This window comes from Dryobates pubescens, chromosome 1 (assembly GCF_014839835.1).
Source record: "Dryobates pubescens isolate bDryPub1 chromosome 1, bDryPub1.pri, whole genome shotgun sequence".
Classification (NCBI taxonomy): Eukaryota; Metazoa; Chordata; class Aves; order Piciformes; family Picidae; genus Dryobates; species Dryobates pubescens.
The window spans coordinates 51,279,632-51,567,989 of NC_071612.1; the positions used below are offsets into that span (position 1 = coordinate 51,279,632).

At 37.4% G+C, this 288,358-nt stretch overlaps 2 protein-coding genes and 1 non-coding gene across 13 annotated transcripts in view; 1 reads left to right on the top strand and 2 right to left on the bottom strand.

Annotated features, from left to right (window-relative positions):
- Nucleotides 1-7,515, top strand: part of TMA16 (translation machinery associated 16 homolog) — a 15,114-nt gene extending 7,599 nt beyond the window's left edge. Inside the window, exons 6-7 of the mRNA XM_054176057.1 lie at nucleotides 5,482-5,524; nucleotides 7,160-7,515. Of these exons, the coding sequence (XP_054032032.1) occupies nucleotides 5,482-5,524; nucleotides 7,160-7,295 (179 nt within the window). The 3' untranslated portion in view covers nucleotides 7,296-7,515. The remainder of the gene's footprint in view (nucleotides 1-5,481; nucleotides 5,525-7,159) is intronic.
- A 6,103-nt stretch (nucleotides 7,516-13,618) lies between these two features.
- On the bottom strand, nucleotides 13,619-229,817 carry MARCHF1 (membrane associated ring-CH-type finger 1). 11 transcript variants are annotated; one of them, XM_054165746.1, is made up of 9 exons: nucleotides 229,713-229,817; nucleotides 152,251-152,329; nucleotides 96,059-96,198; nucleotides 58,880-58,930; nucleotides 48,023-48,102; nucleotides 47,004-47,744; nucleotides 35,908-36,088; nucleotides 19,600-19,747; nucleotides 13,619-17,061 (listed from the first exon to the last, which is right to left on the bottom strand). In XM_054165746.1, exons 3-9 carry the CDS (start codon nucleotides 96,158-96,160, stop codon nucleotides 16,760-16,762), a joined length of 1,605 nt encoding a protein of 534 aa, XP_054021721.1. In that variant the 5' UTR covers nucleotides 96,161-96,198; nucleotides 152,251-152,329; nucleotides 229,713-229,817; the 3' UTR covers nucleotides 13,619-16,759. The 11 variants fall into 11 exon arrangements, with proteins under 11 accessions (XP_054021721.1, XP_054021761.1, XP_054021787.1 ...); XM_054165786.1 differs by lacking the exon at nucleotides 96,059-96,198 and adding an exon at nucleotides 132,834-133,042; XM_054165812.1 differs by lacking the exon at nucleotides 96,059-96,198.
- Nucleotides 203,622-203,694, bottom strand: TRNAK-CUU (transfer RNA lysine (anticodon CUU)). Its single transcript has one exon. It is a non-coding gene; the product is annotated as a tRNA-Lys (tRNA).
- Nucleotides 229,818-288,358: the final 58,541 nt, after the last annotated feature.

Sequence of the window (288,358 nt, forward strand, 5' to 3'; positions counted from 1 at the left end):
AGTCAAGTAACTGTCAGGTGTTTGTGCCTTGCAGAGGATTTTGGGAGGAGGGGCAAGGTGGAAAAGAAAGAAAAAATATGGTGGAAATTTGACTCTCGTTTCTTCCTTATTATTTTGCCTTTGTGCGTCTTTGCTAGTACTGCCTCTCTAGTACAGGCATATGTAGCATACTTTTAAAATAAAGGGGAGATTTAATACACCTGTCTTAAAATGGAAATTATCTTTGGTTTGCTTGGACCTTTATACAAGGTATTTTTTGACAGTGCATTTCAGTGAGCCTGCATGTTTTAACTTGCCTTAGCAGGAGGACTTTAACCAGCATTACTTTCTCTATAAATTAATTATTGTTTTTCTTGTGGGCTTTGTTATCCAGTCTGGTGCCAATGAAGTCTTTATGTATAGCTATCTGTGGTGGACCAGTGGCATGTGAAGCTTCAAGTTTTGTATCATGAGAAAGTGGGCTTTAGGGCTCATGAAGAGAACTGAAGCCTCAGTTTGTGGGCCTAAAACATCATCAGAAAGAGATCTTTCATTCCACTAAGCTTGAGATATGCTTCATGTGGGAGAGTGCAGGAGAAATTTTAGTCCCGATGTATTGTCAATATTTAAAGTTTTCTTACTGAAATGTAGGTATTCAGGAAGAAATCCCGAATCCTGTTGTGACATAACCTGCTTTACAGGCATAAATCACAGAATCAGCTAGGTTTGAAGAGACCTCCAAGATCAAGTCCAACTGGTCACCCAACCGTAACTAATCAACTAGACCATGGCATTAAGTGCCTCATCCAGTCTTTTCTTAAGCACTTCCAGGGATGTTGACCCCACCACCTCCCTGGGCAGCCCATTCCAATGGGCAGTCACTCTTTCTGTGAAGAACTTCTTTCTAAGATCAAGCGTAAACTTCCCCCTACACAGCCTGAGACTGTGTCCTCTTGTTCTGTTAACTAAATAAGCCCCACATAGAAAAACACATTTTTATCTCTTGCTCTTCTTAGGCAGAGGAGTTATGCACCTTTCTATGCCTTACCAAACATAGTGGTGGAGAGTGTTCTGTGTGTGTGAAGTCCCTAACATTAAAACCCCACAAAAATCCCATAAGATTTAAAAATCTTGCAGATAAAAGCCTAGTTGAAAGTACTTTGAGTTTTTAAATATTCACTTTGGCCATTATCACAAGTTTAAGTCAAGTCATAATGCCATATATTCTTGTTGGGGCTTTTGTTACCATTTATCTTCCTTTGGGGTAAGCTGTCTATACCAGCAGACTGTCTAATGAAGTCTTTTGAAGAGCAGTCACAATCCTAAGTGTCGAAGCTGAAAATTTCCTCTCAAGGTGCACAGTCCTCTCTAAGAAGAAACACTTAAAACTTTTTTGGAACAAATTTTCTGGTTTTGGAGCTTGCACAGATAGCTAGGCTGAAGGGAAGCAGCAGTAATCTGGTGAAATAACAGAAAAAGACATAGGGATAATAGAAGTGCAAGCAGCAAAGAGTTGTTTTGAAGAGAGTCAAATACAAAATAGTGAAATTTATGTATTTTGCTTTAATAAGCATTTTGGATTTGAGTGATAAGCTTGGCTTTAATGCTTAAGTATTATTCAGGTGCAATCAGCTTCAGTGAAAGTGTGTCACAGAAGACTTGAAAAATCCATGTTCTTCTGTGCTTAGGATACAAAGTGCAGCATGGTTTGGATGATGTGACATATTCCTCTTTCCCCTGATTTATATTATACCAAAAAAGGAAAATATATGGCTCTAAATTTTCCAAGTATTGGTTTTTTCACAGCCTGCAGTGGCAGAGGAATTTGGGAACATCTGTATGACTTCATCTGTAATCTTTTATTTCTTTCAAGGGAGGGAAAAATCATAATAAAATAGATACTATGGACGTCATCAGATAGCTCAGTTGTAGAAAATCTACTTTATGGTTTTGCTTTTAAAGTTTACTTCCTTTTTTTCCTTACTGAACTGTGGAAAGCTGACAGAAAAAAGCAATAGAAAAGACAAAGATGTCACAGGTACAAGCAAAATTTGAGGTTATTATAGTATTAGTAAGCAAAGCATTCAGAGTGCATGGTGCTACTTCACACATTAAATACACTCTGAAATCAGTCATTATTTGTTACCACAGCTGCTGCAGGTTTTGCTCTCTGTCTAGGATGGTATTCATTCAGAGAAAATAGTTGCTGCTAACTACTGTAATTAGAGATTAGGGATAAATGGAAATCAGCTGGAGACTTTGCTTTTATGCTTTTGCTCATTATTTTCCCTGGAAACTGTAGGGAGTGGAGCTTTTATAACTGACTTAATATTTTATTGGAGTTTTTTATGGTTTGTTGTTTGTTTTTTTTCCCTTTGTTCTTAAACTCAGTTATCTCGTCCATGCATGTGCATTTGCTGTAAAGAAACTACATGAAACATAATCTTTACATTTAGGAAAGTCTCCTGAAATATCAGATATATGTGAATGAAAAATTAGTTCTTTTTTACTTGGCTGTTTACAGAACTGGTAGATACCTGAAGGCATAGTAAATTTTAATCTTTAAAAAAGCCCCAAACTACCTATAGAGGGAGCATTCAGTCTGTGAGGCTGTTGACTGTTGTTATCAGCTTCTTGTCACTTTCTTGCTTCTTGTCACTTTCTCACTTCTTGAATGTATCTACATTAGTTTTACTGCAGTTTTCTTCCTGGCATTGTAATTGGGGGGGTGGGTTGTTTTGTGGGTTTGTTTGGTTTTGTTAGTTTTTTTTTTAATCTAGCCTTACATATTTATGACAAAGCTTTTGAAAGGGTATCCTAGGTATTTACAGGATATGCCCTTGGAACTTGGAGTTAGCAAGCTTTCAGCTGAAAAGCATCACATTTATTTCATTTGAACATCATACGTTTTTTGTAATTTCCTTTGAATTGCCTGGCATGTTCTCTCAGAAGCATAATGTTAATCTTGGGGAGAAACAGCCTTCAAAGCTAAATGCACGGGGTTTTTTTAATTCTTGAAACTTCAGGTTATAAGGAAATTGATTTAAATCAAAGTTCTGCTATTTACCTGTATCTACTAGTGTGATTGTAGTACTATTTGATAGCTGTTATCTTCTGTAATGATCGTTATTGTATAACTGAATGGTTTGTTGTTTAAAGAGCATCTAGAGTTTCTAACATCCTTTCTCCTTTGTTAACTTCAGGCTGCAGTATCATCCTTTGACCTCACTTAAGGGTTTCTCTGTATTGTTCAAATGGATGTGACATATATGGAACCTGTTCCAGAGCACTGACAGAACAGTGACATTTCAGTCACTGTGAGATTTAGATAAATATCTTGTGCAAATATTTGCTTTGGGAGAGAGAACTGGTTACTGCTATGAAGAATGATAATAATTTTTTATGAGCAGCGGAGTTCAGGAGGGAATTAAAACATCTCAGCAGGCTGTCACAGAAACAGGATTAGTTAGACCTACAGCTGACAAAAGCTTTTTACTACTGATACCCACAAAAACTTTGAAGTAATTTGGTCCAGTGCTTCTCCATCCCAACAACTGAAAAGGCACTGGCTTAACAGTGTTTTACTCAAGTTCTGTGCTATAAATTATACTTAGCCACTTTGCCTTTCTTTCTTTTTTTGTTATGAAATGGCATCTCTAATCCTGCATTCATAGCATGGTCTGATTTATTAGTGTCAGACTTGGGAAAATTGATAGATGAACAAAGGCAGAACTCTGTGTTCAGAGTTCACTCAAAGACAGTATAAGAAGTTGCTGAAATGTCATTTTTAAGAGCTAAAATAATAAAGTGTATATAATCTTACAGAGGTAGCAAACATCTTCCTCGTTGAGCAATCTGCTGGCTGTGAAATCTGTACAGTTTATAGAATGCAGTGGGTTGGAAGGGATTTTTAAAGGTCATGTAGTCTACCCCCATCTGCAGTAAGCAAGGACATTCCCAATTAGATCAGCTTGCTCAGAGCCCTATAAGACCTGGTCTTGAACAACTCCAGGGATAGGGCCTGTACCATGTCCCTGGGCAACCTGTTCAATGTTCCATCATCCTCACTGAAAAGAACTGCTTTGTAATGTCCACTTGAAATCTACTCTCCTCTGTTTAAACCACTGTCCCTTGTCCTGTTGCTGTATGCCTCTGTAAATAGTCCCTCCCTAGCTTTCTCGTAGGCCTCCTTCAGTTACTGGAAGTCTGCCCTAAGATATTCCTGGAGTCTTCTCCAGGCTTAACAACCCCAACTCTCTCAGTCTGTCTTTATAGGAGACCTCTGATCTGAATGAGCTGAGGCCCCAAAGATGGACACAGTGAGGTCTCACCAGTGCAGAGTAGAGGGATAGAATCACCTCACTTGACATACTGTCCACATTCATTTTGGTGCAGCCAAGGTTATGATTGGTCTTCTGGGCTGCAAATGCCCACTGTTGGGCTAACATCCAGCTTTTCACCCACCAGTAACCCCAAGTCCTTTTCCACAGGGCTGCTCTTAATTTCATCATCCTGTGTTAATAACAAGGGTTGTCCTGACCCAAGTGCAGGACCTTGTTCATAGACAGTAAGGAAGTATTTTATACTGTGCAAAAATGTCAAGGCTGCTAAGGCATAAATCTCTATAAATTAGTGAGGATGTATTTAACTGTTTGTTATATTTTCTTATTTAAATAATCAGTTGCTCTTTAAAGTCTGATGATGATCTGTCTTATGGACAGCTTAGTTCTCAATTAATTTGGACTGAGGCATGTATATTTAGGTCAGCTTTGCAACTAAGCTTTCTTATTTTACTTTTTATCTGGTGTGCATATTTATACTAAGGGGGGCAGTGGTTTCAAACTAGAGAAGAATAGATTTAGATTGGATGTTAGGAACAAGTTCTTTACCGTGAGGCTAGTGGAACACTGGAACAGGTTGCCCAGGGAGGTGGCTGAGGCCCCATCCCTGGAGATGTTCAAGGTGAGGCTCAACAAGGCTCTGGGCAAACTGATCTAGTTGAGGAAGCCCCTGCTTACTGCAGAGGGGGTTGGACTAGGGAACATTTGGAGGTCCTTTACAACCCAAAGCATTCTACGATACTAAGTTCTGCAGAGCAGAACTGTCTTTTTATTACAAGGGTGAGTGAATGTCACCCATAGTTGAGGATGTTAATGACTTTAATGCTTTCTTCACTTAAGTACTTAAGATTTTGCTGTTTCTCAGATGTGTCAGTTAAGTGAAGCATCCTCTTTTTATTACTTGTCAGGAGTTGGTTTTCGGTAACAGGTGCATTTGAATTACGAATTTGAGTTTGTAGGTATAAGTTTACTTCCTTTTCTTTAGCAGTGAGAAGTCTTCCTGTTTATATATTGTTCTAGAAACTTTCTAATATGAAACCTCATTTTCTTGGTCTTTTAATCTCTGAAATCATATGCTCAGCCCTTTAGTGCACATTTCTTTCTTCAAAATGAGACTCACTTGAATAACATATCTAATAGAATTTCATTTCATTCCCATTAGAAATCCCAGATATTATGAACAGAAAACATCTTAAATTTTTCAGGTAAGTTATTTTATTGTCACTTCTGATCTGTTCATGCAAAACAGTGGTTTTGAATTTGATGTGTCTTTTCTCTTAAAAAAATTGTCACTTGAAAAAGTAGACTAGGTATGGTGTTGGCTGTTTTGGTATTTCTTTGGTATTTCACTGATGTATACAAAAAGGACTAGCATTTGCTGTTATGTTTAAAGATCAAGATACAGATTTAATGATAAATGGAATTACACTGTGTGCTTACCTGAAATGATATTTCAGACAGTATTTATAGTCACATAATGTAGTGGCTGCTTAAGTTATATGGTCAGAGCTTACCATGAAGTAACTAAAACAGCACTACTAAGTTCTTAGTCATCTTTTCTGAGCTCTAACTCCAGGTGCAGTACAGGAGTCTTCATGTAGATATACCAGTTGAAAGTCTTAAGCAAATTGTTGATGACTTACATCCAGTGAAAAGATCGAGGAACTGCGAAACCTGCTGCTAGCTTATCTGGGCCAGCAAGCCAATATGCTGTGGTAATATATGAAATGAACACTTTTACTGACACCTTTATCAAATGAGATAGTTTAAAAGGAAAAGGCTTACGTTGCAAGCAGCAGTGTAACAACCAGCTTCTAGGAGCAGTATGTAGGCAGAAGTCATGCTTATAGGACATTGAAATAAACCATTGGTCATGGAATCATTAAGGCTGGAAACGACCATAAGACCCCTGAGTCATCACTTGGTGACTCCATCTCCCTAGGCAGCCTGTTCTTATGCCTCACCACTCTATCAGTAAAGAAATTTTTCCTAATATCCAATCTAAACCTCCCCTGGCACAACTTCAGCCCTTTTCCTCTTGTCCTGTTTTAAAGAAGAGAAAAACCTCTTTGTGCTGTGTTTATAAATACACAATTGACTTGTACTGGCACATCTAATAGAAATTGTTGTTTTATTACCTTAAACACAGCAAAAACATGACTGTCTTAGAGTTGACAAATACTGTCTTTGCCCTTGAGAAAAATTATCTATGAAGTGCACTTACTGTAATTAAGAAAACATTCTATTAATTAAGTGCTGGATTTAACAGATGATATTTATTAGAACCCTTCCTCCTTCATAAAGCCTCTTGAAATAATGTGCATTAATGTATATTAATATTTTGTGTCCCCTTCAAGTCAGTCATATGTGATGTTAACAGTTACCATAAATCATAATGAAGGACTTCTATGTGCATGTGATACTAGCTCTGCAAATAGAACATCCAGACAAAGAACTCTACCAAATTGCTTTTCCATTGCTTACAAGACTGGGAGTTTATTGTGTCAAACCTAAAAGCAGGTGGTCTAACCTAACTGAGGATACATACAGATATTTGTGGGCATAAAGTGAATTTTTGTTTGTTTGTTTGTTTCGGTGGTTTCTCACACTGTCAGAGCTGAAAGTCCTCAATTCTTTGCAGAAAATTACAGCTGCTTTAGTGTACAAGATCAGGTGAAAATGTTGGTGCTTATTCATACCTGCAGTGGAACTGACAGTACAGTTTAGAACAGCTGCCTCACTTGAGTTAGCATCTTCTGAGAAAAGGTGAATTAACTCTGCTGTTCCCACTCCCTGCTTCTGTTGGTAATAGTTTTTTATTACTTTGTTTTTCCTTTAAGAGAATGGGATGGTGATCTGAGGAAACTGCCAAACATCAAAATGAAAAAGCTCTCAGCTATGGATGCTGCTTGTGCCCTTGAGGTGGCAGATCTAGAAGCTGAAGAAGAATTGAATAAAGTAGAAGAGGTGGCTTAATAAGCACCAGTCCACTCAAGAACTGAAATAGCTGAAGGGAACTGTAGGAGACCTATTTTAATTATCACTGGAAACAAGAACAAATTCTGACTATATTTGCAAAGGCTTTGCTTGTTGCATTTTTTATGAGCTCACTGTGTACCTGTCATAAAGAGTAAACAGTACATTCTTGGGTAAAGGTGTATATTACTGGATTAAAAAAAATACTATAATAAATACTTTAAATATTAATGGAGTGTTTTTATTACTGTACCTTCTTCTCAGGATGCAGACCCCTGAGCTGATAAATCGACTGTAGTTTATGTTTCAAAATCTTGACTAGTTGAGTACCTCTTCCCTGGTCAGAGAGCAGTCAGGATTCAGACACCTGCTAGGTGTTAGGAAACACTTACCTTTTCCTGGTAATGGGAAGAATGTGCAACACTTAGATCATAAATGTTTACCCCTGATAAACAGTGGGGACAGCTAGTGGCAGCGTTTATTGATTTCCTGTGGTGGTGGCCAGGATGTCTGTGACAGTGCAGAGTTTGTGGAGAGCAGCAATAGGCCTTACCTCACAAAATCCTGTGCTGTGTAGCACAGACCAACTTGGGTGTAAGAAATGCTCTACCATTTAGTAGAAAAGTATATGCAGAAGATGAGATACATGGAGCATGAGTTAATCAGGAAGAAGTGTTCTCTTGTACCCTCTCCTGTTTGAGAATCTGTCAGGGATGTTGCTGTACAGGCATTTTATGTTTTGCCAAGAGAATCTGAGAGAATTGTGCTGCCCTCACCACTCCTTATTGAAGAATTCAGATCAGAAGCCAACTGAAGTTCCTATAAATGGTTTTTAGAAATATACTTTCTCTGTTTCTTTTTCTTACAATTACAGACCATTTTGGGTTGGAAGGGACATTAAAGGTCATCTAATCCAAGCCCCAAATGACTCCTATTGAGAAAGCTGTGTGTTTTAAAATTTAAGTTGCTTAGGACTTAGGAGGCTTGCTTTATGAAGCAGCTCTTTAGATACCTTTAAATGTGTCTTTCAGGAAGGTTCTTAGTAGATTCGCATTTTCAATACTGTAATATAAAGAGGGTAAAAAAAGGGGCCAGGGCAAAGCCAGGGATACTTTCACGGCGGGCATTAACTAGAACATCTCTTGATAGTGCTGATAAGGTTGTCTGGACACAGAAATAAGAATTCAGCTGTACTGTCTATACACACTGTGGCAGCCACAGTTCAGATGCATGTTAATTATGTGGAAATAATTATTCTTGGTGGATAATATTTCTAGTACTTGATTCCCAGTACAGATCTGTGTGTTAAAAAACAATAGGTGGGTTTCCCAGATTTCTGTTACAGATATCCAGGTGTGTATTTTCTTAGCTGTGCAGTAAGTGTTACTGATGAGTGTTCTCTTAACATCTGTATTATTTTCCCTCTCTACAAAATAGGCTTGTTTTAAGAAACCAATCTATTTAGGTAATACAGAGTTAACCATTGTCCTCCTTAAATTAATCTAAAGAAGCATCATGAATAAGTTTAACAGACATGAAGCACGTGTGAGTGATCTAATCTATATTCAGATATACTGCAAGTCTTAACCTGGCTAGTTGTCTAGGCTGTCACATTACTGCTTTGTGTTTGTTTTTTAGAAATAGGTTTATAAAGCTATTTTTAGAAATAGGTTTCTTTTTTTAGAAATAGATCCTTAGGACAGGCCTTTGATAATTTTTTCTTTCTTTCTTTTTTAACTTTGTTAAATTGAGCTGTAGAGCGGGGAATTGGTTTGATATATAAACCCCAAGGTGTTAAATTCGGATGGAAGCCAAGCCAGGATTATTATGCTGAACTAAACCTCTGTATGTGTTCAGTGCTTTGACAGCTTTTACCTTTCAGAAGATTAATCTTAAATGTTCGCTTTGCAGATGTGCTTTGAAATTTTAAGTAGAAACACTGCAGAAAATGTCACTTCCCCATCACAGTCGATAAAATCCAGGAGGAAAATAGTAAGGTAACTGGAAGGTGTCACAGTAACGACAGTATATTAGGTTGACATTCTGGTGAATGCTTTAAAAAACGATTCCAGCACAAAGTTATGAAGAATGAGATGTTCTGTATTCCTTGAAACAAATTCATTAAAAAGGCAATATATAAAATTATGACTTGTGTGGTTGAGGTCAAATATTTGAAGTGTTTTCTTTTTTAACATTTTTTTATTTACAATTCAAAAACATGTTTACAATTTAGACTTTTGAGTTTGTGGATTTTCTCCCATGAAGTCCAGGTATTCACTGCTTGCTTAGCTGGCTTTTATTAAACTGTCTTGTTGACCCACTGAGCAAGTAATGAAAAAAGGACAGTATTTGCATGTGAACTTTTAATACTGAATTATCAGGAAAAGTTAAGTATTCACATTTGAATAGAAAAATAACCTAAGCTGAAGTTGATGATGTGCAAGACCAATTCACTGGGTGAATTTTGCTGCAGAGTACTAATATGGCAATGGGAAAGAACGGGGAAAAAAAACCTGCCCCAAAGCTTTTTGTTTATTTATGTATTTTTAATTTCTGTGCACAGAGTTTTTGTGCTGGGAGGCTTGGAGGGGATGTAGATGGACTCTTTTGCCTCACATTAATAACTGAGACATGATAGTCGAACGTTTTCTATCAGTTTTGTAATCCAGTCATGCCGATGCTTTAAAGCCAGCTCCTAGGGTTTTGTATGTTGATGATTTTCTTTCCTGTGGTGGGGACAAAAACCAAAACAAAACCAAAAAGCCCAAATGCTCTCAGGAATTCTGAATTGTTATACTCTTTCTTTAAAATTAAGCTCTAGAAAACAGCTGCTGTTAACAGTGGGAAAGGGAGACATTTATGTGATGCTCTCTTTTCTTCCAAACTTCCTGTAGGGCATACCTTGACTGTAATGTTAAATCCTCTATTATAATTCTTTGTAATTGACATAGCCTTTTCTGGTCAAAGATTAAGATCATGGAAGATTTATTTCATTATCAGCTTGTCAGATACTGTTTCACAATGTCCTTGTGTTTTTAGTTTTGAACTGCACAGTTGTAATAGTTTCTCTAATTATCAGGGCTCATATCAAAAGTACAAACTTTCAAAGAAGAAGCTAATATTTCAGCATGGAAGAACTTTGGGGTTTTTTCCAAGGTACTTTCTAATTTGTTACACTGTGCTTTGCAGTGTAGTTACCAAGGTATACTTCTACTCCAGCCAGTCTTGTAGAGGTAAGACTTCTCTAAGGAACTGCCTGAATTATATCCAAACTTTCAGCTGAGTTGTTAGCTGTGCTCTGATTCTGGAACTTAGTTTATTGATTCTCAGCTGGAAGGAACCAGCTTACTTTATTTATTTCTAGTAGCAGTACAATTAATTTTTTTCATGTAAACAAAGCAAATGCTGTTGTTTTGGTTTTTTTTTCTAAATCAACAAAAAGACTCAGAAAATACCTCAAGGTTGGTTGTATGCAGTGGATTATTTACAGTTCTTTAGGATTGGAAACAAATGTGATTAACGGAATTGTTCGTCGTGGCTTTCCAGTCTGCTGCACAAAGTTGGTTCTTAAGTAAAAGAGACTTTTGACATTTGAGATGTGGATAAACAAGTATACAGTGAAGCACTTGGCCTCAGTGTTGTACTTTTCCTTATTTCCTCTACCAAATTGTGTGTCAAAGCTTACAGAACTCCAGTACATGCAGACCACAAGTCAAAAAGGCAACATATACTATTTTCTAAGCCATTCTTAAGAAGTTCAAGGAATACACTTAAAGAGTATCTTAAGTGTGCACTTTTAGGGTGTTTTTTTCTGTAATTGCAGTAGCATATTTACTCATGTTGTTAATGGCACTGCCTTATGTGAGGACAGAGTCAAGGATCCAAAAATATGTGTATTGTGAGTCCAGCATTTTTTGCTCAATGCTTGGCAGATAGGAAAAAAAGGACATGATTCTTCTCAGCAGAAAAAATTCTCCATTTAAGGAATCCTCTGGACTTTGTAGTAAAGGGCAAAGAAATGCCCGCAGTACAGTTGTCTGCTTGGCTTGTTTGGTCAGTCTCAGCATCATGCAATGTATTTATCATATTCCGATATTCTGTCTCTTCCAAGAGTAAAAATTCCTTATAATCAACTTCCACACTTTTTTTCCCCCCAAAGAAGGAAGTTTTACCAACTTCAAGTTCTCTAAGCTTTAACTGCTTGTATTGCAAACACTGACTCATTCATTAGAGGGAAAAAAAATATCTGTGAGTCAGTTACATCAGTCATAAGCTTTTGCAGATAAGTTTGTCCAGGGCCCATACTCTTCAGCAGACTGGAATAATTCTGTTCTCAACTATGTGAAATTGATCCAAGGTTATCTTCTGAGCTTCATGTCATAGTGGAAATGGTATGCACCATTCAAAGGACTTTTGGTTCAGTCTTTGTTAACTGACAATTAGTGGTTTTTTTCACTTAAAGCTCATGTATAACAGCCTTGATATTTTACTGGGGGGAAGGGTGTGAGTAAATACCATATACTATGTTTCTTTGCTCATCTATATACAGAGAACAAAGTGAACACTGAACAGAAGCAGGTTTTGTTCTAACAGTACTCTTCAGCAAGAGATTCAAACTCTTCTGTGCAAAGCCAAAAGGTACAATGACCGACACCTCTCTTCTCTTAAATACAAAACCAAATTTGGTTTTATTTATCACTGTGCTAGTAAATGGAAATGAATATATCTTTATTACTAGGATTTCTGCGGCTATGATGCTTCTTCTGTATTATATTCTGTGGGGATTTACAAATCCATCTTTGACTTACATCTTGAGCTGCTGAGGGCAGCTGTAACAATGAACAATCTGTTGGGCTTGGATATAGGCAATGTAATTTGTTAGAACAATTCTCCTGTGTTTTGAACTATACGCTTTAGCAGTCACCAACCATATGCTGACTTAAGTCAACTAGAACTGTGAGGTTTTGAAACAGCCACTCTCTCCAAAGCCGACAAGCTAGGAAAAAGAGGGTAAGTGGATACAACTCTGTTTAGAACACTTAAGTTTTCAGTTTAGCTGGACTGCTGTGTTTATCAGGACAGGATACTACTTTGGTTTTACACTTCAAGTAGGTAGATTCTTTTATAATGCAAACATGTAATATTTATTTTCTTTTAAAAAAAGCATTTATGCCTGTGGGCTTTAGAAAAGGAGAAAATCTCACCAAGTAGAAGTCTGAAGCAATAAAAGGAAATAAAACATTCTAAGGTGAGACCAGCTTTACAGAATGAGTTTGTCCAACTCCTCTTTAATGCTTTCTAGTGTTGGACATTCCACAATCACATATAACAAACAGTTCATTCCAAAACACTGCTTGCTTTAGGAAGTTTTCTTCCTCATCCTGTACTCTAGTTGAAACACGGTACTGGTTGGTTGTTTCACCATGGATGTAAAAAACATTGCTTTCTCAGAGTTCTTTATGGACTTGAATCCTAGCTCTTTTTGGGTGTTTTTGTACTGTGGGGTGTTTTCTTAAGCATTCTGCCAAGGTTGTCCCAAAACTAGCCACGCTGAGCTAGCATGTTTAGCAATATTAATTATGCTGCTGAGGACATTGTTCAGCTTTCTTGAAAGTTACTGTGGTCTTCACAATTCAAGTTCAGCATGTGATGCTCTATATAATAAAGTGACAGAGGTAGAATACTACAGCAGTTTGGATCATTTGTTTAATACAAATACATTTTTTTCACAACAATAAGCAGATATATTACTTTGTTTCTTTTTCCCCTTACCTTCTGTCTTTTCAGTACACATTCACCCACAATAACATACAATTTTCTTTTGCAAAAGAGAGGGAGTTAAACAAGTAACACGAACTTGTAGTTCCAAATACTATACACAGTAAAATATTTTCATATTTTTTGTCATAGAATAAGCTGCATTATTAAAAATTATTAGTGATGGGGAATTACTGGTGGTTTGGTTTTTTCCTACACAACAAATATAAACACTGTCTTTAGATAAAGCAGCGTGTGTGAATGGCACAGCTGGGGCTAGTTGAGCATCTTCATAATGCTAATGATAGTCGAAAGTGGTGTGGTTGTACCAGTTTGAAGTAAACTTTATAATGCTTATAACTTAAGACAGGAAAAGAAATGTGCATGTTCACAGATTAAAGAGTATCTTATTTAAAATTCCAGATCTGATCTGACACCAAATTAATTCTACCTATCTTCATTAAAACTTTGCTTAAACAAGAATACAGATGAAGCTTTTCTTGGTAATGCAGCTCATAGCAAGGTTCTACTCTTTTGGGTTTAGCCAGACTAAATTCCACCATGAGCCCGAGTTGCTTGGTGGCTACACAAGGAGTTTGATACAGATTTTTTTTTGATACATCATTTTTTATTTAAAAGTCTTTGAATATATTTAAAAACTGTCAGTATAGTGGTTTCGCAGGAATGAATCCTATAGTTATTAAACTGATACAGAAAATTGTGCTTTGGGTGGGGATGAAAAAGTGTTGATTGATAAACAGCTGCCTAGTGTCTGTATTTGTGCACCTTGTTTGTGCACGCTGTATCCAAGGCATGTTGGTGTGAACAGCTCCTTGCTGTCTCAAAGAGGTTGCACCCTGCTTCGGACACAAGTTCCAATCCTACGTGAAATTCCTGAAAGCCGTAAAATATCCAGTGCACTTAAGAAGAGGAAAGGGATGCACAGGCTAATACTGTAATGCTTTAAAAGGTTAAAGATTGCTTCAAGCCTGCTGTAATCTCTTGCTAACTTGTCTCACTGTCTGTCTCCTTTTCCTGCTGTCCGAATTAGTATTTTGGAGGGAGAGGGTGAATTTCAACTGAAGTCTTGCTCCATTGTGATAACTAACTGTAAGCTCAGATGCACACATGTAGCTATGTGCTAAAACAGTGTTTTGAAGTAGAAGGTGCTAGTACAGAATTTTTGCAGTTGTCTGTTCTGTTGCCAACTCTAATTTTGATGGATGTGACAAATCTTTCAGAAGCCCCAGATGTTTTTGGTTTTGTTTTTTTAACTGACTTTTATACTTGTTCAAGAAATCAATAGGAATTAGTCTCCAGTACTTTCACAGAAGGGTTATGAGGCTACAGCTGGTCAAAGAAAAAGATAGCTAAAAAAGCAGGGTTACTGCCACTTAAAAAGGAACTTTCTGATTATTTCAAAAAGCTCTTAATTATCTTCTATAAAAATGTTCCTTGTCAGTCAGTTTTGCTATGATTCATCAGGTTTTATTGTAAACATAATTTAAAACATTTAGATGAAGCTAGTAATTTTAAGTGTCTCATGTCAGATACCAGGTTTTCTTTTCAACAAGAAATTTGCACTTTTCGAAAGCCATGCCTTTGCAGACTTCCTTAAAGATGTGCAGTTACAAAGCATTCCCATTCCTGGGTACTGCCCCTGCTTTCTGCAGACCACCTGAGGTCTCCTCCACAATTATAAACAGAGAAATTATTTGATTACTCTTGCCTGTCATTTCAAATGAGAAGATACAATTCCAATTTGCAGTTGTATAACTGGAAAGTTACTTTATCTGAAAAGTGCATGTCATATGAAAAGACGTAAGCATTGACTCACCTGGAGTAAGTTAGAGCAAATTACTAATAGGGATTTAGGACCTGTTCAGGCACAGATTGTGTTCTGTCTAGCCCGCTGACAATCACTTAGTCACAGCCACATTACATGAGCAATTTCAATACAAAAGAACATATTAGTCTGATAAAAAGACACATTTCGTGCTAATACTGCTACTTCCAGTATTCCCTGAGCTGTAAGCTGGTAAACACATTCACAAAGGAATGCAATATATATATATATAAACTTCAATACACATTCAGCTCAGCAGCCTGGATATTGCAAGAATGGGATGATTGTTATGTAATTGTAGATATTTGAGTGTTTGCAGAGGAAATTTACCATTACAAACTCTGTAGAAGTCTAGATCACCTGTAATTGTGGTAGATTTCCCCCTTTGGATGAACCTGTGCTCTGCCATCCTCTTTACCCTGGTTCTTTATTTGCTTGTTTGCTTTTCCTCCTTTGCCTAAATACAAGATCATAAAAAGAACTTTTAACATTACTTTTTTTAAAATATACATAATGGTCAGGCCCCAGACCTGTCCATGCCAGTACATGGCTACTCCAAGACAACACTTGCTGTTGTGTCCTGATGGTAAACATCACAGGTATGAGAAATAAATCACAAAATTGGTTATTAATATGTAATTCACCCTGTTGGACACAGAATTATATCTACATTCATTTATCTATTGCACCCTTTAATGCTATTCACACTTCATTTTTATGTGAGAATGCTCAAAACACAGAGTTAACAACTGAACTGTTGAATCTCTAACACCTCAAGTTTACCTGTACAGAGGGAAACCATTGATTCTTTTTTTTTTTAAGTCAGGAAGATAAAGACTAACTTTTCAGAACAAGGGGATAATAACTAATGTTCTCTTAAGATATGTAGGTATATTCTCTTACATCTACCTTTCTGTATCATGAATCTTAAAAAATAAAACCAACAATGGCTTCCATCTTCTGTGTGTGTCAGCATTTTGCAGACCTTTGACAATAATGCAGCTTACTTTTTGGTGGTCTGCAGTAAACTGCTTTTTCTTTCATAGTTTTGCCTCAAAAGTTTGCATATCCAATTTATATCTCTCACTCTTACAAAGCAAAATAAACAGTTGAGCTGCTCTTCTAGATACCTGTCTATATACTCTCCTTACTTACTTTGCTGGCAGCTAAACAGAGTATCTGTAGTTTATGGAGACGTATGTATCCATACTGGTTGGAATTGCTTACTTTACAAAAATTGAGGCATATTTAAAAACAGTGCTACCCTTCAAATGTTTGAGATATCCTTGGTTGACACAGCTGCCCAAACATTCAGGCTGCACTGCAGTCACATGAACGTGTGCTGCTGTGTGAGGCATAGAGAGGGAGCGCTGTGATACAGCTCTTTATACTTGGGTTCAGTTAATGCTTGTAACTCGATTGGTACCCTTTGGAAGGGTATCTTTAAGAAGGTAAGTAGCAAATAGATCTTTCACTAGTAAATAGATGAAAGGTTTTTGTTTTCTGTAAACAAAATGGATTATATCGGGTCTGTTTTTACTTTCCCAGCAATCCAATTAAAAAAAATAAAATTACTCTTGTCACATTGGTTTGGCATTGTATGTTAAACTTGTTCTCTATTGCACTTTCTACATTTCCACTTTCACTACACTTGCCTGACTAGTTGATCAACTACTTCACAAACAGTCACATTTCATACAGTAACAAGTTGCTTTGCTGTATCCATTTTCCTTGTAGGGTTTTGTGGGGGGTTTTTTGTTTTTATAACTGAAAAAATGTACAGTCATTTCTACTCTTTTAGCATTTGTAGTGTAGAAAACACTATACCTTACTCTGCAAGGAAGAAACAATGCTGTCTCTGTCAAACTGGCATGACTTCAGATGTTGTTTCTTCAGCTACCAGCTGAGAGTTTGTACCCGTCTGTGTTACTGGCACCACCACTGTGTCCTTGATGTCTGAGGTCTGAGTGCACGAAGAATTCTTCTCCTCCAATTTTTTGGCAGTGTCTGGGCAGTTCTGTACAAAGATCACTCTGTTGTATGCTTTCAACCTGCGCCACAGCTGAACATAAACCTTACACTGCACATACATGAAGACCAGGCCCCCTGTGAATCCAATAGCCACCACAACGAGTTTTGTCCAAAATGGCCATTCAAGGACACCTTTAAAATAAAGCATTTATATTTATTATTGTTGTTATACATTGAATATCAAGTACTGAGTTTCAGTAAAATATGGAGAAAAGAAGCCACTCGATGAAGAATTCCCAGCTATGTACACACTCTGGGGGCAATTGTGGCCCAAGCAAACACAGAGCAGCCATTTTCTAACCCATAGGCCAACCAAGAAACTACATCTGCCTCCCCCTTTTAACCAACTTCACCATAATTTGGTCAAATAAATGGAAAAGAAGCTAAGGAAAGGGGTCTTGCCTATCTCCTGCATCACAGAACAATCTGTATAGGTTTGTCGGTCCAATAGGGAAGGCGTTTGAATAACGTTTCACTCACTGCGTGTTGTATTCACGGTGCCTTGCAGATGCTGTATTCAACTACTAGTAGTGATGCATCACAACAAGTTAGTAGTATCTGTAAGTTTTACACAAATTTTTGCCACAGACAGGAGAGTAATCTACAGCCCCTGTGGGACTATACAGAAGAGTCAGTAGGAAACAGTCTTGAATTCTAAATGTGGTAACCTGGACTTGTTTGCAAGTCTTTTAGCCACCTGGGTGAGTCTCATCAATCTTAAGTATTCCCTGTACAGTTAAGCACATAGGAAGTAGGCTTATAATTAAACATCAACCAAAGGAATAATAATTATTGCAAAAGCATACAGAAATGCTTGAAGCAGCTGTAGTTTTTCCTCTCATGGTAACTGTTTAGTAGTACTTTGAAATGATACTATAGTAATTGATGGTGCTAGCCAATAATGTTGTTTAATTTACAGCAAAATGAAAGCATAGAAAGGTCATGCAAATCACCTTGTATCTCCCTAACCAAGTAACCAGAGTAACAGTGAAGTTGTCAGGGACAAACCCTTGTTACAAATACTTGTTAAATTTGTTCACAAAATATTTGTCATGCCTTTCTTCAATCCCCTGTTCCAGAGACGAAAGTAACAAAGAATACTTTGCTAAGGTGTCATTTCTGGTAATGCAGTTTTCTTTTTCTTCCCCCCCCCCCCCCCCCCCCCCCTTAAATAAATGGTTTTTAAAATCACTGTCTCTTTATTGCTCTTAATTATGAAAGCAGTATGATTTGCTTCTGATTAAGCCCCGTTGGTGGGTAATGACACTTAGAACCAGCAAGTCACAGCTGGAGTGCTGAGCTCAGAAGAGGCTGAGTTAGTAGTTCAGCTTTCCTTTGGGGTCCACTCCATAGCAGTAAAGATGTGTTGTTGCCTTCTATAGTAATACAGGAAGCATAGTTTTTTTGCTTAACTGGAATAGCACAGTGAATTTTTTACCTTTCAGTGTATTCTAGCATTACTGTCTTTTCACAGACTTGTGAAACAGAGACAAACCTTTGTTAATTCAAGCTGAGCAAATCTACATGAAACTTCATTCTCCATCACTGATACCATATAAATTCTAGAATATTTTAAATATTTTCTAAATTGTCCTTTCTACAGACTAGTGATAGGTTTACATATTTATGTGCATTATATGTATTTCTAAGGAGGAAAAAGAAAATCCCTTTAAATATTTTGAAAGATAAAGGGATTTTAAAACTCAAGTTCGAAACCACTCCTAGTCCTTTCCTCAGGGCCAGTGTTTTTGAGATGAAAAAAAGACATATGTAGTATACATTTGTCTGTGACATACCAAGGCTTGTTACATATTTTACTGTCATAAGCAAGAAAGGCAAGCATCAGGAGAATCATTAAATATTTAACTACCAAGGCACAAAACTCCACCTCTTCTGCTTTCAGTTTTAACTTCAGAGTATAGCACAAAGGTAGAGACCTTTGTCCCATCTCAAAAGCTTTTTATCCTCTTCCTGTTGAAGACTAAATTTAAAGATTGAATAGTTCTTAGATTTGAAATGGAAATCAGTAGTTCAGTTTGAAATACAGTTAGTATAGTCCAAAAAAAGAAAACTACTTATGTTAAAACATGCATTTTGTTACACACGTCCATGAATTTTCAGTATCCCCACACAAAGGGATGGAGACTCTTCCACTGTTTGACCACCCTGACAATAAATGCAACTGGAACATGGACGTTCACTGTGGAATTCTATATGAAAGGATGCAGGAATGGATTTGCATGCTACTTAAGTCCCACATGAAGGACTGAGACAACTGAAACATGGTCTCTTGGGACTTCCTGTTAGGAAGCTTGTTGATGAAAAGACTCTGTCATGTTTTACAAGATACCAAGGTTGAAGTGGGTAATAAAAATAAATTGGTATTCTAAGACCTGAACTTGCACTGCTGAATTTGACTCATCTTTTTTTTTCCCCTGAGCTTTAGAAATATCTAGATAATAGGAGATTAACCTAGGAAGAACCAGCAGCCTAGTTAAGCTGTTGTAATGATTACACTAAGTAGAGGTCTCAGCAGGGGCATAACATAAGCTTTTAACAGTGATGAACTCATTACTTCTGCATTAAAGCATTTGATGTACCCTTGTATCAGTGAGCTGTTACTTAAAAACAGACTGACTGGTAAGACTGAAGTAGGTAAAAGATACTTACCATTATCATTGCCTTGTTTAATTTCCTCAGCTGTTCTATCAATTAAAACATACAATGACCAAACAACACAGGTAATTGCAATTACATGGAATGTGACTGAACAAACTATTTTCCTCCTCTCGCTTGTTGTCATCTGTAGTTTCTCCCACTGTAATTAACAAAACCAAAACAAAACAAAGTAATAAAAAAAAGGAGACATAAAATTGTACAGTAAATTCATTAGGCCATTCTGGCTCTTTCTACCAAAACCACCCAAGCTGTAATAAAATTCATAAATCTTTCACATTGGATAATGCACATTACAGTGGGATGTGCATTGTGACTGTAAAATTAATAATGATCTTACTTTCACAGTTTCAGAGTTCTGTTTCTGCTTCCTTGAGAGTGACATCTGAAGGAATTTCATTGCAGTACAGCCATAATTTGTTAGCAGACAGGTAAAAAGTTGAATATTTATTTTAAGACTACCTGATGCACACTTTTGATTTTGAAAGAAGAAACTCCTCAAACATTAGGTTATAATACTTAGACTATTCTCAGCTATTGTCAGTTGCTTAAAATTAGAAGAGTAGAGTTGTGGAATAGTTTTCCCGTAAAATAAAAACAAAAGAAATGCAACTATGCTGAGGATTAAATTCAATAAACTTGATGGTTACATGGAAATTATCATATAGGATACCATTCAAACAGCCTCAGTAATGCAAGAAGGATCTTCCAGGCACATGTTAGTGAATTATGTCACTAAATCCTTGCTTAAGTTAAGGCTATTTTAAGAAGAAATAGGCTATTTGCTGCATTTGAACGCTGCAGCCCTTGAGATTTATTTTTTTCTTAATCTATCTTATGAAGATGTAATTTTTATAAGCATTTCTTTAAAATAAAGCTTGCTTTTGGAAACAGATTGTAAAATAAGGCATTTAAAAGCAAAATGCCTCCTTTCCAATGATTAAGCAGAGAATGGGTCGCCAGCGCCTGATAATCGACAGGTGCACAACCTGCAGTACAGCAGCGACACCTCTGTGCAGTTGTGCCAGGGCAGGACTGAACTGTGCTGCAGCACCCACCCACTACACTGACCACCGGGAGAGCAGAGCTGCTCCCTCACTTCCACAGGTCCTCTGTACACTTGGGCTGCAGCTCCTAATGGTTTCCATATGCCAAGGTTCACCTCAACACAAGGGGGAACTCCTTTACTGTAAGGGTCACAGAGCACTGGAACAGGCTCCCCAGAGAGGTTGTGGAGTCTCCTCTGGAGGCTTTCAAGGCCCATCTGGATGCATTCCTCTGTGACCTGAGCTAGATTGTATAGTCCTGCTCTGGCAGTGGAGCTGGACTTGATGATCTCTTTGGGTCCCTTCCAAACCCTGACATGCTGTTATCCTGTGATCCAAATCCCTGCGCACTTCAGAGCGCTGAGGTGGTATAAATGTACTTTGAAAGCATGAGTTTTGCTTTGTTTTCCTTGTTTGGGTTTCTTTGGCTGGCTGTTTTGTTGCATTGTTTTAAAAAATTGGTTTGGGGAAATAGCAAGTTTCCCTAAGTTGCTTATGGGTAGTGTTAGAGATGGCTTCTAGGCAGCAGGCTTAGAGTTTAATCTGAACTAATATGGCCATTCTAGCCTGAACACTATTTGCTGTCTGTTCACATTTGAAGGAGCACAACTGCAGTAAAAAACTGATGGATGTCAATGCAATGTCACCAAGAGGGCTAACTCTCAGAAATGCTTCTTCCTGCCATTAATTTAGAGCAGTACATACGGGACCAAACAAATCTCTGTTCTTAATGTGCATTTCAGAGCTCAAAACACAATCGCTGGAGCATTTCCTAACCCTTGACAGAATTTTACAAAGACTTAAATAGCTGTTCAGAAGAACTGAAATATTTCCTGAGTGATAAAGTGCGAGCTAAAAGTTTATTTACCAGCTGATACCTCATTTTAGTTTTTGATTTTAGAGTGAAAACTAAGCTTGCTGGGTTTTGTATGGCAGCCTGGGAGGCTTGGAAAAATGAACAAAAAAAGTACTATAACAAAAATCAAGAACCTTATATTCTTTGTAGCTCATGTAGGTAATATTCAGTGGTCAGACCAGACAGACTGCGGCATTATCATCACAGTTATCATATTATTGCAGTCATAAGGTGTGACCTGGAGACTTTCATCCTTTTTGCAGTGAAAATTCAATTCAAGACTCGTAACAGGCTTCCTTTCCAAAGAAAAAGTTACCTCTGTCCAAATGGAAGAAAGGATTTTTACTTTAACCATTCACTTACCTTTGGATGCTTTGTAAGAGATTAACGTTGAACATAAAGAAAAATGAACTGTGTTTTATAAACAGAGTTTTTCTGTCATCTCAACTCTGATGCTACATATTTTTGTCTACTAGAGAAAAGATCCTGTGTCAAATTTTCATCATTATGTATGCCTGCAGTCTCATTGTAGCCATTTTGCTCCCCCTAACATACACAAATTAAACTGTTGATGTGAACGTCCACTTAAATAGAGGTATTTCATATGGAATTTTGAAGCCAAAGAAGAAAGCCAATTCCATTACACTAAATATAAACATTTTGTGGGTAAGGGGAAAAAAAAAAGAGAGAAAACCAAATAATCAACAGGCAGAATAGGTAAATAAAGTTCATAAATTTCTGCCGAGATTTACAAGAAAGATGTATCTATCAGGAGAGAGAGAGAGATCAGAAGTGCTGACTTCCCACGATCAAATGCAGCCAAAAACCAAGCCAAAGCCTACCAGACTGCTTCCTCTCTCTGGCCTCTTTTCTTCTCCCACAAGACAGCATGTCAGCATCTGCTCTATCCACATGCACCTTACCACACCAGAAATAAACTGTCTGGCAGGAGTCATAGAGAGACCACCAGGGCATGGGTGGTTATGGAACTGGAAGACTGTGCAGAGTTCCTCATACTCCCAAATGGGGATGCAAGAAATGAGCAAGGACATCAGATTACTTGGGAGCTTTTCACAAGTCTTAATGTCTCCCAAAGCTGCATTTCTGTTTTGCCCTGTCCTAGCTGCAGTCCCAGTTCTTCATTCACCTCCAGTCAGACAGATGAGTTGAGCTCAGAAGGGGAAATTCAAATAAACTTTTTACTCTACTCCTGACAATCCTATGATGACTGAAGTAATTTTCCTGCCCTACTCATGTATTTTAGCTTGGCCAAACAGAAGGTACTATGTAACTGCTGTCACTCTCTACTAGATGACTGATGTTAGTAGATAAGCCAACAATTTACATTGCCCCAGAACAGAAAAGTGTAATCCTATTTTAGGATTTTTGCAATAGGCTTAAACCTAAAATTTTTCTGTTAATGTTAGAGAAGTCTTGATTTCACATAACTGTGCTTTTATCTAATAAAAATTGCTTGAAAATCCATAATGAAGGCTATGAGAAAAGAATATATTTAGCTTTGAAAGCACCAGCCACTTATTACTTCTGATTTATAATCCAGGACTCAATATAACCTAAAATTGGGATGGGTAAGTTTGGCAGGTGCTACCATGTCACACAACAGCTCATTAATGCCTCCTTAACCATGGATGAATTCACCCCACTTTGTATTTTAAAGTTTCTGCAGTTCTCATGGCTGTCTACATTCATGATGGCAAAATAAAAATACATTGCATCACATTTTATTATCTTCATTGGTGATCTAGAAAAACATATAACCATCAGGTTGAAGACACTGTGCCATGCCAAAGAACAGAAAAATAACACTAAAATATGTGCCCAGATGGAATTTTCCTTGGAAATACATATGTTAATACTCCTAAGGTGCTCTAGGGACTGGAAGGAGAGAAAGAAATTGAAGACTAGCAGCCAGAGGAGACATTTATAATAACTTGCAAATTAAGTCACTAAATTGAGAGAGGAACAGTACAATTTTTGCCCAGCCTCTCTGACTGTCATCACTCACAGAGTCCTCAGTCCTGGCAGCAACACACAGACTGAAAATCATCAGATGGTTTAATGTCTTGCAAGAAATTGCACGAATATCACGCTCCACCAAACAGATGTGCTAAAACACTTCATAACATCTAACAACCACAAAAGATTTTATACAAGTCACCAAACAGACACACAGAAAAACTGAAATATCCCTTGCCCCCTTTTTATTTTCTGAATAAGCTGTCTTAACATTACACTTGCACTATGCCCTACAAACCACTGGAGGGTAGTAGGAGACTGTTTCAGAGGTTCCCACCAAGAAGCCAGAACGAACTGTCAAAAAGGTGGATTGTAAATGTGATCAAAAGCACTCTTTCCACCCCAACTACTATTTACTGCTACTTCTGAAACATGACATGCACCTCAGCCTGCATTCCTATGCTTTACTGGGGCATTTTACTATGGCAGCTGTAAAACTACCCTGTTCTAGGTTTTTTTCTTAAAGACTATCTCACCCTGAAACTTAAAGGGAATGGTTACTGATTTTGTGATTCACTCTCACAATTACAAAATGTATTAATGAGCTTCTGAGGAAAGAAGAACAAATAAAAAGGGGGCGGGGGAACAGGGAACATCTAATTCTTACGGAGTCAACCACTTCCCTTTCCTGTAACAGTCTGAGAAAATCCCTGATACTTTTTAAGGTACCAAACTTTGCCTCCCTGCATGTCACTTCTAATTAAAGCTTGCTTAATATGCAACAAATAAAGATCCATATTTTAAAATATCCTATGAAAACAGATTTTCTGTGGATGTGGAGATACTGCTTCATAGTCAAGAAATCCCAATACAGCCTCTCTTCTTAGAGATAGGAATAAATCTGCAATTTTAATTCCCTCCCATTAAGATTTCCGCAAAGGAGTTTCGTGTAGGCCCAATGCAGAACTAAGAGCTTCAGACTGCTTACACAGAAGCTGCTGCCACACACTCTGCTGCCTGTGTTCCTTATCCTCACTTTCAGATTGTAGATTTTTATCTGCTTGCCCCCACCTGCCATTTTGTGCCTTTGTGTTGCCTCCTGCTAGTGGCAACGTTTTGTCCCACTGACCACAAAGTTTTTTGGTTTCCTGAAGCAACTCCATATCTACTTCAGGTCTTCACATTCACACTTTCTCACACTACTACTGAAGGTTTCTCTCCTGGCAGGGCTTGGCACTGAGGATGGCAAATTGAAAGTGAAATTAATCAGCTGTTTTGCAACATATTATGAATGCTTGGAGTTTTAACTCCTGGGTATTTTCAAGAATCTTATTTTTTAAAATTGCTTGTGAAGAGGCCTGACAGGGAAATCCAGTATGGGCATGACATTGCTAACATTAAATATTTAAGCTGTTCTGATATTTTTCTCCCTATACATCATTTATCAAAAAGATTACAACAAATGTAATGTAAACAGCACCCAGAGATGGAAAGACTTCTTCCTGCTCTCACCCAGAGCTAAAATCATCATGTAATGCTTTCCGAATTCTTTCTACAGTCTAAAGGAAGACTTTGAGTCAATCTCTATCTTGAAACAATCATTCCTGCTAAATGAAGGTTAAAACCATGCCCTACAGACTAGGAGTACACAGAAAAACATCTTTCTTACCTCAAACCATGCCTGAAGGATCTAGTGAGCACTTTTGATAACAGCTCTTAAGAACTGGAGCAGTATATAATAAAGTGAGCTGAGATGAGAAGATGTATTAGTAGTCTGAACACATAGCTCAGGGTTATTTATCTTATGTGATTCAACAGGGGGTTTCTGGTCACTTTTTGCACCACTAATTAGCTTAGGCTCCACAGTAAACTTTCACTACTAACAACGTACCAGCTGGAGGAAAGCAGCTGTAATGGTAGGTTGCAGGAATGGAATTTGTGCAATGGGTGAAGGAGGAAGAAGTAACAGTAATAAAGGACAACAGGGCTTCACACATATCAAGGCTTGTGCAGTGCTGATGAAAGATGGGACCTTTGGATTTGAATTGAAGCACTTTGAGCCACTCTGTGCAATTTAAACATGGTTACAGCCGGTGCCTGAGAAACTGCGTCTTAAAGGAGGACAAGTGATGCCTCACTGCATCCCACTCCAAGACAAGAAGTGCCCTTCATGAAGTTCAACAGAATGTGCCAGGTTTGATGGCTGAAAAGACAGGGGTCTGGGCTGTGAAGATCAAGAAGAGCTTCTTTCCCCCAGACACATCTAGAGCACATTTAGAGAGGAAGAAACTGAGCAGGGCACAAAAGACGTATTTGTTATTGCCCAGTGTCAAAAGATACATCCCAGACAAGAAACTCTTGTAAAAGATCAAGGAGGGAAGACCAGAATTAGATCAGTGCTACATTTGCCACTCAACACAAAAATCAATTTTTAAAAATCTTGTGCTGTAATTTACATCATACAACGATACCTATACACATCCTTAAACTGATCTAGTTAGCCCATTAGATGAGCTAGTACAAATACTTCTCTGGCAAACTTGTCTGAAATTTACTTAAACTCTATTTCTGTCCCTGGGTGACACTAAAAAAACCTGTGGCTGGAATTCAAATGTATGTCTGTGGTGTATTTAAAATGCCTATTAAAAGTTTAAAACAGAAATGGGTTGGTTTGAAATACACACTTTAATTCACTTCTATGCGTGATATGCATACCTAGAGTAATAAAAGAACTACATAATGAAAAGATCTCACTTTGATAAACACCTTATCACCTGCAAAGAACTAATAATTCAGTTTTATCAAGATCAAGACAGTGTTATATTTCTTTTTTTTTTTTTTTCAAGTGACAGTTAAAAGAGTTGGATTTGAGTGATATAATCACTATGCAGTCTTCACAAACTTACAGAGTTTTTAGCTCTGTATGCCATCAATTAGTAGATCCTTAAAAAATGCAAAATAGGGATATTAAGTAATTTGAGAAGATAATTTCTAAAATGAAGTAGTTGGTTTTGCAATCTGGAAGTGCTATTGAGCATACTTGTCATTTACCAACTAGAACTTCAGTAGCTGCATCCTAATCATCCAAACAGATTCAGTGAAAAAATGCTATGCTTTAGAAATACAGAACTAGCCAGATCCCATGTCCCTCTCATGCAATGCTCTCAGACAAAGGCTAACTCCATATGCTTCACAGAGAGGTTGAAAAACCCCTACGGCAAGCGATTACAGCATAATCTCTCCATATTGGAAGCTGCTTCTTAGCTTCCATCTGTTAGAAATTATTCTGTATCAATATATAGAGTGAAAAAGTACTCTATGAAGTATTTACTTTTAAGTACCTTCTTTTAACATTGAAAGAACATTAACCAAGTCTTAGCTCAATACAGGTCCATACAAATAGCTTTTCTTCTACATTTGCTCTTTCTTCTCTTACCTCATTATTTCCTAGCACCGTACATGTCAGCCACTTTATCTAAAAAGATAACTCTGACATATAAACTACAGCTGAAACATTAAGCTATTGGTCAGAAGAACTATAGTCATAATGCAAAACTACAGGAACAAGACCACACATCTAGAACTCTAGGGGGGGAAAAAAAGTACTTTAAGTGCCTGTGCACATGCCTTTGTTACTCAAAAAGTCAAAAATCAGGCTACATGTGGGGAACCCATAAGGAAGCAAGGCAAAAAGAAGGTTAAAATCTATGCTTCCACTAACTTTTATCACAGTTAGTCAAGAACAGAAGCAGATGCTACTGTTACCCACTCTTTCTGCAGTATTTCTACAATCATTATATTGAAAAAATCTAGTTTTCATATCACCTTTACACTCTTTGCAGACAGTTGTCTCCTGCCACCATCTACTCTGATTTTCCTAAAGCACAACAAATCTTTAAAGCATTTTCCTCCAGTAACTAAGTAGCAAATGCCTTTAAATGACAGCTCATCTCTCAACAATTAAAAAAAGGTGTCAAAACGTTAAACAATTTTTAAAAATTAATAATTATAAAATCAATCAACCTCACTACCAGACCGCAAAGTACAGGTCATAATTTTGCTCAAAGGCCAATTCATTTTCCACCCAAAGCAGGTAAGGTGCTGCATTTTGCAGTACGCTAATACATGAACAGCCACGACACATGTTCAGTGCTGAATGAGAGGGATTGTACCAGGGTCAAGGTAACCACAAGTCTCCTCTCCACTACAGCAGCCACAACAAACTCCCAAGTGTCCATGCCAGAATCTCTGTCTTGAACAAGAAGTAGCATAGGCTCTCTCTGCACATCCGTTCATGGTGCTGTGCAGTGGTGGATGACACCAGTAATAACCAGAGCTGGACAATCTCCTGAACTCCTTTTGCTTTTGTGAATGCTACTGAGCAAAAATTCCAAATTTGCTCACTAGCAGCTAATTAGAAGAAGGAACAGTTTTCATTTCATTTTCTGTTACAAGACTTTTTGTGTTTGCTTCCTAAAAGAATCCAATTCAATGCAATAACAATAAAAACATCTCATTCCACCTCCAGGAACAACGTTGCATATGGGAGCGTCCCAAGTATCAAAGTAAGATGGCTTTTAGCAAGCCTAAGGGTATGTTATGATGGATTCAAGGTATGAGGCACAAGAAGTCAAAATCCCTCATCAGAAGTCCATGGGAACTGGAATAGCTGTGTGAATAAAAACTGTACTTTAAGGAAGGAAAATAAAATAGATGGAAAGATAGCCCAAATTCCACCACTACAAGAAAGCTAAGATCTATTATTCTTGTTATAGTATAAAAATGCAAGACAACAGTGCTTTGTCAACTACAGCATACTATCTATATACAGATAAATTAGCAGTAACACTCTGTTAGTCTCTCTAAAAAATTAGGACTATCCTTTTTATGAACAAAGTAGTCCCTGCATCCTCCAGGCATCACAATAGGATATAAATGCTACAGAATTATTTTTACTTGAAAAGCATTAATATACACATTCTCCCTTGAGCACAAAGTTATTCACTATAATGACATGACAGCCAATAAGACAGTAATAGCTTTGTGCCTTTGTGCATACTGGTGAAGTGTCTGACCCCACATATTACTAGAAACGATTTGAGGCTAGCAATGTTTCGAAATAGTTTACTGGAAGAAAGAAATCACTAGAGCAGGATGCCTTGACAATGTTGTGTGGCTGCACCAGAAATCAAAAGGAAATGTATCATCATCTTCTGGGTTAAGGATTGCAAATTATTCAGCAAACTGGGTTAAAAAGGAACTAATCCCACAGCAAGTTAATGTTACCTGATCTATGCAATATTAGTTATCACTTATTATCATAAGCCTTATTAGAAAATTGATGAAAAGTCCAGATGGTTCATACTTCACAGCACAGGGCAATAAAAATTAAACAGCAAGTGATACAGTAATGAGTACTCCAAGTTTCTTTTTTTCTCCTGGGAGACTGCAGATGAATTCTGGTGCTGAGAGTCTACTCTGGCAGGAGAAGCGATTTCTAATGGGGACCACTTTTGATTTCATAGCAAGATTTCACAAAGATGACTCTGCAGGCCATACCACTTTTAGCAGTGATCACCCTTTTCTTAGATATGAATGTAAACAGAAATTACCCAGCTAGCATTGACTCAAAACCAAATCAACACCCTTAACGTATTTTGGCATCTCTGAATTATCACTTGTGCCACCTGGTTCTATGGGGGAAAAAAATTCAAGAAGAAAAAGGATAACAAAAATCTACTAAGCATCCAGTTATGAGTGAATTCCTCCAGGCAGCCATATTTTTTTATGATTTACTCTTTTTACAGTACTACATTGAGCACAGAGAAGGGAGCTGGATCTGGCTCCCTCAGACATTAGCTAGGAGCTCAAACAACTGGATTTAGAGTAATGCAGGCGATGACTGCTTTGTCAAAAAAAAGGAAGTTTTAACTGCAGAAGAGGGAGCAGAAACTGCTGTGTCTTTAATTTTTCAGAGTGAAACATTAAGACTGGGAGATAAATGGAGCTTTAGTCTTTCCTTTTGTATCTATTTTTTCTTTATATATATATATTTATCTTTTAAGGAGCCTGTGGAATGTGTTATTTCTTTGCCACACAGCTGGGCATTACACACAAATTGTTGGCTGAAACCCAACATCTTAACTGGTTACACAACTCCTACTGATCCTATGGTCCAGTTACAGAGTCTTTTCAATCTATTATAGCAAAACTATATATTTGCTTTAGATACAGTAATTAAACCAGCATCAACTGAAACCTTCCCCAAACTAACATAATCAGCTAATCAAGAATCTGATCACAAAGCACACTGACGTGCTTGAACTGAGTTTTGCTTTGTATGGAAATGGGAGCCAGTTCCATAACTTCTCTCTAGGATCTAAATGCCCTGCTCTTGGCATTCATGAACCACCTGTCTCCACCTGGGACTTAAACCTTTGAATTCCCAGGACACTTTATCACTCTTAACACAATCTAATACAATCTGGTTATTTATAAAATAAATGAGAGAGAGATATTATTCCTTCCTTCTCCTCTAATGACAGCAGCTGGGTACATGAGAAGTTCCACAGAACTTAAAGGTGTAAAAGCCCAAGACAGGCATCCTGTATAACATTTAGAAATGTTATTTATCATTGTATAATTAAATACAGAATGCAAGAGGAGCAAACTCTTAGAAGATATATGTATGCATTCAAAATAAACAAGAAAACAAGTTTCTTTCACTATTCGGTATTTTAAGACTGGCTTTACTTCTGCTTAACAGAAACTTATGAGTCAGTTCTAAAAGCATACTGCCAAAACTCTTTTTTTAGAAGTGATCATTTTAAATGCAATTTCTTACAAAGAAGTCAACCCCAACTGGTACATATGCTTCCTTAAACAAAAAAATTTCATCAACTCTTCCTTAATACCCAAAAGCAACTACCTGGTAACAATGTGCAATATTCCTTATGTTTCACATTAATAAGATATGACTTGTAAATCATTTCAAAGATAAAACAAAATTAGAAGAGAAACCAGATATATCTGACACCACAAAACAATCTGTTGGGATAATGCATCAAAGTAAAACATCTCTGCAGATACCAGACATCTTAAATGGACAGCAAAATTTAAATATGAAAAGTATTTTGAAGTATAGCAAGACACTAGGAACAAATCTCCATTTGAAGACATTTCTGCATTTTAAGCACCTTCTGTTTTGATATCCATTTCATGCTCACAATGTTTTCAATCAGTTCTTGTTTTCACTACACTTCAAACATCAAATTCAAGAAATATGAAATGCAGTTACTCCTTTACCAGGATTATATCCTTTTTAAAGAAGAGATTTTCTCAGGGTGAAGCTATTACCTGAGAGAGCTCAATAAGAAACCTAACACAAGCTTCTTGCCACTTTCTAATTCCTTCCATGATAAAGTCACTTTAAAAATGAGAAATTCTGCATCATGGATTTCAAATTCTGTATTTCAAATGTTGAAAGGTAGAGCTATGAATGCAACTTTATTATTTGTAACCATAGATAGAAATGACAAAGACTGTGAGGAAAAAACCAAAACACACAAAACAAACCAACAACAAACCAGACACACTAAGCAGTGCTTAATATTTAATGTCTAAATTTATATTTAGCCAGGTAATTAGATCTACTCAAATTTAGGAAACACTTGCAATGACTGTTGATCAATGCTTAAAAGGATTACTTCAATGCAAAGACTCACTAAAATGATTAAGCTAATTTTCACTTGATGTCTGGTACTTTCAAGGATTCTGTAATTAAATAACTGTTGCATATTGGCACAAGGGTATTGTTTTAATAGATGTATCTTGATTTACGTTAATTAAGTATGCTTCACATTGTCACTCATGGGTGCTAACAGCTGTATGACATAACATACAACCACAATTTTGCTATAAAACCATGGACCCCAATCAAAAACTGTTAGGGTGGATGAAAGGCTGAGGCATGAATAAAGATGGTAATTCAACAGTAGAATCAAATTGTTTTATACATAAAATAATTTGATTGGGTGTGGTCAGTAGGTTGAGAGAGGTTCTCCTCCCTCTCTACTCTGCCCTGGTGAGGCCACATCTGGAATATTGTCTCCAGTTCTGGGCCCCTCAGAAGGACAGGGAACTGCATGAAACAGTCCAGTGCCACAAAAAAAATGATTAAGGGAGTGGAACATCTCCCTTATGAGGAGAGACTGAGGGAGCTGGGGCTCTTTACCTTGGAAGAGTCTGAGGGGTGACCTCATTCACGTTTATAAATACATAAAGGGTGAGTGTCAAGGGATGGAGCCAGCCTCTTCTTGGTGATGCCCAATGGCAGGACAAGGGGCAAGGGATGGAAGCTGAGGCATAGGAAGTTCCACAGAAACAGGAATAAGTGTTATTTCACTGCGAGGGTGACAGAACACTGGAACAGGCTGCCCAGGGGGTTGTGGAGTCTCCCTCTCTGGAGATATTAAAGACCCCTCTGGATGAGATGCTGTGTGATCTGGTATAGGTGATCCTGCTTTGGCAGGGAGCTTGGATGATCTTTTGAGGTCCCTTCCAGCCCTAACATCTGTGATTCTGTGAAAAGTACAGATATCTGTTATTAAGTTCTCTAATTTTTACCCCTTCAGGAGGGAGTGTTTGGAATGTTATGAGGTATTATGATAAAATTCATCATAATGAAGCAATGCACAGTCAGGAAACAAAATTTAAGACTAACAACATGAATAAGTTGTAATTAAAAATCAAAACTGAGAGATGTGATCCTTTTACTTGTAGAATGCTACTCCAAATCTAGGCCTAATGGCCACAGACATGTCTGCTTCTGGTGCTGGCCAGATATTTTCATTTTAGGGTAAATAATTTCCACTTTTTAAACATAAAATTAGTTTCTACTGGAGCTAAATTAGCACTCTTCTGTTGGGTCTTTTGTTTAGGAAATAGTGAAATGAAATTTATTTTCAGAATTCCTGAAGTTTATCAGCAAAATAAATCTTGGTGAGTTTTTTGGCAATTTTACTGTTTCTACTCAGCACAAGGTAAAGCTGACAAGAATTGTTTCATTGTCAGAGACAACTGATACTGCTTTATCACATCCTTGCCATTACAACCAGAAAATTACAGAAATTTAGGAAAATAAAATTCACTGCTGCCAGGCTAGACTTAATGCTGGAAACTGAAGGAACTCTGAATCTAGTACATAGTCAAGTCTTAGCAAAACCTATAACTCTCAAAAGGCCTGGAAACCATAGAGTCTACAGTGTTTTTTGGATATTGCATTGAAGAGACAGGATTATGGAGAGCTTCAGCTTCAGGAGCTGCCTGTTGTCCCACAGCACTTTGATAACTAGTCTAGGATGTGGGGAAGGCTGTAGATGTAGTCTACCTGGACTTCAGCAAGGCCTTTGACACCATCCCCCATAGCAAACTCCTGGCCAAGCTGTCAGCCCGTGACTTGGACAGCAACACCGTGTGCTGGGTTAGGAACTGGCTGAAGGGCCGAGCCCAGAGAATGGTGGTGAATGATGCCACAGCCAGCTGGCAGCCTGTCATTGTTGGTATCCCCCAGGGATCAGTGTTGGGCCCAATCCTATTCAGTATCTTTATTGATGATTGGGACAAGAGGATTGAGTCTATCATCAGTAAAGTTGCAGATGATGACAAGCTGGGAGCTGTTGTCGATCTGTTAGAGGGTAGGGGCTCTGCAGAGGGACCTTGACAGGCTGGAGAGATGGGCAGAGTCCAATGGCATGAGATTTAATAAGTCCAAGTGCTAGGTTCTACACATTGACCACAACAACCCCCTGCAGTGCTACAGGCTGGGGTTAGAGTGGGAACCTGGGGGTACTGGTTGACAATAGGCTGAACATAAGCCAGCAGTGTGCCCAGGTGGCCAAGAAGGCCAATGGCATCTTGGCCTGCATCAGGAACAGTGTGCCCAGCAGGAGCAGGGAGGTCATTCTGCCCCTGTACTCAGCACTGGTCAGACCACAACTTGAGTACTGTGTCCAGTTCCAGCCCCTCAGTTTAAGAAAGATGTTGACTTGCTGGAACATGTCCAGAGAAGGGCAACAAAGCTGGGGAGGGGTTTGGAGCACAAGCCGTATGAGGAGAGGCTGAGGGAGCTGGGGTTGCTTAGCCTGGAGAAGAGGAAGCTCAGAGAAGACCTTATTAGTAGTCTACAGCTACCTGAAGGGTGGTTATAGCCAGGCAACCCGTGACAGAAAAAGTGGGCACAGTCTCAAGCTGCGCCATGGAAGGTTTAGGCTGGGTATCAGGAAGACATTCTTCACAGAAAGAGTGATTGGCCATTGCAATGGGCTGCCCAGGGAGGTGGTGGAGTCACCATCACTGGAGGTGTTTAGGAAGAGACTGGATGAGGCACTTATTGCCATGGTTTAATTGATTAGATGGTGTTGGGTCGTAGTTTGTATTTGATGATCACAAAGGTCTTTTCCAACCTGGTTAATCTGTATTCTGTAGACTTCATGCCATTTTCTGAAAATGTGAACTCCTTGGTAATGCCCTACAGCTAAAATTCTGGGCTCTGTACAAGCTTGCAAGAATTTTGACAATGTTTCATTGGAACTTTCCAATTTTGCCAAGTACACAGGTTTTGACAAAACAGCACCTCCAGTGATTCTTATAAAAGATGTTTTGGGGAAAGTTACCAGTCAGCTGTATGTAGTTGGCAGGCCTTTCGATGATCACTCTTTCTTTCATTACCTTGTCTTTGCTAGAGCTGTCAAAGTGCTTGGTATACAGAACAGTGTCTCATAAATTTGTGAATGGAGGAGATGACAATATATACCATTATTTGGGCCAATGTATTGAGTTTAACATATGAAGGTTGTTAAATTTGACAATTATATGGAAAGAATAATTGTTTTTAACTTTGAAATCTTTAAAACTTTGTGTTTAGTTTCTGAAATGGTTGAAATTATGAACTTTGAGGAATTACATTGCCACTCTAGATCTGTTAGTTTTTCACAGTCAAAAGTGTCTGCTTTTGACATCAACAGCAATGTACATTTTTCATTCCTTTTCTCCTTGGATGCTGTAAGTTTTGTTTCCAGTTTTTTAAAGGATGTTCTGTTATCAAGCACAAGAAATAATTTCCCTCAGGAAAAGGTTTTCTTTAAAAATACTGTTTGTATAGTCTCTCAGGGAAAAGATTTTGCAGAGGTTCTTGTTAGATAGAAGGTTAAAGCAATTTGTGTTGAAAATAGAATCAGAAACAGAAAATAGAAACAGAAAAAAAAAATCCTCAGACGATATGCTACAGGCAGGGGATTTTATACAATCATCTTCTTCCTGTCACATTAGTTAAAATTATTAAAACCTAAGCCAATGTAATTAAGTTTTTAGCCATCAGGTTTGATATTTGTTTGTTTCCATTTCCATTCTACCTGGCATTTGAGAACTATGTCTTTTCCTGTCATAAGGTTAACTTGTCAATCAGTCCAAATTTTCTCTTCAGTAGTAGTTTATCATGAGGGACTTAATAGACAGTTTTTCTGGATGTGAAATGAAAAGGAATTCCATTTGCTGCTACCTGTGCAAGGTTGACAAAATGTCTTTAGTCATCCAAATACTCCTGAGTGCGCATTTACTAGCTACAAGCAAACTGCTTCTACAGTTCTTTTCAAGGGCTCCCACATTGAAATTTATTTTAAAATGAAAACTTGCTTTGTTCCAGACTCACTCAAATGATGCAGTAAACCCCGCCCCCCCAAAAGGATGACAGCATTTTCAGAGGAAGAATTAGAGGAGAAATGACTCACTCCAAGGAAAACAAACCCTACATATGTTTAACAAACTCTGCACCTTCCTTATGCTGACAACCAGTGTACCATTAAATTGATTTACCCTGGAAAACAGATGAATGCAGATAACACACATTTGCATTTCAGGATGAAGGTTGCCCTGTAGTTTAGATTCCATTAACTGATCTTAATATACAAGTGATTAATTTGCCCACGGGTGTAACAGATGCAGCTAAACTGATTGACTGTGTTACTTTATAATTGCTGTCTCCAAACTGGTATAAGCATCATTCTCAACCAACAGTTATGAGCTTAACATAAAATTACTGGTTGAACTGGACTGTGTTACTCAAGAGCAAATCACGAGGAGTAAGATTTCCTAGGTTTAAAAATAGGTAGATGAGGCAATAACAAAAAGCTGAAGACGAAAATTCTAATTACAAAAAACGTATTATATTGGACATGTGCAGAAAAAAATCTTCAGTCAAAACTCCCCTAATTAACTAAACTTCAGTGCTGAAACAAAAATCACTGGGGCTGATTTAACAATGTAAAATTGAAAGCCATTTTGGATGGGCAGATATTTCTTTAGACATACCAATGCTTTGCACAGCCATTTGACACTTGAGGATACTTAAATTCAAAAGCACCCTACCTTCCGAAGAGGTTTGAGCTTGGTCTCCATTATGAAGTCATACTTGCAGAGTTCACAGCAGCGCGTGTCGGAGCTCTTAATCCACTGGTGCAGGCAGGCCTGATGAACAAAGCGCAGAGTCCCTGTGCAGCGACATGGTGTGATGAGGGGACTTTCATCATCTCCCTCACAGTGACAGATCCTGACAGGAAGGACAGCAAGAGCTAGTGAGGGAGCTTGCCAACTAGCAATGCAAAGGCACTGGTTTATTTACATTGCTTTTTTTTCCCCCCATTTTTGGACTTGACATTCATAAGATGCCAGGTATGTGACCTTTCAGATTGAGGCCCAGGAACATAGTCCTTGTTCTCGACTGCCACTTAGTAATTTCCCTTCACTTAATTGTTTCTATTTGAATTTGCTACGTGGTCTGAAAGTGAATCAATAGAAACACCACTGTTTTTCCTTTTTATGCATGGCAAAACCTTTAAGACAAATACCACTGCTCTGAGAGATGAGCAATTCTTGATCTGTAAGTAATGCCAATGAAATAGTCAAAGTTAGCAGAATCTAACCCATGAGAAAAATATCCAGTATGAAAAGTACAAAAATTTCTCAGGAGATCCCTTTGGAGTTACAGTCAAAAAGAAATTAGAAAACACTTCTGAGTACTCTGGACTCCTGTATATAGCACAGTGTACACACATATGCACACAGTTTTTCGGAGGCAGGAGTTAAAATGTTATAGTCCTTCCCCTTTTTTTCTTCATTGCCCCTTTGAAACAGATAGCTGTACTATCTGCAGAAAAAACACCAAAACACTACATTTGTAAGTAAACTCTAAGGTAAAGGTTGGTCCCAGAACTGTTGTTACCTTGAAATGGGATACAGTTTTTCTCATTGCAGTTTTGCATAAAGTGATCAGTGTCCCAACATGACAATCTGGTGATATTTTTTTCCTCTGTAACACATGTCCAAATGTCTTAGTGAGCTTCTGTTCCAAACAGACTTCTGATCACATCAGGAGAACATTTGCCCATTGAATCAATGACATTTTTATTGTCAAGCCTCTCAATGAAGGTGGAGAAACTCTCTCCCATCCCCCATGACAGAAGACACAACAAATGCCCCAAGTGTCAAACTGGCATGTAAGGGGGCAGGGGAAAAACGACAGACAACAAAAAAAATGCTGAAGCCTAAGAAATGATTTCAAAATAGAGAAGCAGGAACGGCAGCACAGATCCCATCGTCACACAGGCACAAAAAATAATCTTAGAAACTTAGTACTTAGGAAAGCCACGCTCAGATATGTCCACACACAGGAGTCTGAACATGTCTGAGGAATAACTCACTCCTTTATGCAGAAAGCTGGGGCCACACTATTCCTGGCATAGGAAAAGGGCTAGAGAGGGCCCCGTGGTGAGGTTGTCTTCATACTGGCCAGGTTAGGAAAGAAGGGTGACCTTGTTCATGGCACAGGAGTACCTGGTATGTGTCAGAAGGCATCCTGGCACAGACACTCTGTGAAAGACTGGCTACAGTGCAGCACTGAGGCTGCCAAGTATACAAACAGGAGAAGGACATTTCAGCATCTAAAAGAAAGACCCATGGTGCAAAAGTAGCATCTTCAATATTCTTCCATGTAAGCCACAGGAAAATGAATCTACAATACTGCAAAACCAGAACAAAGCTGCTTTAGTTGGATATATAGGAAGAAAGAGACAAAAATTGGTTTTGGAAACCTAGTACATACAAGCCTAGTTTCAGTGTCTGTACTGGTGCCTGTAAAGCATCTTATTGCCCAAAGGAGAGGAGGGGGGAAGAAAATATCCACATACTGCACACATTCATTTTTGAGACACATTTTACAAGAGCTCAATTTACAATCTCTTCTTTACTAAGCCAAAATAGGTGCATCAGTGGATTAGTTCTCAAATGAAAAATGGCTATATGCTGATTTCTTATTGAGCCTGTAGCTTAAGCAGAATTAAATTTTCAAAACACTGAATAGCTATTTTGCTAACAAATGCATTCCCAGCTGAGACTTACACAAAAACTATAATTTTCTTTTTAAATTAAAGCAATTTCCCAAAGGAAAGCTAGTATTCTTTGTTCATTTAAATTCAAGATATACATAATTTATTTTACAGACTTAGCATTTAAACTATTTAGAAGTTAGACAACTAAGCTATGTACCCAAGAGCCTTTTTCCTACTACTGCCAGAACTGCTTAAAATCATTTAAAATGCTAAAATACAAGCCTAAAACTTCACTGGGATCTTCAAATAAAGTGACAGTGCAATAATGAAATTAATGTAAGTATTACTTAGTAAAAATACTTTCTCAGAAGAATAATACATGGATTATAAGTTCTATTTGTACTTTCATTGTACAGAACTTACAAGCTAAATGCATAAATAGCGGGGTAACATCAAGAACTTCTTCACTGTGAGGGTAACAGAGCACTGGAACAAGCTGTCCAGGGAGGTTGTGGAGTCTCCTTCCCTGGAGACTTTCAAGACCTATCTGTGTATGTTCCTGTGTGACCTCTGCTAGATTCTATAGTCCTGCTCTGGGAGGGGGGTTGGACTCAATCTTCAGAGGTCCCTTCCAGCCCCTAACATCCTGTGATCATACAGAAGCTCAAACTAAAACTAACAGCCCCTTCTAGCTTTATAACCATGAAACATGTAATGAGAGTAAAACCAAAGGTTCACATGGAATTGAAGCGCAGAGAAAATAACCAAAGGCATGGCTTTAATTAGCCTGAATGCTCTTTAGATCTCCATTATTTGCTTAGCCAGAATAAATTAGCTTAAATTAAATTTGTGCTACCTAAACTCACAATAACCCATTGATGCCCAACAGCTATTGAAACAGACTTGTGATGTTTAAACACCTTTTAAACGCTTGGGCCAGGTAATTTGCGATATCTTTCTCAGCCACTAGTAGCCCTTTGCTGTATTTATCTATTATGTACACCATAATTATCACAAACTGTAGAAAACAGATTGCAAATACTGGTTATGAAAAATACGTTGTGCAAACAGAACTGAGGCAGGGATACAAAGCACAGACTTACCCAAACCATATCTAAATCAAGCTGGGGCAGCAAATTTCCACTCCAGTTTCCTGTTTTCACATGACCACTACTGTCTAATATTTTTACCAATCAGGCTTGACTATTTACATGGCTGAGCTTATCCTAAGAACAAAATTTGCTTTCACACAAAATACACGAGTTAAATGAAGAAAACATACTCTCCTCTATGAAAAACAACATGTAAATAAATCAGTATAGATTTAGCAATTTATTTTTAAGTTGCAGCATAGCACTGATCATAGGTAATAGCTGCAGCAGGTGCTCAGACACACCTTAGAATTTATATACTCAGTTTTATCAAATTTGAGCCCTTTAGTGGAGTAATACATTCAACTCCTCAGAAACAAAGGGGAGGGCAAGGGCAGTCAGCTATTTCACAGAATCCTTTGTTAGAAACTCTTTAGAGTCACAAATTGATCCTGCATAATTTTAGTGCTTTAAAGATTCCTGCCTATGAGCAGCACCTTGCTTGTCTAGGGGAAAAGATGAGTACATGAGGTTGGTCGTGATGATCGCTGAAGTCTTTCCCAAGCTGGTTGATTCTATGTACATTAAATACACATATAAAAAAAAAAAGAAGCCATAAAAGATACTGACTTGGTCTAGTGGAAGGTGTCCATGCCCATGGCAAGGAGGTTGGAAGTAGATCATATATTCTACAGGGTTGGAAGGGGCCTCGAATGATCATCTAGTTTAAACCCCCTGCCTCCACCACCATCCCCATGCTTCATCTTCCCAAAGCAGCTTCTGCCCCACACCACCACCCTGCCTCCTTTATCTTCCCAAAGCAGACCCTGCTCCCTCTACATCATCCTCCACTCTGCCTACACAGCTCTTGCTCTACCACCACCATTTTTGCACCCATTCCAGAGCCAGGGGCAAGACCCTCAACTAGCCAAGATACCACACCGAGGAGCTCAGCTTCAGGAAGTAGGCCCAGCTAGCACCCATGGAGGATATTGGAGGAGTCATCAATCATGGCCCTACCTAACCGGGGGGCCACCAGGCCTCCCGGCCTTTGTTGTCACCACCACCATCACCCAGTGTGCACCATGGGGACTCACCAGTGATGAGAGGAGGATCCCTCAGCCCAGATGGGCTCAAATTGGGGCTTCTGCCTTTCCTGGGAGTGATTAAAAAGGGGAATGGGTGGGGAGGGCAAAGTAGCCACACCTGGGATGGAAGGAGACTTCCCACAGAGCCCAGGTGCTCTGGGATTTGAGAGGAAAAAGGGGAAAAATGGGGTGGGTAGTGTGGAAAAGGGGGGGACTGTGAATATTGAGAAACAATAGATATTAAAATAATATTCAAACATGAACTATCAACTTTTACTGATTGCTAGATGCATAATATGGCTAGTTTCAGGATGTTCCACTACTCTTGGATATTAAATGATATCAAAGAAGCTCAGGGGAGACCTGATTGCTCTCTACAACTACCTAAAAGGAGGTTGTAGACAGGTGAGGGTTGGTCTCTTCTCCCAGGCAACCAGCACCAGAACAAGAGGTCACAGTCTCAAGCTGTACCAGGGGAAGTTTAGGCTCGACGTGAGAAGAAAGTTCTTCACAGAAAGAGTAATTGGCCAGTGGAATGGGCTGCCCAGGGCAGTGGTGGAGTCACCATCCCTGGAGGTGTTCAAAAAAAGATTGGATGTGACACTTGGAGCCATGGTTTAGTTGTCAGGTGGTGTTAGATATTAGGTAATAGGTTGGACTTGATGAGCTCTGTGGTCTTTTCCAACCTGGTTGATTCTGTGATTCTGTGAAGAATAAGAATGAATCAGCATGTCCTTGTTTGTGGTTCAAGCCATGCAAAAGCTTTGTCATTAGGACCAGTGCTGGTGGAAAAGCTGTAGTAATTCTGCAATGCCAGAACTCTTTGTGTGGATCTTGCATTTCAAATTGGCACTGCATCTGGATTTTTTGCCATTACATATAGACAAAAGTTTCAGCTAAAGCAAAGAAGTGCAGATATTCCTTATGAATATACTGGGTCAAATTTGACCCTCATTAACAAACATACAACCTAGGGGATTCCTCTGAGGCTTTCAAAATAGAAGTGTATAGGAAGGCATGGACATACTGACAAAAATGTATGATAATGTTTAAGGACTATAAATGACATAGTTCCATGCATTAATTACATATTTTGATATTACATATTGTTCTTTAATACCCCTGTTCAGTGGGTACATCTCATTGCCATTATCTCATGATATCTAAAAGAACCTTGGTTGAGGAGAAACAGCACAGCTGGACCATATTGGACCAAATGAATCCTTACCTTTGACTTTCAGCTGTGAAGATTAAGCTCCTAATTGAACCAAAATAAACCCATTCCACAGTTTTGCAAATGTGTACATGAAATTGCTGTTGGTACTGTCTGATAATCCCAAGAAAGCTGTTCTCCTGTCAATATTCTTTCTGGCAATTTATAAAGTGCTTACAGTGCTTTTAAATAGACCTTAAAATTAAAGCTTTATAAACAATTTTGCAGGGAAAGAGAAACCAAAAAAATCAGTCTGACTCTGCTCTGCCATAATTTACCACTTGGAGAAAAAAAGTTAAATTCACTAAATACATTCAACCTGCAATAAGCTACAACATGCCACATTTCCCTTGTTTTCATTTGTCAGGGTTTTGTGGTGTCTTAATTTTGTTTCTATTCTTTCCATTGTTAAATGATAATGTAATCTAAATGACAAATTGGTCTGACTCTCCATTTAAACAGTGTGAATGAAGCACATTCATTCTTCATACCAAATGTAATCAATAGGTATGCTTCTTCCGTGCCACTCTCACCCTTCCATTATGCTGTATAGTTGCACCACATCGGTGGAATTTCATAGTGATCTAGATACAGCTTTCTCTTGATTTCTTCAAACGTTATCAGAAATTGTAAGAGACCCAAGAACAAATAACATTAATGAAAACACACTAAATCTTTTGTTTTGTCAACATTTCATGTCCTTCTATTAATTTTCCATTATAGATGATAAATAGGATACCTAACCATTTAAGAATTTACGAGTAATTCCTGACTTGGATGCACCCTCAGTGCAACTCAATATAAGTGTCAGACAAGATTTACTACACTGAACATAATTCAAAGAACTAGGGACTGCATCTTTAAAAAGGACTTAGTTTTCCTCTCACCTGCCTCATGAAAGTCAAAGCTTCAAGTTTTCCTCTTACCTGCCTAGTGAAAGTCAAAGCTTTAAGTAATGAAACTCCTTAAAGAACATATACATAAGCTTTAAGTATTTAATAATACTCAAAACCAAGTGTCTCACTCAAACTTTTTAGCATGAAGTAGTGCCATTTCACCTATTTGCATGAAAATTAAGAACAGGTTTTGAGAGACAGAAGCAGAAACCAGGAATTCTTCCCTAGTTAAGTGACCCTAACTACAACAAAGAGATGCTTTCCTTTTTTTTTTTGTACACCTTGTATCCTTCTGAATCATGGAGTTTCCAAAAGAGTTTGCATAACCAAATGGCTAAAGAAGTGACAGATAGGCTTGGAACCATCAGGCACAGAATGGAATTAACCAGGATTTCATACTAATTTAAAGATTGATGAACCACTAGACCATCACACAGAGAAGGAGATTCCTCAAAACATGAGAGATTCCTAACAGAAAGTTACCTTGCAAAGAGAAAGCTTTGAAAAGGAAAATAATCAGCAGTTCCTTAAAAGGAAGGAGATGAGAAACTAAAATGAAAGATAAGATTCAGAAATCTGGCTCCTAATGGAGGAACATATCATCCTGAGGCCCCAAGATAGTAATATCTCTGGAAGAAACACAGATGTCTCTTCAGCCAAACACTACTGTCTGGCAGTTCATCATCCTCCATTTTTTGGTGATATTTGAGGAGTCTGTACAGTACAATTATTTACTGGATTCAACCTCATGATTTCAGTATAAATATTTTAAATGAGTGTTAAATTTCAACGGTAGTATTTGGGCCCCTATTTCTATCTTCTGTCCCCCTTCCTCTTTTTCCCCAAAGTCCACAAGGATTTATTTCCTCGCAAGAGGCTTTCTGTCTATTGATTGTGTGAACATTCCATTACATTAATATTTCAGTTTGTAAGCATTTTCATGCAAGATACTACTTTTGCAGGTCTTAGCAAATAATATAATGAAATAAATCTCTGTTACAGCACTTTATTTCAGAGCAACTACATAATATTATCGCCTCTTGTCAAGTGCTATGTACACTATTTCTTCCTGTCTATGATTGTGTTAACATAAAAATACCCACATAAGTCTCTTCCTAAGTTTGTAATGGCCTTTTAATTACTACACTAAATTTTAAAACTTGATTTTTTTTAAAATATGTATTTCCAGTAGATTCTGTAGATTTCATGAATCACCTTCATTATCTCACCAGTTCTCCCCATTCCTACCAGTCTTCAAGCATGTCTTACTCCTCTTTTTACTCCTCAAATGAGGGTCTGCCATTACCTGTGTACAGAGTCATTCATGGAGTTTAACAGAATCAAAATTCTATTTCTGGTAAGGACTTTTTCATCATGAGAAACTCCACCTCGTTGTTCCTTTTAGCTAATTACAGTTCAGTGTTATGCTGAGATGACTGCAGCAGTACTACAGAGCGATTTTACATCAAAACCATAACTAGTCAAACAGAAAATGTCTTTCAGTTCTCCCATCATAAACAATAAAAATACCACAAGACTAATTCAGAATCAATACACAAAGCACTCCTGATACACTAGAGGTAATATCAACCAGGCAATTTTCTTTCCATAGGAATTCCCATGTGAAAATCCATGGGACTAAATCCTCACAATCCACTCTATTGTGTCCCACACATAGCATTTCCTTTAGGGAGTTTACCCTCATGCTAGTTCCAAAAAAAATCTATTTTAGAGGTTGTGCCTCAAGCCATATGTCAAATTTCAGAATAAATTACATGTGAAGAAAATCTCAGGCACTGGGCAGCTTTGGAGAAGGGAAATCCAGGTGTATGATTTAGGAAAAAAAAAAAAAGTGCCAAAACAATTCAGTATAGTCAGAAACTATGCAGTTGCCCAGATGGAAAAACCTTGCCTTCTAATGGACATCAGAAAAAAGGGGTATGCTCAAGGAGGAAATTGTAAAGATTATTGATGCCATGTCATTTTTTCACCATGTTGGAAACAGTAACAGTTACACTAGAAAGGATCATGTCTTCACTTGAAGCGACCAAGGGGCCTACATTAAACTAGCTGATCTATATATTGCCCCACAATACTGTAGTACTTTATCTGACTAATGGGCTTATGCTAGAATTGAGTAGGTTCTATCACATTCCCGCTCATGCAGCTAAATGCATGTTGAGGAATCTGTCTTATATGCATATATAAATGAGCCCTACTGACAGTAATTCATGAGGAAGTAAACAATCAAAAAAAAATGGCCTACCCAAACACTTAAAGTCAAAACAACCAGCACCTTGAAATGTCTAATATCCTCGTTTTTCTGCTATTTCCACACAAGCCCTTCTAGGTCTTGTCACATCAGCTAGAAGATAAGAATACCTAGGATGAAAAGCTTGAAGAAACAGCTCAAGAAAGCAAATTTTCCCACATCACAAATAGTCATGTTAATTCCAGTCTTAGATTGAACATCACAAACCCCTCCTTTTTCTATTTCTTGTGTAGAAAAATGGTTACTGTATGGTGCACATGTGCACTGAAACCTAAACTTTTTTTTTAACTTCTTTTTTTCCAGGTGAATCTGAAGAAAAACATCACAGATCATGAGTCAACCATGTGCATAGACCTACCCTGAGGAACAGAAACTACAGTCTTTGCTGATTAGGCACTAAAGATATGTCTTCCTTTTTCTTCAGCTGTCTGCAAACTAAGACAATTTACTGGCTATGAAAAATTAGCATACTTTTGATTTTATAATACCTTTCCTAGATGTATTACCATCACTATGAATCACCTAGTAATGACAACAAGAAAATATCATTATCCCTGACATGAATAAAAATGTAATTACAACTCTCATGACAAATTTTGCACAACAGGCCAAGTTACCAACTGTGTTGGCTGTTCAAAGAGCACCTCCACTGACGGTGAGCCTAGGGACACACACTTAGCAAAACTTTTCAACCATTCTCTACTACACAAGAGCTTTTTTGAAAGGTTTGCATGCACATCCAAAAAGTCAATCCTTGAACCAAGTTCCAAGTCTTATAAAAAGTGCCCAATAATTATAATAAAATTGAATGACTCAAAAAGACAGATACAGGAGTAGACTCCAATTTCCATCTGAAAGCAAAGTCTAAGTCTGGGGACTAAGGCAAGAGTTAGGATTTATCTGCATGAGATGATTATACAACTTAGACTTTAATTTCTATTATTTTTAACATGGTATAGTTAAATCCTTTTAAAGACCCATGCTGAAATAATTTATTTTATTTTCTGGGTATTTCATCTTATTAATTATTGAATGGCTCTATTAGGTATATACTGTGCCTGCTACATTGGATCTTCAATACATGCAGGCTTGGTGGTTCAGAAATTTATGACAACTCAAGTTGTTGTCATAACAAGTTGTTATCTGCACACACCTCTGAATCACATCGCGCAGGCATACTTCAAAAATGTGCAACCTGGTTACTACTGCTGCTGTCTCTCTGCAGTTCTGTAAGGTGGAAGAGGTGCCAAGTCATGGACATGCTCCTGATATACAAGCTGATGTACACAACTGGACATCATTACTCTGAAAAATCTTAAATTATCATGACAGACACCAGTTGGACAACTGAAAAGTCCACTGTTTCTCAGTAAATGTAACAAGGAGTGCACAGCACGAGCTGTATTAGTGATGGCTTTTATCTCCTGCTGTGAAAAAGCACAATGCCTGTATGCAATAATTTTTTTCTCTCTAAAACTAGGATCTTTATAGCATTTTACTAGGTTGAAGTATACAGTGAGACTGCATGATGTGGCATCGCAAACTTCCTCATTCTGACTGTGTTTACATTTCCATGCAAATTTCTTCCCAGAAATGAAAAGTGAGAAGTTTTGGGTTACCATAGCAAGAAACAGCCTCGTCTTTTGTAGATGAGAATGAATGCTGGCTCACAGCTTTGAGGAGAAAGAATATTAATAAAAGCAACCAAAAACCTTTGTTTCAGTTCTGTTAAACTTACAGGATGCTGCATTTTCATTTACCACTAAATTGAGTAATTCAAGTCCATCCAACTGTCCACTACAACTTCAGCTCAGCAGTATCCAGCTTACTCTGTTTGTCAGAGGAAAATGTTCACCCTCTGACTTCATACACACCACAGGTATGTTTCCCAAAGCTTATTTTAATGCCTATTCTGTCCAGTCATCCTTTGTACCAGTCTAAGCGTTACAATGGGTACCAAACTAACAGGCTCTACACATTTACAGTCTAGAGGTGTTCAGCAGTGCAAAGTCATGTACAACTTAAGCCTGACTGGAAAGGGTGTTTGCAAGTACCCCCACCAGATTGCTGTGGTAGTAATAGCCCTAGTGAAAACTGAATCAAGATCATATATTTATTTCATGTAAGTTAATGAAAAACAACAAAAAAAGGACTAAATCTATATTTGAACTGATCACATAATGAGGAAAAACTCCATATCCCATTGAAATGAGCTATCTGGCACTCTGCCTCATTCTCTCTCTGTGGCTGGAACTTTAAACCACAGCAATGCTCTGCCAGAGAACACACTGTATCTGTCTTCAAGAAGAAAAATGAAGCAAAGAAAAAAACGGGATGCCTTTGTGGGCTTACTGTTTTTAAATAAGAGCAGTATGCCTTCAGAATTACATATGCTAGCTTCTCTGTGACAAAGCTTTTTGTGTTATTTCTTATGGCCTTACTAGTCAGAAACTCAGCGTGACAGGAACTCAGTGTCACTGAGAAACAGTGACAGAAAGCAGACAAGTGAAGTGCACTCAGCCCATTGTAGTGGGAAACTGATCTGAAGAACATTACATCTTTCTTATTAGGGACTAACCTGCATACTTCTAAATCATCAGACAAGTCATCATACAACACTGGAGGCTTCTGAACAGCATCAGACATACTGGGCCCTGCCCCAGCAGGTGCTCCTTTATCTGGGGCTGACAGAGCATCACTGCCAGAACCTGCCTCTGCAAAGCAGTCCTTTGAATCTTTATTGTGTCTAAGGAAAGATGCAGGCTGCCGATCTCCATAGCAGCTTTTTCCTTTGCTTTTCCCACATTTTCTTGAGGAAATCCTTGCTTCCGGAGATGACGCTGAAGACTGTGATTCCTTAAGCCTTGGAACCCTCCTTTGGCGGTGATTTAAAGTAGGATTCTCAGGGTCTGACACGTCTTGTTTCTTTTTCCCCATTGTTCCCAAGCTGACAAGTTCAAATGCATTATTGTTCGAGGACCCATCCTGGTTACTGCATGATCTATTGTTCCTTCTCCCTCTCCTGGTCATTCTGGCCTTTTCTCTTGCTCTCCTTCTAGCCTGAGCCCACTGACTCTCGTCTGAAGAAGATGATGTATCAGATGCATTCCAGCTGGATCTTGCAGGCTCAGGATGCAATTTACAGTCTTTCCCCTTTCCTTGTTTTTCTGTATGCTCACCATTGTCTCCAGTCTCTCTTTTCCGCCTAAACCTTCGTTTTACTTGTTTCTTACCAGACTCCCTATTAGAAGGAGTCAGCACCATGACAGGGGTTGCATGTTCAAGCTCATCTTCTGACAAATCATGCAAAGCAGAAGATCTAGACAAAGCAGTAAGCAAAGGAAAGGGATGGAAATGGTAAGGGTGGGTGGAAGGAGAGAAATAACAGAAAAAGGATGAAAATGAGAACATGAATTTTAATAGAAAAGCACAAGACTGAAATGCAAGACCAGGTCCAAAAACAATGTGAGATCAAAAGAAAACTAATGTCTATGTAAATTATGAATAGTGTTAAGCAGAAGCAACAGCTACATATTATTTAAGAAAACCAACTAACAATTATCAGCCAGATTAGATCATATTTTTCTCAGCACATACCTACAAATGTCTTGAGTGGAAGGGCAGACAGACAACCGTGACTGACTCCTGGGAGCTGTTCCTGTAGTAGGACTGCTTGCCTGTTGAAATAAGTTAGACAGTTTGGAATCTTTGTCCATAAAATACATTGCAGATATTTTACTGCTTTTCCACATGATTACAAAATTAAAGTAACTGTTGCTGCTGTTCATAGTGTACTTTTGAACACATGCAAGCTCAAAAAATACAGGAAGCCTGACCAAAAGCAAAACTTATTTGTGGAACTAAATAATACTGAAGTGTTTCAGCTCTCATTCACTCATGACTACTTTTTGTCAGTGTTTAAGGAAGTAGCTTTCAACATCTGAATTTTCATTTTGGTTTTCATCTACTGTAGATGTCTGATAAGAAAGGTTGTTGTTTTTATTTCATGCAATTAAACTTGGAATGAAGTGCATTTACATTATGCTAAGTGATGAAGAGCACAAAGCTAATTTATGTTAAGTGGACTGACAGAACAGCAAGAAAATTAAAGTATGTTTTTAAAAGACTTTCATGGCAATCAGTTCTTCTGAAAGAGCTGAAAAAATGTGAACCTGATGAGCCTGAGAAGACCAGAAGTGCAGGCTGCATCTTGACAGAGCTAATCACATTCTCAGACAGGAGGAGAGTTATAAAACACATATAATATGTGACATTTTTCTCATAAGGTTGTTGCTACAAATTGTAGACTCAATACTTCCACTGAAAACATATTTTAATGGTGTTAACAGTAAACCATTTCAATTTGCCTCACAGTCTACTGGCAGCATAGCTCTATGGATTTCAAATTTAAATCCAAGGCTTTGCAGTTCTTCAGGATCACTCACAAGGTAAAGTACTGTGGGAAAACGATTCAATGCAAATCATTCTTAACGCTATGATCTTCCTTTAGCTGATAAAGGTATTAGCTTTTACTATGCAAACATATCCCATTGAGCACCACTACCTAATGGAGACAAAACACTATAAGCCTAAGACCATGTACCAGAATGACTAAAAGGATGACTAAAATTACAGAGTACAAATAAAACAAAGATGTAAAGGCTATCACTCCAAGCTTCTGTACCAGCAAATCAAATTTGGACACATGCAAAGTCCGTAATTAAAATTATTTCTGGCTCACCTTTCACAGACATTTTTGTGATGCCAGTTTGAAAATTAATAGTGAAAGTAAAAATAAATAAATACAGCAAGTATCTGCTGACACATCAGCGTTATCCATGGTTCTTAACATCCAGTATATTTCATGCATAGATCTTTCAGAAATATCGGCCACCACTATGTGCATTTTTGCTTTTCACGGGATACCAGCTTGGACTTGAGAATGGTACCTTGGCATTAAACTAAACTTCTAGCTTTCAGAATTCCAGTAACCCTTTTTGCTTCTTGATTAATATCACAAGACCAAAGATGATATTATTTCTTTACTACTAGTTCCATGAAATGAAATTCAGAAATATGACAAAATAAGCCAACTTGAGAAATTCAGTGATAAAACATTTAGGCACAGATCTTACATTCAAATGTATTTTTCCATGCCTGGGTCTGCCGGGCAGAGAAGGAACAGTGGAGACTGAATACTTTCAAAACCCTCCTGGATGTGCTCCTGTGCAAACTGCTCTAGGCAAACCTGCTTTAGGAGGGTTGGACTAGATGACCTCCAGCCCTTACTATTCTTCCAAGTCTTACAATTCTGTAATTCTGTCAACATTGGTGTGTCTACAAGCAATCTAATGCTGGAAGAAAGCACAAGTATCAGTGAGATAAATTGTTTGTGTTTCATATCTCTTTTTTTTTCTACTTTGACTACACATTGTGAAGGAATATGGATTTTTCTTACAGACACATTAGAAACAGGTGGTATATGCATGCTTTGGTATGTAATTTTTTTCCACATTAGCCTGTGTGATTTGTTTTAAGTGATTAGGCATACCTCAAGATACTTATGAGGAAAAATACAGACATCGGCACCAGAGCCATGCTGCTAAGCTACATGCTGCTGCTGTGTGAAAAAAATACACATGTCCCTCCAGAATAAACCCCAGGTGAAGGACTGCAAAGAAAATGCAGCCCTACAGTTGAATATCACCTTGCCACAGGCACTACCTTTTGAAGGAGAATGGTTAAGCAGGCCCAGTAGCTGTACAGGAGGTCTGCACAAGTTAAAGAAACTTTCAGCAGCTATTAAAGCAGGAAGTCAGCTAGACGGTTCTTAAGAGGGCTGGAGTCAAGCCAACAATTAAAATAAATGCCTTGAAAAGCTTTTACATTTATTTTTGGGACTGAAGACAGGTGGAAATCCAATTACTTTTAGATAAAAATTACATTACCAGTTTGATTGCTTAAATCTTACATTTCACTCTCAGCTATAAAGACATCTGGACTGTTTCAGTCCTGCTCAAATTTACTTTCTAGTTCCTCTGCACTGGCATAATGATGTTATGCTTAGTTGCACATAAGTCAGAGGAAGGCGTATTTCCTTTTAGAATAATTTACATCAAAATCTTCAAAAAACCTTTTGCTTGTTTGTCTAATCCCTATTGGAGCAAATGACATCCAGGAAGGCAAAAAAGCAGTGCACACCTCAAATCTTCAAAAACAAAGCAAGGAAAGTCCAATATGTCATGCACAAGATAATTTAGTCTTGTCTGTGAGTAAATTTCATTCAGTAGGATTCCACAACTTCTAAATACAAATTTATTTTTATATACTTTAAAATACCTTTCATGGAATACCAGGTTGGAAGGGGCCTTGGTGATCATCTGGTTCAAACTTTCCTGGCAAAAGCATGGTCTAGACAAGATGGTTGAATAATGTCCAGTTTAATCTTGAAAATGTCCAGTGTTGAGGAAATGAAAATGATGGAGTGATTTCTAAAGCCCAGAAAAATAGTGTTTCTGATATTCATTATCTGATGCTTAGTTATGAACCTTACAGGTACTAGAAGACCTTATTTTGTAAACAATTCCAGTCTTATCTGTGCAAATTAAATAGGAGTGGAAGAACCTGTTAGGTCTCTCTCTGCTACCATAGGTCATATGAATACAATCACCAATAGCTAGTCAAGGTGTTTTTAAAAACCTGTAAATTCCAAGTCAGCTGAAAGCTTATTCCAGACCTTATCCCCAAACCCCTTTGCTTCACCCTAACCATTATCTGACAGCATAAACTGCATACAGTATAAACTGCATCTGCTTTCTGTTGCCAACACTGCCTCAGGGCTGACCTCATTTCTTAGGGTAATAGCTCCTCTTAGACATCTCCTCTACAAGCTACACATCCCAAACACTTTTAAAAATAAGAAGTAGATTCTTAAGTCCAGGCTCACAGTGAAGATACCTAAAGTAGCATTTAGTCAGGTGGCATATTTACAGAGCACAGCACAGAACCACATGGAAGTTTCGGGTTAGATACTAGAAAGGATACAGCTCCATCAGTACCCTTTTTGCTTCCTTTGAGTGCCAGAGAGGGTTGATGAACCCAAACATGCTATACCCTTCACAAGCTCTACATTTGTTCAGTTGACACTACCTTGCAGTATTGTGCTCCCATAAAAGACAACACTGAATAAGTCCATCACCCATCATCTCAGACTCTTTCAAGTAGCATCAAGTTTATTTTAAAGGCATATTTGGCAAACTGAAACACAATCATTTGTGTATATTCTGCTCACATCATATTGGTCAAGCTCTTATGCAAATGTATATGCAACAGCTGTTAGAAACAGTTTCAAGCACACTGCTTTTATTGCTGTAATTGCTATCCCATTGCTGTATTACTGTTTAGCATATGGAATATTTTGACCTACTGTATTTATCGAATAGAAGGATCAGACTGATGCTGTGAATTCAAATTTGACTGGGTAGACAGAATATTTTTATTTTTTTAAAACTAGCATTCCTTGAACGAATGTCTGCTTCAGACAGCTCTGTTGTACAGGTCACTGGAATGGGAAAATTAAACAAAGCACTGTACTAATTTTATTATCGCATCTTGTATCATCAGCAGAATGTGGTAATTCAAAATGCAGTTCTATGAGAATTAATTTATAAACAAGTCAGCTCATTTCTCCATGCCATCAGCACAAGGGAGATGTTTGAGGGACAATGCCAACTCTAGCTGATTAGGTCTGGCACTTCAGAAACATTGGTTACTAGAGAGATATTCCCTAGTCACCACGTCCTGCTGTCTTGGCCAGTTTAGATGAACCCTCTTGTTAAGGATATGCAATTCAACTAATAGACATGACTGGACACTACTCCATAGTTATTTTTTGTATGTTCCACAGCAGTTGATAGCACACCTTACAAAAAGAATATTGGTAAATACAGAATTTTCAGGACAAGCAAGATGATAATCGTTTACCTGAGAGGACTTAAATATCACATGTGTCTGTGTTAGAAGACTTTAGTAAAAACAGAAATGGGAAACAGAATAAAGTTCAACTAAGGAAAACAAAAATAATTTCAAATCCAGACTACCTTTGCTTTGGTGTTCAAGATCTGTCAGAATTTTACAGGTGGTAGCAAAAAAATGAGAGTCCTCACTGACCATCTATTGCTTAACACTGAAATTTTAAACTAGTGCAAGAACTCAAAACAAGTTGTGATCTTCATAAGAGAGAAGGTCTCTGTTTTGACCTGACAAAAAACCTGAGTAAAAACATGTTCAACAAGTGCACAGCATTCATATAGGACTGGAGTTAAACTTTAAACCAACAAACTGGATGCAATGGACAGCTGACATAAAATGGTCTCACATGTATCACCAGGAAGGCTAGTGAATCTTCTAGTGCCTCTGTTCTGAATAAGGAAGACCAGAAAGCTACTCAACACTGCTCAAGTAAAAGTTGTAGAAAACTGAGGGACGGTATGGCAGACAGAGAATGTGACTAATGCTTTTATTCTCCTACTAGGTGTGCTTTATAGCAGTGAAGCATCACAGAATCTTTCAGATTTCACCAGCCAATATAGCTTAAAAGCAGTTAAAACAATGGTGTACCTTGGAAGAATAGCTACCTTAGAAGATTAGAGCAGTTTGCGTGACAATAAGCTCAGCAGGAGATCCAGGCTGCGTATTTTTATCTGAAAATTTCTGCTTTGTAAACAATGCAACTTCTTATGGATAAAATCCAGCTTTATGAACTTTTATTTGAATAAGTCCTCAAGTCTAAAAGGATCAAAAACATGATGGAAATGACCCAATCGATCTGTATCTTACCACACACGTCTTGATGGCAATGGAAACTTACACATAGGAGTACGGAGGGAGAGGGGGTTCTTGGATTTGATTTGGGCTTTTTGTTTGCCTTTTGCATTTTAAAATATTTTTTTCTTCTTTATTATGGAGTTCCTGCTTTGTGTTTAGATTTCAAAATCTGATTGATAGCTTCACAGCAAGCATTAAAATAACTGGTAACTCAGTTACATTTTCTTTCACTTTTTTTTTTCTTCCCATGAATGATTCCTTGCACATTTCCTCCCCAACCCTTTTATTTCTCTCCTTTCCTCCTTCCACTTGTCTCTGAAGAAAAGGAATAAAGGAAAAGATAACATATGAGGAAAAAAAGGAAACATCCTTATGATTATGCTGCACAGTATCACTCGGCACCTTTGAAAGTCTGTATGATCCTGTAATAAGATGGTTTGAAATCTACATAACTACATCAGGTTTACTTTCCATAGAAGTAAAATCAAAACTGCAAGTGGCAAATCTATCCTACTGTTTAAAAAATGAAACCAACAAAAGCATTTACAACTTTTGACTTCAATAACCTTTAAAATTTCTTTTCTTCTGCCTTGTGTTAATCTGTCTTGTACGGATAGAGGTTCTACTCAAATATTCATTCTTTCTATAGGCATAGAAGCACTGATGGCAAGCTTTGAATTATCAGATAGATTATAGCTTGCAAAAACATATCTGTTCTGCAGCAATGTAGTATTTTTGGTTAATGATTCTCTCCAAGGATGCATCTTTCTATGCATTATCACTTTCTTTTGTAGTTCTTAGAAAAATATATACTGATTTAGCAAATTGAAACAAAGGACATGCTGGTCATTATGCAAAAGGTGCAGAGCCTCGAGAACAGCATCTTTTGACTGTCTGGAAGGAGCTAAATACAAATTTAGCCTGTAGAAGAGGTGAAGTACAAATCTGCATTTTCTTTTTTACTGGATTTTGAAGTATTTTATTTCTAAAAGTAGTCAATATAAGCATTCAGCAAAGACTTTCTCCTCCAAAGAGGGCATCTGCCTCCACATATCCCTCTATGTGCAAGACCTAAGAGTCTCAAAACGTCTGTATATACTAAACAGCTTTCAACCATATGACACTCCTGCCATTCTCCCACAAGTGCATATGTATATACTCTCAGCATATTCTTCATTTGGTCAGATGGACTGGATGGATTCCCATCTGTGAGAATATCATTATTGTATTTGAACAGCTATGGTGTGTATTTGGTATCTGTTTATTTTGATCATAAAGAAGAGAAAGACCTAAATGTGCCAGAGCAAAAGAGCTGTAGAAAGAATACTGAAATGACTAACCAAAAGCAAGTGAAAAACTGACCAGATATCATTACAAAGTAGTGAAACAAAAAAATAAACTCCAGGAGTACATACGGAGCAGGTTACACATTACAATTCTTATTGAAATCTAAATAATAGGCATATGTAATAACAAGCTTGCCACATTTACTGAAAATAAATTGAAGGTACTCCTGTATGGCTCTATGTATCATAGATAGGACTGAAATCTGTGATAACACAATGTCTTTACAGAAATGGAAATAATATATAGACATTCCACACAAAGTAAGCTTGTATAAGCATGAAGGCTGTGGTACTTGAAACACTTCAAACATATGTACTTTTTTTCTGGGTATGTCAATTTAGGTCATGTTGGAAAATACACTGTTGGAAAGAGTTGTGGTTTACTAAAACAGAATCTGCATAATTCTGTGTATCATTGTAAACATACAATTGTATTTTTGTATGTATTCCTATTCATTATTAGTATCATAGTATCAGTCAGGGTTGGAAGGGATCACAAGGATAATCTAGTTCCAACCTCCCTCTGCCATGGGCAGGGGCACACTGTGTTGGATTAGGAACTGGCTGGAGGGCCGAGCCCAGAGAGTGGTGGTGAATGGTGCCACATACAGATGGCGGCCAGTCACTAGTGGTGTGCCCCAGGGATCAGTACTAGGCCCTGTGCTCTTTAACGTCTTTATTGATGATCTGGATGAGGGCATTGAGTCAATCATCAGTAAATTTGCGGATGACACCAAGCTGGGGGCGGGTGTTGACAGAAGTCAAATATAAAGAAATCAAGCATTTAAATTTGAGAGGGTAAAAAAAGTACATCAATAATGATGTCATGTTATCTAGCTCTATTGTTTTTGCCTTTCTTTGTTTTATGTTTTGATGAACAAAATACTTTTCACTAACTTGTTTACTTTGTGCTGTTTTCCACAAGAAATGAGAGTTAAGTGCCAGGTTAGTCTTCACCTTTATATGAGTAAGAATAATAGTTTAGATGACTAACGTAACATTTACACTGATATTTTAAGGCTGGTTTTGTATACATGGCATTATTCACTGTCACAGCATTTTCAAAGGCTGACATTTCACACTTTTCAAGAGCAGGGACTGTTTTTGTTTGTTTATTTTCTTATTTGAAACCTCTACATTTTCTCAGTTGCTTACTACAGTAACCTAGAAATTATGCCTGGAAAGGATGGAGCTACATGGTTTCTTGGAAAAAAACACCCCCACCACTCTGGAAAAGAATAGTAATTTATGATTCATATGAAATTGGCAAACAACAATAAGAATAACAAATATGGATCTACTTATTGAGTGCACTCCCCTGTAGCAAAATGCAAAGGGTGGCACATTCAGGCATGCAAGAGGTATCATGGAGATGCTGCAGTCCTTTCAGGGTGTTGAAGACCATGATATGAACTTCTTTAAAAAGAACATTTAAGTTCCTTTATGCCTTTTCCACCATAAACTCTATCATTTGTGCTTCAATAGTTCAAACAGAAAATATTATACATCCTTTGTTGGTATCACTGCCAAAGACATGGTGGCATGCTTACTCATTACAACAACAACAACGAAAATAGTGTGTAATAATGAGTTCTGCTTCAACTGGGATAGAGGACTCCTCATAAATTCACCTCCCTGAGAGAGGATGAAAAATTAGACAATAACAAGCCCATATGAAAGAACATTCAATTTTAATTGAAGAGATTGAATGGAAATTTATCAATCAAAATTATATAATACTATACTACGTGTTACGTAAGTTGATACTAAATTTGTGACATGTATTTCAGAATCACAAACCGAGTAGCTGAAATCAACAATCAATAAACTGGCAACAATAATTTTTTAATCTAAAACTTCAGAGGGCAATACTTTGACATACTGATGCTTTTTGGTTTTGATTTGTATCTTAATAAGAGAAGCCCAACCTGACATGATAGAAACTGCATAAATATATAGTAAAATAAATTCCTTCCTTCTTTCTTTTCTCTGTTTTTTTGGTTTGTTTTGGGGTTTTTTTTTGGCTGGTTTGGTTTGTACTTTTTGTATTTTTTTTTTTCTTCCATATTCTAAATCAGGCCAATGAATATTCCAACAGAGAACATTCTGAAGTGATCACCTCACTTCTTCCTGATGTAACTCAGCCAAATTTTATTAGATGGATGCTTCAGAGACTTGTAAATAAAAAGTGTTCTAACACCTGCTCCAGGCTTTTGAGAAGCAATTGAGCCAAAAGAAAAAGCAGACAATTTGCTTCAAGCCCAAGTTACTCCACACTGAAAAATAAGCCCAACGTTCCCACCAGAGAATTTCAAATCTTATTGCTGAGAGAGTGCCCTTCTCTAAGGAGCTCTTGACTCACAATTAACATGCAGAAAGATAATTACAATATGTTAGAACTATTTCTTTCAGAAAGCATTTTAACATAACCAGGTGGTTTTAGAAACACATACAAGCATAACCTCTATGAACTGTGATTCAAACACAAGATTTGTTCCATGGGTTCACCAAAACAGGAAATAAATGAATCCACCAGATCCTTCTCAGACCAGTTTTCATCCTAAATTATACACATATTTAGGAAGACATACCAAATATACCCCAAAAAATCTACAGTGTACAGAATCAATGTAATACAGAATTAATGTACCTAGTATGCAAAATTGCTCAAGCACATACTGCAAGCCTCAAGGGTCCTCTCTGAATAAACATTATGAAATATGAATTGATGTTTGCAGAATCTTTTCTATATTCCATTTCACAAATACAGTGGCATAAAAATCCAATGATAGCAGGAACACCTACTCTGCTCAGGGGCACGATCTCCAGATGCCACCAAAGGTGCCATACATAATACACAGTAACTATTAAAATGCAGCTCTCTATTGACCATTTTTTGTTTATTCACACAGGCAAAGGAAAGCAATAAAAGCCAATGCCTTAATTATTGTAATCCATATTTGATTCCAAATTGAATGTCTTTCAGCATTTGAAAAGGCTTCACTGGTATGTAGCTTCACATGGAAAAAATGATCCAAGAGAATGAATGATGCTATACATCAGAAAAAAGATTGAGTGTATGCTTGATAACTTTGCTTTTTAACTTACTCCTTAAAAAGGTGCAAATACCCCTTCGTAATAAGCAATAGGAGTAATTTCTTCAGAAATTACTTCAAAATAAATGTCACTGCCACGTTAATGCCAATATGTTTATGCTTTGTCACAATGTAACCCACACAGTTAAGTTAAAAAGAAAAAGGGAGAAAAAGTAGTTTCAAATCAAAATAGACTTAAAGTAATTGTAACTATAGAGATGCACTTAAAACTCTTAGTGAAAATAATACATACAATTCACTGTGATCAAGCTTGTAAGTATATATATTTATTGGCAGCAAGTCTGGAAGACATTCATCCATTTCCTATAACAGGCTGAACGTATTACACATTTCCCCCTGCATTTCCCCCCCCCCTTTTTAATGCAGAAAGGCAGAATCTAACATACATTGAATTTCTTCAATTTAAAAGATCATTAGTTTGTTGTGTTTTGTTTTTTTATGGCTCTGAGAAAAGAGGTTTTACAATGCTTACCCCACACAATAAAACTGTGAGGCAGGAGCTTAAGGATACTGTGCTTGCATTGGATGCAAGGTATTTAATCTTTAGCTACAAACATAACACATGGCAGAGCTTTAGGCTGGGATTCAAACAATTATTGAGTTTGTATCTTTTACCTCCTCTATATCATTCCCGCCTTTTTATCTTTTTTTTTTTTTTTTAATAGATTTCAGCCACATCTGAACCAAAAATACAGAGAAAAAGGAGTTAAACCCAAAGAAATCCAGTACAAAACACATTTTGCTTTTCCCTTCTCTGTTTCCTAGAAACTAAAAAGCATCTAGAGAAGTCCTGGCTTTGGTGAACCATAAATTTCTGTAAAAAGAATTCAGTCCAAAATGATGACACTTTCATATTGCAGCTGTTATTATTTGGGTAGAGCAGAGGGAGGAAAAATCAATTCATATGTCTATCTTAAGCCAAAGCAGTTTTGGATAGCAGGAGTAAAAAAATTGCAACTATTATTAACTTATTATAACAGGGTACAGTAATGAGTAATTGTATAGTTACACTTTAACACAATGTGAGGCAGGAAAGCCCTAAAAGCTGATGTTTATAAAGAAAGCATCAGAATATGTTGTTAAAAAGTGTAAAGTACTATATAAAGTACTATTTGATAAATTCAGTTTTATTAAAATTCTATGCAAAAGAAATAAATTTCACATACCTTTGAAATGTTACTTGACCGACTTGTGGAACGCCCTGGGGATTTGTCATTCTGTAAACCAAAATTAGAAGATGACAAAGCTGCACTCTTTTCTCAATTAAGAGTATACAGAGTTTCTCTTCCCTGTTCATCAGCTTGTCTACTGACTGTACAATGGAAGACAGGTCAACAAATAAACCAATACAATATGCAAGTGAATTACATCACTGAAAGTTTAAAAATCGTTCTGTAAGAAATTAATGTAAGCAGTTAATTACTGTTGGCTTATCTTGCAGGGTTTTCTAACAACATTTTGAGTGAAAGTTTAGTTTGTAGCTTCTTATGGATACTTGTACTCTTGTATGACGATTGTTTAATGACAGATAATAAAATTCACCTAGTTACGCTGGACACCTCCCTGCTCAAAAAGTTGAAATAATCCTTTCAGGAAAATTAAAATGGGACTAGATAATTTCCTGGCCAGCCATATTCTGAGAACAATAATTTGTAACAAGTCCTAGATGCATTTCAATTTAGCACAAACCCCTCTTGCTCTTGCAAAAAACACACACACACAGGCCTGCACCATAGGCTGAAATCCATTAATAAAGTGCATGTTGAATAGTTACATTTCTATAGACCAATAGTGTGTGGGTTTGTTTTTTGTTTGGTTGTTGCGTTGTTTGTTGGTTGGTGTTTTTTTCCTGGTAATCCAAAGTAGAAGTGAAGCAGTAGTTCAATAATTTGTTTAGCATTTTCACTTCCCCAGCAATAGATTTGGCTTCATCACACTGAAAAGGTAAAAAAAAAAAAAAATAATAAAAATCAGAAACTGTGTTCAACCCCTTGGTAAATGAATGTATCTGAAGGAGGTCATGGAAATATCTTTCTCAGCACTGAGAACGTATGTTCAGATGCATGAAATATTCATGTAAACAAGACTCATTCTTACCTAGAAGAGGGCTGAACTAGTTACTATTTGTGAAAGTTTGTAAGACTTGAGGCAACGTGAAGACAAAATCCAAAGCTGACCCTTCGCCTGTGCAGCTTAATTTGCAATGTATGCATCACTGTGACAGACACAGATGCATATATGTCCATAAAAGGCTTTCAACTTGATTACAACCCATCTCTCCTCATTTCATTTAAAGAGCTAACAAACTGCCAGTTAAAAAAGGCTGAATTTCCTACTCCACTAACGCACATGTCTAGTCTAGAAATTAGTATTTCCCCAATGATTTGTAGCACAGAACAGTTCCACAATGGCAAAAACAACCCAAAAAACTATGAGGCAATTTGTCAAGAAACATTAAGGAAAAATCACTTCACCATTTTTACATTGAAAAAGCTGCTTTGATATTAACCCAAATGAAGAATAATTTCAACTCTTCTTTTCGTTCCATATGCCTGCCATTTCTCTCTTTCTTCAGACCGTAGGTAGCTTACATTTTTTGTTCCATGCTTCAGCACTATCCATTTTTTGCACTACAAATATCAATATACAGAATTATTTCTAATTTACTTTGCTTTTACTAGCACTAAGTAGCATAACAGATTCTTGCCCTCAAAAACACCCCAACATCACTGAACTGCCGGACCATTCTTTATTTTATTCTACCATACTGGCTAATTGTCAGGACTTAATCACTTTCAGGTTTGTTTGGAAGTTTTTTGGTTTGGTTTGGTTTTTATTGGAAGAATTAAAAAAAAAATAATCTCTTTAAGTTATCCATTCCTTTATTATGTCTTGTCCTCGAGGTTGGCCCCACTTTGAACAGGAAAGTGAATCAGATTATTTCTTCTGACCTGAAATATTTTATAACTCAAATGTTTTTTCTGTGATATATTATCCACTGTAGCTTTGGAAATACATTAATAGTTGCTTACCCATTCTAGACAACATTAAATATATAAAGTTTTGCATGTCTTAATTTACATCCACAGAAAATATACTTTAGCTATTCAGGGTCAACATTCAAAGAAGCTCTGTTTTGACCTCAAAATAATAGAAGTTATGGACCCATGAAATTAATTCCCCTTTTGTGGCTAGAAATCTTGAACAGGGATCACAGCTGAGAAACTTCCTGCTAAAAGCATGCAACCTTTATTCTCCATCACTTGGACTAATGAAATATTTTGTATTTTCTGACAGTGTAGGGAACTCTGGAACTCTAACTGCCTTTCTTTTAACAACTTGTCATGCAAGATTCATTTTCAAAATCTGTTTCCTGCCTAGAGCTCTCTAGGCTTTTTACATGATCCATTCTTCACTGTGGCACAGATCTCCTTTACTTTAGTTACAATAAGCTGCCAACTCTCATTAAGAACTCCTAGCACCCACACTGAAGAGTACCAGCTCATACATTGAATGGTCTAAGGTGAGAGAAAGAGTGCTGCCTCTATAGCTTTGGAAAAATAAACAAATAAATTTAATCATAACTTCTACGATCAGGTATTGCATAGTGATATATCCTATGAACAATATAAATAAAATACCTTACATAAGTTGAAGGTAGGGCTCTTCAATCAAGTTCACACTGAACTTACATGATTATTCAAAGAGGAGAGTAGAAAAGCTATGGCAAAATCTCTTTTGAAATGTGTCTTTAAAGAATGTCTGTGTGCTTCCATTTATAAAGGTTTATGTTTACAAAGTATTCACATTGTTAAGAATAATTGATTCCTTTCCTTACTGTAAGTGAAGAGGAACTATCTTTATTGAAGAATGTTTCTTCTACAAGTTTGCTAAACATCAGTAACAAAGACTGTTTTCCTCACACATTCAATACTAATTTACATTTGAAAGGTTATATCCAAACAAATATTTCTTCAAACATTTATACATATTTTTGTGCATTAGGGTAATGTCTTATCATGTCTTCCCAATCAGATTATTTCAAAGAAAGTAGCATTCACCTTTTACATTTAACTCTTCTCAGAAGGAATTATTTAATGTCTGTAACTAGTTTTCTTGATCTCCCTGACTGGGTTTTCCAAATTCACACATACAGAGTTCAACCCGTTAGCACAATGAAAACAAAATACTCAGAGAAATCTCTTGTTAAAATTCTCAAACTCAGTCCACAAAACAGCAAGACAACTCCTTCCAAGACTCCTTCTGGCCATAAGTACGAGCTTTTCAAGTTGTATGTTGTATTATGCAGTCCACATTGAAATGCCTCTCATTTCCAAACATCCTGTACCACCAATATCTCATCTCTTCTTTGTTTTATATCCCACAAACACTCATCAGGCACTATGATGCACAGAAATCATTTCTTGTAAGTATCTCTGGAATATTAAGAAAAATCAGGAATATTGGAAAAAATGCTACAAACAGGGTAGTGATAAGAAATTACTCAAATAATGCTGTGAACCAGTGAGGCTTTCATTCTAAAAGACAAAAGTGATAGATAAGCTGTTTGCTTTCTGATCTGCAGTAAATATTCATAAGCATGGTTAATGATTTTGAATCTTGGTGAGTAGTAAAGCACATTTTAAACTAACTAATCCATTTGTGTGGTTTCTGTCCTTCAGCTGTCTCTTACTGTGCTCTAGCTCTAACCATCACTCGGGCTGACCCAGATGGCTTCCTAATGGATTGTACTTCATCTTTCTAAAGAAAGCACAACAGCATCATAAACTAATCACAATATCTCAACTCACAGGAGAATCTTAAGCCATGACTTCTGTCATGCACAAGCACTCAATCTACCCTCCAAACAAACCCAAATCTCTGCACAAAACAATTGCACCTACATTTTATTTTCTATGGATATTAGGAAGAAATTCTACACAGAGAGAGTGATTGCCCATTGGAATGTGCTGCCTGGGGAAGTGGTGGAGTCACCATCATTGGAGGTGTTTAGGAAGAGACTTGATAGGATGCTTGGTTGCATGGTTTAGTTGATTAGGTGGTGTTGGATGATAGGTTGGATGTGATGATCTTGAAGGTCTCTTCCAACCTGGTCTATTCTATTCTATTCTATTCTATTCTATTCTATTCTATTCTATTCTTTGCATCCCAGTGGTGCAACCTGCTACTTCACATACCTGCACACAGTCCTCAGGCTGAAATTTTTATCACAATAAAAATGCTCCTAAATGTAAGCACAACACAAGCCAAACAAATGTGGTTTTGTCTGCCCAAGGTACCATTCCACCCAGTACCCTCTCACTGCATCTTCATGGGAGTCTCTTTTCAGCACCTTTTCGCTTCTAGAATTTTGAATAGAAACAGAAATGGCTTTCATTTTACAGCCTGAGGTATCAGATATGTAGATGATCTCAAACAGCATTGTCAGTCACTGGAAATATAAAAAGCAGGAATTACTATTACTAAAACTGATGTGTGGCCTCAATGTACTTATTTCAACACCTTAATATGGAAAAGGAGAAGGAAACCCACAACATTTTCTCTAACTAATGACCAAACCCTCCAATGTCCATAACTAACACATACACACAGAGTGTAATTACTGGGCATCATAATTTTACTGAGAAAACATGGAGTATTTCCAATACCAAGGAAAAGCTGGGTTTAAATTGCCAACACACAGAAGAAAAGTCTGCTGGGAATATTAAACACTGTGATGCAGATGCAACTCTTCATTAAAATAGTAGTGAAATATAAATAACTCAATAAAAATAAAATATCTACAAAATGCATGTAGAATAATATACTGTATGTATTATTCATATATACTGTACTACACACACATATATATACATAAATATAAAGCATTCAAATTGATATGACTATGTATCTATCTATGAAAGTATTTACATGCATAGATATGTAAATGTCTTCCTAGTTATCTGCTGCTGAGTATGGACAGAGCCAAGATAACACTGTCTCACACAGTGTGGTTATTGTTACATTATTCAAGGACTATTTCACAGTTTCTTGTGTTGGAGTCTAAATTATTAAAACAACTACAAGTATATTCATATTTATTTATGACTATTTATACAAAGAAGATAATGACAGTGTGATTACTGACAGGTCACACAATGTGCCTCTTGGCCAGCTTGGAATTTCTCTATGGGAAAGAGGGGTAGAGGGAAATTTGTTGCTGATGTTAGTATCCTAAGAACTTTCAGACTAACTGGTTATTTCTAAACAGCTTTGATGTGGGGAATTTAAGTCCTGGAAGGAACTCAAAGTGGATTTTAGCCCGAAAATAATACTGAGAAAGCAGCACATCATGAATTGACAGCTACCTTTTATTATTCATGGAATTATTTTCTGTGCTGCTACATATGTCACCTATTTTCTTCGTACTGTCAAATATTCAGCATTTAGCTATACAATTCCTCTTATACCACTCGATACCACTCATAACACTGAATCACAAAATATAAAATTATTGGTAGTCAAGTCTGTCTTTGAAAGGTAAGAAAATTTATCTCCCTTCTTTATAAACAAATAAATTACCTTTCTAATAAATTTAAGCTTCACTAGGAAGTTCAACATTCTTGTCCCTAGGCAAAAAGCCTGTGGAGAAAGTAAATCTAAACAGACTAAAGGTGTCTGTTGTAGAGCACAGCTATGCTAAGCCAGCTAATTTTCAAAAACAAAGCTGCTGAGGATGCTTGAGCATCTAGAAAGTTTCCGAAGATGCTGAAGCACTTCAAACACACCATTATGGCTGAAACAGACTACATAACCCAGTCTGAAATGAAAAAGTTAGCTTTATCACCCTAAAGGTTGCATTTTCCATATTTTTATGTGTGCAGAAAAGTACATAGCAATGATCAAGGAATCTCCTAACTAGCTGTTGGCTAACCTTGTGCAAGAACAATGTAGAGGTGACTTGTCATGTGCCTTGTTACTTATCTTGCAACTAAGATGTCTTTCGTGGACCGGTTTGCGGCACATAAGACCACAAAAATCCCATATTGGTACTTTCACTGCAATAAGGTTTGTATGACACATTTTAGATAGTTATTTCCTTCTTCAACAATTTTTCCTCTGAGCAGAAACCTACAATACCACAAATTGCTTGGCACAGCCATATTACTTAAAGCTGCTTTCTGCACTGGTATCTCCAGAGGGCTATATTCCTTCTGTATCTTATACTGTCTTACTCCATATCACTCTCACTAGGCTCAGTATGGCTTTTTTTTTTTCAGTGCAAGCTGCTAATAAGCATGATATATATATCAAAATCTGATCCACCATCCTTTCAAGTTGAAAATGCTAATTGCAATTTAATGAGGCTCAGAGTAATTTCCATCATGTACCAGGATGAGTCAACAGCATGCTTGCTGTCTCAGTAAGGGTTTCACAGTGATGCTTCTACATGCAATTATACAGACAACTTCCATTTTACAGCATTTGGTTACTTTCTCTGTATTGCACAGATGTGCAAGGTCAGGTTTTTTTTTCTATTTTTTTTTAAAACAGGAATAAAAGGCCATTGCATTAAAAAAAAATAAAAACAAAACATCAAAACCCCAAACAAACAAAATAAAACACCCACCAGGAATCAACCAACCAAACCAAACCAACAAAGCAGCACTAAATCAGCTTTGAAACACAGCACAAGTATGCACAGAACATGGCCAGAAAATAGTGCATGCTAAACACCAACCTGATATAGGTGTAATTAATTTAATAATTGACAGAGAGAGACAGATTTTACTTTGTTGTGCTACACTTAGCATGTTAGCACAAAAGTTACTTGAAATTCTTGCCAAAATAGCAGCCAAAATAATACAATAAAACAGCCACAAAATTGAAAATAAACTGAAAACGGATCAGTATACAGACATCATCTGTTACATAGCTGCATTTGACAAATCATAAGATATGAAGCTAGCCAGAAGCTTTGATTAGAAAATTATTTCTGGCAAAGTCCAATACTAATGAGAACACACTTTCAAAAACAAATCTGAAAATAAAACAGGCCAGGATTTCAGAAAATCAACATACAAGAGTGATACAGAGTCTTATAACAAAGAAGCAGTCACAGCAGTCAAAGGGCCTCGCTCATGAGTACCTTCTGCTTTCCAGGAGCAAAGTGAACTTGTTTCTCCTGCATTTAAGATATACCAAACACATATGCTGCTCAGGATAGACTTGGGCAATAAGCAGCACACTGTTGGGTACCAGTGGGTCTTTCTGCCTCCTTGATCTTGGGCAAAACAGCACATTGCACCTATGGGCAAGGGCAGTTTTCAAATGGCGTTACCCATCAGAAACAACGAACACCAATACCCTAGCCAGTCTCTAGCTTAACCTACTCTAACAAAACACAGTTTCACATGAGTGGTTTCATATTTTAAATAGATGTGAAATTTCCATACACTCCTCATTTCACTCAAGGAACTAATTATCTGACTGACAATGTCAGGATTACTTTTTCAACCTAAAGGTTTAATTTATCCCTTTGCTTGCTTTACCCTTAAGAAAAATTACACACATTTAATCCAAGGTTGTTCTCTATGATTAGGTATTCTAAATCACTCCTAGTATGCAAAAATACACATCAAAACCAACAATCTGTCCTTGTCGACTCAGGAACTGCTTGGTGAACACCCTGCAACAAGCATAGCCCTGCATGAAGAATCTCTGCTGTAATTAGCTTCCTTTGCTCTTTGATTTATACCTTGGGGACATAAAACAAGCCCCCAAAACTCACCACCACCACCACTAAAAAAACAACCAACCAACAACAACCACCAAACCCACAAAACAAACGACGACAAGAAAAAACAGGCTACCGAAATGTTACTTCCCAGCAGTACTTTTCTAACAAAAGTGATGCCTGTCTTTATCCAAAGCTGACCATATCGTTACAAATTAAAAGCTTCAAAGGTAAATACTGGTCAAATGAAAGTTGTCTTTACCTTCTTATTAAAATGTCACTGGGAAAAAGCATAGGAATACTGTAATTTAAAAATCATTAAGCTCCTAGTCTGTACACTAATGACACACCTTGAGAGGATCAAGATGAATGGAATACTGTTCACAAATTAATTACATGAAAAAATACAGAGGGATAATATTAATTACAATTGAAGAAAATAAACATGGGCAAAAAAAAAAATAATATGTAAAACCAGCAAAGAAAAGGGGGGGGAGGCGGGGAATGTAAACACAAAGGAAAAAAGATGGAATCAAAAATGAACCTGAGAAAATGTTTTCCCTGTTGTGTCATAATATGCAACCACATAAACCCCACAATTATTCCTATGCCTATAAGCATTTAACAGAGGTACTTCTTTTGAGTCAAGAGAGTAACCTACAGACAGTTTTTCACCCAAGAACTGTGCACATATTGTCACTCAATACAAGACTCTATCTTTTCTGATACACAGATTTACTTCTTACACTTAGAAACAAATCTTGGCCTCCAAACACCTTATTAATGTTTTTGTATTCCACTGCTACTTGCCAAGATATTTCTCTTCAGCAAAAGTAAAGAGCTGTTTATTGTTATTATTGTATCAATGTCTAACTACAGCCTGCCTGCCTTTAACATCTCACTACATTAATCAGAGCACTTCAGTTATAACAGGTAGCAATATAATTTATGATAGATTTCCACATGTCAAAACCACCTTCTGCTCCTTGGTTGCTAATGTCTAAATTACCTGGTAATTATAAACAACCTGCACAATTTCACTAACACTCAATTAACATTAATTTATTACTGGAGACTTGCTATGGGAGGTTTTGTGTTTGGGTGTTGTTTATAAAGATACCTTACCTTGGAAAATGGAAACGACTCTTTTGATACTTTTTTTTATTTCTTGACATTATTCAGCTTTATAAAACAAAGCCAAGCACCCATTCTTTCTTTATTTATTAAATAAAATAAATGCAACAGCCTACATTCCTTACTTTGACAATCTGTTTTGACTGTCAGTTCAGCTTTGTTTTATTACTTCTCCATAGGTGTTGACAAATATATCACTGTACGTCTCTTGGTTTCAAGTAAGGGATAAACCAACTATTTAATTATCACTTATTTTCACACTGCGTTACCCTCCTTAAATGGCTTTGACACAGAGCAAGAAAGTGAAATAGAATCCTCCTCGTTATCAAAGTACAATTTTGTCTCTGTCCTACGATGAGTAGAAATATAAGAAAGCAGATTTCACAGCGACACTCTTGCATCAAATGGTCCTATGATTTACATGTTACTGTAATGTACAGATACTGTATTTAAGCATTTAGATCCTTAAAAAATAAAGACCTGTTTTTTCATTGTCTTGCACAGCATGGTACAACTTTAGTACACTATCCAGTGTATTTGTTTTCTAAAGCTCTCAGTACAGCATGAAACTTTGTTTATCCATAAGACTCTCAGTGAGTCTGATATCTGCAATATTTCAGGACATCAAGGTTCATGATCTAGTTGGGTTTTTTTCTCTATTTACTTTCTGAAATATGTAGCATACTCTTTAGAGGAAGGATGACATAGAAATTACAATAAAATGAGGATTATTCTTAGAACATGCAAGCCTATTATTGCTATATATTCACTTATTCATTCAGGGGATGTGGAAACTATTACACAAAAGGTGGGGTCTTTTGTTTGATTAGAGCTTTGTCTTTTTGGTGTTTTGGTTGGTTGAGTGGGGTTTTGTTTTGTTTTCTCACCTAGTCTTTTTTTCTCACTACTCACCCTAGTGTTTAATTGAAAAGGTTAAATTTTGATCTTATTTTCCACTTAAAATAATGCAAGTAAAAAAAAGTGTGGAACACACTATACATTTATTTCCTGGCAGACTTACCCAGCAAGACATACATATTCATGCAGTAGCCTTCTACAGGCCTTTTACTCCCAGACATGACCTTCATATTCAGTAGTAAAGATTTGTAGAGGTTACCATGTACAACACCCCTGCTTAATGCAGAGGGGTTTGTACTAGACGGCCTTTGGAGGTCCCTTCTGACATAAACCATTTTATGATCCATTCTATGATTCTATGAACATACCTTTTAGTGACTACTCCTACTTAGCCAATTTTGTGTGAACAACAGAAATCTTTCATAAAGAAAGAGGTACATCAACAGTGAAAGTAGAGGAAGTTTGGGGAAAACAAATATTGAGGGGTCTGCCTTGGGGAAGACAAAATCTACCCTAGCTTAGGTAAGTGAAGATTTTACCACTGAAAGCACAATTTATAATTTTATTTGTGACCAATAAATTAATGAACAGAAAAATAAAATCAAAACACACGATCTGGATCTGCCAGGATATCTGATTAGCTGCAACACAAAGACATTGTAGACAGTTGTTAATTCCTCCCAATTAGACCTTCATGCCTAATAAAAAAAGTCCTTGGCATAATTAGGACACACAATTATTCAAACTTTCCCAGAGTAGCTATAAATACCTACTTACCAGGATACAGAATTCAGTTATTTTATTCATATCTGTTAATTACTGCACAAAATTTAGACTAACTTGTTGAGAGTAATATCCTGACACTGTAATTGACTCAAGTATTTGCACACAATATTCTATGCATTTATGTGTGTCTGCAAAGTCTCTAGCTGTTAAAAACACCACTGAAATTATCTAGTCTCTTATTCATGAATCATTTTAATTACTGTCTTAGGTACCAGTTAATACCTTATGCTGCAGGGGTTTTTTTTCCAGTACTGCAGGCCACAATGAAGGATGTGTGATTCCATGCTATTCTTTTCTGTGCTTTCTCACTGAGGAATCCTACTTTTATTAATCATGGTGTGTAATGTGAAATAACATTGCACACAAATCACTGTTGCCATTTTCTAAAGAGACACCACATCTCCCCTTATTGCACTACAGTACGTCTTGAGTGCTATGAACACTAGATTTTTAGTCTTTGGTGCACTTCCAGATTTCCAACAGTCCATGCTGGAAAGGATTTCAAGTACAGTTATACTATTTTAAGAACATAAACAATATTCTGCCACTTGTATCTGAAGCATGCATTTAATGATGACTTATGCGGTGTCAACTGGAACCAGGTCTGATGAAGAAATGGCTTATTCATCTCAGGCAATGGTTCACACTTTGCAATATGATGCTCCTCAGCAACATGTTAACATTCAGATTTCTAGGAACCAAGAACCTCACAAACTTGGCAAACGCTGGCTCACACAGTTATAAAAATGCAGATGGTATTTATATGATTCTCTTTAAGGTAAAAAAAACCCATACCTTTAGCTCAAACTGAAGTTTTTCCCCTCATAAAGTAACAATACTCATGACAATTATTGCTATAAGACAAGGAAAACAGGGCTTTCGCAATCTGAAATGCTAGAGCAGGAATTATTCCAGAGAAAAGCCTCAGAGAAAGGATTAAGGATTCAATTTTCAGTCCTGGCTTTTTTATTAAGCATTTAACTGATTACAAATGCTGAGTGACCAAGCAATGACAATGTAAAAGGATTAAATATATTTTTCTTTACTTGATTCCAGAGTTTAGTTTCTCTTAAAATAGCACACGGTCTAATCCACAAAATTTGTCTTTTAACATGGAAGGGCCATAGAAGGCTACCAGAGCTGGAAAAGAGGACAGGTTAGGAAAAATGTTATTAGATCTTCTTTGCTGTTTCCATTTCACAATACAGTATGAAGACATAATTTCAGTATTCCAATTTTGATTTACCTGAGTTCTTTCCAAGTTCAGATGTATGCTTTCTCCCTTCAGGAATAAACTTTTCCTTTTGTACATTTCTGGACAAATCTAATGTTTCTGGAATCAATGATTGACTATTCCTATGTGGTTCCCAGTAGTATTTCAAATATACTTTGAGTGTGTTTCAAATATTTATTCCTGTAGGGAGGTTAATTAACTATGATTCTACCCATTTTTCCAGCTGTAAAGGTCAGTATCCAGATTTAATATAATAAACTGAAATGAAGTTAACCTTTTGCATTCAAAGAAAACAGATGTGCTAAAGCCACTGAACTGTGATATACCCAAGCACTACAGCCCACAACTCAGCTTACTCATCTACATTAGACACAAACTAAGGAGCTAAGGACAAACTGACAGAACTTCTGATTATAGTGTCAATTAGCACAATGAGGAATATGACCTCATACTGTGACTAGATAGAGCAATTTTTCTGGCAATAAAAGATGAACTATAATGCCCAATAACAACAACTTTGATATAGTTTCCTCTTTTAAAATCAGTGTACACACAGTCTAATTGGAAAGGACAGTGAAAGTCCCCTCCCTTTCCTAGTGTAAGCCACAGTCACAACTGCAAACCATTCTAATTCTCTCAGCTTGCACTACTCTTAGATAACAGGAATTGAGAACACTTCCTTCCCTACATTATGCTTCCCAGGGAAATTGGATTAAAATATGCTTAGAGGGCCCAGATAAAAGACAAAAGCTTAAGTGTTAAGCCTTTGTGACGTGAAGTATCTATAAGGTAAAGTATAGTAGCACTTTATAGAAGGAGATACGCATAAGGTAATTGCCTCAGCTCTCCTCACAGAAAACACTGTATTCCTGGAGCCACGCCCTCACTGGCGTATTTTCTCATGCAGCAAGTAATTTGCCACTGCAACTAACTGGAAGGAAAAATAAGTACAGCTGGATTTTCGCACAACTGGATTTTCTTTCCTTCTCAGGTCTGTATATGAGCTGCTCAGTTAGAATCTCCACAATGTAAGGAGAGAGCTTAGGTCACAATTGCAGAAACATTAAGGGACAATTCCAGTTAACGAAAACTTAAAAGAGCCTTGCTGTCAGCCTCTCAGTTCTCACAGTGCAAGTCATCACAATGAGCCCTGAATCAGCTACAGAATCTGAAAGATGAAGGGTAGAAATCCTATGCTGCCTCTGAGATGCTCGGTCAGTAGCAAGAATCTATTATTTCACTTTAAACATAAAAAGAAATTATACCTTTACACACCGTCATCACTTCTGCATTGCACTCCAATCTAAATTCCCATTCTTTAAGTGCCACGGTACATGCAGCTTTGAGCTCCTACTTACATTAGTTTTTCAGTTCAGTTTTATGGTGCACTCCTCTGAGGGCTATAATTGGTACATGTTCTTTCATGGGACAAAACATGTCTTGAAAAAGGAGCAGAGAATGAAAAGCTGTATCTCTTTCAGAAGTACTTAGTGGAATAGGAGATTAGATGTTGGAATATCAGCAACTTCCCTTGCATCCTAAAATAAATGTGTCCTAGCCCCTGTAGCTTGTTTAGCTATTCAATATAGTCAAACATTCACCCAACAATCCATGAAGGTGGTCCTTTTACCAGCAGTGTGTCAGGCATCTAGTTGTGCACTGATCTCCACGGCAACAAGCTTGTATACTTGGCAACTAAAAAAAAAACCCAAGTAAATCAAGGGTAATTTCCTCTCCTCTTTTACTCTCAGGCACTTTAAAAAGGCATTAAAAAAAAAAAAAAAGTGAGAGAGAGAGAGAGAGAAATATAATAAACATTTCATACTATTTTTCATGATGAAAATAACACAAACCAGAATGACCATATAAAAAGGTACCATTTTTAGAGGTATTTATTTCAATGAACCAATTATGACACAAATCATACCTGTCAAATCTAAGTTAGCTTGTGAATTGCTAGCTCATTATGTATGCATTTGCAATGTATTGTAAACTGTCAGTTCTGTTGTAGCAACCACTGCATAGAAAATACACAATGCAGTATATAATAGAGTAGTCAAAGGGAAGGAAACAAAAAAAATACAAACCACCAAACCAAATACACACACACTTGCCTCCCAAAAGTACTTTCCCTTTGTCACACCTTTGCAAATTTGTTTTGTCCACCATGAAAAATAACTTTCTTGTTAACCATTGACTATCTTTTCCTCTATTATTATGGCTCTAAGCTTCCTATGAGACAATTTATCAATTAAACTAACCAAGGCAAGCAAAAATTCTTTTTTGAGGCCTTTCTCTGTATAGTTGGTAAAATAATTGTTGAGTAATAAGTGACATACCCAGGTCTATGTCTCTGCAGCACTTCATATGCTGCTTAGCACCAACAAATAAAACTCAGAAGTAACAAAGTACTGTCAGTCTAGACTGCACATGTATCTATTCAAAACTGCACAGAAAATAACAAATATTAATCCCCATGAAAATGTCTGACATTCATCTATACTCCTTCGGAGCACAGCTTCTTCAAGGTGAAATTTCACATCTTGGCTCATGAAGCAGTTAAAACCTTTTTTATTGCTTTATATTGTTCCAGACTTCAAAAGCTGAGACTCTTGGGTAAATTCTCACATTGTAGGCAGTATGTTTTACGCACTGAATGTACAGCTGTGAAGGAATCCTATAAAAAGCTGAATTTATGTCCTGTGATGAAAGCATGAAGAAATACACCCTCTGGGTGATACCATGTAAAAAGACATGGGCCAAGAAAAAAAAAATTACAATGATCAACAATTTGCCAAAAGCAGTCACAGTAATTCTCTTCCTTCCATCACACACATAAAGAGTGAGAAGTCTGATAGAAAATTTATATGGTCAATAGATGGAATGGCCTCTGCACAAGAAACAACAAAATAAACTGTAACTATTCAACCTAGAAGAGAGTCAACTGAGTTGAAATATGATGAAGTGTTACTAAACAATCCTAAGAGGCATGGCAAATACATTACTTTCCAATCCACCAGTACAAGACCAAGAGAACACCAAATTAAACCGGCTGGTAATAGATTTATAATAAAGAAAACACCCTAAGTGGCTAATGTTTAAAAAGCATATCAGCAGTTTTTAAAAGCTTAGAGAAGATCAAGAGGTGACCAAATATACTTGTAGAAGAAAAGTTTGTTCAATGGGAACATACAAAAAAATTACATCATGGTTAGCAATTCCCTGAACTACAATTTACTAGATGCTGAGAAAATATTCTGAGGAGTCATGCTAACAGCTCACAATCTTAATCTGCCTGTAGCTTTCATAACTAGCCATTGTCAGAGAGAGCATACCAGGCTACAAGAGCTTTTAGTTTGTCTTCATGTGGACCTTATTACGTTAAATGGGACATAAATGGGATAATAATGTGTCTGAAATTTGTCATTTCAAGATGAGGATTAAAAAAAAAAAGAACATTTCACACAACTCCATGGAACTCTTGTATAGTACTATGTATGACAGAATTTTTCTAATTCAGTGCTGGAAGGTAAAGGCAAGATGAAATCATGTGTGATCTGAATCCTAGATGGTTAATTCATCTGTATTTGGGAAAACTCCTGCCGAGTGAAAAATCTATGTATAAAAAATGAATAAATTAAAAGAACTTGAGATACAGTTCTTTGTCTATAGTTTCGTCCACACTTTTTCTTCACCAGTAAGTTCAAGGTAAATGAAACTCTAAGTTCTTATCTCTGCTGAATAAGCTTTTTAAAAATTACCACCATTTATAGGGACAGTAAATTCAGTAACCTAAAATAGCTGCGCAAAACTGCCATATCCTGTACGCAGGGCTACAAATAATAACAAATAAAGTAACTTAGATTATATTTCATTCTGTTTTTAGTATGAAGTTAGTTGGCCCCTTTGTCCTTAATGGAAACAACAGATCTAGGGATCAGCTTTAGTAACAGACTTGGTCATCTTCTGTCATTTAAATTAGCCTTCCGTTTATTAAAAAAAAGGCTTTCAGAAGTTTAGTTTTTTTTCCTTTTAAAACATCGAGCATATTCTTACACAAGATGCTTCACCTCTGACAATGTAATCCTTAGCACTTGATAACAAGATCCATTTCAATTACCAATTAGTAGAAGGGGATGCACAGCAAGTCATAAGAAATTTGAGACTCTATAAACAACTCAAAAGCTCTCATAAACAAATACTCCAGGCATTCTGACTGAGATGGATACCTGAATATCCACACATCCCAGTTTAACCTACTGCTTGCTTAAACTAATTAAAAAAATAAATCTACAGAATGCTCAGTTTCTTAGAAAACAAAAACACAAGGCCACACAGGTTTTATTAAATCTGATATATGATATTTGTTTAGAATGAAAATTTCTTAATTAAATAAAAAAAAAAATTAAGTCAATTAAGAGCTTCATGTCAGCATACCTGTATTAGACTAGTACCAAGAAAAGTATGGCAGCATCTAAGCATCCTTGTAACAATATTTTTATCAGCAGTTTCAAAGGTAGTATCTCCACACATTCTTATTAAGGTACCACTTTGCACAACATTTTCATGCAACTCACATTGTGAAAAAAAAATTACCAGCTATGTAAGATGGCAGACAATAGCCTCTTCCCCTCTGAGGTACCAAACTCAGAAACTAAATCCCCCAGACTAATTCTAAATTCACAGTGTGCCATGTAGCTAAAGATATTTATAGCAGCAAGGCTTATTCAGCAAGCCACTCCAGGAACTGTAAGGAATGTCTACATATCTGCATACAGAAACTAGTGTATAGCAGACTAGTAACTCCTTCCTTTCATAATGCTCTTAACTAATCTATCAAAAGTTTCAGCAAAGTTTATTTAAATATTTCATTTTTTTAATGAAGACCTTTGATAACTCATTATCAGACAAGTAAGAAAAAATCTAGTAAAAAAATAGATTGCCAGATACATTTTGAGACATGAAAATATGCTGAATAGTGATGTGGGAATATAGTCTTCATGTTCTATGACTCCTGAGAATAATAATTCTGAAAACTCTGCTGAGTAGATCAGTGCTATTAAAGGTCATTAGACACTACACTAAGTATTATGCATGAAGCTTGAAGGAACTAAATGAACAAGGAAGAAATAAAACCAAGATACAATAAAATTTTAAAAAATGCTGATCTGTATTGTACAGATTTAAAGATTTTAATTCATAGGCTGACAAGCCTCTAAGATGAAAAGAGACTTCAAAGGAAATATCTCAAGAAGGATACACAAGCTCAGTGGCTTTGGGAATGAGAGGAAACTCTGAAAAATATGGATGAATATTAATTATCTCTTAACAGTCTCTTGCCCTCAAGTTTGGTTTTGTTTGGTGAAAAGGGAAGAAGATTTATCCCACATGAGGGAAATAAAGACATTCACATTTTGTTATTGGCAAAATGATAATTTAGCCCAACCATAAAATAAAATCATGCACTCCATACAGTGCATCACATCTCCTCTTCTGGGAACTGAGTCACAGCCTGTTAGTCAACTTGCCCCTTCTGAGCCTCAAGCATCAAGATTTAATCCAAATCTTTCCGCATCACAATTTTTGAACTACATTCAAAATATATAAAGTATTTCAGAAGTTTTGTCTGTAGTTTACTACTGATTTGCATGCCCTCATAACAGTATCAGCAGTGTTGCTTATTCTCACATTTATTTAATCATAGAACTATGGAATCAACAAGGTTGGAAAAGACCTCAAAGATCATCAAATCCAACCTGTCACCCAAGGCCTCATGACTACTAGGCCACGGCTCCAAGTGCCACGTCCAATCCCTTCTTGAACACCTCCAGGGATGGTGATTCCACCACCTCCCTGGGCAGCCCATTCTAATGGCTAACAACTCTTTCTGTGAAGAACTTTCTCCTCACCTCGAGCCTAAACTTCCCCTGGTGCAGCTTGAGACGGTGTCCTCTTGTTCTGGTGCTGGTTGCCTGGGAGAAGAGACCAGCCCCCTCCTGGCCACAACCACCCTTCAGGTAGTTATAGGCAGCAATAAGGTCTCCCCTGAGCCTCCTCTTCTCCAGGCTAAACAATCCCAGCTCCCTCAGCCTCTCCTCATAGGGCTTGTGCTCAAGGCCTCTCACCAGCCTCGTTGCCCTTATAGTTTCACTGGATATAGTTTTTAATCCTGCGGAAGATTCCCAAGGAGTTCATAACAGCAAATTGATCACTTTCCTGAAAGTCTTAATTTTGGATGCTGCAAACATTTTCAATTTCCAGTATTCCACTTCCAGTACTTTCACGAGTAAAAACAAATGGAAGAAAAATCAACTGGATTTTCACCATTGTTTTTACTTTTTATATCATGTAACACAAAAATAAACTTCTTACTGAACTTCAATTGATTCAATTGATTGATTCAATTTATTGATGATCTGGACGAGGACATTGAGTCCATCATCAGTAGATTTGCTGATGACACCAAGCTGGGGGCAGGAGTTGATCTGCTGGAGGGTAGAGAGGCTCTGCAGAGGGACCTCGACAGGCTGGACAGATGGGCAGAGTCCAACAGCATGAGATTTAACACATCCAAGTGCCGGGTTCTGCACATTGGCCACAACAACCCCATGCAGAGCTACAGGCTGGGGTCAGAGTGGCTGGAGAGCAGTCAGGCTGAGAGGGACCTGGGGGTGCTGGTTGACGGTAGACTGAACATGAGCCTGCAGTGTGCCCAGGCAGCCAGGAGGGCCAATGGCATCCTGGCCTGCATCAGGAACAGTGTGGCCAGCAGGAGCAGGGAGGTCATTCTGCCCCTGTACACTGCACTGGTTAGGCCGCACCTCGAGTACTGTGTCCAGTTCTGGGCCCCTCAGTTTAGGAAGGATGTTGACTTGCTGGAACGAGTCCAGAGAAGAGCAACAAAGTTGGTGAGGGGTTTGGAACATAAGCCCTACAAGGAGAGGCTGAGGAAGCTGGGGTTGCTTAGCCTGGAGAAGAGGAGACTCAGGGGTGACCTTATTACTCTCTACAACTACCTGAAGGGAGGTTGTAGACAGACGGATGTTGGTCTCTTCTCCCAGGCGGCCAGTACCAGAACAAGAGGACACAGTCTCAGGCTGCACCAGGGGAGGTTAAGGCTGGATGTTAGGAAAAAGTTCTATACAGAAAGAGTGATTGCCCATTGGAATGGGCTGCCTGAGGAGGTAGTAGAGTCGCCATCACTGGAGGTTTTCAGGAGAAGACTTGATGGGGTGCTTGGTGCCGTGGGTTAGTTGTTTGGGTGGTGTTGGATTGGTTGATGGGTTGGACGCGATGATCTTGAAGGTCTCTTCCAACCTGGTTTATTCTATGTATATTCAATTTCTTCTAAGCAAAGGAAATAATTTCTACTTGAAAACTTTACTAATTTACTTGCCTAAATTATTCCTTCTTTTCAGGATTGAAATGATAATTGATGTTCATATCAAATGGGGAATTTGCTTTAGCACAGTATTTTTTGTATGTCAACTTTTAAACCAAAATCTTTAATAAAAGGTATCTTTATAATCCTTTTCTTAAATGACACTAAAAGAAAGCTTACTGCTTTCTGAAAAGTATCATGCTGTGTATAAATACTTCCACGGAAGATAACTACGGATGGGAAATTTTAAGATCAGTTAAAATTTGCACAAAATAAATTGGTATAAAATATCCACAGAGTAAATTTAGGCTAGACATAGAAGATTCATAATTCCTAGAAAAACAGTAAAGGCAAAAAAAAATTTCAATGTTTTGACAGTACCAAGTCAAAGAATAACATGAAGATTATAGCAGCAGGTGACAGGCCTCAATAATAGAATAAAGTCCTTCTAGACATCAAATTTTTGAAAAAAATGCTTTGTAGTTTTCATTAGATGAACTAATTTTCACCAAAATTGTTGCTTAGTAGGAATGATGTTTTTCTTCAGTCTGTCTTCTGTTGAAAATATGTTGGTTTTTTTAAAAAATTAAAAAAGCATTAATGCCAACAAAATGAAAAATTTTGTTCCAGACTTAGCCAATACCTACAATAATGAACTGCCTGAGGAGTGTTTCCAGTGAAAAAAGAATCCAAATCTTCAGATTTTGAAACTCCTATGAAGCTCAAAATGGCATGAAAAAATAATGAAGCATTTTATTGCCATCTGCTCTCAAGAAATTATAAAGTATGCCATCCCAGACCTCAGACAGTTCAGTAAAGATTTTATACAATGTAACATGCAGAATGCAGTGTAAGGAAGGCAGTCATAATGACTTACAGGAACATCAAAAACCTGGCTTGATACGCCCCTCTTTCAAACACAAAAGCTCAACTTTCAACTGAAATCTTAGGTATTGGGAAAAGGAACTCATTTTTCAGCAAGAAAATCATATTTTTATTAACACTAGATATTTTGATAAGAACAACCTTCAGAAACATGATATAAAATTGCATAATGTATCCATCCTAGATGTAAATCTAATATTAAATCAAACCTGAGATGAAGAGTTAATTTTAAAATAATTTATTTCCTCTACACTGAATAATTCCTTGGCACTAGCAGAAGTTATCCCTTTTCTTACTGAGCCAATTTAAAAATAATTAATAAAGAGGTAATTTGCCTAATGATCAATTCCGTATCTCCTCAATATTTTCAAAACCAGGCATGGACTTTATTAGTCACAGAAATTATTTGGAGTCCTGCTAGACAAACACGCTTGAGATGCAATGCACAGCATTTCAACTATGCCATCTCATTGATGCCAGGATCACAGGCAACCACAGTGGGACCCACAGAGCTAGAGTCAATGAGATGAAGTCAAAGTGCATGAAGCACTTTTTATACCAGAAGAGCATACAGGCCCTGAGCCAAGGACTGGTCACTGACTGTTAGCATTTCTATTATTCTGACACAACTGCCTACTTAAGTTTCAGTGCACTTCAGTTTGCTTGCACTCACCATTTCACAAGCAAATCAAATGTTACATATTGCTTCTGCTGGTCTCTAAACATGATATGTCACTAGAGAGGATCCAAAGAGACATTTCACAAAATCACAGACTCACAGTATCAGGTTCTCAAATGTTATTTAATTACATTATTCTGTTGGCATGTGTAAATTAAATTAATTTTATATTTATTGCCTTGCAAAGTGATTTTCTATTGAATTTTAAAGCTAGTTACTAGTATTTGTGATACCAGTATTGGTGACACTAGTACTTAGTAGTATTTACTAGCATTTGTGAAAAAATGTTTTTCAAATTTTCTTGAGAATAACTGTCTGTAAAACTATTTTTTTACATATAAATACTTATACTAAAAATGTTCCATGTGACAGCAAACCATTGGAGGTAATGCACCTTGTTAGATGTTTCCAATAAAATTTTATAACACTGTGAATCCTTCACTCTCTTTTGAAAGTGGCAGTTAATTCTGTTACTCAAATCTTACTCTAAGAAGTTCAAATTCCTGGAAGTTTTTAAGGCCAGGCCAGATGGGGCTCTGAGCAACCTGATCTAGTGTGAGGTGTCCCTGCCCAAGGCAGCAGGGTTGGAACTGGACAATCTTTGAGGTTCCTTCCAACCCTAACAATTCTGTGATTCTGAGATATTAAAATGTATATCCCAAACGGGACAGATTATCCATTGTTTGCAGTGAATTCTACATCTTGGTATTACTATAAAGCTTTGAAGGAGCATTTTCAGTTCAACCTATGATAGAAACCAGGCAGTAAAAAGCCTGTGAGGAAGAATTCACTAGACAACATTCATCCATTAATAAAAATGTGTCTGAGTCATGGGAATGTTTCATCTCGCCCCACCCCCCAACTTTTCTATATTACACTACCATCAGTTCAATGCTAGTTCCAAATTATTCAATAATCTGTACCACATTCATAATCTTAATGACTAAGATTAATTTGTATTCCAATTTCTGAAATGTTGTGAACAGCACTATAGATCTGCTTCCATTTTGTAGCACCACGCATTTTTCTAGTATGTTCTTATAAAACATATCTAAGTTACAAGCTATACCATAAAGCCAGTATCTTAGGGTACTGGTGCATATCCAAACAGTATTCTCTCTTTATTCTACTCAGCTCTGTTAATAGCACTGGATTGTCTTGTTTGAGTGCAGTGATGAGCACCCAATTAGAACCAAAACAGAACTCTGCTGTAGCATTAGAACTCTGGTTCACCCAATCTAAACCAGAAATTAAATGAGTTACACACTGATGACAGCAGGACAATGCTATAATCAGCAAAGTAAATTTTAGCTTCCAAATCAGACCATGCCCAGTGGCCTGTGCATCACAACACTCCTTTAACCTAGTAGAATACCAAAATTATAGTCTCTGACAAATAATCAAGTTTAGCTAATTGCATGGTTTCAGCTACCTGCTGCTGACATGAGGTCGTGACAGCTTTGCAGCATACAATAAGGTCTTCCCTAAATGAAGGAAACCCAGCAAGGATGCTGGGAAGAGTCATAGAATACATAGAATAAACCAGGTTGGAAGAGACCTTCAAGATCACCGCGTCCAACCCATCAACCAATCAAACAACACCCAAACAACTAACCCACAGCACCAAGCACCCCATCAAGTCTCCTCCTGAAAACCTCCAGTGATGGCGACTCCACCACCTCCCCAGGCAGCCCATTCCAATGGGCAATCACTCTTTCTGTATAGAACTTTTTCCTAACATCTAGCCTGAACCTCCCCTGGCGCAGCCTGAGACTGTGTCAGCACCTCAAAGGAACATGCTCTGGTTTTATCATGTCTTGCCTCAGTTACCAGTGGACAGGCAGGGGGAAAAATCCCTTTTCACCTTTTGTAAGAGTATCTTGGTTACATATCTGCAATGCTGGGACTGGCTTTGCTGATATGTAGCGTCTTATTGTGATGCAGATTGAAATGCAGGACACGTGTAGATTTGCAAATTGATGTATTATATCCTCTCTGTGCTTTGCATTCTTACTTATCAAGCAAATGAAATGGTGCCACTGGTGGTTCATTCACTGATTTACGATACAGAAACTAACATCTAAAATTTACATTCAATTTTGGTAAGAACATCAAAAGCTTTAATACAAATCTACATGTTCAGTGTAAAGCCCCAGCTTGAATGACCAGACTTGCCTATCATTTCAGTTTCATTTATTTCCCTAGTAAATTGAATCTTGCTATGCAGACCTGGCTACATAGTCACAGAAAGTGTAATGAAGTATTCAGTATCACTAAGGTTGGAAGAGACCTCAAAGATCATCGAGTCCAACCTGTCACCACAGACCTCATGACTAGAGTAGGGAGGCCACTACTGCCCACTGCAGGCTTGAACTCACAACCTTCCCATTAAGGGTCTTATGTGCTACCAACTGAGCCACACTACGTAATTACAATACTGGAAATATGCTCATGATAGGCTGATGATATGCTCATGCTTCTAGTCAATGCTACTATCACCATCCATTATGAGTCCTGTGTCAGCCTACCCAATCCCTAGCCAAAAAGTCTGGATGTGCATAGACCTATTAAAACAAGAATAATGAATTTAAAAGCTGATTTTTAATATTAGTTTACCTTTATTGTGTAAAGCTCAATTTGCTTCTTCAAAAATCCCATGTATTTAGAATCACTGCAAATTTCTGTGCTAACCAAGCTTAAAAGAGTAGGGTAAAATATGACAGTGTTGTTCTTATTTTTATGGGTAAATTTGGGAATACAGATGCTCTTGCTGGTGCCATAGGAGACTTGCAAATTTCCCATTAGTTGTAAGCAATGTAAATTTGTATCTCAGTTTGCTTCCAAATATTTGAGTACTAGTAAAGGGAAAACATAAAATAACATACTTCTGAATAGTTTAGTTACAGTGCTATTTTTATAGCACTAAAGGATTTCATAATTAGAAGGTATTTGATTATGCAAGTAGAAGTAGCTTTACTTGCACTGCAGTGTTGGTGTTCACTGCACTGCAGTGAATGTTTGTATTTAGCAGTTTAATGGGTGTCCTGAAGGGTCAACCCCCTCAAACATGCCCTAGCCCAGACAATGGGCTATGCACCTACGAATGTGCTTACCTGGACAGTTCCTGGGGTCCAGATGGCCAAGGTAAATGTATAGTACATGTGATTAACATGTGATTAACATGCCTGCGAGTATGCAAACCTGGACACTTCCTGGGGTCCAGAGAAACATGTAACATGTATAATTAACATTGTAACACAGCTGTGAACTGCATGCCCCTGGCCATGTTTGGATATGCCCCATCCCATAGGTCCAGTTATCAGGGTTCTGTTATCAAAGGGCATTAATTGTCTTGGGACAGTATTTAAACCAGCCAAGAAGGCAGGCAGCTTGCCTTGTCCTCACCCAGATAGCGACAAAAGCCAAATGCTGCTGGATTAGCAGCTGAGGGCCTGCTTAGCACGAAGAGACAGGAGCCAAATGCTGCCCAAGTGGCAGTTCAAAAACCTGCTCGAGCAGATCAACAACTTCACCCAAGCCCTGCACCTGGACCAAGGTAGAAAGGGGAAAAGCTCCAAGGGAACTGAATCCCAGAGGAGGCTACAGCCCAGTGGCAGAGCATACAAAAGAGAGGCCCTCTAGCCCTCTCCAAGCCAAGGGCAAGCTCCAGGCTGTGAACCGGGCACGACAAGAGAGAGGCCTCCTTACCCCTCTCCGAGACAAGGACTGCTCGAATCATAGCCACAGCATCTGGGAAGATACCAGACAGAGGTGCAAGCTGTTATAAGCGAACAAAATGATACAATTAAATATTTGCACAACTAATAGAATGCATAAATTAATTTTAAAAAATGCTTCCAATGCAAGCATATTAAAGGACAGCATACACATACAAAAACCCCAAGCCCCACAAAATACGGAATTATACAAAAATTCTGCCTTGTAGCAGTATATTCATTTTTTATGCACTTCTAGAAAGCAAAACAAAAAAAACCAACCAACCACAAATAAAACCCCCTATTGTGCCTCCAAGTAAAGGATAAATAAGTTAAAGACTGCAAACTAAACAGGGCACCTGCGGTCCTAGCTTCAGGACTACTCTGACAATATTCCGCTGCTTTCACATATAGCCTACTTTCAGTCCTATACACCTGCACAACTGCACATCTTTTTGCTTTTCATCACACTAAAATCACATTAAAAAAATTTTAATTATTATTTTCTAGTGAGATAGCTTCCAAAGATAATATGTGACTCCAGCAGCACCTTTGAACACAAAGCCCATTCCACCTTTGTATGATAATTTAGCTGCCTGCATAATTCATGCAAAGAGATGAAAGACTACTTCCCGTGTAAACAGGAAGAAAGAGAACTACTTTGATATACTGAAGATAAGATTTGGATCAGGCTTTGGGAGTTAAAGCCGAGAGCCAAATTCCTAGCAAGCATTACAGTGCTTAGACATCACAGAAGTTCTGTATAAATTAAGGGTCAAATTCTGTCCCATACCAAAATTGAAATCTGACTTTCAGATGAGTGCACTATGTAATGACAAAGAATCTAGTATTCTGTAAAAGTTATATAATGCTGAGGCATCCCAAAATCAGGTTATGTGAGGTCCATCAATTACTTTTGAAACATGTATGACCATTCCACACTGATGAATTTACATAAATAATCAGACAGCAATCTTAGCAATACTTTTCATACAAATATAGCCCCATGTTTGCAAATCACAGATCTATCTCCAGGTAGAAACATTAATCTTTTGATTTCACCTTTGCTTATGATGGGAGAAACTCTACTGCCAACTACCTAAAGAACAAACTTGATATAAACTGTGTCTATTCAGAAGAAGCTTTTCATGAAGTGGTGCTCAAGAACAATCCGTTCCTCCAGAGACGCTGCCCTGATTCCAAGAACTGTTCTGCCAAAGCATCTTTGATAAATACAGTCTTGGTTGAATTTAATCTGAAACCAAACACACGCAGTACTTTCACAATAGTAATAAAAAAATTAATCTTTTAAAAAATATCTATAGTAAACTTGGTAATTTTTATTTCCACTCAATTTCTAGTCACTTCCTCGAAACTCTAAACTACCAAGTCAGCAGCTCAAGAAAAGCCGTTGTTCTTTTCTCCCATTGCAAACAATGCAGTTATTTTGAAAAACCATAAAATGCTGTTAATCAAATTATACACTATACTGCCTGCAGAGAAAAACAGAAGCTACTGAACTGTCTTGCTACATTCTTAGCAATAAAAAATAAAAGCAAATACATTTTACTTGACTATTTTCATTAAAGCCACAAAAGTTTATCTGTTGCAGTCTATTTCATTTGTGTTTTGTTGTAAACTGCATCACATTAAAAGGTGCATTAAAATGCTCAAAAGTACATTACTTAAAACAAAATGAATATATAAATCTTTTTTAAAATCTCTAACAGACTAGTTTAGAAATTATGTTTCCTCAAGAAGTCACGCTGCATGCCTTCAAGCTTGCCAAAATGCTTTTTAGTTTCTTTCTCTGAAGAAGGCAATGTGTACTAAAGCAAAATACAAGTTTATTATCCGGAAAATTCAAATACTGGGTTTCTATTCCCTGAATCAAGAGCAAAAAGTATACATGTAAGGTCACATTCATCCTACTATACTGCAAATATGGAAAAAATCACTAGTGAACTTGATCTGATCCCCTGTGAACGAACAGAAAGCAGTATTCTCAGATATTCTTCCATCTTTATACTTACTTTGGTAAAGGATTTTGCTTGTACTATGCAATAATAAAATGAAAAATGGAACACAAAACTCTCAGACAACAGCCCTTAGAAATAAAATTCCTAATAATATAAGAAGATATTCAGAAGACTAGAATTTCTGAAAAACAAGAGGGTCTTTGCTTCTACGGGCTTTTGTTGTTTTGGTTTTGGTTTTATGTTGTAGAGTGAAGGTTTTTTTGGCTCTTTTGTTTGGTTGGGGTTTTTTAATTAAAGTACATTCCGGACCCAAATATATATAATTTTTTTCTTTTCTTTCCTTTTTTTTTTTTTTTTCCTGTAGACAATTGGATAGGTATTTCTTGATGCACTGATAAACAGACACAAAGAGATCCCATTGTGATTAGCCTAATTACCTCCACAAAATAAACTAAATATGTAGATAAGTGTATGGAATTTTGTCATGTACAAAAATTGCTTTAAAATATTTACTTTTATCTGCAAGAAACCAATTGCTTTCATAAATGCTTTGAATTGAGAATAATGTGCAATTACCTTAGTAATTTTGTATATCGCATGCATCTGAGAAGCTCGAAAGCAATGCATTTTCCACAGCAGGCACCAGCTGACCAAAGCATTAACTCATGTTACTGTAATGCACATGATACAAATAGGTTTCTCTGGTTCTTCAAACACTAAACCTCAAGTTGAAAAAAAGCCTACTTACACTTGACCTCTATCTTACTAATTAATTCCAAAGAAATTGTGAGTGTCAGACAGCAGCTTTGTGGCAGTTTAAACTCAGGTCAGTGTGTTCCTGACAGTACACAAATAGCCATGCAACAGTTTTTCCCTCTGTATCGCCACACAGCTTGAAGCCATGGTATATTCCACAGTTGAGTGACAGAATGCATATTGTGGAGCAGTAATGTTTAAGAACATAGTGCTTCAATTTGTTTCCTCCTTCTAAATAAAGACAACCAAAACCATCTGAACAAGGTGTTTGGGAAAGGCATTAAACTCAGTTATGTCACAGGAGTGGATTTCTTAAACAATGCTGAAATACTTTCATATCTGAATGCAGTAAAAAAGTTCCTATAAAGGGAATTTTTGTTAAACAAAAATAAATCATACTTTCAAGACTGGTACTAGACTAGTTCTTAACTCTATGTCTAGACACACATTACATGAAAGCTTTTTGTACATGCGAAACAAAAAAAAGCTTTTGGATCACTTGTAGCATTAAACCAGAATTTTATTTTCCACTTTACAGAATTCTTTGAGTTTTAATCATTTCTTCAGAACCTTAGGAAAAATGTTTTTCTAGGAACACATTTACATTAATTATGTCATCACTAATTAGGTTATATAGTATATTCTCTATGTCTATGTCTTCACAGAATATATGATCAACATCCAAGATCAAGCAGGAAAAATGAACGGTCCCATGATTAAAGTACAGAAATCAGAAGCAAGATAACGGTTTCTGATTCCTGTCAATAATGGCACATGTAAAAACTCCATTTCCTCAGAACAAGTCTTCAAAACCAACAGGTAATGATGCATGCCTCCAATTAATTTTTTTACAGTGCATTTTAAACATACTTGCATGATAAATGGCTAGGCACCAAACACCTAAACAAATGCATTCATTTGGATCAAGATAGCAAATACTCAGCCTTACAGATGTTATCACCCACCAGTATTACTCAACACATAAGCCAAGGTGAACTGTGAATATGTTGTGATAAAAGAAGTATTTGGAAGAAAGTGAACTTTATCTTGAGAATAAGTGAACTCATAGTCATACCAGATACTAAAAAAGTCAAGTTGGCACCTGTATACTGTGATACTGTATATATACACAATACACATTTTTCTTATTTTTTTCTCCACACACTTCTTCATTTAATTTTCTCTCCCTTCATCCTCCCACTGTTTCAAACAGTTTCTTTGTGTGGTAGTTTCAGGCTGTGCCTAGAAAATTTTCCACAGATCTTGAACAGAAAGTAGTATAATGTAAATAAACCACTATTGGGTGTAAAAAGGAAAATAATTTTAAACACTCCAATTGGTCAGATAACAGACACAAAACTTAGATCTGTAAACTATCTTTCTCTCTTTTTGTTTCCTACACTCTGGCTGGTGCTTCTGCTATTTTTTGCTGACCTTGGCTGCATTGGTTTGTTGTGGCTAAATACCAACAAACTCTCTGCTCTTCTCTCTATCATGTACAGGGGGTAGGGAAAGGGGCAGGGAGTGCTATTATTAGCCCCCTAATAACCACCCCAGGGGGGTTCTTGTGGTGTTTGTAAATTGTGAATACCTGTAAATATTGTATGTAATGTAATGTATATTTTGTACGTATTCATTGAATTTCATTTTAGATTGTAGTTTTGATTGTAAATACAGCTTCATTTGCTTCCAACTGAGCTGGTCTGGCAATTTTATGTTGGGAGGAATTTTCAAGACACCACACTGTGCTGAACCTTGATTATTGCAAGATTTTAATAATGGGAAATTTTCTGATGGTACCTGAATTAGATCTTGCATCTAAAAAAAAAAATCACACTTTAGCAAATCACCAGACTCTGAGTGTCGTAGTTTGGGCTGGGTGCCCTCTGCTACAGGGGTGTTTCCTGTGTCCAGAAGTCCATCCCAGTGGGTGGACTCGGGAAATTAAGTATTTCTACCATAATCCCTTGCACCACTATAAATTTTGCGATGGGGTCTGGCACTTCCTCTTTCCTTCCCTCTCCGAGACTTGGTAACTGGGGGAGAGATCTCCCGGCCATGGGCCTGATTGGGCCCAAGGCCACAGGGGGATGGGCAGTCTCAGGCCTGGCCAGCTGAGACTAGCCCAGCAGAGGGAGGGGGAAGAAGGAGCCCTGGGGGTTTTGGATGCACCCTCAGGTGGGGTTTGGAGTCTTTCTGGGTTTACTTTGGTTCCTTTCTTGTCAGTATGTTTCCTTTTGTGCACACTCACTGTTCCCTATTTAAACTCTCCACTACTTTTGCAATCAGTTTGTCTGAGTCGTTATTTCTGCGCGTGGTGGGGAGGGGGTCTGCCCCAACCCATTACACTGAGATGCATCACTTCAGATACTCTAAGCATATAATTTCAACTATTTTCTCCAATAGGTAGGCTGTTTCTACTGAAATCCCAATCCAATGATATAAAAGCAAATTTAGGTTCACACTTTTAGAAACAGCTCTTTTGACTACAGAATTGGGTTTTCAGACAGGGAGCACCATTACTCATTGAAAGTTACTGAGAGATTAGTAGTCTTTTTTAAAATTATGTATCTTGAATTGTCTGTCCACAAGAGGAGACCTTCAGGATTTTGCAATTTTTTATTTTTTTTTTTCAAATGGCCTTGACTCACAACAGCAGAGAAACTGAAAGGAAATCATACTCATTCTGCATGAAATATTCAATTTCATGCTACTGTCATTCAACAGGCACCATTATTGATGTTTTGACAATTTAGTAATTATCTATGCAATTATAAAATAATTTAAATTAATTAATTGAATTGCTCCTTTTTTTTTTTTTGCATTTCATTTATATCAGCTGCTATTAATGTTTCATGAGCATTAATATTTATAGATTGCAAAGATTACAAGAAGCAATTAGCACATTCTAAAATAATATTACCCAGAGAAAACAAACATCAAACATGATTAAATAAACTCGAGTTTCCATAATAAAAAAAATATTAATTCAATTATTTCAGGATCAGGAAACATTGTAGTCTAAATTAGTGTCCCTTACCAAGAAAAGTGACACTAGAGCTGGAAAGGCAAAGTATTTCCCCACTAAATTCTAAGTGTCAGTACATGGTTTTGATGCATTAGATTACCAACAGAGCACTTTGAGAGCCCTCAGTAGCCTCTGTGGTACTCTACAGTGAGTTTGAGACCATGGGATGGGCCAACATCAACATGCCTCATGGTTCAATGATCTCATTCCTATAAACATAGCTACACACATTTATTCTGCCTGCTCTCAAGCTTACACTAGGCAGAGCCTGTACTCAACAGCTTCTCTGTGACATACAAGGAGCAGAGAGTCTGAACCTCCTTCAGGTCTGGAGATTAATTTTTTTGATTGTTTGTTTTGAAACATTTCTTTGCGTAGGGAAGGCAAGTTTAAATTAATAGCCATATCAGCAAATGAGCTTTTTTTTCACAATCACTTTTTATTCCACAACATACCTTTTCCCCTTATTACACATTTCCCTTATATATCTATTCTAATGGTTATACTGAAAATGCCAGTTATGGACTGATTGATAGTCAGGACAGCCCCACAACAGAGTACTGAGAACTCAAAACACTGTGAGGAGCCAAATTAGACACAGAAAAAGTATAACATGATTGCACTGAATTAATACAATCTTCCATGTCCTTAATTTTATTTATTGTCAGTATTTGTTCTCTCATTGTTTCTGACCTTATTTTCTTTACCATGAAAAGAAAAGGGAAGGAAAATTGCTTTAAGATACCGAATTCATTTCTGTGGAAGAAAAAAAGATGTTATTATAAAAATGATGCAATAATCAGTCCATTTTAGCTCAAATGTTTTATAGCCAACTATATTTTCAACAAAACATTTTCAATGTGCTTTTTTCCCCACAAATATTTTCAAACCTTAGTCTTAAATGAAAAATTAAAATAAAATACATTTTAAAAAAGACTACTTTAGTATCCTAGTAAACATTAGAGGAGAAGCATTGCTCAAGCTGACAGCAAATTTCATTGTTGGGGAAATGTTCTGTTTTGGCAATGCTGGGTTTATGGTTGAATTCGATGATCTTAAGGAACTTTTCCAACCTAAACGATTCTATGATTCTGAATGGAAAAACCCAGACACTTGTGTAAGATGAAAATCTCTTCTCTCTCACATCAGCAAAATAAAAGTAGTATTCAAATTAATAATAAAATTTGAAATATGAATTATCTATATGAAAGATATTTGAACCAAACTTGTGAACACATGCTGCTATGAGAAGTGGTGCATTAATTATTTTGGGGAAAGAATAAAGGACTGAGTACAATCTATTCAAATAGTTACACAGCTATTTAAATATTTATTGTCAGCATCATCTTCTAGTAAATTGATCTACAAAAAATAATTCCTTACAAAAGCCAGGAGCAGTACATCTGAACCACAAAAGCTTATATTCTCAACAGTTCCCTTTTATCAAGATGTAAATAAAAGTGCTGCACCTAGCTATATTTTTTTTTTCTTCTAGAAGTATATGTTAGGAGAAGGCTTAAACAGAATATAATTTACTATGTCAGGCGAATAATTCCATCTCTTTGGAAATTACATTTCTCTGTAGAATCTCTCTTTTTCACAGTTTGATTCACATATAAGCATTGTTTGGCTACTACATTAAAGTTACCAAATTTCCAAAAGCAGTGTCTACAGAGCATTTTGTAGGTATAATATTGTGGATTTCCTGGCTGATTCTGCAGCCTAATTAACAAAGTCTACTTAATAATTATGCAAATAAGAATATAATGAAGATGAAACCAACTCCATATTATTGTAAAATTATTCTTTTCTCACATCCAGTTTTTGAGTATTAAGCTACACAATTTTCTTACAAAAAGAATAAAATGCAGATATTGAACATCCCCCTTAAACCTTGTCAGATTAACAATAGCCTTGTACTGATTAGGGAAACATACATGAATCCTATTTCACAGGATTTTCAGCAAGGAATTACAATCTCTTGATGAAAATCAGGCAGCCAAACTCTTCAAGCTCAGCTCAGGAGATCTTTCTTACTCTGGAATTAAATTTTGGGGTTTAGATAAAGATCATAGAATCATGCAGTGGTTTGGGGTCAATGGGACCCCTAAAGACTAGCTAGCAATAAACTATGTCTAAAGTATGCAAAACATTCATATAGTTAGAGGAACTTACAACTAAACCCTAATGTCTTCATTTATGATCACTGGAGGAAAATCTGTACTGGTATCAGCTAGGACAGAATTAAATTTCCTCAAAGTACTTTCACGGTACTGTGTTTCGGATTTATGATGAAAACAATGTTGATAACAAAAGAATATTTTAGTTACTGCTAAGCTGGAGTATATCAAGGTCTTTTCTGCTTCTCATGCTGCCTCAGCAGTGAGTGGGTTGGGGATGCACAAGAAGTTGGGAGATGACACAGTTGGGTCAGCTGACCCTAATTGGCCAAAGGGGTATTCCACACCATGATGTTATGATCAGCAGTACAAGGTGGGAGAAAGTAGAAAACCTCAAAGTGATGGCATTTGTCTTCCCAAGTCACTGTTACATATGAAGGAGCCTTGCATTCCAAGAGGTGGCTGAACACTTGTCTGCCAAAGGGAAGTGATGAATCAATTCCTTGGGTTTTTTTGCTTGCATGAGCAGCTTTTGCTTTACCTATGGAACTGTCTTTATTTCAACCCATAATTTTTCTTACGTCTCCACTATACTTCTCTCATGCACCTCACTGAGGGGTGACTGTGTGGGGCAGAGTGGCCTGCCAGTATTCAACTACTATAAAACCATTTTCTGGGTTTTGTATAATTATATTAAATTGCTTGGTCAACATCTGTAGATGTGGAAACCTGGGATCTGCCTGCATCAAAGAGATAATTCATAAATATAATTTATGTTCTCTTGTAAAAGCCTGTGTATCATTTGCTTGCACATAAAAAAGGCACTTTTCTTAGAGTTCAATTAGATGCTTGATCATTTGTCATGACTTCTGAATTTGATTTGCATATACGAACATAAATTATCTAGTAACTCACACGACTATATTTCCAGATACAACCACCCATAATTTTAGTGAGTAATACAACAGGGGAAAGTAGTATGCACTGATGACTACAATTCAGAATTATGTGCTGATGTCCCATTGGCTTGATGTGCTGAACATGGCGTACCAAAACAAACACCAATCCATACCCTACAAGAACATAACTATTAAAAGCTTAAACTATGAAAATGCTCAAGTTCTGAATGAGGACCCCAAGAAAAATTAAACATAGAGCAAAAACAAGTAGACACAGAACTGCTTGTAGTAAAAGTCAAAATGCTTAATCAATGTTAATACATATTTATGTATTCCCATAAAAAAAAACATTTGAACTAATCACACGTACATATGCTTACAGAATCATTGTATAAATAGATATGATTAATACAGAGACAAGTGACTCAAACAGAATTTAAAATTGTATGGTTTTAATTATATCCATTATCCTTTCAGAAGACAAAAAAATGCAAATACTATAGCACAGAATTATGAGTTTTCAAGATCCAATTCTTTTTTGATAAATGAAGAAAACATTACTATTATTTCCCCAACTCTAGCAAAATTCAGGGATAAATAGAGAATAGAGGAGCAATAATTATTTGAATGGATACATTCTTTATGTACTGACCAAAACTTAGAAGTTTCATCTCAAAACTGAAGTATTACCTGCAAAAAAATATATTGATAAAGTAATTCTAAACAAATTTATTGCTGGACAGGGAATAATTAGTGTCATAACAGGGAAAGAAAGTTTGACCTGGAAAACTGTGTACAACTGGCCATTCATTTTCAAACTGGAGCAGAAATAGGCAAGGCCTTTTAAGATACTTGTGGGAGTACGGACAAGAGTACAAAAAAGAAAAGTAAAGATGAAAAGTTTTATTAGAGGTATGCAAAAATAAATCTTTTTATGAATATTAGTAAGGATGAACTTTAAAGGTTAGAAACAATGTAAACTAATAATTAATTCAGCTTGACAATCAGAACATTTTTTAGCTAGAAGAGAAGCAAAGCCAGTTCCAGCTTTATGTCCCACTACACCAAATTAACGGACTTTATGAAGTTTAGTCCTTATGAATCTAAAATTATCAGTACAACCCTTAAAATCCAACAACTTGATTACACAATGACTCTAGACTTTAGAGGTGTGCTCAGACTCAAGAAGCAAGGAGGTCCACCTAGAATTGAACACAAAGGCTGTAATCTTTAAATTAAGTAGACTAATGTGATAAAGCCTTGGGATAACATTATAATTACAGTTCAGAGTGAAAATGGATTTTTTTTCCCCAAGAGTATTTAGTTGAGTTCCACTGAAATATTTCAGAATATATTTTGTCAAGTAAAATGAAATAATATAACTGATTTTATTAAAATATTTAAATTTATTTCAATGTTTTTATGAGTTAGTTTATTTTTTTCTGCACTGCTGTTCAGTTTTCCATGTACTTGGCTTAATGAAAAAATATTTGTTAATGATCATAATCTTCTTCCTACTCCACAAGCTTCCTTCTTTCAGTAAGAGAGAAAAAGATTTGTTTTCATACAAATTAGTAAGACACAATATTTGGGTTGTTCTCCTTTGGGAAAATAGCATTGTGAAACAAAAACATCTGGGAGTTATATTTAAATAGAAAGGAATATTTATTTTGAAAAGCCTTAGCTGAAGTTCTGAAAAACGGAAGACATTCAATGACAGGACAAGGGGCAATGGGTGAAAGCTGGAGCATAGGAGGTTCCATGTGAACATAAGGGAAAATGTTTTTACTGTGAGGGTGACAAAACACTGGAACAGGCTGCCCAGAGAAGTTGTGGAGTCTCTTTCACTGCGTGTCCTACTCTAGGTCATCCTGCTCTGGCAGGTGGAGTGGACTGGATGATCTTTCAGGGTCCCTTAAAACCCCTGATGTTCTGTAATTCTGTGTGAATAAGACATATGTCAGAGGTGAAAAAAAAGATGCAATGTACATTCCAGCTTGCTTCCCAATCCTACTACGAGAACCAAGTCCACAGAGCAGCTACAATACTCTGAAAAATGAAGGTGGAAAAAAAGATACTTCAATAGCTATTGGAAACACTTTCAACAAGTAATTTACTGTATTCCTTATTTTCTTGTTTCATTTATTTTTTATTTTCCAATACTAGTCTGTAGCTTCATTCAAGACCAAACGGACAATTTTTCAACATTGAAAGGCTAAGACTACTAAGCATAATCAAAACTGATTCAAAACAAAAGTTCATTTAAAATATGTTCATTAAGGAAAATAAGAACCTCCAGTTTACAGCACACAAGTTGGGAATACACTGCCAGCAAAAGCTTATACTGAATGTCATTTACTTTAGAAGTGAGGGACAGAAAGGCTAATGGTTCAGAGAGCAGGAAGTGAAGAAAATTAAAAGGAAAGCCCAAGAGGCCTCAAGAGATATTATTTTATTTCCTGTTTTGAAGATTATTATTCTATAGCAAATCATGACATTAAAGGACATGTAGTACCTTCCCCAGCTGTTTATATGCCTGGCTTTCTTACACATGTCAGCAACTAAACAGCAGTTCGTAGAGTTACAAGCAAGTTTCTTTTTAAACAAGTTTTAATATTAATAAGGCCAAAATATGCTAACTCTACTGATCCAACTGTCCTGAACTGTACTCCCAGTTCATAATCTCTAAATCCCATCTCGTAGATTGGAATACTTACCTCTGGAATATCAAACTGAATTTAATACTGACTATCAATCAAGCAGAAATAAAAATATGCAAATTTCTACATGTGAAAATTCCTTAATTGTTACCACCTACTACTACCAACACCTAACCATTAATAGTAATTAAATAAAATTTTAAAATACAGTGTTAATACTGAGAGTAATTAAATATGGGAATAACATAATTGAAATTTCTTCTTTCTGGCTCATTGCTTTTTAATTTCCTTTTATTTCTCTGAAAGAAAAGCATTCCGGATTCAAGTGAGATACAATAATAATCTAGGGTATTAAGGAAACTATAAAATTTGCAACTTCTAGTGCTGCCTTTTTGTGTTCTCATTATTAGAAAAAAAATTTACAATCTGCATCATCTACCACTGAACAATATAATTTTGACACATTAAATGGGGCTGCTTTTCCTACCAGAACTTCATCAACTTTCAAATACTGTCTCTTCTTTCATACCCTCCTTCCCACTTTTTGGAATACCACATTTCGTCAGTGGCTATAAGCAATTATTCACGTTTCTGCTTCAATGTCATCATGTGTATGCTTCAACAACTAAAGGGTAGTACTTTCTGGTATCTCTCTCTTGTTTTTTTTTAATTAAGGACAATGTTGTGATTATTTTAAACTTAATAATGAAATTGGACCAGGCATATTTAACTGAATGCTTCAGTTTTGCTGTAGATCTGAAAATGTCAATACCGTTGAAGAAAAACAAGTACACAGGCAAATTTTGAGCATACATGTAAGAAAGTCTGATGCCTTTATGTTTAAGTATCAATTCTTACTCACCTGAGGAGGCCTATTGATTTAAATGGATTTATTTCATGAGCAAAACCAGTAGGATTAAAGTTCTTGTCAATGGATCACTTTATTACATTCATGATAACTCCACTGCATAAATCATTGATTTTACTTTGCCTGAACAACTTTATCAACGGCTTTGCATGCAGAATGTCAACTACCTCTTTCATCATCATGGTAAAAATATCAAGGTAGTTTTGAAACCTAGGTAACACGAGTGCAGACATATCATACGTTGTTCCTATTACAGGCAGGAGCAAAGAGTAAACAAAGTACCTTAAAATAATGTCCAGCTGTATTCATCAGGGATCAAATGTAATTGCATTGATTAGAATCACAAAGAATATAAGTAATCTATATTTGGATATTTCCTGCTTAAAATCTTCACCATTCACAAACAGCAATACTGCTTTATAGACATAGCATGCAAGCCAAAATGGACCATGCATAACATAAAAGATGAAAAAATAGCACATGGGAAAAGTAAAGAGAAATAAGGTGAAGTTTCACACACTGAGGCAACGAAATCAATGGAAAACACTACAATTTAAAAATAAGTTTAACGCCTCTGAAGTTCATCTGAGCATGCCACCATCAAGAAATGCAACTTTTCACTCACCAAAGTAGAGTTATGTGAAGTATCACCTGAGACCTCGGGTGTTCTTGTGCTGTTTGGAAGTCTGTGAGGGTTACGAGCTATCGCTTGGCACCAGCCCAACATTTTCTCCTTCCACTTATCCCTTCTCAATTTCTGAAATTCTGAAAATAATTTAGATTCCCTGAAACAGTGACACTTTGAATGCATTGTGTGCATGTCTCTGGATGCATGTCTTCAAAAATAGCTTTTTACTTTATATCTAAGCAATAAGGACATATTTTTAGAAGAACAATTTCATTGAAAGTACTCCAAAAGATTACACCATGCAGGTTAGAAAAGAACTAAGCACTTGCAGCACATCTTACATGCATTAATAAGGATTCAGTGTCAGTAAAGCCAATACCTTCTCTTCATGATAAATCTTTCTTAAGTTGTCAGTTTAATTTAAAAAATGTTATTTTAATGGGATTTTATTACAAATTAATTGCAAGACTAGTACCATTCCCAAAACCATTTATAACATTTTGTGGCAGTTTTAGGCTATGCCTTTAAAATTTAGCTGCAGATTTTGAGCAGAAAAGTAGAAAAATATAAATAAATCACTATTGGGTGTAAAAAGGAATACAAAAGATTATTCTAAACATATTCACTGGATAAATGTCTGGGGTAAAAGGAGCTGTATCAGAACAATTCTTCACATTTCACTTCTATTTCCATTCTTTTTCTCTTCTCTTCTGACCTTGGCCATTTTGCTTTGCCTGGGAGAGAATGGTGTTTCTGGATGGCCTTTGCGATAAGACTAACACTGCTTTCTCCCAGCTCGTCTCTATCTCTCTGGTACAGGGGGGTGGGGGTGGGGGGTGAGGGGCAGTGGAGCAGCTCCCCTGGTCTCTTTTTGACCAGGGGGGTTTCCATGTTGTTTGCTAATTGTAAATATCTGTATAATGTTGTAAATATTGTATATTTTGTACATATTCATTGCATTACTTTGTAGAGAGTAGTTTTCGCTTGTAAATATAGCTTCATTTGCTTTTAACTGAGTTGGTCTGGCTTTAAAGTTAATGCTGGGGGGAAACTTCAACCCACCACACCCTGAAGCAACTAGAAATAGCCTAAAGCAGCAGCAGATATTAAATACAAACCAGTGTGAAAACACACAAACATGTATGTAGTATATCTCCACACACCAGCTTACCTGGCTTGTTCTGAAGTGTTACACTAGCATGTATTGTAAATAGCAAAATGCAGTGTACACACACCAGCATGAAATGCCTCGTGCCAACTGGAAGTTGTATGCAAACTTTTAGTTTGCAACAGTATCAAAATACCTTTTTAAGTAATGCAGCACATTCTGGAAATAGAGTACTAGGAAGGGAGTTTTTAAGAGTAAGCAATCTTCCTAAATATTTTAAAAATTTAACAATCCACTTTTCCCATATGAAATAAGTAATATAGGTATCCGGTGCAAAACTTTGCTAACTAATTAAAAAAATAACTTTGACAATTTTACCTCCACAGCTGAGGCAATTTATAATCTTTGGGGTTCATTTGTAACATTTTTTTAATTTAAGACATGTACTTCTGACACATCATGAAACATGATGAAAAGAGATTAACCTACCAGATTGAAAGCATAGCTTTCCAAATAAGGTTAGCACTAGACTGAATAGCTCTGGAATAGAATAGAATAGAATAGAATAGACCAGACCAGACCAGGTTGGAAGAGACCTTCAAGATCATCGTGTCCAACCTATCATCCAACACCACCTAATCAACTAAACCATGCAACCAAGCATCCTGTCAAGCCTCGCTCTGAACACCCCCAGCGACGGCAACCCCACCACCTCCTTGGGCAGCCCATTCCAGTGGGCAATCACTCTCTCTGTGTAAAATTTCCTCCTAACCTCCAGCCTAAACCTCCCCTGATGCAGCCTGAGACTGTGTCCTCTTGTTCTGGTACTGGTTGCCTGGGAGAAGAGACCAACCTCTGCCTCACTACAACCCCCCTTCAGGTAGTTGTAGAGAGCAATAAGGTCACCCCTGAGTCATATGACAATGCTAAAGACCTTACACAGTAAAGTAGGATGTATTTAATGTCACTGAGTACTGTATATGTGTAAAGTAGGGGGTTGGTTGGTTTGTTCATTTTTGGTGGTTTGTTTTGCTTCTTTTTTTTTTTTTTTTTTTTTTTCCCTCCTGCAATACCTATTTCAACCATTATTTAAAAGACACCTCTTTCCAGAATGCTGTTCAGATGGAAAACTTCGTGACTATTTTCCCAAGATTGAAGATGAATATTCAATCTTTCTACTAATAAGAAAACCAAAATGCTTGGAATTTTAATTTAATTGCACAAACATGGGTTTGCAAAGGCAGTAAAAGTGACCCAGTATATTTAAGACAAGTTGTTAAAAAGATACCTGAGGATTAAAATACATGGTTGCCAAGTTCCTAAAACTCAAAGGTCAGAATGAAAATCTGCTGCATCTACTAATGAGCAGCTGCTCACGAGTAGTTAGCTGAAGCTTCCTTTGAACCATCACACTCTTGATCACTCATTTAGAATGAAAGCTTCAGGTCTTAACTGAGGACCTTCTCTATATTCTTTTACTTTTGATGAATTATTATTTTATCATTATTCTAGGCTTGTATTTTAAGCTATATGTATGAGGCTATTTTCTTTGTTTACGATTGTCCACCAATTTTTCAAGTAAACTTTTAGCAGAAATGAACTCATATTGCTGCATGTTTCAGTGTACAGTGAATTCTTCCAAAGATATGTTTAGTGTATAGAAGTCATGCAAATTCCATGCTCTTTAGAATCATATACTCCTTACATTTGGGGTGGATATAAGGTAATTCAAACTGAGAATACAACTCTTCACATCACATATAAGCATACAACGAGTTGAGTATGCAATCTGAGTTTGATCAGAGTGAAAAACAGAACTTCATCTAGGGAATATTCTACAAAATGACTCTGCACAGCTGGATCCTGGTGCTTAAAATTGATAATCACAAACCTCAGGCAACAGCTATTGTTCAGTATGACAAAGGTAACTCTTTGGAGTCATTATATTATGAGTTTTTACACAGTCGAGATGGCATTTCAACAATTCACAGCGGATCACAATTCACAAACTGATCACACAGCAGATCGACAATTCACAGACTGTTCTAAAGAGTGACACCACCATCACCCCTCAGTAAGTACTGCCTGTACCTGTAAAGACAGGGAATCATCTGATTATAGCTACAGCCCTAGTCTGTTCCTCTTGGGGTGCAGAACCACTTGGAACATCAGCAACACTTTTTTCTTCCCCTGCCTTAGGAATTAAAACAACGACCACTACTGTACAGATCATAATTCAAAGGACTTTGTACTTGCTCATACAATTGAAGAACCATCACCTCAAATAAACTGCCTGGAAAAAAAGCCCACAATTTAAGTAAACCCTTATAAATGTGTTGAAAAAATAATATTACTTTATTCCTACTTTTTCAGGGGAGATAATTCTGATATAATTTAGGCAAGTCAGGGGACATACATAATAATAGATTAAAATACATGTCACATAATATTAAATAAATAGGGGGTTATTTAATAATGATGCATTAAAAATTAGCCAGTTACATGAAATAAAAGCATAATGTCCCCAAATCAAGTTAATTAATCTAGCAAGAGAAAACAACCAGTGATTTTAATTCAGGAACATGATTAGATTCAGGTAACAAAGGCTTCAACAAAGGCTGTGTTAAGATGAAGTACGTGAGATGGTTGCGCTTTTTCAGTCCTTACCAGGATGTAACAGCTACCATAGAACAGCAGGAAACTGAACACAAACATACTGATCTTTATCTAAGCTAAACAGTTATGTTTTCTATGTTCCAAGCTTCCCAAAAGCAATCAAAGTGATGGTATTTGTCCAGCAACTAAACACACTGCGTAACTTGGCAGATCATCAAAATATATCAGGAGCAGAGTTGCAGCAGCATTGAAATGCAAATAGCCTTCAGTTGCTGAGTGCCGGCAAGAGAAATACAGTTCCTGTTGTTCTCTGTATATCTATTGTCTGAGTTTTATCAAGCGGTGACTTCCAACCAATTATTCTAATTTGAATACAGACGTAAATTCATGGGCTGGATGCACTGAAATCTCCGATACCTTGTGCCATTTTTGTGTTACAAGTGCACCATAGGCCTCTCTCAACCTATGACAGCTGTATTTCACAAGTCTAATTGGAGCATAACAGTGTAATCATTTTAAATCTGTATTTTAAAAAATAAGAAGTAGAATTTGCCTCTCCAAACTGAGAATTAATTTTATGAGTCCAACAATTAATCAATATGAGTTGTAATACGAGTAGCTTGAAAGGCCATCAAGATCTCAAAGTGTTATCTTCCTGACTGATACTTGCAGCTATTAGCAAAAATATTTACCTAATGTGATAGTCTTGTTTAAAAAAAAAGGCAGAGCCCAACAGAAAACAAGCATACATGCCCACAAATTACTCAACTGACAACCAGGATGGTGGTACCAGTAAAGACTCTAATGATAGCAGTTTTCTTGTGGATATACAAAATCAAACACCTCTACATTAAGTGGATGTAAGAATCCAAACTCAAAAATGTTCTCTTACTTAATTACTCACTTCAGAAATGCTTCTACAGCACTACTTGAAGAGTAAATAAAATAATACACAATTAAATACATTTCCCTAGTTGTAAAGACAAAACAGAATTGCCATTTAACTAAGCATGCTTACCAAATGTGTGTCACTTCAGCAGATCTTTGGATTATCAATTTTACTGTAACCTAGTTTTCTAGAACTTGCTTCAATTTATTTAAGCTTGGAAAATGTCAGCTACAGTATCTTATTAAATTACTATCTATATTATCCAATAATTTTTCAGAGACTTTAAAGTGTCTATTTTGATGTTCCTCTACCATAATTAACCATTTCATTGTTGGATGTGAGGAAGAAGTTCTATACAGACAGAATGATTGCCCACTGGAATGGGCTGCCTGGGGAGGTGGTGGAGTCGCTGTCATTGGAGGTTTTCAGGAGGAGACTTGCTGGGGTGCTTGGTGCCATGGGTTAGTTGTTTAGGTGGGTTGGATTGGTTGATGGGTTGGACATGATGATCTTGAAGGTCTCTTCCAACCCAGTCTATTCTATTCTATTCTTTCCAAATAAAGTCAACCTATATTTTGTTCTTTTATGTTATGTTGGTAATATGTATTTAAAATTGTCCTTAGGTCTTCCAAGAATTTGATTCCCTTTTTTCATATCTAAGTATTTAAATTTTATTCATTACTTAAAATAGTTTAATAAAACTGTTTAAGATGACTGGTGCAAAATTTACTGCAGCTAACATTGCTTTATCTAACCATTACACCCAAAGGCTGAGAAGAAGGTTTTTTGAAGCTTTCCAAGAAAACAGTCTTTTGGGTTACTAAATACATAAAATTTGTGTGTCTGCTTGTCTTTATAGTCATACTTAATTTTTAGATTTAATTTTCCCATGACAAAAAGTATTTCTTGTGTACATCAGAAAGCAATTTTAAACCACTAAGGGCCCTTTTGGGAAATCAAGACAAGTTTTTTTTTCCTCATAGTATATTTTTAGTAGTATAATTCTACCTCATTGCATTTGTGAAAACTGCAAGAAGGTATTGCAATTAGAAGGAGAAGTGTATATTTATGGATACTGATTTAATATTAAAAACAAAAAATCTTTACACATGTAGATACTGCCAATTTTGTACTTGCCTACTCACAATTTCATTGCCTTTTTTTTCCCTCCAAAAACTATTTTAATAAGCAATCTCTATACCACCATGAAAAATGACTTTGTTTTCCAATACGTTGTTCTTGATATCACAACTGCACCTCTTGGGAATACTTTATTTATCCAAGGTTAGATGTCTCTGTTGAAATGTCCTCAGAACATACAAAAACAATGCAACAGTGCGTACCCCTGGCATGCTCCTGCCTAAAGGCAAGTGATGAAAGAGTGCTTAATTCGTCCCTCAGGACTTCTTGTAAATTCTGCATGCATCAGACTCCCAAGTAGAAAGGAGAATGGTCTTGAAACAAAGATAGATTGGAAAATAAGAACAAAACACATGGTTTTGCCTTGTGAGTTTCCATATATTTAACCATATGTGCTTGTCAGGCAGCTTAAACCAAAGCCTTAATCCACAAGGCATGACTGGTAAATGCATGTGTTAAAACCAAACTGAGCAACTCTCATATAGCAAATAGTCAGGGAAGCCACAGAAAGAGCAGAAAGTGTAACATGCAAAAAATCCACAAGGTAAAAGCATTAACTAACTCATATTGTTATACATCCAAACACACAAGGCATAAAAATCTAAAGTAAGTCTTTAACAGACTGTTGTGCACATGTGAAGGGAAAAGTCTATTTCATAAAGATTTTCCTCATGTGGCTTATTTAGAAAAGAAGGGTACGTTTATGGTTTAAGATAAAACTTCGAATCAGGCAGAGCTTGTTACTGAAGTAAAATATGAAGATGAAGACAGAAGTAGCTTCTTTTATTTTAATCCAATAAAGGTTATATGCCAGAAAGAGGTAACTAAATATCCCTGTTTCAAAGGAAGGAAAATCAATATTGAAATTAATGACTTTTTAAGAACAAAGGGAAAATCACATTAAATCACATTTCACTGAAGTGTCAGAAGTACATGTCTCAAGGTCATGCTTGGTCCAACAGAAGAAGTTATCTCCCCTCTGTCAGAGAAGTATTTTTAACGGAAGTTCTTCTGTCAGACACAATCTCCTGGGAAGTCATAAACCATCCTCCTATAAACACTGCAAACAAACTTCATGCTTGTGAGTAGTTCAGATATTGCTCTTGTGACAGGTAAGTCTACACCAGATGCTGGTCATCACTGCTGGAAAGAAAGGTATATCCTGCTGCTTAGACAATAATAAAGACGCTGTCTCTAAAACTCAGTTGCTGGACAGGCTATATCAGAAGGCCACTGCTTCTTTGTCATTCCTGGTGTCCTAATTTTTCTTATCTACTTGCACAGACAACTTTCGGAATCTCTTTTAGGTTGAGTAACATTAGAACGATGGGAATGCAATCACCACAGCCAACTAAATGAATGGAAACACTTCAGTGAAATTCTTCCCTCTTTTAGTCTATTCACTTAAACAAGATGAAATAATTAATTTTTTTTTTAATAAAAACTTTAAAATAATAGTTAGGTCCCTTAGATTCAGCATATTCACTGTGTATGTTCTCTTCTTCTCTTTTAAGGATGAGAATGTCATTATATATTATCACTGATTTTTATTTTTTTTTAATTCCCAATGCTCAAATAAGTGGTTTTTGTAAAAGTATAATCCATTATTGGTTTTGACTCCTGCTTTATTTCCAAAACCATCATAATATAAAAGTATTACCATGAAATAAATGTTCATCACATGGTGAGTAGTATATTAACACTTAAAGATTTTCTCTCTTCCATCTTATTTAAGTTTTTATGTGTTTGGTTTTTTTTTAAAGTCCTAAATTAGGTTCAGGGTTAATTTGAAAGTATTTGAAGAAACTCTTCAGAATCTTATTAGAGTGCCATGCTGAAATTTACCCAATCTTCTGGCACCTCTCTGGATTTATTATCTAGATGTCAAAACATTTCTGTTTATTTCACTAAGTTACTAAGTACAAACAAAAACTTAAAGGGCTGCATAATCATTCTTTTTTTTTTTTTCTCACCTACTCAATTTCTCCAAGTATCTCCCTATTTAATTTTTGACAGCAGCCAGAGTAGTAACAGTTTCCAATAATTATGTCACCATAATTGTCATTGTCTAATGAGAAACCCATTTAAATAAAGTATCTTTTCAGCTATTTGAATTATACTTTTGTGCTATGCAGTCACTTCTGAGGTTTACTTTGTATTTGTTTTCCAAGAATTTAAGTTGGAAATTATCAGAGGAATATTATTGAAGAGTTTATTCACATAATTATTAGCTTTCAGGTTAACATATACTTATGTAAGGGACTAGTTATTTAAGCTGTTACCAGTACCTGCAGCACTAGGCCAGTAGGCCAGTAATTATTTATAACTTAAATATCTGGAATCCGTTTATCATGAAAACCCCTGAATAGGCCATCTGTCATGATTTCTTCCTAGCAGAGGTCAGATTTTTAAGTCATGATCTTCATAATATATATCAGAAAGGGAGGTATGAAAAATGTCTACTTGCAATAGTATATTTCATGTAATTTAGTATTAACTACTACTTGAAGGGCTTTGTTAAATCTTTGTTAAAAATATTTGTTAAAAAAGAATCTTTTTGTTGTTGTTGTTCAGTAGGTCTATTACAAGTTTTTCATCAAGTATAATTTGACTCTCATGAACTCAGTCAGTAAGCCCAGTTAACATTCAATGACAACATAAGCCTTCTTCAAAATATTTAGGAAAAGTCTGTTATAATGCATACAAAACCTTTAAGAAGTGTTTTAACAAGTCCCTTCCAACAGAATATAAAATTCCACCTTGTTCTGACTAATTTCAGGTCTGTAGTTAGTAACAACCAAATAGCTGTAACCTCATTTTCCCAAGGTAACTGAATTTTCTTTCAAATAGTATTCAGGTAAACTACTTCATGACTATTCATCAGTCACATGATACCTACAAATTTATCTTGGTGGGTACGACCATATTGACCACTAATCATGAGATGATTCCTTATAAACACTATTTATTGCAATAAATAAGCTAAATGCAGCCAGAAACCAATTCAACAATAATGTTTTATAAAATGATCTAATGCAATATGTGGGCAAATGGTTAATGGTACTGACAGATAAGCAAAAACAAATTGTAATACCAGACCACAATGATTTATAAACATTTTCCATAGAGATTTTTGGGGGTTGTGCTTTTGTGAGATGAAAACAACGCAGGACATGCAATTATCATAAATACAACTCTCATGGCTGTCAGTGAGCTAAGATTCATGAAGACCATAGGAACATCACATCTATAATATGTCATTCTTCATAAATCACTAAATAATATGTCATTCTTCACAAACTATTAAAAATAAATGGAAGACATACTACTATTCATCATGTTTGCCTAATTAAAACATAAAACTAGGTACAGCATCAGTTTCTCTCTTCCATTCCAAAATAATACAAAATGCAAAATAGGCATTCACTCCCTTGAAAGTATTTCCAAATAACCTTAAGGACAGATGACACGCAATCAAGAATACTGATAAAATGTGAAGTTCTAAAACTGTGATCTTGATTGTACAGCAGAAGATAAACACAGTGCTTGATGGCACAGCATTGCCGCCTTGCTCTCTTTAGTGACTGCGTGACAAGTCTGCCATGCCTATGATGGACCAGCTCAGCCAGCCGAGTCTCATCCTACTCCACCCAAAATATCTGATTTCTGTCAACTTTCTCTAATTTTGCTACCATCCAGACTGCTTTCTTTCAGCCTATACTGACCACCAGCACTGAAGTTAAAACAACAGTACACAGATCAGTGTGGCACAAAGATGTCTCTGTGTGACATGGCACAGCTATGTAACACAGAGCTGACCTGTACAAAGGTACTATCCTCTGTACTGAGGAATGGCTCCATGGCTAAGACATACACCTTGCCTTCATGAGAACTCTTGCACAGTGGTGTGAGACCTCCTTAAGCAGTCACACAGCTTCTCATATAAACTCAGTGATAACATGACACAGCTCTGCAGTGTGCTTTATTTAGTTTTTAGATTGTTCCTTCTCTGTAATACCTGAGCATCTCATGATTTGGACATTCATCTCAAAATCTCTGTGTGATGGATGTGCTATTCTTTGCCTTCTTTTCCCAATGTCCTATTTAATTCCTGTTTTTTGAAAAATGCCTCCCTCTTCATTTACCAGCTCTGGCTTCTCCTGCCTTTAGCAATGAGCTACATAACCTACATAACCTTTATGGTCCAATAAAATATACAGCTTTTCTCCTATAAATAATAGCCTCTTGAGCTGGTATATAGGTTATGTCTTCTTTCTTTAGCTGTCCTGTGAACTTCAAATTTCATTCACTTAGGTATTTACACATTTTACACTGAATTCAGACATGTTTTTACTTCTTTGAGGTTTAATTAAGGTTTGTAGTACTTTGATATTTCTAGTTCTCTATTATGTTATTTACCTTCATATATATACATATCTCTAATGATGGTACTTTTACCTGAAAGCTCCCATTTGAAGCAAGCAAGCAAACTTCCATTCTAACATTAATGCTTTTATTGTCTTCAGGAAAATCTATTCAACTAGAAATGTTTGATGAAAGAGTTAATAAGTAAGAATGTCACCAAGAAAATTCTCACAACTGCTAGAAGCAACACATTACAAAATTAAGTAAGCAATGTTGAAAGCACAAGCCAATTTTCATTACATTGTCAAAAGACTTACTCAGAATTTTTAAATACATGCCATGCCACAAGTCTCCATGAGCTAACTGAAGCAAGTACACTACTTTCCAGTGCCATTCTGACTTCCTTGAATGTACGAGTGCTTCACAAATGAGATTTTATTGAGGTCCCTTTCTCTCTATATAGCTCCACAGAAAAAGAGTTTGCCTCAGGAAACAGAAAATAATGGAAAACAGATGGATGCAAAAGCACATGTAGGTAGTTTTATTTAACTGCAGGCCAGCCACCCACAAACTATGGAGTATTTCAAGCAGTCTTGAGGGAAGAAAGAAGTAAGCTGGTGAAAATAATTACATACAAGCTAGCTTTTTATTGCTACTGAAATACTTATTTTGAAAGTCTCCAAGCACAAAATGAAGATCCCAGTCCCTCACTCATCTTTTGCAGTACCTTGCAATACCTGGGCTATAGCATCAGACCTTTGATAATGCAATAGAAGTAGATAGGAACAAGTGAAAGACAAATAGAAAAGCACAAACAAGATACTCAGACATTGGGGTCAAACACATTCATCTCTGATGTAAAAAAGGGGAAAATGAAGGGTGTACAGAGCATGTAATAAAGCAAAAGAGCAGGAAAAGGACTCTTACAGCCCTGCATGACAGTTTTGGACACTTTCTTATTGCTGAACTTCCATGGGCATGTTTAAAGGCTCATTAATCCACATCTGAGTTACGTGAAGGGTTACTCTGGCTCTGTGCTGAAGCTGTATCACATTTTGCAGGATCAGGACCTCCCCAGGCTGACAGAGATGTGCTAGTACGTTTAGAATGACAAGCCATTTATTTGTGCCAACAAACTGCTGTGACATGGAGTCCTCAGGAAGGGACAGATTATTCCCAGAAACAATGTATTGATCCCTGCATATGTATTTACTTAAGTCTTTGCTGACAGACAACCCAGAGGATTGCAGCTCTCTTAGAGTATTACTAGTTGTTGTTAATATGGGTATTAGGCATTTTATATGTATTATGTTTCCTGCATGTTTCCATATATTTGAAATAAGAATATACCTCTAGCTAAGATCACAACATCAAGCAAAGCCGACATAGGTTTTAACTTTTTTTTTTTTTTCAAATGACATTTAAAAGAAAGTTCCAATCTTTCTGTTATCACATATGCAAAATTTCATCCCAGAAAGTTTTTTCCCAGCAAGTAAAAAGCCCACATGAGTATAGAATGAAGGTGCCAGCTCAGATTTGCTTTTCAGAGGAGTAGTAGCTCTCTGACAGAAGGAGCACTTTTTGCAGCTTTACAGAAGGCACCATATAGTCCTTAAAGTTACAAGAGTATAAAAGTCCTTTAAATAGAAACAGCACTTGAAATTAAAATGTGTTTTGGTTCATGTAAGCTCTGTTCAAGTAAGAAGAGGCATGGTATCAAAAGTGTGAAAATTGCACATTTTTATTTGCTTGCCACTAACTGCTCCCACACTGAGTAGGAAAAAATAAAAAGAAAAAAGTACAAGAATGTACATTTTTCACATTCAGAGCCTGCTAAAATAATCAAAACGTACAGAGAAGTAATATATAAATATATCAAGCACACTCTTTAAACACAGAAGGAGTTTACTGATTAGTGGTTTTGCCAGTACAGTTACCACAGTAAAGTCAAGGGAAGTTGGTTATACAAATTTTACTACATGTAAAGACGGCACTATATGAACATACTTTATTGACAACCAATTATCAGGTCAGGAAATTTATCAGGTCAGTAGAAAACTACCACGGGCATACAATGTAAAACATAGGGCAGTAGGACAAAATAGTTTTACTAAATAGCCTAATATCCAAAATATGAAATATTTCGTGCTCTCTGATTTTTGACTCTCTTCTTAGGAATAAAGATATTAAAAACAAAATTTGTCTCATAAAGTAATTCATATATAGTAGTAGAAGTTCTGGGTTCTAAAATTTAATTATTTTTCTTTCAAGATAAAGAACTAACAGGAAACAATCAGTAGCATTCCCAGCATTACATCAATTTAAACTACCTGGTAAGAGTTTAGACTCACTATTCAGTCTATATTTGTACAGAATACCTCATTTCTTGCCTCCATTAATCAAGCAGCAGATAAATATGATAAATATTCTTCTGAAAAATGAGGTAGCAGGTCAGTCTTATGATTTGTGTCAATCAGCCAGAACCAAATCAAGACTGTGTGGTAGATGACAAGCAATATAGGTAGACTCAATTACAGAAGCTGTGTCTCACTGACTTTTTTGTTGTTTTCTCTATCCTTCTAGTTTGTGACTGTTTAGTCACAAACAATAGCTTTTGGAGGGAAATTTATGAGGACCTTTTAACATTTCTGCAACTTACAGAAATAACCCATAGTTATCATCAAAAATCTCCCTGCTACATTTCATGCTCTCATTTATCAGAACTGATGAACTACACATTGCCAACAAAATAATGATAAAAACATTGCAGGGTTATTGTTGCCACATATCTAAATCTCAGACATAGCCTTCACCTAATTCTGAAGATCCAGTATATCTAAATATTTATATTGCAAAACCTAATTTCCAACAAGCATAAATTAAGATATCCACAAACTAATGATTACTGTTTGTTTTACAATGGGTAATCTTGACTTAACAGAAAAATAGCTTAATTAGCTTTGAACATTTGAAATAGGTGTGTTTGACACAGCCATTTACTAATAGTGAAGTATAACTATATTCACAATGACCAAAATCTGCAAGTAAATGTTATTCTCATTGAAGTTATTCCTATTGCATGGAATGGTTTTGATCACTTAGTACTCATACAGTGATGAAAACTGGCCTTGACTCTTATACCTTCACATAAGAACTGAAGGCTTCTTAAGCCACCCATGCCATGACTGTCTTTAGAAAAAACACCAACAACAGTCTTCAGAATTATTAAATTAGACATCTTAAGAATGAGCTAAATCTAAAATGAAATAGACAACTATGAGGTAATAGGGAAGAAGGAGCAGAATTCTACTAAGGTAAATCCTATTTCTTTGACCCCTTACAGTTCTTGATGGAAAGCGAAGAGTGTAATGAACAAATAAAAATTACAGTTTACCTGGACTCTCAAATAAGTTCAGGTCACACCTTCCTAGGAAAGATGTTTAAGTAAGTAACCATGGGCAGCAGAGAAAGTTCTGTATGAGACAAAAACATGTCTGTGAGCAGAAGTAAGCAGGAATAAATGAGCTACTCCTGTTCTGCAAAGACGACAGCTTCAAGGTTTTACACTAGGGTCTTTCAATTTTGAAAATTATAAATTGTTTCTTGAAGGAAGTCACTGAAGCTGACAAATCAAACAAGTTTGAGAGGAACCTCATTAGTTCTAGGGTCACACAGTGCTTCTCTTTGCTTCTCCTTACTTCATACATACAATGGAAAATAATGGGGTGGGGGTGGGGGGAAGGGGGAACAAAACAACCAACCAGAACATGAAATTGTGTTTACCATTCAGATCCTTCAAAACATGAATTTTAATTTCTGCACAGGTTTTATTATACCATTAATAAACACACTGGAAAAGCTCCATTATCTACATGCCATTAACCATACAGGTTACAATTAGTTGTCTCTGACACAGTCACAGACTGTGTCTTTATGTAGAGATAGCCTGGCTCTGAATACTTGGTTTTGCTGATGTATGACACAACTGCAGTTACAGGCCTAGAACTAGTTCAGGTGTAAAACGGTTATAAAGAAAGTCTGCATGCAAACTGACTTGTGAAAAGCCACATGAGTCAGTTTGAGTGAAGATGAGATTACTAGTTCTCTGCAGGTCAAATTCCATTATACCCTGGTGACATTATCTGAGTTTTCTTGTATTCCAGACAACAAAAAAGTAATTAAAAAACCCAACAATAACAACGACACTCCTGATAGCTACTTGCCAAAGTTTATGAAAATCAGTTTTACAACTTCACAAAAATAATTTAGGCAACAGCTCAGAATTAGACTTCTTATATTTTTCTGATTCTTATGAACCAGAGTTGCCTACCTCCTTCCCCTCCTATACACCTTTATAGGGAAAATGCTTCTAATAAGTACTTCTATAGGATTTATGCAATGGATGACCTTTACTGGGACTGGATTGAGTGAGAATTAGGAAGGAAAATTTCCTCCCTCAAGTATTCTCTGTCTCTTCTATTGGAAAAAATGCATTAACATTTACCCTTTAATGACATTTACATTAATGTTAAAGTTTTCATTTTAAACTTGTGACATCCATAAACTTTATTTGTGAGGTCTTTCATAGATATGTGATGTTATTTTGGTTTTCATCTCTACAACACATTGTATTTTATACTGCAAGGAAGGAGAATAGAAACTGCCTCAATAATATTCATACCTTTGAGCTACTACTGTAGTCAGGAGTCTAAAGCAGTCCTGCACATGATTTACAAAGCCTAAAAGAGACTGAGACTTGCAGTTTCATTTTGACCAACAGGTTTGTCCTTGCCAGATTGCAACATGTCATGAAGAGATCTGACCAAACTTGTCAGGAATCTTCCAGTCACCAACAGAAATTTAAACCTTTGTAGCTTTAAATTCCCATTAATCCTTAATTCTAGATTGAATTCTTGGTGCAAGCCCTTAATATTATGCATCTTCCTCAGATACTTATTTACACTAGATCTTTGAATTTTTAACTGGCTTTGTTTCCTCTGAACAGTTTTGCACAGCATGAGGAACATATGGGCTTATGCATTTAAGAAGGGTTTCTAAGAGTTTGAAAAAAATAGAAATCTCATATTTCAAGATTATGTTTCACCTAATTAAGCAAATCTGTATTATTTGGTTCAAGAACTGCCACAATGAAACCTGTCATTTCCAGAATTTCAAGGATGATGTGAGTATGGCACGTGAGTGCTAAACCCATGGAAACACAGATGGCGATTTTACAACTTTTGAAGGCTATAGAAAGTGTAAACTTCATCCCCTCTATCACATCCTACAATTTATGTCTCACACAAAAGACAAACATCTGCTCCAGAAATAAAAAAAAAAACACAAAAAACCCCCAACAACAAAAAAAACCAACAACCAACCAAAACCAGATGCCACAAAAACAATCCCCAAACCAAACAAAAACCACCACCTTAACAAACAAACAGATACACAAGAAAAATACCTCCCCTCTCCCCAAATGTTTTTCAAGAAATTCCTCAGCTTCACAGGAGAAATAAAGTCAGCAACCAATGTGAATTTGCTCTAGCTTCAATAACTTTTAAAGACATTTAGTATCACAGAATCTTTAAGGAAGTTTACAGTTGTACACTGAAACAAAACAGAACAAAACTAGTCCCAAAACCTACTGAACATCAAACAACTACTAATTCCTTAAACAATACCTCCACCTCCATTTCTGGGTTTTGGTTTATTTTTTTGGTATTGACCAAATAACACCATATATTACAATCTTATGAGGAGAGGATAAATTCTCTCAAAACAGACTAATATGCTTATATGAAGGTACCTTCCTCTGCTATAACATTTTATTTCAGCTCATTTATTTTCCAAACCAAAATATTTTCTAGGATGAAACAATTACATTCATTTTTTGTGTGAATTAGCATTTCTGTTAACATCTTAGAAAAGGTCATCTTGATAGCTTCTTATTTAACCCACCTTTCTTATTTCAGATATTGAAGACAGATAACGCTGATCAAAAAATGGCCTCTCTCCTACACTGTAAATCATTAGCTCATTGCCTTATATGACAAACATTGGAAATATCGAGAATTTTAACAAAGTTAAAAAATATGTTTGTGTAATTCATATTAAAGAATTCAGAAGAACTTGTATCACAGTAGGATAACACTGTATTTCTTGAGTGAACAAACTTCTGATCAAGGACTTCCATATTCTCTCTACTAGAACTGTAAGCCTTAGCAAGCACACTTTGCCTGAGTATGGTAAACCTTTCTTTATAAAAGGACTGGAAACGAGTGCACAGCAGAAGGCATGGAACTGACACAACCTTCTAAATATTAGAAGCATTATATCAACCTTTTGTGTGGCAATATAATTCAACAGTCTTTGAAAAATGAAAGATTGAAATCAGCATTTTATCCAGCTACTCTAATTTCAATGCACTAAAATGTAACACCTCTGGTGTGATGATTTCAGCACTATCATAACAAAATTCAGCTAAAGCTACAATTTATAAAGCATTTAATTGTAAATGCCTTAGTCTTTGGGGAAGTGTTGATTATTTTAAACATTTACCTTCTGAGCTGATAGTCAGTTGCTAACCATCATTTTCTTGAAATCCTTTAACTCAAGTTAAAGTTTCTTGTGGCATATTTTTTGCACAAATCCAAAGCCAACAGAAGGAGGGTGAGATTCAGCAGGAAAGCACATCTCTGATGAATAAAAACTTAGATTTGAAATGAAAAGCAAGTTGAAAGCTGTCCTGGAAAACAAATACTTTGCCAAGAAGCCCAGCTGTAAAATAATTAGGAATGGTCAAGAACAATGTATGTGATCAGGCCTATTGCTCCCTTGTTGCACATGCTGACTATGTTCTTCCTTACACTCATAACTATGTCCACTTATATGCTAGGAAAAAGGAATCCCAAATTTCTGGGTGGACAAAGAGAAAAAAGATACAACATTTTTGTTAGTGCACAGTGAGATGACTGTCTGGAGTGAGAAAACCAATAACCAGAGCTTAGGAGAAGTCTGTTTTCCTGGCAACAGTATATCCACTTCTGTAAGGCAGGGTTTTGTAAACACTAGAGTTGTAAGTGTACATTAATACTTTAATGATTTATAGATTGATAAAATCTACAGCAGGTTCTGTGTGAATGTGTTTTACTCAACATTTTGTAAGGAATGGAGAAGATATGACACTGAGGAAGGAAGACAGAAAAATTGACTAGTCTAAAAATAAAGAGGCATGTGCATGTTCACATAGTGATCACATTTAGCGGATGCTTTCCATGATGTTCCTTTATCACTCTCCATACAAGGTTTATTTAATGCTTTCTAAGCAGTAGATGAGCATTGCTGAAAATAGGATCTGTAACACACTCCACAACTTGCAATCTGGTTTCAAACTTGCATGCTGACAGCAGCAAGCCAGTCCCATAGAGAAAGTGGCATTTTAAAAAGAATCTCAAGTGAAGGAAGTATGAGTTAGTCCACTACTTAAAACATTCAGATGACAAAGCTGCTCCATTAAGTAAACAGTTAAGTAGTACAAAGTTTAGTTACACTACAATTTGTTTCTGATCAGTGACAATGAAAATAGTGCTGCAGGCTCAGCACTTATTTTACAGGTTTGCTATGAAATGTAGAATAGTATGTGCACTTTCCAAATGCAAATGCTGACAAATCAGCCTAGGCTATGAAAAGGAGCTTCTGTCTTTACACTGGGTTTAAGTAATTGGAATTAAATTTTCAGATATTTGCCTATGTTGTATGTTCTATATGTTGCTTTCACATAGTCATGAATATCAATGAAAGGAATTAAAGATGACAAAAAATTGCAAACAAAATTATTATTACTATATATTTTATTCAAACACAAAGCAAAATATGTGGCAACAAGAACTTCAAAAGACACAAGTTTGTTATTTAAGGTCTTTGGATCATGTTAGTCTTCCACATCTATCTCTCTCACCTCTTTTAAAAATGTGGTCCACCAGAAATGAATAATTAATCTTATTATTATTCAAAGTACTACTTAAATTGCCTAACACCTTTGACATCTACATCCTGCCCTTCAAAAGAACCCAAAACTTCATAAAAAACAGATTAATTGGTAAATGTCATATTTCCTTAAGATCATGTCTTAGACTGTTTCCGATCAAAATGTGGTCACAGATAATATCTCCATTCTCTAGCGAACAGGGAAACCACCAACCAAAAAAAGAACTTCACTTTCTTAAAACATAATGTTATGGAAGCAAATCAAATACTGAAATCAAAGGAAGACATGTTCACATAACCTCCTTGCATCAGTATTTCAAAAGTTTTGAAATGTCTTCTGAGAGCTTCAAACCCAAAAAATACTGTATTCTGAAGCAAAAGAATGCAGTAGCTCCAGCCAGGCAAACATTGATCCGCTGTAACATATGAACATCCCACTTGAGAAAAAAATAATTGTTTTCCTTAAAAGCCACAACTTGGGACTAAATACAAATTCAATGTTTTACCAAAGTTCCACAGATCTGACACCAAAATTAGACAAACTGAAAAAATACCTAACCCCATTTGAGCATTACTTTTCTTGAGTCATGTAATCTTTGGATAGCTTTTGTACAGATCTGCATATCTAAAGAGGACAATCCTTCTCAGAAAAGTTAGAGACATGATAGAATTCTCCCACATTTTCTAGTACTATCGATAGCTATTGCTATTGACAGTATGTATATCTGCACCAATGACCTATCAGAGAAGTACAGAAGGAAAGCTGGTTTTAAAGGTTCAGTCCAGATCTGCAATAATTTAGCTGCTTCTTAAACAAGCATATGTGTTCCATGAGGATACACTTCTTCCCAGAAGAATCCAGGAAGTTTCAAGCAAAAAAGTTGTAGAGGTATTAATATTAATGATACACCTACTGCCAGTCCAGACTGCTCAAAATTACAGCTTACACAGACCTCAGTGAGGGTAGAAACCATATTTAAGCTAGTGAATATACACTAGAAGAACTCGTCGTGGAAGACTACACATCCAAGAACTGCTTTTCAAATAGGCACTGCAGAATTAGCAAAATATGCTGTCAATGAAATGTAGCCAGTTTGGGTGAGAGCTTTATGGGGGTTTTGTTTGTTGCTGCTTTTTAAAACAAAACAGGTTTTATTATTCCTTCCTCATCAGGCTGACCTGATTCATCCTAATAGCCTATTTAACACTATTTTTGGTATTGGTCATATCAGTATGCACAAAGTAGAATGTCAGAAAAAATATGCAGTCTAAAATGTGTGATGCAATCAGAACATTTGCAAACCTGAATGCCATTTTTTATTTTGGTGCCAGGAGGCAGCTTCTGTACTTTTATTTTATGTAAGAAATTTTGTTCCAGACACTTACCCCTCTAAATGACTCAGACCTGAAAAAGAACCAAACCAACCAACAATAAACAGAAATAAAAGTTTCAGAATAAGTTAAATCCTAGCAAGAAAGCTGAAACAGAAGTCCTCATTTTTGGATTTTTGTCAGATCACTGAAAGTGTCAGTGACAAACAGGAAAAAAAATTCTTTGCTGAGCCACTGAAAGACATTTTGAGAAGTTAATACATTTCTGACAGTCTTGCCTTCATGGGGGCATAATGATTACATGGAGAAAAAGCTTTCCTTCTTTTGAATACACGCATAGCGAGAGTTGTACTGACAGGATTTAATGAGGGGTTTCTTGAATGCCAAATCCTAATCCATTCTTTTACTAATAATGCTTTCATGGTAACGTCGCACAAAAATTTGAAAATTAGCATAGGACTTCACACATGCAGTACCTCTCCCAGCTGCACCAGGTTTCACCCAGGAGCTCTTGGGGTTTTTTTAATATGGGGTGGGGATCATCATTCTTCTTTGCTTACTGCTGATTTCTACCAGCAAATTGACAAGGTATCACCAGCTGCACAACCTTCTTTCCAAGGGAAAGAAAAATGTTCAGCTGTTTGTAACACTTTTCCCCCTCCTTTAGAACAACTAAACACCAGAGGCCAAGCTAGTGAGAAAATTACAATTGACCATAAGTTACATGAAAAAGAGGACAAGGAACAAAACCGTATTTCCAAGAACAGTGATATCACTTCTGAACCTTCTATAAAGAAAAGGCAACATGAGGAATCTGCATATCTCCTATGGTTTAGTGTGAGACGGTATTAAAATGTGTATTATGTAAGTACTCTAATGTGGATAAGAGGGTTGGCTTAACCTCCCAAGATAATTATATCTAATCTAGGTTCTGGGAAATATGCTACCCCAATCCAATTAGAGTAGGTTCTCACTTGTTTTCCTGTTTATCAAATCCCTCAACATGCCCCTTCAATATAAAAATCTACATTCTGAACTACATCTTCAACTAAGGAAATATATCACAGAGTAACCTACAAATTAAGAAGTTAGTATCCTCATAAGCATAACTCTTTATTAACTATTAATTCTGTTCACACATTCTAGTTCTTAAATTCTAGCAAACATTCAGTGGATAAAAAACTGGTTTGATGGCTGCACCCAAAGAGTGGCTGTCAATGGGTCCATGTCCAGTTGGAGGCCAATGACAAGTGGAGTCCCTCAGGGGTCAGTACTGGGACCAGTCATGTAAAATCTTTGTTGGCGTCACGGACAGTGACATTGGGTGCACCCTCAGCAGATTTACTGTGCGGTGCGGCAGACATGCTGGAGGAAAGGGTTCCATCCAGAGGGACCTTGGCAGGCTGGAGAGGTGGGCCCAAGCCAACCTCATGAGGTTCAACAAGACCAAGTGCAAGGTCCTGCATCTGGGTCAGGCCAATACAGGCTGGGCAGCAGCTGGCTTGAGAGCAGCCCTGAAGAAAAATACTTGGTGGATGAGAAGCTCAACATGAGTCAACTAGTGTGCACTTGTAGCCCAGAAAGCAAATCACATTCTGGGCTGCATCAAGAGAAGCATAGCCAGCAGGTCAAGGGAGGTGTTTCTTCCCCTCTACTCCGCTCTGATGAGACCCCACCTGGAGCCCCTATTACAGGAAGGATCTAGACGTGCACATGAGAATGATCAGAGAACTGGAGCACCTCTCCTATGAGGACAGACAGAGTTGGGAGTATTCACTTTGGAGAAGAGAAGGCTCCAACGAGATCTAGTTGTGGCCTTCCGGTATCTTAAGGGGGCCTACAAGAAAGCTGGTGAGGGACTTTTTAGGGTGCCAGGTAGTGATAGGACTAGAGGGAATGGAACAAAAATAGAAATGGGTAGATTCAGATTGGATGGTAGGAAGAAGTTTTTCATCATGAGGGTGGTGAAACACTGGAACAGGCTGCCCAGGGAGGTGGTAGAAGCCTCATCCCTGGAAGTTTTTAAGGTCAGGCTGGATGTGGCTCTGGGCAACCTGATCTAGTGTGAGGTGTCCCTGCCCATGGCAGGGGGGTTAGAAATAGATGATCCTTCAGGTCCCTTCCAGCCCTAACAATTCTATGATTCTATGAAGTATTTCTAGAGCACTGTTAGGCTTGGATAATGTCTCTGATGAATTCAGTTCATTACTTTCTAAAAACAGGAAGAAAACACGAACAAAAAGTATGTCTTTACATACAAATATGAGCATCTCTGCATCACTGTTGCTATGCCCAAACTTCATATTTCCTGAAGGAATTAAGTACCTAGGTGTCCATTAGAGCACCTGAAAGTATTTGGGTAACAAAATATTTGGCTTATCTGAGACAATCTCATCTGTTCTTAAAAGTGGGTTGCAGTTACTTACCAATACAACGTGAAATTATACTCTTTCATCTTCACTATTGTAGGCCCTATTTATCCCTCTTGTTCTATTATTTTGTTATCTTAATTAGGGTCTATATTTTGGGGTCCCATCACATCCTGAATAAAAGGTGGCAAAATAACTGTCATAGTTCAGAATTCAGCTATGGCCTTCACTTCAAACTCTCTGAGTTTGCATTTTGGTGCTCTCGGTGAGAGTGCAGAAGATGAGTTCTGCATTAACTGTGCTCTGTTACTTCACTACCCATTGACTTCATGCAGTCATAAACAGATGGGAACATACCTTGTTTTGAGCAGAAAACTGAGCTGATTTGATGGCCATGTTAGAAGCAACAATTATTAATAATAAGTACAGTTCCATGAGGGATGGAACATGGATAACAGTGTACTTCAAAAGCAAGAATGCTTAAGGCACAGTAACAGAGTTAACAAAAAAAATCTGATACAATTGCTGTATTTAACCATAACAGCAGGTTAGCATTTGCTACATAGTAGTTGTAATTAGTGTTTACTGAAGAAAGAATATTCATGAGAAATCCTTACAAAGAAATTGTGTAAGCCACAAATTCATTAAGACTAAGTGTATGCTTGCTATAAATGTTTTGGATTGTCTTTATACAAATACATATTAACAGGTAAAAAGAATAGATCCTGTTAAAACAAAGGTATATGAAATTGTGTGGCCTGTCATAATTCACTTTCCTTAAATTGCCCTTTTGCTGTTCTTGCATTCCTTTTTTTCTCATTCTTCATTAATTTCCTCTATGTTTCTGAACAAGAACTGCTTGTATGTATCTTTGTGCCACTGTAGCTATGTACAGTGATTACAAATAAAAGATACAGTGGAAATATCTGTAGTATCAACATTATTATATTTGTCAGTGAATACATGGAAGGAGGACTTAGGGGAATTAACTGTAGGGTTTTTGTGTAGAAGTTTAAAACTGTCAGAAAGTTTTTTACTATCTAATTTAAATATTCAAAGTCTTCCATTCATTTTTAATCCACAAAAGTTTTTTTTTCCTAATTTCTCTTTTTTAGAACCCCTAAGGTGTTTTTTGTTTTCCTTTTCTAATAACAGGAATGTACCAGTATGCATCTGTTACCTTTCTAGACACTCCAAGTTGCATATTTAACAAATTATATTTAAAGGCACACAAAACTACCAAAACTGTATTATGTCTTTGTTTATTGTGATTCTGTTTCATGGTAGGGAACTGCTGCAAGAATTACAATACTAAAGTCCTAGTATGATACAATAAAATCTACATCAGCCTCTCAAATGTGTTCTTCTCAGGTTATTATGGCCATAAATTTTGCTGGATTACCTGTCTAATAACAATGTTGTGGGGGAAGCATGGTTGTTTTTATTTTGGTTGGTTTGTTTGTGGGGGCTTGGGGTGGGGTTTTTTTGGTTGGTTGTTTTTTGGGTTTGTTGGTGGGTTGGTTTTGTTTGTTTGCTGGGTTTTTTTTTATACCATATTGAATTAATAATTACTATTGACAAAAGGATTCCAAGCACATGCTTATTTTAAGTCTTAAATACTATAGAACAGTTTCCTTTGTTCAGAGGCATATCACATCTGTATATCATATCTGCGCAACAGCAAAAGCAATTGAGCCAAAGTTCAGCAAAACTGTTAGCAACTAAAAACACCTTCATATTGGAAAGTATTAAGCAACAGTAACTATGGATGTTAGCAAGCTTTTTAAAAATAAATATGTATACACACACTAACACATATGTATGCATGTATGCCATGAGGTGAAGCTGACTTGAAAGCATCGCTTAGATAAAATGAGGTCTGAACCACACCTGCCAACCAATTAGATGGCAAGCTGGAAAACCAGATAATTGTCACCAGCAACAGATAATTGGCATGGGGGAGGCTGACCCAGATCTCTGTCAAATTAGAGTATCGATCCTGTTCCATGCGTTAAGTATGCATGGATGAAAATAAAGCAGTCATACAACTTTCCGTCCTTGTAGCAAATTCATAGTTAGGGGCCAATCATAATAACCCAGGAAATAACCACTAATTGTCTTCAGATACATCAGAAAAAGAGATTAGCTAGGGATGATGCAGCAATGAAGTAATTGTCAGCTTTAGCTTGACCACCTGAGTCAAAAAATCAGTAAAAAGTGGAGAAAGGTGTCTGTCAGTGGGAAACCATCTGTGGGTGCCTGAAAACATGCAGAAAGCCGAGTCTGAGGTAAAAGAGCTAGCTACTCAGAAAAGCCAGCTGCAAAAAAGCCAGCCACTTTGCAGGCCCATGGGGTGCAAACACTGCATGCTGCAACACACCTTCAGATGTCTGTGACATTAGGAAAAAGATAATTATATCAGAGAATTACTGCATTTTCTGACCCATACTAGAGATTTCTGCGTATAAAAGTCCCACTCTGGTGATCTGCAGATACATAACGTTTTACTCAACTGACATCTTCAAGTTCCAGACTCTTGCTATCAAATGGTCATAAAAGTTGTACAAACTCATGTAATGACATGATTGGTATGGCTGCTTTTGTCAAGGAGTACTTTCTACCAGCTGCTCAGCTCTCCATAGTGGGGATATTTGATAGCTTTTTCCTTTAAAGTTTTTGTTCTTACACAGAAAAAAAAAAAACGCAAATTAACAATTAAAGGCATTTCTGCTGCACCCTTCTTTATGGACCATGCATTTACTTCCTTTTTGTCAAAGATTAATTTTATGGAGCATATACTTTGTGCACTAAGTGTTTAGAATTGGTTTTTCATAGTGACATGCTCTGCTGTTTTTATATCCACAATTTTACATGCACGATGACTAATTGCTATTCAGACATTATTTTCAGATGCAGAAGTGAAGGGCCAGCATTTCATAATGGGGTTTTGGTGACCTTAACACTACACTAAATGCAACTGAATATACGAGGACACCTGGTAAAAGTTCCCTGCTGCTTTTGCATAGAACAGAATATGTCCTTTACCCTTCCTCCCTTTCATCCAAAAAATCAATCTTTCCACATCAAAGAAGCAGTAAAGTTGGGCAAGATTCTTGTAAGGTTCAAATTTTTCAAAACTTGATTCTCCATCATTCAAAAGTAAATACCATCATACAGACCAATGACTATGGAGCTGCTTTTATCCCAGCTCTAACAGTCTCAATTTGTTACAATTTTAGAGGAGTTTTAACATTAGGTATCTATATGAGGCATTAAAAAAAAACAAACAAACAACCCATCCACCCACCCTTTGGGATTACTATAAAAGAGAACACATAATCCACATGCTATATAAAAATATCACTAGAAAAGAATAGACTTATTTCTTATAGAACTAATTATACAGCCAAAGCAGCTCCTGCATGAGATACTCAATAGTCAGAAATGATCAGGCCCATTAGATGAAGCAAAGATACTAATGATGTAAACCAGCCAATTCCTATCAGGATGAAAAAAAACAACCAACCAAAAAAACCCCACCCCAAAAGAAACCAAACCAAACCCAAGAACTAAATTCAAACCCCACAGCAACCACATCTTTCTGATTTTAAATAACACTAAGTCAAAAGATTACCCTAGGAAATGCAAGAGGCTCAGAATTTATATTTCATATGCAAACACCTTCCAGGTGACAAAGAAGACATCAGCCAATCTTCAGCTATGATTTAGATGAAATATCAATAGGGATTTGAATCTGGCAGAGAAAAAGATGCTTGCTGTCTCATGAATTTATTAAATCTCCTTATATGAAGGAGTTCTTCACCATGAGAGTGGTGAAGCCCTGGAATGGGTTGTCCAGGGAGGTGGTTGAGGCCCCATCCCTGGAGGTGTTTAAGACCAGGCTGGATGAGGCTCTCGCCAGCCTGATCTGGTGTGGGGTGTCCCTGCTCATGGCAGGGGGGTTGGAACTAGACGATCCTTGTGGTCCCTTCCAACCCTGACTGATACTACTATGATCCAGCAGCTCATTTAAGCACTCAGTACACAGTGAAAATTGTTCTCTCAGAAAAAAACCAAAACAACAAAACAGAAAAAAATAATGTTCTGCCACTTCAAAAGTAGGAATTTATATACCTTTTAAAACATATTTTTGTAGTTTTATTCTTATACCTTTTAGCAAAAATGTCAATTGAATTCTGTTTCCTGATGAGATTTGCATTTACATATTATTCTTCCATCTCTCCCTAATAACATCAGAAGCACCTGCTACAAGGTAAATGTTTATTGACATACTCATTTCTTTTACAGTGACAATCTATATTACACTTAGATCAACCTAGACAAAATAGGGCTCCCACAATCTCTTTCTAGCTCAAGCTCTACTGTCCACAGGAATCAGATGGTGAATGGAACAGTGTCCTAAAAGCTGAACATTTTCTGCAGCCAGAGATGTTCTGAAGTGTACACCCTGAATCTACCCATCCAGAATCTGATGTGAAAGGGCTTGCAGCAATGCCCCCAGACACACATGCAGTACCTCATGGACCACAAGTAGAGTCTTAAAGCATGGATCTCAGATAATAAAGACTGCGAACATGAACATTCTTGCAGTTTGAGAATCGCTTCCAATCTGCAAGAGTAGGCAGACAGAGCTACAGTGCCTCAAAATATCTGTTCACCATGATACTTTCTTCTTTATTCTAACTTTCAATACTCTTAACCAGAAATTTGGAAGGAGAAAAATTTAGTAGAGTTACTGATATAACAGAAGAAGCTTTGAACCATACCTCCCCTGCAGACCAATACAAAATTCACTTTTCCCTCACAGCTGGTAGTTAATTGTAACCTCATTCACAGTGAAATAATTATCAGGAAGCTAGTCAGCTGCAGATAGTAAATTGCATATTTTTCTACTTTTTTTTTTTAATTCAATAAGCATTTTAATTTTTTTAAGCTTATATTTAAAAAATAAAATACAATAAATTACTCTAGTAGTATATTGAACATAGCTGCAGCAATATAGATCATAAAACACAGCACAATTGACAACTAGAAGACCCCAGAACAAGACCAAAATACAAAGCAAATAATGAAAGGAAAAAACAAATCACCACGAAAGTTTACTTTTACTATTTCTTCCTCATCATGCAAAGGACATTATGGGAATCTGTTTCTATTAATAAAATCTGAAACAGTAGTTCAACATTAAACATCTTTGACTACAGCAATTCAGGCAGAACAAGGCCAAAGAAATACTGTTCAGGTTTTCTCTCATTAAACTATAGTAGCATAAAATCTGGAATAGGTATTTGCAGTACAGACTTGAGGACTCTGACATCCTATTATGTCACATAATGCCACTTGTATTTCCATGAGATAATAGTATGTTATTATTTCCAGTGTTACCAAAATATTCATTATAAATAATGTGAGGATTATAAAACCTATTTTGCAGTCACAATGTTCAATTTCAAAGCTAAGTGTACTTTGACTAATTACTTCATAGAACAGCTACAGCATCAGCAGGGTTTACTTGGTTTTATTTTAAACAGAGTAATACTTCACTACCAGTAGAAGTAGAGCATTTGTTTCTTAAATGTTCCACTCTTCTGATTCTACACAGTGCCAAATAATACCCTGCCAGAAAGTAAATGGCATATGAAATATGCTTGTGCATACTAGGAAGTGTTGAGTCGTAATGTAGGGCTGCCAAAGGAAAAATCAGACAAACAAGATGTCACACTGAAGATAGAAGGTTTACTTGAACTTTAGTCAGACATACTTAACCTGCAGTTGCCTTACCTGCACACTGTTACCATACACAGCTACATATATTACTTAGGGTAATTGTTTCAACAAAAAGCATTGTGTGAATCAATGATCCAATCATCATGTTTAAATTTTTAATATATTTTAAGTCAGGAAAAAAAATTAACTTTTGCAAAATGCTGTAGGTTAACTGTTTATTTTCCGAATGGGCACTAAAGTGATATCTCAAAGTTTTATAAAACAGAGCCTCAACTTGTATGGCAGCATCGTGAACAGCAGGCTAGCTGTTCCCAGTTATGTCATAATCCATTTATCTGAGTTTAGCTACTTGATAATAAAAGTTACATTACCTTCAGAGACAAAATTGATTCCACCATATTTCCCCTGCAACACCTGGACAGTACCAGGTGTTATTTTAGCTCTTATATGTTAATATTCCAAAATTTAAATGGAGAACAACATCAGTAGTGCAAATTCTCAGCCACACTCAACAAATGCCCATGTGATTCACGTTGGTATTTTAAACAAAGCTTAAAATGGCAGAAAACAAGGAGCCTTCACATGACAATTTGAGCCAAGCTGCACTGTATTCATCAACTGTAAAGGATGAAGGGTCTAGTGTTTCCATGGAAACTTTTTACCTACAGGATCCATCCACAGGAAACACATCTATATCCCTTACAGAATGGACATCACTGGGGGATTTTGGAATGTTCTAAGACAGCAGAAGAAACAGTGTCACACTAATTTCATATCAGGAAAATGAAAACATAGAAAAATACATCTAGAATTAGAACTAAAGTCAGAGCACTGTGAGGTGGTCACCAAATTCAGTCCTTGTTATTATAATGGCACAAGGAACAGCATTATAGTTGAGGAGGGGATGAGAAAGAAACACAGCAGAAAAACTACCATCAAAAATAACACTGTTTTGGATTGAGTGGTCAGACATGGGTCCTACATAGAGGACCATCAGAGAGCCAGCAATGACTCAGTACCTTCACTGTGCCTCAGGAAAGCCAAACACAACCACCTACAGACACTGGCTTACAGTGAAGATTCCTCATTAATGAGACTTGAAACACATTTCATACAAGGCATGCAGTTAGGCTGAGTTCACAGCTGCACTACCCCTATCCATGCTGTGACCTCCTTTCCTCACTGCAGGAAACATCAGCAGTATTAGAGGATTTTAACAGGCCTTCTTGTCACTGCCTATCTGTAAGAGTGATGGAGTCCTGGCAGAGGGTTTGGGCAAGCCAAATCACATGCCCACCTGCGTCTGATCTCCTATATTCAGAGAAAAAAGCTGGAAATGGTTAGAAAACTGGGAGGCAGCAGTAATGCATTCAACAACACTTGTGTAATCACTATCCCATGCAACTCCAGCATCTTTAACTCTCTCAACCAGCACCACAGATACAGTGTCCTTCCAGGTACAGTCTTTGCAGATATCAAACCAACACTTCTGTGGGCTTTGTACACTGTCTTATCACAATTGTCTCTAGCTACTTCTAGCATCTGATATAATAGACTCAGATATCTTGGTGCCTACTCATCAGGACTGAAGAGCTCACCACTAAAAGGCAAACACATGAACAGAATGCATTTCACACAAAAAATGCATTGTTTTCACAAGGTTTGTTCAGTTAACCATTTATATCGTGTTAGTCTTACCAAACCTCTAGAGAAAGCAAATAATTGGGAGTGCTGACAAACATATAATTTTTCTCTCGAAGAGAAGGAATCCCTGAAATAAATGGAATATACTCAAAGTAGTTAAAACTCAGAAATGCCAGCACAGTATTGCTGTCTGTCCTTTTTCCCCACTTAATTTTGCTCTTGCCCAGGGCACTTGACATTTACATCCTATACTGAAATGGAGGCTTCCAATTTCTTGCCCAGAACCATAAGGGATAATGGGAGGCTGAAGGGTTAGCTGTATCCTCTTTATCCTCCACAAACCATCAAAGTCAACAGGCTACTGATAAAGCACAGAAAAGTCTTCTTTTAAGCATCCACTAGAGGGCTTTTTTAAGAGAAATTACAGTAAGCAACGTGCTTGGTTTTTTTAATCTGGACTGACACTAAACAACAAATCTTTCTAGTAAGACAAATAGTTCTTTGAAATTAATTACCATAACAATGTTAAAATGTTTCAGTATGACAGTGCTGTAAAATACAGCTCTAATGCAACACATTCAAGCAACTGAGACTCTATGGTGCCGTTCCTCTACTAATCAAATAGCTGCAATCAATGAGACTTCAATGTCTGAGAGGTGTCTTTAATCAGAACAAGACTTGGTGAGGCACATGTGATATGGAAGCTGCTTTTAAAAACAGTCTGGATTTGAGAGTATTGCTCTAAAACAAGTCTAGAAATACAGGCTTTGCGGATGAAAAAAATTCTGCCTTAGATAATGTCATTTTAACTGTATTTGCAAGTCACTCTCCAGAGGAAAAGCATCTGCAACAGAGAGAATGGTTCAGAGAGGACTGATATTAATGGAAGTGCAAGAGGTACCTAGAAGAAATACTCAGTTTTTCATCTTCCTGAATTGTTTCCAGTTAGAGACCAGCCCCATTCAGCTACCAGGTTTAGGCACTACCACATATTTTGGAAGCTATCTCAATTACAGTCAGTTTTCCAGTTAAATTCAGCACCTAAGTAAGTCATAAAACAAAGCAAACCATGGAAGGTTATAGCTGGACAAGATAAACAACCACGAATTAAAAAAGAATTTTTAAAATATTTTTCTTCTCCTCATGTGTGCTTTGGGTTTGTTGGGGGGTTGCTTTTTTATTTTATTTTTTTAAATTACAATTTACCAGGGAAAAACCTTTTAATATGGCAATGCCTCCACTGTAAAATCTCAGACTAACATTAGAAGGAAATCCAGATGAAATTGATTCTGAAGACTATTATTTCAAAATCAGAAACATTTTAGAGTAGGAGAGGTAAAATACACACACAAGCCCAAACCTTCAATTTATTGGAACTGGGAATTCCAGAGATAAAAGGAATTATAAATGCTTCCTTCATGAGACTTGCAGTCAAACTTCAGCAGAATTAGAAGACATATGCCAGCAGATTGTAAGCATTGGTTAGAAATAGAGAGAGGAAGAAGCATACTGAGATATGAAAGTTTCAAGTCCTTTATCAGTGAAAAGACTTGTTTTAAAAATCAATACTGGTATTTGACATGTAATCAATATACAACAACTCCACTTGGTGGGATATGCTTTTACCATCTTCTTTGCATAAAAAGAACCATGCAGCCAGTAATCTTAACATAATCTCACCAGGAAAAGCAGCCTGTATAGAATAGGCATTACCACACAATATATTAATAAAAGCACATCAAGCAATCTCTTAATCTTCCTTCTGGTACCAAAGCAATGTTTTTTATTCACAGGAATATGAAAAAGGAACAAGGAGCCAAAAGTATTAGAACAAACCCAGCCTGTATTAGTTAACACTTCCCCTTTCTCTCACTCTCATGAAGTCTGTCATAAGAATCACATGGCAGACTAAAATAATAACAGTTCCCAAACCAGAGTCAGAAGATTTACTGATAAAGAACTTAACTTACTAAAGCATCTGTAAGAAAATTAAGCGTACCACATACTGATTTGCCACTATACTTTGGAAGCATGTCAACCCATTAAACACAACAGCAATCAATCACCACAAAATTACAGAATACCTTCAGCAGGAAGCACTAAGTGTCCTGTAAAGGCAGATAGAGGTGGATTTCCATGCAAACTCAGCAGAGAAGTCCAAAACATGGTTGTGCCAAATAAAAAATAACCTCCCATAGCCTTGAGAGATACCAAGCAATACTGGCAATATAGGTGATTAGAGATTTTGTCATATACTGTATGTAACATCATGTCCAATGTGAGCATTACATTAAGACACAGTATGAAACAAAAGCAGTAAGTGTCAAAGTACGTGACTCATCTGATTCATATGCCAGAGCTCCCCCTGCCCATTCTCCTACTCCCACATCTTGATAAATAAAAAATTCTACCTCCTAAAAAGACTGCAATTACATGACCCTTTCAGGCAGCTATACTTGAAAATAAACATCCTTACATTGCTTGCAAAAAAAAAAAGTACCACCTGTATGTTCAGAAATAAATAAGCATATTCTTTTGTCTGTTAAATTATAACTAAGAAACCTTAAGACAAGAATTTAAGATAGTCAGAAACAAAACTACAAACACCTGCTAACTGGCTGAAGACTTATTTCATCAATTTCCTGAAATTCTAAGACTTTTATTCCTTGTATCACATATCTCAAGCCATCCAGAGAAGAAATATTTCATCAGCACTGGGATAAGTGACATTTTCATACATCAAGAGTTACTTTAATTACCCCTTTGGGTAAAGTGACCAAAGCCACTAACAAATTTATCTAAAAAAACCACCACCACCACCACCAACAACAAAACCAACAACAAATCAAAAACAACAACAAAACCCCAAAGAAAACAAAACAAAAGCCTAAACAACAAAAAAAACCCAACATATTGTTTAATGTAAGGTTGTATGACAATAAACCAACATAAACAGAAATATAAAACCTTTCACTTTTCTTTTTTTCAATAATTACAGACATGTTGAAAGTATCAAATATCTCTGTATGTACTGCACAACTGTCATGAAAATAATTTAACTGAAATTTATAAGCACTACTCTCTTTGCAGTATATCTTTCTTTGGACACCCTCCAGCACCTCAATGTCCTTGTCATGAGGAGCCAAAACTGAACACAGTATTCAGGGTGAAGTCTCCCCAGTGTTGAGTATGGGTGGACAATCACTTCCCTAGTCCTGCGGGCCACACTATTTCTAATACAGTCAAGGATATTGTTGGCCCTTTTGGCCACTGGGGCACACCACTGGACCATATTCACTCAGCTGAAAACCAACACACCCTGACCCTTTTCCATGGGGTAGTTTCCAGCCACTCTTCCCCAAGCCTGTAGCATTGGTATGCAGTTGCTGCAACCCAAGTGCAAATTCTGGCACTTAGCCCTGCTGAACCTCGTACCATTAGCCTTGACCTATCCATCCAGCCTATCCAGATCTCACTGTAGAGCCCTCCTACCTTCAAGCAGATCAATATTCCCATCCACCTTGGTGCCATCTGCAAATCTATTGAGGGTTCACTCAATTCTTTTATCCAGATCATTGATAAGGATATTAAAGAGAACTGGCCCTAATACTGAGCCCCAGGGAACACCACTTCTGACCATCCACCAACTGGATTTGACACCATTCACTCCTTAAGACCAACCATCCAGACAGGGGGTGGTTTGGTTTTTTGGTGTGGGGTTTTCTTTTCCACTCAGGGAAGAGTACACCTATCTAAGCCATGAGCAGCCAGTTTCTTCAGGTGGATGCTGCAAGGAATCATTGTCAAAGGCTTTACTGAAGTTTGCTTAGATAACATACACAGCCTTTCTTTCCCTCACCCACCAAGCAGGACCTGTCTCTCATAAACCCATTGTGACTGGGGCTGATGGTTGTCCTGCACATGACACGTGACAGCAGTGAAGATGATCTGCTCCATAAACTTCTGTGGCACCATGTTCAAACTGAGAGACCTGCAATTACCCAGATCCTTCCCTATTCATGAACAACAGATCCAGTGGGAAAACTTTCCTAGTTGACTCACTCACCAGCTGTGTCAGGAAGTTATCTTTTACATACTCCCAAGAACCTTCCAGGCTGTTTTCTCTCTGATGTACTGTATTGTTTATTTTGAGGGTGACAGAGCACCAGAATAGTCTGTCCAGAGAGGTTGTGTAGTCTCCTTCTCTGGAGATATCAATATCCACCTGGACACAACCCTGTCCAAACTGCTGTGTCTGAATGTGAAATTCCCTCAGTTTGGGACTAGAGTGCTTTGCAGCAGATCATGTTGGCACTGGAGCTGCTTGCCTTGGCAGCTGAGTGCTAGTTTGGCAGAAAGTCCTATCTTCTCTGCCATATCAGGATATTTCCTGTTGGCATTTATAAACTTATTTCTACCATCCTCAGTAAACAACATTCTAGTCTGTTTTTCCACTCTACTCACAGCAGTTTATGCTATGACCCTTACAAAAGTACGGTTAGTGTTAGTAATTTTGCTAAACTTCATGCAGTTGCTCTGCCCAGTTTTCTCTACTGTATGAAAAGTTCTTTCTCCACATAAGTCACTTTAGAATATTAATCCATGCCCAACCACAAAACAGTGTAAACAGATCTTCACAGTCTATGCTCACAAATAAATAACAAAATTAACAGCAAGAGCAGGCATTTCATCAATCATATATGTATTTCTTCAATGTTTTTTATCACATTAAAGAAAATCAACCACCTTTGGAATCCTGATGACATCACTTAATTTTTAGGTTACTGACTTAATTCACTTTGAGTAATAGCTACGTTAAAAAAAATCATCTGAAAACAAACACCCAGGTGTTTCTCTCCATCACAGAAACACAATTGCACATTTCACTGTAAAATTATGTCGTTTCTCAGCTATTGAAGGGAGCTGAATTAACTGCTTAATATCAAAAAAGTCCATATCATGTTGTGAATGAGCCCTATACTCTGTACTTGGGTCTTAATTTCTGCCATAATCTTTACCAACAGCATTACTAAAAGAAAGCCTGTTCATGTAAATGTTTCTTGGGCAAAACAAGTAGCAGTAATGAGTGTTAAGCCTTACTAAAATCAGTGAAACTATCAGAAGATTCTGTCTGCATATGGAAATTTAATGCAGAGTTGCTGCAACAGGTTATATGACACTTCAGCCATTTCATCAATTTGTTATGGGAAAAAAATACCTCATCTTTAAGACCACACTCAATTAAGTTCTGCAGTTAAATTTGAGGCAGAATCCATTGTTAGTTCCAATTTCTGCTAATTATTGAGCTAAATCACTCAAAAATTACAGGAATAGGTTGCACTAAAGTTTTTGCTCCCACAAAGGATACAGCATAGGAAGACTGCCCTAAAGAGCTCCCTCTAGTCATTGTTATCATGCCTCTACTCATAATATTGGTCAGATATCTGTTATGGGCCCTTGTGGCTCATCATTAATGCTGCACTTCAAAATAGACCAATATTTGTCAATCACAGACACGTGCACATAGACACATATTAAAACCTTTAGGTAAAACATTACTGTGAGGATCTAGAATCATGGAAAAGGATTACAGAATGAGTTGCATCATGAATCATATGTAACTGAGGTTCTTAAATCAGCCAGATGTATGTAATTCACCATGAACTCAGAAAGAGTTTACTGTAGTAAACTTTGTAGTTAGAAGATGAACTCTTCATAAGTTTTTGTTGTGATTACATCATCTACAATTCTCTAGCAAGAACATAATTTGGCATACAATCTTAACAATTGTTATCCTAGCAATTGGAATACATTTCAGATATTTCATTTTTTCACATCTTCCTGAATTTGGACCAGCTTGATGCTCTTGTTGCTTTAGGAAGCCTAAGTAATTACTTTATTTAGCTTTCACCTCAAAATGATTGCTAATGTAGATTAAGAGAATGTAGTTACTCACTGAAATAGATACCATTAACTCAGAAGCCCCTCACCAACACAGACAGAAACACAGAGCACAAGCAAGTAAGTTTCCCTTGGTGAGGACCATGCTGTGTAGTAATTCTGGGGACAGAAGACCATCTACACAGGCCTGAGCAACCTCAAATTAAAAGAATGCCAGAGCGCAACTCTGAAATAGGCAACAATGTTTACTTCTGCTTTTCACTTCTTGAGTCTCAATAGACGGAACAAACTCTTTCAACCTCAGCAGTTCTATGGTCAACAGCTTCCACCTGAGCCTTTACCTTCAACCACTTAATGGATGAATAAAAACAAATCAAAGCAAGAGTTTTCCATTTCAGAACACCAACCTCTAGACATTATGAACTCTGATGACAATGATACCAGTAAGCAACTGGAGCTTATTTCCAGGAGAGTAGACTGCTTATACATCAATGCTCAAACCAAAACCAGAATAATCATACTCAGTGAACTTCTCAAAGACAATTATTAAGAAAAAAAGGCATCTTAAAAAAAAAAATTAAAAAGCCTGCAATCTTACCAATACTTTTTAAGTCACACAGACATGCTTTGAGTATTCAACATCTGTTGAACTTAACCATTTTAACAATTCTCTGAAAATTACATCCCATAAACCACAAGAAGAAAGTCAAAACATCACTTGTTTCAGGGATGCAGTTTGTCACATAAGCTCTTAGATAATACTTAAAAGACATCATGTTTGTTTTCCCTGTGCTTCCTTGTTTTCCATACAGCAAGAGTGAACAAAGAACCAGAGATAAGAAACAGGTCTCTAAAATGTACATGTCTATGTTATGTACATTTACTGCTACATCTATAAACAGACTATGTTTTCATGTTTTGGGATGGAAGGGAATGCTTTTATGAGGAGGGAGGAGGGGAGAGTCTTGCATGATGCACGTTTAATCTATACATAGCAAAAGAGTTTCTTCAGGTAAAAATACCATCAAAATTGCAAACATTTTCTGTACTTTATGTTCTAATCATTAATAAGAACTGAGTGTCTGCTTTACTAGAAAACAACAGGATATGATATTTACTGATGGAACAATATTTTTATGTTTATGAATAACAGAAAGTCAGTCAAGAGATAAAGACAAATACTGATGTTTTTTGAATTATAATAAAGACTAAGTTATAGAGCTCATGCCTACATTTGCTAGGAATAGCACACATTAGAAAGTCTTCAGCATGTATTTTTGCTGCTTTTAAACAATTGCAGGAATCTTATTAAAACTACTTTTTTGTCTAACCTATTCTGAAGAAACTGCTACTTCACAGCTTACAAGAATTACTGTTTGTCAGTACTAGCAGACTGCATGCATTTTAAAAAATGTTAAACCCCCCTAATTCAATAATTCAATTTGCAACTTCCTTTTTTTTTTTTAATTTTTTTTTTTCAGTAATGCTCCTTTTCTTTTTTCCTGTAATGATGAGGTGTTATGATAGGAGCTTGCTTCAGTGTGCCAAAGCATGCTGCACCTATGTGTACTGTGCAATGCTATGGCATGCCACATCCTCCTGAGCAGCCAAACCCCCTGGTTACCAAAGGAAGACTCATCCTACCATAGCAAATTGAAATCTTCCTCTTACCTCGACTTCCTTGCTCTTCTCTTTGTTTCTGCCCATTGAACTTCTCCCATTGCTGGCAGTCTCCCGTGCTGGAACTACAGAAATCTGTTGGAGGGGCATTTTTACAGTGCTGCAGGTTGCCAATACCTGTTTGGATGCCTTATATCTTCACTCCCCCTGAGTAGCCCACCTGCATAATTGTTCATATCCTTGCTTTGCCAAGCTCAGCTCTAAATAAAAAGGGGAAAATATTATTTGAGAAACCATTTAGCATATGGCAGGGTCTTCCATTTAAAAAAAAAAAAAAAAGGCAAAAAAGCAGAACAAATTGCAAACATAAACAGGAAATGGCAAACGAAGAAGTAAGGCACAATAGTCCAGAGAGTTTCACATGCTTTCAGTGATGAGTTGCTGCAAGTCATAACTCTCTGCTGTGTCCCTGGAGCACCACCTTGCCCCCCTATCCCCCAGTAGCATGGTGGGAGACAAGTCAGTTTCTGTGTTACCTAATAACTGCCATGGAAACCAAGGAAACCCAGGTCTCGAAGGACCTTATTAGCAATTGCTTCCCTCTAATGGCACAGGCTCCCACATTTGCAGCGGCTGCTACTTCTCCTTTTGTTTCCCATTCGATTCCACAGGAGTCCCCTAAGGACCTGCAGACACTGCCTCGTGCTGACTAGGTAAAGCAGCATAAGGCTGAAAAGCTTAGTGTCCTATTTTGGAGTCAAAATCTCCTCCTTTAAAAGCACAGATAGCTTGCTGTGTCCTTCATGCGTCTACAATAATCTGCTTAGGTCAAAGGATCTGCCTTGAAGTGAAGAGCAGCAGTGAGCGAATGAGGTGTAAAAAAGGAAGACAAGACTGGGAGGGATTGAAAATCTGCTTTTCCTAGGTTGATAGTAAAAAGTTAACCCCTTGCTTCACCCATTGTTTCACGAGACATCATCAGAAGAAAGCTCAGCATAAGAAGGCAAAGGCAGGCACACACGTGTCTTTACAGTAGTCACATGCATTCTGAAAATGTCATTTACATGTCTGTTCTCTCAATTAAAAGAAGTAAAATGCCCAGGAGCAAAATATTTCAGAATCTCCCTTCCATCTGAAATGCAAAATATAGAATGCCCCAGGTGCTATGTTACAAAAATGGATATGAAGAAAGGAAGCTTAGCAATTATAGTTCTTTTAAAAATGTATTATTCTTGATAAATATTATGAATGCAAAGGTGATTGTAAACAAAAATATCAAAGAAATAATTAAATCATAAATAAAATTCTTAGTCCTATATAAAAAATAATTGAAACACCACCAAAACCAGAGCAAACACCAAAAATATTTTAATATATTATGAAATTAAAAATATTTTTAAAGTAGTATTACCCAAGCCTTTAAATAAATCATTTTGATTTCCAGAGGTAGGCACTTGCCCTTGGAATTCTAACAAGAAATAACAGCATTATATTCAGCCAGGATTTTCTTACAAAGCCACGTGGGTAGGATTTAAAATACTGTTGATTCACTGTTCCACTACTTTCATTACTATTTCTCGGTCTTAGTTAACAGAGCTTACAATCATATTCTGAACTAGGAGCCTATAGATCCTGCAAAATATATATTATATGCATATATCCATAATCATAAAATACATTATATATTTAAAAAATTAAGTCTATAGCTCCTTTACACATTTGTAGTTCTATTTTACATGCCTATTCTACTTTTAGTCTCTGATATTTCAATACTCATTTGAATGTGAGATTAAACAGCTTCCAGTGTACACAGGAAAATTTTTCTGAATTCTTCATATAAATCAGGGGGAGGGGAGGAAAGGGACAAACTCCTGCTCATCAAACCAGCTGTAATATTAAAAAAAAATATCCTAACAGTATTCAAAGACAAGAAATGTCATATACCAGACTGGTAAAGTTTAGCTGTTCATCTTAAGATATGTTATAAAGTAAAGGGAATTTCTTATTAGCTTAACAGAAAGTGGTAAAGCTATAGACAAAATCTTTTCCTTCCTCTGAGGAACAACTGGATTAAGAATCCCTAAACCTAACTCTGATTTGTCATGATGAACACTTATCTCTTTGATAAAAAGACTGATAGAAAACTAGAGGGATTAAGATATTAAAACAGAGCTTTCCTGTAGAGTCTGTTTCCACATTTTGTTAAGCTTGAAGAAGTCAACATGCCTTTTGATACTGTGCCAATAATTATGTATTCTAAATTATCTGAAATTGAGATTCAAGTCAGAGATTTCTAGGTTAAACATTAATCTCTTTAATCCCATCTATGTTAGTTTTAGACAGAATAAAGACCTCTAAGGATGTGATGATCTTAGTTATTTTTAAATGATGAAGTTTTGTGGCCCTTTTTTCTCTGCACCTATGCCATTAAAAATTACATTAAAAAACCCTACTTGGCAACAAGGGGTAGAGTTTAGCATTAAATCCATGCCTGCATTCTGCTTAACTGCTTAATTACATTTGTTTGCCATGTGGAGACTTCAAATTAATGTGTGATTGTCCTGACTTTACATTTGCCGAACATGCTCTTTCTAGCCCAAATGCTAAAACAAGTCAAAAAACATTCAAGCCTCATATGGCTACACATAGAAATATGAGAGCTTCACTGGTTCATGGTAAGAAAGCTGTTGAAGATAAGGGATATATTCACAAACATGCCATAGACATCAGTAGCAGAGGTTGGGTTGGGATCATATTTCTGACCCACACTTCAGTTTCGTGTTGCCTCTCTGCTTTTTCAAGTTTACTACACAGAATTATGTATTTTATGAACAGTACCAGTCAGATCTTGGTGACCACGATGGAAATAAAGACAAAAAGAACCATTTTCCTGGTGACTCACAACACAGGTCTGTTCCACATCTGTAGACAGTGTGTTTCTGCTCCAGCCTGCAACACATGCAACCTCTTCATCTATTCCCTCCCCCCATGGCTCCAATGCTATGTCCTTTCCCACACACAGAACAGGTACATTCACTGTGAAAACCATGCCTGAAAGTATTTCCCTAAGAATCAGACAGAAAAAAGACATCAGAATTCTAACACCATGCTGTTGATACGCCCGAGAGATGGGATGCCATCCAGAGGGACCTGGACAAGCTGGAAAGGTGGGCCCAGGTGAACCACATGAGGTTCAACAAGATCAAGTGCTACCTAAATAATAAATTCTTTTATATGAAATAGATAGTTCTAATTCTGGTTTACTCAGCTTAAAGTCATCTGTAAAGACGATATGATCAAGACGAAAACCATACTGGATTTTAAACCCCCAACATTATCACTATGGACATAAAATCCTTAGAACCTGGTAGTTTGGGCTCCACAGGACATCTCAAAAATATCTATTTGATACAAACATACATTGTATAAAGAGGCATAGACCTATAGCTTATAGTCCTAAGATCTAAGACTGAGTTTCCCTGTCCTCAGAAATTATACAGGAAAGTTGCAAACACTGTATTTACTATTCTCCCTGTACTAACCGGAAAGATTTTGCACCCTCATAAATGTTTGCAGACCCATTAAGATAACAACTTGCCTCTCCTCTAGTATATACTTCCAGTGTTCTCAAGAGTCACTTTCATATATTACCTTCAGCATCTATATTACCTTAATTTCCTTAATAAAAAAATAATTAAGATTAACTCTACCAATCCATTTGTTCTTATGACAATTTCATTTAAGAACACAAAAAAACAAAATGATTTTATGAAAAAGAGGTTGGGTAATCCATTAGTGTACTCAGAAGCACTGCAGTCCTAGATATATCCTTGTATAAAGTACAAAGTCAAAGGTGGAGGATCCCCTCTGTTTACCTCTGACATTAACAAGCGCACTAAAGCCATTGACCCTCTTGCTTCTGACCAGCAGTGCTGACAAATTACAAAAGGGTAAAGCATGTAACAAATGCAAACAATAAGAAGATAATTATTGTTGGAGTGAATTTCAAAATAATTTCTACAACAGCCATAAAGAAAGGAATCCTGCTTGCAATTTTAAATTAAGTTTGCTGCCAGGCTATGAAAATTAATAGCATATGGCTAAAAATTAAGGTTACATACCAGTATGCATTCAGACACCTTTATTCATTTACATGTAGACAAATTACATATTATATACTTCCAATAATGCCCTTTAAACTGAAGTTTTCCCTTTTCTGCAGAATATTTCTCCACATACAAAATCAGTACAAAATTCAGCAAGAAGTAAAAGTCAGAAAGAAGCTCACTTTAACTCCCGTACAATTAATGAAGTTTTCTTTCCCTTGAAATAAGTTACTCTCTTACATGAAGTTTTGAGGGGATAACAGAAAGAAATGAAATGCAGGCTACCTGTTGTGACTCTCAGCCTGTCTTACATCCACATCTAAGATGTAATGTAATGGAAGCAAAATTCATCTACAAAGTTGATTTTGGATACATATTCACATTTTTTGAAGCTGAAGTAGATCTGGTGACTAATAAGTTTTGGGAAGAAACAGGGGTGCTGGATTTCCTGGCTGAGCTCCTTTTCAGACAGGCCTGTGGTAAAGTGAGGGTCAGCACTACTTTACAAAGGCAGGTGAAAGTAGGTCTAATTCTGCATGGGGGAAAAAAAAAAGGGCAGAATTAGTCTAATTTTCGTCTAGCTCTGTGATCCTTGGTGCCATCATGACTGCTCAGGAAACTAAATCAGGGCAGCCACAATGCTTTGGCCAGGCAGCCTTTACCTTGTGCAGTAACCAAGAGGACCTGGCCACATCGTCCATGTGTTCTTGTGTATCACGTTGCCAACCTTCAGAAGTTTTTAGTAAGTGGATGATAGTGGGGAAAAAATAATGGGTTTGTCTCTATTTTATTTACCAAATTAATATTTTGGAGGTATCTTGAGTGTTTCTGGTGAAAGACATTGTTAGTCATACCACAGAATCATGGAATGGCTTAGGTTGGAAGGGACCTTTGAGATCATTTACTCCAACCTTCCCACCAAGGGCAGTGACTCTTCTTGACTAGATTCAGTTACTCAAGGCCTCATCCAGCCTGGCCTTGGCCATCCCCAGGGTGGTTACCCACCACCTCCCTGGGCAACCTATTCCAGAGTCTCACTGTCCTCATACTAAAGAGCTTCTTCCTAAGATTCAGCCTAACCCTGGTCTCCCTCAGCTTCAAACCATTCTTTATGAAAAGACCCTTTCCAGCCTTCCTGTAAGTATGTTGAGGTTTGCACTGGCTACAGGTGATTCTCTTGGAGGCATGGTGCTAATCATCATGAAGAAAGATGCAAAGGGAAAAGAAAAACTGTGCAGGCAAATAAAGATATAAGATGAAGCTCAATGAGATATCTTGAAAACTCTCACAGCAGAAACAAGAAGAATAAGTAGTGACAAATAGCTCTTCTTTTTTGGTCTTATCTTTATTTTCATTAAAAGTAACAACAGTCAAAGTGAGTGTTCCTAAATACACACATTCATGGCTGTTAGGATTAGGAGCCATTTTCTGAATAGAATGATGTTTCTGTTTTGTAACAGTTAACTGTGGCTGACTGTGATCAGGTCCCCTCTGAGGGGAACGAAAAAACCCCACCAAAATATCATGAATATTTTGTTGTTTCTACATTAGAAGTTTTTCTAAGAGCAATTAAACACAATTCTGACCTAAAAGCAGTAGTTACATTCGCTTTGTATCACATCCTTGGAAAGACTTAAATTAAGATAATTCATAATAATTTGTAAATTAAGATCATTTGTCCTTGCTTCCCCCACCTCATCTTCCCAAAGCAGCTCCTGCTCTCTCTACACCATCCTGCACCCTGCCTAAACAGCTTCTGCTCCACCACCACTATTTTTGCACCCATTCCAGAGCCAGGGGCAAGACCCTCAACCAGCCAAGCTACCATACAGAGGAGCTCAGCCCCAGTAAGGAATCATACAATCATAGAATTGAGAAGGTTGGAAAAGACCTCAGAAATCATCAAATCCCAGCCAGCACCCGTGGATAATGTCACAGTAGTCATCAATTCTGGTCCTAACAACCGGGGGGCCACCAGGCCCCCCGGCCTTTGTTGTCACCACCACCATCACCCAGTGTGCACCATGGGCACTCACCAGTGATGAGAGGAGGATCCTCAGCCCAGATGGGCTCAGCTTAGGGCTGCTGCCCTTCCGTTGGGGGATTAAATAGGGGAGTGGGTGGGGAGGGCAAAGTGGCCACACCTGGGGTAGGAGGAGACTCCAACAGAGCCCAGGTGCTCTGGGATTGGAGGGGAAAAAGGGGTGGGCAAGGGACTATTAGGGTGTCAGGTAATGCAAGGACTAGGGGAAATGGAAAAGAAAATAGAAATGGGTAGATTCAGATTGAATATTAGGAAGAAGTTCTTCATGGTGAAGGTGGTGAGGCACTGGCACAGGTTGCCCAGGGAGGTGGTGGAAGCCTCCTCCCTGGGAGTTTTTAAGGCCAGGTTGAATGTGGCTCTGAGCAACCTGATCTAGTGTGAGAGGTCCCTGCCCATGGCAGGGGGATTGGAAGTAGATGATCCTTGAGGTCCACTACAACTCCAAAAATTCTATGATCCTAAAACAATTTTGCAGTTTAGGCTGGATGTTGGGAGGAAATTCTTCCCAGAAGGAGAGATTGGCAATTGGAATGATTGGAATGGGCTGCTCAGTGAGGTGGTGGAGTCACCATCCCTGGAAGTGTTCAGAATAAGACTGGTTGAGGCAGAATAAGACTGGTTTGGTTGACTGGATGATGTTGGGTGATGGGTTGGACTCGATGATCTTGAGGGTCTTTTCCAACCTGGTTAATTCTCTGTGATAACTTCTCTGTGAAGACACACAGAAGCAACTGCTACAGCAGCTCTGGAAGTGGATGCCAGCACTACAAAACAACCGCTGTACAGTCACTTTAACTAGCAGAAGCTTCAAACATCTAAACTTTAAATATCTTTAGCATCTGTCTGATGCAGACCATACGGCACTGATGTAAACCAATTCCCTGTGCTTCATAGCATCCTCAAGTTACATGATACTAGAACCAAAAGAAATTGTTAGATAAATAAAAAATTCCTCTAGATTTGCTGCATGGGAAAATCTGCTGTTCTCTGCTACCCGGACCAGTAAGTCTTAAATACTACTCTGCAATGTGGGATGGCTTCAAAGAGTCAGGAATGAAAGACTTTTAGGCTGAACTCTTGTGTAAGTCAGTCTTCATCAAAAGCAAAATTAAAAAGTTGTTTAAAAGAAATTAATAGAATTTGCCTTTGTCACAAATTTGAACAAATGGCTGTGAGATGTCATATCAGAAGTCACTTAAAATGCTATACATAGTTAATGTAGACTTGAATGTAGCTATCATGCTATTGGATCCTCAGAGGGGGTTTGGTAGCTTTCCCCTTTACCCACCTTGAGCTTCACAACTGACTGGAGTGCTGAGAAGTACCACATAATTTAATATGAAGACAGGTGTATTAAAGGTATTAAGGAAGAAAGCAATTAAAAGTTTCAAATCAATGTCTTTGGATATTTTTTCTGTGTTACCATTTATCTGCTGTTGCACATTGTTACACGTATTTCAATCAACAGCATTACTAAGCATAGATTTTCTTTTTCCTCTACAGAAAGGATAAAACAAGTCACTGCAAACTGGGAAGAACCTATTCACCACTTGTGTAGTCAGTGCAGATATACTGCCTAAGCAACTTCAGAGCACTAAAAGTCCAAGGTCATGGAAGGATATGAATAAAAAAAAAATTTAAAAATACTACCTGAGACTGAAGTAAAATATTCCCAGTGCAATAAATAAAAATTTACCTAGTTGAAATTTAGATTTGATTAAAGTGAGATATGCAATGATGTTACAGTGGCAAATTGGATAAAATGTGGTGCCTGGCTGTTAAAACCAATTACATTTATTGTCTCCTAGACAGAAGAATCAACAGCAATTCCTGATTTCCACTGTTAAAAACACCAAAACTTTCATGGATGCCTCCAACACAGAGTTTGTACTAAGTTTACTTTATCTAAATTTTACCTACAGTGTCCCCATGAAATAGCAGGCAAAGGAAGACTCTGTCAAGTTCTAAAAATGGCCCATAGTTTCTTTTACAAGTTAGAGGGACAATCTGGAATTTTTGCTTAAATATATCTCTGTTTTATGAAAACAAACAGAAAAAGCCAATAAACTTCTATGCAGAATGGGCAGAATATGTATTCAATAAATTTACATTACAAAAGAAATTAAATCAAGCAGTTAAAGCATCCACTCAAGAAACTACTTCTTATGCTGCATCGGCACTTAGCTACTCACTACACAGACAGGGATTCTACCACATTTGCAGTACCCAACTTGTGTCTAAGCCCACAAGTACTAAGTGGTCCTATCACCTCTCCAGTTCAAGTGGTTCTACCTTCCTGATGAACACTAACCACTCCACTAACACTCTGCTTACAAACATTACTGATCTCCAGCAATATAAAAGTGGGATCATTTCCTAAAACTACACTGTATGTAATTATGTTCCTGGATTCATACTGATGGAAGTAATCAGCATGTCCCACTGTCTTGCATGTGTCCACCAGCATACAAACACAAAATCAAAATGCTCTTGTCATGTCCGCTTCAGAGTGCAAACACAAATCTAATTGTTCAGAAAACATCTATTGAGTTATTTGGTAATGTTTACTACAGAAAAAAAAATAAAAATTATTTACTAAAAGTATTACAGAAAAGAGAGTAAATAAAGAAATTACTACTTTAGGCATTATTTACCATTTTCCCCCCATTATTTCCCATTTCTTAATGACATACATGTAAAAGCCATTTTAACAGCTCACTAACAAAAGGTACTACGCAGTGTTTACAACAGAAATCTCAAAATGCAGAGAGCAGTGGAAAGCACCTGTTTAGTTTTAGGTTAACTTGAATCCAACAGCCTTAAAGAATTGCAGAATTATTCAATATGAACAGACTCAAGTTCTTAGCCCAAAATTCAAAGTTATCAGTTAACGCAGAGGGTGGCCAGGCCACGATGCTGGAAGACCTGGACAATGTTTTAGGTGAAAGCATTATCAACAGGATGAAGTTCAGTAGTACAAGCAACACAGTTAAACGCTGGTGAAGCAGGAAAAAGAGGTTTGGTATCAGCCAGGAGCATAGACTGATTAAAAGGATCAGTGTGTTTCTTAATCAAAGAATGACTGCAAAATGCTAATTATCATCAGCTGAAAAAAATGTAAATAGTCCCAGGGTGCACTGAGCAAGTTATTTCCTATTCTTCTTAGTCCGGAAAAAAACTATACCAGTAATTTCCTCAATAATTAGATTTTTCACTTCTCAAAGTTCTGCTCACCAACATTGAGCAAATGGTGAATATGGACACAGTGGGAAACTGTTCTAAAAATCTGCACAACCGGAAATTATTATTTGCTAACTCACCTGCTTCTGTTACTGGCTACATATAATTAGATTGGAAAACAAAATTTGGTTGAGTTTAAAGCGGGTATTCAGGTGCACAGAATATTAGAGACTGTATGATGAACTGTGCTCTCAATCATGTAAATACATGCATTAATACAGATGCACAAATTGTGACAAAAAAAAATAATAGTCTTACAACCAGGTCTATCTGTGAAAGTGTCCTTTTAGAAATTTTCTGTGTCTGATAAGCATATCATCTTTGTGAATCTCAATTGCTAGAATGTTTAAGGGACATGAAAAAATGCATGACATTAATTCAAAATGCAGATGAATATTGATTCAAAACACTTTTTTGTAACATATTTCTTCTTGATGTCCTACAGGTATCTCTTGCTGGGTATACTGCGACTTTCCCATTATTTGCATCTCTGTAACTGTTAAATGCTGCTATTTCCCTTGTATTCCCATCTGCTGTTACTTCTTCCTCCTCTTTTCCTTCAGAAACAACAGAGCAGAATTCTTTGAACAAACATTCATATTCAAATAACTACAATTTTTAATTTTTCATATTCTATTCTGTAATCAGTTTTATTGAAAACAGCTAAATAAAACAACTATATCTGTCCAGTCTGCATGTTGTTTGGCTTTGAAAATTCTTTCACTGCTTCAAAGAGAGGAGGCTTTACTGTCGGTATGATAAGAATCCCATTAAATTACAATGGAGTTTGAAAGGCTCTGTGGAAACTAACAGTACAGAGGTGGCAAATTCACTTTAAACTTGCTGGTGGTTTTGCCCCACAAAGTCTCCCAGCTTCATAACTTTAAGCTGACTATTTATAAGTAAAATGTATTATGCTTCTCTTCAATGCTACAGAATAGCTTAAATCAATTTTGATGCTAAGATTCATTATAACTCAATCTGTAGTTCAGCTACAGAATTGAACTATTTTAAAAATGCAGACTTCATATTCTTGAATAATTTTCTTTAACATCCAAATATTTCTTAAGAGTAAGCACTATTGTAAATGGGTGCCTCACCTAAATTACTACCACCCCTAAATTGCCACCACCCACCTATTGTGCGATATAGACTTAGAAGGAAGTAATTTAGTTTTATTTGCTTAATTTATTGCTCAGCACCTCTTTCTTTATTTTGCTAACCAATTGAAACTGTTGTGAATTTAAATGCTGATGTTTCACCACATATGAAAATTATTGATGTTTTTCAATTAAAACGCAAGCCCACGAGGAACTGATGGCTGGCTGATACCTGGGATCAGCATCTTTGTTCACTTGAGTAAACAGATACTCAAGAACAGCTCTTCAATATAAATGAGCCACCAGAGGGAGCTCATCCCGCCTTCTGAGTATAATGGAACTATATAGGCATTGGCAAAAAGTTAATTAAATATTTTTATAGAGGTTGCTGACTGAGTTCAAAACAAAGCACATTCCCTGGCTCAAACTCTACATGCCTGAGAAGCTTAATGAAATCATAAAAGGCTGTTTCTTTAACAAATATGGAATACATTTCTGATTAAATAAAGATAATTAAGTTTAGAACTGTGTGATATAACATTCTCCTGCACATACACATGCCTTTTCTTCTTCATCCCTCCTTATATTTTCCAGATAATGTTGAAGGCTTATTCAACTACAAGACCAAAAAAGAGATTTTTATAATTTCACCAAAAATCTGAGGCAGCATACCACAAGAAGAGCCATACAATTATTACAAAGATATTAATTTCTAATCAAATAAAATTTATTGTTATGATGCCCACCTAATTCTGTAATTAGTTATTACACTTAGATGGACATTACCATACTAACTTGGAGTTTACTATCACAATACAGCTCTCTTATTTTAAAATGTAGTGGATTCAGATTCAGAAAACAAATCCCTCAAGCTCCTGTTCTGAAGGCTGCAATGGTTCAATGGTTACTATTAAACTCATGAACATTTTATAAAAAGCAGTACTGAAATAACAATCAGTCAAGTGATGCTTATTGATCAAGAAAACAAAAGATTTGCAGGGGTTTGTTTTTCCTGTCAGTTTTCCATGGAACTAGGTTTCTAACAGTGGTAATTCAGATGGGAGGTGGAGGGGTGGGTCTAGGCAGGAGAAGGATGATACATTTCCTAATGGAAAAGCACCTTTCAACACAAACACGCAGGCAAATCACTGGCGCTCTGTCTGTATTTCTAAATTCTCCATTTTCTATTTCTTCAGATTACGTATCTACAAAATATTCATTCCAAAGTAACAGAACTCTGTCACAGATTTAAGTCCTAGAGTTCTTTGTGTTACGCATTACCAAGCTTTCTAAATATTGAAAAATTAATTTAATAATACTTTTATCCAACTTCTGTCTGGATGCTTTGCTTTGGGAGACAACACTAAATATAATGTGCCATTATATTTTTCTATTTTTTCAAGCTGCAATAAAAAAAAAGAATTCTCTTCAACACAACACAAAAGGATTACATTTTCTAGTGAACATCTGTGCAAGGTGAGGATACTATGAAAAGTACTTCGCACTGTAATTACACAACTACTTAATCACTGGTAGAAAATCGAACCTGAGGAGACTCAAGTACTAGTTACAGCTCCTTACAGTTCCACTAAGCACCTTGAATGTCAATCTTCCCTGCACAACAGTTTCACCTTTCATGCACAATTTTTCATGATTTGCTCATATCAATCAACAACAATCAGAAAAAAGATTACATTTGCTCTCCAGTAGACTTTCAGAAGTTATCCTTCCCAAAAACAATTTCAAACACATTTTTTTCCTTCTTTTTCTAACCAAATAAGTGCATTTTTCAGAGAGTCAGAAGAGGTTATTGAAAGCCTAAATTACCAGGTTTGGGTTTGTCAGTCTCCTGTTTTTATTCTCAGGACTGAAATATGATTTACTATCCACATAATGCGCTCAGTGTGGCAAAAACACATGGTTGGTATCCATCTGAAAGCATACACTATGAGCAGTTATCAGACCATATTACACAAACTCCAGCTAATGTGTGGAAAACCTGCTGTACAAAAGAGATATATTAAAGCCTGAGGAGTATAGAAGTCATACAAAATTTTAAAATACAAGCAGCCTAGCAAAGATGACTACACAGTTTAAAAACAATGCTCTTGCAAGGAACAGATGAATCAACACAAAACCAACAACAAAAACCACAAACCCAAAAGCCCCCCAAAGTAAAACAACTAAAACTCACCCACAAAAGTAACCAAAACCCTCAGAAGTTAGAAGCACGGTTATTACATTAATGGAGAACTAGTTACTTGTGGAGCAAAAGCACCTCTTGACATGATAAATCTGTGTTCTAGCTAGTAATTTCTTATGATTCATGCAGTGTAGGTTTATCTGAAATAGCCTATGAGAATAAACTGCAATCAAAATAATTACAGAAGTATACATTTGCCTCTACCATTCAAGTTTAGTGCAAAGACCTTGCCTTTTCTTCCAGGAAACTACTGAGGTGGCAGCAGAAACAGGATCCTTAAACCATTCTCTCATGAATCAGGCCACAAAACAGCTGCCTCTGGCTCATTACATTAATAATCACAATCACCCTCTCTAGCTTTGGAAGGCATAGAAAGCCACAGCCACTACAGTCCCCAGACTATATCAGCAGACTATGGCAAAAGTGACCCTGCAGAATGCTGCTTTCTGAGACAGTCAGCCTTAAACTTTTCTTCAAAGGATATAGACACATGCTCAGTGAGACATCAACTTCTAGGCAGCACGAAGAAAGAAACTGTAAGTTGCTTCTCTATCAATATGAGTTTGCTCAGAAGTGTTCAGCTTTCAGTGGTTCAAAACAAGTTCCTCACATGGCTCCACAGAGGTGAACATCCTTGTGGGGGCATTCTGGAGGTCCTGTAGCACATCTTGCATCTCTGTGACAACACCATCCCTTCACACTGTGCACATCAATATAGGAGCTAAACTTTTCATCTGTTGGCAAGGTGAAACAAATGGTCTTTGTCTAAAGCAAGGTAGTATAAGATGTAGAGATACAGACTAACAATACCATATCTCACCTAAAATTGCTGTACCTGTTAACTGGTATTAATTAAGCAAAAAAAAAAAAAATTTCATTGAGCTTTTCCTAAGACCATTATGCCTTGTTTGTGGGACAAATTACTTTCAAAGTTACTCAGCAAAACCGTTTTTCACTGGCTTAGTCCCAGGCATCCTTTCCTGCAATGAATTAATTGTGGAGTAATATCCAGTGAGTGTAATCAGTATGTGAAGTATAAATCACTACTTCCCTTCCAAGCTACTTTTGTAGCATATTCAAGACAGTCACCCTCATAGGGAGATGCAAGTTTAGACTCAGGAAGGCTGTGCAGCCAAATCTTATTGCATAAATTGGAAGCATATACCATAAGCACATCAAGCTAAACAAGGGAATCAAAGTATTCATAATTCCTACCTGTGCATTCTGTAAACCAATACATAACTGATCAGAAACTTATTATCCACAACAACAAAAGAAGAATTATAGAAATAATGTATATTTTCACAACACTGAAAATAAACTAAGAACTTGTTTTCTGATGAATTTGAAAAGCAATAGATTAAAAAAAAAAAAAGAGAGAAATGTGTTAGAAGTACTCACTGGATCTCAAAGTTCCTTTATTAGTTCCTTTTATTAGTTCCTTCTTGTGTCTTTCTTTCTTTTCACCAGCACTTTTTGAAATTTGGCATTGCTTATTCTAACCTGTCAACCACATAATTTCCAAGGCAGCTTGCACAATTCCCCAGCTTTCATTGTGCTCAGCACTTTATGAAGCCATGCCTGGCAGTTCATTAACTGTGCCTGTGATCACTAGCACCATTCTGGTAGCTGCACTTGCATTTTGACACTATCTGGGATTTAGGAAGTTTATACCTGAAGTAAAACAGTGCCTACATGCTGGCCCCAAAGGATAAAATATTTTGTTTTAGTTGCATTGCTATGCTTTCCTGTGTTACCACATTTATCTTACAGGACATTTTTTCCTGACCACTGCTTTCAGCACCACTGTTTGAAATTTGGCATCATATAGTTGACACATAGGATTCATGGAGCCTGTCCACCTATTTTTCCTTCAGCAAATCATAGTTATGTCTGTCTGATTTTAACAAGGAGAAGTAAATTAACAAGCAACACTAGGGACAGCTGTGGTATTTCTCAGGGTCATCAGTTCAGATATATCAACTTATGTTCTTCAGTGTATCCTTTACTTTTAAAAGATTCTACATAATAAGTAATGAAGAAAAAAAATATTAAGACCTTTACAATAATTCTGTTCTCCTTACCCTGTAAGACAGCTTTCCACTAGCTTATGATTAGGAAAATGCTTCCAGTATGTAAAAGTGCTACAGTTAAAAACTGTAAATGTATTCACAGAAACCAACACCACAGAAACCAACATATGCCAGCTAACGTACAAGATTAAGGTTCAAGTCTAAGTTTAGTTCAGAAACACAAAAGAAAGGCATGGAGAGAGCAGCAGAAGATTCATCTTCAGTGATCACCAAAATCTTAATTAGAGCTAATTTCAGTAATGTGGTTATTTTCTTTTTCATCAGAATAAGTTTCACCTTTTGCCAACTTGCACAGGACTCTAATCAGGATCTCCAAATAAATGACTCAACCCTGTATTCTTAGTGGAATCAAGAGAAGCTGTTTCAAACCTGTTTTTTCAGAGGGCATGACAAGAATAGGGAGGAGGAAAGATAAATGCTCCAGAGAACCCACAATGGAAGTAATCAGAGAAAATGAACTCTGTTGCTGTGCACAAATATGTCTTTCATAAAGAGAAATAATTATAACTTTGTTTGTGTAAAAAGAATATTTGTGCTCTTAAATTTCTGTCAAAATAAGTGGCTCACATGTTTAGAAATTCTCATGCTTTTATAAACATATAGAAGTAGATTTTGTGCTGCTACTAATTTAACATGGAGCATATTGTTACCTTAAGTTTTGATCTTTTATAAGCACAGACCAGAAACACTATTTTGATGGTGGTTAGCTGAAGACAGAACAACCCAGCTGAGGTGAAAAAGAGACAGAAAAATATTTTTGTTTTCTTATTTATTCACTAACTAATATTAATTGAAATGATACACATAAACACCCTTTTGAAAAAAACTACAATACCTGATCACAATGAAGTAATTGCCACCATAATCTAGATATCTCGATAAATTATATAGTTGCTTCTCACCATTTTTACAGTATCACAACTAACAGCATGGAATTATTTCCAGCAAAAAGACAGGAGACAAACAAGTTGGAACTATCTCATAGTTAAAAAATAGTAGATTTCTCTCTCATCTAGTAACCTATGCTCAGAATATATAACAATGATAGTAATATCCTTTTTCCTCCCTATCTAATTTTTCATGTTTATTTCAATATGATACTTGACTATGTGAATTATAAAATCAATTGTGGTCATCAGTAGGAAGTTGTATCTATGTTGTTTTGAGACATGCCTTTGTGATACTGTCCCCCACTTTGTTAAGTGGGGGATGAAGCACTAAATATAGAGATGTATAGAAGAACTTGAAATATGCCAGTCCAGCCATCTGTGAAAATACAGACTCCTGCCATAGTTTCATTAACTTATTGACAACCAATTCAAAAGAGAATTCAAAGAAAACAGAACCAGGATTGCTTGTCTAAAGTTTTACAATCAGGATTTAACTAGTTAAATAAGGCATATTATTCCTTTTGACCTTTATAGAGTATATGTCAGAACTTGTTCCAAACAGAAACTACCTGATTACTTCTTTTGTTAGGCCTCTTCTCAGTATTTCTCAGAAGCATGTTGACAAAGCAGACAGACTCAAAGAAAAACATGATGTCCATGCTTCTGCTCAGATTACCCCATAAAAATTGCCTTCAGGATTTTCCAACAATATCCTTAGCATTTGTAAATGCGTGTGGTCAAAACTGAACTAACAGTTTATAAAGCAATGAAGGTCCTGACAGTATTTCAATAGAGATACTGAAGAGGGAGAATTATATCCTACTCTATAATGCCACTGCATATGATCCAGATTCAGAAAACAGTAGAAAGTCAGTGTAAAAGTGATAGCGTGGAGCCTTTGCTCAGTCTTGCCAGGGCATCAGACAACACTCACCACTACAACTGCAGACTAAATATGAATAAATGTCCGCTAGTGGTAAGCACCAGTGACAGCCTGTTATCTTTCTGAAGCAACAGGCTTATGAAAAACAGACTGTAGCAGCACTTCCTACAAAACAGTTCTTGGCCCATGGGAGTTTCTTTAAGAAGTATAGGCAGGGTTTTGGCTGTAGCCCAGTAAAATTCTCGAATTTCTGGGCTTCAAAGCAACCTGCTACTCCAAATGAGTGGTACCACACAAATATTTTTTACATCAAGTGCACACGTATGTTCAGTGTTTCTGCAAAATTGAAGTTATACCTAGAGGAGAATGATTTGTGTAATAGGAAAATGATGGAGTAGTTTAGGATGTATTTGCACCTTTGATATATTGTATTCACTCAACACACATACCAAAAAGAGGTTCACTGGCACTTGGGAGGAGTGGTCAGTTCTTGCAGTCAGTTCCTACATCAAGGGAAGAAAATATGCCTCTATGCTTACATATTGCCAGATCTTTAACCAGGCTTCAGAATAGAGTCATAGAATGATAGAATAGTCTGGGCTCGAAGAGACCTGCAAAGGACTTCATGTCCAACCTCCCTGCAGTCAGCAGGGACATCGTCAACTGGGACCAGGCAGCCCAGGGCCTTGTCCAGCCTCACCCACCTTGAATATCTCCAGGGAAGGGGCCTCAACCACCTCCCTGGGCTACCTGTTGTCTGTGACTCTATAGCAATAAACAATGTTGCAAACCAACATTAGAAAAAACTACCAAACCAAAACACAAACAACAAACAATGAACAAACCCAACAAAACCCAGAAACAAACAAGCAAAACAAAACCAGACCACCACCACCACCAAATTCTGCTATATTGTCCGCCAATGGAGTTATGCTACTAAAATCACAGCCGAAATCAGCATATCTGCAGGACACCAAATAATGCATTTATTGTCTGGGAGGCTACAAATGTATGCTTAGTGCTGAGCGTACAATACAACATTCAACTTTTGCATCCTGACAGACTTCTCTCCATTACCTCAGATTTTTCCAAGTAACTTTTGTACTTTTGTCCCAAATGTTACTTTATCCTCACTGAATGTTTCCCTGACACACACACACACATATAAAATACTTCAAATTTTCAGAGAGAGATGAACATAACAATTGAAAGAGAAGACAGTGCTTTTATAAATTAGCCATTTCTAGCTCAATCTTACCTCTTTTCATTTGTTGGTTGTTTTTTTTTAGCCTACTGCTATGATGCTAGAAATCCACTTTCTTGACAAGTGCAAAGCAATTAAGCTTAGCAAGGAATACTGAAAATCTGACAAATTCAATTATTAAGAGCATTATCAGAGCAGCAGCTTCTCTTCTTTTTTCCTTCAATAATCATAAAAGTCTCCTTGAAATATCCTGGAATATCCCCTCCAGATTCTTTGATAAAACCAAAAGAAACACTTCATCATTTGCTTGTTATCAATGAATTTAGGATAATACAGGGAAATTATTGGTCTCACTAGTACTGTGAATATTAATAGAATGAAGGCAATAATCTTCAGGTTTAACTTTACAACATGAAGTGCAGAACTAAGATTATAATTTGTAGCAGATATTCTTGTATTGATACTTAATTTGTAGTTGTTTCAAGTTATATGAGAATAGTAAAAAAAAGACTAAGATGCAATATTTTTTTGGAAGAAAAACAGAAATAAATATCAGGGCATTCTCTGACACTTCATAAAAAGCCTGGATTATGGAAGACTAGTGTTTGCAAGTTTTTTCTTAGTTGGAGGTTATATCAAACTACTTAGGCTGTACAGGTATAGGAGTTTCTGCTATACTAAAATAGAGTGCTGGATAAGGGGGGAAACAAACAAACAAACAAAAAACCTGAAATAGTTATTTTTAAAATAGCTACTATCACTTTTGAAACACTCATTAATACCTTCCCCTTGTAGTTTTCAGGAACTTACTAACTAGATATTTACAGACACAAGGGAGACAATTAATAGACTGTTTAAATTCAAGCTTGCAAACTCCAAATCTCCTTCAAGGAATACTTTCTAAGCATATTTTTATATATTTCAAATTATAACTCTTGACTGGGACTAAGAATTTTTGAATTATGTTCTCCTTTCTGCCACCACTTCCTTGAATCTGCCAATATCAACAATCTAATGCTTTTGGTTCTTGAGCGAAACAGACCTTCTAATATTTTTTTCTCTACGATATTGCTAGACAAACTACATCTCTCTCAGTTGCTTAAGCATGTGGACAATTAGAGACAAGTTGAAAACAATAGTTTAAATTCCCAAGTGAAGTTTACTGAGTAATGCCTGTCAAATTAAATTATTTCAATGCTACTCAAAGAAAAATCACTTACCGCAAGACTGTAAAGGGCACTATCATATAATTTAATAACTCTGAAAAAAGATGACCAATCCAGAAGAGGTCTGATTCCCAGGAGGCACCTGCACAGGCAGTCTACTGAAGAACTTCTAATTGAAAAGTTTCATATTCTGATAGAGGTTTGGATGTCTTCTACCTTTCATTCACTTTTAAAAGAATTTCTCAAAGATAAGCTATTTCAGTTTAGCATGCATCACAATGGATGCACAACCTACAATAATACAACACAAAAATCTTGCTCATTAAATTCAAAAGCCTAATAGAAGGGGAAAAATGTTTGTTTGCTCTTCACTAAAATATAACAAGTTAATAATAGCAGGCGTCAAACATAAGGCACTTGGCAAGATTTTCTTCACAGTCAAGCTGCAAGTCAAAATGCCAAAATAAACCACTTTTTTTTTTTTTTTACAAGCAGTATGAATAAAATTTAACATTTAAGAACAGAAAAGAACAACTTACAGGTAAAGCAGTCTTTTAGAAAATTTCTGCTATGACAGAGATTCACATGGCCCTTCACATTACTTCCTGGGTTCATCTCCTAGAACAAACAGAAACATGAAGTGTGAAACTGGTTATATAATGTTGAAACATTGTATACCTACACTTAATAGCCTTAAATTACATTATGAGACACACTTGGGGAAAAAATAAAAATATGCTGGCATCTTCCAGATGGTACAACCTGAACCAGCAATTCTTAAATAAGCTGTATTAAATCCTGTATCAGATTTTTATTTCCATTCATGTTTCTGTACTCTCAGACTGATCCAGCTAATCCATGTAGCACTGTCAGAATACCATTCAAGAAAAAATATACAACTTCATAAAACAAAAAAAAACAAACCACATAATTTATTCACCAGCAATGTTTTTACACATTTGCTCACAGAACAAAGAGTAGAATACAAAAAACATTCAACTAAAACAGTTGTCTTACAAGAGCAACAGATACAAGCTCTGTCCCACAAAGGACCTAAAATAGCTAAACCTGAGCTGCGCCGCAGCACACGGTGGGTGTCTGCAGTCGGCAGCTCCATGCTTGGGGGAACAACAGAGGCCCACAGCTACCACCCTGACCTGTTGCCCAGGGAGGTTTGCTGCCTGCTGGGGACTCAGATGTTGAACACTGTCGAAAGGCTGCTGCAGCCTATTACCCTCTCCTGCTCTTCCAAACAAGACAATGATGATTCCAGAGGCAATCAGGAAAGCATCAAGCATTGACCTCATTAGGGTATATAGGGTAAGGTGTCAAGGCCATGGGATCTTGGGCAGTTTTTCTCCTTAATCCTTTCAAAAAGGCAGAAGAGTGTGAGGAAAAGAAAGATCTCACAAGTCAACAACAGCTTGTGTCATTTCTGTGGGCAAAAGGGTTTTAGTTTTCACATGATCATGAGATGTTCAATGAGGACAGAAGATTGTTTAGCAGAGACAGTATTCACCTAAGCGTAGAGAAACATTTTTGCCAAGTAGCCAGCCAATCAATAATGAGTGTTTCAAACTAGGAATAACAAGGGACAAGAAAGAATGACCAGCAATCAAGTGGGCAAGTGAAGAACCATGTCAGCAAGCAAAAAGTATAGGGCAATGCAAGCAGGAGGAAATATATAAGCAAAACCCCAGGGCTGTAGGGATCCCATCCCAACTGCATTCACATACATAGTTGTGGCAGTTTAGGCTGGGTGCCTCCTGCCACTGCCACACAAGATACACCTCCAGTGTCCCAAGTGTCCAGCCCAGTGGGTGGACACAGGAAGCTGTGTATTTCATACCCATAATGTCCTGTGCCCTATAAATCTACCTGCAAAGTCTCTCACTTCCTCTTTCTTCCCTCTCTGCTCCCATGGGAGATGCTTCCTATCAGGTAATGTAGGGGAGCATCTCAAGGCCTCTCAGGCCTGGCTATGCCTAATGCCAGGAGGAGAAGGGCGGTCTTAGATCTAGCCAGATGAGATTAGCCTAGTTGGGGGGGACCAGGGGTGGGGAAGAAAGAGCCCTGGGGGCTTTGGTATACTCTCAGGTGGGAGAAGGGAAGTCTTGGGAGGTTTTTGGGACTCTGCATGCTTTGGGACCTCTTTTGCCACTGTGCTTGTAACTCTCTGTAAAACACTTTCCATCACTTCTGCAATCCATTTGTGTCTTGTCATTCTTTTGCCTCTCTCAGGGGGCAAGAGAGGATCTGCCTGGCCTCAAACTGGGACAACAGGGAAATACCTACCAAGCATAATTATGGGCAAAGCCATCCTGCCTTTTCTGGGAAATCACCACGCTTTTGTACTTTTCCAAAGTCTGTACACTAATGCACGCAGCACAGGGAACAAAAATAATTAATAAGCCTGTGTGCAGCGGAGAATTACGACCTCAACAGGATCACGGAGACAAGAGTAGGATAGCTTAGATGAACATGAAGGTGAATAGGAAATGTTCCCACCAGTGTTATCTTCAACGTAAACCAAAAAAAGCTATAGAAAATACTGATCCACTGCTGAGAGAGATGAAGGTGACAAATATAGAGGTAGGGAAGGGAATTCTGAGGAATGGAAGAACATTGCCTCTACTTTCAAAAAGGGCAGGAAGGAGGATCCAGGAAACTGCAGGTCAGTCACAGCCTCACCTCAGTCACTGGGAAGGAAATGGAGAAAATAATCCTGAAAACCACTGCCAGACACAAGAAGGACAAGAACATTTTCAGGCATATCATGGATATATGAAGGGGAAATTGTACCTGACCAAGCTGATAGCCTTTCACAATGAGAAGGCTGATCCAAAGGACAAGGAAAGAACATTGTGCATTGCTTATCTTGCCTTTAATTACACTTCCATCGCTGAATCCCACTGTCTCCTTCCTACCAAACTGATGAAATGTCAACTAGATAAACAGAAAATGAACAGAAGTGAACAGAAAATTGGCTTAACCAATAGGCTCACCAAATCCAGCTAGAAGCCAGTCATCAAAGGCATACCCCAAGTACCAATATGAGAGCCAATACTGTTCAACAGCTCAATAACTTGCAAGGTGGGACACAGTGCACTTTCAGCAAGATTATAGATAACACAAAAGTAGAAGTAACTAATATGCCAGAGGGTTGTGCTCCCATTTGGAGGGACCCTGACAGGCTGAGGAACAAGCCAAGAGCAACCTCTTGAAGTTCAATAAAGGGAAATGCCAAGTCCTGTATCTGGCAGGAATAATCCCATGCTTATTAGAAGAACCTGAGGTACAACAGCTGGCTATGAAAAAGCAACATGCCCTCACAGCAAAGGCAGTCCCCAGCAACCTGGGCTGCATCAGGAAGCGTATCACCAGTAGATTGATAGAGGTGATCCTTCCTCTCTACTCAGCACTGGTGAGCCATCCTGAATGCTGGGCCTAGTCCAGGGCTGCCGAGTACAAAAGCATAGGCCTACTAAAGCAAGTCAAGAAAAAGGTCATGAAGATATTTAAAGGACTGGAGCATCTTTTGTATGAGAAGAGGCTGAGACAGGGGAGGCCTTGAACAAGAATGCTCAGAGGGATCTATGCTTATAAATATCTGATGGGGGCATAGTAAGGAAGCCAAAACCAGGCTCTTAGTGATACTGAGTGAAAGGACAAGAGATAATAGGCATAAATTAAATACATGATATCTTACTTAAACTTTTGTTGTTGTTGTTGTTTTTTCTCCTGGGATGCTGGTCAACCAACAGCACAGGCTGACCAAGATGCTGGCAGAGTCTCCATCCTTGAAGTTATTAAAAACCTAATTGGACATAGTCCTGGACAATGTGCTCTAGGTGACCCTGCTTTGACCATGGGTTTAGGCAATCCCCAGAGGTCCCTTCCAATCTCAACAATCCTGTGATTCTGTAACATGCTTTATTTATCTGGACTCTGCTCAAAACAAATTGAGAAGAGGTTAAATTAATCACCCATGAAATCTCTTCTCCATGATGCATGAGAAAAAAAAAGAAAAAGAAATACAACCAACTTCATTCTGCTTTAGCTAGTGTAAAAGGTATAAAAAGATTATAGCTGAAAGCTAGCAACATAAAATAACCCTGAACCTAATGACAGCCAACATGTCATTCGGGCTTTGTGATGTAGCAAGAATTTATTTATTAAAAGCAATGGAAGAAATTCAGATACTCTGGTCCAACTCATTGTAGAAACCATAAAATTTTCCTCAACAATCTCTGCTTCACTGAGTTTTCCTTGAAAAAGATAAAAAAAAAACAATCCAGAATATACATAAATATTTAACTTCAGGCAGAAATTTACATGTGATATTTAAAATTAATTAAAAATAAGTACAGCAAATGTGTTTTCTTTCATAATGGAAATACATACTTAAAACAAAACAAACCTTACTCTGGCTACTCAACCAAAAATGTGACTCAACTGCATGATATTCCGTGTTGTGGTGTATCATGGAATTTCATACTAAATTAAAAACACCAGTTATGTGGGCATGCCTGGGTTTAGGATAGCATGACCCAAAGAGTTGCAAGTGAAGAAATCAACCCAGAGAGTAAGTTTTTATACTCATAAATGATAGCACAGTTAGATTGTAGATTAAGTCCAAGATTTTTTACAGTCAACATATTACTTGGGAAAAAAACAGTTCTTTAGCAGTTAAAATCATACAACTTCAAGAAAGCAAATTAAACTTTTATTTGTCCAGAAGTTTTTTCTTTTTACAAGTGTGAATCTGAGTTGTTAAAAAGATATGACTGCAAATTATATATCAGGAGATGCCTATTTAATTTACTGCCAGGGAGAACAAAGAATATGTGTTAAAAAAACATACTGTGTATTTATGTATCTATGTACCCTTACAAAGGCATGTCGCATGTATGTAGTCACATCAGTAACTTTTGTGTTCATGTTGCTAAGAAAACAATTCTGTGTCAAATATGTGATTAAATAGACATTCTAGTTCTTAAACAGGCTGAGCAAGTGTCCATACTTCAGTTTTTAAATTAAGGGAAAAGCTACTGCATGAGGTTACAGAAGAGCTCTCAACAGCGAAGCAAACAAAATTATAACATCTAAAATACAAAGCTTTTTGATTCTGTAGTGTTTGTGTACTTAGATGTAACTTTAAAGGCTAGCCCAAAATCTAGTAGACTACAGCATGAAATTAAAGACACTACTGGATTTAAATAACACAGGAGATAAGGCAGATAAACCTGACATTTTCTTTGATTTGTTGAAAACTCAAAATCTATAGCAAATCTTCACTACTGAGTTATTCATATCAGACAGTTGTTTATCAGGGGCCTAAGATAAAATGCCATGAAAATATGCCATCTCATTTAAAGGAAGACAAAACATTTATAAAGAACTGTGTTCTGAAAATTGATCAACATACCCATTAAAAAAGGACAAACCAAAGAAAGTGCTGTTACACAGATCTGAGTTCACATTTTCCTGTGTTTTCATAGATCATTACACAAACTTTATTCAATACCTGTATCTGTTTTATTTATCTTGGTCCATCTGCTCTGCAAATGTTCTCGCAAAGCAGTTTCCCATGGCAACATCAAATATCACATAGACCAAGTCTTCTGCTGAAGCACTTCTAATAAATTTACTCCTCAATTTTAAGCAGCACCTTTTTCTGCAATATTTAAGTAATTAATAAATAGAGTATTTCATCAAACCAAAATAACACATGAATGAAACAAATACCCATTTATAGCTTCTTAGCATGCCTTAGACATAAAAGACACCAGGGGCTAACATAACAAATGCAGTGTTTCCATGCAACACAGCATAGATCTACAACAGGAGGGTGCCTCAGCTGGTCTGTTGAGGATGCAGCATGTCCAGTCCACTTTACAAAAACATGAAAATGCTGGTGGACACATAATGCAAAATACAAATACAAGAGCCTTCTGACTGCAAATCATAGCAATAAGAAAATTCTTTGCAAAACTGCCTTTAAGTTTGCCTGCTACCTTCCCAGTCATTTTCTATTACCCTTCAGCCAAAGTATACTGTCTACAGTTACCAGTGTACAGAACTTCTATCTATTTGTGATGAACAATAGATCCATTTTATCAGTACACTCCAAAAAAAAACTTATTGTCATAAATGTGTAGATTTGCTTATAATTAGCTCAGCCAATACTACAGTGAAAGATACAAAAAGTACATCAATCAAGTTTTTATGAAACCACAATTACTGCGTATATTTGTCCATAGGACAATTTAATTTCTGCTCATCTTAAAATATCATAGTAAAGATATCAGTGATAAAACGCTAAGTAGTAGCCGATTTCCTTGTATACAATACATATATGTGAAATAGATTGGCTAAAAGCAGAGGATGTTTTGAAAAATATTTTTCCAAAGTGCTACTTCAAAAGTAATGATCTAAACCAAAAATAAAATACAATTTTTTAACAGCTAACATCCTGCTTTTTCTGACAGTGTCTGAAAGGCTATAAAGACTTTAAATTATTAGAATCTATTCTAGAAATGGCTAAGCAGCCAGTACCGTATTCATTTATTCTTTGTGCTTTTAAGCTTTCAGGGTGCTGTGTAGCCATAGTAACTGTGCATTTTCTCTGTGAAATCCATTAGCTGGTTTCAATCTAGGATTCAATACTACCATAAAATCAAAGCCAAATATTAAAAGAAGAAAAAAAAAAAAAAAAGGAAAAAAAAAGTATTAGTGACAAGCATTTCTTTTAAAAGCAATTTTTGCATATTTATGTTCCATACATAACAGCAGATGAAACCACAAGGTTAAAAGAACATTAAAAGACAAATTCAAAATTAATTTTAAAACTTGTCAGGATTGACACAATACCACATCAAACTAGATTTCACAGCAAAAAATAGCTCTCATTTGCATTGTCAGTCAGTGACGCAGGCTATGTAGCCACCAGTGAAACACAATACATAAGAGTCAACCTCAACATGTCACTCCTTTTTTTGACAGCAGACTAAAGTGCAAGAGTTATGAACAGAGATCAGGATTTGCACTGCAGTTTGGACAAGCCCATGCAAAAGATAAAAACCACTTCTGGTTTTACAGTATCTTTTGCATGACAAAACAGACAAGAAATGATCTGTTGAGTCTATATTATAGAATTCTATCAATAGGAAATGGAAAACCTTGGACACATTCCTTGTAGACAACTTTGAAAGGGAGCTGGTTTCAGAAAACTAAGACAAGCAATACCCAGTATACTATTTGGATATGATGGGTTTTGTCATGACAGACCTTCATAACTTCAATGACAGCTCTGTCCTGCTATTGCTTACATGTAAACTAAATTAATGACATTGCACTGCTTGCTCAAATCCTAATTACCAGGAGTTACATTTGTCAGCTAGAAGGAGATACATTTTCCTGCAAGTATGAAGGAATCAGCAAAGCATTGTAATATCTTCCACAATCCATTAATTTAAAAATAATTCCTTGTCTTTGTACTAACTCAAAATTTCAACTGCTTCCTTAGCTGTGTAACTGTTGGTTCAACTCCTACTGATTTGATTTTATGCCTCCATTTGCTTCTGCACTATATTGCAATCAAACGTGATTCAAAGATTAAATATCTGCCATGGTAAGAAGCGTGTGAGTCTGGGCTGGGGGAAGGGAGGATGGATGCCTACTAACTACAGAAAATTAATACATACTGGTGGTCTATTTCTGCTGTCTCCTTATTCTCCTATTGCCCTTCCTACAAGAAGCAAGAGGACTGAATGGCAAGGCTGTGTTTATATAGGATAAAGGAAGATCACATGATTATTTTAAGACATCACCGGAACTGCAAAATTAAATCATATTTGCATTCCACTGAAGGGGAAAAAAAAAAATTAAAAAAAATAAATCACATGATAGTTACCTGAGAATGAACTTCTACTTTTCCCTCTATAATACACAACTTACAAAGTCCTGGTTTCACTGAAGTTAATAGTAAAACTGCCAGAAATTTCAGCAAGGCAAAGATTACATCCTAGATATTTTTATGACAAGGATGAAATAAGAGAGAATTAAAGGTCATGTTTCCTGTCACTACAGTAGAGGACAAAGTCATGTCATCATATTTTCTACACCTGATTTGGTCAATGACTCTGTGATCTTCAGCCTGTCCCTCATCTAAACCAGAATGGCAGTACATTTTAGAAGTCAGAGTGCAAAGCTCAGTAATAGCCCCAAACCTGAGAGTTCACTGCTCAAAGAAAGAGGAACAGAATGCTTCTTTCCAAACATTCTTGGTGCTATCTTTCAAGCACAAACACTTTTACTTTAAAATGCAAGCATATTGAGGAAGGCAGAGATGTTCCTAATGGTTAAAACAGTTTGACAAGACACTAGAGATCCAGATTCATTCTTGTCCCAATCCAATGAGAGCTTTTGCAAACACTACAACTCAGAACGCCTTGAAAAACACCAGTTATTTTCACTTCCCACAGGCTTCACCTCAAAATACTGCACAGCATTCTCTCTGAATGTGCCTAAATAATTTTAACATTTACCTACATTTATTCCATCTTTTTTTTCCAAAATTCAAAAGCTGTTTTTCTTTCCTTTTCTCATGATCTTTAAATAATCTCTAAGTTATAGTATAAAGTTAGAAGAGACATCAAAACCTTAAGCCATGCATTTTCACAGCTTTAGTTTTTACTGTATTAAATTCTAGGGGACTTAAAAGCCCTAAGAATATTTTAAATTATGGGGGAACACAAGATAAACCTCTTTTTAAAACCTGTGGTACCAATTAAAATCAATATGGAGGAGGACTAGTCAAGGAAAGCTTAATTTTCCATACTGGAAAACAAAAATCTTCACACAAATGAAACATCTGAATAATATTTTCATTTGAGGAGGCTCTGTGAAGATGTTTTCCATGTCCAGGGATATTACTTCTCTCACATAAACCTCTCTCCTCACTCTCCATTCCAATACTCTGTTGTTGCCATAGTTACCCTTTTACATGACCATACTGTGAGTAATGACCTCACATTCAACAGATTCTCAAAGGCTTAAAGTTTGCAAAACATCTCAAGATTTCTGAAGAATTTTTGCAATTAATTTTTCACTAAAAGATCATCCGGTGCCAAGGCACTTTCAAACAAATGTCTCTTTTTGAAGAATGCATTTTTGGTTTTGCTGAACTGCAAACTTTCAGCCACATTGAAAGTATAGGAACTGAGCGAAGCTATAGGAACTGAAACTGTCATGACTTATTAATTGTATTCTGGCAATTAGACATCCATTTTTACTCATAATTAGGATGGCTGGATCACCTTCCTAATTTAAAAGTTTAAATAGGTTGCCTCTTTCCAAATTCCAGCATAATCACATGGGGGGAAAAACCTCTTAAAATATTCCTAAACCACAGCATAGTAAGCAGAATCTGAACCTCCCTGTGCATTTACAGATTAATATCCCACACACAGTTCCAACACATCTATCAGGAACACAAAATACTAAAAGAGCAAACCTTCTTCCATCTAAGAAGGATGAAAAAAACAAACCATATTGATGAGTCTAAAAGTCACATGTCATGTCCACAACAGATAAGTCACTGAACCCTTAACTGCAGCCCTGTAAAAAATTTGAAGTAGATACACTGGATTTCTGTATGAGGCCTTCTCTTATTGAATATGGAATACAAAGAACTCAACTCTGGGTAATTCCAGATTGTATCTGAAATCTCTTATGTAGCCAAGACTACTCTGTTGCCTGATACATAAAATTCAGGTTCACTTTGCATCTATCCAAAAAAGCAGAAATGAATCTGTTCACTAAATGAAGTGTTGGATACTTGGACCTTACTGTAAATTCCCAAATATGTGGAGGAAAACTCTTCTCTCTGCTTCTTAATTAAATGAAGCCACATAAATAATTATGGCCACAGGAAAAAGAAAAAAAAAAAATAAAAAGAGATAAAAAAGGTGAAGATGCAATAATTTGAAATACATCTTTTAACAAATTGGAACAAACTACATCCTATTCACTTTATACAATTAGATCAGATGCCTTGCATGTTCAATTTTTCTTTTGTGTTTCCTACTCCCAGACCAAAAGAGAACATGATAAGATGACAGGAATCCACCTGCATTACACTGATATGATGCTAACAGGAAAGGAACCTAATGAAGTAATGAAAACATCATATCCATCCACTTACTAGCATATATACGATTTGTAAAACAGAATTTTAGTCACAGCATATCACTAGCTGAACAGCACAAAGGATCACACAGTGTTTTTATATTCATATTGTGAAGTCCTGTAATCTTTCCTGTGCAGAGCAAAATCACCTGTCCCTTACCTCTTAAAATTGCACTCTCATGTGAATACACTTGAAGATTCCACTTTGTGTTAAACCTTAGAATAACAATGACAAAAAGGCATCTATGACAACTCAGCATTTTGCAAATAGAGATGTTTATTAACCATATAGTATGTTTGGCATCTTTCTCACTCATATATAATTTTAAAAAATTAAGCCAATCTTGTGATGACACTGACCCTGATGATCTCAGCTTTTTTCAATGTAAACATAATGACTAGAGGGGTTCTCATTACAACATTTTCCACTCTGACCTCGTATGAAAACAAGCCACTGGAAGATCAACAGATTGCTTAGAGCAATTGTAAATACTTCCCATAAGCCTCAGAGCCGAACAAACCAGATTTGTTCATCTGTTGATTGGCTTTTTAGTTGAATTGTGCTAACACCATAATACTGTCTTCTGCAAAACATTTTATTCTGCATGCAGTCAGCCACATTGCATGTGTAATTGAATACCTTTGCTCACTCTAACAACTACTATCAATCAAGTGCCCCCCCCTAAAATCAACAATGATCAACAATAATAACCTTCCAAAGCACTGAGCAAACAGTTGTGTATCAGCAGCACCAAGTCCAGCTGGAAATCAGTCATCAAAGGCACACCCCCCATGTCAATACAAGAGCCATTACTATGCACCATTTTCATTAATAGCTTGCAAGGTGAGACAGAGTGGACCTTCAGGAAGTTCACCAATAAAACACAATGAAGAGTAGTTGATACAACAGATGGTTGCATTCCCATTGAGTGGAACCTTTTCAGGCTAGAGAAAAGAGCAAAGAGGAATCTCATGAAATTCAACAAGGAGAAATACCCTTTACCTGTGCAGAAATGATGCCAAGCAGCAGCACAGCTTAGGGGCTGATCTGAGAGTCCTAGTGTACAAACAGACTATGGGCCACAGCAAAGAAGGCCCACAGCCACTTGGCAGTGTCACCAGGAGGTCAAGGGAGATACTGTCTTCTGTTTCAGTACTAGTGAGAAGCATTTGGAGTGCTGGATCTTGGTAAGAGATACAGGCATAGTAAAGTTCAGCAAAGGGCCACAAAGATGATTAACAGACTGAAGATGACAGAAATGGGCATATTTGGCAGAGAGAAGAAAAGGCTCAGGAGGATCTTATCCCTGTTTATCAATACTTGGTAGAAGGCATAAATGGAATACAGAGCCAGGCTTTTCTCAGCAGTGCCCAGTCACAAGCTGCAGTGAAAAAGGCATTAATTGAAACACATGAAGTTCTGTTTAAACATCAGAAAAACCTTTCATACTGTCAGTTTGGTCAAACACAAGAAAATGTCACCCAAGTTGCCTGTGGAATCTTCATGCTTGTATATGCTAAAGGAAATTACTTGACACAGCACTGTGCAATCTACTCTGGGTAACTGCTGCAAGCAGTGGGGATATGCTGGACAATCTCCAGAGCTGCCTTCCAACCACAACTATACTGTGATTCTGTTGAGAACCAAAATCTCCTATACTAAGAATTATCATGACCACACAGTGCTTTCTAATGATCTACTTCATTGTTGCATTGCCACTACTGCCTATTAATTGTCAAAAAAAACCCACCTAAACAAATGCAAACAAACCAAAAAACCCACCAAACTTTAACAAATAAACCAGGGAAGAGGTTTTATAGGAATAAGTATTCTCTGATTTTCCTAATCTTGGTAAATTTTGCCTTTAATAAATCCCAACCCAAATAATGCTCATTCACTATACAAAACCGAATGTTGTACGTCACTCAAAATCTGGAAAGAAAAATTCTCAAAGTTTGTAACTCTCTGTGAAATGAGCTGTACCTCTCATTTCATATTTCCCACTTAGGAGAAGACTGTTTTACAATTTAAATGCTGTGTTACTCATCCATAACCTCCTTTTAAGTTGTTTTGATGCTTCATGAATAGACTACTCATCTAGCATTTAAATTAATATTTAAAGAAAACTCAGTTCTACATAGCTCATGCATTTGAGAATTTATAGCACCTAGCTGTCAAATGATATTGAGCAAGCTGTTACATGGAACTACTACACAAGCAAGAATGCTATCTCCTGTTACAGACCTTCATTCCTTATACAGCCACAGGGAGCTATTTTACCTCTTCCTGAAACATTTCCTTCCACCTACAAATTCAGATATAATTTTTTCTTAGTTAAAATCATCACTAGTTTCTTTCGTTTTTGTTGAAATCATTTTAACCTAGGTGTCTTCCATGCTGTGAATTACCAGGAGACTGCTAAAATTATTCCTTTGCTAGGACTAAGGAAGAAAGTAACATCAGGAGAAAAAAGGGTAGGGTTCTTGGGGTTTCACTGACTTAGAAGTGTGCATGAATCCACATCCTCAGAAACCAAAACAAAGTCTAAAATGGGGTGGGAAGGACACATGACCAGAGACAGGGTGCATGAATTACACTATGTCAGAGCATCTGGTCCTTGTTTCCTTATGATGATTAAATACAGTGGAAATATTTAAACAGTCAAAGAGCTATAGAGGCTATATATAATATAGCCTTTGACCTATGTACTATGATTTCTGCAAAGAGGAAACATGATTTGTTACTTGTAATCACAGAATCACCAAGTTTGGAAGAGACCTCAAAGATCATCAAACCTGTCACCACAGACCTCATGACTAAACCATGGCACCAAGTGCCACATCCAATACCCTCTTGAATACCTCCAGGGACAGTGACTCCACCACCTCCCGGGCAGCCCATTCCAATGGCAAATGACTCTCTCAGTGAAGAACTTTCTTCTCACCTCAGGCCTAAACTTCCCCTGGCGCAACTTGAGACTATGTCATCTTGTTCTGGTGCTGGTTGCTTGAGAGAAGAGACCAACCCCCTCCTGGCTACAACCACCCTTCAGGTAGTTGTAGACAGCAATAAGGTCTCCCCTGAGCCTCCTCTTCTCCAGGCTAAACAATCCCAGCTTCCTCAGCCTCTCCTCATAGGGCTTGTGCTCAAGGCCTCTCACCAGCCTCGTTGCCGTTCTCTGGACACGTAATGGTTCTGCTCAGAAGTAGTATTATATAAATGTCTAGCTATCACAGGATCACAAGACAGTAGGGGTTGGAAGGGACCTCTAGAGATCATCTAGTCCAACCACCCTGCTAACACAGGTGTGTCCAGGTCAGGTTACCCAGGCACATGCCCCGACAGGTGTTGAAAGTCTCCAGAGAACAAGACTCCACAACATCATACCTCACTGCTAAACCAATAAAGTCTTAGAAACTTAAGAAAAGTACAGCTGGAGTTCCCCCACATTAAAATTGGAGTAAAATGTTTAAGTAATGTCCCAGGCAATTTGATTTCTGAAATTGGAGAAATGTGCAAAGCACTGTCTTACCTGTGCTAGCCTCTCTGAATTGACATCTGCAGCCTACAATTTAGTACACTGTATTCTCAAAACTTACATTGCACAACCCCCCAACTTTCTGTTAGACAGAATGCTTTATTGTGCTTTTAAATCAATTAAACCAAACCTCAAAACTGCAATTCTCCTAGAAAAGTTGTGAAACTTATTTGTCAGTATGCATGCTCTGAATACCTAAAGTGGATGGCTAGTGTTAAGTAAAATCTTAATAAAGAATTTTCCATGGGATCAAAAGCATTTTTTGCTGAAACTGTTATTTTCCTGGAAAAGAACTAAAATAAATTTTAAAAACCCAACTCACCTCACAAGCAAGGTACACCTTCTCAGATTTTTTTCCTAGTAAATACTCAAGGAATACCAGCATTTCAAATCAATGCTACATCACATATATTCTACATTTCATAAATTTGAGTTACTATTTAGCCACTGAAAATACAACACCACAATTTTCAGTTTGTATCTTCAAAGCTCTTCCTGGAGTTGACCAAGAAGGCCTCAGCAAAAAGGGTGTTAGAAACTAAAAAAATTAAAACAAATAAGCTCTGCAACTTAAACAAAGACACACTTGCTTCTCTGCTTCTTATGTAAGCATGCAACAAACTCAAAGCATTTGGTTTTCAATCTTCCAGAAGGCCTTTCTAACCACCTTTAAAACTTGAACCCACAGCCATACAGCATTGCCTACTTCTCAGAAGCCTATCTTACCACCTGTTTTAAGCCATCCTAGCAGCTAAGTCACAATTTCCAACTACCTATCTCACTTGGCACTATCAAAGCCTCATCCCAGGTAAATCTAGAGGCCAGCTCGCTGGGAAGGAGTGGTCTCTCCTTGTTCCCTACAATTTCTATCCAACCCAGTTTTTAGAATCTGGAGGAAGGCAGTCCTCTTCCACACTGCTCCAGTTACGCCCCTTTCAGCAAAAGAGGATAGAGAACAGGTAATAAACTGCACAGGCCATTCATTACACATACAGATACAGATGATGATACAGTGATGTCTACATGATGTGTAATTTTGGAATGACTTGAGAAATGTCTTATTACTATCTAAATAGCATTTGCACTCTGCTACTTACGTTTTTCTGATGTACTCTGACCCATTGAAACATTACATGCTGGCTAACATACTCTTAAGGATTCCATAGTAAAAGCTAGGAGGCTTTTGTCATTAATTACTTAAGACATCAAGTTCTGCATCTCAAAGCTTTGCATCTCAAAGCTCAATCACTGTGCTGTACTGAAGTAAATATCCCCAAGACACATTATCAACCATATTTTCCATGTCATATATAGAGTCTGAAAATTCTCCTCCTGTTATGATTCACTTGAAATGGAAGTGAATTGAGGAAAGAAATGATCATATTATTCCAGGACCCAGCTAAGATGTCAAACCACACAAGAAAAAAAAAAATAAAAATTAAAAATTGGTCCCTTCAGAGCAGGGAAAAAAAAGAAAAAAAGTGACCCCCACCCCACCCCCAATTAATGTAGTTAGCACTAAGGTAAATCTACTGCAAATGTTAAAACAAAACACCTACAAAATCTATACACAAAATCACACTTCGGGCATCAAGGACAGTGTCTGGTCAATAGGCCAGAATGCAGTGCAACATGTCCATATGGATATAGTTTTCATGATCATGTGGCTAAGTCTGTGATGTAAGTTAGTAAAATAATTCTAATTCTTAGCACTGCCATCAGTGTCTTCTAGGTAAAGAAGAAATCATTGCTCACAGTAAACACTTTAAAAATATCAGATCAGATTTCTTGTTTCAAACTCTGAAATTCTGTCTTCAACTGTTAATAGGAATATCCTTATTTTATACAAATTCTATTTGTGTACTTGAGAAAAATAATGTCAGCACAAAATTATTAAACTGCTTTAAATATGACAGAGAGTATACTACAGCCACAAGTTATGTTCTGACTGGGCACTTCCCAAAAGGCCCACTAAGCCTTGTGGACACCTGTTCCCACTACTGCCAACAGTCTGCCACAAAAATCACTGTTAAGTGAAAGGAAACCTGAATAGGTAAATAAGGAAAAGAGCAATAAATATATTTCCCTTTGTGTCCCAGATGGTCTTTTGAAAATAACACCTACTTTCTATTGATTCAACAATTTAAAAAAGATAATAAATTGAAAACCACTCACAGGTAAGATTCACAGCTGGAGTTCTGGCTATTTACACTAAGACAAATTGTATTTGTGAGAACACAAATTTTATTTCTTCTGCTCTGTATCTGCCATAGTATGGAGTGGCAGGTTTCAGTACAAAATTTTAGGCAGTTATCTAGGCTAAGTATATCTACAAGACTGTAAAAGAGCTCTAGAATGACTAAACCTCTCTAAAAACTCCACACCAAAAGCAAAGTAGAGATAGGCTTACCTGTGCAAAACCAGTTTTCTAGTGATAAAAGGCTCTAGCATATACTTCTGAGCTACCTAGAAATCATCAGAACTCTCTCACAGGCACTTATAAACTCAGCCTTTCAACATAAGCATAGTACAAAACCAAAAAAAAAACAGTTTTCTCTGTCAATGACATGCAAAAAGCCAGTGCATAAACCTCTTCCCTAAGGAAAGAAAAGGCACCTTTAGTCACCTGGCAGACTAACATCTTCAACTACTACAGAAATACAGTTGCAAAATACAAGACAGTTCAATTGCTAGAACAGTTAGTTTAAATACCAATCATAGTGCTCAGAACCTTTGAGTCATAAAAGGATGCTGAATGAACAATTAATCTATTGGAAAACAGACAAAAGGAAGGCATAACAAATCAGGTTCTGAGCACTGCTTAATTCAACTATTTCTAGCTATTTTCACTACAAATCACTCTATACACAAAGGATAACTAAAGACAAACTCAAATTACCAGCACTTATGTCAATAAGAAATAAAGCAAACTAAGGATATGAACTGATAACAGGCAGCACTTCGTTTTTCTTTTCTTTTTCCTTTTTCTCTCTTTTTTTTTTTTTTTCAATGAAGATGAGTGACTGATTTGTTGTGCCAAAATCACAATCTCACATATGGCTTATTGTGCCTCGAAAAATCCCCAATGAAAAGGAAAGAAATTTAAAAAAACAAAAAATAAAAATAATTTTTTTAAAAATGATGCATTCTAGTCCAGCAGGTAGCTGCTATTTGATGGCACTGTCCTGGCACAGTCCAAAAGTTTCTTTTGCCTTTTTATGCGTTTGTTAACTACCAAGGACCTCATTTCTATTCATTCAGATCCATGTTTTAATTACTACAGAAGCAACAGTTTCAGTATTTCAGTTCCTGCTCCTTCGTGAGCTAAAAAATAAAGACAGTATCTGTAATTGGGTTTTTTGCTGCCTGGTTGATTAGATTAATAAACATATTGTATGGGGAGTCAAACTCTCACTGGACTAGTCTAATTAACAAGCCAAATTGCTATGCTGATTATAGACACTCTTCACAAAGTTTAAAATCAATAGTTCTCAGAGTAATCTCAAATCTTGTGCATGGTTTCAGGAAACAATCATGGATTTTGGCTTTATCAGAGTAGTACAATTTTCATGTCAGAGAAACATTTACATAGTGTTTCTTAAGGTATAGCTGCCATCACTTTACTGACATATTTGGCATCACACTTAGCAACTACCAAAAAGGAAAAAAAAAAATTAATTCATTGTAATGCTGAGAAATATTGTCAGAGTTTTGTGATGTGGATTCTGACTTGGTATTCCAGAATAAAAATGATGAGGTTATATTTAAGGAAATCATAAGGATCAAGTCACGTAAGTAGTAGAGTAACCTACTGAGAGCTAGTTGCCTACCATATCAACTTACTGAGGTTTATATAAAGGCTTAAACTCAAGGGCTAATTCAGAAAAAAATTGTATTTCACAACCGCGGCTTAAAATGTAAGCAGGGTGAATCCAGTTGTTATTCAGAACATCAGGAATCTCCTGGCATTCAAGACATTACAATGCTTAGAAATAAAAGTCTGAAACTAAGACAAAAATGGGATGCCAAGAAAAACTTTTCATATATTGATATTTATTACGATATTTAAAAATTGCTACAGTATATGTAGCTAAAACCACTAGAGCGTTTAAAGCACAACAAAGTCAATAAATACATATGATACTTTTCATCATACTCAGGAAAGTGCAAGCTACAGCTTAATAAATTTATTTTCCACCTTTGATATCTATTATTCATTCCAACATATTCTGCTGAAAAAAAAGTGTTTGAGAAAGAAGTAAAAAATAAAAATTTAATGTCCTTAATTCCATGAAACAATAAATCTGTTTTACTACTAAGTATTCAAAAGGTATGAATTAGAGTAACACAAATGCACTGAGACAATGCAGGAATGCTTACCATAGTCAAACATTTATTGTTTAGGCAGAAATTTAGCATTTGAAATATTCCAAGACCAGTACATCACGTCCTTTTGAAAAGAAAGCTACAATATTTTGCATTCATCTACACGTAACTGAAAATATTCTAAACATTAAAGTTAGAAGTTGCAGCTTTCCTTTCAAAACTCGTAAGTCTCTGTGTTCAGGATGTATTGAGACATACGACAGAAAAGATGCAGCTGGGATTCCATATAAAGCACTTTAGAATGTGCTGCTGTGTAAACTTCAGTGCACTTGAAATACAAGACAGTATTAAAGCACTGGATATCTGTAAGCAAGGAAATTAGAAAATAAGGCAGGTGATGGAAAATTTACAAATATTTAATAACTACAGACACACTTTTTAGTTCATCAAAAAGATATAGTAAGTGTAGATTAATTTTTCATCAAAAGCATTAAAAACTTCTGGTTAGCCAAACAATTTTTTTTCTTTTAATTAGCTGTTTTCTCAAAGCATTTCATGACTCACCTTAGCACGTTATGTTTCATGTTTGACACGGTGTAAGAAGAGGCCTGTTTTTTTGAGAACACATAAGTAAACATCAACACTTGGTCCTGTTTTCAACTGAGAAGCATTAAGCTTCACCATTTTCAACATGAAATTTTGCTTTGTTTTTAATTCCTCAGAAAAAAATGTAGGCAGTTTTCTTGTGGAATGAACAAATCACCAAAGAGAAAATGTATGTCTAGTTTCATTCAACACAAATATGAATCCCATGAAAAAGTGGCTCCTACCCATTAAGTCTGCAGAACTATTTATTATTATTTTGTTTTGTACAGTGTAATTTTATCAACGGAGCCACTTAAAGGGAGAAGTGTCAACCCTTAGAGCTATCTGCATATTTATTTTGCTTTGGTTTTTTTTGTTGATATTGTTTTGTTTGTTGCTTAACAAATATGACTATATGCACTGGTAATTATTTCTCAGTTGAGCACACCAGTACTTTCCACTGAATTAGCAGGGGTTTACTAGGAAAATTTCTTCATCACCTCATCTGAATCCCTATGATAATATTTTTCATTCCACACTATGATTGCAGGAATCCCTTATTTACAAATCCTGTACATAGCAAATATTAAACCATGAAAGGAGGTGTCATTATTTCTAATAAGAAGAAATATATCTTTTAGTCTGGAGAAGAGAAGACTGAGAGAGGATTTGAGAAATGTTTATAAATATCCGAGGGCTGGGTGTCAAGAGGGAGGGGACGGGCTCTTCTCAATTGCACCCTGTGATATGAGAAGGAGCAATGGATATAAACTACAGCACAGGAGGTTCCACCTCAGCATGAGGAGGAACTTCTTTACTGTGAGGGTCACAGAGCACTGGAACAGGCTCTCCAGAGAGATTGTGGAGTCTCCTCTGGAGACTCAAGACCCATCTGGATTCACTCCTGTGCAACCTGTGCTAGATTCTATGGTCCTGCTCTGGCAGGGGGGTTGGACTCAACGATTTCCAGAGGTCCCTTCCAACCCCTAATATTCTGTGATCCTGTGATATTTCCAAGTATGCCTATATGGAGAAAAAATATCTCATATGATTCTTTGCTTTCATGCTCTGTCCTATAACTACATGCAAGGTTTGATAAGTAACAAAATAAACAAGGAACTTAGCAGAAGGAAGTTCCTTATCACACCAGCTCCAAAATTTTCCTCAGAACTGTGTTTCAGGTGGCTCAAACAGATATTCCAGCAGCATTAAATTACAACTATAATATGCAGATTTAATTGCTCTTCATTCTATGACAAGTTCAGTGCATACAAGTTTCACTATTCACCATACTTAAAATTCACACTTCTGCACAATTCATGATTCACACTTCCACAAACTGAGGCGAAAGAACAACAAAAAAATCCAATCAAAAGTATCATGATTAAAAAAAAAAAAAAGTTTCATTACATCAGAAAAATGAATATATATTGAGAGTAAATAGCCAGCAGCACCATAATAGCATCCTATTCTTTGAGCAGTTTTTTTTGCATTTTAAAGAGCTACAATGTAGTACATATAATCAAGGGCAGAGGTGGAGAAAAATTACCATTGATTCTCTATCCCTTCAACAATACGTAATTGGACCTAGGAGCTGAATAGTACAGATTAGCATTAAAATACCAGTCGATTATTACTAACTGTAATACAACATTCTGAATGAATAACACTCTGAACAAATAGATAGAGTGTTAACTAGAGCATGGAGGCCAACAGATGTCTGAATAAAAAGAGCTAGAAACTCCTGTTAATTTCAATTAAAAGTGAAATTCAGTCTCACCTTGTACATTCGTCATGTATCTGTACTATTTCAGCACGACAACAAGAATGTACAGATATATAATTACAGCGAAGAGCTCTGAAGATGAATAAAATGCATACATTTTCTCCCCACCAAGGTAAGAGTTTGTGTTCAGAAAGAAAATGGATAATCAGTTGTGACAGAATAGGGACAAACATGAAGCATGCTATAACTGTTGCCCTGTTCCTCTGAAATTCCTACAAGATGAAATGATGTACAAGACAACCAGCTATCAAGGGTTTAGAATTTGATGCATTGTTATTTCAAGGGAATGACAACTGAGTTAATTTTTCCAAGTAGATAGCCTCTACTCATAGGTGCCTGCATTAATGGTCCAGGGGTGTAGTCGACCTCTTACTGAATTTTGGTACAAAGGAAAGTTTCAATAAATCATGCAAGGCTCTTGAATCCAAATGTATGAGCTCAAAGGAGGACTGCATTTTCAATTGCCTTAGCAGAATGATAGCACTGACCACCTATGATACGCTGAGATCAGAGAGGCAATAAGGGAAGGAAATATAATTGTAATGGCAGATACCCATGAATATCAGGCAAGTATCAGGCTGGGACACAAAGCAGAGAAGAAACTTTCAGCGTTACAATAATCACTTCATGCAGAGCTGCTTAGGGAAACCATTAGAAATGCAGTCGCAGACTAAGTACTGAATAGTATGCAGGCTCTTGTTCAATTTTTTTCTATTGAAAGGCACGCTAATAACACATTCAGATTCAATATCCCTACAGGAGTTACAAAAGCCAGAAAATCCACCACAGTTGTGTGTGACTTTCAAAGGGAAAATGACACAGAAATGAGAGAGCCTATTAAAAAGAAGATAAAAAAGAACTGATAAAGAATTAAATCCCAGAGACATCATGTACAATACTGAAAGACATTGTGTTGAAAACACAGTTCCAGCGCACATCACTTATTAAGAAAGGCTTGATTAAAAGTTAAAAAGAAACTGACTTGGAGAAACAGGCTAAGAACAGCCTTCAGAGACAAAACAACAACAAAATCCATTCATTGAAAAGCTCAGGTTATGCTCAGATGAAGACAAAAAGAATCTTACACTCTGGTGAACTAGATAAAAGCAAACAGGTTAGAAAGTTTGAGGAGTAACTCAGAAATCAAAGCTACATACAAAATGCAACTCCACCTAGGGCTAGGCATCTGCTGGGAATTCAGCACCACCAGTGAATGTTATAACATTTCAGTGACATTAAGGAAATGTTTGCATTAATACTCACCATAGAAAGCAGGAAGGAAACCTCTAGAAGCAACCCCATTTCTATTCTTTAATTCCAAGAGCAAGAATACTCCCTGTAGCTGATGAGCCAGTATAATCGTTTTCCAGTTTGGAGAACCTCTACCTTTCATTAGCTTTGGCTAACTTACAAAAAACACTGGATTGGATTAGAAAGTAACATGCAGGTAAACTCGGTTGGGGTTTTGTTCTATTACTCATTTTAACTTTCAGTTTAGCAGGGCTAAATACTGCTTTGCTTCTCTCAATCTTAAAGGAAGAAAAAGTAAGGGCCACCACTCTCAATCTACAATATTATGCAGCCTAGAAACATCCACTGTGCTGAACAACTAACAATGAACTGTGCAGATCAGATGAACTAGTGACAAACTGACATAGTTTGCCATAAAAGTCAGGTAACAGTAAGAGGAGGTGCAACTTAAATGTATGTGATGATTATTGCCTTCCCAGAGCTGCTTCTGAGTCACTCCTTAGCATTCTCTTAATTTAGTAACTACTACAAATAATGCATCCATGCAAAGCTCTTTTAAAAATAGGTTTTGCTATTTTATCACCTTCCTAAATGTGTTCTATCGAGATATACACCATCTTCTCATGGTTTCTCTTGAAAACATTTGTCACCTAAACCTAAAAATTCAGACAGTGCCCGCTTTGCTGAAACATGGAATACAAAACTGAGGAACAGCTGGCAAAGATCTAACATCTAATGGGGAAAAAAAAATTACTATTTGCAAAATTATAGTTTTGCAGAAGGTAAAACCAGTGAAAAATTGTTTCAATGGGGGGATAAAACTTTGTTTTGTTAGCTTGTTTTACCAAAAAAACTAACACAAAATTGCTTAGACTGGTGTTTTCCTTCAAGGACTACTGTTGACAAATGACAATGCAGTGAGAACATTCATGTCAGCCTCCCCTAGTTGCCACCTTTTTAACAATTTTGTCACAACTCCCACTCCACTGCAAGGAAAGTGGTAAAATTTGACATCTAAAGCAAGAATTTAAATCAGACATCTATCATATGCTTAAAAGCATGTGGATATTTACTGTCAGTTAACAGTACGTCCTGTACTCAACTGATTCAGTTACAGTTTTTAATTATTTTTAGACAGTTACACCTTTCTTATACATACTTTCAAATAAAACTAACAGAGTTGACCTGTACAAACTAAAGGTTTTTTTTAATAATGCTGTAAATACATATCAATTATAGACTCACAGAATTGTTAGGGCTAGATGATCCTCAAGGATCATCTAGTTCCAACCCCCTGCCATGGGCAGGGACCCCTCACATTAGATCAGGTTGCCCAGAGCCACATCCAGCCTGCCCTTAATCACCTGGGGCTTCCATCACCTCCCTGGGCAACCTGTTCCAGTGTCTCACCACCCTTGTGATGAAGAACTTCTTCCTAATATCCAACCTGAATCTACCCATTTCTAGTTTTGTTCCATTCCCCCTAGTCCTATCACAACGTGACACCCTAAAAAGTCCCTCACCAGCTTTCTTGTAGGCCCCCTTCAGATACTGGAAGGCCACAATTAGGTCTCCTTGGAGCCTTCTCTTCTCCAGAGTGAACAGTCTCAACTCCCTCAGTCTGTCCTCATAGGAGAGGTGCTCCAGCCCTCTGATCATTCTCATGGCCCTTGTTTGGATATGTTCCAGTACATCTAGATCCTTTCTGTAACAGGGGCTCCAGAATTGGACACAGTACTCCAGGTGGGGTCTCACCAGAGCAGAGTAGAGGTGGAGAATCACCTCCCTTGATCTGCTGGCTATGCTTCTCTTGATGCAGCCCAGGATGTAATTGACTTTCTGGGCTGCAAGTGCACACTGCTGGCTCATATTGAGCTTCTCATCCACCAGCACCCCCAGGTCCTTTTCTTCGGGGCTGCTCTCAAGCCAGCCACTGCCCAGCCTACATCAGTGCCTGGGATTGCCCTGACCCAAATGCAGGACCTTGCACTTGGTCTTGTTGAACCTCATGAGTTTGCCACAGGCCCACCTCTCCAGCCTGCCAAGGTCCCTCTGGATGGCATCCCTTCCCTCCAGCATGTCTGCTGCACGACACAGCTTGGTGTTGTCAGCAAACCTGCTGAAGGTGCACTCAATGTCTATGTCGCCAACAAAGATGTTAACAAGATTGGTCCCAGTACTGAGCCCTGAGGGACTCCACTTGTTACTGGCATCCACTTGGACACGGACCCATTGACAGCCACCCTTTGGGTGTGGGCTGTCAAGCCAGTTCTTTATCCACTGAGTGTTCCCATCCATCACATCCATACTGCACCAGCTTGGAGACCAGGATGTCATGTGGGACAGTGTTAAAGGCTTTGCTCAGGTCCAGGTAAATGACATCAGTTGCTTGGCCTTCATCTATTAATGTTGTGACCTTGTCATAGAAGGCCACCAGGTTTGTCAGGCAGGATTTGCCCTTGGAGAAGCCGTGCTGATTGTGCCCAATCACCTCTTCATTATTCTTTTGCCTCAGCAATGCCTCCAGGAGGATCTGCTCCATGATCTTACTGGGCAAGATTAGCAAGGCTGACTGGCCTATAATTCCCTGGGTCATCCCTCTTTCCCTTCTTGAAAAAGACATTAACAATGCTCTGCTTTTCAACAACTACATCTGAATTCCCTCTCTCCTGCCAGAACTAAGTGATACATCACCATGCAGGGTATCTCAAGAAACTTTGACATAGATGCAATCCTGACACTGATAACACAGGCATTACAAACAAACTGCTTACTTCTGAGTTACAATCAAGTCAGTCTTCTGTGCACTCCCTTTATTTAGCATGCTATTAGCATATATACACATGAAAGTACTTCTCAACACTATACTGGGTTTGTGTCTGGATACAAGTAAAAAGAGCAACCAACCATCAGAATGAAAACAAAAACAAAGCAAAACAAAACATACAGACACACCCAACCAAACAACAAACACACACACAAAACCCCCAAACAATTTACTTGGAATTCCAGAAGAATATGGAATCACAAAAGCAATACAAATCCTTACCTCCCCACTACTGAGGGCACTACTAGGGCTCAAATTTGTGTAATCAGCTATTAAAAAAAAAAAAAAGTCTCAGAGGTATGATCCATTTTTAACTCTGCATGAGGATAAGAGCCATTCAAGCATTATGGCCAAGAAGACAAATAGACAAATACTGTATTTCCTCTTCCTTGCTTGCAGAAATGTGGTGAGGATCCTCCCAGCTCCATCCATTTGGTTTCTTCAGGCCAAGGTCAATACAAAAATCTCAGGAAAGATTTCAGACAGACTTTTTAAATAATAAGCGAGAATTACTTTTACCCTCAGAAAAGCTGTTTCGTTGCCAGCACTGTTCTTTACCAGTCCTTACATTCAGCTCCCGTAGTAACTCAAAACAAATACTGTGCATTTCCAGGTACATTTGTTCTGTTTTGCTCTAAGAACTGCTAAAGAACACATCTCAAACTTAAATTCACTATATACTCTCACTATCATGATTTCTGACCAACAAGTTAAAAAAAGAAAAAGAAAAATCAGTATACATAAAGGAGATTATAAAAAGATTTGGATCACACCAATGAAGCAAATGCAAAAGTCTGAGGAGTGAGAAACAGCCCCTCACAATCACTTGACCTTCAGCGCTCACAGTGAACTGGAGAGATAAATCAGACAGGAGACTGGTTACAGTGAAGAGGCAGTTCAGCATGTGGTTCCTTACCTACCTATTAATATAGTCAATGTCAAATTTCTGCTTATGTTTAGTGTTCACAAAAGCATACCACCAAGTGTGAGCTTACTAATGCTGACAAAGTGTGGAAGAAAACTTGGTAAATCAGGGAATAAGTTGACGGTTAAAACTTCACTGCTTTGACCTTATTTTGCCTCTCTCCTGCATCCATCAACATAGTCAAATATTACACAGCATGTACTCACAGAAGAAAGAACACATGCTCAAAAGCTATGCCACAGCTTGGGAAAAGAGGTTAACAGTGAGATGAACACCTTGCTACATATTCTGGGAAGCTACGTATTGTGTAATAGCAATCTTACAAATCAGTTCTTTCAGAGTAAAATTGATCTTCAGACAGCTAATTTTCATCTCAGGACTTAAGAAAAAAAGGAGCAAGCCCTACAGGCAGTAAGTGGGTGTTTTGTTTGAAGTGCATTAAATAGAATCAAGTATATTCTTAATGTACCTGAACTGCTTTGGTACCATGTTCTCATAACAAGTATTTGAGAAGGACAAGGAACACTAACAATAAAAGACCGTTGATCTGCTCTACATAACAGTTCTGTCAAACTGAGAAAATGCAGCTAATTATTGCATTTTAGTAGAAGGGTTTATTATTACTGAAGCTAGAGATAGTAAAATATTTGCTATATTTATTTGTTTAATGTAGCGTGAGTCTTTGTAGCACCAGCAGGAGCAATCATAATAGACCAGTATGATTAGCTGCACATGCAATCTGAGCTGATTACTTTTGCCTAAATTGCTTCTTAAAACATGTTACGCCACATACATATCCTGAGCTTGGAGATAATATCAGGAAAATACACTGAGAGCTCTGCCCATGAAAGCCCATGATGATGTGACTTAGATTTCATTGTGAAATTCAGTAGTATAAACTCCTAACAGCTAATGAAAAGCTTCCCTGCAAATAAGTGAAATAAAATATTATTAAATTTTTAAAAATATTCATTTTAAATTATAATTACTAGGTGTCTGTCAAATTACATTACATCTGATTAACTGCCTACACTCAAAGCTTGCATCTTCTCACTGTGGTACTACAATTAATTCTGCTACAATGATAATGAATTGCTACCCTAGCAAAACAAATAATGTGTTCTATAAAGAAGCAAAAGTTTGCAGTGGAAGAATATTATTTTTGTTAAATCAATTTATAGCAAGTGACCCCACAGAGAAACTTTTGGCACATAAACCCTTCATCAGATTAGAAAGGGAGAGCAAATAACAAAATAAAAGTGTAAACTGTTAATTTACAAACAGATATGGCTACATAGAAGCATAAATTATCATTTAAGTTTCTGAGAAACTTAAATTCTAGCGTAGCATACACTAGAATATCAGTCTTTTGCTAGCAGAAAATCTCCCATCAGCATCTACAGTGAAGGCAAACACAGGTTTGTTTAGTGAGTAGCACAGCAATCAAAGTTGCACTCACGGTACCCAGCTAGCTGTTAAATGTCTTTATTTTTTTTTCCCCTTTTCTCCACTAAGCAATGAATGGTTTAGTGACGCAGAACAGGAAAAGTTTTTTCATTTATATATTTATGGTCCAAATATATATTGGCTACTTAATTATTCCATTCTGACAGTTACAGCTTCCCTCAGAAATGTAGCTGACATGTTGAAAGGTTCCTATATATCTAATTCTTTCCTTGAGTTTTCATAGGTATAAAATTTAAGCTTGAACACAAGGTGTTTAGGTATAATTACAACTGTTAAATTGCAGATCAGTTGTGAGCTTTAACATTAATGAAAAGAATAGCACATGAGAATGTAATGCTTAACTAGAAGACTGATCGGCAAGTCTGGAGAAATTTAACAGACTTCCTAGTTCTGAAATAATAATTTCAACATAGATATTGATGCATTTACCTCACTATATTTACAAGGCCAAGAAGGGCAGAAGCACAGTTTAAAACCTTCTCTTCTCCAAAATGTAGGTATTTTATTCAAGAGTGCAGTGAGTTCCTTACTCTGCCCAGGAATCTTCACTGATGAATTGGGGTAACCACTCCATTTTTTAAACTGTCATAAGAACACTGAAGGAAGGAGACACTGACCTCACTTCATACAGTATCTTGGCAAGACAACTGTCTAGATTTCAAGAGAAACATATTCAATACCTTCCTGAACCTCAAGAGTGTAAATCTATATTACCTTTATCCCAGGTTGCCCAAAGAAGCTTTGGAAGTCCCCTCCCTGGAAGCATCCAATGCCAGGTTGGGTGGGGCTTTGAGCAGCCTGGACTAGAAGAAAGTGCCCTTGCAGAGATGATAGAAATTGCAAGTCTCACTGTTTGCCCTAAAGATCATTTACAGATTCTTTGGGACACAGTTCACTAAGGAACACTTGTCCAAGAGTCAGTTGTGATGTCTCTGAAACATGGTAAACCAAATAAAAAGCTATAGATAAATTTGAGAACCTTTCCCATCTTCTCTACTATTATCTACTATAAACACTGCTGTCTTAGACAGTAACTAGTGTTTTTCTCCAAACTCGGTACCTGAAAAAAGCTGCAGCAACTATTCTCCTGTGCATTTAAAACATGATCTCAACAGGCCCAATCATAGTCAAAACTCACTTTAGAAATGGGAGGATTACCAGCATTTTGCTCTTGCCGGTCTTTTAAACCCTTTCCAATCAATGTATTACACTTTACTGTTCTACATGGATTGCATCCTTAGCAAATCTGCAGATGACACTAAAGTAGAAGAAATGGCTGATATAAATAGAAGAACTTCAACTGAGAGAAGCTTCACTAAACTTGAGGACCAGGTTAACCTCATGGAACAACATAGAAAAGTATACAATTTTACACCTACAGCGATATAACTCTGCAGTGTAGGCCAGCAGTCAACCACTGAGCAGGTCCCAGCACTTATGATCTACAAAATTCAAACAGCAAACAGTGCCAGATCTACAGTATCCTGAGCATTACTGAGACAACAGAGATCACATAGCAGAAGTTATTCTCATCCTTAACTGTTCGAGTCTGCAATACTACAGACCCAGTTTTGGCACTTCTACTTCCAGAGCAATGTGAGAGGGCTAGTAGAAACCTGTCACAATGGTCAGGGCATCTGAGCACATGATTCATGAGGAGAGGTTGAGGATGGCTGCCCTTGTTCAGCTCAGTGAATAGCAAGTTGTAGGGGCAAACTGAGGGGGCAAAAAGGAGAACTGCAAAGACAAGGAAGCCACATTCTCAGCAATGGTAAACAGTTAAGCAAGGAGAAACAGCCACAAACTGGTATTTGGCAGATCCAAGCTGAACATTAGGGAGACAGCATCTCCCTAAGATAATAATGCAGTTCTAGATCAGGTTGTCCTTGGAGGTTATGGAACCTCCACACCCTTGAAGGTGTCCAGAACCAGCCAGATTCCTCAGAGAACTGATCTAGTGCTGCTCATAGCTCAGCTCTGCTGGAAGCTTGAGCTAGGTGACCCTGGAGGTTCTCTCTAACAGACATGTCTATAATTCACTATGTGCTCAGCTGGGAACTGCTTTTATGGCTGCCTCATTCTCAGTTAAGCTTTCTTCGTCCTCATTATCACTCTGTATGGTCACACTGACGTCTTTCAAGAAAAAAAAAAAAAGTGGATAAGGTGTCATTAGAATGTTTATGAGCTAAAAACATCAATAATCTGGCCTTGCAACAGAAAACTAAAAGTTTTGAAGTGATAGTATTTTCTTTCTAAAGTCTTTTTTCCTCTAAATACCAGATCTCTCAGGTTTACGTATGTAAACAGAAACCAGATTCAATCCAATGCTACATGCTTTAAAAACTGAGCATATGAAACCATACCAAGGATAAGAGAATATAAGAGGCTGCAGCAGATTTTTTAAATCATCATCTTCTTTGTTCTTTCTAACCTGTCTGTGTTTATCAATTTGCCTCTCATTTAGTTTGCAAGCTTTCCAGTATGAAAAGCTTCCTTTTTTACTTGTTTTATTTTTGGGGTTTGAGTTTGATTGTCAGGGGGAGAGGGGAAGGGTGTTGTGGGGTTTAGTTTGGGGTTTTTTTGGGTGGTGGGGGTTTTTTTAATTGTTTGTTTGTTTGTGTTATTGTTGTTCTGGCTTAATTTTGTTTTCTCTATCTCTCATTTTTTAAGGTCTTGTCCATGACAAAAGCTCGTAAGTCTCAGACTGAATCAAATTCAAAATCCCAAAAATAAAAGGCTATGACAAAAAAAAAAATGCTTTTTTGGGGTTAAAAAGGTAGGATGTAGACAAAGAAAAATCCTCAGTAAATTGGTTTGGTATGTATGCAGACTTTAGCCCTTTATTCTAGACCAAATTCTGTTCTCTAAAGTTGAAAGTTTATCAAGAAATACGCTCCAAGTACTAAGACAGTCACATGACACAGCTGCAGAGATACATAAAAGCTTGTCTATTCTGCAGAAAGAGCTGTCATTAGATAAGCACAGCAAAACAGCACAAAGAATTATAACTTTGCTAGTACCAATTTCCTCACAATCTCTTTTTTTTTTAATCCATTACACTGAAAGACACTATTAAAGCTGTAGTTACATATTCTGATTTGAGAAATATGCTTACAGCAGGAAAAAGAAACTTGCAAAGCAATGAAGCGATAAATAATTTGACTTAGAAAAAAGGCAAAGGATCTGAACAACACAATGTGTATAAATTTAATTAATTGGAAGCTAAGACAAACAGGATTGACAAAGAAAATCCATTTTCCTTTTATTAAAGTAAGGTAGATTCCAGAATTAGGTTAATTACTGATCAAGAAAATGGCTCCAACATTTTATTAGCCAACTGCTTCACCACAGTACAAAAGCATGCACTGCCTCCTATTATGTCCTCACCTCTGTTACTGGAAAATGAATTCTGGCTATCTCAGTAACGATCTTACTCCTTATGTCCGTTTGCTTTCCTGCAGTAAGTGTTGTTTCTGCCAGGCAGGAAAGCAGCAGAATGAAGCGCTATTTCAGATAATAAGTGTTCTTAAAAGCAGAAAAAGACCGGCACTGCTAATTGAGAGGTAAGTTGGGAAATGCAGATATACATTTGTAGATCATAAATGGGAGGACAATAACAAGACTGAATTCCAGCCAAAAATATTCTGAAATTCAAGTATTAAGAATGATTTAGACAACCAGGAAAATTCAAAGTTCATTCTCCGGCATAAAGTAAACAAAAACTTTTCTGAAAAACAATTTAGAAGAAGGCTCCTATTGTCAAAATGATTCATAATATGCCAACACACAAAAAAGACTTGACAACCATTCTGTTGTCCCCAGCTGAAATGTTACCATCCACATAAAAATGCCTCATGTGTCCTGCTCTCTGCTGCATGTACTTGTAACAAAACTAAATTAAAACCTGGAGTGTACCTGAATGCATTGTGACCTGCATGCACACAGTTCCTCATACCTACTTCCTAAGTAATGGTACTCAGAACACAGTAATATAAAATAAGAAGTGTTTTCAAAACCACAATATTCTTTTTTTCTGGTGGGAAATAATGTAATGCATATTGTTCCTAGCCCCTTTAAAAAATTAAAAGAAATCTAAGCTATATGCAATTTTGAGTATGTGAATATCTCCACATATTCTAATAATAGAATAGAGCAGGCATAAAAAATAATATTGATAATCACAAACAGCAGAGAGATCTAGGATTGCCATCCCTTACAAACCACATTTCCAGATGGAAGCTGGCCACTTTGCAGGGAAGGCTTCAGCTGATCAACAGCCACAAGAGATTCAGACCTTATACTTCTGGAAGAACTTGCTGGCCCCTTTGCATGAGTCCTGGTGTTTCAAGGGAAAACTGCAAATCCAGAATTACACAATGTTGCCTCCCAGAGTTGACCTGAACTTGGCTAGTGGGTTCAGTTAGAAGGTTTTATGACTTTGGGATTGCTATTATTGTTCTATATTTGAAAAAACATTATGAAGTTCCTCCCAAGAAAAGAAGGTAATTTAACATCTCCTGTGTATTCATAACTTATCTGCTGAGAGACAAGATCTCATGAAAACCATGAAATACCAGATTATGGTAAAGAAAAAACATTTGGAATTTTATAAATTAATTAAAATAATTTAATCCCTGAATAAACACCCTCCCCATTTTTTTTTTTTGTTTAAATATGGTATCCCTTAGAATAGAATAGAATAAACCAGGTTAGAAGAGACCTTCAAGATCATCATGTCCAACCTATCATCCAACCCACCTAATATTGTGTAATTGTTTCACAGCAACAAATATATTTTGAAAATTCCTTGTAATTCTATCCATGGAAGCCAGGCTACTGTATGTCTCCTTAAAATTTTGAAGAATAAAAATTCCACGTAAGAGTTATCATTTTCACATTCCAAAGTGATTTTAAAGGAGTAAGTCAAAACATTATTCTACAATCTGTTACAAAATTAAGAGCGATAAATTACATACTTTAGCATAAAACCATAATCCTATTGCAATTGTATTTTATAATGGAGTCCAATTTTCTCTAAATTAAGATGATGTGCAGAGTAAATTGAAGTTTAAATCAGATGACAGATGATTTCTGATGCATATGCGCTAGAAGAGAAAGCATGCTCCCACAGATGATTTTCCTGTGAAATACAACAAATAGCTTGCAACTATCAATCAAGATACACTCTTTAAAAAAAAAAATAAATCTAAAATGTGATTAGAGGGATGATAATCTGATGGTACTGCCAGCCATGGATTGTCACCTTCTTAAAACTGAAGGCTAAGATAATTATATGCTTCAGAAGTTATTACGTACATTAGTGCATAGAAGCAAGACTTCTATGAACCCAGCATTTTAGAAACTAGTACAAAATTTGAACAATCAACTGATCTTCCAGCACACATTTTTATGGAGAAAGTCACTTCTACATGCTTGCCTTCTCTTTCCAGAATGCATTGTTCTACCAGAAAATCCTGTGCGATTCACCAACTTGGTAAGATCTTTACCATTTGAAAGTACAACTATTTTAATTAAAGACAATCCGCAGGACGCAGTAGTGATTAAGGCTGATTTCTTTGCCTTAGAATTACCTTTTAAATGTGACAAACCATGACTCACTCGCTTCATGGATTACGGCACAGCAGCTCACCTCTCCCTGCAGAGCTGATGGCAGAGGAGGAGACCATTACTTCAACAACAGCAGCAGAATCTGCCCCCTGAAAGGGACTGTGCCACATTCAAACCAAAGGCAGCATTATCCACAGCAAGGAAAATGCTGCCCCAGACCACCTCTCTTTACCCTGTGGATGGCATTCACTCTCATATTTTGAGGAACATTTGTAAGAAGGCTTTACCCAGGAAAATTTTAATACCCAAGAGAAACTTTGTGGTCAAAACTACAATTTGTCATGCCAAGGAATATTCCACAGATGAGGCATTCAGCTGGACTATAAAAGAACAGGGGGGGGTGGGGAGGAGGGAGGAGGAGGGGGTGAAAAAAGGTTCTCTAATTTCTACATGAAACTGAAACAGCTTTTGGACCCAAAGTGAATGACCTCATTTTATAAATACTACCATGAAAAAGCTTTAGCTTCTCTCACACATACATTTTCAAAGATAAGTTACCCAGTTCCTGATAAAAAGAACAAATAGATTTATAAAATATTGAAGCCATTCTCAATTATAGGAATACTGTTGTCTATACTCTAAATAAACATCAACCAACAAACACCAATGAAAAGAGTTCAAGCACAAAAATCCTTACATTCTAACATTGGAACAGATCAGATTTAACAGTATATTATAAAACTGGTTTGAGTCATATTTTCTGAAAACTGAGTTTACATAAACTCAAATTATTTTTAAAAATGTTTCCTATGGCAAGGAAATTTCACATTTTGACAAGGTTTTATATGTAGGTTACTCATGGCAGAATGTGACCCTTAATCTCCACTGCTTTTAACCATATTGTTTGTTGGCTATCTAATGTCATATATATGAGTACATCAAGTTGGCATGCTTGAGTTAAAGCAAATAATTAAATTCTATTTTTGCTGCTTTCCAGCATGTAAAATATTCCATAAACTGTTAAACTATGAGGGTCTTCAGGGAAGTCCTCTGTTACGTTAGTATTCCATAACCCAAAAGCCAACCTTTGCTCTTTGTTTAAGTCCTGTTTCATTCAGCCTGGAAACCATATAGAGATAAAAATTACGGAGAGCAGGTGGTCAGAAACTTCCATTCACAGACCTGCTGTGAACACTATAGATGTCAGTTCTCCTGGGACCAAATGACAAATGAAGCCAGTCTCATTAAGGCACACTCTCTGGCAACTGGAAAGTACTGACATTTTCTGTTTCGGTATTTTTTGGAGATAGCTACTCTAAATCTATGGGTTGGAAGAGCAGAAACTTCTGTTTCATGGATTAGAGTCAAAAAACTAACTCCCACTTTGTGATTACACTCAACACTTCTACATTCAGATATTTTAAATGAAAATACCTCTACAAAATTACTACTCATTGCTAAAAGAATTACTACTCATTACTACAAGAGGCTAAACCTCTATCACTGGTCTCTATGAAGTAAAATTAATCAAATCAAAGTAGTATTGCCAATCTAAATCTATTCCAGATGTGTTAATCAACCTAACCTCTAACCTTTTCAGAAGAGATATTTTACAAGTTGAAAAGTGCTTCTATAATTAACAATTTTTATATCATTACACAAATGAAACCAACACACAGGCTTCATAGGCGAAGCATTTCAATCCAGAATTCAAAACTGCTATACAGGATCAGGAAAACAGGATTTTGTGACAAATGATTAAACCCAGAGGATATATATCAATAATATATTGTGATGTCTGCTCCTTTTACCTCCTTGGTAAGAATTTAAAATCTATCCACACTTACTGGTTGAGCCACAGAGGCTGTGTACTCATGAAGAATATGCCAACAGTTCTACTGTGAAAAACAGCTGCTTTAACAAAGTATCTATATAAACCATTAACACTGACTCACCTATTTCATATGCACATTATGATTCAGAGGAATAAAGTCAAGCAATATTTAAAGTAGACTACCGTTGATGTTAAAAAAGATTTCTTCAGTGGTTTTTTGATTCATCATTTTTGTCTTCTTCTCAATTCCCAATCTAACAACTTGTCAAAACTTAATATTAATTCTACACCGATGAAAATCTTTGACAGCTAGATAAAATACTTGACTTTTAAAGTTTGATTGTAAAAATTAGCCTTTTCCTACCTACCTTCTCTTCTGTTTTCATTCTCCAATTCACCCTTTTCTTCAAATATCAAAGGTTATGGATTTTTGCATATCTTAATTCTACTTAAAGCAATTAATCAGCTATGTGATAGTATGAGTCTCACAACAGAATCTGTCATAGTATTACATGTATTTGGTATTCTGCAAGTACTACATAAAATACCCTGCAGTGCAGGCACCCTACATTAAAGGTGTATCATTAATTACCCAGAAGAATCTAGCGTAACATATAAACAATCATACAATTTGAAGCCCTTCACAATCCATTCACAACATTCCAAATATCCTGAGACTACACATCTTTCGCATCTTGTTTTTTTTCAGTGGTGCTCTTGTGTCTCGATAAGCTTTTATGCTGCAACACCACCAATTATAAGGCAGTAATAATTCCTAACCTGAGACCTGATCTGAAACTTGCTGAACCAATAACCTTTGACAGACTTCACAGAGGTTTTCATTGGGTCAGCAATGTTGTCAGCATACCCAGTATCACTGTGGTATGTCTTTATTTCTTAATGGCAAAGATTGTTGAGGTCCTTTGACCTTAACAAATAAATGAACACAGGCACTCTATTTGTGTATGGGTGAGTGTGTTTAACACACAATATATAAAAAGTTGCTATATTTAGATGCATGACAGTTATAGAAAACTCAGAATTTTTTTTGTGTCATTTTCACAATATTATCTAAGCTGTCTCTAAATACTAGATAAGTAAGGATTAATTTTTTTGGGGGGGAGGGGAATGTTTAAGCTGTTAAGGAATCCATTATTTTCATTGGCTAGTACTCTCCCCGTGAAAAAGAGCAACAAACAGCTTTTTAAAATGTAGGTTATCTTGAAGATGCTTATCTTGGCCACATGTGCACAGAAACACGTGTTTTAAGGTACTCTAAAATGTATGACTATATAAACTAAAAACTCTATCACAAAAACATTGTTCAAAGTCTAAAATGTTTCTTTTCCTATATGCCAAGATGAATTCTTATGTCTTTTCAACACATAAAGGAAATTGAATGGTTATAGATCAGAACTTGAACTTTATTTTCTCCAGTGGAAAGTAACACCCTAAGAATTATAACTAGAGAAACAAAAAATGAAATTGTTGGCACAGTTGTAAACATTTATAACAATATTACTTTCCTTCTGTGAATGTATATAGCTTCTAATTATAATGCTAACATGAATGAGACCATACACTAACTTTATTACCTTCAAAACACCTGGATAATTCAGCTCTAGTTTTCATTGTAAATTTAGGAGATTGCACATATCAAGGTTTATTGTGATTTGTTTTCATCATCTTAATCTCAAATGACTTGAAAGGTCCAACAAGTGAAAACAATCAAATTCTATATTAAAAAGCAGACAAACATATTTGGTTAACCTACAAGCATGCTAGTATTTAGTCTCCCACCAATTTTAGGAAAACTATAATTTAGTCCTGGAGAAATTGTAAAGAGCATCCCTACCAGAACAGCCATTTTAAACTCTCTTCAGTGTTTTACAGATACACACAAAACAAAAGGAAAATGGAACAGGATCTGAGTTCCATACATTAGAATGGAATGGAATGGAATGGAATGGAATGGAATGGAATAGAATAGAATAGAATAGACCAGACCAGACCAGACCAGACCAGGTTGGAAGAGACCTTCAAGATCATCGTGTCCAACCTATCATCCAACACCACCTAATCAACTAAACCATGGAACCAAGCATCCTGTCAATCCTCACCCTGAACACCCCCAGCGACGGCGACCCCACCACCTCCTCGGGCAGCCCATTCCAATGGGCAATCACTCTCTCTGTGTAAAACTTTCTCCTAACCTCCAGCCTAAACCGCCCCTGGCACAGCCTGAGACTGTGTCCTCTTGTTCTGGTACTGGTTGCCTGGGAGAAGAGACAGCCCAAAGATTAGCAGAGTATTTTTTGAATGCTTTAGAAACTGAACTAAGGTCTGAAATTTTACTTGCAAATTGAAGAATTTTGGAGATACCTCTCCAAATAATTTTCTAGGCAAATACAGAATGTATTGTAATAATCAGTATTCAACTTACACTTCAATGTCTTTAAAAGACCAATTTGCTTTTTGGAATAAGCATCTCTGTACTAGATCTGGTGCAGCAACTCTGCCAAGCGAAATTTTCTGTTTAAGTAGTAGCTTGATACATAGATGAAAACAAAAATATAACTACCTGGCAAAGATTATCTGTTTGACCCTCATCCCAAAGACCATCTGGCTTTATGTATGCCATTATCATTATTTCATAATGGCAATCTCAGGTACTACATCACAGTTTATGCAGAAGAATTTATAGGCATTTAGCATCTTCACAGCAAAAAAAAAAATCTTTTTCATGCATATGATTCCTGTGCATGCAATTTAGAAAAATCAAACATTTTTTCAAATCCATCACTTTTCATGGTCTATAAGTTAATCACCTTCATTATTAAAAAAATTACATGACATAATAGTCTACAGCTTGGACTGCATTGCTTTGCTCCTAGAGCAGAGATCTTTAAGATATGAGTCCTGAAATTGACTCCAACCCTCTGTATTTTATATTACCTCCACTACTGTTGATCACAATGTTTCTGTCACTTGAACTCTTAAGATAAAAAAGCCAAGTAGATACCCAGGTTTTCTTCTAACAGAATCCAATTTAGACTTTCAAGATTCACTAGATACAACAACAACAAAAGTAGCCTCTCTTTATTAAGAAGCTTTTATAATAATTTCACAAAGTAGAACATTTAAGAATATAAGTTGCATAATTTGAAATTAAATAGCACTCAAGTTGGAGTAATTATCGTTCTTTGGATGGATTTACAAATATGCATTTTAAATAATGACCTTTGGTTTTCAATATGTACTTAATTTTCACCTCCTGAACTAGACAATGAATAGGTATCAACCTACACTTAAGATGTGCAACTTCAGCCATTTCCCAGACATTATTACTTGATGCAATATTCACAAATATTAATCAATTTTATTTGAACTATTACATTGAGTTGAGTTTCACATGTTATAGAGAGTTGAAAATCACTACTATATGCATTTGTATTTTCTTAATCTTTATTAGAGCTTCCAAGAGTTGACTTCTCACATTTTTAAATACAATCTTTATTAGATGTGCATGTGTACAGAAAATACAGAAATTAAATTTATCAACTGCCAGAAATTCAAATAGCACATTCTTATTCAACCTGAAAATGGCAGAAACTGCTAGTTGAAGGATCTTCAAAAGATAACAAAATCCAAGACTGGGGTGCAGGTTCACCTCTTTCCCCCTACTTTTATTGATGGTGATAACTGATTAACTTGCAGTATGTACACCCTGATTCAGTTATTTCTGAACAGTTCATTGCCTTTCTGCTATTAAATAAGAATATTTTCACAAGGGCCTCTATCAGCAGCTTTTAGCATGACAATATAGAGGCTTTCATTAGCTCAGTACACTAAAAAAAAAAAAAAATATATATATGGAATATGTGACATCTAAACAAAACTATGCAAAAAATCTGAAATAAATTGCAAGTCACCACTCTACACAAACAACTGCTGTGTGTGGTATAAGGACTACACATCACAGTTATTCATATCCATCTTTTCCTTTATTGAAAAACTATCATCCTTATATTTAGAAGGTAATAGAATTTTCTCTGAAAACAAGAATTTTCCCTTTGGTAACACCCAAAAATTGCTTTTTGATTGAATTCAATTGTTGTAGATTTACTTTCTTCTCATTTTTGTCCTTCAGCACATCCTGACGGATATGTAAATTCCTCAACTTTCTGTATCTGTTTTTAAAGAGATGGCCAAGTTTCTTCTTAAATCTTAAAACCTACGGTGAGAAAGTATCTAGCTTAGAAACACTAGTAATACTTCGAATACTTGAGTTTCACATCTAATTTTAATAATGGAGGGGACAGAATTGACTGCAAGTTAATAAACCTATTTCTGTTTCAAACTGCAATCTTCCAATTAATTTCATATAGAACAATGTAGAGCTAAAAAATGCATGCACTGCCAAGTGAAACAAGATACAAAGAAAAACCATTTACAAGGAGTGGAAATATTAATGGGTGTGAGGAACTACATTTGGCAAGCAAATTAGAACCAGATCACCCTTCATGTTACTCCACTGCTTCCTGTGGTGTATGCAAACCACATTTATCTTTGATTACTGTTTGGATACTAGATACTTTACTGTATAGTAATAGAATCAATATTTTTAGCACATGCAGATAAATGGCTGCAGAACTAATTCCCCCTACTGACTGAACGATCTAAAAAAAACCCCAAAAAAACCAAACACACACCAAAAAAACCCAAACCCAAACATTTAGAATAGTATCTGTGCTCAGTTACAGTTCAGAAGCTACCAGTGTCTTTCTGCACCACAATTCATACTGAGAATGCACAGCATGAACTTTTTAGCAGTTTCCCCCAGAGGCAATAGTGCCAAAAATAAAAAACCCAGGAATTTCTCACAGCTGCCTAACAACGTAGTATTTATTTGAGTTCTTAAATATTTCTATCTACACATGCTCAGGAGGCAATTCCACCTCCTTCCCCTGATGTATAATTCTCAGGTGGGCTTTCATCTTTTGTCACCTTTCTTTCTTCCTCTGCATATACTCTTTCATTAAACTTTAATGCTTCTTGCTTTAAAGTCTACATTTGTCATTTGTTATGCTAAAATACTCATCCGTCTGTCAGCCTGTCCTGAAAATGACATTTTACTCCTGGTTTGCTTTCTCTGGTTCATCCAAAACTCCTCCCTTTCAGCTACTTCCGCAATTACACTTTTTAGAAGTTTTTCTTCATTTGCTTGCCTTCCCTGCCCCTCCACTTTACATATTCCAGTCCTAGGAGCTAACAAATATAGTATAATCCTATTGAAGTATACTTTTAAATGAGGCTCCCAAGGCTTCCAGTGGCCTCTTCACTCCACAGTGAAAGACCAGGGAGTCAGTCAAGACAGACTTCATTTGGACATACCAAAACCAATAGCTTTAAATCCATACTCCTCAGAACCTCCTTCTCATGTGATTTAAAGCATCAAATTAATTTGAAATAAAACACCCTTAAATTACTGGAATATTTAAGTGCAAAAGCTGTTTTTCCAGCTTTCAAATAATTTTCAACTGGTTGGTTTTTTTTGTTTGCACCCTGATTTTAACAGCAAACTGGATTACTACAATAATTTTGCAAAGGACAATACACTGCAATTACTTTGGGCTGTTTCTAAGTAAAAAGAAAAAAACAGTTCAAGACAATAATTTTAGAAAGAATTTGTGCCTTAGAGCTGTAAGTCTTCCCAGTGAGTCTATGAATGTCTCACCATCATTCTATGGTATTCACAAATTGGGAGGGGAAGGCATTCTCACTTTCTAGGAAGACTATAAATCTGAAGCATCTGAAAAGCCACTAGAATTTTCTATAAATACATTGTTTTCCCCTAGTGACTGTTACAGGGGATTTGTGACATTTTGTGGCAATAAGAATGCCTTGAAGAACAGCAGGAGACAGGACAGGAAAGTTTTGGCAGCTGAATAATATGGAGATAGCTGCAGAATCCATCTCACCTCAGACACGTTTCAGAGATGAATAACAGGGATGATAGACTACAAGCACCTATTTGACAGAACCTTTGTTGTCTCAGAAAGAACAAATCCTTTGGAGAAACTTTTATCAGAGGAGGAAAAAGCAAATTGAAACTGAAGATATGTTAGATACTACTGGGGAGTGAGGGGAAAGGCACACCTCTGGCGTTTGTTTTTTCCACAAAAAGAACAACAATTCTTTCCATTGTTAAAAGGCTGCACAAAGAACAGGAAGATGGAATGACAGAATAAAGCCTTTTTTTAAAAACAGCATTTTACACATAGCCATGTAGAAACTAAAATTTAAAGGTGTGTTAATCCTTCCCCACAGTATTTTTAGTCTTATTGTAAGAAAGTATTTAGTTACTTACAAACAGAAAGCTAAAGGGTACCCAGAGACCTGCAACTTTCCACAGGAGGCCTCTCTTTAAATACAGAAAATTTTGTTTAATAAGAAAGCCAGACAGTGACTACCATTATGTAAATTAAAATAAGTCAAACAATTCTTGTGTTCATTGCATACAGACCAGCTGGCTATAGGACTCTCATAAACCAGTTTATTAACACAAAACAATTCACAATTAGACTGTGAGAACCCCATCAAGAGCTAATTAACTCTTACACGCACAACAGATTTCAGGAAATGAAGAAAAAAAACCAAACTGTAATAAAAGATGTAGATCAACAAGTTGAACAGTTCTTCATGCACAATGAGAAAACCACTTTCCCCTCATTACCATCACACGGCATCCTAAAATTTACCATCCTAGAGAATTTATTACCCTTCAAGAACTTTAAATGAAGGCAGACACTAATGTCTCTCAAATAGACAGAGTAAGCTTAAAAATATCTTTATTGAAACAACTATAAACCTGGTTTATCGAGTCTCTAAACCATTTGGCTCTGTGGAGTCCCTGAAACACTCCACTGCTGGTTGACACGCCACTGTATGAAGTTTTATCTGTGCATACAGCTGTGCTGTAGTTGCTTTCTGCAATCACATGAAGATGGTTTTTGCTGCTTTATTGCTGCACACAGCAAGATCACTGTACTACAAGTAAACATAACAGTTGTTAGTGCTCAATAACTTTATTTAGACAAGCATTTTATACTAATCACATAAAAGAGGCTTCCTGAGAGCAAGTTCCAATCTATTTTATATATTATAACAAGAGATCAGGAGTAATCCATGTAGTAGCCACAACTGAATTTAATGCCCGAGTGTCTGTGAATTGATTGAAGCAGAATAAGACAATTGTATGGAGATTGGAATCTTCTCAGTCAGCATTTTATCTACTGGAAATAATTTGGAATAGGGCAAGCACTATCAGTCTAGGCTAAGAATACACTGAAGACTGCAAACATAATGAAAGCAAAGCAGAACAGTTAGTTCATTGTATCTAGAGAAACCTCTATGAGAACACTATTCTTCCTTGTAATTTCTAGGTGTTGGTCTAGTCAATGGAATGAAAAATACAACTTTTCTTTCTAAGCAGCCTGTCAAGGCTGAAAACAATGGAGAAGATCACACTGTTCTTTGGGTTTGGTGCAGTAGCAGTTAGCCTCCTCTTCAGTGTACAGCTGAAAGTTCACAGGACAAGTTTCCCAGGGTAATTCACAAAAGACACTCAAAACTTGACTGCAGAAGCACCTTCTCTGCCCAATGCCACGTTGAACATGAGGCTAGATTTGGAATCTCCAGAAGCCCCTGCCAATGATTCTGGACCTGTGAGAGCGTGGCCAAAGTGAGAGCTGTGTCCAGACTAGTTAAACCTACACCGATGCAGATAGACTATATGACATAAGCATAGCAGATCCAGCGTGGCTCAACACATTCTAAGTATGTTGAGCACTTTGCATGCCCACTTTGACTCTGAAGCCCACATACTGGTATGTTCATCTTCATTTTTCTGGGGTAGGTAAAGATGTTTGGGTTTTGTACTTCTCCAGTCTTTTCTGAATATTCTTTAAGGATCCAACAGCATCTCTTCTCCCAGGCAACCAGCACCAGAACAAGAGGACACAGTCTCAAGCTGTGCCAGGGCAGGTTTAGGCTGGTTAGGAAGAAGTCCTTCACAGAAAGAGTGATTGGCTATTGGAATGGGCCGCCCAGGGAGGTGGTGGAGTCACCATCACTGGAGGTGTTTGGGAAGAGACTGGTTGGGGCGCTTGGTGCCATGTTTTAGTTGATTAGATAAGTGTTGGATAATAGGTTGGACTCGATGATCTCAAAGGTCTTTTCCAACCTGGTTAATTTCTATTCTATTTAATTAGTGGTGAAGATTGCCTGAATAGTTTATGCTACCCCTCTCGCTACCAATATCCAGTGTTTGCAGTGCTTTTGTCTCTCTCCTTCAGCAGAATTTAATACTAGATTTTGCTTGAACTGATGCAGAAACAAGTCAGAAATAACTCATCTGCATGCAGACACGACAGAGCTCCACAGAGCTCAGACTTAGACCTAAGTTCCTATTCTGACTTAATTATTTTATGAGACAGCCCTGTAAGTAATATAAAAAGCCTTCAGAAAGACAACTTAGAAACTAAGTATCTGAGCTAGATATCTGAATATTCTCCTAACATTTAAATAAAAATCTTTGAACAAATATAGTGCTTTACCCATTATCTTTAAAACTATAAACCAAATTCAAATCTAAGTCCTGACAGCCTTTAGTCTTAGTTTCTCAAATTTTTTTAGAAATCCATTGTTAAAAATCCTTTTTCACATATAACATTATTTTAGAAATACCAAGTCATAGACATTACTGGAAAAATCAAACTTTGAATTGTATTAAATATTCCCATACTGGGAAAGCATCTTGGCCATGTAGTGGGTTTGATTTTTTTAATTCAGCTCTGTACGTCTTTTCATCAGCTTCTGGAGCTTCAGATGTTCTCTGTAAATTATTCCTTCTTTCCACAGAGAAACTAACAGTTTCTTTGTGGAAAACAGCACAAATAAACATACAAAATAAATTGGAACAGCATAAATAGAGTAAAATGTGCTGAACACAGTATTGGTGACAAATAACCATTTCTCAGCATAATGAAAGCCTTAAAAACAATGTTTTCCCTGGCCTAACACTTAATTAACCTCTAAAAGTTGGGTAACAACATGTCATTACACCATAAGAATTTTCTTCTGTTCTAAGCTATCACGTACTGGTAACAAGTACCACAGCTTTCCCATACAAAAGCACAAGGTGAATTAAAAGAATATGCAATTTGTGTTCTCCTTCTATAGCAGTGGGTAATCAGACATTAATTTATTCTTCCACAACTCTATGCTTCAATAGTTTGTATGAAATATATTGCCAGCAGAGACTTTCTTTTTAGATTATATTAAAGCACAAGGATGCTTCATTTCAGTTTGCTCTATCCACAGAACATTTTTTAAGTCTGTCTACACTCTAGGGGAATCACTGTCTATAACAGAAAATGCTTTGACAGAAATCACTACCTACTTCATCTTCAACTATAAGAATCTTCCCAATAACAAAGTAATCAAAGAGATTAGTGAGGGTTTTTTTGTTAAACAGGACTAAGATCAGGGAAGATGTGCCCAAGTACTTAACCTGCAGGACTATACTCATGCAAATTTGAGACTTCAAACCCTGGAATTATATTTTTCAAGCCAGTTGAAACAGATAAACACACCTCACTACACAATTTGCTACTGCTGATGGCACCCTTGTGATGAGCTTAGCACCCTCCACTGCCACCACCCTGCCAAATGCTACCATCTTTATCTTCCTTAAATTTGAACAGACAGGAAAGCTGGGAGGGGAAGGGGAAAAAAGAGGAGAAAGAGAAAAGGTAAAAAACTTTTGTGAATTCAGCAAATTAGTTTGCAGCATTAAAAAAAAAATAAATAAAACCAGGTTAAATAAGTTTTAACCTCTTCCTCAGACAGCATATAAAGGATCAGCTACAACCAAAATATTTCATAACAGGTTGTGTTTCAGAAGAGATCACATGGTGAAGGGACGAAGCACTCTACTGCTGTTCATGCAGAGGCATTTTGTTCTCAAAAGGTAAAATCAATATACTATTTACCAGAAAGCTTTACAGAAATAGACGTAAAGGGATGGGGGGGGGGGGGGGGGAGGGAATCATGCAGTATTGTGTCAAATATAAACATGCAGGGTTTTTCCCCAAAATGCATCCTCCTAATTTTTTCTGCTTAGACAACACCATTAGTCAAGAAAGGCAGAAGACTATCATTTAATTCTCACCATATCATCACTGCCAACAAATCTGAACCCCTTAGAGTAACATTAAAGATCAATTTCCCGATGTTATTTTGAAATACAATGAGCAAGTTAAACTTGGTAAATACTGTGACTAAAATAGAAGCCCTAAAAGGAAAAACTCATTCAATAAAGACAGAAAAAGTGATAGTGTATATGATTCTTCTGTTACATAGTTTACATGTTATTAAACCCACCCTGGCATTTTAAATATGTTTTAACCAAAGCCAAAAAGCAGATTGTTATTTCAACAAAAACTACGCTGCAACTGAAAAAGTACAATTCACTGATGGAACTAAAGGCAAATAAAGACACAATGGAAATAATTAATGAAATACATGAAATAAAGAATTGGAGCTGTTCAGCTTGGAGAACAGAAGGCTCCAGGGAGACCTTATAACTACATTTCAGTATCTGAAGGAGACCTACAAGAAGACTGGGGAAGGACTATTTAGAAGGGTTTGTAGTGATAGGACAAGAGGCAATGTTTTTAAACTGGAACAGGGCAGATTTAGGTTAGCTATAAGGAAGGAGTTCTTTACAATGAGGGTTGTAAAATAATGGAAGAAGTTGCCCAGGGATGAGGTTGAGTCCCTGGAGACATTCAAGCTCAGACTTGACGTGGCCCTAGGGCAGCCTGATCTACTCATAGTTGTCACTGCTCACTGCATGGGTGTTGGACCCTTGAGGGTCCCTTCCAACCTGATGCAATCTTTGAATCTGTGAATAAAAATGACCTGCATGAACCAATTTTTGTTCTTTTTTTTCCTCCTCTGATGTAAATAAACTAGTTCAATAAATACCAGATTGTAAATTTTACTTTTCACACATCTTCAGCTGTAACTTAACGAAGAGCATACTGCTTTTGTTCAAATTCAAGTGCACATATTGGAGATCTCAAAACGTACCAAATTGACCAGTATAAAAAGGTTGGTACCTACAGTAGCAAAGCATCTCCTCCAAGGTCCTATCTATGTCTGCAAGTTAAACTTTCACATCCTCCCATCACCTAAATTAAGTGTCATCTGCACAACTCTGTGAGTAACTACTATTGTACTAAAGATTACCTTAAGATCTGATAGGACATACACATTTGGGAAGAAGCTCAGAGAGTTCAGATTGCTCAGCCTCAGGAAAGTCTAAGGAGATTTAGTCTGTCTGAAAATACAATGCTGGGAAGAAAAGACAATAGTCAGACTCTTGTCAGTGGTGCTCAGTCACAGGTCAACCAATACAAACTGAAATATTGCAAAATCCACCTAAACATATGAAAAAGCTTTGACCTGCTATCATCAGTATGCCCCTGTTGCTGACCCCTGCACAAACTCCTGTCTGTCTCCGTAGTGTTGGGCAACATGCTGCAAGGATAAAACTGCATAATGGGCTCTACCTAGGCTGGTTGTGGAGTCTTCATACTTGCAGATGCTCAAAACCTAACTGTACGCAGTCCTCATAAACCTGCTCCCACAGGGAGACTGAACTACATGACTTCCTGAGGTTCTTTCCAACGTCAAATGTTCTATGATTCTGTGACTAAAAGAAAATTTTAAATTACTCCAAACATAGAACTTCTAGTTGGAAAAAAGTATGTACACTTTGTTTCAATGAAGTAGGTACTCCTGAATTCACCTACAGCTAAATCCTCATTTTTATGGTTTTATCATAAAGCATTACAAATACACTGGAAATCAGAAAAACAATGATTATTTTCTCCTAGGGCCATCTTAAGACATTCAAAGTTTATGTAAAAAAAAAAAAATACAGTGATGTAGGAATTACACCCATTCCTGTGTCTTTGCACTACATATGTATCAGCTAGCATAAATCTGCGGCTCAGAATATCATCAGCAGGTAGAAAGAGGAAATAACTGGCATCATTTTTAGGAGAAATATACCTGGCGACAGAAATCCCACCCTCTCCTGTTAGAATGCCCTGTCTCAAGATAAATCAAGTTTAAAAATACCTTTCAGTCCCTAAACAAATAATTAACCTTCATCTTCAGAGGGGTAAAAAAACCTACTAAGCACCTGTAGATATGAACAAGGAATATTTTCGCTGAGGACTAGGACTAAGACTTCATAACTGGTCCAAAAGAACTATCTGAAGCTTTACATTAAAGCAAATTACTTGCAAAATAATGGGAATTTCTTCAAGTATTACATTACTATTTTCTAGTACTACATGAGTAAGTTCAGGATTCTGCAGTTGGCATGGTTAATATGTATCTTCCATTCATGTAAACTAGCCTTCAATTTCCTCCTTCTTTTGCAATCTCAAAGATTAATAGATTTCTTCAAAGTCTCCTTTCGCACATCTGGTGTGATCATTATGATAAAATTACAGTGCAATCATTTATTCCATTCTGCTCTGAATGTTTTATGCTTTATGTTTTCATATGATGCACAGAATACATGTAAAACATGTCTTCAGTGATCTAGAGATTCCAAGAATCTATAAAGTTATCTGGGTCTGCAGTAAAATTTCTGCTAAATAAGCAGGGGAGGAGGCATCAGAAAGAAAAAATACAACTAAAAAAAAAAAAAATCACACAATTGTATTATGAGGCATAAATTCCAAACTATTCCAAAAAACAAGGCTGCTGCAAATTAACAATACTGTGCCTTAGGTATATCATATTACATGTATATGATAAGAATTCTATTTGAATGCCAAAACACAACAGAAATGTTGCAAGCAAAGATTAGTCATATGTTTGACAACTCTCCATATTCAAAGTGCAATATTCACAGAAAATTACAGCAGGCCTTGGCACAAGTCCTCAGGAATCTAGGAAGTGCAAAGAGAGTCATTGCAGTGTTTCCCAACAGACAAAGAACAAACAAGAAAAGTTTTTATTTGCAGAAAATCCCTCCAATATAGGTTTGCTGAACAAAAGACTTACAGTTCATAGTAAAAAGCACCCAGCAACTTTAAATAAATAAAGAAGTAAATTGCTCAGAATTAATTCTAAGGGGCAGACAAAAGAAAGTGGAAGCATGTGTAGATGATCTTGAAGGTCTCTTCCAACCTGGTCTATTCTATTCTATTCTATTCTATTCTATTCTATTCTATTCTATTCTATTCTAAGCTAATTCTATTCTACTATCAGTGAAAAGCCAATAAAACATTGGGGAAAGAAATCAACAGTGAGGAAACAAGCTTGGACTCTGTCACAGACTGCAAGAAAGAGACAGTGAAGACAGGAAAAGAAAAAAACACAGTGCCACAGTTCTCACTACTGAAAACAGGTAATTTTTTTTTAAAAGGAGAAAAGGCAGAAAACAGAGAAGAGAAAAAAAGATTTAGCAGGCTTCTTTTGGGGTTTTTTGATTCTTTGAGGTTTTGGGTTTTTTTCATGAAGTTGTGGGCTTTTTTACCCCCCTATCAATTTTAATGTATAAAACAAGGATATAGGCAATTTGGGGAAACAGCTTAAGATCTATGTGACAGCCTTCCTGAAATTAAGGTTTACTTCACTTATTACAAGATTTTGGAAAAGCTGCTGGTGTTGAGTCAAAGTAGAATTTTGTACTTACATAGACAAAAAAATATGTATCACCATTATTTGTTACCAGGTTCCCTGCTAAATTCTACATTCACAGATTCAGCAGTCCCTTAGCGAACAGATGGACCAAGAAGAGATTTACTCTATAACTTAGGAAGCATATGCAAAAGAAGCATGAAAGTTCCACACCACTTACCAAGCACCCAAACCATATTTACAGCATTACACTGACCAACCATTTAGAAATAAAATGAAAACTAAAATGAACTGCATGCATATATGGCAGCTTAATACTATTGCTACAACTTGACAAGAAACATCATCTTCAGGAAGACATTTCTGGTTTGAAAATAAGGTAAAGACAAAAAAGATCTCGATCTTTCAACAGAGTGTCGTAGCAATCAACAGCCATAACAGCAGATGTTCCTCAAGCTTGTGCACAAGTAGTGTAATGCTGACAACCGCTCTTCACACCCATTTGTTCCATGACATTATTGAAAGAACTCATCAAGTCAATTATGATTTAATGTCAAGACGTCAAACCATTTGTAAGGAAAGCAAGATACACCTGGGGACACTAAATATCACAGCTATGTAACCCCAAATTATTTACACTATTATATTTAACAGATTTCCACCAAAGTACATAACAGCCAGAGATTTATGAACAACAGGGATGGTCAAAATCTTTCCACCACTTTATACGTAGCATTACTCTCCTGTAAAAATACCTGCAGACTCTATTAAATATCTACCAATATTAAGTCTGTTCAACTCATTATGTACTAGTTATGCTAACCAAGTATTTGCAGAATTTTCAGCCATATATTAGGCACACAAGTCAAATGAACATTAAAATTATCCTGATTTAGGAAAATGCCTACCAATTTTCAATTGGCTATGTGCTTTTAACTAGCTTTGGAACTTTAGAAAAACCTCTTTCTCGGTGTCCAGAGTTAGGATCTCCAAGGGGCTGAGAGCACAGCAAATCCACTGAAAAAAATCTTTTTGAACTACTAAAAGAAAGATGTCTCTGCTTTAGGAACTATAATCACAAAAAGAAAACAAACCAAAAAACCAACCCACATCCATAAATGATGTAGCGTTGAATCATACCCTAATAAATTATCTGATTGAATAGCATCTCTTGACAGATTAAAACCTTTGTTCTACTTGTTATTTCAAAGACTAAGTCATTACATTCCTCCAAGACTGTTGCAAAGTATTTCATACCCAACACAGAACTCACAGGAAGAAATTAAGAAAAATGTCAAACAATATTTAATTTGTACTGGCATTTAAACAAAAAGAAAAATGTCAAACAATATTTTCTTTGTACTGGCATTTAAACAAAAAGAAAAATATGGCATGGGAAAAAACTAACCAAACAACAAAAAAAGTGCTTAAAAGGGCATAATCAAAGCTTAGCTGATTTTGCAAGCAGCTAAATCAAACTTGGTGTAACATCTGGGAAAGTAACTATTGCAGATATTTTATGATAACTGCCTTATTCTATTATATTGTTATCTCCTATCTGGAATCAGCAAGTGCTATATCTGGCTATCTTAGCCAGGTACCAATTGAATCTGTTCAGATGGCACCCAAATATTTTACAGAAATGCTTGTACTCGTGATGAAGTTGGGCAAAATAAATAAAATAGATGCAACAGAACCATTATTAAGCACAGAGATTTCCTAAAGCTCAGGTAACAAATGAGAAGTATATTCAAAAATCCAAAATACTCGTTTGTCTCAGGGAATGTGTTCCATTGTTGTTAGGTTTTCATAATCCCCTTCCTCCTTTTACTGATATCTATATTGTTTTTATTCAGCCCTTCCCCAAGCATTCAGTATCTCCCAAAAGAATGAGTACTGACAGCTTAGAAATTCTAACCACTTGATTCTAATGGAAACACAAATGATATCTAAACCTTTAAGTTGCCAATTGTTTTCTAATTGCATTTGAATAGCACCACAACTGCAGTCTATTAGCCTCATCAGTCATCTTCTCCACAGTGCCTATGAGCATAGGATGAGTGGTATTACGAAAATAACCTCCTGTCTCTGGTGACCAGTGATAGGACACAACAAAATGGAATTAAGCTGCATCAGGGGATGTTCACATTGGACATCAGGAAAAGGTTTTTCATTGAAAGGGTGGACAGTCACTAGACAGGCTTCCCAGGAAAAGGGCAGGGCAATAAGCCCATCTGAGTTCAAGAGGCATCAAGATGATGCTTGGTGTGGTCCTGAGAGAAGCAGGAAGTTAGACTTGATGATTCTTATAAGTCCCTTCCAACTTGAGATATTCTGTGATTGTATAATTCTAATGGTCTGGATTATGGGATGAAAGTACCTCAGCAAGTTCACTGGTGATTGATGGGAGGGGTTCATACACTAGGAGATGTGGGTGTTCTTCAGAGGGGCAGCAACTGACTGGAGAAATTAGTCTCAATAAAAATCAACAACAATGCAAAATACTGTAACTGGGACTGAATAGCCCCACGCAACAGTCCAGTGTGGGAGCTAACTGATCAGAAATCATCTTTGCACAATAAGATATGCAGGGTCTGGTGGACAATTTGAATGAAAGTTAGAAATACAGAGTATGAATACTACAGCCACATTAGACTGCATCAGCTACAGCAGAACCAACAAGTAGAAGGAAATTATTACTCTAATCCACATCTGCCAGACCAATGTATTCCATTCTATGCTTTCCAGTACAAGACATACCGATAATGGTGGAGAGCCAGTAAGATTGTCTGGGGCTAAAACATGGGCTATATAAGAAGCAGCTGAGAAAATGGAGTCTGTTCAGTCTCCAAAGCAGAAAGTTAAAGGGGGATCTATTAAAGAGAGCCAGACTTCTGGGAAAGGCTCAGCAAAAAGATGAGAAACAATAGATGTAAACAGAATCAAGGGAAATTCAGACTAGATAAAAGGAAAATACTGGTGATATTGAGCGTCATTAAAAACTGAAACAGGACGCCCTGAAAGACTGGGGAATCTCCACTCTTGAAAATATCCAGTATAAGTGGACAAAGCCCAGAGCAAACCACATCCAGGCAGGCAGACAAAATACAGTTTCAGGCAGTAAAGAAACAGCATAGAATAAGGGGTGGAGAATGTACTGGGTCTGGCTGGGATGGAGTTAACTTTCTTTAGAGCAACCCTTATGGTGCTGTGCTTTCTATCTATAGCTAAAACGGTGGTAACACACCAATGTCTTAACTATTGCTAAACTGTGCTAGCACAACATCAAGCCAGTAGGCGGGGGGTGAGAAAGAGGCTGGGAGGGGGCACAACCAGGACAACTGGTCCATATCAATCATGCTCTCTGATAGCATGCTCAGAAGTTCAGAGAAAGGAGAACAAAGAGCACACGCTCACGATTGTGCTCCTTATGGGGGTGGAGACCCTGCCTTCCAGGAAGTGGTTGGACATGTGCCGGAGTATAGGAATTAGTGAGTTATTTTCTGGTTTTGATTTGCTTAATCATCAGGCTTTTGTTGTTGTTGGCTTTTTTTTTTCTATTAAACTATCATTACGTCTATCCATGAGTATTCTCGCATCGAGTACCCGAGGAAGTTTTAGTTTCGGTTTGGTTTCACGGTGTGCGCTGCTGTGTAATCTGGTAACTTTTCTCCTCATTGTGTTGTTGTTTTCCCTTCTCGTAATCTCGCATCCCTGTAGTAGAATTTTACAGTCTCCTTCTCTCCACTGACATTTCGACTTTCCCAACTCCTCTACCATTTGCGCACCCGGACAGCCCCCAGAGAGGGGGGAAGGAGAAAACCCCGCTATTGCACCTGGAGTGCTGGGACTCAACTGCCAGCGGAGTTAAAATAGCACACGCCCAACGTGGGGCTCGAACCCACGACCCTGAGATTAAGAGTCTCATGCTCTACCGACTGAGCTAGCCGGGCTCCTTGGCCACCTGGTTTTCTTTAGGCACTAAACAGAGGGGTTGACCTAACAATAAACAATGCTTGAGACTGTTAAGAGCTTTGTATATGTTTCACGGTGGGTTTCGGTTGTCCTTTTTACCCTGGTATGTTCACTGTGTTGATGTACTTGCTTTCTGGGGGCAGCTGGAGCTAATGTGCTGGAGTCCTGTATGTGCTCTTTCTGGTGCTGTTACCTCAGGGGGAATGGCTCACAGCTACACGGTTGCTGGGCTGGTTACTGGCAGGCCAGGTTGTTTTGTTCAGAGTGATGCAGGTCTTTCCCAAGAATACCACCTTGAAGTCTGACCCACGACTGGATAATTATGAGTGTCAGGGTGTGTGGGAGAGTATGAGGAAGAGGGATGGAAAACCCACTCCAGTCCTAGCTGCCTAAGTCTGTGAATTACAAGGAAATTCTCCTTGGAAGAATGCTGCCCCAGTTTCCAGTAGAAAATCACCCAAAAATTGCTGACAAGCTGATACTGCTTTTGATCCTTCTGAAAGGACCTCCCAAAGCATGTTGAACCCACAAGAATATAAAACTTTCATAGATACAGGCAAAGAGGGTACTCTGATGCCATCAAATTATGAGGGGTGGAACACATTTACATTTCTGGTGTTGCAGGGGGAATCTGAGAAGAGCAAAACTGAGAAGAAAGATTAGATGACATACCATACTTTAAGTTTCTGTGTGGGTATGTGTGAATCCTGACATATTTCAAAAATTTAAAGCATTTTAACTGTTGTGGGTGTACACGTAAGATAGCTGAGCAACTGTTGTAATATGACAGTCAAACAAAAAAAGTTGCCAGATGTATTGGATTTGCCTTCCTCCCATGGAGGAAATAGGCAAAAAAAAAAGTTTGGGAATTCTTTTTTTTATTTTAGGATGGGAGCACTGGAGTGCTTCTCACACACACCCCCTTTCCCCCCCCCCCCCCCCGCTTCCTTATTTATAAGCCAGAACCTATTTCATGTAATGCATGGACAAAAACAATGGTGAGGTAAGCAGTTGCATGGGTTCTGAAAAGTCTAATAAGCTCCTAAAAAAGCCTTAGACAGTTTTCCCAGACTTAGAAAAGGATGTGTGAAAAGTAGAAAATACTTTAACAAGCATTTATAAAGTTTGCCAGACATGCTTTGGTGACATAAAGATTTGAAAGTAAAGGCATGAAATGGACAACACAGGTACCCTTACTTTGAAACATGCTCCTGAAAGGCTTTTGGGGAGTTTTGGATTATAAAACTTCTTTTTCCAAGAGATCACCAGATGCTATTATTATAATTTAATTTTATAGATAGAAAATGCTACTTATCCATACCTGACAGCCATGCTCACAGATACCTGTATAAAATTAAATGCTTGCAGGTTTATGTTGCCATGTCTACTTTATAGACAAACTACAAATACTCTCATTTTCATGGGAAATGGAAATTTGTTTTGTATTACCTAAGTAACCATGCCAGATCATATGGTGTGAGTACATACAAAGAATTCATGATTTGCTAAATTTGTGATTAACCAAGAAAAAAAAAGAACCATAAATATTCATAAGAGCAAAGGTACATTACATTGGATAATAATATTAGATAAATGTTTGTGATGCAAGAATGAAAACAAAAATTGAGGGTGGAGATTGAAAGCCAAATTAAGAAACAATTGGTATAGCAAGCAGCTTGAGAAAACACATTTACTTACAGTGATTTCAAATAACGTAATACAGACCCAACTTGAATTCTGTAAAAATATACCTGCATCAATAAAGTGGTTCTTCTTTTCTTTTTCTTTCCCTTTTCCTTTCTTTTTCTTTTTAACTATTCATGTTTGTATCACTATTACTATATTTGCTTTTCCTGGACAAAACACTCAACAAGACCAAGGCAGATTTTGTCTGCTTCATACAGAAAGGTGAACCACAAAGAAATTCTAAATTTCATGCATGATGTCATGTACTTAGATCCAACTAACAAATGCCAAGGTATGTTAGTAAAAAATGAATGTGGCAGATGAGTTGTATTACAATGGATTACATATGGTACCTACCTTTTCGATTTAAGAGTACTGTGACGCTACCATGTTATTTTTATAAAGGACAGTGGGAGTAGGTTATATTCCTGATTAAGAAATCTAAAATAAGCAAAGTAAGAAAGTGCCACCTTATGAATCAAAATCTTTAAATAGTCACATAATACATGAAAGGAAAATGAATGTGCCCTAGACGTTACAGAGATATTGGTTCATGTTCTCCTTTTCTTTAGCATTTTGAGCTGGTTATTTTGAGATTATACACTGATACAGATGAAACTCAATGTAATGTAGCAGCTACCTCTTGATTTGAAACTAATCACGACAATAAAGAGCAGATTTGTAATAAACGTTTGGGGATGTATTCTTCTGGTATGTGATAGGGAAATTTGCTTTGGTTGGAGTTCAGAACACAGAACGGTACATTCACAGCTTTTTTTCAGGTTACACTGAACAGCTCAAACTTGCTGCTTTACTTGAAAAGAAAACAAGACAACAAGACTTGATTTCATTAGTAATCCTTTCTAACAATGGATTACTAAAGATCTAAGTAAATTCTCAACAAATTATGTGACTTGAACCACTCAGAATTCTAAATTCCTTCAGTAAATACTGTGATCCAGTTTAACAATATTGAACATTTTTAGTGAACATAACAGATGAGCAGATGTGCTCTGCACTTGCACTCTCCAGATGTGCTTTGAATACTATACATTAGATTATTCATAAAGAGCTGTAACACAGAAAATAAAAATAAAAATAAGGGGAAGGGCTTTACCAGAAATAACAACAGCAACAATAATAGTAATAAAAAGAAGAAGAGGAGAAGAGGAGGAGAAGAGGAGGCTCAGGGGAGACCTCATTGATCTCTACAACTACCTGAAGGGTGGTTGTAGCCAGGAAGGAGTTGGTCTCTTCTCTCAAGCAACCAGCACCAGAACAAGAGAACACAGTCTCAAGCTGCGCCAGAGGAAGGTTAGGCTTGAGGTGAGGAGAAAGTTCTTCACTTAGAGAGTCATTCGTCATTGGAATGGGCTGCCCAGGGAGGTGGTGGAGTCACCATCCCTGGAAGTGTTCAAGAGGGGACTGGACATGGCACTTGGTGCCATGGTCTAGTCATGAGGTCTGTGGTGACAGGTTGGACTTGATGATCTTTGAGGTCTCTTCCAACCTTGGTGATACTGTGAAAAATAAAAACATACACATACAACAACTGAAACAAGGTGTCAAAGAGGTTTCATGGTGGGAGACAAGCCTCATATGATGCCATGCAGCTAAAAGAGCTCTAACAAATTCTACTGAGCTGATTTCACTTTAGATGACAAGTTATAAGTGATGAAGCTTCAAGAGCAGGCCAGGCAACAGGTCTGTTGGATTATCAAAACCAAGTTAATCCTACAGTTTATACAATCTTGGTCATCACTGATAAAAAAAATGAAGTATCACATATGCCAACAAAGGGAAAAAAGTGCATCAGAATATTCATTAAAAGGCCCACACCATAGTGTTGTGTCATGTGTTTTTATTTTTATATATATATGCACACACACATACTACTACAGCCCTCCATCAAACTGATGTCATGTCTCCTCCTGATAATGAGTATTTACAAGTCAAGAACCTCCTCCATGACAAACGAGCAATCCTTAGAGACCAGATGGCTTCATAGCCAGACATTTATGAGCACCATTACAGGACAATTCTTAAGACAGCAACTAAGTTATGGAGGAGACATACCTCCCTTTACATGAAGAACATAAGGAGCTAGAAAGGAAAGGTACTATAAAACATTTGGAGAAAGTATTAGAAGAGAACGGGTCACAGGTCACCTTGTTCTCTCCTTTGCAAACAGCTGTAAATAAAGTCAGAATCAAGGCTTACAGAGTAATTATAAATTCTTAAAGAAAAAAACACTACAACAACACCCCCTAAGAACATCCAATCTCCTGCAAGCTTCCTTGGAAGAAAGAAGTTACATGCCATCAGACAAATAAAAGACATTATTATCGTTTCCTTGTGCCAGTAATAAACAAGTTACAGTGTCTCAGAGCTCCATATTTCAGTGTCCATAATGACTTCACTGATATTTTAAGTGAACACAAAGTCACATAAAAATAATTTTAAAAAATACTCTTCTCATTGATATATAAAGAACCTTTGAACTCTATAACAAAGGAGAAAGAAAACTATTTCATGTGATAGATTTTGAGAGCAAGAAAATCCCAATGAACAAAATCACATTGTACACAATGCTTTCTTCACTTATTCAGATAAAGCTCAACACTTACCAAAACCAATTATACATATACTCACATTTTGTCTAAGGAATGCAATCACAGCTACAAGAGCACAGATATAATTGCTTTCTGGCATCATACATGTGGTAGGTTGAGAGAGGGCCTAGCTCTCCCTCCCCCACAGAGTAAGAAACCACGGCTAAACTCAGTCGGAGAAAGCAGACTATATTTACAAGCATATATAGGAAGCAGATTATATATAACACAATATATACAGGTATTTTACAATATATACAGAAATATATAGCAAAGAAACACAATCAGAAACCAGACCCCCAACAGAGGGGGCTTCCCCCTGTGCCCCCTTCACCCCCCTACCTCCCTTCTTCCCCAAAAAAGGGTTAGAAAAGAGAAAAGGGTAGTTAGCAAGGCAGACAGGGGCCTAAGTACAGGGAGTTAGTATCTCTTATCTGTTAGTTGGCCAGAAGCCCAGAAGCAGTCAAGCTGAAAGGGAGAGCGAAGGGAGGAAAACTGAACGAAAGTTCCAGCTGCTCTGGGTCTAAGACCTCACCACCCCCTTAATTCGCCAATGAAATTCGTTTAGAATACAGAACATTTATAAACATTTAGCCAGAGTGCCCCTTCCTTAAAGGCACAGCCTCAAACGGTCACAATACATAAAATATCTCCAAACCTGTAGCATCTCTGAAGACTGCTGTTTTTACTCTCTCCTGGACAGAAATTTCTAGCTACCATCAAGGAAATACTATGCAATTTTAAGTGAAGGACACAATAAGGTATTAAATTGGAGGGGATAGTGGTGGTGGGGGGGGAATCTATAGATACTCCCCATTGCTATTGTTACAAACAAAATTTCCTTTGACTATCTGTCCCTCTTTAGGTATAAAAGCTTCTAAGATAGATTAGAATGCTAAATAGTCATCCTGTAGAAAAGTTTTCTGTTGCTAAGAAACAGGAAGGAAAATAATATATCCAAGGTCAGCTATTACTGAAGTGATTCAAGATCATAAATAATTTTGACCGATTTGACATATTTCATAAGGTATCAAACACAATGTTTGTTTAGGCTGGAATGTTTCCATGAGCCCTATTTAGCTTAGGAGTTTTATATTTGCATGGATACTATGAATAAAAGTAAAATTGAGTTCAATGAACGGTTACAGAAATGTCACTCTAGTTATACAAATCAACAGGGAATTACAGTACTTTGAGAAATCCTTCTTGAGGAGTTAGAAAGTCCATCACATACATTTTCTATCACCTTTCATTTCTAGCAGCTTTTTCATTAGAGAGATTTTAGTTCTTGGCTTAAGTCAAAGCTCAATGCTTCTAACACACCATTTCTCCAACCAGGCAATGTAAAGACAACTGTTTCACCTGAGGTGACCCACTTCTGCAAGCATGAAATAAGGCATTGTTTTCTTGTTCCTCCAAGAACATTGATTCTTCTGCATTCCAGCTCATCAATTAGGAAATATAAACCATCTCTATGCAAAATAAAACACAGATAAGGTAATAATATAGTGAAATTAGCACACCGTCATCCAAAATGCAAGTTCAGAAAGAGCACACAACACACAAAATTCCACAGGTTTGCTGCATAAACATTTAGGAAAAGACATCATTTAAAAAAAAAAAAAAGGAAGAAATTAACTATGTCAGCACCACAGTATCATTATCCATGAAGTTGAATGAATTATGAATTATATTCTTCCCCAAAAAGCCAAAACACAACAAAAACTCAGAATTACTTTAAAGGTTTCCAGTGAGAAGCGAGAAAAAGACACAGAAAGTTTTAAGGTTTGTTTTTAAAGTGTTCCTCAATTGAACAACAGAATTTCTTCCCCAGCCAAGCTGTAGGGACACACAGAAGCATTCAAGTACCTTGCTATCTCTCTTTCTACTCTTCCTATAGTTCTGCCTAAGTTCTTACAAAGAAGTGGGACCAAGAATTTCCCCTTTTTTACTCCTGGGAGTTAATTAGACTACATACAAGGCCCTGGAAAACAACAGGTTCCAGGCACAAAAAGCACCGTGTTCTACTTTAGTAAACATGAAACAAGCACACAAAACAAACAACATGTCAATGGCAAACCACTTCAGAGATTATAAATAACCTAAACAAAAAACTGCTTAAGAGTAACTCTGTCTGTTTCACAGTCTTTCCCACTGGTTGGTTGCACAGGTTTGAATGTACACTGAACATAACACATATTCAAGTACCTAAGTACAACCGTTTATCTCAATGCTTACAATTTTAAGTCTGAAAAGACAGCTCACAAAAATACAGCATGTGCCATATGGCTACTCTTCTGGCATGCAAAATGACTCCTGTTCATCATGCTTGTTCCTGACATAACTGTCTGGACTCTATAAAAATAGTTTATTTCTGCTGCACCCTATTTGTTCTCTGTATTTCCTGCTTATTATCTAATCTGAAGGTAACATCAGTGATAACACAGCTTTTGAGAAAGGAGGGAACCTGATAGTCACAATGCTACGTTTCAGTGCTGAAATGGCCAAGAGGACCCAGCAGCCATTGTGGGGTGGTCCTCCACACCAGAACCCTCGTTACCTCAGACTCCATAAATCTTAGGCCAAGCAAGCTGTTTCCTACTCCTTTTTAGTTCATTTGGAATACATGTAGTATACAGTCTTTTTTTCTTTTGGGTAAGCAAGAAAATAAATGGTACACATGACAACTTCCATTGACAAGTAATCTTCCCTATTAGAGGGCAAGCATTCTGGTCTTGACATAAATGTAACGCATTCCTCAAGCCTACCACTGGGAAGAGTATCCTGGGAGTTGCATCCTTGAAGAGTGGTTCTTTAATATCAGCACAGGCCTTTCTTTTACATCTTTGGCTGCTGCTTCTTCAAGTTAATCACACTTTTCCATTCCTCCATCATTCATACCATATCTCTACAAAGGACTTAGCAAAGATAAGCCCTTTGTGCCTTTCACAAATGGCACAAATTGTCATTCCTGAAAATCTCAGCAAAGAAGCCAAAAGTTAACGATCATCAAAACCTAATCTCTCAACCCAGGCAGCTAGTCCTAAAGAACTGAAGTATCTGATGGTCCTTGCAGGAACTTGTAGTTTTGTTGCTGTGCTCTATGGTAATTAAAGAGCTTGGTTTCTAGCTCTATCTAGTTCCTTCCCCATGAACTGAAATAAATTTTTTAAATCAAGTGTGGGTTTATTCAACTTGAAGTGGAGACTGTCAAATTTTGCATAACTTGTAAAATGCAGTATCCAAAGGAAATTCACAAAAGGACTTAAAAATCCCATGAAGCACTTTTCTTTTTAGCAAAAAGTGTTAACTATGTCACTAAATGTTATTGAAGATGCATTTCAGAACTGTGGAAAATGCAAAACAGCACAACAGAGCCTAGCCAACTTATTTTCACTTAACAAAGCAGAATGGAACTTTACAGCCAATCATGCTAAAAACATGACATCTGCAAACTGAAATGTGTAAAGACAGAAGTAAGGTCTGCTGTAGAGACATGCTTACTCCCACCCTCCATGACCTGCTGGCTTGGGCCCTCCCTACCTATACAACTTCCATGCCATCACACACTCAGCTGTATTCCTACTGTGGTGACCTCTGTTCCTAACATGAAATAATGATCTAGAGCCAACCTCAAGAACTGAAAGATGAACATCATCTGGGTTTGTTTTAAATTTGTTTTCTTAAGGTCCATCTGTAAGTACAGCTCTCCATTATCCTATAAAACTTAGGCTTTAATCTTTCCTTATGACAAAGTATCATGTAAGAACATTTCCAAGGGATAATTAAATACTAACACACGTCATCTTTACGGACAATAGCTGACAATTTTTTCTCATAAGGAACAATTTTACTTCCCATCTTTACACCATTTTTCTCCTGTCTTGATTTGTACCATGAACCAGAGAGCATGCTATGTTCAAGACTTCCCACAGTACCAATACTGATATGTCAGTCGATAATCCTTTTCCCTAAAGCAAAGATAGTTGTTTATCAACTACACATACTTCCAAAATCTAACAAGCCTCACATTTAATCCTCTCTACTGAGAACTTAAGTTCTCAACAAATACAATGTGTTATTCTGTACTGCTATATCGTATATGAACTAATTAGGAAAGAGAACTTAGACTGAAAGAAGAACATAAGGAAGAAAAAAATAGAGAATCAAGGCAAAAGTAGGAAACTCATGCTGAACATCAAACTGTTTGTCAAATCCTCCAGTAAGTAAACAAACACTGATGTCCAGAAGCATGACTAGTAGACCAGCAGCTCCAGTTAGGCTTTCCAAAAACTTCTAAATTAACCATTTACTACAGCTTTCAAGATACTGTGTCTGTCAAACCATTTTCAACCTAGATATAAAACTATACAGGGCATTCTGGTTACAGAGAATTCTTTAATTGGATACTAGCAATGTTTCCTGGCAGAAACGTTCACAGTTGTCAAACATTTCACTGGCTGAAAAGGCCTCTATTTGTTATTTTGGAGTTCTTGCAGTACCTGCCAGTTCTGCCATCCTTACAACATTTGTTACAGGACAAAACATAAAGCCTAATCTTAAAATGCTGACTGAAAGGCAAAGAAAGTTATTTTATTTCAAACATTTTGAAACCTGTGCCAAAAAGTTAGTTCAGCTGCAATAAGTAAGTTCAGCTCAGCTTGAACACTGTCAAAAACAGGTCTTGCTTGACACTGTAGTAAAAAAGAGCTGTGGCAAAATACTCACTTTATCAGCATCACAAAGTTAAGAAAAAATGTTGCATTTAATTACTGTCTGATGTTATACATGAAAGATGTATCTATTTCTTTCAGATAAAGTTCTTGCTGGAAAAGATACAGTCGAAAAGATCTAGTCAAAAATATTTTGATATGCCTGTCTACTCCTAGATTTTTACAGTTGGAAGAAAAATCCCAGCAGTTAAGCTGGTGATGTTTCTCATCAAGCAATGGCTGAAATTTACTTCAGCTTAGCATATCTCCAATACAGAAAATACAGAAAAGATATCTACCAGGACAAGTACACACGATCTGCTCCAAGACCAGCACTAGCTATGTTTTCCTTCATCAGACTTGTGAAAGAGAGACAGCAAGTTGGTTAACAGTCACAGTAACACAGCATTATGTCATTTCTCAACTGAAGGTAGGGCACAGACAGCTCTGAATATGGGGAGAAAAAGAAATTAAAATTGAAATTTTAAAAAAAAGTATTAAACTAGTAAATTATTAGAACAAAGTAGAGATGTGAAAGATTTAACCTTGAGTCTCCTCTGTTAAGACAGAACATCCTTGGATGCTACTCTAAGCTGCTTCTCTTCACCACTTTCTTCTCTTCTTCCTTCTACCCACAACCATCCCTATTTTTCCTTTGGAAACATTATGATTTCCCAAGTTTTGTTGTGGTTTTGGGGGAGGGGTTAATACATTAAAAAGTATTAATGGGATGATAGAACAGTATTCTGGGAGCTCTTCCCAGGATGTTTCCTTTGCCATGATTAACTACACTAGTTTTGAAAGCAACATTGTGCTATTTCAGTTGCTGAGCAGGTGGTCTGTTAAATCTTCAAAGTTACGTCTTTTAGTTAAGTGTTCATATAAATATTTCATTGAGCTTCCTAGCTTCAATAAGCATTGTTTAACAATGTTTTATGCAACATAGGCTACAGAAATTATTTTACCCAGGTAAAAGAAAAAAAATTTGATAATGACAATTCTTTTCTTTTTCTTTTCGTATCAAGGAGAAAAAACACTGTGAATTCCAAGTTAAATGTGCTTGCTTGGGGATGATAGATCTTACAGTCTAGCCAAATAAGCACAAGTCATCTTTTTGTTCTCTTATAATCTTATTCAATCACTTTTTTTTCTTAAAAACTACTTCATAAATAATTGAAGAAAGTATAAGACATGTTCTTCTACAACACCTTACCATAAATTAATTTGTCCCAAAACAATAAAGAAAAAAGGTCTTCATCATAAGCAGCTGTGCTGTTCAGATGTTAACAGTCACTCTATTTGTATTCGTATAAAGTTGAGAAATCTTGTCAGGTTGCTCTCCCAGTCAATAAAACATTACCAGAAGTTGCCTGATTTCTTTGTCAATTTTTCAAGCCACCATCTGTTTTACTTCCTGGTATTTCCCTCCTTCACAAGTGATTTAAATCATCCTAAGATGTCATATAACACACAAGATATTAATTATACTTTAAACAGTATTTTTATTAGTTTGAGTTGTTTTGGTTTCTAATATTGAGAAAGGAAACCTTTCCTCAGAGAATTTCATTTATCACATTCCCAGATATCTGCACATTATTTGTTATGCAGTGAAACAAACTCCTATTATTAGCCCAAAAAGCAAAACTGCCTGTTGCAATTCTTACTAGTTCGTCTGCATAGAAGACTGAAATTTATTTGCCTTGCAGTAACAAAGTTTTCTGCACTTCAGGAGAATTACTGTAGAGATGGTGAGGCATAAAATTGTAATTTAGAGATCCAAAAATAGACTTCAACTCTTATCCAACTGAAGGCAAAATAAGAAAAATATTGAGGGGGGAGAAGGGAAGATAGTCTAGTTTTTTGTCTGTTTCCAATAAAGCATCTGCCTTCTCCCTCCATCTTTAAGGAATGCATCAAGACCAGTGATGACTGCACAAGGAATTGCAGACAACATAATGCTTGAGGCACTATTATAGAACTGCACAACCAATACAGTATTAAAGCATTACAAATCTTCCATCTCTGCCACAACTGTTTCAAGGGAATAAAAGGGAAACGCACGCAGCTACAAAGGTCAGCATTATAGAGCAGAGCAGAAAAGGAGCTGGAGTAAGCTTCACACAACTCCTTATTAATATACAACTGAGAAGCTACGTCTGAGGCAAGAGTAGAATTCTCTTTTGCTGTTTTGCTAAACCAAAAGACAACCAGTGTAATGTAATATGATTTCCTAAATAATATTGAAGGTTACTAAATATACAGACATGATACCTGTCTCGGAAGGATCTCAAGAAACCAGCAGGAGATGGAACAGTCTCCACAGCAGACAAGAACTAAAATTCTTTCAACTTCAGAAGCAATCATCTAATTTGTCTGAAGATTAGATCCTGACTTTCAGATTTGGCATCCAGAAATGAGGAGAAATACACAGGGAATATATAAGTCTACCAAACACTCTGACCTGCATCCAACAGGACCTACATGGGCAGGAAAAGGTACAAGCCTTTATCTCCCAAGTAACATTTATTTGCCTGACTACAAAAAACATTTATCTCCTATAAATCCCTCCTTCATTCACCAAGCACAATAAAATGAGGCTAGAGCTCTACAGATAAAAGTGTCACACAGCTACAATTTATCCACAGCACATCAGAATTTTGAATAACATTCTATGGAGAAAGGGAGAAAGTATGGGAAAAGTATTAGACACACTTGTAATACTCACTCACATATACCCAACAAGCCTGCAGAGCAACTGGAATCCGTTAAAAAAGCCAAAGTAGGTAACAGTGCCAAGGTATTACCACCTCTGCGATCAAGAACTCTAATACCTACACCACCATCAGACTGTACTCCTGGCTTTGGATGGGAACATGTGCCTATCTTCCTCCACGCTCTGAAACCACCTAGGCAATGTCAGGCTGATGTTCTCAACTAGATCCTTCCCCTCCCTATTAGTATTCTCATCTGCCATATCAATTTTCTTTTTTTTTTTTTTCCTTTTTTTTTCTTTTTTGCACATCACCTTTCTAGCCTAGACTCTGACTATCACTTCCCCTTCCCACACTTTCACTCCTTAGATTTCAAGTAGTTATCTCTCCATTTGTTCTCTTCCCTCTCATTTTCTCCTCCTAGTTTTGCTTTTACAAGACTCCCCCTTCTAAGCAACTGTTTCTTACCAGAGCGCTTGGGCAGCAGGTGTCAGCAGAGATCCTCACACTTTCATCTCCCACAGCCCAAATGACTCACAGCTGTCACTTCAAAGAAATCCTGCTTTGGCCCAGCCATTACATTTAGAGAGGTTTTAGCCAATAAAGCCTAAGTCTTCTCAGCACAAGAACAGGTGTTTTCAAGGTCTACTGTTTTCCACAAATGAATAAACTTTCTGAGGAAGGGCAGAAACACATCCTTGCACAAAAATCAATACATTTTGTTTCAAGGCCCCCATCCTGAAGCATCAATTGCCTTTTTTCCCCCAGCTCAGCTCTCTAACCACGCCAAAACCTTCAAAAAGTTCTGCTTGAAAGACTGACAGATATTGCACAGGAAGTTTAAAGCCCAGCAAAAGGCATAAATAGCAAAGACTACTGTCATATATCAAGGAATAGATGACTAGGGTAAAAGAAGAGTATTCATCCTTTATCACATATTTTTCAACTATGATTTCAACTGTCTATTTAAGAACTTTTGCCCAAGAAAAAGCCATCCATGCTTTTTATAGCAATTTTAAATTTCCACAGGTTGAAATTTCCATTGCCTTTCTATGGAAAGTTCTATTATCTCCAAATTGTTTTCACTCTGTTGTGGTTGTTGAAATTGGTTGCTTCTGCTTGAAAAACCTATCTCCTTACCATGAAGGAAAGAATGCTGTCAAAACTTTCACAGTATTGATGCATTTATTTTACATTAATTTTATTTTACAGAAAAGAGTGTCCTTGTTCCATGAATTTAGTTCCTTGCTCTGGCAGGCATCTCATCATCTTTATGAAAGCTCCTTAATGGATTTCTTTGACTTCACATTTATTCAGCAAGATACACATTTGAAACTTTGTGTACATTTGATATAAAATACCTTCAACTGGGAGGCTCTTCTATTGATTAGAAACCCTATTCTAATTTCTAGACTAAATTCACACGCATTGCCTTATTCTAAGGAACTCTTTCATTGCAATTATCCCTACACATTTATAGAATACTCACATACCCTTTCAAATGCCATCTTACCAGAGATGTCAACCTCCCAAGTCACAACATGATGCGTATCAAAAAAGGTTGACAGTATGTTTTGTTTCTTAAAAATCAAAATTTCTCTTATTTACAGTTTAGTTATACAAACAAATATATAAGCACAGCTGAAGGAAAAGGGTCTTTGATCTGTCACGCTTCCTTAGTACCAGTATCTTTGGTAAATTGCCAGCATCCTTTTCTAATTTTTCTTTTATCATTATGCACGGAATTATCCTTTCCTCCAAAAGAAGTTTAAGAACTTGAATAATATTGATGCCAAAACCAGAATCTTCCAGTCATCTCTTCCAACCTGGTTTAATCTATTCTATTCTATTCTATCTGGATTCATTTTCCCCCTTTTCTTAAAAATAAATGTACACTGCCCCATTAATGCCTAATGAGCTACTCACTCCACAGCGGATCTGCACACAGATTCCATTTCTATTTCTATACTTCTATGCCCTTCCTAAGGTGACTGGAATCAGTTGGTGTAAGTTTGACATACAATCAAGTTTTTAGACAAGCCTGCTTTTAATGTTTCCTTCTCCCCACTCTTGAAAACATATCCAATGAACTTTGCACTGCTTTAATACCCTTTGCGGGGTTTAACTGGGTTTGACAGTTTCACTGTGCAGGCTCCTGTCTCTAGTCCTGAGGCACTCAAAAGTCTAGCTGCAACAATGAACATGATCATTCTTTCATCAGTACAAGTGTATCTTAATGACAGCTTTGCAGAACATTCATACATTTAACAAATAAATAAATGTTGGTGGCAATTCTGAGGAAAAAAAAATCTGTCCCATTAGCTACAATATTGCCACAGACAATCACAAGCACTCCCTAAGTTTTTGTTTTGTAACTATTATCATTTCCTGGATTCCTCACAGATGTTGAAAGCTGCACTGTTGTTTACTGCTACTGACTAGACCTTTAATTGAATAATCCCTTTCAAGTTTTAAAATAAAAATCTAACTTGACAGGTGATACAATACATTTTGTGTTCCATACCATAAAACCAAACAAAGAGGCAGTAGCATGTGCTCTAGAACCCCATTTTTCATTTCTACATAGTAACAAAGTATTTTCATCACATTTACTCTTTCAAATTCCCATAGGAAATGAAGATGGTTGTATACTGCTAGATTATGTAATAAAAGCTCACAGCACAAAGAGACAGGGGCAGGTGGGGAGAGGGTAAACAGTATCCTGCCTAGCTCCTTCTAAGCCCATCACGGAAACCATTAAGCCATTACAGGACCACAGGACCACAGGGATGCAGAATGACAGGCTGGGACACAAACTGGGGACTTTGTGGAAGAAAGAACCCCTCCAACAGCTGTCCCAGGATAGCTCCAGCCCATGTCCAGGTGTGAAACTCATCACTGTAACAGGAGAGCATGTCTTGGACAGAGGGGGGTCACTGCCCAGCACTGTGGGACATATTATGGGATGCAGAGGAAGGGCATTTAGGGGTTGCACAGGACTTACTAGGGGATGTTTACAGGAGGAACCAAAGGCAAGGGCAGGGATGGATTTATGATTTAGGGAAGAACAAGCATGAGAAAACAGAGAAGTGAGTGGCTAAAAAGGGACAATTTTGTGCAAGGAGTTTGTTGGTTGGTTCACTTCCACGGCCATGCCTTGTGCCTGATCAGTGTAGTCTGTCCTATCTATTAAATCCTTTCTAACTCTTTTCTGGGTGAACAGCTTTATTCACTATGTGTGCGTGTACACTGGAGTTTGAGTGCAGCAACTGAGGTGGGACTGCTAGCCACCGGAGAGACTGAGGCAAGTGCCAGCCTGGGGTGGGTCATGGGGATGCCTGTGCCTGCAGTGCAGTGCCTGGAGCATGTGCAGGCATGCATTCATGTGTACTGGGAACCCATGTTCAGCCTTCCTGCTGGTTGGACCTGGGGCATGGTGCTATGGCAACTTCACTCCTCTGGGGCAGCCAGATCTAGCTCGCTGTTGCCACCTAGTACAAAGGAATAAAAGGCTTCTAAAAAGCTAAACACAGTACCTGCTTAAAACACAATTTTCTTCTGCTGTTCCTCATGCAGTGATCATAATCTTTTGCTCTGTATCTCAACTCTGTCCCTTTTCTACTACTTTTCCACTCAGATAATTTCACTCATTTGTATCAATCTTCTCTATCATAGATATTTCCTCCCTTCCTTTTCACTTCCACTCTACCCCTTACTTAGATTTTATGGGTTCATTTTCCTTTAGCATAGGCCTTTCTGCATTTTCTGTAATCCTACCTTGGTCCTCCATGAAATTTCTTTTATCATTTCTTCTTTAAATTGTCATACACCCTTCCAGTAACCACCACCCCTTACACAGTTTGGCATTTCCTTTCAGCTTTCCTCTCACATACCAAAATTTGTTTTTTGTAACATTGCCTTTCACTCTCTTTAAAAGCAAAATGCATGCAACTGAGGCAATCCTCTTCTTAAATAGAACATGGTTATTTTCAGCACTTACTGACTGAACAGGGTTTGTATTAAAGTTTTTTTCACAGGAGGACACCATGAAAATCACCAGACTATTACTGCAAATGCAGTTCAAAAGACTCAAAATTTGAGTCAGTTCTTCACAAAGCATTAGAGTCTGCTTGTGGATGAAACCACCAAGAAAACACCCAAGGTTTAGTTATTTCTTTTCCCCTCCTCCTCTGTGTGTGCCTGCAGAAAAGAGATCATTTTCACATACTCCTCTTAATAGAATTTGATTTTGCAGACTTTGTTCTACCTTAAGTTGCTCACCTCATTAACTTCAGCATATCCATATATGACTGCAAAGTTGAATTCAGTTTTTCACTCTAGCAAGAGTTTGTCAAAGAACTTTTATCTTTTTGATGTGTTTTGCATCGTCCCTTTTTCTAAGCTACCCAGAATATTGCATTTCACCAGCTGTGAACACCAACACTTGAGAGGCACGTGGAGACGGAATTATGAGGAAAGGCTGAGAGACCTGGGGCTTTTTAGTCTGGGGAGAAGACTAAGAGGGGATCTAATAAATATATATAAATATATGAGGGCTGGGCATTAAGGGGCAATGGGTATAAATTACAGCACAGAAGTTCCACCTCAATATGAGGAATAACTTTACTGTAACAGTCAGAGACCACTGGAACACGCTCCTGAGAGAGGTTTTGGAGTCTCCTTCTCTGAAGACCTTCAAGACCCATCTGAATGTATTCCTGTGCAACCTATGCCAGATTATGTGCTCCTGCTCTGGCAGGGATGTTGGACTCAAAAGATCTCCAGAAGTCCCTTCCAACCCCTAACATCCTGTGATCCTGTGAATTAGTATGGCATCTTCCATCCAACACCTCATACTGTCTGTTAGGACCCTCACTAATCTAAGGCATTGATTTTGGTGTTCTAGTTTTTAAAAGGCACTATACAAACAAGGAAGATTCATCTTAAACATAACTCTACAGGACTGAAAACATTTATCAGCTTTATACGAACCCATCTGTCTTCACAAAAACTCATATTCATCAGATGACTCTTTAATGACTTTACCCACTATTATAGAGAAGGACAATTTGATACTGTTACTACATAAAGAAATCTTCTGCACTGAAATTACTACTTCTTTCCAGAAAAACAACTCGGTTATATTAGCTGAACTGTGTTTGGCCTAATGGCTTTAAAAAGAAGAGACCACATCACTGTGAGGAGACAGCAGACATCTTTCGAATAGTATTGGCACTCAGGAGCAATGCTTTAGGTTTCTCCTCGTCCTCTGCTCTGTCCTGGTGAGCCTGCATCTGGAATATTGTGTCCAGTTCAAGAAGGACAGAGAACTGCAGGAGCAGGGAGGTCATTCTGCCCCTGTACACTGCACTGGTTAGGCCGCACCTCGAGTACTGTGTCCAGTTCTGGGCCCCTCAGTTTAGGAAGGATGTTGACTTGCTGGAGCATGTCCAGAGAAGGGCAACAAGGTTGGTGAGGGGCTTGGAGCACAAGCCCTATGAGGAGAGACTGTGGGAGCTGGGGTTGCTGAGCCTGGAGAGGAGAAGACTCAGGGGTGACCTTATTGCTCTCTACAACTACCTGAAGGGGGGTTGTAGACAGGCAGAGGTTGGTCTCTTCTCCCAGGCAACCAGTACCAGGACAAGAGGACACAGTCTCAGGCTGCGCCAGGGGAGGTTTAGGCTGGAGGTTAGGAGGAAGTTTTACACAGAGAGAGTGATTGCCCATTGGAATAGGCTGCCCAAGGACGTGGTGGGGTTGCCATCGCTGGGGGTGTTCAGGGCAAGGCTTGACAGGATGCTTGGTTCCATGGTTTAGTTGATTAGGTGGTGTTGCATGATAGGTTGGACATGATGATCTTGAAGGTCTCTTCCAACCTGGTTTATTCTATTCTATTCTAACTGCTTGAAAGAGTCCAATGCAGAGCCACAAAGATGGTTAAGGGAGTAGAACATCTCCCTTATGAGGAAAGGCTGAGGGAGATGGGTGTCTTTAGCTTGGAGAAGAGGAGACTGAGGGGTGACCTCTTTAATGTTTATAAATACATGAAAAGCAACTGTCAGGAGGATGCAACCAAGCTCTTCTCATTGTTGTCCAGAGATAGGACAAGGAGCAATGGATGCAAGCTGGAGCATAGGAGGTTCCATGTGAACATAAGGAAAAACTTTTTCACTGTGAAGGTGACAGAACAGTGGAACAGGCTGACCAGAGTGGTTGTGGAGTCTCCTTCACTGGAGACATTCTAAACCCACCTGAACATGTTCCTGTGTGACCTGCTCTAGGTGGTCCTCCTCTGGCAGAGGGGATGGACTAGATGATCTTTTGAAGTCCCTTCCAACCCCTAACATTCTGTGATTCTCTCCAAAGAAGCAGTACAGAGCTTCTGAGTTTGAAGCAGCAATGAGGTAAACTTGCATACTGACCACCACAAGCCAGGGCAGAAATGTGCTCTGTTCATAGATTACATGGCAAGGACTAGTCACACAGCCTGATGCCACTTTGGAAACACACTGGAAACAATGAAGCACAAAATCTTCCCTTGGGAACCAAAATTATCCCTTAGCTGTGAGGGACCCAGATAAGGAAAATCAAGGTTAGATTTAGTCCTGCTACTCTTTGTTTTGTCCTAGCACAAGAGACTTTTACTCCACAGCCTACTTCTGATGAAGGGCTTTTCCTTACTCCAGCTGAAAGCATCAAGGTCCATAAACAGCAGAGCAATAGAGGGCTCATTGCAACTGCTTCTGCACTCAGTGAACCCTGATAACCAAAGAGCTGCAGTACGCCTCATGTTCCTCTGCTAAGCAGATGTATTCCAGCCAATGACTTCACAGTATCACTAAGGTTGGAAGAGACCTCAAAGATCATCGAGTCCAACCTGTCACCACAGACCTCATGACTAGACCATGGCACCAAGTGCCATGTCCAATCCCCTCTTGAACACCTCCAGGGACAGTGACTCCACCACCTCCCGGGCAGCCCATTCCAATGGCAAATGACTCACTCAGTGAAGAACTTTCTCCTCACCTCGAGCCTAAACATCCCCTGGCACAGCTTGAAACTGTGTCCCCTTGTTCTGGTGCTGGTTGTCTGGGAGAAGAGACCAACCCCTTCCTGGCTACAACCACCTTTAAGGTAGTTGTAGAGAGCAATAAGGTCACCCCTGATCCTTCTCTTCTCCAGGCTAAACAATCCCAGCTCCCTCAGCCTCTCCTCATAGGGCTTGTGCTCAAGGGCTCTCACCAGCCTTGCTGCCCTTCTCTGGACACGCTCAAGTGTCTCGATGTCCTTCTTAAACTGAGGGGCCCAGAACTGGACACAGTACTCAAGGTGCGGCCTAACCAGTGCAGAGTACAGGGGCACAATGACCTCCCTGCTCCTGCTGGCCACACTATTCCTAATACAGGCCAGGATGCCGTTGGCCCTCTTGTCCAGCAATACACCAGGATTAATCCTGCAGTCCACATTGTTCTCCCAGCCTGCTTTCACCACACTTATCAAGTCCTACAGTGTCTTACAATAGGCTTGGACTTCCCCTTAAAACTCTGATCATGTAAGAAATGTGCACCCTTGTCTTGTCAGAAGACAGCTACAAAAGTTCACTTCTGTATTGACTATAAATCTTGTCTTAGTCCTTCATTTACTCTGAAAAATTCAAACTGCCCTAAAACTTAAAATTGCATTCTGCCCATGTACCAATGAAATTCATTTAGAATATCATGTTTTCATTTTGATCCCAAAACATTCAGCCAGAGTGTTCCCAACACTGTCTCTTTCTTAAATGCACAGCCTCAAACAGTCACAGTATTCAAAAACTCCAACTGGAAAAGACTTCAGAGAACACTTGTGGGGGGAACTCTATCCCCCATTAGACCTGCAGTCATCAAGCTATCACAAATAAACTATATTCTGTGGAAGTCAATGAAGTTGTTCCCATGACTGCAAAGATGGCCTGGCTTTCCCTTGCTACATTTCTGTATGTAATATCATGTACTCTCCTTCAGGGAGCAGAAGGGTAGATACTGGAAAACAGGGATTAGTATATTTTCATTCAATGGCCCAGAGTGACCAAAACAATTATGACATGCACAGGGACTGTCCCCTATATATCCTCACAAGGAACTCTAACCATATAATGTCAGAATTACAGTTCCATATGTTACTAGGTTTTCAGATTCTGCTGAACAAATTAGAAGTACTTAAGATATTCAGTGTTATTAAGTACTTTGTACCCCACATTTTCTACTAGGTCACACATTGCCCAGCATTTTAAAGCAGGCAAATATTACATATCCTGTTTTTCAGAAGTCATATTTGCCATCCAATTTTGTCTACCTAGAAGTCCATTTGAAGGTACAAATAGTTCAAATTTGGATTCCAATTGCTGGTGGGCAATTGTAGAAACATTCCCAGTACATTCTACCCTCCTTAATCTGACAGACTTGCTATATGTTTTATTGTACTTAAGTCTGAGGGATTGGACTAACATTTTTTCCTCTACAAAGCACATTGCTGTAATTGAAACAAAAGTCAACTGAATATCATAGTTTGGCATTGCAAAAAATGCACTCAGTTCTGTCTAACACAAAGTTTTAGCAATTGTTTCACATTTTATAAGAATACCGAGTTACTAGTGGCCTTTTAAAGGTATATAAAGAAGGGATTAAGTCTTTTAAACCAAAACATCCACAAGTTATAGAACTTTCAAGCAATTATTGATTGCATACAGCTAACCTACAGTAGCACAATTTTCCTTCCACACTATGCATTATCAAGAAAAGTTCACATAGCACAAAACTGCCCTTTCTTCATTATCTCACAATTTCCAGTAACAGCTGCATCTAGTTGCATTTTCTTTGCTCTTTTAATTTTTTTTTTAATAGATTCTTATATGGAATTGTACCTGCCCATTCATAGAACATGTTTTCAGATTCAGAAAGAACCACTGCCTCTAGCCACCTGCCTAGTACCACTTGTACAGACAGAGTATAGAGTATACAGTACACAATACAGACAGCTACCTCACTCCAAAGCACTAGTTCAGCCAAGACAGTATAAGGTAGCAGCTAACAAGCTAAGGTTTCATACTGTGCTGTATTTCCCACCACACTCCCTGGGCAGGCATGCTCACATATTATAGGGACAGATATAGATGGGTCAGTCACAGATGGAAGACATCCTTGTGAAGAAATTTGTCATCAGACAAGTCAATAGGAGAAAATTCAGGCAGGAACATTGTAACTCTTCCTACACACAAGCTACCAGAAATGCTTTTGACAGTTTGAATGCCACACTGCTTGTACAAAAACATTCATTTCATATGATTATAAAAGAGCAATAAATGTAGTATCATCTTCACCATAAAATCAGAAACCTTGTTTTTCAGCAGTCACCTAGCCTGAAGTTAACATTGAAATAGCCTTCCTCAACTCAGCACTGCAAAACCTCTCATAGTCCAATACCAATCCTGTACACTGCTCCTACACAACTAACTAACATGGCACTGTGGCAGTACAATTGCTTAAAGCACCTTTAATGCCTTTGCATCCTGACAACCATTACACTGAAGGAACCACATGAAGTTACAAGAAGCACTGAAATACCCTAGAGAGCTGTGAAACAATACAGAATAATGGAATACTATCAAAGTCCCTACTATTTCCAAATCATGGAACTCTAATTAAAGTTTCAGTCTGGTTCACAATAAATTTGGGGGGAAAAAGGCACTGAACCATAAAAATGGCTACACAAAACAAGGTAACATTATTTTACCATTTGATACTGCTTTGACCATATCATATAATCTACTTTTTAATAGGCTTTTATTTCCCTTTCATGAAAATTTTTATCTAAATGGCTGTAACAGCATACACCTGCCTGGAAGAAAACCCTCTTTTCAGTGATTTGGAAAAATACTATCGTGCAGATGTCCTTTTCTTGACATGCTCTGTTCACTTTAAATGAATGCACCTCATTAACTCTGATAATTAACAAGGTTATTCTCAAAACGTAAAAGGTTTAAGTTCCTCTATTAAGTCATTATTTGAATTTACACTGCTATTAAGATGATGAGGCTACTGTGAATTTATTTTTACACAAGATGTTTCTCTTTTAAGATCCTATTTTTTTTCCAAGTCAAGGCATATAATTTCATTGTCATGTACGCTACACAATAGTAAATCTACTGGATTAATAAATGTATAATATACATACAGAAACCAAACAAAAGTAAAGTTGAAAACCTAGATGGAGTGAGGTAGCAAAGAAAAAAGACAGCCAAAATAGCATGTTTGTGGCAGCAGAAGCCAGCAATAACTGAAAAAAAAATAAAAAAGGACCAAAATTACAAGCAGATATACACAACTGGGGAAAAGACTATCAGCAGATGTATACCCTCCTAGCTGAACCATTCCAGTAAGACTGCAGGCTACAGAGAAAATTCCAATTCCCATGCTCTTACACTGGGAGCGTAGTAGCGCACATTTGGGGAATTTTGTTCCTAGACCACGTGTAACTGTCTAACTAGTAAGATCTACTCAAAATCTAATAAGTACTTTTATTTTGCATATTGGTGTTCCCAGTACATGAACTTGATTCATCCACAAGAGAAAAGCCAGATGGTTATTATAAGGATATTAAAAACAGTTAATTGCAGCAGTCATGTAGAGAAATTCCACATCAAATGAAAAACCCCAATATGAACAATTTATCTTATTATCCATATTGACACCATATTTGTTGATTTGAGCTGCAGTTAAATATATGGAGTAATCATAGTATGGAAACATTAGTCACATTTACTTAGAGATTTAGTTATAAAGGGTTTATTGATAGCATACCCGACACCACAGCATTGAAGCACATTGAATATAAGTATCTAGAGATGTCAAATTAACGTCCAAGGTTTTACAAAGATGTTTCTTTGTACAGAAGACAGTCACTACAAAATTATAATAACATTTTAATCCTTTAAATAGAATAGACCAGACCAGGTTGGAAAAGACCTTCAAGATCATCAAGTCTAACCCAACATCATCTAATCAACTAAACCACGGCACCAAGTGCCTCATCCAGTCTCTTCTTAAATATTTACCTCCAGTGATGGTGACTTCACCACCTCCCTGGGCAGAACATTCCAATGGCAAATCACTCTTTCTATGAAGAACGTCTTCCTAACATCCAGCCTAAACCTCCCCTGGCACAGCTTGAGACTGTGTCCTCTTGTTCTGGTGCTGGTTGCCTGGGAGAAGAAACCAACCCCCACCTGGCTACAACCCCCCTTCAGGTACTTGTAGACAGCAATAAGGTCACCCGAGTCTCCTCTTCTCCAGGCTAAGCAACCCCAGCTCCCGCAGCCTCTCCTCACAGGGCTTGTGCTCCAAACCCTTCCCCATCTTTGTTGCCCTTCTCTGGACACGTTCCAGCAACTCAACATCTTTCCTAAACTGAGGGGCCCAGACTAGACACAGTACTCAAGGTGTGGCCTAACCAGTGCAGTGTACAGGGGCAGAATGACTTCCCTGCTCTTGCTGGCCACATTAGTCCTGATACAGGCCAGGATGTCATTGGCCTTCTTGGCCCCCTGGGCACACTGCTGGTTCATGTTCAGCCTACTATAGACCAGTACCCCCAGGTCCCTTTCTGCCTGGCCACTCTCCAGCCACTTTGACCCCAGCCTGTACCACTGCATGGGGTTGTTGTGGCCAATGTGTATAATCCAGCACTTAGATGTGTTAAATCTCATGCCATGGACAAAACAACTTTGTTGTGATGTGAGGATTCCCACAGCTCTGACTGGATTTGACACTGAAACAAACTAAGTTTACAGAGTTACGGTCAGATGGTTAGTCCCACATAGAAGAGTTTCAAGCACTGCTAGTTTAACCCACCCATGCATCTTAAAAGGGTGTCATTCATTCAGCATGCCTTTTCCACAAAACTTTAGTTACTGTATTTTAAAGCATCCACTGCTGGATCTTGTCACAAGTGCTGATCAGCCTAAAACAAACATTAAATTCTTCCTATGAAGCATCAGGAGTGCTATGAAATATACAGGACAAACTCACTATGCAAGTCTAATCAGCATAACTGCCTGAGGAATTATCAGTTTGCCAATCTGTCAACCCCTACAAAAAGTGTAAGAACATTCTCAAAAATATAGTATGGTATTCATGGATGAGCTGTACAATTAATTTTCATTTTAAAGTTGAAAGTGACTGCTCTTCAGCAGAATGAAGATAGAAATATGCATGTGAGATGAATGGAGGGCAGTATTTAATGGTGGCAGCTTTACGCAAGCTTGGATGAGATTTTTGGTCAGGAATATTAGATGCCAGCAGAGTTTTTGCTATTATTAGGAAGTATTATCACTGATTGTGTCTCCAAACACACCCTTATATATGGCTTGAACATTTGGAAATGGATTTGAATGCTTACAGTGCTATCTCTGTTAGATACTTTTCCTTTCTAAATGGTGGTTTCCCAATTGAAACCAATGCCCTGGCAAACAGCAAAGCTTTAACTTTCATTGCCAGTAATGAGCCTCCTTCCTCGGTCTAATACAAGATGCACACAGCATTCATCTTCTTACAGCCCCCCTCCCCACCCTAATCCAGCAGTCAGAGACAGAGCCCCAAACAGAAGAGTTTGTTTTTCAACATGAAGTTCAAAGAGCTCTTTTTTTTTCTTTGCTTTTTTAAACAAACATTGGAAAAAAACAGAGTGGTTTTGGCATTGCTTTAATCACATTAAACTTGACGACAGGAACTCTAATTAAAATCTAGAACTCTAGCTGTAAGAAACAGCTAATTAGTTCCCAACTTAATGAAGTACTGTGGCAGTGTCCATATTAGCTGTTCAGCATTAGAAGGGATATGTTCTGCAAGATAAACTCATTCTCTCAGGCAATACATCAGTTTGTATATTTAGTTCAATCCATGCCATTATCACAGGGATTTAAGCAAACACACTGTAATAACTATCAGATTTGCAGATCTCTGTAGACAGTAAGATAATTGAACTTCGTAACATTTCAAACAGAAAAGGGCAAAAATAAAAGGCAGTTTGTTACCTTTCTATTAGGCAGTGAAGATAAATTAAATTGCACTAAGTGTAAGGCGTTTCTCTCCTTTCGATTTGTTCCTGACCACAACTTGCAACTACCAGAAGATGGGGAAAGAGAGAAGGCATTTTACACATGTGCTCCCCAGAAGTCTGATCAAAATACACGGGCTACGGGAAGGTTTGGAGGAATCTTCGCTACAGAGACAGCAAGACACGCTGACAGCAGTGGAAGCCTGAAAACCTTAGCTCAGATTTCCACAGCTTTTGGCGCCTGATTTTATAAGGACTGGTACCTCTATCCCCCTTTCCACACACAGAGCATCAACTAAAACAAACAAACAAACAAAAAAATCGCTGAAAAATCTAATTACAAAGGGCAAGTTCTCCCACATTCCCCAGACACCTTTTCAAACCCGAGTTTCCTCCTGTTACCGAGTCGCTGCATGCCACGCTTTCTGGGAAAACCCTTGACGTTAAAGCAGCATTTACCCCGCTGTTGAGCTGAGAAGGATGTGACATTGTCCCTAAGGGGGTCAGAGTCGCGCCGGGGAAAGGCTCGGCGGGGAGCGCACAGCCCGGCGGCGGTACTCGCAGCAGCGGAGGCTCCCCGAGTGGCAGGCGGCCGGGGCGGGCGCTCGGGGGCTGCTTCCTCCCGGGGTCCGTCTCCGACTCGGGGCAATGCGATGCAAGGCCAAGAGAAAATACCTGCAGCGCACAGGCTGGAGGCTGAAGGACCAGGGCAGCTGGGACCGCTGCTCCGTACCAGCGACGGTGAAAGTGCCAGCCCGGCTGAGCAATGACAGCAGGCGACGGGTTGACGGAACCCCCTGTGCCCGTCCGCACCCGCCGCTGGCCGAAAGCAAGAGGACGGCAGCAGGAACCTGCGCGAGTGTCTTTTGGCGCTTCTCTCCAAAATCCCTAAATATCACCACCACCAAACAATAACAACAACAACAAAAAAGGCAAAAAACAAACAAGCAAATAGAGAACAACACCCCCCACCAAAAACCAGAACAAAACCAAACCCCCACAGCCAACCACACACACACACACACACAAGACAAAACCAAACAAACAAGCAAAAACCCCACCCCAAACCAACCCTCTCCCCAAAAAGGGCAGCACCCGGCATGTGCCCCGCCATCTCCACGCTCCCTCCTTCTCCCCCTTCGCGGCGCGCCGGGTCGAGCAGTGCCGCCCCCCACCCACTCACCAGCGGAGGGCCGAGAAACCTCAGGGAGCCGGCTGCCGGGGCGGCGGGGCCGGCTGCCTCCCGGGCTGCGCCCTCCGCCCCATGCCGCCGCCCGCCCAGCCGCCAGCCCGCTGCGCCGCCGCCCGCCCCTGCGCCCCGCCCCATGATGTCATCGCGGGAGCTCCCCCGCCCGGCCGGCGGCGGGGCAGTAGTGCCCGGCACATCCCGCGGAGGGTGGGTGCAGCTGACCTCGGGCTCCGCTGCGTCAAGTGAAGTGGTCGGTCGCGGGGAAGCACATCCCTCGGATCGGAGGATTTCACGCCAGAGAATTCACCCCCTCCCTCGAATACCCCAGGTTCTGTTTTTCCTATGAAATACTCTCTCAGATCAGTTTGTTGGAAGTGTGGAAATCCTGCGTGGAATCATTGGGAGAGAAGAGACGGGGGCTTGTTTGCAGGTCTCTTTGTACTAAAAAATTGTGTGGTCGCCCGGATTCGCCCCTTCCCCTTAGAAGATGCACAGAAATAGCATCTAAGCCCTTAGTTCAATATGGAGAGCAACTGGGGGGTTGGGGGGCTGTCGAGGGATGGGAGACGGCACTCAGCACGACAACGTGCAGCTAGCTCCATTACTTAGCCTCCCGGTTGTATAATTAACTCTCATGTGATATTTGAATGGCTTAGGTAGCTTAAGAAACTAACCTTCTGAGGCAACATGGACAAGTAGTGGTCCAGAGCTGGAAAGACAAAATACATTTTAAAGTCTACTTTAACACATCTACGAGTTACATGCATTTGATAGCAGCTTCGTCACCACACTAAATCATTCTAGGCTGATTTAAATTAAGCTTCTGTGGTCTTAGGTAACAAAGTATAGAAAGGGGACAATATGGACTTTTTTTTTTTCTTTTTTCTTTGATTGACAAGTCTAGAGATTAAAGAAAACATTGGTAGAACAACTGAAGAGATCGAGGACTGTTAAGTCCTATTGCTATAGGGGCAAATGTCTAAACAAGTATCACCTTCATAATGATGAAAATACTAAGCAAGCACCTGGATATTACGGAATTCACTCAGGTAGATCAGTACTTTTTCTGGGTCCTGGGATCTGATCTGCAGATCAAAACATGAGAGGTTTTTTAAAGTTTTACTGCTTGTTATATATTTCTTCTCCTTTTCCAATAAACTGTAAAAAAGAAACAAAGCTGTTCAAAATTCTCTCACCTTCTGGCACTAGTTTAAAAATTCTTTTAATTCTCAGCTATATGCAGGTAGATTTTCACTCATTCTTGCAACTTTTATCTCACCCTATTTATCATTTTGCTTTATTGGAGATGTCACCTAATCAGGTTTCTGACAGCTATTTTTGTACCCTGAAAATAAAACTGAAGATTAAGTTACATCAGCCTCATTTATTGCTGCTCTGCTTCACCATTTTAACACATTTGCATTGCTACTCTCTGCATGAAAATACATCCCTTCCTCCCTTAAAAAAAAATTAAAAATAAAGTATTTGGGTATTCAATTGTTTCCTGCTAGCTGCAGAATAATTTTTCAAAAATTGGATCAGTAACAATATACATGCAGGAATGAGGACTCCCTTCCAGAAAAGTCTTCTTTCCAGCTGGGATTCTGAAGCCTGAGGCAGTAGAATGAAGCATTTCCTATTGCTCTGGATAAGTGGACTAATCACTGAGGTTTAGTAAAGGCTACTGATCTCATGGATCTGGTGGTGTTTCTTTTTGGTAAGGTGTTTCAATGGTTTCATTGCGTGGAAAACAAAATTTCAAAGACAAAAAAATACCTCAAATTCAGACAACTGATATTAAGTCAATAATAGCCACTACCAGCCTAAAAAAAGGGACAAGGTGATACTTGAACAGTAATATTTAACTGGAAAAAAAAGATGTATACTACGTAGAAGGTATATGCTAGGCAATTAATTCAGAGAACTCCATATGGAAAGAGGAGCTCTGTTTGCCATTGCAGAGCAATTTCCTTATAGTGCATTCCTCAACAGAGAAGAGCATCAGTCTATCAGTGGAAAAGGTGAGTTGTAATTGCTGCTACTCTATCAGTTAATGCTGGTGAAAATACTAGTTTAGAGAGAGCTGCAGCTTTCTCTAGCAAACCTTTATAGATTCCCTCATACCTTAAGCGCATTAACAAATCTGCAACTACAGCTGCTCTAATTACATATGACTAAGAGGACCAAGAACCACACACCAGAACAATTTGTTATGACCCAACACGTGTCTGAGATTATTGTTCATCATACCTGAACTTTTGCCTTTGGACATTAAAATTCAGTCTTTTTGCAGACCAGTGTATTTGGATTTTTAAAGAGATATGAAAGTCAAGGAAGAGTTTGTGCTGATGAAGATCTGGAACAGCTTTATGGGTTCAGAACCATAGCATTTAAATACAGGACTAAACTTTTCTTTCCAAGTATCAAAAATGAATATTGTATTTATAAACCTATTTCATAAACCTCTGTGTTACAGAGCAACAAACTTTTACAGCTACAAATTAACATGGGGGATGTGGCAAATGAAAGAGAGGGAAGAAAGAATCATGCTATATACATTAAGGCAAACCATACAAATAGAAATGGGATTATTTGTAGGAAATATTACAGTGAGTACTTACTGGTTTTTTTATTGTTTTGGGGTTTTTTTGCCACGAGATTAGTAAATTTGAGTCAGATTCTGCAGAAATGGAATACAGCAACAATACCACTCTTCTATTAAAAAATAAGAACATTCATGGTATGTGCCTTTGCCACACTCTCAGGATGTGTTTACACTGCCAGTTCAAGACGTTCCCACCAAAGGAAGTGACTCTTCCTTTCTTTCGGGTATTCCCACACCTCCAAGTTATGTATTAACAAAACCATGACTGATGTGGTGAGGAAGTTCAGTCTATTTATCAGGCTGCTAGTAAATGTGCAGCCTTTAGAAAATTATATTTATCCCTGTCTTCACACTCACCAATTACTAGTGCTTGCACAAGAGTCACAATAGTTAACAGGAGCTCAGAAATAGGTCTGGAGAAGAGAAAAATGGAGGCAAAGCCTCCAGCAGAAATGTAGTAACACTAACTCAAGCCAGCTGTGAAACACAGCTCTTGAATGGGATTAATAATAATAATAATAATAATAATAATAATAATAATAATAATTTTATTTAGTAAGTTGAAAATAGCAGCTGTAGTCACCAAGTGTACTTTACAGTAGAACAGCTCAAAGTAGAAAGGACTAAACTTCTTCAGAGGTGATCACAGCCTGGTAGTTATGCTAAGAAGATTACAAGTACAATTTTTAATCCCTCAGGCACAAAAAAAAAAATAAAATAAAATAATTGAATTGAAGCCTAACATCTTGACTGTGCAAGCATGTTAGCCACAGAGATAACAGATAAAATATGAGGAATATGAGAAAGTCTTTCTGCAGTTTAGTGAATCTCCAACAATTTTGCAGCTTCATCATTTTCATTACTTTTCTATTTGTGCTTTTAGAAAAATAAAGTTTCATTTCCATTGTAAGGACTTTTGCATTGAGGATTTTCTTCAAGATAAAAATAAAAGATGCTTCATATATTCATGTGTAAGTTGTCATTGGACTCTGAATAAAAGCTAGCCATAGTGAAACGGTGCTAGAAATACACAGCCCTAACACCAGACAAAAGGGGTGTGTTAGAACAAGGAAAAACCCCACAAACTCAGAAGCCAACCACTTACTCTGGATTTACTGAAGTGCATTCCTAGCCTGCTGTTTGCCTTGTGGCTAGATCTTTAAAGCATGAGTTCATATATATTCAGAGAAGAAGGTAACAGAGAAGACAGAAAGAGCTATTTCACATGACAAAGAATAACTGCAGAGATACAAAAAAGGACAGAAGTTGCTTTCCTTGTTCTTCTCCCTCCTCTGAGTAAAAAGTTCCACCAAATGAAAAGGCTTCATGTCATATTTCCTGCTATACATCTAAGCAACAGAAATACATGCTGCCCGTTGGCTGAACTAACCAAGCTAACAGGGAATGTCTGAATAGAATAGAATAGACCAGACCAGACCAGACTGGAAGAGACCTTCAAGATCATCGCATCCAACCTATCATCCAACACCACCCAACCAACTAAACCATGCAGCCAAGCACCCTATCAAGTCTCCTCCTGAAGACCTCCAGTGATGGTGACTCCACCACCTCCTTGGGCAGCCCATTCCAATGGGCAATCACTCTCTCTGTGTAAAACTTCCTCCTAACCTCCAGCCTAAACCTCCCCTGGCGCAGCCTGAGAGTGTGTCCTTGTTCTGGTAGTGGTTGCCTGGGAGAAGAGACCAACCTCTGCCTGTCTACAACCCGCCTTCAGGTAGTTGTAGAGAGCAATAAGGTCACCCCTGAGTCTCCTTCTCTCCAGGCTCAGCAACCCCAGCTCCCTCAGTCTCTCCTTATAGGGCTTGTGTTCCAAGCCCCTCACCAACCTTGTTGCCCTTCTCTGGACCCGCTCCAGCAAGTCAACATCCTTCCTAAACTGAGGAGCCCAGAACTGGACACAATTATCTGGATGAAAATATTATGGCATAACTCTTATTTTGCAGTTTGACATTGAGTAATTATCATTAATGACGCAGTCTGACGAATTTTGCAAGTGATGTCCTCATATATGTGACCACCACATAGCATTATGCCTGTGAATGATTGATGGGTGTCTTCACAATGATCCTCAGAATAGAGACAACTCTACACAAAGTATTTTTTATTACAAACTATTTATTTATCATCCTTTCCATAAGTAAATCTTCTTTATTTTGTACCCAGTCATACACTTTTGCCATTTCATCCTAACACTACTACCTTCGTTCCTTTTCCTTCATCTTAACATGAAACAGCACTGATGTTGAGACACAGAATACTGATACACTGGGCTGTTAAGAGTATCTGGTTTTATTGACTTTGTATAACCCAGGCATTTATTTGTCCTAGTTTTACAGATGTCTGCTGAGAGTCTAAGGGCCAAAATACAAAAACATTGGTTTGCTGTAAAATAGAGCACTTCAGACTGAGGACTAGAGAATATATGTCTGTAAGGAAGTATTTGCCATGTGCTGCAATGTTAGGTCTGTTCTTAGTCACCTTTGATATGCTAATACCAAATCTGTACCACATGTAGTTCTACAGGGGAAGGTATTTGCCTGTTGATGTGTGCTTATTAATTTGAAGAGCATTTCAATAAAAAGATGTACAGATATACAGTATGAGGGTTAATGTACACACATAAATCCACATACAGAAGGTTTTTCTAACAGGAAAACTGTCTTGGTGATTTAGAATCAGAAAGGGGAAATACTGCCTCTCCTGCTAGCTATCCTAATATCATGCATACAATTACTCCAAGTTAACTCTCATGCAGTTTTAGTTCAGACCTACATATCTTCTTGTTCTGCACATGATACAAAGATGATACACTGGCTTCCCAGTAGGTTTCTTGAGTAGCTATTACTCGCATTTAAGAGCGCATGTTAGCTTCTCAAACCCCAGGCAGTTCCTGCTGCTTTGTTCTCTGCTCTCAAAACAAAATTCACATTACAAATATTACACCAAGTGTTTTCTTCTCTGAAATTTTACTACTGGATGGCAAATATAATGGTGTTTTGGTAGCAAATATGCTCACTCAAGATGACAAATTTTATGAAAACAGTGAACATTAAGACAAAAAGGCACAAGTGAGCTGTCTACCATCAAAAACAAGAGATCAGGCAACCATACTAAGAGATAAATACATTTTTGTTTAGAGACCATTTTGGTACATGCATTATTTTCCATCTCATGAGGTTTTACTTCATGATCCCTTCTGTTCCTAATGTGTATTTCCTTCTCAAAGGAAGTCCTAATTTAAATATGCAGTAAAGATGAACAGACTTTACAGAATGAAAAAAACCATGACAATACAAAATGAGTGCCCTGCTCCTGAATACCACTTATGTTCTAATAAATAAGTTAAATATTAACAAACCTGCTAGTATGTATTCCCACATATTGGTTTCTTGGTAGGATAGTATTATACAAGCTGTACCAATTTATACCAATAGGTATGTTTGGTGTGTACATAATATTTAGCAGCTGAAGCTTGCTGTCTATTCATTAATACATTTGTGGAAATATAAGATCAAAATAGGCCTGTAATCTACAGCTTTTCCAGTTGCAAACACTTTCTTCTATGCAGACAACAGCACAGGATATAGAGGCCACAGAACAGACATGGACATACACATAGACAGTTAGTTGCAATAATGATATTATAACTAAACTGTGCACAAGTTTTGATTCTTGTGAAGAAATGCTGTTGCTGGAGCCATAATATTACCCTTGTCACGGTGTTCCCCTTTTTCTCAGATGGCAATATGTAGCCAAAAGGGAGGAAAAATGTTAGAAGGGACTGTAATACTGCATGTTTTAGCTTGAGTCTGAAACCACTGTCCCTGTAACAGTCCACATTTATCTTAGCGTCTTATTTTAGCCTGCTGTGCTCTGCTCCCCAAGCACAGCATGTATGATACTTACAAAGTTTTTCACCTTTCTTATTTCAATAAACAGCAATTCAAGGCACGGAGTCATGGCATGTGCTTATTATTCCTTACACTTAAGTGGTGGTTTGGATACTGGTGATAATAATCTAGATCATGCAATCCAAACGTTGCTTAGGTCACAAAGAAAGTTCTTTATCTCAGTTTTATGTTATTTTTTGAGTTGTTTCCAGGCTCTATATGTTGTTCTCCTAAGTATCAAAGATGTGTTTACATATTCTCCAGCTGATTAACAGAAACATACCACACACCAGCTATATTGGTTTCAGTCTTAATATCAAAGCAGAGCAAGCATTTTCAGTCACTATAAAAAAATGCATTTTAGAACCACATCTTACTCAAAAAAATCATTGTCAGTGACTTTTGTTGTTGTTGAAACAATAAATTAATGGCTCTACAGGAACCTTCATAGCTCTTTGTAGGCAGACATTATGTTGGAGATGCTAAATGCCTGCATGCCCAAATACATTTGCAAATGCTTACATTTACATTGTTCTCTCAGGCACTTACATTATCAGGATCAATTCTTTGGATATTTATTCAGATTGGACATTTATTCAGATGTGGAAGACCAATTCCACTGTGTATGTCTGGCCACTGAACTTCATTGAGTTGGAATTACTGTACAAACGAGCTACGCACCTCTGGTGTAGTTCACTTGGTTGGCTTCTAGTTTTCACATTTATACTTGAGCTGAATATGCATAGATAGCCCATGAAGTGGATATTTTAACTATACTGGCAGTGGGAAGATCTTATTTAAACTGTTAAATCCTGCTACTGCATTCAGAGTTTGTGATGTTTTTCTTTCTGGGTATCCTCTCCTGACTTGAATTAGATATACACGAACCAATTTGTTTCTTGTACTGCTTTTCATTATGATGCATAACTTGAAATTGCTGGATTCTCATTAGATTTGTTTTCCTTAATTAAAAGGGGTCTTGTCACATGTCTTGCTGAAGACATGACTTATGTAACACATTCCTTTACACTGTGTTCTCTCTTCATTTTAAGAAAGAGTAATAATTCAAGCTTAATAACTGTCATTCAGAATTCATATGTCTGGCTTGACCGTATCTCCAGAATTGAGGGATGTAACAGGAATAACTTTTTGTTCTACATTACTGCAAACATTTAAATATAATTATTAAGACATTGCATTAACCAGTGATGGCTCTGAACACACAACAACTGTTAATAGAAATTAGTTTGAGGTAACTTGTAATTCTGGGAGAGTGTGTGTGAGCATTCATTCAAAGTGCATTGGCTCTTTTCCAAGCACAACAAATTGCTTAAAAATACTTGAGGTTCAATGCTTAATTAGAAATATATGGCATCCATCGTTACCAGCTGGTAAAAGTGTAGTTAAGACTGACAACACAATAGAGGAATAAAAACAAAGGAATAAAGGGGGAGGAAGAAACTAACTGCTGAATTTTGCAGGATACAAAAAACAAAAAAAGGTCTGTCAACAGCCCATTTAAATACGCTCAGAAGTGTATCTTCATTTAGCTCTATGTGTAGTTAACATTAATGTCTAAAGAGTTTTCCTCCCACATACAACATAAGAGTCATCCAAGTGACACTCCAAATATCTCCAAAATTGCTATTGTCATAACTTGTTAATTTTCAGGATTTAGTTAGCAACTGTTTGTTGTCATTTGAATAAGTTAATGCAGTTGTCTGATCCATTGTATCTTTCTTTCTCCCCCTAGTCCTGAACACAAAGAAAAATCTGGAGAGTGTTTGTACCCAGGAGAAATCTTTGCTTCACAAAATCCCCAAAAGATCTAGAGCATTATTGTGATATAGATAAGTGATCTGATGAAAATTTAAAATAATAATGAAAAATAAATTTAAAAGTGTAAAGTAAATATTACATAATGAGAATCCAAGATATAGGAAAAATCCACGTTTGTGTTCTGTCTCACCTGCAGTTTTAGCTGCTGCAAATTCATATTATGTCAATTCATAATGACAATTTAATTAAAGAGGAAGTCTAAACCCTTAGAAAAACTACCCAATAGTATCCAGCTTTGCAAACTTACACAAGTTATAACAAACAAACAAACAACACCCCAAACTTTTCACAGTAGAACACACCAATTGGCACACCATTTTCTCTTCACAAATCCATATGCAGAACAGATGGCTTCATTAGCAGAGAGAGATTATACAATGACAGATAGTGAAAGCAGGATTTGAGGAGTAAGCAAAATTTCATGGTTGTAAAGGATGAACAGACCCTTTTTGTGGGACAGGTATTGTATTTTACTTTTTCAAAGGTGCTTCAAATCTCTGTAGATCAAAGACTGGGAGACTGTCATGGTTATGAACACAGGAAGCAATGCTCAAAACAGGATGAAATTAAGATTTCTTGGGCATTGTTTCCAGTCGTTCAGTTTCTTGGACTACAATATCTGAATATTATTGAAGACCACTGGGAGGATGTTAAAGTTGCCTGATACCCAAGTAGTGGTACATTCAAGTTTTCAAAAGCTAGAGCAACTATGCTTTGACTTTTCAGTATCTGATTCTGAAGCTTCTTTACTAAGGCATTTTTAACTCTGATTGTGGCAATGTTGTTGCTATTCTCAGGAATATCATTTCACCTTAGTAATTCATCCAGAAAACACAAAAATTACCCTTAATGTAAACAATGTCTATCTTCCTCTTTATTCTAGTTATTGGAAGTTACTAAAGAATGTGTGTTATTGCTGTTGGGGAAACATCTTCTTCAGTCTTTCCCTTCCTCTCCAAATGAAATCTTGTTGGAATACACTGAAATATTTTAACTTATTCACCATGGAAAGGTTCTTTGGTGGGGGACCTGCTCCAGAATCCAGGTCCCAAAGAGCTGTTGAGATTAATGATGTTGCAGTAAGTGGCAGAAGGGGTCATGTAACAGCAAATCTATTTTGCAGCTTTGCAGGAAAGAGCCCTAACTTTTGCATTTTCTAGGAGACAGAAAGACGTGGTTTTTAATGGGATCCAGAGTTGCAGTCAAGTCTTACAGGTTTTCTTAATGCATTAATGATATTTCAAAAAGTTATTAAAAGATACATTTTAGGAAGTAATAGCAATCAGAGTAAACTCAAAAGATGCAGATACATAATTCATGCTAGCTTCTTGGAACTAGAATATTTGGTTGTCCAAGTTGAATCAAAAGGAACATCCAAACTCTTCCATAATTATTTTCTTCTCTTTCATTTGTTTGGTTGGTTTGCTTTGTCATGGTTTGGTTTGGGGTTTTTTTCTTTTTAAAAAGTGGCAGTATGTGGAATCCATTTCATCCATCATGGTCCTGGGCTGCTCAATACAAGGGTAAAACTTGAAATACCTTTGCGCATAAAGAGTTTGCAGACACTGCAGTTAATGTGTTCATGATTTCAATGGTGATTGTTTATGTATTCTTTATGTACTCTTTATGTACTTTATGTACTCTTAAACATACCAAATTAAACCTAAGTCTAACATGAATTTGAAAGACATGCAAATCTATCACCCATGTATATAGAGAAACTTTCCAATCTTCCTTCCTACAAATGTATTACTGATTAATAGCATTTTAGTTGCTCTCTGCCATTGTTACTTTCAAATAGGTCATACAGACCATCCTACCAAACAGACATCAGTATCTTATTTGATAAGGAAACACTATTTAAGTATGGTTGCCAAAGCATATAGACTAGACTAGACTAGACTAGACCAGGGTGGAAGAGACCTTTGAGATCATTGAGTCTAACCCATCACCCAACACCATCTAATCAACTAAACCAGGGCACCAAGCACCCCATCAAGTCTCTTCCTAAATACCTCCAGTGATGGCGACTCCACCACCCCCATGGGCAGCCCATTCCAATGGCCAATAATTCTTTCTATAAAGAACTTCTTCCTAACATCCAGCCTAAACCTCCCCTGGTGCAGCTTGAGACTGTGTCCTCTTGTTCTGATGATGGTTGCCTGGGAGAGGAGACCAACCCCCACCTGGCTACAACCTCCCTTCAGGTAGTTGTAGAGAGCAATAAGGTCTCCCCTGAGCCAATAGAATAAACCAGACGAGGTTGGAAAAGACCTTTGAGATCATCAAGTCTAACCCATCACCCAACATCATCTAATCAACTAAACCACAGCACCAAGTGCCTCATCCAGTCTCTTCTTAAATATTTACCTCCAGTGATGGTGACTCTACCACCTCCCTGGGCAGAACATTCCAATGGCAAATCACCCTTTCTATGAAGAATGTCTTCCTAACATCCAGCCTAAACCTCCCCTGGCACAGCTTGAGACTGTGTCCTCTTGTTCTGGTGCTGGTTGCCTGGGAGAAGAGACCAACCCCCACCTGGCTACAACCTCCCTTCAGGTACTTGTAGACAGCAATAAGGTCACCCCTGAGTCTCCAGGCTATGCAACCCCAGCTCCCTCAGCCTCTCCTCACAGGGCTTGTGCTCCAAACCCCTCCCCAGCTTTGTTGCCCTTCTCTGGACACATTCCAGCAACTCAACATCTTTCCTAAACTGAGGGGCCCAGAACTGGACACAGTACTCAAGGTGTGGCCTAACCTCAATTACTTCTCTTGATTAAAAATCCAGTAGAATTTGCTTGTGCCCATTACTCCATCTACTTCCTATAAACACTAGGAAAATACTGTATTGTTTTCACCTGTAATATATACAGCATGTGTACTATCACATACAAACATTGCCCAACCTTCTCCATTTATCTCACTTCTCAATATGCGTTTGTCTTACAAAGAATAATAGCAGTATCTCAGCTTTAGAGAAAGCCATATGGCTACCAGCTTTGTCCACTGTGCAAATCTGCAGCAGACATCTTGACAACCAGCACTTTCTGTTTGATGGCCCTCTACACACAGCAAACTCTTGGAGAATTAAAAAGTAAACACTGAAGTTATATGGAGAAAAATAACAGATATTACTAGTAGCATTATGGCAAAAGGTATAAAGGACTAATAAAATCAATTTTTCTCTAGAAAAAGGCCATATAGAAGCAACCGAGAAAGTGTTAGTCATGGAATTAATTCAAGCATTTTTGTTTCTCTGAGCTAGTAAATCTTTCAAAGCTTGTTTTATATCACACACCATGCTGGTTTAAGTATTGTGTAGTCAGTTTTCTGCCTGTCCATGTGCTTAATACAAAAAAAATTGCTTGTTGATTTTGTCAGAGTACATTAGTACTAGTTTGCTTGGCAACTTATATGCATGATTACTGATTTTAGAAACTGTCTCTCATTCTCAGAAGCATTTATTTTGTTTTGGAGGCCAGTATGGCTGACAATAGGGTTAGTAGATGCTTGACACGGTAATATAGAAGGAATGTAATAGTCACATCATGGAAGTCTCACGTTTCTTTTCCAACAATGAATGGATCTGAGTGGTGGGAAGACAACAAGCACCAAAACTTACTTTTATTTTAAGTAACTAACAGGTCCTGTGTCTAATTTGAGATATGGGTGTGCTTCTTCACATCATACCACTCACATGCTCATCATTTCCTGGAATCTTTTGGGGGGAAAATTAGTTGTCTAACAGACCCTCTAATTAATGTAACAAACACTTTATAAAGAGTGGGAGGCTGCTACAGTCATTAAAAGGAAATGCGGTAAACTGTGTGGGAACTTTTCAGATAAACCAAATTCCAGTGTTAAAGCATTTTCTCAAATGTGCATTTATCTTGGGAAATATCTCACACCACAGTCTTCCTTCTTCAGAAAACTCTCAAAAAAAACCCCACAACAACAAAAAATCCAAACACTGATATAAAAGGAAACAAAAACTGTGTGTCCACTAGTATAGTTTTAGTCAATCTCATTTGCCTTTTATCAGGACATAGAAGAAAACCTGTGCTACACGTGTCCAGTAAAGGCTGGTAAGAATACATTTCTATAATTGACAACACATAGCCTACAGTAGCTCAACAAGATGAGCGCTTCTTCTTCCAATAATGAGAAGAGGGAGAACTTAAATTGCACTGGCAAAGATGGAACCTGCACGCTTTTGTGACTGTACATTTACATGCTCTAAATAAGTACCTGAGGACACAGTCCAGACCTGTCTTTAAAAGCCACTTGAAGAGGAACTCCAGTGTGACATCTCTGGTTTAAATCCAAACAGGTCTAGGATGGAATACCCAACAGATCTGTAATACAATTGTTTCTAAGCCAAAACAGCAGAGCTTTAGAAGTAGAGCAAGTGCTGATCTAAGCCATCTAGTTACCAAACTGCTATAATCGAAATAACCCCAGAGCCAGGCCCAAGCATATATTTCATCCATGCCTCTGATATATAAAGCAGCACTAGAAGCAGAAGTCAAAACCTGGGATTTCATTCCCCCTCATCAAGAGACTATAGAATTGCTATACTTTGGCATAAGAAAATTTTTCAGCCCAAAATGGCCTCTGACTGCTGGAAGGCAAGTTTGAATTGCAGTGGCTGATGGCAAAGCTTGAAACTCTTCAACTAATACATAAGATATCCAGGACCAGATCCTCTGCTGATACGTCAACTGGTTCTAATAGTCTGTAACTATTTTAAAGTCTAGGGACCTGTTTCATGTACCTTCTTATTCTGAAAACTGGAATTTAGTTTTTGTACTGAGTTTGGCTGGAACAGGGTTAACTTCCTTCATAGCAGCTGATATAGTGCCGTGTTCTGGATTTGTGGTTAACACAGTGCTGATAACACTCGAGTGCTTTGGTTACTCCTGAGCAGTGCTTGCATAGCAAAAACACTTTCTCTTTTTCCCACCCTACCTGGAGGTGAGCAGGGACCAGGGAGGGAGCACAGATGGGACAGCGGACTCAGGCTGGCCAAAGGAATATTCTGTGCTATATAATGTCATGTTCAGCAATAAAAAATGGGGTATTGGAAGAAAAGGGTACAGAGGCTTGGCTTCCAGAGTAGCTGTTACTCAGAGAGTGGCTAAGAATCAGTCTGCTTGTGGGAGGTGATGAGTGATTGCTTTTGCATCATTTGTTGTTTGTTTGTTGTTTTTTTTGTCCCCCTGTCCTTCATTAATTAGACTGGTTGTATTTTGTCTCACAAAATTTCTTCCTTTTTCTGTTCTCTCCCCACCTTCTGCTGGGGTAGGGACAGTGAACAAATAGCTGTGAGGGTGCTTAGCTGTAGGCTGGGGTTAGTCTGAATACATTTGCAGCAGGAAGTGGGCATGTTGATGTCAGAACCCCTGGGCCAATTCCCAAGCCTACTTGAAAGAAAGCAGAAAAAACCCAAATTCCTGTGTTTGTTCTCTATATTGCCTATGGATGAGGGATATAATAGTATAGAGAAAAAATCCTTATCTCCTTCCAACCAATTTATATTTAAATAAAACTATCTTAAGAAATAGGAGTTGCAGCTGCCCCCTAAAATGACTAATTGCTAAGATAAATGAATCCTTTCATGAATAAAGTGATAAAGTGATAAGTTTTCACTATTTATTGCCGTCCATTTCCAGCATTGGTTTGAACACTGACTTCAAAGCAAATAAGTGATTTCCATTAAAACATCTTCTCTTTAATGTACTATAAATTCTATTAATAATATGAAAAATTTTCTGTTGCATGACAGAATATCTTTTTTTCTTTTATACAAAACTGGTGAATGGAAAACAGTTGTTTTTAAAAAATATAAGAACAAGTAGAAAGCCGATTTCAACCTAAAAATTAACATTTTTTTTTATTTTGAACAATTACTGTTAGTTATCCTATTGTTGATGTTAATTTCTTTCTCTACTTCCTAACTAAATTTTTATTATCTTATGAGGTTATTATTAATTTGCACTACCTATCTTTTGTCAAAAACAGCATTAAGATACCATAGCATAACACTAGAAGCACTACTATTGAAAAGAAGCAGGAAATGTTTAACAAATCCTTCATTACAAAATTATCAAGGGTATTTTCAGTCTGTGGAGTGTTGGAACTGGTGAGTGTGTTTCCTGAATCTTGAACACATTTATTTTCTAGTTACAGCACCCATTATTTGTCAACCAGATTCCTTTATTTACAAGAAAGGATGCTTTTGCAAACTACCTAGAGATTGAATTGAGTATTTTGGGGTTTGGTTTGTTTCATTTGGTTTTTTTTAATGCAGAGACTGTTTATTCAAAAAGGTGGGCTGACTAAACAGTTTAGTCTGGGCATAACCAGCTTCCCTAGTGCTTTGCATTTCATATCAAAAGCTCTGAACAAGTGAAGCCATAAGCTTTGAAGAAAGGGAGTTTGGGTGATGGCAAATGTCAGCAGTTCCACTGCACAGGATGGGCCACAGCAGTTCTGATAGCCTAGGAATTCCTATGTCACAACAGACCACCTCATGTCACCCAGGAGAGCTCCAGAAATCAGACCCATACTTTTCTGCACACATTGCTCTCTTTGCCAAAAGCTATCCAGAGATACTCCCGAATAAACCACAACTATCAGAAGCTGTGGGTATGAAAAGCTGGTCAGCAAATCCAAAACAAGAAATCACCTTGGATTCCAAATGTTCAAGCCATGCATTGATTAAAAGGGTCAGGAGGTTATATTAGTTAGTAAATGCTTGGCATGAAATTCCTGCTTTGAAAGAACTTGGGTCAATCATTCACTAAACAGGGATACTGTAATTTCTCTTCTAGTGAAGAAACCCAAGGGAAAAAAAAAAGTGATAATACTATACTTGATTTTGCCACTTTTCTGTATTTTTCAAGTGGAAAACATATTATGGATTAAACAGGCTCAGAAATTATTGGTGCTGAAAATTAACACCATCACATTATAGACATCTTTTAAAATGAACTGACACATAATTGCACGTGAACAACATTCTTCTAAAAAAGAAAAAAGAAAAAATGTGCACTTCTGTTTGAAGATTTTTGGGCATATTATATCTTGTAAGCATATACAGGAGCAAAATTTATAAAACATATATTAAATACATAATAAATATGTTATATAACTCTAATAAATGTGTATTAATAAATAATAAATGGATATTATATAAATATATAATAAATATATATTACTAATCTACAGGAGCAAACTCTTTGTCCCTTTCAGTGTATGTGCAAAACAGATGAGACCACAGGGAACAACGTAAGATAGTATATTTGTAAATGAAAATATGCATAACTCAAGGCCATATTTCGAAAAAATGTGATCCTCTCTTTTGTAGCTTTAAGAAGAAAACAGATAAAAGGCATGGAAATTGACATAGACTACACTGACTCGCTTACAGAGGAAGCAATTCCCTTTTCACTCATCTATGTAATTAGCATACTATGGTTGTTTTCTGGGAAGTGATTTTAACTGTGTCATGTAAAATTAAAGAAACACATCCACTACCTAAAGATCTGAATTACACCTTATCAAACCAGAAAGTGCCATCTTTGGTCAAAGGAACATGGTACTTCGCCTATGAAGAAAAAATTCCTTCTCACTCCCAGTCCACTCTTCTGCAATATGAAGACACGGTAGAGTACAGCAGTGACAAGGGCTAATTAATTTTTTTTACACCACAGGATTTCACAGGGCCTCTATTCTGAGCAACTCCTGTTTAGTGTGGTTTCAGTCTATTATTCATAATGCAAATGGTCTGCAACTTGAGAGAAGTGGGAAACTGCACAAAATCTCCCTGTGCCTGAGAAATTAGCAAGTGTTATCTTGCTATTCTATATGCAGCACATTGTCAAATTTACATTCCTAATTTTTTACCTCAATATAAAAAGCATACTCATGCTCTTTGAAAATAAGAAAATAAGGCATTTAAAGAAAAAAATCAGAGGCACCTTGCATTTGCTTTGAACTACATTTTACATTAAATCATTTTCTGAAGACAAAAGCTGCAGAAAACTTGCATGATTTATTTGACATAGACACTGAATCTGTAAGTGGAGCCGTATGTGAACAAAATTAGCTTTGAGCGATCCTAATCTTCAAGGATGTTGAATGTGCATGCCTTTAATTGTTACAAATTGGGCAATTTTTGCTTATAAGGTTCTATAATAGTCTGCATATAATATATATACTATTTGCCAAAGAGGACTGTGTACTTACTGGGAAAATAAACAGAATATCTACAAACATCAGGAAGACACTGCTCAGCAAATGAGAGTACAACCAGGAAATTGTGAATGTTCCATCACAGCCTCAAAAAGTAGGCTGAAGACCTGAAGTAACATAGTCTTGGCATGACACGCAGTGTGGAGTGTCAGTTACCCTTCATATAGGGAATATTTTTCATTCTTGCTGAAATACTACTAATTTCTGACATTAATGATGAACACAGAAGTGGGAGCTGAGGCAAAAAGAAGGGATAAAATCTTGAATGGCTGAGATAAGGCAAAGAAAAACCTCAGTCTGGTTTGAAGCCATTGCACACAGAGCTGATAAAGTTGGTGCTTAGCCCTGAATTCTGCCTGTGCTGATGAGAAATTTTGAACTGGCCTGGCATCCTGAGCAGAGTTGCAAAAGCCCAGTTGTTACAAGGCTCTTGAGCACCAATCTCACTGCAGGGAATAATAAGGGCAGCATCTTAAGTTTTGAGGAGTCAAGCACTATAACACAACTAAATCTGATACCAGTTTCCAGTTGTTTCCTAATTGTAAATATCTCTATAATATTGTAAATACTGTGTATTTTGTATATATTCATTTGCTTCTAACTGACTCGGTCTGGCAAAGTCAATGTTTGGGGGGAAACTTCAACCCACCACATCCCTGAAGCAAAAGTCTGGAGTTGTGTGTGTTTGTTTAAAGACTAATTAAATGGCACCTTTAGATTTAATCTTACAGGTGATTTTAGCAAAATTAAGTTTTATTGACTAAGATCTGATGAAACCTTAGCTGGAATAAAATGCACACCTGTGGTGACTAGAAAGATGAATTCAGACAGAGAAAGGATACCAGGACAATAAAAGCTTAGTTTGTCTAGCTTAGCAAGGCAAATACTATGAACTACACATGCTGTCCAGCAGTCTATCATGAAAAAGGAGGTGATTTGTCTCAAAGCTTCATCTACCTCTGTTTTATGACACTATAACTATCAAACAAAATGTATGGATAGTGAACTGAAGAGCTAAAAAACTGTTTAAATTGAAGGATGAGGGTGGAGAATGAGCCCATATGAATTTTTTCATGAGTAATTTCAAACTGCAGATTTAGAGAAGTACTTCAGTTTCTAGGATTGCAATGAGAAGGAAAAGGATAAGCAAGTGAAAGTCATATAACTTGCTAAGGATATATAAAATCACACTAGTTTAGAATACATATAAGGTGATTTATGAAAAAGATAATATATCATGGCTGCATGCAATGGGGATTTAAGTTATGGAGATACCTAGGAGTTCTCTTGCTGTCCAGTATGCATACAAACATTAAGACTCATCAATGTAGGGACTCAGAGCATCTGACATGATGCTCTGATGCATGAGATGCATGAGAGTTAAGATACATATACAACTTGCAAGAGTCATATGTCTAGCTACAGATGCGGCAGCACAGAAAACCTACAGTCTAATCCGAACGTATTTTGTCCTCAGGTAAATGCTTACCCTCATAGCCAAATGTTTTGTATTGGGCACACTAATGCAGAGTTGGAGCTAGTTCTAGTGTCACCTAAGGCATAGGGCTCCATCTGTAAAGGCCAGGAAGAGGCTGGTGCCATGTAAAACATGGATCCTGATCAATCTGAGATAATTTCCTTCATGAGTCTGAGGTGCAAAGCCACATGTCATTATTTGCTCTTTTTTTTTTTCCAGTGCTCTGGAAGGACTCATTCACTTATCACTTAAGGAATAGCTTGCTGAAGTAATAAACATGCAATGTTGCAGATTGCAATGCAGAACCTAGGCATGAAATTGCCTTCATGACCCTTTAGTTCTGTCCCTGTCCCAGAGATGCTGCAGTTGAGTCTTTCCTTTATCCTGGAGCTGTTGGTGACACAACTTTATAGCTGCCACCATAATCCTTTCTGTGCCCTCATCCAAATTGTTCCTGGAGTTGGGTCTCCAGAAAGCCAGAGGGATTCAGGCTAGCTTTGCATCACAGTACTCAAACCTTCTTCCCTTGTGACATGGTGCAGAGATTGGTTTTGGCTAGAACTAGCTCTGGTTGAAGGGGGTTATTGGTTTGGCTTTACACCAAGGAATAATAATTTCCCAATTTATTTTCAGGTAGCTCATATTTGGCCAACAATTTTTCAAAGTCAGATACTATATAAACCTTCACAAGCTTCTGTGAATTTATCCAGAAGACAGAAATCTCTTCAAGAAAAGTAATTATGCACCTACAAGATACACAGGAATTTACCTCTTGAGTCTGCATTACTCATCAGCTATTTTTATAGACACAGGCATTGTCTGACCTGTGTCATCTTAAATCTTAAAATAATTACTCTTCAATGCCTCTGTACACTTCTCAATGCAGCAAGCTTTCTGTCATGAGTAGTGAAAATATGTTCAAGACTCAATTCTAAATTCTTGTCTCTGTTTTTTCTTTTACTTCAGTAATACTTGCAGCATAATTTTAAAATACAGATTCAGGATGATTTCGGAGCTGGGAACTAGTACTATCTCCTGTTGTGGCTTCTGAGGTTTGGAAATCCCCATGCAGAGAGCTTGAACCAATTAAAGTGCATTCAGTAGGTATGTCATAGCCATCAGTAGGAATACAATGGCATTCAAATGAGCAATAATGTGGTATTATCAGAAAAATATTCCCTGACAGAATATCCAAAACATCTATGAATAAGGTTTGCAATACTGTACACTGGCAGTAAGAAACAAAGCCCATATCAAAAGGAGCAGAAGCCTATTATACTGTGTGCTAACTATTCATGTGAAAAGTTAGGGAGTTCTGTGTTGTTTTTTATAGTTCTTAAAGTAAAAATCAGTCATAGAAGTGAACTACAGTGATGTAAAGATGAAAGTTTTTCATGTACTTGGGAAGGGAAATACCAGAACAAAGTTACTCTGATCTGCTGATTTGATAGGGGCTAGATTAATGAGGCAGGAATTATAAAAATATAGTTAGCTTTATTTTTCCCTAAAACTCCACCCCCAAATTAGACATAAAAGTTATTAAATCATTTACAGGTTCTATTCGGTCATGAATTCTACCAGGATGCTTATGGGCAACTTTAGTACAATTTAGAGAATTCAGAAAATGGAAAAGGCTAAGCTGCAAAATAGCTTCACCCCACTTATATTCAGAGGCAAGCCAGGAACCTGAAGGAAAGCTGATGAGAATACCCAATTGTACTCACGAGGATGGAGCAGGAATTTGGCGTGGGTCCCTAGGTCTCTCTTGGTGGCAGGCTCCAGGAACTGCAGGTTTTATAATCTGATTTGTGGATAATGCAGCACGATCCAAAGGAAAAGGACCCACCAGAATCAAAGTGGCCGTAGGCACGGCTGCTATGAGGAAAAACTCATGAGCAGCAGCACTGCAAGAAAGCCCCAGGTTCCACGGCAGGCAGGGAGCAGGACCTCAGGCAGGCAGGGTCTGAGAAGAAGCTAGGTCTGAGTGGAGTGAGCAAGATGAAGGCGGGAGCCAGAGCAGGAGGAAGAGTGAGGGCAGGAGCAGGATGGTTGCTTTTTGACCACTCTATTCAAGGCATTTCTAGACAAAGTGTCCAAGGCCAATGTACAATGAGTACAAAGCACCCTGCTGAACATAGCTCCCAAACCCAGCGGACTTCCCCCATGGGTAAGGAACCACTGCCCTGGCAGGAAGCATGGGCACTAATTACCTGTCCCCAGGCAACTGGGAAGGCAATTTCGCACCTTGGAAGGCAATTTCTTGCCTTTGTCATTCCCCATTCAAACCGCCACCGATGGAGATGGGGAAAGGGGAGTTTGGAGCACACCATAACATCTGCCAACAGAATTATCTTTACTGTGTGGATGCAAAGATGAATTCACAGTGCTTTATGAGATATAGTCTCTTGGTACTCATGAGAGTTCTTATGTATTCATATAATTGACTTAATGAAGAGAGCAGCTTTCTGAAACCATTACTTCACTGTTTCAGAGCCAAATGCATTAAAGAAAACAGAAATGAGAGTTGTCAGTTATACTCAAGTCATTGTGAAAGATTTCTAACATGACTAGCAATGATAAAAGTGTATCATCCAGACAGAAAAAACACTGCAATGAGTTACCTTCTGTGTTGACTTGCTGGAACGAGTCCAGAGAAGAGCAACAAAGTTGGTGAGGGGTTTGGAACACAAGCCCTATGAGGAGAGACTGAGGGAGCTGGGGTTGCTTAGCCTGGAGAGGAGGAGACTCAGGGGTGACCTTATTGCTCTCTACAACTACCTGAAGGGAGGTTGTAGACAGGTGGATGTTGGTCTCTTCTCCCAGGCAACCAGTACCAGAACAAGAGGACACAGTCTCAGGCTGCACCAGGGGAGGTTTAGATTGGATGTTAGGAAAAAGTTCTATACAGAGAGAGTGATTGCCCATTGGAATGGGCTGCCGGGGGAGGTGGTGGAGTTGCCATCATTGAAGGTGTTCAGGAGGAGATTTGATGGGGTGCTTGGTGCCATGGGTTAGTTGTTTAGGTGGGTTGGACACAATGATTTGAAGGTCTCTTCCAACCGGGTTTATTTTATGTATTCTATGAACAGTGTTACAAGTGTCAAAAGACTTTGAACCCATGTTGCATTTCCTTATACAAGTAACTGATAACAAACAAGGTTCTATTTTCATTTGTTTCCAGAACATTAAGTCTTTTCCACTTTATAGAAAATGGATGTTCCAGCTTCTGAAAGTAATCGTGGCTATGTAAATTTCATTCCAACATTTTTAGTTAGTCAAGAACTTAGAACTCAGTCATAATATATAAACGTCAGTTGCACAAAGCCACTGGAAAAAAATGATAGTGAGTGATGACCATGCAAACAAGTTCATAAAAACAATCCCCAAATCTCAAGGGACACAAAATGAACTGTACATTGTTTTAGTTGTTAGCCTTATGAGATGTTTGAAATATATAATTAGCATTGCAGAAAGCGATTTCATTTGGTCATAAGCAACAGACTACACACTATTTTTAGTTATGAACAGATAGTTACAGGATTTGACATTGAAGGTGGTGGCTTACAATCACCATCCAAAATGTGTTTTCTCAGTAAGATGTAACATAATTATCTGCAATGTAATTGCTCATTTTGTAACACCACTCATGTTTCTGGATATAAGCTTGTCTTTGATAGTTTCATGATGGCTTCTGTATGAATGTGCGCTGTTTTTAAGGCCACAACCTGGACCTGTAGAATTACAGGCATCCACAATTTACGTACCTTTCAGTAGAGAAGAGAATATGTTATTAGAAGCAATTACAAGCTTGTAAAGATGAGAGGGTGTTTCTTTCATTACTCCATTCATTATTGCCCTCCCACCACCACCACCACCTTTTCTTTTTTCTTTTTTTTTTTTTTTTGTTTTACAAGTAAGCACGAGGCTAAAACATGGCCTTAAAACTAATGAAGCATGGATGTAGCTCCTGGAAAAGTTCCCAATGCTTTCTCATTGGCTAATACAGCACTTAAAAATCAAATGAACTATAAAATTGTGATGGCGAAAACTAGTCTACTTAGAATATTCCAGAGTCCAGAAGAAAATGTAAGAGCTGTTCACAATCATTATGGAGAACGCAATAGATGGAAAATAGCATGATTATGAGATTAATACTTTTTAGTTTTATTTGCTATTTCTAGTCTCAAACACTTTTCTGCACATTTAATTTTCAAATGTTTTCATATGTTACAGATTATTTTAATTATTTTGTAACTACATTATTGTGTTAATGTGCATTAATATAAATATATTACTGTAGTAATATATATTTATATAATTAATGATACTAAATTACTTTTGCTTACCACGTATGATACTTACATCATCATGCCATTTTGTCCTAAAGAATTCAATGTTATGGATTTCTTTATTTTTTTATTAAGCACTATAGATATCTTGTACCCTGCCAAATATTTGTACTGATGCAGATCTTTTTTTCTCTGCAGGTCAGAATGTTGGACTGAAAGGTACTATTTTTGCTAAGTGCAAATGTTTGTACTTCAGCTATTGTGCAGATTGCTTTTCCAAAACTTTGGCTCTTTACCCAACATTTTGAAGGAGTGTGGGATGGAAGATAAGAATGTTAAAATTCAAGTTTTCTCCTTGGCTGCTTCCACTCAGCCAGCCCATATCACCATATTGTGTGTTAGTGTGGTAACTCAATCTCCAGTAAAAACCTGGGTTGGCATTGTGGTTTATCAGTTCCCTGTAATCTCATGTGAGCTCCTGCAGATCAAAATCATGTGCCAGTGAGCAAGGCTAGTGATGCCAAAGTCTGTGGCTGCTAATCTGAGTACAGCCTTTAGACACAAGGCCTGTGCTCACTACGCTTACATTTAGAAGGCAGAAACTTGACAACAAACAGCTGAGAGTGTGAGAGAAACAGAAAAATAATCTAGCAGGTATCAAGGGTAAAAAATACTTGGGAAGAAACAGGTGCTTCACTGCTCCAAATCAGTATTTTCACACAATGCCACACTGCCTAACACTGAATAATTATGTTAAATGCGTTTCACCCTTAACACCGATTTTTCATCATGAGCTTCTGAAATAATGCTTATTTCAGCAATTAATGCCTAGTTCCCCCAAGAAAACATCGAACACACTTGAGTTGTATGAACAAGAGAAGCATCAAGCCTGCTGAAAATGACTACTTGGTAATTAACAACTTGGACCATGAAAACCGTCACTTAAACAGAAAGAGAGAAGTGATCTTCAGGATGAAACTCTTACTGTGACATGTTCTGCTTCATTTGATTCAGCAACTGGATGTTTTAAGCACTGACCATAGCATATGCTACTGAAGAAGTTCTATGCTTTCTATATCTGTGCAATACATATTTACTTGTACATATATTTACTGTAACAGGTGAAAACATGTCAACAGTTACAACATCTTTGCCTCTGTCTTCCATGCTGTGCTTCAGTTCCATTGTACAACATCTGTCATTGTAGCAGTGCAGTCTGTTTGGTACCTAGTCTGCATGCACACGTGCACATAAATATGATTTTGGAGCCTTGACACTAATTTGTTGGAGCTAATCTGTATCACAGGATGACATAGATGATGGCAAGAAGAAAGGATTAAAGACCAGCAGAAATGTGATCAAGATACTTAGTTATGACTTTCATTGAGTACCATATATGTGTTCAACTCAGTTCAAGCGAGATGTTGAGGTACTGGAACGGGTCTAGAGAAGGGCAACAAAACTGGTGAGGGGCCTGGAACACAAAGTCTATGAGGAGAGGCTGAGGGAGCTGGGATTGTTTAGCCTGGAGAAGAGGAGGCTCAGGGGAGACCTCTTTGCTGTCTACAACTACCTGAAGGGAGGTTGTAGCCAGGTGGGGGTCGATCTGTTCTCAACAGGACAAGGGGGGACAGTCTCAAGTTGTGCCAGGGGAGATTCAGGCTGGATATTAGAAAGAAGTTCTGCACAGTGAGAGCGATTTGCCTTTGGAATGTGCTGCCCAGGGAGGTGGTGGAATCGCCATCCTTGGAGATCTTCAAGTAAAGACTGGATGAGGCACTTGGTGCCATGGCCCAACTGAATTTCTAGCAGAGTATTTCCCCCCTTTCTTGGACATCTTGAAAGCCAACTTTTTGTACCTTTTTTTTTTTTTAAATCTATACAAGTGAGAATTTTGTTACAATTTAAGGAGCTCAAAACAAGCACTAGCTGAGATAGTTAATTCAGATTTCTGTAACTGAAAACAGCCTCAATCTGAGATGTTGCAGATGGTATGGAGGAGGAAAAGTATCATTTTGGCCACAGAATCACATTTAAGATTTTTTTTTTTTCCCCTAACAATCTAGGGACGGAACAAGACTCTTAGGTGTACTGCACTGCCCTTATTCTTTCCTGCTTCTTTTGCTCCAGATCATGTGGGTGTGACAGGGTTTTCCCTTAGGAATGGACCTAGTAGAGAGGATGAACAATAGGCTGTCATTCAGATGGAAGACAGAAGGTGCCAGAATGACAGATAGACACTCCATCAGTTTCCACAGACAACCCATCAAAAGTGGATTTCTTGTTAAAATATAGCAAGCTTTATGCCCAAACCACAAGCATATGAGGTTAGCATCCTATACTTTTCACATGGCCAGAAGTATGATTTCAGGCAGTAGTCAAAAGAGTAAACAGACTACCAAGGTAACTAAAAAATACTCAGTCAACACAAAAGATTTATAAACTCTGTGCCAATTACTCAGATAGTATTTCATATCAACCACAATCCCATCAATCCTCAATATGCATTTCTGCTCCCCCTGTCATTATGTTGCCAGTGTTTGAAAGCAAAATGTATGCCATGGCAAAGCAATTTTGTACTACATTCTCTCTCTCAAAACCGCTGTTTATCTGTGTTTTATTTAATGGTCTCTTATCATATAAAAGTGGCAGATACCTAACAGAATTATTTATTGCTTGAATGTTAGTCCACTGAACAATTTGAAACCACAAAGTGGCGTCAGCCTCTACCACAGTATCTATACAAAGTAGTAAAAATGTTCTGTTTCCATCAAATCTATTTATCATACTAATTATTCAAAAACTGCATTGCCATGGAGACAATACTCCTAAAATCACCTGAATTAATGAGGCTGATAATTAATTTTGTTTAGCTCATTCCAAACTGATCTGAAGATTTTGACATTTATTGATTGGCTTCTGCAACCTCTGTTTTATTTACTTTAGAGTAATCTATAACCTACTTTAAACAACCCTCTGACAATTTTACTGAGTAACCACAGACAACAGAAAATCTTTTTCTCCCAAGACGTTTCTGAGAGAAATAGGTGCATATACTCATGTAGCCAACTTATCCAAGAGATGCATAATTGCTGACATTTATTCAGAGCCTCTATTTTTTTTTTCCCCTCCAAAAACCAGAATGCTGATCAATGTCACTATTTGAGTCTCGGTAATCTGACGGTACAAACCATCTGGGGAAACAGACACTATCTGTAACTACCCCATCTCCAATACCAATACATGACATATGCAACTGAAAAACCCAGTTGTCAAAAAATGTTTTCCAGGGCAAAGGAAGGCAAATGCTCTACCTGTTAAATGAAGTGGTCTAACTGACATAAAGCTGCCGGGCTTTTATAGCCACCATCATTCATCTTTATGAGAAGAAAAAATCTGTAACTGAATTCACATGGCAGCTGGTGGAATCGAGGCTGTTTATGAACTTTTCTTAATGCCTGTTGACAGAAAACTTGCAGGCCAGAACACTGACTGCAGTTGTATTAGGTGCCAAATTACTTTTATATATCCAAGAGGAAGAAGAGCACTACTATGACTTTACGACACAAGGATATAGATTATTTCCTTCCTCCAATCACTTCAGACCACCAGGTGACACCACCTATTTAATTTTCTATAGATAAAATTTTGCCTCTTGTACTTTATTCCGTGTCTCATGAACTACGATGGGTTGGAAGGTAAAACAGCTCTTGAGTTTAACCCTTAAATCAAGTGAGATATCTTCATACTATTTTGACAGTAGATCTGTTTGCAGCTAACTGAGTGACCACTTTGGTTTTCAAGCACTTTTATAACTTCTTTCAGTTAGTGTAGAACATTTTCAGAAAATGTTATATAGTAAACCAAGTTCTGCTTTTCTGAGGCAACTGTTTTATCTGATCACAAAATAATTGTGGATTTATATATATATATATATATATATATATGCACATGGAGTCACATACACATTTTATATAAATTCTAAGCTGCAATTTTGCAGAATTTCTCTCCCTCTCTTTCTTTCTTTCTCTTCCCCAAGCAAAATTAATAATGCTTGGGCTAACACAACAATGTCATGTAAGTCATCCCTGCATGAATCTTACTTTTAAAAAATAGTGACATAATAAATTTGTACCAACTAACTATGCTGTTTCTGCATTTCACTTCTCTTGAAACATTTCAGGGATTTGAGTTCTATATTCCTTAGAGAAATAGGGAATTATTTTTTTCTTTATTTCAGCTATAAGAAAAATTCAGGAGTAGAGGATGTTGGGAGGTATCACTTGTCTACCATGGTAACTATTAAAGAAATAATAGCATGCATATTGACATAAGTGGCTTGGTTTATAGGAGTCTGCATATAAGTAAAAAAAATATTTTTTCTGGTTATCAACTTCAGACTTAAGATTAAGTGACTGCAATATTGAATTACAGTGCTAGCATCCATGGCTACTAAAATGAAAACAAAACAAAACAAAAAACCCCAACCATACACAAAAACCCAACCAAACCTGAAAACCACTGTATTTGATTATACATTTTCCACCTCCTAATAATAATAACAAAAAATTTCTTCCTATCACCAAAACCATGAAATCATAGCATACCAGGTTGGTGGGGACCTCAAGGATATTTTGGTCCAATCTTTCTTGGGAAAAGCACAGTCTAGATAAGCACCCTGACCAGACCAACCTTGAAAGTGTGCAATGTTGGTTCATCACTTTCCTGTGGATATCATTCCAATGGATGATCATCCTTGTTGGGAAAAATGTTCCTCTTATGTTTAATTGTAATCTCCCCAGGGATAACTTGTACCCATTACTCTTTGTCTTTCCCATGCGACTACTTGTGAAAAGAGTCTTGATCTTCTTTGTAGCTACCCTTTACGTACTGGAACATGGCGATAAGGTCTTCCAAAAATCACAGGAGCTTTTTGACCTACTGCCTAGCAATCCTCAATTCTCACCATTCTGCTTTTGAACAATGTTTGATTCTGGGTGAAATTCCCACAATAAGTATATATGCCAAAGTTGATCACATTTTGGATAGATTTGGCCCAGATAACAGTGCAGATCTAAGCACTAGAATCTAGGAGTAGATAACATGACTGCTAATACCCTTTTCTCACTGCCCAAACTATGAGGACCAATATCTAAGCACCCAGTGTGAGTTGTGTTGCATTAGCCATCATACAAGCAGGTGTAAAAATGCTGTCTATTGAGATGGTTATGATTTCACTGATAGCAGCCAACATAATTTTTCATAATGATGCAGTACTACTAGACATTTGCACACACAGAAGAGGCCCTTGGATTGTCTCCACTGGCTCACCAGATTTGAAAGTTGTTAAATATGCTGCAGATCATGTACTTAAATGTTAATTACTTGTAAGCACTTGGCCAGAAGACACTGCAAGGTTAAATTGGACATAATATGGGAAAACCTTTAGACCAAGAATACCAAATGGTCTGTAAACTAACTTGATAACATCAGATTCTGGAAATAGTCTTTTTTTTCTTTTTTTTTTTTTCTCTCTTGGCATTCTCACAGAAAGATGTTTACCTCCTCTTTGAGATGGAAAGTTTTCTCCATCCTAAATGACAACTAAGCAGAAAAAGTCTGGTAAGACCATCCTACTGCAAAGTTTCTGATTACTCCATTTAGCCCTGGGTGAAAACTGCTACTAAAAATTCACTATTGTTGTTGAGGCAAGCAATAGGTTTATCTAAATGGAGCACACTTGTGACATACATAAATTGTTTGTAAGGGCATTAACTATCTGCCTTGTTTCTAGTCCAGGTGTCAAAAATCGACATGTTTTATATCTACCCTGCAGAGAGCTCTAAACTGTCTGGCAAGCTCAGTTACGCCTTCTCATTCACATCTGCCAGTTCCCACACAGTAAGTATCATCTGCACTGGGCCAAGGCAGTAAATCAAAATAATTCACTTGCAGGTTTCTGGAACATCCTCTAGGACAGCTGCCATCCAGTAAATTCTAAAATACAGGAATCACTGGTATTAAATCACTGACAAGTCTTTGATTACTGCCAAAAGCAATGATGGTGGGTTGATAGCTGATCAAATCTCTCTGCCAAAAACTAGCTAAAATGAAAGTAGGACCATTTGGCAAGTTTAAAAAAAAAAAATAAAAAATTAAACTTATCTAGGCAAGAGCTGAAAATTGTTCATCTATACTACCTGGGATCTTGCAGCATAGATGCCAACACTCAAACTGTGGTTATTCTAAAGAATATTAGGCGAAAAGAGTACTGAAAAAATCAAGTATGTTAAAAATTCTTCAAAACCACTAGCCATACAATGCATAATTTATTTATTTCCACTGCCACATATCTATGCACCAAGGAAATGTATTGCCTTATCTGTAATCTGTATGAACTTTGAGAATCTAAAAGAAAAGATATATTTGAGTCAGTGCCTTAGAACCATTAATGTCCTTCACTGAGGTTTTACTGGGAATTTCTAGAAGATTTTGGTATTTTACTCCTCTGGCTTTAGCCACTGACTAATTTGTTTTTTCTGGCATTGTTAATAGACAGTTGCCAGTTTGTTGTTCTGAGTTCTGTCTGCGATTCTTCTACAAAAGATGGGTTGACAAAGACTTGATTAAATGTTGAAACAAAACTCATTTATCCATAACGACCACACCCAGATGTGATTATCCTTTAAAGAGAAACCAGTAAAAACTGAAAATTATGATTGACACATGTGGCAAGTGTGTTAAAAAAAAATATATATCAGGTTACTCTCATGGATATGCCTGAAATGTCATAAACTAAATATTGCTGCTGAATAGCAAGTACAATTGTTTTGTTTCCTTTGTATTGAGTTCTTTGTTGACAAACCAGCTACAAAAATATCTATAGACTGTCTTAGATGCCTTTAAAAATTTGTTCCTGTTCATCTTGTGAATTCAGTGCATGTGGATATCTACTCTATTTATTTCTTGTACAGACATTCTGATCAGATCTGCCATGTAGGAAATATAGAGGAGACAGAAATCCTTACAGAATAGCTGCTTATCTAGAAGAACAGAGGAAATGTTCTGAGTTCCCAAGACACGCTGAGGGCCTTTAAGGCAAAACCCCTCTGCCTGCATGCTGGCTCCCAGATACACTGATTCCTGCCAAAAAGGGATGTTTCCAGGCTTGTGAGCCTCTCATCCCTATGAGGTTTCTGTCTCTTCCATTACACCAGAGAAACAGAAAAATCTTATCCCTTTTTTGGGATCCTCTGAAGTCATCTTGATTGGTTCTACAGGATCCAGGAAATATAGGTGTGTTTTTTCCCAGTACCTTTAACATTCTCTTAGTATGAGCCTTTCATATAGATAATTTCTAAAATTTATCTCATTTTGTCTGTTCCCTCTGAACATTCTTACCGCTTGATTTGCTTGTTTTGATAGTTTGAGTAAACTTAAGGTTAAGCTAAAGAGATAAAAGCTTAATATAACATAAGATATCATAATCACAATGCATAATTACCTTAGCTTAACCTACTTACAGGAAAAAGCTAACATCATCATTCCCTTAGCTTAGCCTAGCTGCAGGGAAGGAAAGGGGGGGGGGGGGGGGGGGCGAGAAAGGTGGGGGGAACCACCAAAACAAAAGCCCCAAACAAAACAGTGAAATGCAGGAAAGGTGGGGGGGGGGAGTGGAACCAAACACAACAACAACAAACCCCAACCAAACATAAACCAGAAAACCAAAAACAGGGTGCTTCCTTACTCCCACCTGTCTTGGAGTCATGCCTGGAGAAAAGCCAACATCCTAGATCTGAAATCTAGAAGCAGCAACCAGACTAGGAAGCCTCTCATGTTACAATCTGAACTTCACGCACCATAATACTTTGCTCCAACCAGTACTTTCATTTTGAAGCTGGCATGAATGTGGCACGATATGAATAACATCAGCAGATTCAACTCAGCCCATGACAACTAGTAATCCTATTTTAACATCTATTCAGAATATATCCATGAAAGATGCAGAAAGGCAATTTGTCAGACATCCTGGACTCCACTGAATGGCATGCAAAACTTGGCATGAATTATTACAGTTCCTTCATAAGTCATGAGCAAGAGACAAAGATTAAAATCTGAGTGAACTGTTTGATGCACCATCTTTTACACAGTTTCAAATGAAGGTGGAAGCTTTCACAGTGTTTTAAAGATGCCATTCAGTTTTTCTTCCTGCATCACAGAATGAAAATGTTGCCACACAAAGGCAGTTAGCAGTAAGTGACAGTTCATTGAAATGGAATGCAAAGTGGAAGAATTGCAGATTTGTCTCTTGTTCTCCTAAGAGTCTGCTTCCTTTGTAACCAAACATCCAGAATCCTTTACACAAGTTTAGGATTCATTTTGCAGAAATTTCTAAGCCTCTCTGCCACCATGTTCTTGAAAGGAAAGATTTCTGGAGTCTCGTAGTTTTTAATATCTAGCTCTAAAAGTTATTAAGTAATCCTAGTTCTGAAACATTCTACTTTTTGCAAATGAGAATCCAGGAAAAGAAAAAAAAATCCAACCAACCAAAAACCCCACACCACAAAAATTATTTTGTTAGCATTATGAAGTCTTTGGAGAAAAGTTCATAGATTCTTTTTTTGAGACTCTACTTCAATGTTTTGAATGTGTTTACCTATTCTATTCCACCAAATTCAGAGCAAAATTTTACTGATGATTAATATAATTTTTTTTACAAAAAATAATAGAGGGGGTTTCCACACCTTCACCAGCTGAATAATAAAATTTGGCTTATATAACTTCAGTATCAATATTGTGCAGTGAAGTTTACCAATTCAGAAAACACTGTGGTATCTGTATCTTACAAATTTAGCTTCGGTATAGTTGCATCTTCGCTTAAATTCCTTCTGTGAAGTAATGCTCCTTACTAAATAATAAAAAAACTACTGTGCTATATCATGACAGTGAGCCACTGATCAATAGGAACATAATGGTTGAAGTTAAACAAAAATATTCTGAATAGCACATTAACACTGGTTCAGTAAGTTTCATTTTCAGCAGTAACTTTTATATTCTTCCCTCACTTCATTTTAGTATGCACTTTAGGCGACCCAGAACTGCATCTCTGTAACTAGGATATACCCCAATGAATCATTTCTGAGAACACAGTTCTTGCTCAGCTAACAGTAACAATTGCCAAAGCTCCTCTAACAAGGTAAAAAAAACAAAACAAAACAAAACAAAATGTCAATTACTTTTATCATCAGCTACTTATTAATTGTACTACAGCCATAACTAGATTTTGGATTAATGACCAATAACATTCCACTACTGTGGAAAGGAACCTAAGTAGTGAAAATACAAGCTCTAAACAACATGTAAGAAAATGCAGTTGTGATTAGAATCTTGTGCTATTCTACACTTTGAACTAAAACTGGAACCTCTTTTCCTCAAAATCTAGACCTCTATTTTTGTTTTCTGGCTGAATTTGATCTTTTAAAACAATTGTGGTAAAGTGGAAATACAATCAGGAGATAAGCTGCACTGCTGTTTTTCTTGGCATACAGTTTTCAAAGATGAGATTGGTGTTCTCTATTTGCATGTTCAAGATTGAAAAAGCTGTCAGGCTGGGCAGCAGGATGGAATTATTCTCACTGGATATATTTATAGGAGTCGTACATGTGATGGAGTAAATGCAAGCTTCGCTCGTGGCTGTAGAATGGGACACTGTCTACTTTCCATGATTAACCAGCCTCAGGCACTAACCAGGAGGCTTTTGATTGAAAATCAGTTGTAATCAAAATATACAGCTGGAAACAGTCTTTGAACACACTTAGTGTACTCTCCAGTCCCAAACCTGTGTTTCCATCACAGCATGTGATCCAGTGAAGATGAATAATCCTGTTACACTTTGTAACTGCAGAATACTTTGGATTTGAATAAAAGGGTGATGCAGATGAAAATTATCACTGTGCTCTTAGCAATTAATTTTTTTCCAATAGAAAATACTATTTTAAAATAAGCAGGCTTTCAACATACATAACCTCGAAAATTGCTTTACAGCTAACAAATTTAAATTGTCTGTATGCTTCCACCTCACAAAGGCTAAAGAATTTGTTCTCACAATGCCTGCAAGGTGAGTCAGTATTCAACATCTTCAGTCTACCAACAAAAATCTTAAGCACAAAGCTCAGACTTTGAACACCTGCATTTGTCTTGGTGGTGTTAAAACTGATTCTATATTCAAAATCAGTGATCAAGCACATAGATAATATATGGAAAAACAAACAAACAAAAAATCCCAACAAAACCAACCCCCAAACCTCCTTCCCACATCTCCTGCATCACAAAGTAAAAATAAATAAAAGCAGCACCAAGCTACCTTTTAAAGTTCCCATTGTATTCAGTACCATACTGTCATGACATCCACTAAGCATAAATCTTATTTGCATTACATATCAAATGTTAAATATCCATTTTACACATTCTGAGCACACAAAGTGCAGACAAATGCTAGCTTTCTTGAAAGAATACATTCAGCAACACAAAATGATTTGTAAACACCAGAAGAATCTCAACTGCGTTACAACAAGCAGGTAATGTCCTTACAAACAGCCCAACTCTGAACTGAGTGTGATATATTAATCCTGATTCAAAATATATTTACACCACAAAATAGGCAAACTGAAGCACACAAAGATTTTATACTGAAATAAACAGTACTGTACCCAGTGGAAAAAGCTGTGGTAAAATTTTGCTTCAAGAATTTGGTTTTTACATGAAATATCTCTTTATTCTCAAAAAACCCTTTTTTTTTTTCTACGTTAATAATCTAGAAAACATGTGGTAATTGATTTCTGAGTCATTATTAATCTCAAGCAAAACCATAACTAAAATCCATATTCCAAGTAACATCTCTGAGCAGTGGAACACAAGTATGCACTGTCAAATGTAGTTACATTTTCCTGTCAACCTTTTGGATGTACAGATACACATTGATTTAATAGGTAGAGAGAGAGAAGTGTTCCCAGTGCTTATCACTACAGCTGAAAGGATGGGAGGAACAGGATGCTGGAATATTCAAGTCTACATGCAAAAAGAATATACTGTTTGTTGACTCAATGGAGGATACAGTGCAGGCTAAGACACGGGGACTTGCAAACCTAAACTGCTGATGGTATAAGGGTCTCAAGAACCTGGCAGAAGAGACATGGAATAGTGCCTTTCACTGCAGTGAAATGACACGAGGAAGTGACAATTCTAGGATGTCCACTTTGCTTCAAGGTTAGCTTGGATGGGACTCTAAGCAACCTGATCTAGGTGAAGATGTTTCTGCTGTTTGCAGGGGAGTTAGACTAGATGATCTTCAGGGATCTCTTCCAACCCAAATCACTCTGTAATTCTACTGCATGAAGTACTCCACGATTTTAAAATACTTATTCTACTTACTAGCATGTCTCATGGAAGGTAATTCAGATCACTTTGGATTTCCTTAGTTATTGCCATTGAAAGAAATGTGTCCTTTTTACCTGCTGTAATCTAAACTTACCCTACTTTTACATTTCTCTATTAATAATAAACTCTGGATCAGAGCTTTTTCCTCCCTTATTTTTGTCCCTCTATATCTATCTCCAGTTTCCTGGGATACCTAATATATTCACAATAGAGTTGAAAATACTGAGAAAACAACACTGTGAAATACCCAGTTCTGATAAAGGTCAGAAACATACCCAGTCACACAGCTAGCTAAAATTCAGTTACAGTTCTTTCTATTTTTTTTTTAACCTATTTTCATGCTACCAGCAATGTTAAGGCAGCTGATTTAGTTGATGGAAGAGAAAGATGCTGTCTCTCACTTTTATTTTATAAGCAAGTAGAAGTTTGCGGTTGGAGAACAGGCAATAAGTCATCAATGTGTTGCAGTGTTTGCACTTCAGAAGACATGAGGCTGTTTTTCTCTTCTCCCTTGATAACTTCACTACAAGGGCTTAAAGAACCAGTAGAGATAGCTTACTGCACAATTTTAGCAACTTGCGTTGTAAAGTGCTTTACTTAGCTATGAAGACTGGGAGAATCACTGAAAGAATCTATTGCTAGTATGTTTTCCCTCTTCACAGAAGAGAGAAAAGGGAAGAATGGAAACCACATCTTACAATAAACATAACGGTTTTCATTAGGTAATTGAATATAGATTATTATTGACATATAACTGGTTTTAAATGTTTTCATTATTAGTGTTTCTGTCCTGGACCTGTCACTTGTTTGCATGTCTAGAGACAGTGTTTATCACTAGCTAACCTTACAAATTTACCTGCCTGTGTCAGTGAGAAATAGCAAATAATAGCTCTGCACAACGTCTTCACCTGAGCCAGGAGAAAGGTTGAAGAATAGAAAATATTTGATAATTCAGGCACTTATCCTCTGCCTGTGGATTGAAGAGAGAAAGCCCATCAGCACCAGCAGCAATGCTGATGGGAGACACTTGTGTCTTTGAAATGGTGTGGTCTGCACTGCTACTTGGTCAGCTACAGGAGATTTGATGCTTCTGTGCAAAGAATTTCTTTCTCCTCCTTGCTGTGGAAGGCTTTCAAAGAGCAGACAATTCTTTAGGGGATTTTCCTTCCACTGCTGAAAACAACATCCTGTATCTCCAAAAACTATGGTTAACATTTGCTGATGACAAACCTTGAATTCATTCTAATAACTCAATAGTGATATAGAATACTGAGAAGAAGATTCAGTGCATGCAGTATGCACATGGAGTGGGATAGCAAATAATCACTATAAGAACAGAATAAAATAAGAAAACTTCAAAATATTTCAGAATTTAATCCAACATACGTTTGAGTTTTTAAGTCAAACTGAAAGCAAAATGCAATTGTTTGGGTGATTTTTCTTTGTGGGTTTGTATTTTATTTTATGGTGGTGTTTTTAGGAAAGCAGGGATTGTCTCTCAGATTTAATTCGAGCAGCACAAAACAATGAGAAACATACATAAGCACACATGCACATACAGACACACAGATATAAGGAAACATCTGAACATATCTGCCTGAACAGACCTGGGTTACAGACAATTCCACAGCTTTCATATCCTTCCGAGGACACAAGCATATTTTGTATTATGGAATCAACCTCAAGTTATGGAGCCTAATTCAGTACTGCTTTAAAAGTAAAGTAAGCCTTTATGAGACTGTATCTAGTAAACTGATGCCTTTTCTCTTTCCCATCCCTTCTCCTTCAGTGGAAAACATTTAGTGTGCCGTTGTAGAACTGCAAAAATGAAAGAAAATCACAGGTATTTGGTGTTATTCTAATACACTCTTTGATAAGTTTAGGATTTGACAGGCACATACCTAAGGGAAAGGGACAAGTTTAAAAGCTGAATTCTAAAAGTTTTGCTATCCTCTGTCTTCAAGTATTTCTCTTCAAGTCAGTCTCCTAAGTTTCCATATGTTGCTATCTAGGAAAGGCCAAAGCAGTTGTACCCCTTCTGCAGCTGCCCTCTGCACTTCCTTCTTTTTGTTAATGCATTATCACAGCCAGGATTGTAACATCATATGTATGACGCATACATGGAACGTTCTTTGAACTTATTAGTTCTGGATGTGTATCAAAGTCAGTATCTATTTTTTAGCCTTCAATAAATGAAGAAAAGTTGTTATTACCACAGAACTGTCAGTCCTCCCTTAAACTGATTTCAGCTTTATGCGTGTTTTGATCTAACTTTTTAAAATTCCAAGCTGAGTGACACGACATCTGTTGAAATCAACTCATAACAACAAAATGAAAAACCAATAAACATGCATTGTTATTTCAGATCTTTCATAAGAAAGGCACAATGCAGAAAAGATGTTAAAAAAAAAAACAAAACACACAAACAAACAAACAACCCACCCAACTTTTTCCTTAAGGAACACTTCTTAGCACCCGCTTTAGCCTCCCATAAACGCCTCCCCATTAAGTTGTTTTCAAAGCACAGCTTGAAGGTCAAGAACTTGAAAGGAGCTTAAATAAAGCACAAGCTCGGCATCTGAAGCAGCTAGTCAACAGCAGATTAGACCTCCATAGGAGGTAATTTACTCTGCATCGCTTGTGCTCTGGAAAATACAGTAAATTGATTCACGCGGTTTGTTTGTAGCTGAGAACACTTTCAGTAGTCAAGTTATCTTCTTTTACAGATAAATGACTTGTCATCTACAATACCGTTCAGGTTGCTAGATCTTGAAGCTATTTCAGAACAAGAGCTATCCAGATTCAAAGCCACATTCTTGTCTCAGAAGGAATTCCTCCAATAAAATATGTGACAACTCAGTGCATAAATCAATGCTTTCTCAATGATCTCAAGAATCCTTAAACACTTATTTTCCTCAGTTATGACCACAGAATAACCAGCCAGATGCCCATTAATCACATCACTCTCAGTAACACTGAGCTTGTGGTTCCAGACCAAGCAATACTTTTTAGGATCAAAAATGTTACTCTTGGCTTCACTGAAAACTTCATAATGAAGGAATCAAGGAGTTCTGAGCAAAGAGACCAGAGAGAAATGCTACTAAATAAGTAACCTGTCTGTTGGATTTAAGGCAACATGTATATAAAGCACAACAATGATTCCCTTGCTTTAGTGGGAACAAGTGGAACACGAAGTAGAGGAATGAGAATATTGCATCAGCACAGCCCAAAGGAAACTCAGAGAATTGTAACTGAAAGGCAAAACAGGATTGCAAAGCAAAGCTTGTGAAGACCTGAGAAATATATACCTTCTCCCTTTGGCTTTAAATTACTTTGAAAATTTTCTTTCATGTGGCTTTTTCTTTCCTCTTGGAGCTTGATATTCAAATCTTGCAAGTAAATAAGGAAAGCAGCAGTTTTAAGATTGACACATTTTCTTTGATAAAGAGCAAGTTGTTAAAATTATGCACAGAAACCCTAAGGCAGAAAGGAAAGAGCTTTCAATCACAGTAGTAAATAAAGTCCTTGACATAGTCTGAGTAGAGGGTCCAGCTCGAAAATTTAACATCTAAGTTGAGACAGAAAAATCAAGGAAGATGTACATGATTATTTTTTTTTTTATCAAAACCATAGTGACAAAAGCTTTAAGCCTGCTGAGGTTTAACTCCATGTAAAATATTTTATTCATCATAGCCTCAACAATGTATTGCCGTCATATATATCAAATAAAAATGTTTCATTCACAATCAATAAAAACTAAAACCAGGTTAGGATAGGAAAAAATCTGTAAACAATTTTGATGCTAAGAAGATGTGACTTGCATTACCACAATACAAGCTAAAGTATACTGTGGCTTCCCTCAACAAGGAATAGAAATAAAGAGAATGTAATTGTAGTTTCCATAATCAGAGTGGCTATTACAGTCCCAGATTTGGAGCTAACAGTCAAAGGTCTACCTCCACGCCTACATGCCATCCTGTCAGTCCTGCTGAACATCACTTCTGTCATTCCCTGATATCCACGTGTGATGTGTGGGGGAGGGATCTGGCTTTATCAGTAGACACATGGACCCTGCATGTTTTGTTTTGTTTTTTAATAGCACAAAGCTTTAAATGCTAAAGCTCTACTTCAGGTAGTATGGAGCTGATCCCAAAAATGGTACTTAGTCTGTAAAATACTGTGGGCAGGAATTCCATTTCAATGTATATCAGTAGCTCATACATGAGACTCTTCTATGCTATTATAACAGAAATATTGACCCAAGATGTTTGTTGTCAACCTCTACAGCATGTCAATACCCTGTATCATTCAGGAATAGGTTTACATTATTTCTGCAGGTTCTATACTAAATTCAAGGAGAATCCTGAAGAATCACTGATTGATGTATACATGACCATGCACAAACAGATCAGTTTGTTTATAACTAAGAAACCTGCTTTGAGTTTGCTTTTTGTTCGTCTGGAGTGTTTTTTAACAGGAAGGAGCACAACCAGCAGAAGTTTTCTGCATGCCTCTCTGCCCATTTTCCTTTCCTATATATGTCAGCCAGATTTTACAGTCAATGTCACTGTAACACAGAACACACAAGGAACAGTCAAAGCAAGTGATTTACCATTACATAAGCTCCAACAAACAAGGAAGCACAACCAATCTTTAGCCCTAAAAATCCTGCATTCCAAAAGGAAGGATAACCTTTTGTCTGACAACTGAGATCTTCCATTTCCAAACCAGCCCATCCATGCAGCTACCACATGAATATGTGAGTGGAGAATCCACCCTTCTGAAGGTACAACCTCTACGGAAGTAAAATACAAACAATAACTGAGATATTTCCTAAGTACAGAAAAGAGCTCTGATGATGAACATCTTAGCTGTATATTAATGTCAGATGCATGAACCTTTGAATGTTCCCCAGGGTTTGGCTGTATTGAGAGAGGTTTCAACCATTAAATTGTTTTCTATTGCTTTCTATTTCCTGATTAGAGTAGAAATGGTTTAGAGTATTAGGAAAATAAAAGTAAAACAGAAACTGGGGATTGGTTCTTTGGCTAATATCAAGGAATAGCTGAAGTAATATTTTCAGCCAGACTAGGCATAAAACTGTACATTCCATTTGCTTTTTCAAGCAATGGAGTGATTAAATATTCTTATTAAATGTAAATTACTTTTGGATGATAAAGATGATTACGTGCTGAACATGTAATGATTATTTTACCTTAAGATAATATAAGATATTAAAAATGTCTCATAAAAATATAATACTCCCTCAAGGATTTGACTTACTGTTTTTGCAGTGGAATGTGGATGCTGTTCAGTGGACTGCAATTTTATTTCTCTCAATGGGAATGGCCAGTGTTAAACAAAATACAGAAGGGTTTTTTCCTGATTATTTTTGTACAAAACAGAAAGACAGCATAAAAGAAATGGGTTATCTGAAATAATCAATTCAGACAATCTCTGCCCCCTCAATCACACCTTAAATTTGCAATAACAGGAAAAATAAAACTACTGGCTGTATATTCTTTTTTAAAGACAGCTCCTGTACCCTGGAACAAGGCAGATTTTATTCATGTTGGTTGCATGTGTCAAGACTAGTCATTTTCTTTTCATATAGCATGGTGTCATAAGAATGTATCGGGGCTTCACGTCTACAGAAGTTCTTGGCAATACTGAAGGGTGGCTGCCAACAAGTGACATCAGAAGACAATGTCACAACTAGTGATACACAAAGAAACAGGTTTAGTAAATTGCAATTTGGATTCTTTTCCCATTGCTTGACAGGTCTGAGTGGAACTTCAATTAATAGCAGTTCTGAACAAATGTCAGAATATACATTGCCAACAAAATACTCAAATAAGGTTAAAGCTACATTTACTAGATTAAAAATGTATAATATCCTTACCTTTATGTGGTTGACTGTGTTTAAAATACTAGAAACTTAATTTTGAAACAGAAAAATTAAATCTTCAACAAATATACACAAAATGTCTTACATAAATTTATTCAGCTCTCAGTGCTTTTAGAGCTACTGGTCCAATGCAGTGGGGTTGTCATGACTACTGCTTCAGAGGTCCACTAGTACACCCCTACAGGAAACTATTGTTTTTCAGATGCTACAAGCCTACATGCTGGAAAATCCCTCTCATCTTTCCTCCCGCCTCCCTTCTTGTCACAGCAAGCTTCCATGTAGTTTGTGTATCAGTGCACATGACCACTCCTGCTCTTTTATTGGCTCTTCAGCTGAGACCACGTAACGTTCATTGTTAGCAATAAGAAAAGGCAGACTAAGACAACACTCCTCCAATGCTATTATTTTGTCAAGACCCAGAGATATGCCTCAGAACATATCTACTCTCTAAGGTAGGAGTATAAGGTCCTGATCCCAGCCATTACAGAAAAAAAGTTTGCATCAAAATCCACAAGCTTGCCAAATCCACTGACCAATTTTAATCAAATTTCACCAGCTCTTCTTTTCAATAAATTTCATAAAAGTTGTTAGTTAAATCAAATCAGCTCAGTGCTTCAACTACAAGAGACAGAAAGTTTGTCACTGGGGTGAGTCATGGCCTGCTAAGCAGTCAGTTAAACAAGCGCTGAGATGCAACTGCTGCCTGGACTGGTTGCCACTAGCCAGAGTCCAGGTTTCATCAGCCCAACTCTGCCCAGTAACAGCATAGGGAACATGGTCAGGGACTCCCAGCACGTTGGGTGTGGGCTAAAAGGGTATTTTCAGTTTTGAGTGTATGTATTTTCCAACAGGAAAAATTGCCTAGATGTTGCTGACAGTTCTAGTGGTATCTTTTCCAAAGACTTTTAGATTTTTGCAGTTAAACTGAAGCTGCAGGCTTGTTTCTTTCTAGCATATAGAGCCATTAAGAAGCCATGCAACTTCTCAAATTCAAATCGAAAAAGTCATAGGATCATAGAACAGTTTGGGTTGGAAGGGACCTTACAAACCCATGAAAAATTCATACATGCTCCATCTCCAACCTCATCGTTCAATTTAAATAGCTCTTTAACTTCTTTTTATGGCCTGCTCAAGTTTCAGTTTGCTATCCATACATTTTGATAGTCATAGTGTCATAAAAAAACAGAGGCAGATGAAGCTTTGAGAACAGCTCACTTCCTTTTCCATGATATACTGCAGGACAGCATGTGTAGTTCTTAGTATTTGCCTTGCTAGGCTAGGCCTTTTCCACCTTATATTACAGAAGTAATTCCATCAACATACTTTTAAAATATCATAAAATCCTAGAAATCTTTGGTGTGGAAGGCACCTTATAGATCATCTAGTTCCATCCCTCCTGCCATGGGCAGGGGCACCTCCTACAAGTCCAGGTTGCCCAAGTCCCCATGCAACCTGTCTTTGAACGCTTCTAGGGTTGAAGCCTCCACAACTTCCCTGGATCTTATTCCAGTGCCTCATGACGCTGCTTTGATATTAGAAGGAAGTGATCACCCTATTACTTCATCCTAGTGTGTAATCTAAATCGAGCTTTTTCCAGTTTGAAACCATTACTCCTTGTCCTGTCACTACAAGCCTTTGTAAAAGGACACTCTCCAGCTATCACATAGACCTCCTTCAAATACTGAAAAGCTGCTCTAAGGTCTCCTCAGCGCCTTCTCTTCTCCAGGCTGAACACCACCAGCTCCCTCAATCTCTCTTCACAGGACATGTGCATCAGCCCTCTGATCATTTTTGGGGCCCTCCTCTGGACCTGCTCTATCAGTGCCACATTCTTCAGTTGGGGGCTCCAGAGCTGGATGGAGTACTCCAGGTGCAGTCTGATGTGAGCAGAGTAGAGGGCTGGAATCACCTCTCCTGACCTGCTGGCCACTCTTCTTTTAATGCAGCCCAGGATTTGATTGGATTTGGTTGAATTAAAATAAATCCATTAATCAATAAGCATACATTGCTTCTTAACCACTTTATGGAAAATGAATGCATGTCCAAGTGAAGGAGAAACATAGAAGTGGAGTCTCTAATCACCTTATATTTTGTCAATGATCCAATCAGCTTAATCATTCAAGGCAGAACAACAGCTGGTCTTCCTAGTATATTACAATCTTCTAAGAAGGAATTAAACATTAGCATTACACTGAACAGCTACTGACTTTGATACTATTTTGTATCAATGTGGTTTTGTGAAAGGGTGAGTGGGTGGCCTGAGATTGTCAAAGAATCACTTGAGCTCAATGGAACTGTAATGAATAAGAAAAACACACGTATCCCACACACTCATTATTCCTACATAACACATGACATGTTATTCTTTACTTTTGGTAAAAGCTGAATCAGAATTTCCAAGTAAGGTGGTCTCTATAAATTCAGAAATCACGGAAGGTTAAATTGCTGCAAAATCCCTTTTTTATATGAGCACCAGTAGCTTTGAATACATTCAGGGTCTTTCTTCTATCTCTTGTCCCTACATACAAGAAAGTTCTTGGACATACTGATTGTTTTAGCTAAGAACACTGTGGACAAAACTTCCTTCTGACCTGCCAGAGTTATAACTTGCTTATACAGGGCTACTGATTTTTTAAACCATCAAAACTGTTTCCTAAAGCAACAGGTAATTCTGACTACTGTATGCATAGTCCTGTCTGGATAATTCCACTGTTGTGTCTAAGAAATAATACACACATGATGTATATAACTGCAATATTACCTAGAAAGGTTGGACCGAATGAACCCTGAGGTCCCTTCCAACCTGGCATTCTATGATTCTATATGTCCTTGTATCATCACACAAAGAAGCAAAACTTATCATGGGGAGTTCTTAGCTATCATAGCTCATGGGAACTTCAGTTAGTTTGTTCTACCATCTAGAGACACATGAGATCACATAATAGTATTCTGACTAGTCCTTCAGTCTTTCACATATGCACAAAAATTCCATTTCCATGGCAGGTAAGAGAGGCACACAAGACCTTTGAATCCTTTACACACAAAAGTCTCTGTCACTCATTTAATGTAAAGAAGGAGAGTGTGGACATGGCCTGTGTAGTACAGCATGACTAGCCACAACTGGCCATCTTACCATGCAGAAAGGTGTGTGTGCTCAAGTCTGTCTGTAAGATTAAATTAGCCATAAATCAGGATTCCATGCCTTAGTTCTACAACTTCTCCTCATAGATCTAAAGAATGACACATAGGCCTTACCAGCTTGCCTAGGATTTCAGTTCCCTAAACCAAAGTAAATGTAAAGGTTAATGTGGAATATCATAGAATCATAGAATTGTTCGGATTGGAAGGGACCTCAAAGATCGTCTAGTTCCAACCTCCCCACCATGGGCACTAGATCACACTAGATCAGGTTGCTCAGAGCCACATCCAGCCTGGCCTTAAAAACCTCCAGGGATGCAGCTTCCACCACCTCCTTGGGCAACCTGTTCCAGTGTCTCACCACCCTAATGGTGAAGATCATCTTCCTAACACCCAATCTGAATCTACCCATTTCTTTTTTTCTTTTCCATTCCCCCTAGTCCTATCATTACTTATCAACTCTTGTCTTCCTGACATTTCTGCTAAGTGTAAAAAAAAATTGCATTCTTCAACGCTGCACATTTATGGTCACTTTCAAGAAGAGCACTATGTCAATCCTTTTCAACTCTGGCAACAGAGCAATGCTGATTCTATAGGAACAACATGAAATGCAAACTTTATTTCTGTGAAACCAATATAACTGGTTGTATTTTTTCCCTGTCAGAAGCCCAAATGTTAACCTATTTAACACTTTGCTCACAGAGTTAAGTCTCTTTGTGAGAAGCGTCTGCCTGCCAGAACAAAATGTTCAAATGAAAACATTCATAATAGCTTAGTAGAAATGTTGATGACAGAAGGTCCATAGTAGCTAAACAGGGATTGAAAACCTGTTACATGCAATTTTTCGGTGAAAATACAGAGGCTTGAGTGGCTTTCACTTTTACACCAAATATATTTTAAAGGAATTTAGAACAGAAGCTGCTTCTCACTTTCTAGAAAACCAGAGTCAGATTTCATACTTTCCATTTGTGGTGTTTTTTGGCTATGCCTTTAAAATTTAGCTGCAGATTTTGAGCAGAAAAGTAGAAAAATATAAATAATTCACTATTGGGTGTAAAAAGAAAAACAAAATATTATTCTAAATAGATTCATTGGATAAATATCTGGAATGAGAAAAGCTGTACCATAGCAATTCTGTTTTCTCTTCTTCCAAACGAAGCAAAACAGCTGAGAAGAGAGCTAACCTACTTATCGGCTGGTCTTGGCTAAGTCTAACCCACTGCTTCTCTGTCAGCTCCTCTCTCTTTTGGGACAGGGGGTAGGGGGACAGTGGAACGGCTGCCCTGGTCTTTTTGACCGGGGGGGGGGGGGGGGGGGGGGGGATTGGTGTTGTTTGCTAATTGTAAATATCTATATAATATTGTAAATACTGTATATTTTGTACATATTCATTGCATTCCATTGTAGAGTGTAGTTTTTGCTTGCAAATACAGCTTCATTTTCTTCTAACTGAGTTGGTCTGGCTAAAACTTAATGTTCAGGGGAAACTTCCATCCACCACACCATTAAATCTGTGAGGTTGTGAGGTGAATTGTAGGTACCACATTGGATTGCTTTAGCCATACCATGGCTCATTGTGATATGACAACACATGACAAATGAAGCTAGTATTTGACATGCCAGATCACCTCTATCTTGTTACCTCTTAGAGATTTTATTTTAGTTTTTACTACTAGTAAGTACATAGGGTCATGATTTAATCCTAGGTTTGCTAGTTGGAAGGAACCTCAGAAGCTCTCTAGTCCAACCTCATGCTCAGAAGAGGTTGAACTATGGAGTCAGGCAAGAGTGCTCAGGGCTTTATGCTGTCAGATCTTTAAAAATTCAGAGGACTTCAGAGGACAAACACAATACAACCCCTGGAGAAACCTATTTCAGTGCTTGACTCTTTAGTCTCTGCATGGACAGAACAGAGTTAGCAGTCTGAGGGTTCCACAGGCTGCTGCAGTCTCTCTACAGCGCCCCGGATGCAAGCCCCTGGCCAGCCAAAAACCTCTCAAGGTGGCATGATCAGGTTGGCAGAGGACTTTATGCCATTGCACCTCCATGAGATTTTCCCCAAATATATATTATTTTAGAACAGGAAGATTGCTTTAAATCTAACACTTGTAGATTCTGTTTGCTCTCCTGGGCCCCGCTTCTGCTCACATGTACTTTTACTGATTTAGACAGTTTGAAAAAGTGTTTTTACTTTACAGTAAAAGTATTTAAATAAACAGTGGTGCCTATTAAAGTTGAAAATACTACTGATATTAACAAAGTATTTCACTTATCATTATTTCTGTTCAATTCGATAGGAGAAGTTCCAGCTTATTTCATTGAGACCATTATTAAGGCTGTAATTCTCAAAGTCCTGCAGTGATGCTTCAAAACAGATTAAGGTTCTACAGACAATCTTCAGTTCTGGAAGAACAGAAGTACGGCCACACAGCTGACATTAAATGCATTAGTCTCCTATAAAATGTTTCCTTCCTGAATTTTGTTTAAAATACCTATTGCACTTAACGATTTCCAAAGGAAACAGCAGCTGTGTCTACCTTAGCACACAGTGTAGACCAGAGAAATAGATCAATAAAGCTAAAGAGCTGAGGTCTGATTCTGCACACCAGTGTTGTTTTATTTTGGACACTATACAATGAATTGTATTCCCAGTTTTATCTGGAGTGCATTATATGGGCACCCAGGCTGTATATTCCAGTTTAACTTTATCCCAAAGAGGTTCATTGCATGTGGTCTGAGATTGCTGTGAGACGTGAGCCAAGGCTCAGTAGGAGGAATGAGCAAAACATGTTTCAAAAGTACACTCCTGATCCAAGCCCAGACATAAATGGCAAACTTCCCAGGTGTGCTCTCATTATCTTTATTTCTGCAGCATGTGATTAACTAATTTCATTACGCTGCTGGTAAGTAATTTGTACTTAAGGGAGGTAAAAGACTACTAGTGTCAACACGCAGAGCAATAACACTAAACACCATGTTACTGCTTTTCAGGGTACTCATAGAACAGAATGGATTCCATAAATCTGAAGCACTTGAATTTTCTCTCCCAAATATCAAGTATCTCTCCCAAGAATCAAGGATCATCTGTATAGATTACTTACAGAGTTAAAAAAAAAATGTCCTCAAAACCTTTTATTAGAATAAAGTAAAAAAATGTGATTTTGGGATTCAAATCACTTTTGTTGTTGCTGATTATTTACAATTTCAATTTTGTGTATAATTTTAACATTAAGTCTGCTTGTGCACCTGGAAAATGCAATTTTTTTAGTTATTTGTTCCAAGCTCCTACTAGACCTACAGTGATACGTTTAGTTTTATTACTCTTATGCTGAAAACCTGTTTTGCCATTTTTTGAGTTAAAACATGTAAGAGAAATCCAAGGGATTTTACCACCACCCCCGATTACATCACATAATCTCTATCTTAGGCAACTAGCAGAACCAAGTATAATTTTAAATCACATATTAAGGCTATTAATAAGTCTGTCAAATCAAGAACTACACACGGGGTCAATGAATGGTAAGCATAGTAATAATAGCTGCAAAAGGAAAATATAGAGCAAAACACAGCGCAAAACAGAACAGGTTGGAAGAGACCTTTAAGATCATCGCGTCCAACCTATCATCCAACACCACCTAATCAACTAAACCATGCAACCATGCACCCTATCAAGCCTCCTCCTGAACACCTCCAGTGATGGTGACTCCACCACCTCCTTGGGCAGCCCATTCCAACAGGCAATCACTCTCTCTGTGTAAAACTTCCTCCTAACCTCCAGCCTAAACCTCCCCTAGAACAGCTTGAGACTGTGTCCTCTTGTTCTGGTGCTGGTTGCCTGGGAGAAGAGACCAACCTCTGCCTGTCTACAACCTCGCTTCAGGTAGTTGTAGAGAGCAATAAGGTCACCCCTGAGTCTCCTCTTCTCCAGGCTAAGCAACCCCAGCTCCCTCAGTCTCTCCTCATAGGGCTTGTGTTCCAAGCCCCTCACCAACTTTGTTGCCCTTCTCTGGACACGCTCCAGGAAGTCAACATCCTTCCTAAACTGAGGGGCCCAGAACTGGACACAGTATGATCCAGGACACGGTATATGATCCAGGCAGCTGTATGTCTGGTAATGTGACCTTGGTAAGAAGTAAATCCCAGGTACATTGTGTGCAGAAATATTAATTATAGATATAGAATAAAAAGGAATAAATATTACATAGGTTTTTCATATTATGGCAGACTAATCAGGCATCTTTGATAAAGTGCATATCTCTTCTAACAGTTCTTAAGTACTTATTGTGGTATCATGTGTTAGCTGCTTACAGAAAGGTGGAATACTAGAAGAGAGAGATGACAGATGACAACCACTTCTGTCATCATTAGGTTGACTGAAGAATAGCCTTGGTGGAAGACCCCTGAGAGCACCTCACTTACGAGATTTGGCTGCCCAGGCACTGATTAGAAACAGCTCATCTGAGGGCTGTACCTTTTGCTTTGGTGACTTTGGGCAGCCTTGTGATCACTGAACTGTGTCTGCTTGCCCTCTCAGACCTGCTTGCCTCAGCTGGCCCCTGTGTCAGGGGGCCCCTATGAAAAAGCCACTGTCTCCTGTTGGTTGTGTTACTGCACTTGGATCCCATCTCACCTTCCCTTGCAAAGCAGTGAATCCCCACTGCTCACTGACCCTTACAACAATCCTTGTGTTCCTAGAATGAAGAGCCCTAATCTCCTGCTTATCTCTCCAGCCTTCATCTGGATCAAGAGCCCTTTTTCTTTTGAGCACTATGACCAAACTTGACATCAAAATTAATTTCACTACCATTTTTTCCCCTGCTTGTGATAATGTGGAATAGAACTTGCAAGAGAAACTTGGAACAGAAAATGCAATAGAAAATCATCACAAACATAGCTGAAAATAATCATTTATGAAGGCTAGGTTATTTCCCAATTTAAAATCACTAAGTATTTTTAAAATATTTTTGCTTTGGTGTGTATTAAAACACTAAAAAACCCAAAGGAGTTAAACCCACGAACAGATACATTATGAAAAGTGTTCAGTTGCAGGATCCAGCAACCCAAAGATTAAGCTTTGAATTTTATAGATTTCCCTGGAAATTCAAATAAGGACTCAATACTAAAATTTGCATAAAATAAATAAAAGCATCAATAAATCACACACATCGATTTGGGCTTTAAGCTCAGCATTCTAGTATATAATTTCTCCTTAGTGCCCTTACATATTTGATCTGTATCTGGATAAAATATGCTTTTCAGACCTGTGTTGCTTGATGTATTATCGAAGTCTGTTGGCTTCCAAATAATGTCAATGTTCTATCAAACAGCATTACATGACTATAAGGATTAGATAAATTTTACAGGTGAATTTTAGTCACTACAAATGCAGATAAAATAAGAGTCTATTACTACATCAGGAGAAGATCTCAAAGGTAACCAAGTAATGCAACCCGAATCATGCCAATACCCCATACTTCATAAGGTATAGGTCTAGAACTGAAGCGTATTTACATGGCTGAAATACTTTTCATGTTCATTAAAATAATAGGGACCTGATCATTGATGATATAAAACCTAAGACCTCCATAAAAAATACCAACATTACATCTGCTACTTTCATACTTTTTCTCCACGCTGTAACTGCACTGAAATAGAACTGGGGTTAGAGAAATGGAAGAGTAAACGACTCTGAAACAGTAGAAATTTTGAAGAGGTCATGGCTGATGTGATCATTGGTACTGAGTTTGCAGGGCAGTAGCACAGAAAGGGGGAAAGGATTAATATGGAAGAAGAAAAGCATGTGTGAACAAAAAACAACAAAAAATAATTGTAAGTAAAATACAGGACTGTTTTGTCTCTGGTTTGTGCTAGAAGGTTAAGACAAATATCAGCAGTGCTTCAGATTACTTTGAGCAAGACTCTATTACTTTCCTTGGTCAGTCAGAGCCTCTTTTGGGGCACAGTAAAATATACCATTTGAAAGACAGTCTCAATACTACATAAAATATGTGAAAAGCTACTTATGTGTTGAATTTAAGATGTTTTTAAAGTCATATTTGGGGCTGTTTTTTCCAGGAAAAATTTCTCATAAAACCATTTTTCAAGCACCAACTTCCTTATAAGGGTCTGATGGATGAGGTTTGACTTTCTCCCACTGTAACATATGTTGGAAAAGTGTTTCTGGTGTATAGTTTAGCAAATATGCAAAAGAATGCAAAGGCTTAATCATGTAACTTTGTATATGTTTTTTTCTTGGAATATGTCTGAAAATCAAACTGTTGCCCCTCTTATCAACCATATTTATAAATATTATTTCTGGAGAGTTCTGCAACTTACCTACTGTCACTTTACTCTCAAAACCATTCAGCTGAAAACACGCAGAGATTATTTCCTAGACTGCAGTATTTGGTGAGTAGCAACTGCCTCAGAGAAACTGCATTTTGTTGATGTATTGCAGCAATACCTTATCAAGGCAAAACTATTCAAGCATCATTCTGAAGACAGCTATTCCATATGGCATTTTTCTTACTGCTGTTCAACATTCTCATTCTTTCGTAAGAGAGGCAGATGGAAAAATATTGAAAGCACATTTGTCTCGTCACAAAAGTGTCACCCCTTCAAGACCTTTTTGATTTGTTTGGGGAATTTTGTGGGGGTTTTGTTTTGGTTGTGGGTTTGGACTTTTTTGTGGGGGTGGTGGTGGTAGGGGTTTTTTAATTTTTGTTTGTTTGGCTTTGGTTGTTTTTTATTTTGAGTATTTTCAGTGATAGAGTTCTTCATATGTATTGCAATAACAGAGCAAGCAGGCACTGAAAAAGGCCTTTAGTAGAAACTCATCTTGCTGGTGCAGAATAGTGTTATCAAAATTGCAGCTGCCTAGGGCACAGCACTGCCAATATCTCAAGGCATTGTGGTTCTTTCTGCTTTCAAACCCTCTGGCAAAATATCACAAATTTAGAAGTTTAGGGGAAAAGTGCTGAAGTTTGGGGTTTTTTCCCCCCTTCTTTTGAATCAGTCTAATAATGGATTAACTTGCCGTTAGCAGTCACTGTCCAAAATTGCTTTATATCTGCTAAAAATGTATAGCATTCCTGAAGCCACGGGCTAAAAAAAAAAATAGTAGAGCTTTGTGAGGAAAATACATTTTCCAGAGCATTATTCCAGTGAACTTCCAAAAATTTATCACTCAAATCTGGAAAAAATACACTGTGTAGGCCTCCTGCATAAATATAAACTGATCTATCTCTATATATGACATACTATATATGTACATATAGTAAGTGTATTCTGCTATTCTTTCAGTAAAGATACAGTGCTTTTCACCTTAATAAATCTTGTGTAGCAACAAGATATAACAGATAAAGTTATTCTGCCATACATAAAAACGGTGTGAGGACTGAGAATCTATGCATTCTGTAACTTATGATCTGCTGCCTAGCAGCAGTCTGGATGCTACAAGAAGGTATTTTTGTAACTTTACAAACGCTCCTTCAACTTCATAGAAAGTTTGAATGTCTGCCCCTCAGAGAGCAGTATTTTCTTTAGGGCATTTGCATATTCGCATCCTTAGGATTTTCCTTCTCTTGTTTAACAGCTATTTAGCAAAAGATTTACAGAAAACTCCTCATACCTTTTTATTTTTTTTAATTTTTTTTTTTAACTGGGATTGTATAGCAAATGAAGGGGTAATGAGAGCTGGGTATGTTATTTAAATTGGCCTTTTTTTTCTGTCTTCTTGGTGACTTTTTCAAAGCTTGCGTGGGATCTTGTGAGATGTGGGAAAAAACATAATGATTCATCACGGAAAGCAGAAGAGAGTTAGTTCATCATGCAGAGATGAAGAAAACCATAGACTTGGGTTTTCAACAAGTTCTTCAGGCATATTTTCTAATAACTGTTTCTCAAACCAACTATCCTAATTCATCACTACTCTAACACTAAATGGTGTTCCCAAGCTATCTAGGTTTTAGTGCTCAGTGTATTCAAGGAGAATATAGCCACAACATTTTTACATTTACTGACGTGCCTATAAGAACTGCAACTTTCTGAAAGGATCATCTGACAGCAAGTAAGAAAAAAAATTAAAACAGTTCTGTCTCCTATCTCAAACAGAACAGAAGGGCAGGAGAAGTCATTAAGTTCAAAATTATCACCTTTAAAGCTGCACGTTATCCACCTTTAAAGCTGTGTGTTATCTAGCATATAGCAGAAGGCACTTGAAAAATACCAGGACATTATTTCAAAAGGAAGTAAAAATGTGAAGTTATAAGTTTTTACTGGTGAAGAACTGACCAAAGTCATGACCTTGTTCCATAGGAACTCTTATGACATGCACCTGTGTAAAACAAGAAACTGTGCATAAGGCTGCCCTTCTGTGCAAAGTAGATCTCTGTTAACCCAGAAAATCCTATAGTAAGTTTTTCCTTCAAATTATTTTCTCACAAGATGCACACACACACACATATATATATATATTCAAGCACATAATTACCATGTCTAAGCTCACAAGAAACTGTCTTTTGGTTTTTAATTCTTTATCCTGAACCTCAGGGTGTTTTGCATATTTGCGACAGACGAAAGCAGAAAGATATAACTCTCCATTTCAGAGCACAAAATAGTAGAGAAAGCAAAGGAACATTTTGTGACAGTTTAATTTTGGTGCATGAGTGTGAAAATGGTGTGAGAAAGAACTGACTTGTGTATTTTTTGCAAAACACCTTCTTGTAAAACGTCAAACAATGACACAAACTTAAAGAACTGATCTACAGAAGTACTCTCATGGAGTTTTTTTTTTGGACTGTATCCAAAAAGACACAGGGCAGTTTGCAAAGTGCTGACTGTCTTGGGCACACCTGCACAAAAAAGAATTCCATGTCTATAGAAAAGGGCAGCAAAATGCAGAAGCAGCAGCAGAAGCCAGCAACCTAGCCCATATACCCCACCCCAGCCCACAGTTTGCCCAGCAGAAAAGACTCACACCCCAAACCCAGAAACCAAAAGCAGAAACCAAAACAGGAAGCCTTTCATGATACAATCTGAACCTGAAACCTCATGATACTTTGCTCCAGTCAGCACTTTCATTTTGAATCTAGCATGCCAAGCAGCATGGTATTGAATATCAGCAACGGATTCAACTCAAGTCGTGCCGGAAACAAAATGCTATTTTAAGAAAGTTAATATTTTCTGTCCAATTCCATCTAAATTTCATTGTCCTTCTCATTAGTTCGTGACCTACCCTCACACTAAAGAAATTAAAACTGTTGGGGTGCATCCTGTATAATCTTTTTTCTTTGCTCTTCCCAATTCTTCCATTGAGCCCTCAACTAGTGGGAAGCTATCATGCCCACTACTTTGATACCTCTGAAATGGCATTCTTATTTCTCTTGAGAAGAAAAGAGTACAAAGGCCAAACAAGTTTTCAAAATCTATAAAATGGTTTCTGCATCCAAATATTCCATCTTAGGACACCTCTGAAGAGAGCTGGCACAAGTTTCTGTGCAGTATGTTAGGCTATGTAGTGGGGAGAAGAGGAAATGTGGAGCAGTCTTTGTAGCTCATGCAAGCAAATGGACTTGGAACTCTGTCAGGCGCGTTCTTCCCAAGCACAAACTGCTCTCCTGATCAGCTCATTGTCATAACACAGGGTCACCACTTGGTAACACAAGGTCACCACAAGCATGGCTTCTAAAACAAGAGGTTTCCAAGCGAAGACCTTTATTGCAAAGACGCTTATTATGTTATACAGCTAAGTTATATGCCCTTTTTGAAAGCAGAGTTGTCAGATCCTAATTGGCTATTTTCTACTGGCATGTGTTTAAGCAAAGCATACAATAGGTTAAAATTAGCAAAACAAGCTTTTCAACACATCCAACCAAATTCTGCCTAGTCTTTCTTTTCAGTTACAAAATGTTTACATTCTTTTCTAAGTCAAAGACTAAACATAGCTTTCCCTAATTTGAGCAAAGGCAGATCTCCCCCTACATCTCATCTGATGTGCAAAGAAGTAACAAGCTGAGATATTGCGTACTCTTTGCTTAAGCAGACATAAAGATCTCTTCTCGTGTATGCATTTGGCAATAGCCACAGTCTGAAAGCAGATATTCTCATTTTCCATGACCTGTTCAACAGAGGTTTCCCATCACTTCATATGAATAAAAGATATTTGTAAGTAAATGGACATGGGAAAGAAGAAAACTAGGAGCAGATGATAAAACTCTTTGAGCATATGTTCCAAGAATGCAGCAACATTCTAGTCTCTGCAAACATATAAAATGAGTCAGAATGCCTAGATTAGGGTGGTTTTTATTTAAATGGAAAGAAAATGTGGTTACAACAAATATTTAGCAAACTGCTGCAACGTACTTGCAATTCTATGAATGCTCAGTTTTAACGCACGCAAAGAATGCCTGCAATAAGTTGGATATAGGCCTAATCAATTCCAAAACCTTAAACGTATCTTTTCTTTTAATTTTCAGCTACAAATACCTCCACATATGCTTACAGACTCTGTGAAACAAGGCTGTGCAGTCTGTGTCGTGCACAACATGCTTCAAACTTGGTGTTAATCAGAAGATTTGCATCAGTTGTGAGCCTTTGTTCTCAGCACTTTCAGTTCCATTAAAAGAAAAAATGGCGTGAGTATGTACAGTTCCTGACACTGATTACGTTTTACAGTTATCACACATCAAAATACATCTGAGGCACAATTGTGTATAAGAACTAGTGAATTATTTTCTAGATAAGGTAGATTGACAGCTAGTATAAATAACTCGTTATTTACATATCTGTCTGACATTGTGATTTTGACTTAGCAAGTTAGAATTCCATTACAGATAGGGGTTTTTTTCCCCACAGTGAATTACTCTAGTATGTTACCAGAACAATGGATTTCACACTTCAAAGGAATTAGTAGCAAAAAGCTGACTACACTGCAATGGAAATGACTATTTAAATGGAGTGAATCAGGTCTGTAACATCACTGTGCAGATAAAAACTGATAAACATTTCCTACTGAGGAATAGGAATAGAGGGGAAAAGAGGAGAACAGGGAGTGTAGTTAGTGGTGGAGAATGGTAGGGCCCAGGGAATAAAAACACAAATGCTTGGTAAAGAAAGGAGATAAATGGACGATAAGAGACAGAAGCTGGATGGAAAGGTTAGACAAGCAATAAGGACCCAATACAAAACAACAGAGAGTGAAAAATCAGAGTGAGAAAGAGAGCAAACAGTCCAGAGAAAGGGAAATTAGGAAAGTGAGAGGAAACAGAAAAGAACAATTAGAAAATTAGTGGGGCAGAGGGAGGTTGCTGGTGTCAGCAAGGTATGGAAAGATTTGAATGAAAAGAACCTAAGGAATTAGGGGAGTGTGCCAGGGAAGCAGGCTACAAATACGAAGGAGAGAGGAACAAGAACTTAGGTGGGTATGGAAGGCAGGATAGATATCCAGAGTCTGTGGAAATGTAATAGATACCCAGGGGAGAAGTCAAGGTGGGGGCGGGGAGAGAAAGAGAGAGAAAGAGGAAGAAATGTGGACTGCTAAAAAACACTGGTAACAGATTAAGTCAGGATAGATGACACTCGGCTTGATTTCAGGGTTTGCTTTTGACCTGCATTTTCTCTTCTGCTTTTTCTCTTGTTATCTCATTTTTCCAGTCTAGCAATCAGAGATGTAAACTAAGCCAATGTGTTTGTATCTGAATTAATATAAGGTATGTCACATGACAGCCAAGAGTCTACTTCTCATAAATACACAGCAAGTGATTTGTTTCTCTGTATCAGTTAGCCAAGACGTACACATTTGAAGTTTTGTAAGAACAGGCTGTTCTCTACGTTTGAAAAGAGATAAAAGAGCCAAGGCAGAACCTACTCTACTCAACAAATAATGTTTCCATTAAATACTGTTAATATGTCCTCAGGTGGTTCAGGTAACATGCCCAGCATTCAAACCAAACTCACTTTCTATGAATTTTACATGCCCAGAATTCATTACCACAAATCTGCACAAAGTCTCTATGTGTCAAATTTGGAGGCTACTTAGTAAAATTATGATCAAAATGAAGGAATTATGCATCTCCAAATGAATGATCTCTTCTTTATCTATTACATACAACACAGCTATAAAAATGCTATGTTCCCTATGGTGGAATTCTGGGTTGTCAAAACAATCAGTTACAATTATACAGGTCAATTCAAAATTTTATTCATTTCTCAATATAATCAAAGTATTCTCCTTAAGTTCAATTAAACTTATGTCCCTGAAAATGACTTAATTAGTGTTGTATTGTTGATAAGGTAGAATAAAACCAGGTTGGAAGAGACCTTCGAGATCATCATGTCCAACCTATCATCCAACACCACCCAATCAACTAAACCATGCAACCAAGCATCCTGTCAAGCCTCGCCCTGAACACCCCCAGTGACGGCGACCCCACCACCTCCTCAGGCAGCCCAAGATTTGTAATAGCTCATCTGTTTTGATTTGCATTCTAAGATACGCCTGGTGCAGCTTTAATTTCTAACTGCTCTGCCATTATAGCTTATTTTTTAGGATGCAAAACCATGCCATGTTCAGCGTGATATAATCCATTTAATGCATTGTAGTAATTTGTAAATTATCTTTTGTTATTCATTAACTGAGACACTGAATGTGAAAATGAGATATATGCTAACATAAGGGGAGCCCACTCAGGGTGCCCTCTTGGATAATCTTCCCAACATTGCTTTGCCTCACAACACACACTTCTTTGTAGGCACCATATTTGCCAGACATATTTTAGACCAACATTTATTCATCGTCCTTAACTCCTCAGCTCAAGCCCTTAGGTTCATTTGACCTTCACTGGGCTGTCTTCTAGCTGTGTATCTTCAAGCATACTGCTGAAGCATTTGTTTAACTTAACTCACCTAAGTATTAGGTATTTTCCATGTAGTTACTGGCCCAGTCTCAACTTTTGTTGGCTATGATGTGCATAGAGGCAAAGCTGTTCACATGAATGAAACATGTTGTCTCATTTGTGGGAGCTGGTAAAGAATTTTGTTCTCCTAACCCTTTTATTTGTATAGTAAATAGAACAAATGAAGACTGGGAAGTATTAGGATATTCAGGCTATTTGGATTGCATCAGCAAATGTGAATGTCTGAAAAGTCACTCTAAAAGTCGATTGCACAGATTCCTATACAGTTGTCTATGAGTTAGAAGAGTATTTTATTTCCAAGTGACAGCTATACACATTTAGCCTGGTCTCTCAGCAGTTCTGTGTTGAACTCTGTTTTGAATTCAGGTTTTAGATAGGACAAAATATAAAAGTAAACCAATCTTTTTAACCAAGTGCCACCTCCATCCAGACAGTGTTTTTTTGCTTATAGCCTTTACCAAGTTACATGTCAATATAATAGTAGACAAAATTTACATCAGAAATTACAATGCCTATCCAGTATACTTAGCATTTATTGCAATGACAAAGATCAGTTAGTTTTTTCATGGAATCCCAGGCTGTTAAAAAAAATTACTTTTGCTACTTGTCCTTTTTTGAGCTAGAACAGAATAATTTCTGTTCAGTGACTTTGCTTTTCAGCTCAAGTCTCTTCCAAGTAGCTGCACTTTCTGAAGCTAATAGTATGTTTTCACAGGCAATGTCTACTCCTAGCAGTAGTAACACTGGATGTTTCTGATTAGCACCAAGGTATGCAGGCCAAGGTCATTGCTAAATCTTGTGTCCTACATTGGGGATGAAGAGTAAAATGTCACACTTGCAGGGAGGAACACACAGTTCAGGTGGCCCTAAGCTGACAGCCAAGGTTTTCCATTCCATATATGTCATATTGAGTATAAAGCTGAGGGATCACGAGGGTCAATCTTCTCTTCTTCACTGGCTGGTGTTCAAGAAAGACCCTATTCATTCTACCTATCCAAGTGCTACTGAATCCACTTCCAGAATCCAGCTTCTGAATCTAAGCTCTGTCTGCCATTGAGTCTAGTCTGGGACTTCTGCCACAGCATCAGTGGTGATGGTGACTAATTGCCATTGTGGGGGGAACAGGTGTTGGGTTCAGTATTGGGTTTCTATATATTTGTATACATTTTATTATTGTTATTATTATTTTCATTGAAGTAGGTCTGGTTTTCTTTTCCAGTTCATAAGTCTCTCTCCCACTTACTCCCTTCCATTTCCACTTTGGGAAGGAAGAAGAATTAATAGAGAACATCTGTCACTTGTTTAGTGGCTGGCCCAGCCAGGTCAAGAGTTTCAATGTGAATTTTTGGGAACATTTGTTTTTTTTCTAGTTTTGAATTTTAAAAGTGGGAATTTTGTCTCAAGCACTCACTTCACACTGAGGAGAAATTAACCCAGTTCATCCAGACTGCTGGTTAAAGAGAAGCAATTACTCAGAATTCAACTGCTTGTCATGGTGCAGAGACCTACAAAATTCCCTGCTGTGTAAATCTGTGTATAAATCAATTCCAGAATAATTTAAAAGCTCTGCTATTTTAGCCAAAACCCTCTGGGATAATTTTGAACCAAAGCAATAACTGGTTTTCAGGTGAGCTGCTGGAGCATTTTGTAAGGAAAATTTTAACTGATTCTTTACAACTCTGTTGTTAGCTGTGGCTTTTGCATGGTAGAGATAATCTCACAAGAAACAATGCATATTAAAAAAATCTCTTAATTATTTGCCTTATCTAGGCAATTTTAAGGCAGTCAGTAAACCATGTATCTCACTATTCAGTCATTCATAATTGTTTGATACAGTAAGATATGAGGCTCAATTTGTTCAGAACAATTCTCTTCTTTTTAAAACTGATACATCTTTCTTTTCAGGCTCAGGAATATGATGCTACAGCCAAAAGCTGTCCTCAGCTTCCTAAGGAAAGAAAGCAGGATGCAAAGCCAAGCTGCAGTGCCATTAGTTAGACATCCTGGTCCCACATAAACAACTTGTTTTAGAAGGATCCACCAAAGCACTAACATGAACACATCTTCCCCAGATGTGTCCAATGAAGGCTTTTAACATTAAAACACGGAAATTTTTGGTATGAAGAAATGAAAGCACCACTCTTGCATAACAGCTCTTTTAAACAGGACTTGGAAAACCATTTACAGCGATGTTGTACTTGTCTATTTTCCTTCCTTCAGGTAGCCTACTAGAGGATGACAGCCAACATTGTTCATAATGTTCAAGAGTAACACAAAGGTGTTCTTTGATATTATGGTGTTCTGTGTCTCTCAAGAATGGTTCTGTCTTAGTGGTGGCAGTAAGCCTGGAGCAGAGTTGACACAGTATGTGCAAAAGACTGTGAGACTGGGGGATGAAGAGATGAAGTACAGGCCACATTTCTGAAGGATACTTCTGGACCTTCTAACTGGAAGGTGCTGTGGACTTTTATTCAGGGCTATATTTCCACCCAATGAGGACTTCAAATGAATAACTGTCATTAATTTTCAATAATATGTTTCAAACTAGTATTGTCAATATCTAGTTAAGAGAATCCAAAGGCTGAACTCTAGAAGGTTAGGTTATCCAGAAAACCGGTGACAACTACTTAAAATGCTTGCCATCAAAGTTGTTAAGAAGGAGATTCACAGTAAGAAGATTTTTATATTACCCTCTGGATCAGTTACATAAAATAGCCTGACCAGATTTAAGATTCCTTATCAGAATCTTGAAAGAGTTTCTGGGATAAAATTTGAGTTCAATGAAAGATGGATAAAAGAGATAGATTTATTGAATCTTGAAAAGACTCTGCAACAGCAGAGAAAAATACCGAGTCCCATTATTC

Excerpts from the sequence above, each read along its gene's own strand:
- MARCHF1 (XM_054165746.1), bottom strand. The coding sequence starts at position 96,160 with ATGTTGGGCTGGTGCCAAGCGATAGCTCGTAACCCTCACAGACTTCCA. Across the intron at positions 58,931-96,058 it reads CTTCACATAACTCTACTTTG|AATGACAAATCCCCAGGGCG; the intron begins GTGAGTGAAAAG and ends TTTGGTTTACAG. Across the intron at positions 17,062-19,599 it reads TAAACAAGGCAATGATAATG|GTGTCCTTGAATGGCCATTT; the intron begins GTAAGTATCTTT and ends TTTATTTTAAAG.